The sequence below is a fragment of the Chaetodon trifascialis genome, chromosome 13, assembly GCF_039877785.1.
Source record: "Chaetodon trifascialis isolate fChaTrf1 chromosome 13, fChaTrf1.hap1, whole genome shotgun sequence".
Classification (NCBI taxonomy): domain Eukaryota; kingdom Metazoa; phylum Chordata; class Actinopteri; order Chaetodontiformes; family Chaetodontidae; genus Chaetodon; species Chaetodon trifascialis.
In genome coordinates, this window is record NC_092068.1 from 18,166,443 (window position 1) to 18,454,800 (window position 288,358).

Consider the following 288,358-nt stretch of genomic DNA (forward strand, 5'->3'; position numbering starts at 1 on the left):
CTACATTACCCACAATGCAAGCTGCTGACAGCTTGGTTCGAGAAACTGGTGTGCATGCTAGTAGCAGCTAATGCAACCTGGAGCCTCAAGCAGGGAGCTGGTAACATCTTTTCTTTCCAGCTCCACATCACCAGGTTTTGTTTTTCTATTTTCAAACTTGTCTTCAGACTCAAGAGAATAACATGTCTCCTTCAATGGTGTCTCAAAATAAGGTCATGGTCAAGGGTTTCACCTATGTGGGGCTTTTCTAGGGTGAGAAAATGCAGTAAAATTGGAGGAAACGGAAGCTAAACATGATAATTTTATTATCAGGATCCACTTTGAGGACCTTGGGAAGTTTGGTGGCAGTTCACAGTTTTGCCAGCAGAGGGCAGCAGGTCTGCATGAGTTATCAATTGGCCTCCTGAGCAAACGCGTTGTTCAACAGCCAAGTTGTGTGAGAACTGTAATAGCCAAAACCCCTGTGTAATGTGCATGCCCCGGAGAAAATGTGGGGGGAAATAATACGAAAAGAAGAATCCAGCTATTTTTATTCAATGCATATCAACATGAAGACATTAAATTAGAGCATGTGAAATAAATTAAGCTTGATTTGAGTCATAATGCATGGGTTTGTTTCACCCCTGGGGATGAAAGGGATGGATATGTGTGTGTGCCGCCCATACAAGAGAGGAGAAAGCGTGGGAGCGAATAACAGAGAACACTGCTCTGAGAAAAGCACTTAAGAGAAGAGTATCCCCAACCACTCTCTCCAATAGCTGATGTTGTCTCCAGAGTATGTTCTGACCAGCTGCTTTCTTTCTTTAACTACCCACAAGGGAGATGGGTTTTTCTCACAAGCTTTCAGCTATAGTAATTAGCTGATCCACATCAGCGCCGACCTTGTAGGAGTTTGTTTCACTTTTAAAAGGTGGGATACATCTTTTTATATAGCAACACCAGAAAGCTGTGCGACATCCATCTGGAGCTGCCGCCCCTTTGTGATTTCACTTTGAGATTGTCTCACACTGTTGCCTGCAGGTGCGCAAATGACACCAAGCTGCAGGGTGAGGGGTTTGTAGTGGCCTTACCTTTGATAAAACTGAAAACAAAAAACAAAAAAAAAACAGGTGTGTTGATGGAAAAAAAGGGTTAGCAGCTCTATTTTAATCTGATCTTTGACATGTCACTGAAATAGAAGCCTACCATTTATAGCTTTTGGTGGTCAGATCACACTCAAATATATCTAAAACACTTTTTAAAGAGCTGCAGCTGTTGACAAGAAAGGCAGAGAAGTGTTTATTAATGAAAACACCTGTGCTTGTGCTTGACAGTTGGTTGTGTCTGGTCTCAACTGGTTGTCTGCCACCTCTGTCCCTGTGGGTGCAGTTTGCAGCTTCCCCTTGGACTTGCTGCAACTTGAACAACTCCTCCGCACGGAAGCCACCAACACTTCATAATCAGGAACTCTCATTAGCTCTGTCAGAATCACAGTAAGGCTTTTAATACTTCTCAAGGGAGCGAGAACTCTAAGGAGCACGTACTGAAGTAATGTGTCAATCAATAGTTGGTGTGTGTACTATATGAGCCATGTTAGGCAAGATGTATATCATGCAGAGCCAAAGCCGCAAGTATATGTAAATACAGTTACTTGGTGGAATATCAAACCCTCTCCCAAGGACAAAAGACACATCTCAGTAAACAAGCATTCAAGCACCAAAGCCTTGCACTTCATGAATATTAAATAAGACACTCTGAATCCTACCTCTTTGGTGTTAGGAGGCCCGAGTCTGGATTCTTACCATTTGCTGTGATTTATTCGCAGGTGCATGTGTCTCTTTGATGTGTTGAGTTGAGAGGTTTTGCACCTGTTAGAGGAAAAAAAAATGCTTTGAAAACAAGAGGTGGATTTGCCAGACAGTCAAAATGACAGCAACAGAAGGAAGATTTGTGTTGCCCTGGTACATTGCATGTGTGTGTGTGTGTGTGTGTGTGTGTGTGTGTGTGTGTGTGTGTGTGTGTGTGTGTGTGTGTGTGTTTTCTTTTCAAAAAGGCTGCTGTGCTGTTTTGACATATTCTGTTGTGTGCATAGCAAAATCACTTTTTGTCAAACAAAATCTACCTTTATTTTTTCTCATGTCAGTTTTGGCATCTGTTCTGACGTTATGAAGTTGTGCGTCTTGCATTTTGTCCATTACCTATTCATTAAAGACGTGACTTGAAAAGAGAGTTGCCATGGAGATGCTGCGGTTAAATGGCATAGCCTATATCAAAGATTTATTTATTTATTTTTTTGCCCTGTTTATTCTTTTGCCAATTAGAAGTAATGTCTGGCTTCCTTAATTTCTTTAGTTCTTTTTTCCTCTCTTTTCATACCCTTTTTAATAAGGTGTCAAGGCTCACAGTATGACTTTTCCTTGTGTTTAACATTTCATCTTGTTCAAACATTCAGCTTCCTGTCCAAATAGCTGCTGCAAAGCCCTAAACAGCCTTCAAGACATAGAGTTGACTCCCTTGGCTGGGTTAAACTATCTAACTATAAGACTCCTTCCAATCTCCTGTCAGTCATTCCACTGGCCTCACTTACAATCCCCTTGCCGTCTCTTTTTTCAGGCATCCAGTTGGTTCGTGTCCCCTCGCTGCTCAGTGGTCCTTGTTCCAGTAATGGTCAGGGGCCCTCCAGAGTTTGGTGATAAAGGTGGCTGGCTATCTCATTTCCACAGCGGACAAGATAACATCCTGAGAACATTCCCATCACTCGAGGAGTTTGTTCAGAGGAGATAAGAGCCTCCATGCTATAGCTCAGCTATGAAGCTCTGTGGGTGTGTATTTGTGTGTCTATGCACTGTACATGTGTGTTTGAATGGAGCAGGTTTGGAGCTTGTTAGTCCTGCTCAGGCCTACTTCCCATGTTGCAGCTGTGAGGTCCACTGACCTGGTATCCGGGCATCGAGCAACGCTGCAGAAACACTGCCTCAGAAGATCAGACCTATCCTTGCACTAAATCACATTCCACCCTTTATTTCTCAAACCTCCGACACAGTTTGCATGCTAATTTGTGTGTAGGTGGTGAGTATAATTACATTAGGCTGATTGTAAACAAAGACCTACAAGCAGAAGTCTGTTCAAGTATCCCACCCTGGAGAGAACAAGAAATAGTTTATACAAGGATGATTTTATGATGCATAGTTTATATGAAGAACATAGTTTTCCATACTATGTCAGTCTGTAGCTGTTGTAGCTGTAATCAAATTGCAAAATTGTGCTAAATAAGTAAAAATAATGAATTTATGTCTTATGTATTTAGTATATATTTGCTAAATGCTATGTTTTCTGGGCAGAATCAACCTTTTGGATTCCTGCTCTTCTGCTCTGGTATATATTGAAAGTAAGGGGCAACAATGCAGAGGCAACCTTGAGGCAACAAGTATGGACACTTCTCTCCTCTACTCGGAAACACACTTCTTAGCTCAAAAAGTGGCTCATTTCGGCTTGCTGCATTTGTACAATATTACCAAGTATTTCATCACTACTTAAGAAACTCCACCTCTCAGTTTCATCTAGTCTGCTCCTTCATAACCTCAACATCACAGCATTTTAATCTCATTAGGTAAAATGAATAAATCTATTCCAATTTACAGACCAGGAGTTGGACCACACACCCACAGAATCAGCTTCTTTACTCTGTCACTCATACTTGGCTGAAAGAAGCTTTTTATTTCAGGAACCTGATGAAAAATATCTCAGCATGTGAAGTTAGTCACATTTGACATGGTCCTCTAATTGGAAGAGACAAGTGCAGCTGAAACAAAGTGACACTTAAGACAATTTAGCTTAAATTCTGCCTCCTTCAGTTGGTGTTTTCTGTGCTTGCAGTAAAGAGACTGCTGTTGTTTTCAGATGTGACTGTATAAGTTCATGCTTTCAGCTCCATTTCATACCGTATCTATAGTTCATGCAGCCAGCCTTGAATACTGCTCTAACATTTCACATAAACAGTCACGGTTCTATTTCCTGCTGCAGGAGGAAGCACAAACATCCAGAGACCCCACAACAAGTCTAATTAACTGCTTTCACACTTATTCTCCAGTCAAAGGGGTAAATCTGCCTCATTTCCATTCTGTTGGAGGCATAAATATAAGCCAATGAATGTCTTTTAAAGGCTATGAATGTGTCAGAGGCCTTAATGTGGTGGAATATAATTAGATGTGAGTTCGGTCAGAGGGGTATTGTGTGGCTTTGTTTGAATCATTTTATATTATCTCTCAAAAGCAATGTTAAAAGACATTCTGCTGGTGCACTGTATGAACACTTAGTGGAGGAGGTACATTCAGTACAATAGCACACTCTTAACAATCTGACATCATTATCAAATGTAAATTACACTCCCAAGAGCTGCTCATTACAATATCCCATATGTAGTGCTTGTCACTGGTTGTTAAATTCTCAGTTTAACATGATCTCCACTCTTTAGCTGCTGATAGTCGTAAGTGGTATGGTAGTGATGGTGAAGTTAAATTAGCTGCAGGTCCCTTTATCAAGAAAGACGGAAGATGTGATGAGAGAGGTCAGTAGAGAGGTAGCTGGGTTATCCATTGTGATATATTCAAGGTTATTTTGAATAGTAACCAATGACTTGATGGAATAAATGACACAGGAATGGTTGGACTGAATGAATAAAGATTAAAGACAGTTTATTTTGATATCAGAGATTGTAAAGAAAAAGACCCAAGTGTTATAGTACGCATTCAGGACCAAGTAAAAGGAACTACTATGCAATAAGGTGATTTAAGCATGAGAGACTGATTCAAGGTTGCAGTGAAATATTCATTCAAATGAGGTAAAGAGTGGAGCAGCATAAGAATAACCCGTCTTTAAAGATTAACATAACCCTTGGAGATGTTATTGTATCCCCGTAACCAAGTCTCGACTTCAGCAGGTGCAGAACAGCTCTCCCTCTCTGTGAGTTACTGCATTAAGTCCCTCAAATTTAGTGGCACAATCATGAGCCTCCCGTTCGCTCTCTGGAGTAGAAGAATCGCTTTGCATTTTAAAAAGGTCAAACACTCAGATCTCTGCCAGGAGGAATTGAGGGAAGAAATAATGTCTCTCTGCAGAAATATGCAGTCGCACACAACTGATCCTCTCAAATACCCACTGTACAGTGAACAGATTAGAGGTATGTGTGTGTGTGTTGACTGTCATCCTCTAACAACTGGTGTATAAACAAAAGAAAATCATAACATCAAATCTTAATGTGGTGAACATTTTAATCATTTTCTGGACTGCATTGATTAAACACAACCAGATTCTTATGCCAGCGGCTGGAGTATAATTAAAAAAGGTGGAACAAAGTGTAAATCATACTTGCTATTTGAAATATGCAGAGCCAAATAAAGAACAGAAAGGTGCTTTACTAACTGTCAAATATATAAATGTATGTGTGTATATATAGACATACATTTTACATCATTTAAGTCATCTAAATGACATTTTGAGTTACAGCTACAACCTCACAGCAGTGATTCTACCGATTTCCTCCGCCTCTTCCTCATCCTGCCATCCACTCCTTCTGCTGCAATTGAAAAACATATGCTTCAGTTGGTGTCCCCGGTTGGCTGGTGTTGGTCTTTGGAGTGTTTGGGTTCATGCCCAGTAGTTACATTGTGTTGAAGACAAAATGACCACAGGGAAAGATGCACTCAGGACAGGGCCAAGAGCCCCCAGGCCTGGGACCACACACACAGGGTACATGGTACAGACGCTATGGCAAGATACAGAATAGAAGATATGTAAATGATTTATCTCTTTCTTACTGTGATTTTCTATGTCTTTGTGGAAAGCTCCATTCAAAGACTAAAGTTTGCTGGATGTGCTGGAAAAGTATGCAGAGACTGAAGTGACCCAAAGATGCTCTCTGCCATCTGTGCTGTGTTATATGGCTGGCACTACTGTGTAAATGAAGGGGGGGTCCACAATTATTCTACTGCTGAGACAGAAAAAAAATAAAGAATGCATGTTTTAAGCATGACATCAAGGCACAGCTGCAGTTGCTGCTATCTGCACCTGTGGCATAAAGAGGAGGAATGAACAGAGTAAACATGCAACTGAGTGCTGAACCTATCTATCTATCTATCTATCTATCTATCTATCTATCTATCTATCTATCTATCTATCTATCTATCTATCTATCTATCTATCTATCCATCCATCCATCCATCCATCCATCCATCCATCCATCCATCCATCCATCCATCTATCTATTTGCACAACAGGAATAATTACAGCCAGGGCAGTATGCAGGATTTTAGACATAGAGACTCACTCTGAAGTCGCCCCAACACAACCATACCGCCCCCCTCTGAAAATATTTAACCAGACTCTCAACTAGAAGCCTGTGAAATTTTCATTTTTTTTTAGTATTTTTCAACTTTTAACTTATTTACTTTCCATTTTAATATTTTCGAGGTGTACAGGCCAGTGCAAAATTATAAAAAAGCAGCACTTATGGATAAAACTTATCAAACTTCTGAAAGTAACATGAACGTTGGCATTACATTACGGTAACTGCTTTCTAAAGCACACCAATTCAAATGCTCGACACACCACAAGCTACAATATCAGTTAATGTCATCCTCATAACATCAAAGATTAATGTTGTATTATGAAAAATTAACATAGCAAATATTAGCTAGGTAACTAGATTTTGACCTACATTATGTGCAACTTAACTTTAATGTGCATGCGAAGATCGTAAGAGGAGTTTTGAAAAGTAGACATCTCTGTGTTTTTCACTTCATCATATAGATTTGTCTTTTTTTAGATTTTGGTACAAAAACATATGGCCAGATGTGGCCAGAGATTATTTCTGGAAGAGGCGTCTTGTTCTAGGTTTTGTTCAGTTATCATTGTATCGTGGTCAAAAACAGGTGGTGCTTCTTTTTCTTGTGGAGTGGAGGTGCACTCTCCCGGCCTACACTCAGTCCCTGAGCAGACAAGTTGTAACAAAGGTATAAATAGTATTACTTAGTTTTACTTACCCCTGCATTTATTCAATCATTTATTGATTAAATTATTGCCCCCACAGGTAGTCAAATTTAAACTGCTTTAGTCTGTGAATGTGAAATACCCAGGATGTAAAATTTTCAAATGTAGAATGTGAATTCCCCCTAGAGACAGTTGCACTAGATGTTAGTAAGTTCAAACAGAGAGTTGAAGTGAAACAGGAACCTGTGAGTAGACGTACAAAAACCTCATTCAAAATCCCATTGCCTTTTTCAACAATGCTAATAATCAAAAATTTGTTGTGTGGTTCACTTCATATATAAGTGGATTTTGATTAATTATCTAATATTGTTGTTAATCCAATATTTCTTTTAAACAGGCTTTATGATACCAGAGTTTTCATAAGCCCTTGACCATGACCAGCACCATCATGGATCGACAAAACAGGCAACGCCATGAAGAAGGAATATTGAATTGAATTGAATTGAAGAGTCAGTTTCTGAGGGTGAGTGCTGTAGTAGTATTAGATATCAATCAATTGATAACCAAAATGAGAGACTACACTGAGATAGAGAAGCGAGTGGTGGAAGAGAGACTAGCCTTTTGATTTACACATCACAAAGTTGAAATGGGTTGGACCACACAAGTGAACACCGGTGAGGTTTTACGTAGTTTTCTTCGGAAACCAACTGACAAAACAAAAGTTAGCTTCCTAATATATGACAAGTTTTGACTGAAGGGTAAAAGAGGTAGTATATGAAGTATGGTCAACACTTGTTCAAAACACTGTTTCATAAGTTAAATTTTTAAATTACAGTAGGCTACACATAGTCAAATTAATATGTATAAAATTACGTAATGTTGTGCTAATAAGGTTAGCCAAGTGGCCAAATTGCATCTTTTAAGCTAGTTAGCATTATTCTAGCGTTCAACATATTTAAACTGCTTGAATGAGACTCTGAAACTTTTTTTTTTTTTTTATGTATGTAGACAGTATACAAACATTCATTTACAAAGCATTGACAGTGAACTTTAAAAATAAAAACGAAATTTGGAAGCTATGTTGAACTACAGCTTGTGATGCTGGAGTGATCTTCTGATGAGCGTTAGCTTATGTGGCTAGTTAATTTCTTGTGGCTGGAGGGTGCTTCACAAGTTCAGAAAGTCTTATCTAGCTTAAGGCATTCCTCAAGTTATAATGGCGCAACTCAATGTGGTAAATCCCGAGTGAGCTAGTGACAGGATTTAGGAATAGCTGGTCCCTAAAACCGCCGAAGTACAATGACCTCGGTCACTACGGCTCTGACGACAGGAAACAGTCACATTCAGGGTGCGGATGGGTATGTGAGAATTGCATTAAGACTGATATCTGAAGCTATCCTTTAAAGTTTTTGCTGAAATAACATGACAGACGGGAGGGGGAGTAGAGTCGAGCCTAAAAAGACCGATATCACAATCACAAATCGTCTTTCTAGAACATTCCCACTGTCCCGTCTCCATCAACCGCAAGAAGTGTCTCTCATCTCCGCTGTGCGCGCGCGGGCCCGCGTGAGTGAGCGAGTGTGTGTGTGTGAGTGTGTGAGAGGGAGAAGTGGGCAAAGGCTCCGCCTCGCTGAAAAAGCGAGAGAAAAAAAGGAAAAGCAAACTGATACACACCTCTCAATTCTGGCAGGAGGAAAAGAATAGGAGTGTTTATGAAGCGTATAAGTAAACAGCAGGATAACCAGGCACACCGACAGCCGAGGCTACTTCCCCCCGTAAAAAACGACAGCAGGCACCGTTTCCCAGCGCCGGAGATTGTCCCGTTGCGTTCAGGATTAAGTTTTTATGTCATCTAAAGGTGGATCATTATCTAAATCCGAGATAACAAGCGAATTTGCAATGCGTAGCCAGCGATGCTATTTCTGGAGCCGACGTTTGAACTCTCAGTAAACATCCAGTCGAGGTAGGATTCAAGATTATTGCAAAGGTGGTGTGAAATATTTCAGTGTGTGTTCCACCGGGGTATAGTTTTAAAAAGATATACTCGCGTCGCTGTCCATGTGTCCCTGCGCCATCAGCAAGGAGGGACAAGGGAGGGTGGGATTAGACATGAGGCGATACTCACTTCATAGAGATGAGGGAATTGGCTTTACCAAGTTCCTAATGAGCTGGGCAGTTAAAAGATGAACATATTAAAGATCCAAGTGCGATCAATTACGAGTGAATTCCTGTGAATATTTCAGGGTTCCATTTGAAATCATGGAGAATTTTGAGACGTACTGACAGAGTTGGATCAAAAGTTTGGTACAAGTGTGTTTCTGTGCAGTTGCGACATGTCTTGCTAGCATGTGTGTAACCAAACAAATCCAGTTTGAACTTGTCGTCTGTAGCCTACTAATTAATGAGTGCTTAATTAGGGACCCAATCAGGCCTTCATATGAGCACCTGCACATGTCGAAACAGGAGGTTAATCCGTCCATTTCTCAGTGTGGACAGGCTGACCGGGCAGTAGTGGTTCTCCAAAGCAACTCTATCCACTCTCCCTCTTCTTCCTCCTTTTTTTTTTTTTTTTTTTTTTTTTTTTTTTACTGCATTTGGAGGCTCCAGTGGAGGAAAGCTTCAAGTGGAGGAGGAGGAGGGCAGCTCCATTGTCTGGTCAGAGAAGGGGTGGGGATTGAGGCTGTATGCAGATGTGCTGCTGGCAACGGACATCTGCTCTCCCCCCGTGGGCATTGTCACAACAGGCAGGGGAACTTAAAGTGGAGCCTGCCCGCAGAGAAAAGGCCTTTGTGAATGGCATGCAGACCATGGCCCACACCCTTCCAGAGGCGAATGTTTGCGTTTGAAACTCCACATATATTAGAATATCTGATCATCTCAAAGGGTCTGCTTTGACTCAGAGATTATGTAGCGTCTTCACCCCAAAAAGGCATCAGTTGCTGATGATGCAGCAGATACAGTACTTCATATGTTGTCATTGCTTAGTGGGATTTCCTTTTCCCCAGCTCTTTCAGTCCCACCTGCATCTCCACCTTCCCTGTTCACCTCCCCAAATCCGCCGCCTTCGTCTCCGCTGGGGGTTTAACTTCTCCTCACGTCTTTGTGGCCTGCATGTGTTCAGATATGAAAGCTGACCTCCCAAGGCAAACGCATCACAGGCGGCATCAAAATGTACATGGCAGCTCCTATCAGGCCTTTTGATTTATCGCCGTGGAGGAAAATGCCAAGAAAGTGAAAAACCAACTCTTAAATATTTATGATACAGTATCATGCACATGGCTTGTGCTTGATGGTAGCTATCAGCATTGATGCATGTGTGCGTGCATGTGTTTGTATTGGAAATCAGGAGTCTCATTTGCCTCCACAGATATTCCCCGGTGACTGGTGGAGTCAGTGTGCTGTGATTACGAACATGATTTGTGCTTGTACAGAGCACTGTTGTACATGGCTGATCTGCTGTACAACATGCTTGTGTAGGGACTCATTTGTGTGTTTCTGCTGTATTATAACACGCTGGATAGTGGAGAGACAAGCTGGGGAGCAAGTGCACCGATGCAGGAAGAGATGATGAAAACACAGGTGCTGTCTCTCACTTTGCTCACCACTCGCTCATTTGGCATGTGGTTTTCTTTGGACAGAGAATGTGGTTATGTGGTTATATTCTGTGAGACTACCATCTTGCATTGCTGCCTTGTCCTTTTTTGTTGACATGATTACTTTATAAAGAGGAACAACTAGAAGCAAAAAAAATAAATAAAAAATCTGAATCGTGCATTAGCTGCCTGTTTTGAAGTCATGGAAGCAAAGTAATTACAATTGGTTAATCATATTCTCAGAGCCTAATACTCCACTTTAACACAGTAATTTGGACGTTGCTGAAATAGCTCTTGTGAACTCCTCTGAGAATTCACATAATGGCCAAGCCACTAACGGCTTCTAAAAGTTCCCATAGGAGTTGGTTTGAGAGGATTTTACTGTCATGTGATTGTGCTATGCATTGTGGAAGGAGGTAATGGGTGTGAAATTACACTGTGCCATCTGCAAGACGCTGAAAATGCACAGCCTGATGTCACTGCAGAGCAAGGAAGATTTAGAATCTGTACCACAGGCCTTTTGACGCGCCTGCAAATCATCTTTTACTGAGTAAATCTTAGTGTTTGCCTTTCTTTGTGTTAGGGTTTTGTTTAAAGAAAAGACATTCATTCAACTATAGCCCACGAGCCAGATTAGCTTTTGAAAGTTTCATAGTTTCTTGATAGAATGTTAGAATGTGAAACATTGCTCTTTGTTTCAAAGAGTCCTGCTGAATTTCTGTCACACAGATCTTTAGACATCTGAGACTTAAGATCGTATTAAGGCTTTGATGTTGAAAACAAAGATCGTGCTGTGAAGTAGTGCACTTCACAAATTGAGAACTGTGTACTTGAGCAGCATTAGGCAACAGTTGTGCTTCAGTTAGTCTTTGAGACACGGTTGTACTGCATGTCATGCCGGCTCGTAATAGTTTTGTCTCAAAGAACAGACACTTAAAAATCTTCTGTGTGTTTAGTGTAATTGGTGCACTCCTCGAATTTTCAGCACCTGTTTCTTGCTTGTTCTAACACGCTCTGTTGTGTCTCAGTTGCTTCTGAGTCAGTTGTTTTTGTGTGTGGTTTTGAAGGATAGTTTTGGGAGAGTGGATGTGGACTGCACCAGACAGCAGCAGGTGTCTGATTCTCTACACTGATAAGGCCTGTTTGCACAGTGTACTCAAAAGATACAGGACGCTCTGAATCCCTCTGTGTTTTGTGTGCGTGTGTGTGTGCGTGCGTGCCCGCGCGTGTATGCACTCTTGTCTGCCAGTGATATAATACATACAGTATGGAGAATGAGATAGATCCTCAGTTGTTTGCTCTTAAGTGCAGCCAAAGTCAGTTTTCATACTCTCACAGCTTCTCTGCAGCTTGCTTCTGCCACATTGGCATCCTACAAGCTTGTTTGTAAGCTTTGCCAATCCAAAATAATGTATTTAATAGTCATTCCCAGTTCAGCTGGCATAATGGCCAGAAAACAAGCAAATTATAGTCCAGGGTTTTTAATTGAGACAATCAAACATAAAACTGCTGAATTACATCCACACATTGTTGCCAAATATGAAATATAATATCCAAAGTGGGTGGTTATTTGCATTAGATTTTCATTCTTGTGTCTATTGTGTGTGGCCACTGCTGCATCATTTACCTGCTTTCCATGTACCTGAATGTATAAATGTTTAATGTTCAATTTAAAAAGTGTTTAGTGGCTGGAGTCTTGTTGATGCAGTCTTGCAGCTTGTGCAGAAAACGAAGAGCAGGCTTTGATCTTAATTCTTCAAGATCTTTCATCTTTCGAAAATAAAACTTATATTACAAGGGCAGAAATAATGATGAATTTCAGAATTGATCCCATATTGTTTGATTAATCAGTTTGACTTTTGCCAGAAAATAGTATAAAATGCCAAAAGTTCCAAAAGCCATCTTCTCATTGCTTGTTTTCTTTCTACAGCATCTAAAACAAAAAGATAGGTATAACGATATAAGACAGAGTAAAGCAGAAAATATTTAAAAGTTTGAAACCAGTGAATATTTCTGTTGTTTTTATCAAATGATTAATCGATCAAACATCACATTTTGCTAGTGTTTTTGTTCAGATGGAAGAACAAAAAGTACAGTAAAGGTTGTGTTACTTGTTAATGAGAATACTGTTGTCTTTACATGGAGGACATTTTGACATGTCTCTAGGGATGCATGTATAGAATGGAGTCACTCTTGATATTATTAGTAAGACCTGTGCTAAAAGGTCTGCCATGAACAAGGCAAATCATTTAAATGACTTCAGCCTAAAGTAAAGTGAGTGTGGCTATGGTATGTTGTGGATGCATAAATGAGCATTTCTCTAAATTATTAACTCATTATATGATTGGAGCAAAGTGCTTGAGCAGCCGTGGGGGAACAGTGGAGGATGTTTACTGTTCCCTGTATTTATGGCCATGAGAGTTTGCTCACACCACTTGGCTGTCTAATAGCCTCCCACCTGGCGTAAACCATCACACTTGGAGTCCCTGCTCCTCCTTAATGACTTGCCATTTTTGTCCAAAGAAGTCTTAATTGCGCTCAACTGCATGCATGGACATTATGCCAGAGATAGATAGATTGTGTGTGTGTGTGTGTGTGTGTGCGTGCGTGCGTGCGTGCGTGCGCGCGCGCGCGCGCGTGCAGGAGGGATGAGATGAGGATAGATGAAGGAGCACAGTTTCAAGATCTAAAAGGGATGTAATACACTGTCTTTCTAACATGGAAAAGTGTGTGTGTGTTTGCCAGCAGGAAAAAAAAAAAGAGTTGATCTTCTCCCACTCACCTCCCCTCCTTCGCTTGGCATAGCCAGCGCTGCCATTAACTTTCATGCAAACCACAGAGGATTAGGAATGAATAGTGGCACCGTCTTCCAACTATGTGTGCATGTACATGTGTGCTCGCGTTTGTGTCTGCGTGTCACTTTTGCAGGAACTAGCAGAGACAAAGCACCATCTGCACGCAGCAGGCTGTCCTGACTGCCTGCTCCTCTCGCTGGGCCAGAGAAGGGCTTTCTGTGAGCATTGTTATGAAACCGACTCTGCTGCTGCTGCTGCTGCTGCTGTTGCTGCTACGCTGCTTGTTAATGCTGACAGCTAATAATGTCCTCCTGGATGACTGTGCCTTGCTGGAGCCAGAGAGGAGAGATGGAGACTAATGAAGAGAGGCAGGAAGTGAAGGAGAGAGAAAGACAGAAACAGATAGAGAGTAAGATACCAGTGGGGTGTGCAGCTCTGTCTGTCCAAGCTGGTGAAGTTTACTGAAGAGGATTACACACACACACACACACACACACACACACACACACACACACACACACACACACACACACACACACACATGCAGACTGAAAGTACAGGCATATGTATTGTGCTTTATTTCCTCCTTTTTTTTTGTTCCTTCCTTCCTGCTCGCTCTCTCCTGTCTCAGCGTCTCAGGGGGGAGGTGGCATGAGGAGGAGGAGGAGGAGGAGAAGGAGGAGGAGGAAGGAGGAGGAAGGATTCCATTGTGTCTCGGCAGAGCCCCTATTCCAGCCAAGCTGACATAGACTTGTGTCAGGAGGATCCATCCTGCTGATGTTAGGCAAGCTGTAAACTGAAAGAGATGTCTAAAATGCTGAAGTGGGCGCTGGCCAGTGGAGAGGTGGCTCTGTTTGTTTGCCATTCTGCTGAGCACCACTTCGCAGAGAAAACTTTTCTGCCCAAATTTGCTGACGGAGAGAAAGAGAAAAAAGAGTTGGGGTTGGGGTTTTGGGAGTCACTTCTGGGCACACAGAGCCTTGTCCATTGTGGTTCTATGACATTGACATTTGGAAATGGTGAGGGGGAGAAAAGAGTTAAAAAAAAGCTTACTTTTTTCAGCTGTCTCTTGCCATACAAACCGTTTTGCCACTGCTCACAATTCTCAGAGACAGCAGTCATTGAACCTTCCAACTACATGAATATGCATGATAAGTCGGCTCTTCTTCTCTGCCCTCTGAGCTGTATTTTTTTTTCCACCCAGAGACCTGTCGTGTTGTGTTTGATTGGCCCTGACATTTGAAAAGGTCCTTGAATAAAGAAAAAAAAAAGTTGTTTATGACAACTGGAGAACTCTCCTTGCAGCAGAGTAAAAATGGCATTTTGAAAGGAGCACAGCTCCTGCATATTTAAATGCTAATGGCTCTGTGAATGTGCAAGCTAATAGGATGTTTCAATCTGGAGTAGTGCAGTACGTACACTTTCAGTGTGCAGGCACACTGTCTGAGTGCTACTTCTAATAGCTGTGGAAGGTGCATCAGCTCATTTTATTAACTGATTATGTAGAGTCTGAAGTTTTTTTCAGAAATGATCACTTTCTTTTTTGTGCCAGCATGGAGATTATCTCAACAAATAGGCACAAAGAATAGGCTTATAGTCAGAAAAACCCTGAGGGAAATCGGTTTGTGAAATTCTGGCATCTGTGGCGTATTATTGCAATGGTTATGATGCAGATAAAGTTTAACAGCTTGTTTTACAAGCTTGCTGATGCTGTGTGGTGGAGTAGGGCTGCTTGTCTAAGACGGGGCCCCTGGGGTTCTGGCTGTGCAGCCCTGTAGTGAGGGGTCGGGTCCTTGGTTTATTATGAGCTGTTTTGTTAGCAGTAGCCGACCACAAGTGCCACAGATCTGCCTGGACTTTGACCTGTTTGTGGAGTATTTGGTCTCATAGTCCTGCTTGCTCTCATTGTGTGGACACAGGACAATTGATGATGTCATTAGATAAGAATTTGTATTTAATTTGAGCCTGTCCCACATTTTACTTAAAACATAGGTGTGGTAAGCTCTGCATAAAAAGTATCACAGTCATTCTTATTTTATACCATTTCAACCCATAGTTGATAGTTGATTGTTTTATTTGATAGTGGAGCGTCACATGAATGATGGGTTTAAGGAGGTGGGATGACACGCCAAGGTCCCGGTTGATTTCTTATGATGTCACTACTGCATGACATGAATTTCAGACCATTAAAGGCCTGGTCACACCAGAAAGTGGCACAGCAAAATTCATCTATGTCTCATTGTGAAATACTGCGTTCAAGAAGCTTGGCGGCATTGTGACAGCTTACAGGGGTCGTTCATAAACTGCTGCATCTGCTGAGCTAACAACCACTGTAACATGCTAGTGCCAGTCGGTGACAATAGTTCCTCCAATGGTTTACTGCTTGTTGGCATTTTGTTTCCAGTATTGTACATAATTTCATTCAATAAAGAGAGTTGTTTGAGGGGAATAAATGTTCTCTGAGCTTAAGGTTGCTAACTGTCAGCACAGAGCAGTTTGTAGAAGGGGTTGAATTAAACACAGCTAATAAGCTACATAGCCTTTTTTTAGACTTTGATTTTAGACTTCAGCTTACTATTTCTACAGAAGTCAGCACTGTCAAGACTTACCTCTATGAATTTGTTTGCCCAAAGTTGAACTCGACGCAGAAAGCATTTGTGGATTTACTTTGCCCCCATGAACTAACCCACTGATCATGTCGTTTAAGTCACAGTGAATTATTTTTGCTGTGAAATTGTGCTGTTTTTAATGCTAGTTTTTCCAAGCCCTTAGGCCAGTAAGATCATTTTTAATGACTTAAGTTTATCCTTGCAGTCGAGGTTAAATCTGTCTACATACCACGCTTTCATGCATCCAACAGCCTCTTTACCCACATAAATACTGGCAGGAGTCCAAACAGGGAAATCTGGCAGATGTCCATGAAACCATTTGACTCCTAAACCACACTGTTAAGTGAGAGACTGCACTTCCCATTGATATGAATGAGCAGTGGACATCAGTATGTCCGCTGCCACAGAGCATAAGCGCTCATACACACTCACACATGCTTGCACAATGTCACACAAAAGCATTTACCTACTTGTTGCTGTACAGAGAGCTAGACAGGCTAAGCTGTCATCCTGCTTCTCATCACTCATCTGGGGTGAAAAGCGCCATATTATCTACTCGTTGCTTGCAGTCACGGAAGTGTTGACAAAGTGAGTGGCGGAGCTGAGTGATGGAGTCTTATCACTCCAGCTATCTCCATTATGAATATGGATATTACCAATGTTTGGTGAGCCTGAGGCTAATTCTTTGATTCCCGGCTGCTGTGAAGCTCAGTGGGATGGTTGGCTTTTTAACTCGTCAGCTTGTTCGCACAAAGACATGTTTGATTTTCACCCGTATGGAGATGTTTGATTCCTGATCCTGAACAAAAAGGATTTACTGTGGGTTAATGTTTCACTGAGCCAGAGAGAAGCCACAGACTCTCAGTCCCTCCTACTCAGTCCTCTGAGAATACTCCCCTCGGGACTCTGTGTGAGGTTAGAAATAGGTGTCCCTGGGGTTTTCAGACAGCTTTAGCACATGCTATTTAAAGACATAATGCATGTGTATGCTGCAATCGTTTTATTCTTTCTACTACATATCTGACATATCAAGCAGACTCTACTCTCTATAGTAAATATGCAACATTTAGCGAACAGGATTTTGTTCCAAGACTAAAAGTGCGTGCTGCTTTTTATTTATAGCTTCCAACATCTTTTGACCTAAGGTGAACATTTTTCCAATAATGAAGTTTTGTGCCATCAGGGGAGAGGGGAGTGCATTAGTACGATAACAGAGCCACAGTTCATTGGTATTGCCTTGTCAGGGATTTTGCTGATGCATGAGGTCTATGTTTTACCCACAGCCATACTGAACTCGCTGTTTAAAAAGCAGCATAGCCAAATTGGAATATGAAGAAAGTGAGAAGTTCTATAACGCCATTCAGACATGCAGTCAATGCAGGAAAGATATGCACACACACACACACACACACACACACACACACACACACACACACACACACACACACACATATATATATTTTGTATTTATGTATGTATATATTAGTTGTTAAAAGGGAAATGCTGTATGAATTCAATGTACCATTAATTTTATTGTGTAGTGTTTTCTACCATTTTTCCTTGTTTTGATCTTGGCTTGAATCTGCCATGAGAAGAATGTTTTCATTTCCCTGTACACAATAAGCTGAAATGATGATCAACTTGAAACGAGGCTATATGTTTTCCGGTCCTTTCAGCCTCAGAGGAAGTCTGAACTCCTGAAATAGTTCAAATAACTCAAAGAACAGCATTTTGTTCCACTTTGTACCCATTTGTCCATGTCTTTTCTCCCTTTGTTAAACCTCATCCCTGACCTTTCTCCTCTCTCCTTTTTTTTCTCCTGCTAAAGTCTCATTCCCTTATTTTCCTGTGAATATCAGTTGTGCCTTTAATCCGTCTCTGCCCTTATCTTGTCTCTTTTTTTCCCTTCAGTTTCATCTCCGTGTGCTCTTGGTCACAGGTGGCTGAGGAGTGTGCTGGGTATTCTTTCCTGTGTTATTCTGTGTTTCTTCTGTTTGATATCTATTGAATACCAGCTGCTGTCCTTGGTCATGGAAGCATGCCTAATACACAAGTACATATTCATAAAAGCAGGCGAACACACATATACCTAGACACAGTCATAGACACGCATGCACACATGTATGCAATGATGAATTGGCCTCATGATAAGCAAGCTGTTAATTCAATAAGGAGGCTGAAAAGACTACTAGAAGCATGGTACTCATCAGAGGTGGAGTAGAGAGACAAAACCTGCTGTCAGTGAAAGGAGGTTTTTTCAGGTTGCACACTGACAGAAAATGTTCTGTGCAGTTAGTTTTTATTGCTGAAATTATAAAGCCTCGCAAAGGAACGCAGTTTCTTAAAGATGGCTTGCTGATGCACATCGCCGTGACCACAGTCGCTATCTCGCTCCCCAATCTTCCAGCCTTTCATGCTGAGTAGAGTTTTTCAGAACCCCCTCCCTGGAGGCTGGATGCAGCCAGACACCCACCTTGGCCCCAGTTCCCAGCCGACACGTCTGTGTTTTTTGGTGTCCGTCTGTATATATGTGTCTGTGTGTGTGGGCAGCAGCGTTCAGCGGTGTTCTCACAGCCCAGCTGAGACTGACAGATGGAATCATTTCACACACAGACAGAAAGGCAGGATACAGGAAACCGGGGTGTGTTTAATAGTCCTGGCGCTGCTCTGGTTGGAATTAATCTAGGTCAGTGGCATTCAGCTCATGGGGAGTCGGCCTCTGGGGCAAGCTTGACCTTTCCTTAACCCCAGTTACTCAGCTAACTTACAGTCTTCTTACCTCATGCGTAGTTTGCTGTTAAAGAACCTGACATGATGTTTATGCTTTGTAGTGTTGAGCAGATTACTACTGAACCTGTGTGCAATCAGAGCACAGTGGCTCCTTCTAGCAGCCCAGATGGCTCACACCATTGAAGCCCCTGAACCTTGATAGCACACTCCAAGATGTTTCCAAAGGTTTCATTTTTTTTGTTCTTGTAATCGCCATATGTGTTAGAAATGTCTGCCAGTAGACTGATGAATATGAGTTTATGCTAGCTGAGCCGTGCTCACCTGTTTGGTACAGTTTAGCCAATGGTTTAGTTAACCACAGACACTAGTAAGTCTGTGTATCAAGGCCTAAAACCTTCAAAATTGAAGCTGTCAAATAATGACAAGTTTTCATGAAATGCTTTGCGAGATCCTTGGTGTTTGCTTTTTCCTTGATCAAATATTTCCTTATTTTCCATATTTTATTGGTGCGAAGCTCTTGTTTGGCATGTTTTTTTTTTTTTATAAAAATAAAAAGATTTCTTACATTCCTCAAATTATACTGGCAAAATACCAAATACCATTGGTTTCAGTACTAAACATCAGTTGTAGTATTGGCAATCCTGTATTTAACATTTTAAAATGCTACCAAGAGCCCTCCAGGTGGACCTCACACCTTGGAATTTATTCCGCATATGCCAAGACCTCTAAGTAGACAGCATTAGACTAAACAATGAGACAAGCTGAGTATCAAACCGTTCATTTAGGCCTGAACTTGGAAGTACACACTGTCCTTCCATAAATAATGCATGTTTGAGACTTTTAAGTTGTCTGTATGTTTCACATGAAATCCCCCATTAATGATTAATTACTAGCTTATGTTTTAAAACTAAGATGCTGCCATTCTTTATGAAAAGTGAAAGATTATTGAATAATCCATTATTCCATTGCACAAGCATAAGCAACAACTCTGAACCTGGTTAGTAGATTGATCTGCTGTAAAAATTGGGGCTGTTTAAAACATAATAAAGTCAAAGAGATGTTTTGTAAATGATTTACATGACAAAGATCAGATTTGACGTTATAGTAGCGTGATAAATTAAGGATACAAGGGTTAAAGAAGCTCTTATAGTGAGGATCACATTTCTCTATCATGATTTACCTCCTCTAGAAATGTGACATTGTGAACCAAAACTCACTCAGAATATGAACGTTTGCACTCACGTTGTGTACTCATCTCTACAGTTAATTTGCAGCTTAATTGCTTTTGCAGTTGTTGCATATGCATCAGGTGCTCAGTTTAATTGGTTGGAAAAGATCATCAAGTTCAACCATTAAAACTGGCACATGCCAACCTCAACACACAAAAAATGTACAAGTGTATCTAATTAGACTAAAACTATTCTGAGGGGATTTCAGAGATATGATTTACAATTCTGTATTACATGGAGACTAAATTTTCTCAGTAATGTTGTACCTGACTTGAAATATTCAAATAGATTTAGCTGTAAAACGTTGACAGTGATCACGATGACATGGAAAAGAAGGTGTTTGTGGTGATCTCTCCTCCTTCTCCTTATATGTTTGCCTTCAAGAATCCTCACTTTGCTCTTTAGACCCAGAAGCGGTTGTTTTTATAGTCTCTCCTCGTTAGTCATGCTTGGTGCTTCCTTGAAAATCCTAAATTTACTCCTGAAATGGGACTGTGGCATCTTCATTCTTCAGTCAGCCACTGGTTGAGGGAGTTTTTAAAGAGATTGGCCCTCTTCCAACACAATCTTTTTTTTTTTTGAGGCAAGAATTTGAAGTTCCATCTCCCCGATGCATAATTATTCCATAGCCCTAAAATATAATTGCATTTTTGTCGCTCGTCTATGCTCTTTCCTTGGGGTTTCAATCATGTTACAGCTAAATGGTTTTAAACATTTCACTCTAGAGAGGTGTAAGAAATCAGTCAGCATGTGGTTAGATATTTTGAGTAAATGGAACTAAATTGTTTAGACTTGTGCTAAATGGTAAGGTGTCTGCTTTTTGCTCTCATCTTGTGTTAATGAGCTGTTAGTTGAGGAATGGAAAGGTGCTAAAGAGCTGAGAAAGACACGGAGAGATGGCAAAGACACAAGCTGACTTACAGTTTCACACAGACTGTAGACTACAATGTATCGTTGGCAAGACTTTCTGAACAGCGCATGATCTTAAGCAAAATTTGGTTTTCGCTGGCTGAGCCATTAGGTGTGTTTCCATCCACCTGTTTTCATGCACGTTTTCAATTTGTACATAATGAAAAAACCTGAGTGGAAAAAAAATCTTGAAACATACAAATATCACATCACGGCAGTGGATGGAAACCAGCATTCACATGCGTTTTCAGTTACAGATTTTCTAAAAATTCAGTTAGAATTTGCCATTTTGAATAGACACTCGTCTTTACCCTTTGGAGAAAGCATTGACATCGAACATTTAACACAGTTTTACCTGCATATTTCAGGTCATTTTAGGTTTAGAAAGACAGGGGAAAAAAATGCGTTGTTGCTGTTTAGTTGTGGTCTTTTTTGTGTTCTCTAAATGTCTGATTTTGTCTGTCCCAACGGTCCAAAACTGGAGAACAGAAAATAATTGGTATTTTTGCTTAAAACATGTCTAAAATGACTAAATATCCAAACATCTTCCAGCAATTGGCTCTTGATTGACAGCCTAAACCAACAAACCAAAGGGGCAAATGCACCACAGTTTGTTTATACTTATGTGTGAAAGCACCCTGAGCCTCTACATCACGATAAAGGTTTGTTAGTAAATGGGCCCTCGGTTTTAAAGATTAGTACAAGGGAATAGGCAATCAGACATCACCTTGTGTTTGCTCTTTTTTGCTGCCATGCAGTGTCCATGACAACATATCAAGAGCCAACCGAGTCTGCATCCTGCTTAGCAGTGAGCATCGTAATAAATTGTCCTTAATTTTCTTGCTTTATCATTTCCAGCTCTCATTGCTAAGGAGTTTGGTCTCATCCACCTTGATGAGAAGCTGGTCCAATTCTCCTAAGTCTATTGTTACTACATGTAAGGTCTGTGGTTCAGCGCTCAGTGCGGCTTTTTGTCCCTCAGAGAAAAGGTCTGAGGTCATTCTTGTCATGTTGAATGTCAACAGGAAAATGGAAAAGATAGATTTATCACCACAGTAAAAGCATCTTTGACACAACCTTTCACCTGTCAACTTCAGTACCACAAGCTATGGTGTGATTGCTTGTGTGTGTGTGTGTGTGTGTGTGTGTGTGTGTGTGTGTGTGTGTGTGTGTGTGTGTGTGTGTGTGTGTGTGTGTGTGTGTGTGTGTGTGTGTGTGTGTGTGTGTGTGTGTGTGTGTGTGTGTGTGTGTGTGTGTGTGTGTGCGCTTTTACTTGCATGTGTGTTCTGTGAGTGGAGATAAGTAACTATGCGGTCAGTATCTAGTCTTATCGGGTAAAGAAGGAAAAATACCAGCTTAATATTTAGAGACATGTTTACAATCCCTTTTATTCAATTCCGACGTGGATTCTGGATTATTCAAAGTCGTCAGTGGTCTGTGTTTTGTAGTGATGTTGTGAAAAAATAAATTGCCAATTATCCCAGTGGAGATTTGTGCTAGACTTTGTTTTAGTTCATTAGATATAAGGAGCTGGAGAGAGGAGGAATGCAGGCCACGGCGAAAGCCTCAGTGGGTTAGGCTAACAGGCTGCCGAGCACAATAATGTCACCATTATGTGTTTCCAGGGTGACTTAAACGAATAGGCATTATTACAAAATTGTGCATTAGCCCAAGTCAGCAGTTAGTACCGCTGCAGTCTCATTTCGTTTAGAGTTGAGACAAAGATGGCGAGAATGTGAGAGGAGGAGGGAGGGGGATGGAAGGGGGAGGATGGGAAAATGGTTCAGAGAAAAGGCGACGTAAAGGAGAAATGGGGAATGAAAAGGACGCTATCTGCCAGAGGCTGACAGGACATGCAAAAAGATGTAAAGGGATACATGGAGAGGCCCAGATGCACTGACAGAGTTGGAGGATAGTGATTATGATGGAGAGGTAGAAAGAGGAGAGCTGTAATTGTCAGTAACTGGTGTATTTAGACAGGGAGGGTTGGGGGAAGAAAGAGGCTGGCAGGGAGGAGGAAGGTGTAAATCAGCAGTCTGAGCGACAGCTTTACGTGCCCCTCGGAGCCCCAACTATCCGATTAATGGGAGAAGAGAAACCTTAACCACCTTCCCTTCTCTGCCTCGTCTTTTTCTGCTATCTTGCACTTTCAGGGACATAAATCATAGACTCTTAAGCAGTCACTTTAGGTAGCTGCTACACAATTCTTCCTCAAAATGTTGACTGTAAGGTATCCCTGTCCCGTGGCATGCTGCATTAATGAGATTTTACTGCAGCGAGTGTCCATTGAACCACATTAATTCTAGCTACAACCAGCAGCCGGTTATCTTAGATTAGCATAAAAACTGGATTCGGGAAAACAACTAGCCCGGCTCTGTCTAAAGGTGAAAACATCTACCCATCAGCACCTCTAAAACTCACGTATTTAAACATCTTTATCTCATTTGTTAAATGTGCATCAGGACAGAGGTGTAAAAACAACAAATTGTCAACTATTTCTTGGTCAGGTGCAGGGATTTCCATCCTTTATGCTAAGCTAAGCTAAGCTAACCAGATGCTGGTTGTACCTTCATATCGACTGTACAGACATGAGAGTGCGATCAGTCTTCTCACGTAACGTGCAGCACTTCGCAAAAACTACTACTCCACTCTCTGCACGGCTGTCGCATGCAGAGACGAGGCTGCACTTAAAATGAATATATTTAAGTAAAAGACAGAAAAGAAAGCAAAGTGAGATTTTTAGATTATTGCCACAGGGAAGAAATTGCTATTTTTTTTTAGAAACTTCACAAAAAACTTCCAGTTTATCTAAAGGGCACCAGGTTTGCCTTCAGCTTCATTGTTTGACCGCAGACTCATGCTTGCGTACCCCGGGCCCTTTTGTGTGTGTTCGACTGGTGGTCATCAAATTCACATAGTTAAACTAGTTCACTGAGGTCAAGTGCTGGAAGCTCGGTTGATGATCTAAAAAAAGAGAGTCAAAAAGTGCGCTCTGCTCTTTTTTTTGTTAAGATGAAAACTGCCCTTTGTAGTAAATGCCTCCATAGATATTTCAGTCAAACACGTGTTATGACAAAGTCAAAGCTAGCTTGACTTCACTCTGTGCCTTTTTACCCTCAGCCAAACCCACGGGCTTCTGAATCTGGTGAGATGGCTCCTCTGAGAGATCAGTCAGAAAAAGACCTCTCTCTCTTTCGCTTTCTTTTTCCTCCCTCCCTGTCTTCTGTGCTATTACCAACCTAAACAAGATCTCCTGGGCTCATGTACTTTTCATCACACAAGAAGTAGAAAAGAATGAACACGAGTGAAAGAGATGTAACATAAAGAGCTGAAAAAGAGAGATATTTCTAAAAGGAAAAACTGGCTCTTTCTGCTTGTGAAATTTCTTGATCTACGTGGTGTCAGATACAGACGCACTGTATGAATTCATAACCTCTCTGTGTGATGCAACAGCTGCAACAATGTAATGTAACGCCTGGCACCGCACAGAATTTTTTTGTGGCATTTTGATGAAAATGCTTCTTCTGTTTGCATCTCCGTCAGACATGGCAGAGAAGCCGTGGTAGCACGTCTGTGGCATACATCTGCCCTGTTTCTCAAGTTTTACAAAAGCCCTTAACTTTGAACACCACTCAACTCTCTGCCAGTAACATTTGAGTGGCATTCAAGTCATTTGTTGAAACTGACACCTTTGTCAAAGCTTAATAGGGCAACTTCACGCCTCTGCAGCCCAAACATGCCACTGTGTGAACAGTCAAGTCTAAAGGTCTTCATTCAGAGATCCTCCGTGTTGGTGCTGGGTATAATGTTTTGGTAGCAACTTCAATGAAGTGACAGTGCACAAGACGGCTAAAAATCCAGACATTACAAGCTTAACTGGTATATGTGGTGCAGGAACAAAGGGGTGTTCATTTCACTGAATAGGATACTGCAGCAAACCGTATACATACCTTAAAAATGGTCTCATTCAGGCATTATGACATGCTGCAGTTGCAGTCGCAGTCGTGAGTACAGCCGCGCGTGAAATGCATCCAAGTCGAAAGGCAAGATGTAATTACAAAATAACGTTTGCAGATTGGCTGTATCGCAGAAACGGTACTGAATGTCACATGTCTTTGTCTTCATAACAGTCAGATTTTCATATGTTTTTATAATGCACGTTTTCCTCAAAATCCAGATATATTGAAGGCAAGGGAAAAATGTATTATTTCTGTGGGGTTTGCAACATGGGTCAGTTCAGACAACAGTTGCTTTGGTCTCAATCTGACTTGGTAACATTCACAGACTTGTCAGAGAACCTGCGAACATGACGACCATGTGTTACCACACAAGTAACACAGCGCTGTGTGTGTGTGTGTGTGCGTGTGTTGAGCAGAGCGCCTGCATTCTCAACGCCAAGCCAGACAATCCCTGGAGTTGTATATTTCCGTCGTTTGCATGTGTGTTTGAGAGTGTGTGACTTTCCCCTCTCTTTCTCTTCCTCTCAGGTCAATCCCCTTATTGTTAAGTTGCATAACAGCACTTAGTTAAGTAACAATCCTGCAGCGACGGTGCTAAGGGCTGCAGGATAACTGTACTTCCTCTCCGGAACTCCTCTGGCTGAGAGCTCTTCTCAAACTTGTTGACTTTTCAACCCGCTTAGTGCAGTCGACTTTTTTTTTTTTTCTCCCAGGAAACGGAGTGGATCTCCTTCTTACATGAGTCAAATCTCTGGAATTAATTTATGGAAATGAAGTCATGTATACCACAGATTTGGGTTTTTGGTCAAATGTAGGTCTCCAACTGCTCAGTGGGCCATTCTTCAACGCCGGCGGGGTTTGCCTTCCCATCCGCTGAGACCACCAGTGAGAGCATAAGTGATCAAATGTGGTTTGAAATGATTCCAGGTGTAGATGAGTGTAGGTCTGATTCTGAGCGAATGTAGAGGTTTTCTGAGACCCTTTATTTCTAAAAAGCACATTTTATTGATTTTATTTTTAATTAGCATTCAGTGCGCTTGATCAGTGAATCAATCAATACTGAACATGTTGACCTCAATTCTATGTGGTGCACACCTCATTACTAAAAATAATTCTACAAAAACTATGCACAATGTGACCAATCCAACATAAAATATCAGATGGATGGAATTTACTGTGCTCCACTTTTATTCATTGTTTAATATAATGAACAAAAACTTCACAATAACTTGTGACAGCAGATAACTTGCGTCATCAAGTGTTGGAAAATACAAATGTTAACATTGGATTGTTGCCTAGCCCTACCTTATGATTTCATTGAAGTTATTGCCAGTGACTTTAAAAAAGCCAGTTGCACTGGATTACACAGCATTGTCATTTTACTCTCACCCTGATATTGCATAACCACTGCACGTTATTGTTCATTATGATTTTGAGAAATAGTTTTGCAGGCACCTGCGCACTGGAGCAGTCTATATTACTGTTTGTCCCCTGAGGCAGCTGCCAGTGAAGTCTATATGAGGAGAGGTTATAATGACTAAATGGCCAGAAGCACTCATGACCTATAGAGCTCCTGCTCATGCGGCACAGAGTAAGAGATGCCCATGCATGTCTCCTCCAGTCTATTCATAGCCAAGGCGGTGTGACTCCCCCGCCTCTGACTGACTGTTTCCTGCTTTCCCTCTTGCTCAATTACTTCTCTGACTCCCACATGTGGGTCTTCAGCTCTTTGGCAGGAAGGCTTACCTTGTGGAGGAGGGAAGCTGAAGCACAGCTGACTCGTGAGGCTGGCTGAAATGTGTTTGGTTAAAGAAAGACATGCAGTGTTTTTGTCAGTGTCGGAGAAAGACAGGAGCTCATAGTGTGTCGAATGTGGGAGATATTTAGCACAGACAGTAGTGTTTCTTTTAAATTCATCTAGCTGCAGTGCACCACATCCCCCTCCTGCCCCTTGCTGGGAAAATGCCCCGACAGCTGGCCAAATAAAAATGCAAAATCAATTCATCATTTAGCCATATTGCTTAGCCTGCCCTCCACCCCACCAAAACATAACTGTTATAATTGCAGTTACAGAGCAAATATCAATATATCATCATATAAATAGTCAAGTGAGAGCCGTTCTCAGAAAGTGCAGCACTCTAGGATCGGGCCCAGAGGCGAATGTGGAAAGAAACACAGGCAGGGTTATGAATGCAAAAGTGCAGAAAGAGAGGCAGTTAAAATGTAGGAGGACGATGGTGTCACACTGTACTCATCCTGTCAGACGATGTTTTTCTAGTACTTTCCTCTCCCTCCCACCATCCCCCTTTTATGTCTTCATTCTGCTGATACAACCTCCTCCCGTCTGCTGACTAACTGACCCACATTCCTCTGTGTGACTTGCTGCCCTTACTGTGTGTGTGTGTGTGTGTGTGTGTGTGTGTGTGTGTGTGTGTGTGTGTGTGTGTGTGTGTGTGTGTGTGTGTGTGTGTGTGTGTGTGCGTGTGCGTGCGCGCGCGCAGGCCTACATTTCTACTTGTCATCTTGTGTGTCTTTTGTGTGTATGTGTCTGTGCGTTCTTGTGCCTTCCTCTGTCTATCTCTGCCGGCCTGCCTCTCCCCAAAAACTGTGCTGTGTCCCTCAGGCTTTAGCAGGAACCAATTAGAAGATTGCTCTTTAGAGGAGCATCAGTCACCGAACGTAAATGATTGGTAAAACGCCTCATTTACTCACTCACTCACTCTGTGTTTGTCTGCTTAGATGTGTTCCACTCAGTTTGGGGTCTGTGGTCACAGAAGTGACATTTCTTCATCAAATTAAATAAATGGGGCCCACTGAGACAAGGCTCCCTCTAGTGGAGAGATATGTCTTTGCAAGGCAAATGTCTGATTTTGCAAGGAAATTCAGTAGTTCTGGCAAAGGTTTTGAGAAAGAAACAAACAGATGACAATTCTTGTGTTTCTTGTGATACACTTTCAAGATCAGACATTTTGATTAATTTGTGCAGCAGTAACTGAAAGTTATCAAACTTTCTCAGCTTCTTAATGAGCATGAATTTAAAAGGCATTCCTGTTGAAGCCACAAGTCAGTGAATGACTCTACCACAGACAAAAACAGTTGCACGTCTATAAAGTTCCTTAAAGCCAAATTAAAGATTTAGCTAAAAGTTGCCCAACTCTTAACCACTGGCTCTGCATTTTATTGTTTTTTTATTGGACACTCCTTCCTTTCTTTTAAATTTGCACAACACTTTTTTTTATATGATCTACATGATGTACTGCTGTGCATAATTTGGTATAATGTGCCATTTCCTGTTTACTGTATGTTGTTGTAAATCATTGTGTGTACAAAATATTTTAATAGTGACCTCCCAAGGGGACCACAGGTCTAAATTGGCTACAGGATAAGTCTGGTACAAGTACATTTGATGTACAGTGCATGTTTCCTTACAAAAGTAAATATATAACCCTAAAATATAACAACTAAAAATGCTCAACATAAAACTCAGAGTTGCAAATTATGCCTCACTGTCAGACCGGCTTTCAACCACAATCTTTGTCCCTGCTTTCTTGAATTTCAGGCACAAAACATCAGCTAGCTAACTTCTGGAGGACTGGAGCATTTGGGACATTACGGAGGAGAGGTGGATACAAAAATCAAGAAAAGAGAGCATTTCAAGCTGTGACGGGATGGCTCTGGTCGACAAACACAAAGTGAAACGCCAGCGGCTGGACAGGATCTGTGAGGGTGAGATAGAACCCATCACTCCTCTTTCGTTCTCTTCTTTCTGCTTTTTATGTACATGTGGATTTGAGATGCTGGCAGCACATCACAGGTCACTGGAAATCGATTATTTAGGTTGTGGGATGCTTGTGTCTTTGTGCGTCTAACTATGAGTGTGTGTATTAGTTCCATAGGTTGATGCTGTAGCCATTTAAAAAGTTTCCCTCCGCTGTTATATGGAAATGAAGTTTCCATCAGTATTTAAGCTTTTCAGCTTGCTCCTACAAATTCAGTGAAAAGCCAGTGGGATCGTTTGCATAAGTGTGTTTGTGTGTGTCAAAAGGGACCCTTGGGACAGCCGAGGCTCCAAACTTCGGCTTTGAAGGCTGTCTAGGAGGGAGAAAGAGTGTGTGTGTGTGTGTTGTAGAGGGTTAGGGTTGATGGCTGAATGAGACTTGAGTTCGATGTTTCCAGATTGCTGGAGAGATGAAATAGGGAGTTTGTAATAAAGTGAAGCACTCCTTGGAGCCCTGGGATTGATTATAGCTGCTAGTGGGATTGATTTGTGTGTGAATGTGCATTATGTGTGTGTGTGTTTAAAAGACAAAGCAAGAGATTCTCCTTTCGTTTTTTTTTCCTCCTCTCATTTTCTTGCTTAACCACCGACAGGAGCAACTGAATGTCTGAATGTTTATTTAGCGTGTGTTTGTGCGTGCTTAAACTCATACTCAGCCTTCGCTCATGCACCAATGATTCATATGCTGGACTGTATAGTGCAAGATTATGCTTTCATACTCTCAGTCAGGAGTCAGCATGCGTCAAACAAGGTTGTTGTTAGATGGTCAAACAGTGTCCTTCTACAACTTTGCAACGTCAGAAAAGGAGGTACCGTGTTCGTCTTCTCTAAACCAACAACCCGACATTTTGCCAGGTGTGTGTGTGCTGAGTCAGACTGTAGGATAAGAACTTTTTGTAGGATGTAGGACTTCAACACAAGTATGACACCATGAATGTCTTCAGAGAGAGACTGTCCAGAAGTATGTGTCTTCATCCCGATCATCACATGTTGCCCTCTGTGTGACTGCTGGCTTTTCACGCTGCCTCTGAGTGTTGCCATTCAGACCTGCTAAAAACACTTTAGACCGTCAGTCCGTCCTTAGGTATCGGCACATTGTGTAAACTGGTTCAGTTCAAGCATACCCTGCACTTAACTTTTTCCCCCTTCGTCCATGATATCAACCCACGCTCTCTTCTAATGCGATCTTTCCATCCGCTTTATAAAAAATGTTTATACTCACTGTCCATTCCCAAAGCCCGACACTCGACTGGTCTCAGTCTGCCAAACTAGTGACGTTTAACCTGCGTTCATCTTCAGCCCGTGGGAAGTGGTATTTGTTAAAAAACTAACAATGATACAGTTAAAAAAAATTGCACGAGGAAACCTTGGAGTTGTATTTTTAGAAATATGCATTATTTCAAATGTGATTTTGAACGAGGTCCTCTCACTTATGTAAAAAAAACATGCCTGCTCCAGGTTCGCTTTAGCTCTAGAAAAGTAAAACCATGGGATTTTCTTAGTAATGCTGTGCTACTTCACAGTAAAACTTTATAGAGGATCATATATCAGCATTTCTCTTTTTTCTTGTCTCAGGAAAATCCCAATAAGATTGAGAAACACAATATAATAGATTCCTAAATGAAGCAGTGTTGCTGTCTGTTTCCACCCTCAGAATGAGAGCCACATGTGGCATCTCAAACCTCTCCAAACCACCAACCCCGCTTGCTTGGAAACACATTTTCCCTCTTTTTATTCACACAAGAAGAATGACTGTGTACCGTCTTAAGGAGGTAATATGCTAAACATTATATAACAGTATTTTCTGATGTGCCCCATTTGTCCCACAGACATCTTCAGCAGTGTCCGTGTCTCCTCTGCTTATCAACAATGAAGTCATTCTGCCAAAGATGAAGGGGGATTTTTTTTTTCTGGTGCAGTTAGTCACCACAGCTGCTCTTAAAAATGTGTAGAAGAGGGTGATTCACATAGAGGAAGTTAAAAGATCAGAGGGTGGTGAATCACGTTGTTTCACGGTAGCGTTAAATCTGCTCAACCATATAAAAAGGGTATTTCAAAACCAGAGGCATGGGGTGTTCTGCACCATAATGTCAAAGCCACCCACTATTATCTATAAACAGAGTGTTTGGACTGAGGCGTGAAATAGAAATCAAAGTTCGCATCATGTGTATTGACAAAAGCACGAATGTTAAGGAGAAATTGTGATTTCGTTGCCGTCGTGGGTTGCACTTGGCGAGACGGAGAGAGGAGCTTCCCTAATCTCCATTTATCTTCTGACGATAACTGTGTCAATCCAATACTTGTTTCACAGCGGAGTGCATTGATTACATCTTTACTCATTGTGATGAGTGGCTAACTGAACCGCGCCTATGGCCCAAATTGAATTCGAAATGGCTGATCAAGTGTGGCTGTTTACTCCCATCAAACGTGGTCACGGTGCTGGAATGCAGATTTCAAGCGAAACGGTGGATGGTTTCACCATTGAGGATGTCTGATGTGATTCAGTGTCCTTCGCTTTCATGTTGGATTTTTGTGGTTTTCAAATTAGACATGCAAGGTCAAAACTAGCCCCCTACTTTTTTTTCTTTTTTTTTATGATTAACCTACTAATCACTTGGTCTGTAACATGTCAGGAAGTGGTGACACATGCTCATATCATTTTCCCAGAGCTGAGAACCAAAAACACAAAAGATATTCATTTTACCATGATATAAAACAGAAAAAGCTTTTTTGCTTGATAAATCACCTTTATCACTTCATTGATAATCAAATCAGAGTTTTCCCCAGGAGAATTGTTTCAGCCTACCTAGCAAACCACCCAGATCTGATGCATCGTCTGGCACATCTTGTGATCACTTTTGTTAGAAGAGAGCGGCCTGAACAATAGTCATTCTTGTTAAACATATTCCGTTTGATGGGTGAAATTGCACCTGTGCTCTTTTTTCCCTAAAGGTTTAACTTAAAAGAAGTCGATCTGAAAGATCTGAAACGTTTAGTCGATTGACAGGAAAATTATTCAGGGGCTATTTTGATCATTCATTATTGCTGTCATTTTTCAAACAACATGAGCTGGTTTCAGGTTCTCAGATTTGAGGATTTGATGCTTTTCTTATAGTTAAAAGATCATCTTTGGGTTTTAGACTGTTGGCTGACATCAAATAAAACAACCATATATCACTTATAATCAATAACATTAGTTGCAGCTCTATGATGATAGCGCACCCCTGATAAAAAAAATACAATGGGGAAACCATGAAGATGCTTCATAATTACCATATTTTTAGTTTATTTGTGTCAGTCAGCTAATTGATTAATCAGCTAATTGTCTCCACACTTGATGAACCACAGAGGGATTCTGTTTCTGTTGCAATTTTCAGTAAACTAATTGCTACACTTATTTCTCTGTTAACAGCATTGTTTATTTTAGATATCAGCTTTCAAAACGTATACGCTATAACTGCTCCTTCTGTTGCGGGTTTGACAAAGTGCCAAGAAGAGTGTTACTGCAATAAGGGAACTGTGGCAAACATCTGTTGTGAGCATCAGTTCCCATACTCTCCCGTTCCCCCCTTTTCTCTCTCTCCCTTTCTCTCTCCCTCTCTGTCTCTCCTTCTGTCTGCTCCATCTGTGTACCCAGCATGCATTGGCTTGGGCAGCATCGCAAGTTGTTTGCCATTGCCGTTTAGCCAGAGCTAACTGACTGATCTGGGCAGAGATGGGATGTGAGCGGCGCTGCGACGTGAACTAGGTCGCAGTAGCAGCATGTTCCTGAATGTTGATTTACAAGTTGTAAATCTGTGCTTGGATGCAAACACCACAAGGTGGGGTAGTGTAATTTGTCATGGCGATTCCAAGTGTTTTAGTTGGCAGTTAAATAAATATGTTAATTCTTGATAATGCATCTTGTTTTGTCATGTGTACAACAGGGGGAGATGTTTAAACAGGGAACAGTAAATAATGTGCCCACTCAAGTTAAAATACCATAAAACTTAGCATGTGAATTATTCATGTCCTCACATTTAACAGATCTGGGAGCTTTTATAACAAAATGCTTTATATTAAATAGAGAGGACAACCAGGGAGGGTGTGGAGGAGGTGTCCTAATGTCATCCTGCAGGGGGTGGGGTCCTCGAATCCTGAGCTTCTCAGCACAGACTCAGGACTCTGCTGCATCCACCTCTCTGCTTTCATCCCTCCCTCCCACTCGTCTCCCCACGCTCTGGCATCCAGCTCTGGTATGAAGTCATCGGAGCGGTCTCTGGGTCTGACCCCCCCTCGGGCTTGTTCCAGGCTTCTCACCAAAACCCACGACCCCTTTATAGGCTTTGTGGAGAGGCAGGGAGGGGCATGGAGAACTGGGGGAGGAGAAGGGAAAAGAGCAGATAGAAAAATGGTTGAAAGTGTTGTTTTTGGAAGGAGATTCTTAAAATAATTCATAGCAAACCAGCATGTGTGACTGTGTTGTTATTGCCATTGGACTGTGACTGTTGCTTGTGCACACCTTGAAAGAAAGTTCCTGCTACGGTTCTCCTTTTCGTCTTAGCGCGGCTGTTTTGTTTGAGCTGGCATGTAGTGAAGTGGTTGTTTGAAAGTTGGAAATGAGTTTCTGGAAAATACTCATTTCAAAATGGACTCTTCGGCTGCAAAACTTAGTATTATAATGGCATGTGGCCTCTCTGGATTGGCAAGGAGATTAGATGAAAGATGGCCCGGGGGGGGGGGGGTGATGGGATGCACCCAAAGCAGTTGCATTACGGGTATTGGGGTCTTGAAACATAGCTGACATAGAGGAAATTTCTGGAGTATCTGTGGTCTTTTGCTTCTGGGTGTATGTAGTGCATGCATATTAGCAAAATGAAAAAAACTGTCAACTCAGTGTGTGTTACACTAAACGAGTATATGATTGTCATTTAGATAAGTACTAGCTTCATTGCCATCGACCTCCATTTTACAGTCCATTTAGTCCCTATGGAGATGCTTTCAGAGACAAATAATCCCACTGGAATCGCATACAAGGCAGCCATGTACACAGTGTCTGTTAAGTGTGCATTACAATTCATCTGACAGCATTATTCTTTGCAGCACTGTGATCCCATTTCCAGTTAGTGCCTCCTGCCCCACGCTCATGCATAAGTCAATCTGTGTTTAACATTCAAATCATGCCTTGAGTACACGACGTGTCACACTGTAGGAGACAGTTGTTTTTATTTCTGTTGCAGTGCAGTATTCACTTTGAGTTAGCGTGTGATTTTTATTCATGTATGCACGTCAGAGCGAGGCCAAGGCTTTAGCGGCACTTTGCGTGTGTGAATGAAAAGGGACATTAACGAAGCGCCGCGGCTGCCGCTGTCTCTGCTGCACGTCAGAGGATGAGCAGAGCAGGGTCAAAAGGCTGAGTGGGGATCCGGGATCGTGCAAACCGAATGTGCGTGTGCTCTGTGTGCGTGTGCGTGTGTGACTGAGGGGGTGGGTAGATGCAGGGTAGTGTGAGTGACAACAAATTTCTAAATGGGCCTTGTTGCATGTGAACCCTCTGATTCCAACATTTGGTAAAGCATGCAAACATGGATAAAACATGCACCAACAAGTGCACATAAAGTGAGCCAGCTCTGTTTCCCCTGCTGGCTTAGCTGTAATATTAATGTGGAGGAAGGGACCGAGAGGGCTGAGTGACAGGGAGATGTAGAATGTTTATTAAACAATGGCAAGCGTCTTGTGTGACAGATTAGCCACAGATTACTGTTGTACATCATATCTATCTTGTTACTTGCTGCTTAATGCAATTTCCTCTGACAGTGAGAGAAGCGTAGTCTTGTAAAAGAAAAAGTAATACACTATACCAGGCTAAAGTACAGCTTGCTAAAATCTATTAGCGGTTAAAAGAACTACATAATTGCATCCTCACTCGAGGTTCATTTATTGAGGTTTCTATATGTTTTACTCGTTTTGAATTTTTCACCAGTCAAGTCTTATTCAATGTAAGGTCTTTATAAGCTTCTGCTGGGGTGGTATTATATTTGTTCTAAAATCCCCGGCTTAATTCCTAAATCCCTCTGTTACAGTGAATCTGGCGTTGTGTGCACAGTCTGGCAAGTATGCCAAATGGAGGAGCATTAGAATTGGAGAGTCAAACATTGTTTAGTTTGAGACAAACAGAACTCTGTGATTTACTTTCCTGTCAGGATTAGATCTGCAAACCCTGAGTACACACCTTTGCCCCGTCTCTCTGTTTGAGGTTGACTTTATGGGGATGAGTGATCTGCTGCACTGGGAGCCAGAGTGTCTTGAGAGCTGGTCCAGAAGAAGTAATGAGAGCGGATGAGGTTGGGGAAAGAAGCCAGGGGATCATGTACTGTATACTCTATAGGCTGTTGCCCTTGACATGGATGTGTGTGTATGAATATCTTGCCTTTTTTCTCCAAAATTACAGTCTTAAAAAAAGTCTCAAAAAAAGACTGTTAACGCTTGCAGTGGTATTTGTAGCTTTTAAATTAGGAATGATTTACTGCACATGATATTATGTGAAGGAGTTTCGGTCTTTTTCTTTTTCAAATTAATGTTTTCTGATTTTTACATCGAGGGAAATTGTTTCTATATTGCACAAGCTCAGAATAGAAGGCAGGCAAGAGTGTGTGCCCTTAGGTGATGAATGACACCCATACTTGGAATGACTGTAAAACTTGATTGACTTTATACCACCAAACCCTCCCTGATAAAATCAAAATGGGCCTCAAAAATGATTTTCCCCCAACTCTCAGCTTTGATTTAATAACTCATCTTTATAGTCACTTTTAGATCTCTGTGAGGACTCGTTCTTGCCTCCTCTCCTTCCCATTTTAATTTCCTTTTTACATAAAGCTGACTAATGTTCCCCTGACCTTACTGAAAGAAAAACGTTCGAAGTCTGCGCAATTGGTTTTGGAGCCACTGTCATCAGCTTTTTCCTGTCATCTTGTGAAAACAGCAGAAAACTCCGCTCCCTCTCTGATCTCTTCCTTCTCTAATTACACAACTGTGATTAAACAATATATTAGTGCCGACGACGGACATGCCTGCACAGTTTCCACAGGCCCTCTGTAAGATATTCAGGAACTTTCCTCAATGTGCTGATATAAACTTTCTTCACCATCGTAAATATGTATTACTGCCCTGCGCTATGGTAAGCTTTGAGATTAGATTTGGATGGAAATGGACACTTCCTCACCTTACATCTGTTTTCATGCATTAATAAACAGGGATCCTATAGAGAAGGGATCAGGTTTCAGCTACAGTGACATGATGTGAGACTTGCAGGCAGGTAGATGGTACACCATCAGTGTCATATGTCGATTTGTGGTTAGATGAAATGATAAATGTGTATTATATTCCCATTTATGGTCCATGGCCAAGGTATAAAATAAAATACTGCAGCATTATATCAAATAGCTTTTTTCACTATTGCACATTTGAATGAAGTGGAATGAGCTCCTGTTGTGTTTCAGCTCAACAAGCTCCGACAACCATTGCAAGGCAAAGGTTGTAGGTGCTTTGGATTGGATTAGCTTCTTTTACAACCCCCACCCCACCCCCCCAAAAAAAACAAAAACAAGACACACACACACACACACACACACACACACACACACACACACACACACACACACACACACACACACACACACACACACACACACACAGATGCATATGCACCACAATCCCACAGTGTTTTACTTTTCTCTGCAAAGGGGCAAATCCAGATTACAGAGCTTCTGTGAAGTGAAGGAGATCAGAGGAGCTTTAGGAAAGAGGGGGAAGGTGTATTTTATCGGCAGTAAGATGCACACTGTATGGTTAAAATTCATGTAGTTAACATAAAAGACCAGACAGAATTTTGAGAGCTTAACTTTGTACCTTACCTTTGTACTCTACAACAAGACAGACATTGATCATTCAATGGATCCCTGCTTGAAATGACAGTCACTGGGAGGGCAAACAGGACAAACATTGCAGGCGTATTTCGTTATACATTCTTCAATCCCCCCATTTAATCCATGCATTCTAATTTTTAGTGTCCTCCAGTTAACATACAGACAGTAGTTCTGAGTGATCTCAATTCGAGGAGAGTGGGGCAGTGACAGTGAGCGCCACGAAGGCATCAAGGACATTTCAGAGTGAGTTGGGCAGCAGTTGCGTGGTGGCTCTGCTGCAAGCATGGGGCCTGGAGGATTAGTGTCCAATCAGAGTGGATTTGATGTTTACTGACAGCACATGGGACTTAGCTGAGAGAACTGTATTTCATTTGTATTCAATGAAGCTGTGCTCCTTGCCTGGCCTCCCCTCCCCGCGCTGTGTATCCGGCAAAACTGAAACTGGTTGACGACAGTACATCATCAACAGCTTCAGGTAGGTGACTCTTCAGGAGAGGATGAGGGGTTTGGGGGGTGGACTCTAAATCATTGGCATCATCATCACAGACATCATCATCATCATCACCACCAGATATGCTTGTATCTAGTTCAAGTGACGTCACAGTGGGAAGTGGAATTAAACAGGCTTTATTTAGATGTAATCCCTCATAGCAATTGGCAGAGCGGGTAAAATGTCCCAGAGAAGGGAGAGATAAACCCTATTGGATTAGTACAAGCCCCTGCCCATCCCAACCTATAACCCAACCTATCCCCTCCTTTCGTTTTTTTTTGTCTTTTTTATGAACGTTTGGTGGGCAACTCAAGCAAGCAACCCTGTTGCCATGTCTTCCATGGAGTAGCTGGGCTACCTCTGCAGTTACTGTGTTTGTGTGTGGTGTCCTCTTTCCTCGTGCACAACAAACCAGCATGACCAGAGATTAATTATTCAAGGACCGACAGCCAAAGGGGGAGTCACCTGATAGCACGGACTTACAGTGTTACGACCTGATATCAGGTGAAAACGGTAGACCCTGCTTCATCTTTTTCTCTGCGTGTTCTCCACCTCCCTCTCTCCATTCCACGGCTACAGTACATGAAGACTTGAAAGGGAATTTTCACAAACACAGCTACAAGCGGACCATTTTATCTGTTTTGTGTTTTTTCCCCTGCTCTCTTAAAGCTTTCTCTGCTTTTTCCTTTTTTGCCAATGCTTGTCACTAACAAACAGTTGAGTCTTGGACGCTCCCACAGTTGGGACACATTAGGAGGGAATGAGGGTCAGTGGGACAGGGCTGAGAGGGAGAGGGCTGTCTACGAGCAGCAGGCAAGAGTAGCTGGCCGGCGGAGCTCTCTGTCATACGGGGAGGGAGGAGGGTGGTACGAGCCTCCACCAGGAGTGCAGCCCCCTGACCTGGATTTGAAACGCGACCCGTATTCCTACCAAGACACTCTCTACGGACAGGTTTACGCAGACCGACAAGACCCACGGGGGCTGAGGAAGGGCTCTGTGCCTGATCTAAACCACTACGAACGTGCACCCATGGCTCACCGAGGATCCATTCCACACCAGGATTACTATTCCCATGACCCAGCTATGACTCCTCGGCCACCTGAGGGCTTTTACCGTCCAGAACATCAGCCTCCTCCGCCTCACTCTCATCCACTCAGTAGGTCAGGCTCTCATTTTGGGATGGCACCTGGAGCTCGTGCTGTGTGGGACCAAGGTCAGGGAGGGAGAGCAGGACCTCAAGCCCCTGCATCGCCTCTACCTCCTCCTCCCCCTCCTCCAACTGCTCATGAGTTGAATCGGGCTTATAGGGAAACTGGTATTGTAACTGCTGCCAAAATGACGCCAGATGGCCAACAGCGCATATCCTCCCGAGACCCATCTCCTGCTCACTATGGTATGGAGCATCCATCTCCTCGGTATGCCAGTGACGCTCCACCTCTTACTGGTCAGTCAGTTTATTCTGATGTTAATGGACGCCCATTGGATCCGCAGCAGCAAGCTGCTACCTGTCTAGTAGTGGATCCTGCCAGTCAAGGTATCATTATGAGGCAAGAGACAGCCTCACCCTTCACTGTCCAACAACAGCAGCAATTACAACAGCAACAACAAGTACAGCAGCAACAGTTACAACAGCAGCACCTCCAACAGCAACAACTTCAGCAACAGCAGTTGCAGCAGCAGCAGTTACAGCAACAGCAACTTCAGCAACAACAAATACAGCAGCAACAACTTCAACAGCAACAACTTCAGCAGCAACAAATTCAACAGCAGCAGATTCAACAACAGCAGTTACAGCAACAGCAACTTCAGCAAGAACAGTTGCAGCAGCATCTCCAACAGCAGCAGTCCCTGCCACCTCCACCTACCGTACCTGTCCCTGACCCTAACCTCTCTATGGCGCCTCCACTTCCTGCTCCACCTGCCCCAATGCAGCCCACAGCAGTTGCCCCAGCTGCACCTGTCCCTGTGCAGGCTGCCCTAACTTCAGCCCCTCCTCTTCCAGTTACTCCCCTTTCTGCTCCTGTTCCTGCTCCTCCCCCCACTGCCCCACAAACGCCTTTGCCTGTGGACCCTAAGAAAACTGCTGATCCTGAGTTCCTTGCACTGCTGCGAAATGAAGGCCTCTCAGAGAGCACTATTTCCTCAGTTATCCAGCAGGGATTTGACTCCACTAGCATGTTGGCTGTCATGGAGGATAACGACGTTCGCACTGTCGCCCCCAACCTCGGACAAGCTCGTGTACTGTCTCGCTTGGTTCACAACTGCAAGCGGCCCATTGAGGCTCAGCCAGCCCCCTCTCAACCTCAAACGCCCATGCGAGGCCGATCTAATAGCTTTAGCCATCGGTCAGACATTTACCACCCGCAGCAGCACCAACATCCACTGCAGCCTCCACAGGCTTTGACAGTGGACCCCCAACTGATGCCCCCACAGACTCCAGGGGCCATGCAAACCATCTCCCCACGGATAGGAGAAGTAGTGGGTAGGAGGCCCAGCAGTGCCCCCTCTCAGCACCTCCTGGAGGCCTCTGGAGGCTACCCAGGCCAACCACCTCGTTCCCCAGGGCCATATGGCGGAGCTATTATGCCTGTTCAATCAAGACCCATGTCAGCCTACTCTGCTGGGATGACAATGCCAGGAATGCCCATGCAGGGTATGCAGATAATGCCACACCAAATGAGTGGGTCAATGCCTGCCATAGCAGGGTCTATTCACTCCATGCAAGGTATGCCACAGCAAATGCCCGTGTCCATGCCAGCTTTACCACAGCCACCACAACAGCTACCGAAAGCATACTCTACCAATTACACAGTGCCCATGGAACTGATGAAGAGGGACAGGAACTTACTGCCATTGTCACCCATGCACAGCCCTCACCCCACTCCTCAGCTGATGCGTAAGGGAGGGGTACCTGCACCAGACAATGCCCTTGTCCCAATGGGAGCACCAGGCCAAGGCCAAGGTGCCCTGGTTGCTAACCAGAAGCTAAGTCGACGCACGGGTCCACCAGTCATTGTCTCCACTATGGCATCTCCAGATACAAGTAAATCCTTTTTTTTCTCCTTCCATCCTTGTCTGCTGTCTGTCTGATTTTGTGATACATTTGGTGTTGCTCTCTCTTGGGTGTTTCACAAGTTTTTAATAGATAAGAAAATGGATTTGTGCCAGAGCTCTTAATTTCTTGCATGGCTTATGTAAGATACCATTTCCCATTCCTCTTATTGCTTTGAAGAGTTCCACAAAGGCCACGTTGCTGTGTTGCTAAGAGTCATATTATAGCAAATGGTTGACATTCACTATTTTGAAAGGAGCAACTTGAATATTAGGTTGCTGTTGTTTGGCGGAAGAAAAGACACATTTTCATCCTTCGACGTTATGAATCATTATTATGTGATGTATGTGTACCATCTCTGTCGAATAAGTGGATGTTTTGGGGGGTTTTTTGTTTGTGCAACCATCATTCAGTTGAGTGGCATGTGAGATCTACTTAGCTGAATGTGGTTACTGGTGTGTGATGCATGATGCTTGACCTAAGAAAGTCCAAACACAATAAGAACGTTAATAGAGCATTTTTTAAAAATAGCTTTATCTTTCTGGTCAGTGCTGTCATTTGATTGCTGCCTTGTGGTTGTTCTCATTACATCAACAATGGATAAATTATGTCTTTTCTTCTTATCGAGGCCAGTGGAGCGAAATCTAAATGTTGCTGCCTATCTCTTTTCCAAAACTGTTGTCAAGATTATGATTAAACCGTAAAAGGATAACTTTCCATCCCCTGTCCTACTTTTGGTTTCTGTATTCGGCACGATCCTAAAATGATACTTGCATCCCACTTTCTTGTCTGCTTGTCTCTGTTAGAGCCAGATTTGTCAGAATTCCATATACTTTGTGTGAAGTCTTTTATTATTTCAGTAATCTCATGCAGTTCCCTTGTCAGAATGTGACATTGCCCCGTTAATACAACACAAAATGGCATTGATGAGGCATAATATAGAGGATTTGGGAGGAACAGTTGTCGGCACCCTTTCTGATACCTTTTTAAATTTTAACAACTGTGCACTGTCTTCATGTTGCAGTCTGTCAGTTGCTGCGTTCATGTGTGAACAGTTCACATTAAGACTGCAGAAAAGTCAGATATGGTGTGCAGTAGTCTGGGAAAATGATGTGTCCAGGCGAGCATGTGCGTTAGTTTGCAATGGTGTGCATCTGTGTGCAATATGTGTGATTGCATTTGCCAATCCTTTTTTTGTCACTTAGCTCGTATTGGTTGTATGTAATGCCTGTGGTAAGTAATTGGAGCAAAAGCAAAAGCGCAGGTCACTTTTTAAAATCATATAATCTGCTTTAACTATACAGCATTCATAAAACTGTATAATAGTGATTGCAGCATTAGTGGTATGTATCTCTTCAGCTGTTGTATCATTGTAACTACAGCTGTTTTTGATGAAGTCCTTTCTGCTCTGCCATGCATAATCTCCCCACAGCCCCCAAGTCCCTGTTGTTGTAAACATGGATGTCTTATTGCATTATGATAATAAGGGTGCATGAGAGTAGCCTGGAAAGCTTTTACAGCGCACCATACAACCTTTCTTCAGTCCTGCTACTATGAAGGTGTACTGGTAACCTTCATGCAATAGCAATTAGCTTCTTCTGGTTCTTCTCGAACAGATTTTCTCACAAGAACCAGACGTCACAGTTGAACTGCCGTATAAAAGAGTTATTTGTGTCCCAAATTCATGTTTCAATTCCAGTTTAGAGTTAAATGCATTCAGTCTATGCATCCTTACTGTATCCTGTATCCTGTATACTGTATCACCTGAATCATTACCCCTATCAGATTAAGTCTTTAATTCAGCTCAATAAAAGCTGCTACATAAAATTATCTTCTTTTCACAGCTGTGACCTGATTAACACGTTTTTCAGACATTTTGGGCCATAAGGACTGAATTCTCCATCAACACCCGCTCACCAGAGGCTGACTAGCAGCATCACTGGACAGATAAAATCAAATTACGGTGCTGATGGCCGATGTGTGATTGTGTCATTTTCTCTGTGCAGGTTGTAATGAGAAGAGAGAGGGGGGAGTTTAATCCTCCAGATCCTCCATTTCCACTGCTGCACTAATCCACAGATATTCTCATTCTGTCCAGACCAGCTTCCTGGCTTTCTGTGAGACTCTGTGAACTACTGTACATAGCCAGCAGGTCAGAATGGGCTTTAATGGGGGCCAAGGCAGACTGGGAACAAATGATTTAACTGAGGCAGTTTCGTTGTCATCTCTGTGATGTTTGGGCCCGAGTGAGCATGCCTGGCTGTCAAAACAGACTGCTGCTCTTAGCAGCGGACTGACACATGCTTAGGTAGGGATTTCGTCAGGTCTGCCACATACACATACATAGCATTGTTGGTACACACACACAGTCAGAGTAGACCTCATTTGCATGTGGCTGACATTTGTTGCTTTGGTAATTTCATCTGTTAATGGACACAGCCGCAAAGCTGCTCTGAAAGCATATTCCTAAATTATATGTTGCTAGGCAACATGGGTTTTGGTGGTAATTGTAGGCAGATTTGCTTCTGGTTAAATGGCCAGTCCATTGTCAGAGACCGCTGCAAATACACTTTACTTCTTGTTTTAACAAAATGGCTGGCTAACACATCTGGAAGGAAATATTTGTCATATTCACTCCTTCTCATGTAAGATAAACAAAATGTAGGAGGGCTTTCTTGACTGCATTATATGCATTTTAGACCCACAAACTATGATTCAGCCTTTAGTTAAAATTTCACATTGATATTTTGTTGGGTGGACAAATTGTATTGTAATAGCAGCAATAACACATTTTGCATCCCTTGAAATCCAATTAGTTATGAGCTCATGATATTCTGACAAGCTCAGTCAATTCATTAGTTACAGCAGTGAGTTGCACCCAGATTTTTTTCTCTCAACTAATAGCTCATGTTTAAATACAGATATATCCTTCTCACCTCCATGATGCTTCATGAAATACCCTTGAGCAAGACCCTGCCATTGTATGACTAACTAGGCCTCAATCCCCATTTCCCATGCTGGCATAATCACTGTAGATGATACTGTGATACTCTTTTACCTCCACCCTGTGGAGTGTGCCGACTCCCGTCTGTGGACTCCAGCCAGGCACCCTGGTGCTAGTTTAGGTTCAGGGTGCCACCTCAGGTCAGTCCTGCCCTGTGTGACATACTAGCCGCAATTTCCTTCCTTGCCTAGGCCTAGCGTGATGATGGGGGAGGGTTATGACATATTAGTTCTGGAGAGAGATTAACGGGGTCCAGGTCAAAACTACGGGCAGTTGTTGTTAGAGTGAGGGATTAAGGGAGAGAGAGTAAGGGAAAGAGACATAGTCCCGCTATTGATGGATGATGATTGCTGCTTGCTGGGTGGGGGAGTGGAAACAGGACGTTGACAGCTGTAAGTCAACCTTGGAGTGTCCATGCGGATGACACTAGCTGTCAGTGTTGCATACTCGACTTTGAGGGTCAAACTTTGGCCTTAATGTGGGCTGACAGTCAAAGATTGTTTTTGTTATGCTGCTGGTCACTCTATTCACCGCACAAAACGAATGGGTGATATGACCTTAATGCCTATGGTGTATATCACGGAATAGTAACTGTAAATTCATGAAGAAATGGTCAAAAACGCCCAGTGAGACTTGTGGAGAAACATGCAATCACTGAGCTCAAGAAACCTGATAATGCATTTAGCAGTTAAAGTCATCGTATTTTTTTTGGATTGTGGGTAATTTTTGGATGAATTGAGTTACTGTGGTGTGTTATTTTGTTCATAACTGCGATGACAAAAAAAAATCTTTTGTTTGCTGCAGCTCTGATTGACTACCTCCTACACCTATAGTGATGACAGCCGAGGCTCATGGGTCTCGTTGTATTTAGAGCCATCTGCCAAACCCAGTTGGCAGTAAAAGTGAAGTTGCGAGTTGAAATAATTAAAGCTGATGACGATAACATAAACCTATCGTTTAATTATCCAGGAGAATCGTGTTTCTATGTTGAGGAACATTGAGGTTATCATTACCAGGAAACAACTCTATGTAGCCTGTATTTATGATGGTGTGTGTGTGGTTTGTATGTGTGTACACATGTGCGTCTGTCGTGTCACACCAGATGTTCCTCTTAATATGAGGCTGTGATTTCCTTTTCCCTCGTGAGACTCTGGCTTCGCTCACACTCTGCCCGGATTAGATCTATACAAATCTTGACTTCTCATTTTTTCTTCACCTCTTTCTCTTTTTGTTTGAATTGATCGCAGTTTCTCTTTGCCCCCCCCCCCCCCTTTTTTTTAAATTAATCTTGGTAGGAAATGATTCAGCTATGACACTATCCTCTCTCAAGACAGTAGACAGCATGGGGGGAAAAGAGAGGATTGAAGTAATGGGAGAAATATGTTGCTAAACAAACGTCATACCCAGCTCAGCACATTCATTCGTGGCTGTGGTTGTGGGTAACAGAGCCCGTCTGCAGGAAAATGAGGGAAATGAGGAAAGATGGGACTTGATTGAACCCAACCAAAGACAGCTGAACAGAGAAGATTGAGCAAGAAAGATCAAGCAATGGAGTTAAATGCACACCAGGCTGCTTTAGATTAGATAGTAAAAGATCGACTGCTTTAGAGGCGATGATAGAAGTCTTAGAAATAGGTGGAGGAGTGCAAATGTGAGATTACATAAATGAAAACCCTGTCGTGCCATCTTGGACGAAGTTAAAGAGGGGAGGGTAGCCGGAGGACATCTTGAGTCCAATTTCTCTGTTTGTCTTGTTTTATTATTGTAAGAAAAAGACACAGATTGTGGTTTATGGCTGCAACTGTAGATTTTTTTTTATTTATTTGTCAGATTTAATCCATTTATGCATTTAAAGATGTTCCATTTGCAGTTATGTAAAGCATAGAAAATAAGCACATTCTTAAGTTTAATTAGCTTGTATTCGCAGATGTTTGACATTACCATCATTTCACAAATCACTCCATATTGCCTCTGAGAGTGTCTGACCTGTCGGGCATGCTGTTTCTGTATTTTCGTGTGTCTATTTGTACTGTATGTGGATGTATTGTTTACAGAATACAGATACAACGCTGTACAGGTGCTGTTAAAAGAAGATGGACCTTGAAAGACTAAGGGAGGGAAGGGAAGCAAAAAGCTCTTTCTGACCAGTTTGCTGCATCCTTTCAGAGAGACTTGAAGTGATTAACTGCAGGTTGGGAGAGCAGAGTCGAGGGAAGGACAGACAGAGGAGGTCACACGCTTAAACATTTGAGGCTCAACAAAAAAAGAAGAAAAGCGATGGCATGAAGAGGTGGAAGCCCCCGACTCCTAGTCTCTACGTCACAATTCATGCTACTGTCTGTCCTCTCCTTACCTCTTCCCTCCTTTCCTTTTCTCTCATCTTTCTTGTCTTTCCTTTCTTTTACTCGTCCTTCCTTTTCATTCCTCTACCCTCATCCTGTCTTCTTTCACTTCTTTTGTCCTTTCTTTCTTTTCCTTTCCTCTTCCTACCTCCCCTCTCATCTCATTTCATCTCATCTTTTCCTTTCCTCTCCTCGCGTCTGCTCTCCTGTCCTCTCCTCTTTTTTCCTTTAGTTTCCTTTTTTCTCCTCTCCTCTTCTTTCCTTTCGTATGCTTTTTTCTCCTCTCCTCTCCTCTCCTCTCCTCTCCTCTCCTCTCCTCTCCTCTCCTCTCCTCTTTTTCTCTTACTGCCAGGGAGTCACCCTGAATTATTCATTTTGAGAGAATGAAATCTTCACGGGTGTTAAACCAGAGTGAAGAAGAGGCATGGCTGACCATGTTCTCTGTATGCAGTGTGTGTGTGTGTGTGTGTGTGTGTGTGTGTGTGTGTGTGTGTGTGTGTGTGTGTGTGTGTGTGTGTGTGTGTGTGTGTGTGTGTGTGTGTGTGTGTGTGTGTGTGTGACCAGGCATTGCAGAACTTGACACTTTGCTTGGCCGTGTTTTAACAAAAGCGCGGGGGAGATATGTTTAGAGGTGCAGATGAATCTCATTTGCACCCGAGCAAAAAATATTATACATTTCTCAGTAGGCATGTCAGTCGTGTTCAGGATCACAGGGGGCCGTAAATGGGATTGTGTTTCACAGTGTTTTTAGTCTCACACAGGGAGGAGGGATTGTGTTTGTGCGTCTGCATGTATGTGAGCATCCATCACTGCATATTTGATCCTAAATTTACATTTGGTGTTTTTTACATATTTGACCAAAACACACAGCAGGCTGAAGTTAAGGTAGCCAGTCGATGCATGAGTCAGTATCTCACAGTGTATGTGTGTGTGTGTGTCTGTGTGTCTGTGTGTGTGGAGCAGGGGCTTTAGCCTTGGGTTAAGGTTCGGGTCTGGGTTATGGTTAGGATAAGTCTCCAGGAAATGAATGTAAGTCTATGTAATGTACCAAGAACTGATGGAAACACTTGTGTGTGTGTTTGTGTGCATGTGTGTGTGCATGCTTATTTGTTCATGCATTTGCTCACTGTTTCATTTTTCATGGATGCCTGTTCACACTTTATTTGTCTAAGCCTGCAGCATACACAAGGGGTGTAATAAGCAACGCATCTCCCCATTCATCCCCCATCCTCTCTCTCTTTCTTTCTCTCTCTCTCACCAAGACACACACACACTTGCTCGCTCACATCTTTCTCTCTCCAATCAGGCCAGTTGGCTCAAGCTGCATAGAAAGAAAACATAAAAGGTGGAGGAGGAGAGTGATGATGTTGGAGAGGTGCAGTGGTGCACAGACGGGGTATGAATGGACAAGCAAGAATTTATGTGTTGAAATCGCCTCACTAAAAAAAAAAAAAAAAAAACACAACACAAAAACTCAACATCTGTCGTCCTCCACCTGCAGCTGTGCCATCTCTCTTCCTCCCTTGTTTTTTCGCTGACCCTCTTCTCCTCTCTCCCATCTCCCCACATTCTCATTCGTGCTTCAATCACTTGGCAACAGCGCATCATGTAGATCACAGGAGGCAGATGGGATGGTGAATTTTAGAGGTCAAATTATTCCGTAGGCCCTTCAGTGCTCCCTTTTCATGAATGAGGCTTTTTTACTCCAGGCCTGGTTTGTGGGCTCTGGTTACATGTTGTAACCAAACCTCTTCAATGGAGGCCTTTAAACTCACTACTCTCCTGTTGAGCTGACACTAAATATAGGCAATGCACTACGATATGCACAATAGAATAAATACAACAGCATACTAAAATACCTGCAGTGCATTGGTTTAGTTCTTTATTAGCTCAAAACTTAAAAACTCTCCTTTAGTGATGCTGAGTCATTCATTTATTCATTGTGTTCATTCAGTCATTAGACGGCTGCTGCAAACAATCATTGTTGGTTAATCTGTCATCCAGCTTTTCGATTAATCATGTGGACTGTAAAATGTCAGAAAACAGTGAAAATGTTGAGTTGAACTTCCCAGAACACAATGTGACATCTTCACATGGCTTGTTTCATCTGATTCTTAATGATGTAAAACCAAGAAAACAGCGAATCATCATATTTGAGAAGCTTGAATCAGCAATTTTTTTGTCTTTTCTGTGTAGAAATCACTCGAGGGATTAGTAGATTATCAAAACTGTTGTTGCTTCATGGCTGTTAATCTGCTTAACGTTTCAGCACTAAAACATTAATTTAGTTGTTTGTCCATTCATTTCTTCCATAGCCCCACTGACACCGGGGTTTTTGAAGTTAAAAACGTAAAACATCAGACAATGACATTCCGAATTTTTAACGAAACACATAAAATAATCTTGATTCAGTTGCTTTAGATTTTTTTTTTTTTTGTAAATTGTGACCAAGATACACACTAACCGGGGTTCTTCAGACTTCAGCTTGCGCTCTGGTGGACACCCTCTGTAAAATGGAGACATTTTTTTAAATAGCCTCAAATGTCATGTAGCATTTCTGTGCAGGAATTTCTTTTAACTGGATTTCTCTCTCTTGCTTGAATTTTTACACACTAACCAGGGTCATTCACTCACATCCTTTCTGCACTGCTTAGCTTTGTGACACTGTGTCCTTGTTCAGAAAAGAAGTAATGCCAGTATGAAGGAAAAGGAACTGGCATACATTAATTAGTAACCACTCATCAGCAAGCATTTATTTTTACATATTTAACATTTTTGGTAAAGATCCTTCAAACTTGAGACAAAGACACATATTGAGGCAGGATATGTGACTGTACAATATTATACATTTTTTTTAAGGTGACACTATTAACAAATATGTCCTGTTGAATTTATACAATATATTGAAAGCCCCAATCAAATCACTGTGCAGAATGACAAACGTGCAGGGTTTGACGCTGTTTTCACATTCATCTGCTGAAGAGGAACAGCTAGTTTGGATGCCAATCATGCTCCAGTGTCTAACTTGAAACCTCTGGCAGACACTCAAAGAGACTGGAGACAATATGAGACATCTTGTGTCCTGTAGTTACAGTTCATAAATGAGCAATATTTGCATAATCATAGATTCTGGATTTTTTCAGTGAAAAGTATATTTAGAAGTCAGAATAAGGCTCGAGGGGATCTTTAAACTTAAGAAAGATAAGGGTGAAGTATACCCAAACGTGCAGCCTATAAAACATTTCTGCACTGTAATATCTTTATACTTTATACTGTCAGTACATATATCTGTCACAAGCCTGAGGGCTGCAACTAAATATTTTTTTCATTATTGATTACTCGTGAAAAACATCCATCATCATTTCCAGAGGAGACATTTCAAGCCAAAGGTGATGTCTTCTTTTTTTTTTTTGTCTAACCCACAGTGCAAACATAAAGATTTTCAGTTTACTAAGATACAAGACAAGGAAAACAAGCAAACCGTCACCTGAGAAGCTTGAGAAATGCTTGCCACTGTTGCATAAAATCTTACCCAAAGGAGTCATCGATCAGATTATTTTGTTTGTTGATCACTTAATCTGTGCGCAGCAGATGGCACATCTTCAGAAGGCATGTTCATGTTGTGTCTACGCACCTCACAGCCCAGGCAGACTTCTTAACCTTCATAATGAAAATCCTTTTTAAAGCGTCTGTCCAAGTCAAAGTGGCTCGCTAGTAAACACGCTAATCTGCTACTCCTGTGCTCGGGTTTAAATCTCTGGATCGCTTCGAGTCCTGGAGGGATTTTCCAAAGTGTTGCCCTAAGTTCACATGCAGGAGTCGACTGTCTGTGTCTGCAATCACCACCCTGATGAAAGAGACACTTCTTGATTGTTCTGATCCCCAGAGAGCTCACTAGTGGATGTGTGTGTGTCTGGAGATATTTTTACACATGGGAATTCATTTTCTATTTAAAAGAGTGTTCACAGATGTGTGTGCAGTAGTGATTAGGCAGTCTCGGCGTGTCGTTTCTCCAGTGTGAGCGATCACCTCAGCCTCTGCCTTCGTCCTTGCGTGAAACCTCATCACCTGTGCATGTCTTGGTCCTTTGTGCAACATAATAGGCGTCGATGTGAATGCTGAGCAACATGCTGACGCCTAGAAATGAAGCACTCAGTGGGTTTTGGAACGACAAAACCAATCAACTTGTTCCCATGTTAAAGAGCGAGGAGTGAGCTGGATCAAAATTGCAGACTGAGATCGAGAAGGAGAGTTTGTGAGGAAGAGGGAGTGAGACTGGGAAAGGGGGGTGGGAGAAAGGGGCTGGCACTCTTAAAGGACCGTGAGGGCCAGATCACAAATAATAAAACAGAAAGGCAGGGAGGGGTGGGAAGGAGGGAGGGGAGGGAGGAAAAAAAAAAGAGGGAAGGAAAATATGTTGAGCGAAAGGGAAGGTTGGAGAGAATGGAAGAGGGAGTCGTACGTGTGCCAGGAGCGCTGCACCTCTCGCTGTGACTGGTGCTCCTCAAGGATTTTTCTCCCCTCGCTCTCGTCTCTTTTATTTACCTTCCTCTTTTCTTTACTCCTGCATAGCTGCGGCTTGTCTTTTTTCGTCTTTTCCATTTTTGCCTCCCTCCACCCTCTCTCTCTCTCTCTCTCTCTCTCTCTCTCTCTCTCTCTCTCTCTCTCTCTCTCTGTCTTTCTGTGACTCGCAACAAAAGGCTGACAGAGTGAGCCTGACGTCTGGATGAATAGCCCAAACCTGCCGTGAAGGGAGAGAAGAGGGTGACGGAGCAGGGAAGAGGAGGCTGAGGAGAAAAGATACAAGTGATCTGGCTGAAGAGGCGGAAAGAGGAGAGCGTACAGAAGTGCTGAAGACGAGTAGAGATCCAGTTTTTTTTTCTTACTCCCCCCTCTTTGGAGATTAAAGGAGTTGAAGGCTTTACCCGCGAGGGGGGTGACGATCGTAGTTCTCCTCCGTCCCCTCCTCCTCCCGTCACCCACTGCCCTCCTGTGCCACCATCCATTTTTTTCTCCCCTCCCCAAGAGTACCAGTTTTTTGAAAAAGAGAAATGGAGGTTCTCGGGGTGAGGTGATGAAGGAGGACACATTTGGAAACAAGCAGTGGGAGAGCAAGAGAAGACAGGAGGGAGGCTGGAGGAGGAGGTAGAGAGGAAAGGATAACCCCAGGGCATACTGTGTGAGAATCCCCTCAAATCCTACTTTTTTTTTAAAAAAAAAAGAAACCCTCTCCACTACATTTCCTCTGCCATGTGCAGCTCCTGATTTGAAGAATGTGGAGACAGCATTTCCCAGGCAAGGAGCATGTTTAACATTGTGTTGTGCATGTTTTTGTACGCATGTACTCATCAGGGGTCTTAATAAAAAGCTGTGGTGTGTGTGTGTGTGTGTGTGTGTGTGTGTGTGTGTGTGTGTGTGTGTGTGTGTGTGTAATGCTGAGAGGTTGGGGGTGCAGTTGGATTCGGCTTTAAGGCTAATGAGCCTCTTATGTTTTTGCAATGAAGTGTGTCATGACAACAGTGTGTGTATGAGTGTGCAAGCACCCATGTGAGTGTGTCAGTGTTTCCTTGGTTTGAAACCACAGAACTCTGCACAGCAGCGAGAGGAGGGCGAGATTAGATGGGTCGCCATTTGAAGGGTCAAAGGTCACAGGAGAATGGGCATGTTAATGTTTGTTCCTGCGTGTGAGCGCTGTCTATCACAGGGTGTGTATTCAGGCGTACTGTGGCTATGAAGGTGTATTTGGGGCTCGTTATTTAGGATTATTATTAGAATTATTGTTATCTTGATCTGTGCCTTTATCAGTGTTCCTTTTGATGCTTGAAAACAAATGAAAATCATGTAATAACAAAGCGTAATATCCTGGTGAAAATTGTATTCAAATATAATTTGGACCATGAAAAACTGCCTCATAATCAGCAGCTAACTCGCCCTGTTTTTCTCAGAGCTGTCAACATTGCAAAAACACCTTGTTTACTGTAACCTAGCTGTAATCAGTGTTGTGCCTTTTCACAGCAGCGAACATAATCCTGCTGAAAATGTGCTTAAATCAACCCGCCGGATTTTCCTCTGATGTGTTTCACACTTGGTGATTTTGTGTCCGTGGTTTGTAACTGTCAGTGCTTGTGCCAGTGTGGACGTAACAGAGCTTAGATTCCTTATCTCCCTCTCCTGCTGGGTTTGTGAGTGTTTGTGTGTATGCATGTTCCTGACCTGCACACACTCTCTTGTGCGTGTGTGCATGTGAGGGAAAGCTGGAGTGCACGGTCCACTGTTCATCAGCGCTGACAGCTGCTTTTGTCTCAGGACCACAGTTGTCTTTAGGCCTTCCTAGCAAAGCACAAAAGGCAGCGTTTAAAGAGGAGATGTGATAGATGGATGCTCTTCTCTCTCACTTTGTCTTGTATTTACCTCTGACACCACCTGTGATATCTTCGTCAGGCTATGTCTTCCATCCTCCTCTTCTCTGTCTTATACTTGTACATGTAATTTCTCCCTGCCTTTCTCTCTCACCCTTTTATCTCATCCCTCCCTCACCCCTCTTGGCTGGGCGTTTGGGTGGTGATAAGTTTGGAGGAGAGCGGGCAGAGGGAGGACAAACAAGGTCTTTGTGTGTCCACATAGTGGAACAAGAGACAGGCTGGGGTGGTGGCGGTGTAGCTGGGCGCTGATAGGGTCCGGTGGGGGCCTAGAGGAGGCAAGTCTGCCAAAAAAAAAAAAAAAAATTACACTTCCCCTCTTTTCTACAGATGCCAGGGGATCGTAAACACACTCAAGAACGCAGACACTCCCAAGAATACAGGCGCCGGATTCTTGTTAACATCTATTCACAGATATAGAGTAACATGGCTGTTTTTATTGTACGTGGAGTGCAGGTGGACATACACAAGCAGAAGGAAGAGACCAGAAGTAGAGTAGAAGGGAGCATCAAGAGCTGTGACTGCCCTTGGACATTTTATTTAACACAATGTGTGACATCCCTCATAATCACTGATCATTAGTGGTTATCATCTGTGGGTGTGTGTGAAGCTAAGTGCAGCCAAACTCTGTGTGTGTCGGCGTGTGTGTGTGTGTACACTGAACCGTGTTGGGCCACAGTGAGCATGTTGGTGTTCCTGATGTCTCCCTGGAAAATGCCGCAGAGAAACAGCAATTGTGCCACTTACGCCTGGACGATGATCTTCAGACTTCCATGTTTGGGTTGCCAGGTTGGGTGGCCTGTGGCACGTTGCCTTTGGTGGGGGGGGGGCAAGATTTGATGAAATCAAGCTTTTCCTTTCTCACTGCTGCACTTGCCACAAAGAAAAGCCCGCTGGGTTATCGGCGCAGCCCCCCCCCTCCTCTCGCGCTCAGACTATCCCATCACTGAGGCCCCCAGCTTGGGAGTTGCTAGGTAACCAGAACCAGCTGTTGGTCCTAAGCCCGTTGAGCCCGTTTTGGCTCTGCGTCAACCGCGGAGTAGTTTTCTCTGAAAGCTCGCAGTGAACTCAGCGACCGCCGCTGTGGCCCTGACATCATCGTGCCATGGAAAATCTTCCTCACTTCCTTTTGTTTTTGCAGTTTTATTGTTCCACTGATGCGGTGACCGGTGTGGGAGTCTCCATGGCATGCATGACACCAGTTTGAGTAATTTAGCAGCATTTCATGGCCTCTCTCCTACTACACAGATTCCAAAGAAGTTAGGATGCTGTGTAAAACAGATTAAAAGCAGAATGCAGTCATTTGCAGATGAACAGATTAGCGAAGTGCTCCTGAGCCCATGTAGTAACATCTTTTATACAAACATGTGTTCACAAAGCGGTGAAGCCCGCTCCATCCTCGCTTGTGAAAGGCTGAGCCTCTCCAGGACGCCCAATCATGATATGATTATACATGATATCACCTGTTACCAATGAACCTGTTTACCTGTGGAATGTTCCAAACAGGTGTTTTTGGAGCGTTCCACAACTTTCCCAGTCTTTAGTTGCTCCTGTCCCAACTTGTTTTGCTGGCATCAAATTCAGAATAAGCATATATTTACAAAATCTATGAAGCTGATGAGGTAAAGCATTAGATATTTGTCTTTGTACTGATTTCCATTGAATATATGTGAAAAAGGATTAACAAATGATAGGGAGCAGGAGATGGAAAGTAGAGCGAGAAAGGGAGCTGGTGGGTGGCAGGGCTTTGCTGCAAGAAGTCACCTGTAATTTAGAGTCAGTTGAAAAAGGCATCAGGATATAAAAGAGAGTCCCTAAAGTGTGTCGCTCCTCTGTGAGGTGACTACACAAAACTGACTCAGAGGGCTATTAGCAGAGATTTGAGATGGCAGAGTACACAGTGTAATTATTCAGGAAATCACAATCGTGCAGGTAAGTTAATGCGACTCTGCAGTCCCAAAGAGGACCATTTACCTTTCAAAGTGTGTAACAATCTCGCAAACAAGCCACAAGTAAATCTGTGGGGAGTGCATTAACTTCCAAACGAAATAGTCTTTGTAAACCAACCGAGGCATGTTGGAGGTCCATGAAACCACAAAACCAGAGCGCACAATCTGTCAGAGAAATAAAGACAACTGATGTAGTGCGATGTTATTAAATACCAATTTAAAGATTGGTTTCCATGCCCAAGGGGAGAAAGGCAGGTTTGAGCTAAGGTTTATTTTCTTTCATTGATTGTTTTCGCTCTATTTAGGAAATGATCCTTCTCCCTCTGAAAACTCTGACTCACAGTGTCTGGCGTCTTCCTGAGCTGCTTTTCCAAGTTCGCCCCTTCCAAACGAGAGAATTAGACACCAGATCGTATTCACTAAGGAGAGACACATTTCTACGAGTCCTGTGTTTTTTCTTCTTCTTCTTCTGACGTTTAAAAAGATGACTTCTATTTCTGTTGTCAGAATCCAAAAAGGCTTTTTAGTATGGAACATCTGTCATCCATTTGTGGCTGAAAGTACACTCTTGCCAGCTCTGCAAAAAGTTTTCATACTTCCTGTCGAATCATCCAGTTTTTTGATTAGCGCTGGCAAAAGGACGATATCAACCTTAGTCCATTCAAGCTTCCCATGAGGGATGCAACAATTCATGACCTCCACTGGATAAGACGATCTGCTGTCACACTGAACACGGTTTAGATTTAGTTAGTCAAGCTGTTGGCTTTGTTTCTTCATCACTTGCTGGCTAACAGACAATGCTGGCTGCTGTGCTCTGATAAATACTTTGGGTACAATAACAGGAAATTGACACAAGCAATTTGCATTTTTATCCAAAAGACTACCAGCCAAAATATCCTACCGCCTAATGTAAACCATCTTTAGCCATGTTATTTCTGCTGCTCACAAAGTTTACGTAACAGCAAATAGGCCCTTGAAAAATGGCCCCGTGGTGCATTTTCGTTCCTCTTAAAAGTGAGTCTGGATGTTCTGTCTGGTGTTGGGTGGGACGCTGTATATGTCAGGGAGAGGGCTAGTTTGGCTTGTGTGTGCTAGGGTCCAGGTTCTGGGTCTGGCTGCTGGGTGGGGTGGCTGTCATGCTGCTGCCAAAACTCCCCAGGCTGGTGCTGACCAAGAGTGAGAGAGCGGGACGGAGAGGGGGATATAAACAAAGAGAAACTGGCAACACACGAGTTCAGAGAAGTAAAGAAATGAACCAGATGTGATCAGTGATTCTTTCATTCCTTAGTTGCTGGACTTACAAAGACTGCCGTGTGTGTGATCAGTGGGATTAGTGCGAGCCACCCGAGGGTGACACGGCAAATATCAATTATTGGGATAAGACAGATTGAAAATCCATATTTTGTCACCTGGATGTGCAGAAGGCCTTGCAGTGTTTCCTTGTGATCAGGGAACAAGTATTCCATTATCTCTGTATAACAAAATAACAAATTCATGATCTCAACATAACCCAGATTGTCTTCTCGTAATCATTACGTAAAAATGTGCTTGATTTTCTTCAGTTAATCACCTGAAAGCAACGGGCGTAAGGTAACAGTTGGCAGTTATGTTACTGCTTACATTTAACATCAACAGATGACTGTTTTTACAGCCGTCTGCAACTGTAGGCTACATTATTCTGAGTCTCTGTAATATTCCTGTAATATTTCACGAGGGCCGATAATGGCCCTGTGGTAATCAACATTTAGTTTACAGGAGCCTGTGGTGGTCAAATAAGGCAATTCCTCTAATATTACTCCCAGAACTGTGTGTGTGTCTGTGATAAGTTAACAACATAGTGACCTTAAGGTGTAAACATATTAAAAAGTCATTTGGGGCTATTTATTGACTGATTATCTCAGGATTACCATGTATAAAATAGGACAGGATAATTTAATTTTAGTGTGTATCAACTTTCAGTGATATCGTCATGAGATCACCCTGCTGTTCAAATAAATTATTCCAAGTGATTTGTAATTTAAAAATAAGTGAGTAGTGAGTCATCGAAGGTTTTCTTTTACACATTTGAAATGTTTTTATCTGATGTAACACTGCATTAAACATCCTGTGATTTGGCGTACCTTTGGCCATATTGTGAGAAAAATCTATATCAGGAAAATATTGTTAATTACTGATATTGATTTCAACTGTAACTCTCAGCCCTGTTTCTTTTTCTTTTCAAAAAGCTGTATTTTGGAACCAAGATGCAATGTTCAGCATCAGTGTTGTCATGATGGCAGGTTATAATCTTCACACGTCAAAAATAAACCTTAACCCTTATCTCCACCCGCCTCAGCTGGCCTTAAAACAAACCAAATGTTCTTCGCTCACAAAAATAAACTGAGTGAATGACGGGGGAGATTTTAAAAGCAATTACAATAAAGAAATAAATGCAAAAAAGTGAATAAAAACATTCTGGAGTCTTACAAGAGGTCACTCTTGCATACTCATACTGCACGGTACTTCTGAAAGTATGCCAGAAAAGACCCCAACCTTAAAAACGCTCTCATCACATCCATGCACAGTTTAGCAGATTTTCCTTACGTTTACCACAAGACCTCCTCCTCACAAGCCACTGAAAGTGTTTAGGTGTAGGGCAGCTTCATTGGAGCTATGCTGCGCTTCAGCTGGAAGAGCAGCAACGTTCCACTGAAGTGCTGTTAAACGTGTTTCAAATACGACCCCCGATAGGTTCCCTGAGCCGGGCCACGGCCGCTACATGCGGATCAATGAAGCATTCATGAGAAGAAGAGAAGAAGAAACGTTTTCCCTGTGGGCTATTTGAAATTTAATCAGGGAGTGATGAGCGCACATAGAAGATGAGGGCACCTGCTTGAGCTCGCCGTCCCATATGTCGTCTACTCAGCCCTATTTCTGAATAACATTTCCCTCCTGACACCGTCAGCGCAGTCAAAGCTTGGTTTTGCTCTCAGAACTTCAGAATGACGATGGGTTCGGCTCGACCTGCGGTGTCCTACCTGTAGTGTCCTTCTGTCGGCGTGAGACTGGAGACCAAACCCCCGAAACTCATTAACTTGTACGTGACAGACAGTCTCTGGAGGGACGGTGACAAGAGGCCATTACAGTGTGTGTTTGTATTTCTTCATGATTTCGCATTCACAAATTAAGTACACAAAACACACAATCGCTCATGTGTGACACGCATACCATCAGATATGTCTTGACTGAATGACTGAGGAGAGTTTTGTCTGTCCAAAACCAGTGAGCTCCTTTCAAATCACTGGCCAGGTATCCGACTCATTAAGACCCACATTAATGGCCTTGTTAGGTGTTAATTATACAGCAGATTCGTCATGTGTTAAATGCGGTGCCACGTTCTGCCTTATTAGGCTGGAGAAAGGCTATTAGCCACATGGAAATAATTAATCAACAGCATTTTGACCTACTTCCTACAAGTGACGGCGCTTTTTCCATCAGCTGCTTCTCGTCTGTGTATACAGTATAAGCAAGCAATTGTGCATTCGCTGTTTGTTTCTGTTTTTATCTTGCAGTGTGTGTGCGTGTGTTTTCATGTGTGTGTGTGAGGAGCAGTGTGTATCCTTGTGTGTGACTGCGAGATGATAGAAGTATTTTCTTCCTCAGCCAGTCTGAGCTGTGATAATGAACTCTGCAGGAGTGTGATGAGGAGGCACAGGGAGAGCTGTGGAGCCACAGGTGTGTTTGGCAAGCAGTCCCCACCCCCCATCCCCCACTTACACACACTAACCACACACACACACACACACACACACACACACACACACACACACACACACACACACACACACACACACACACACACACACACACACACACACACACACACACACACACAGGCATACACACAGTGAGTGTCTCTTTGGTGGGAATAATGCATGCTTTCAGCTTATATTCTGAAAGATCAAGGTCACTTCTTCCACATTATTTCTTGTAACCTTTTCTTTGTATGCACCTTTCTTCTTTGCTTTTTTGATATACCATGGACGCTTTTATGAAGCGCTGCTTTTATTAGGAGTGCAGCACAATAATATTGTTAATGGCTGCAATATAATGAAATATAATAATAATTCCTCTTTTCATCATTTTATAAAACACAGTTATAAAGTGGCTCACAAAGCAGTTATAAAACCCTAAGCTCATAAAATCAACACAAAACCCAAGACAAAGTAAGCAAAACATAAAAGCCAAGCAATAATAAAAAATAAATAACTGGAGAAAAAGGTCAGTAATAACCAACAGAACATAATTTTACCCAAATAAGCTTCACGTGGCAGTTTAACAGATAATAATCACTCAGCCTCTTTACAGTGCTCAATGGAGGCTTCTCCAAAGAGCAGTGATTGTCCAGGCCTGATCGTTTGTTGTCTTTAAGATCAAATTTGGATCAAACAGCAGTGACCAGAGGGTGTGTGTGTGGGTTAAAGGGATACTCCAGCCACTTAGGGATGCAGGAAGGTGGCAAACTCACAAGAGAGGGAGAGGGAATAATCTAAACAATCAACCAAGATATCCTGATTTTTAGTGTCTTCGCTCCACGAGGGCTTACAGTATACTACATTTCCCATTATGTGGTTCAGACCCAGCCAAATTGTGCATCCAGCTTGTAACACAGGCTTTCTGTTAAAAATGTCAAACCACAGGAGGCATTTCATAACAGCTGAGCGGTTTTGCTCCCGAAGAGCAAACTGAACATCATGTGTGGAATCGGTGGAGTTTCCCTCGAAAACGCCCGTCCACAAAAAGATAATCAGTTGTGTCTGGTCATTCATCGTTAAGCTTTAGAGATGGAACAACGCTCTCCAGTTTCCCCTCCATCAAACATCACCAGACTGTCCTTCTCATCCCTCCCCTCCTTTACTCGTTCTTCATCTCTGCTTGTTAGGATTTTTTCATACACACCTCAGTTTCTCACCTCTGAGACGCCCGTGTTTCACCTTCCTCTGTGGCTCGACAGAATCAGAAAGACCCAGTCAGAAAGAGAGCGACACCAGGTTTTAGATGAATTAACAGTGAAAACAGCACAGGCTGAATGTCGGTTTGTTAAAGCTGTGATAAAAATGACACACTGCTCTGCTGAGCCCTTTTTTTAATTAATCCACTTCTCTCTGACATGTCAAGCACAGGTAGTCTGTTTTTCCTTTGGTTGTGTGTGTGTGTGCGTGAAAAGGTATCAAACTCTGCTGAATATTCCTTTTTATTTTGGCTCTGCACATCTTCAGATCCTGTGCTACCACAGAGGTGTTTGTATCTTAGTTTGTGTAACGCTGCATCCAGAATCCTGTTTGCTCAACTTAAGCCTACGTGGTATTGACTGGCTAAGATCACTTAGGTGAATAACTAATAAAATGTGGGATTTGTTACGCTGAATTGGGATGTAAATGGTTGGAATTTCTTTAAGCCCCTGAAAACTTGATGTCAAATTGAAGTGTTTCTCTATAAAATGTATTGAATAAGCCACAATCACAGTTAAAGTTTCGAAACATACCAGCGTTGGTTTTTATTTATAAGGAGTTTAGCGTTCAAAATCTCTGCTAATCTGCTTCTTCAGGACTGTGTGGGTGTGGTGTGATCACATTTTATTTTTTACAGTGGCCCGGCAACACAAGCCAACAAACCCGACAACGTGCATCAAGTTTAGATTCACATGTTGCTCAATTCTGATTGGTGCAGGCAAATATGTGATATCGCTTTTGTTCACAGCTGAGCTCTGTCCATTTCAAACCAGTGAGAAGTGCTCAGAGAAACCCACAAAGTCAGATATCTCTTGTGAAATAGCCCAAAGCGTTTTGACTTGGGTACAAATGTTTGCATTCATGTGGCATCCTGTCACTCACAGTAACAAGCTGATTGACATATTCGGTTTTATTGCCTTTAAATTGTAGAATAGCGCCACAAAATACACCATCTGCATAAAACTTGCATTAGTAGTCAATGCAACCTTTTTCCATTAACTGTGCAGAACAGAAAATGAGCCTGCTGGAGCAGAATTGCAGCCCAGTTAATTGAAATGCTGCTACATTTACCTCTTTTTTCTCAGTTGTACACATGCGATCTGTTTAAAGTACATATGTTAGCATGCTGTAGTTGTGTAGGTCACAAACACTGTCCCTGCTTCCCAAAACTGGAGGAGTTGCAGAGACAGGCAGAGCGAGCAGGCTTGGATGTCCTCTCCAGCAGCGCAGATGTCACTAAATAAAATATTTCATAATCCTGCCCAAATCCTCTAATCACCATGACAACAGGCAGCAGGGAGCCAGAGAGTGGTGGTGTGTGGACCCCCTCCTCCTTTTTCTTTTCCCTCTTTTTTTCCCTCTTTTCAGTGCATTTTGGGTCCACGCTGACAGATTTTTTCCTCAACATTACACTATTTTCTTATCACTTAAAGAAGACATCACATTGGGACATTTCTAGCTTCTGGCAGTTCTTGCCACTTTTGTCCCTGAAGGGCAGCTGTATCACAACCCGACAGCAAGGCGAGGACAAAGAACCTGCAGACGGACACAAGTTTGAATTTGATGATGATGATTATTGACCCGCTGATTTTCTTCAGTGTCAGAGCGAGGCTGGTTCTGTTAAGGGTGTAAACTCTGTACAAGGAGCAGGCGCACACACACACACACACACACACACACACACACGTGTACAGGAGCACACACCGAAGGCCTGCCGGCTTCTGTACGGTGATAGGATAATGGAGGTGATGACCTCATGGGGTGAAAGGACCTGTTGCCTGGTAACAGTGTGGATAACAGCGAGAGAGGGGGGTATTCATATCGCCAGTGTTGTGTGTGTGCGTGCGTGCGTGCGTGCGTGCGTGCGTGCGTGCGTGCGTGCGTGCGTGCGTGCGTGCGTGCGTGTGTGTGTGATATCGACCAGTGTTGCCAGGTAAGGGAGATGATGATAGTGGTTTAAAGTATAGAACTACTCTCAGGTGTGTGTTGTTGTATGTGTGTATGTGTGTGCATGTGTGTGTGTGTGTGCTTGTGTGTGTGTGCTTGTGTGTGTGTGTACGCCACTGATTTAGCCTATCACACAGGCAAAACACACAGTCCCAGCCTGTGTAAACACTTCCTGCTGCTGGGTGCATTTCCTGCATTTTTACTGCTTCTTCTGCAGCTCACTTGACTGTGTGTGCCAGACATAAATAATTAACTCTCTCTCCTCTCTTCTCTCCCTGTCTCTCTGCAGGTATTCGGCCCCAGATTATGAATGGGCCTATGCACCCGCGCCCCCTGGTGGCGCTGCTGGATGGGCGCGACTGCACCGTGGAGATGCCCATCCTCAAAGATCTGGCCACGGTGGCTTTCTGTGACGCGCAGTCCACGCAGGAGATACATGAAAAGGTACTTTTCAGATGTTGCCTTTTCATCTGTAATACAATTGTGGTGGAAAATAACAGGAGGTCATTACCCTTATTTAATTTGATATCTCTGCATTAGTTCAACTGTTATCTACACAAGCACGAACCTCTAGCACTGACCTTTTAACCCCTCATAAAATGCGCTGCTGCCCTGGGATGGCTCTCTCAGCTTTGTCCAAAATCTTGAGTGTTGGCCATGAAGCCTGCTTATGTATAAGCATATTTTAGCAACCTTTGTTTATGAATGTAAGGAACTTTAATTAGTTCTTGTTGATTTGCTGTCAAGTTTATGTATCCTTTTTTTATGTTGCTTCAAGCTGTCTGGAGTTTATTAACATTAAGTCTAGAGTGGATACGTTTCAAATCTGCCTCAGCACTCACCCAGGAACAACAATAAAAAGTGAAAATAAATGAAGAATTGGAAACTATGATGGGTCAGGTGGAGAAAGAACTTTACATATCCACAGTCTACAGTCATATACTGCTGTCCTTTCTGTCTTGATATAGGAAATTTTAATAATAATTATTTACCTCACATACCTGCAAGGTGTATAAATTCAAGATGAAAGATTTATTTTCTTGCTTGTTTCCTGAGCTAGTAGCCTATGAGGGGAACTTTTGCCACTTTTCAAAAGAAACACTTAGAAATTGCATCAAATTAAGTGAAAAGTATGAATGCATTTTCAGCATAGAGACACAGAATTTAAAAAAAAAATGAACAAAAAGTCAAGTGAAGATATGTAAAGTCAAGTAAAAGTCAAGTCGAAGTCGAGTTTAATTACATGCAACACTTCTTTTTACTGTACTCTTTTGCATTATGAATGTGACAGACAGCCAAGATGTGCAAACAGGAAGTGAGGCATGGTTTGTAAGTTTAACATACAGTAAGTGTCAGAACAGGTCAGCCCACATAATGATGTGCAGACTGTGCTGCTTGCAGTAACACTAATAGATGTAGTAGTATCTGCAGGAACTGAGAAGCAGAAGCGCGCACGCACGCACACACGCATGCACACACACACTCTCTGTGATAGTGACATGGTATGAACTTTGAATAGGATTCTTGCATAATTTGATTTAAGTTGAGTGCAGAAGAATCATCTCTCTCCTCCTCCTTTGTCTCCTCCTCTGTAATATTTTAATAATATTTCAGCCCACTGGCTTGTTCCACTCTCCCAGTTCAGCTTTAATGGTTTCATCACTGACTCTAATCCCACTGGGTGCTTTGTTAAATAAGGAGGAGGAGGAGGCTGGTAATAGAAATGCAGTATAATTGGTCCGAGCCAGAGCGGGTGAAACATTTGTCTTATTTTACTGCCTATACACTGGAGCCAGTCGGTAGCAATTTTACAATCCAGGCTGGAGGGTTTGTGTCTTTGCACTCCAAAAGAGAAAAGGAAGGGTTCATCTTCATGCTATGTCAGTTTTGGTGAAAATGCCACCTTGTATTAAATCCTCAAAACCTTTTTCAAAAGCGATCCGTTTTACTTGCGATATGAATTTAGAGGTTCAAAAATAAGTACTTGGTTTTTGGTCTTTTTTTCACATTACTCCAGTTTTCGTTGCTTTCCTAGTACACACACACACACAAACACACACGCACACACACACCCCGTCACAAGAAATCTCCGTCCAGAAAGATGCTCTCGTAGTTACACATTAGACATACTGAGGACCCATCTGGGAGAATAGATGTTGGCAGCGTTCCCACAACTATAACTGCGCAGCAGAGGGTGCAGATGGGGCACTCCATACGCAGATACACACACTTGCACACACACTTGCTAGCAACCTCACTGAAAGTTTCAGTAATGAAGTGGTGTTCACACACAAGCACACAGAACACACACCGAGCAAGCACACAAAGGCACGCTGCGTCTTTTTGCGTGCACTGCCTGGAAGTGAGCAGATGCAGGGTTTAGGAGATCTGTCACGTGAGGAATCATTGTAAACTGGAGTATTTGTGCTCTCAGTGCAGCCGGAAGCCAGTGGTGACCTGCAAAACTTTTACAGCCCCTGTTGAGTACACATTAAAAGACATTTATGATCAAGCACTCATAGTCTATTAATTAATACAGCACTGTCATTGAAAGGACACAAGGCTTTTTGAATTGCAGAAAGGTCAAAAGTGGTGCGTTTTTCACGGTCTTTGATGTCGCTGTACCAACAGCTACTGTTTTTATGAAGTGCCGCTTAAAGTAAAATCACACAAAAAAATCTCAACTGCAGTCGAGAACACGATTGAGAAGATTTTGTGCGTCTCACTCATGCTTCGTTGTCGGAACAAAAGAGCATTTCAAGAGAAATGCAATGTGTCAGTAATTTGTCTTACAAGGCTGGCAGTGTTTTGATGTTATATTATTTGATTTTTTTCATTTTTGGGCCTTTATTTCATAGTTGACGGTGTATGGATAGACAGGAAAAATTGGGAGGGGGCCATGATATTCAACAAAGGGATACTGTGATTCTGTATTATGAACCATAACTGCCACCTGAACCTTTGAATAATCTTAAATTCATGAGGTATGAAAAAGAAATATTCACATATAAAATGATTGTTCTGCATGTTAGATTTCATGCACTGTTATCCCAACGTGTCCCTCTGTGCAATGCAGACTCCCCAAATGAGAGGATTGACACCTGAGGTATGAAGCTAGAGCCAGCAAGGTGATTAGCTTAGCATAAAGACTGGAGGCAGGGGTGAAAAGCTAGCCTGCCTCACTCCAGAGCTCAAAAATACTCCAATCAACAACTTCAAAACTCACTATTTTACAGTAATTGTTATACATTCATGCTGTGTAACTCACTCAGATACCATAAATAAATCCCTATATGCTCAAGTATTTCATTAAAGCTTTGTCGATATGCTATGACAGTAATATAGAAAAAGCCAAGCGTGTGGCCATAGTCAAGGGCTTTATGTGCTTTGCAATATTCATAATTCCTTGCTGTAGGTGAAAGCCCTGTTCAAAACATGTACTGTGGCATGCCAGCTCAAACTGCAGAAGAATTCTTAAACTAATTAACACAATACAAAACCCATTTGCTCACTTTTTCCACTTCATGCAAACTTGCTGTCAGCTTATATTGCTCTCTGCTGTGATTGTGTGCCATTTTCCAGCATCGTCTCCAGACAAGCCTGCTGCTGGCCTGCTTCGCTTGAGTAATGAGATTAATGCATGAGGAGAGCTTTAACCTTGAATTTAGCATCCTGCTCCCGCTACAGCTAGCTCCAGCAAAAATGTTGTGTGGAAATTCATGGCTATGCTAATCTGGCTTGATTAAGGTAATTCAGTTAGCGGGTTTTGAATTTAAACCTGTTATTTCGCAGCCGTGGCCTGCAGCAGCTACTTGCTCATGCTTTCCGAGTTTTTCAGGAGCTGGCAGTCTACAAACTCGATTCCAAAGAGGTACAAAGACAAGATATTTAATGTTGAAACTGACAAACTTTATTGCTTTTTGTTAATATTATTTACAAGATAAATGTAGTAAATAATATTTTTGGGCTTCTGAATTTGATGCAGCTACATGTTTCAAACAAGCTGGGCCAGGAGCAATAAAAGACAGGGCATCCTCACCACTTAGTGAACACATGATTGTATAAAGGATGTTACGGCATGGGCTCAGGAACATTTTGCAAAACTGATGTTGTGAACAGGGCTGCACGGTGGCGCAAGCAGGTAGTGCGCGTGCCTCACAGCAAGAAGGTCGCCGGTTCGATTCCCGGGTCGGGCCTGTGTGAAGTTTGCATGTTCTTCCCGTGCATGCGTGGGTTCTCCCCGGGTACTCCCACAGACAACAAACATGCTCATTGGGTTGATTGGTGACTGGTGACTCTAAATTGCCCCTAGGAGTGTGAATGCTTGTGTGTTTGTGTCCTGCGACCGGTCCAGGGTGTACCCCGCCTCTCGCCCGTTGACAGCCGAGATAGGCTCCGGCCCCCGGCCTCCGGCGACCCTGAAAGGGATAAGCGGCGTAGAAAATGGATGTTAGTGAACACAGTTGCATATACAACTGAAGAGTCTACCATGCAAAGCACAAACCATATATCAAAAACATCCAGAAACGGCCTGACTTCTCTGAGCTCGACGTCATCTGAGATGGACTGACTGAAGTGGAGAAGTGTGCTGAGGTGTGGCGAGGAGGAAACGGACATTCAGATTATTACAGTGCAAAGTTGGCATGTATGATGGTATGGAGGTGTGTAAGTGCCCCTGATATGGGCACACCTGTGACCCATTATTGCTGAAAGGTACAAACTAGTTTTGGAACAACATAAGCTGCCATCAAAAGACATGCTTTCAGGGACATCCCTCCTTATTCCAGCAAGACAATACCAAGACACATTCTGCACGTGTTACAGCAGCCTGGCTTCATAGTTAAACAATGCAGGTACTAAACTGGCCTGCCTGCAGTCCAGACCTGTCGCCCATTGAAAATGTTTGCCGCATTATGACGCACAAAATACAACCGTGGACTGTTGAGCAACTGAATTCGGGAAAGAATGGGAAAGAATTTCACTTTCAAAACTTCAGCAGTGAGTGTCCTCAGTTCCCGAAACGCTGACTGAGTGTTGTTCAAAGAAAAGGTGATGTAACACAGTGGTAAACACGCCTGTCTCAGATTTCTTGCAACGTGTTGCAGGCATCAAATTTTGAATGAGTGTGTGCTCAAAAAAAAACAAACAAGCTTATCAGTTTGAGCTTGAAATATCTTGTGCTGCTTCATTTGAAATAAGGTCGAAAATGTTTTTATATATGCTTTACACAACGTCCCAACTTTTTTGGAACCAGTCTTGTACTTCATGGTCCCGCCTGCCTCCACTCCAGCAGTGTTTGCACACAGTCTGAATGAATTGATTGTGACAAGAAGAAGCTTTGGCGAGCACTCATTATAAACACACAGACAGGCACTCATATTTTAGGGCATACATAAACAATCAATTTGCATTTAGATGAAGAATAGCGGACATAAACTTAGATCCAGGAAAAGGCTTTCTTATTCATGTTGGCCGTAGGCAGTTGCTCATACATACCATAATGTTGTGTTTAAAGCGCCGGAGTATGAAGGTGGGGATGAGATTGATTAAGAACAATGACTGCATTGTGATCATAACATGAATGCAGATTCAAATTTCCAGTGTTCTTCCATCTAACGCAGCTAATGATGGTTGAGGAAATACTGATGTAATGACACAGTGATGATGATGCCTCCTCCTCTCTAATGTCCCTCAGGTGCTGAATGAGGCAGTTGGGGCCATGATGTACCACACCATCACCCTGACCAGAGAGGACTTGGAGAAGTTCAAGGCGCTGCGCATCATTATCCGTATCGGCAGCGGCTACGACAACATCGACATCAAGGCTGCCGGGGAGCTCGGTGAGACGGGGGGCCAGATGCAGACAAAAGAGGAGGAAGATGGATAGATAAAAAGAGAAGTTGTTCAGAAGCAGACAGTAATGATATGCTGAGAATAATGAACAAGGAGAGGTCATATCTGCCCATACGGCTCATTCATTTGCTGCCACATGAGAAAAAGAATAAATCTAAAAAAAAACTGACTAATGCATTATGGATAAGTGCACCCATTGGATTGGGGCCAAACCAAACTCTGCTTCCTATATTGACTTAACATAAACAACATATGTAACAGGAGTTATTGCATACTGTAAACAGAAAGTGGAATGGAAATGATTGCATATGCAGAGCAGATGCTCCAACTGATGTGAAACTCCCTCTGATTCCCATTCGGCCCCTTCTGCATATGTTTGATATGAGAGCAGGATTTACTGTGATATCCTAATTATTGTCATTTGCGGTGATACATTTCAGCACGCAGACATGTTTTTTTTTTTTGATAAAATTGTCTTTTCATGGGCATAACTAGCAGTTATGATCATCTTATTCTTCACCGCTCAGTTTTATACACAGTAGATTTTTATTTTGTAGAGGGTCATAAAGAAAATAAGCTTCCTGCCAATTATTTTGTGAAATAAAAACTTACAGCTCCCTTCAAAACAGCACCAGTTATTATAACATCTATTAGAACTGTGAAATCTGTGAAGCATTTATGTTACTTGTCATTTGAAGTATCAGTGTCATTGTCATGTTGTGAGCTTCATTGTTTTTCACTCCAATCTTATCTTTTCCAGGCATCGCAGTTTGTAATATTCCCTCAGCAGCTGTAGAAGAAACAGCAGACTCGACACTTTGTCACATCCTCAACCTGTACCGGCGAAACACCTGGCTGTACCAGGCTCTCCGGGAGGGCACGCGGGTCCAGAGCGTGGAGCAAATCCGCGAGGTGGCGTCGGGGGCGGCCAGGATCCGAGGAGAGACGCTTGGCCTCATCGGATTTGGTGCGCTGCTTCTTTTGGGGTTTACTGAGAGATGATGGTGCTGTGTTAAGTTATTTGAAACTTCAGAAAGTCAGAAGGGTGGAATTCAGAGTGCAGAGTTTAATGCGAGCATATAGCAACATACAGTACGTGGGAGTGTTTGTGCTGGAGGCAGGAGTTCAGAATGAATGTCCAAACTTTGACCTGCTTATTGTTCAGTTCATATTTAAAGGAAAGTGGGCAGTCACCCTTGAGCAGTGGATTTTTTTGGTTGACAGCAGCAGTATGTAGTCAGTAACTATATGACTATGATATACAGTAGAAAAAGGGAGAGCTTTTGTTAGACACATTAAAAAAGTACCTTAATTTATCTGCCTGTAATCACGTAATGAGATGAAATGTTCTTCTGTGTAGCTTCACTTTGGAGTGCTAATTATCGTTTTATTTTATGTGTGTTTCCAGGTTGTCAGTTAATTAACCTAGTTTACTTAACCCACTTGTTGGTGCTCATTATGGCTGCAAATTCAAATCTGACTTATGCGTCTATACTTTTCATAGTTCAGTCTGCTAAATGTCAAAAGTAGTGAACAACACGGAGAGTCTACAGCCACACAACTCTGTGAGGATGGAAAACAGTTGTGAAAGTTGGCTAATTACTGCTTTGAGCTAAATGCTAACCTCAGCATGCTAACCACATCACAGTGACAAAGCTAACATGATGTTAGCAGGTGTAGGCTAATGTTTACATTTTAAAACCAAGTTAATGTAGTGGGTTAGCATGCTAACAGTTACTAATTATCATTTGAAAAAATTGCGTATTTATCAAAGTATTGGATACATAAGAATTTTAATATGACGATGGTGCTCAGATGAAAGATTAAGGGATCATCTAAGGGATTATAATTCATCCTAAGGGAGACATGATTGTCTGTCTTGGTAAAACAAGGCTCCTAGGGTCTGAACTGCCTCTGAGTCTACGCTCTCTGTCCATGTTGTGCCCCCCTCAGGTCGCTCGGGCCAGGCGGTGGCGATGCGGGCCAAGGCGTTTGGCTTCAACGTGATCTTCTACGACCCCTACCTCCAGGACGGTTTGGAGCGCTCTCTGGGCGTTCAGCGAGTCTACACTCTCCAGGACCTGCTCTACCAGAGCGACTGCGTCTCCCTGCACTGCAACCTGAACGAACACAACCACCACCTCATCAACGACTTCACCATCAAGCAGGTAGGGGGCCTGGAAGATGGAAGATCAAGGGAACTGGTTTCAGTCAGCGGACTTGGCTCTCTACTGGCATTCCTTGGCTGCCTTTGTTGGCAACCTCCTATTATAAACAACCTTTTAACAAGTGGTACGATGCTGGGAACAAGCACATGCAAAGAAACACTGGCATTGTGAGAATCTCTAAGGATACAGAATAAAGTTGCATATGGGGTGAATGGTAGATGGTGGCGGGGCATCTTTGTGCATTATTGTCTGTAATGTGGTGGCAAGACTCGCTGTAATCAGTCTGTTCTTCCTCACAGTTTCTGTTCTTTTATAACTCTCAGGTCTGTGTGACCCAAACATTGCCAAAGTGTGTGTGTGTGTTTGTAGCGGGTGTGGGAGCGTGTGCAGTCAAACTGTGTTCATGAGCATGCGTGTTGTCGAAAATGAGCCAAGCATGCTGACTTAAAGTTGGGGAAAAAAAAAAAAAAATTGTTATTTGTCATCTATTTTAAACCACTGAAAATGAGCTTCTCTCAGCAATTTGATGGTATAAATATATACATTTTCCCAGCAGTGTAATTCAACATATTGTATTTTCAAAGTCCATGATATGTCTGTGCCACACCTATAATGAGCCACCAGTAAAGCAGTTAGTGACAAACCAAGGAATGCTACTGACCGGCCAAGTCACAATTGCCAGAGTGGGCTGCCAGGCTGGGCATGGTGAATCAGCAGCTAAGCTAACCACAGCATGCGCTTTAACCCAAACATTCAGTGGTTAACGGTTTGGGGACCAGCGTTTTGTCTCCAAATGTGAGGTTAGTCCCCATGACGAGCTTGTCTGAATGGATTTTTGCCCCCTCAACATGAGAAGTAGTACAGTCACAGTCTTCTCCTGACCACTGCTGACACCTGGAGGACATAAATTGAACTGCAGGTTGTGTTGAATTTGACGGTTAAAAAAGATTTGAGCCATGCGCATCTGCTTCAAACGTGAGTGTTTTTCACTAACTGTGCAATATGTTTTAGAAAGGAAATCAATGTATTCATGTTCATCTACATGCTAGTTTCTCATACCCTGAAGAGCTTCTGTGATGGAAGATGACGGGATTAGTGTCATTTAAAGGTCTCCTTTCTCTGAAAAGCCTTTTGTTAGCTTGTCGTTCTTTATTTGAAAAGCATTTGTTGCCCTCCCGTTTTGGCTTAAAAAAAAAAAGTCTTCCCACGTAGCATTGAGCCAATGACAGCACCTCTCAAAGCCACAGGAGTTGATTCGTTGAATGCAGAAATGATTATTGAGGAGAATAAAGATTTATGTTGTACTACTGTGTGTGTGTGTATGTGTGTGTGTAGATGCGTCAAGGTGCTTTCCTGGTCAACTCGGCACGGGGAGGACTGGTGGATGAGAAAGCTCTGGCTCAGGCCCTGAAAGAAGGCCGGATAAGGGGAGCAGCTCTGGACGTTCACGAGTCGGAGCCTTTCAGGTGATCACAGCATTCAACCACCAGTCCTCATTCACTGATTCAGTTCACTGTGTAAACATGGTCTGACTTCAGTGTTCATGAATCCTCTAATTTGTACACAAGGATAATAGTGACTGCAAATACACCCTAATAAGTGAAGGAAACCTGTGGCTAAATCTTCTTTTGTTTCTCTTTTCATTTGCCATTGAACAGTTTTTCCCAAGGTCCTCTAAAAGACGCCCCCAACCTGATCTGCACACCCCACACCGCTTGGTACAGCGAGCAGGCGTCACTGGAGATGAGAGAGGCCGCCGCCACAGAAATACGCAGAGCCATCACTGGTATGGAGACATCTTTGATTGTTGGCTTTCCCACATTTTGGTTTCTCAGCTCACCGGTGTTCAATCTTGCCCCCCGACACAGGCCGTATCCCCGACAGCCTCCGGAACTGCGTCAACAAAGAGTTTTTTGTTACCACTGCTCCCTGGGGGATGATGGAGCAGCAGCAGCCTCAAGTTCACCCTGAGATCAATGGTGCCGCCTACAGGTAGGAGGTGGATATATGTGAAGCCAGGGGGCAAATCTCATCACACAGAGATCAACTGTGTCGTCTCAACAGCTGCAGTAGATGAGACTTAACACGTGGGGGAGGGGTAGATGTTCAAATGTATGTTTGTCACAATTCTGACTTTCTTTTCATGAATATTTGGCTGGGTCCTAGTTTTTGTGGCGTATTTATACATAGGCCCAAATGAATTTGTCCCTTGTTAAGCTTAGGCTCTTCTCGTTTCTCAGTCTCTACATTGTCTCAACCAGAATGAACTGCTTCTCTCACACAGCCGAGTGAACCAAACCATGGTACAGGCCATAGCAACGGGGGGAATGCAGGACAAATTATATACCTAATTCTCAAACAGGTAAATGAATACTACCACTGCTGGCCCACAGGCCAGGGCAACTGAACATCATGAATAAAAACCGAATCCCATTGAAATCTGTAGCCTTTTTCTGCTCCACACTCAAACTCACATGTCCTGTAACTGTACCCACACTACCCAGCATCCCATCAATCCCCCAAACCCCCCCAACCACCACCACCACCACCACCACCCTGAAACAGAAACACAGCACACAGGATCACTCTGATGTGGGACAATTTTTAAGAAGTGTGAGGATCAAAAAATGATGCAATGCCTGTATTTTTTAGAGTGTGTTCATGAGGTGAAGGGTAAAGGCAGGAAGCAGGAATGTTCAAGGTGAATGTAGAGGAAGTGGAAGTGGAGTTATGCTACTGTGGGAAAGACTGGACTTAAACTTTTGTCAAACCGCTGACCAACAGGGATTTTTTCAGTTGTTTTATTTTTGCAATAAGAGTTTCCCTCTGCACTTTTCCCCTTTCACCTCCCTGTAATAAAGTTCACCCAAATTATTTAAAAAAAATCTATTTTCTCACTTACTGGGGAGACTTTCTGGAAAGAGATGTTGTTTTAATGTGTTTTCTCAATGCCATAAAACTCCACTGACCTTGATTCTGTTGAGTTGGCAGCAGAATCTCAGGGATCTTAAAACCTGAGCAAATAAAACCAAAACTAAATGTATACATTTATACCATCAAGGGTGGGAGTGAGAAATAATTAATTGGTTTTATTTTTGTAATTTGGGTGAATGGCCCTTTAACGTCCTTCCCAACACCAGATTAGGATTCCTAACATTCTCATTTATTGCCTCCATGCTGCAGAGCTGGGTGCCATGTTTAACCATCGCTAACTATGCTGTTTCATAGAGGTGACAATGCTCAGTGAGTCCAGCAAAACAAAGATGTTTGATTGTCTTTAATGCTTATGTGTATCCCCAAATGTACATCATTTTATCTAAAATTCATTTAGAATTACACAGTTTGATGTGTTGATTTGGTAAACTTGGTAAGACACTGATGATCTAGAGCCAGAAACATTAGTTTCATCTGGGTATTGAGAAAAAAAAAAAAAGTGGTTGATCGAGTCACTCAACGATCCGCCACTGAGCAGCAGCTTGCTTTAGATAGACAAAGAAATGGAAAAGGTTGCTTTCAGTGGAACAGTTTTTCTTTGCTCTTTGTCACGCCTGCTGACTGCCTCCGTCTATCCCCAGATTCCCTCCTGGTGTGGTGGGCGTCGCCCCTGGCGGGATTCCCGGACCTATGGAGGGGTTGGTGCCTGGGGGAGTTCCCATCGCCCACACCCTGCCCCCTGGTACCCATCCGTCCCAGGCCACCTCCCCCAACCAACCCTCCAAACACGGCGACCCCATGAGAGAGCACATGACTGAGCCGTAGGACTGCTGCTGTGACCGAGCAAAGGGAGCTAAAACCGATGTAAACTAAGAACCCAGCAACCTACCAACCCAACCATCCAACTGTATGCTTGACTTCAGCCATCCGAACCTACCAGCAGACTGCCTGCCGGGCAGCAATTCACACGTTTTCTTTTTGTATGAAACCACTAAACCCAAGTGAGGACAGTGGATGTTAAGACACATATGAGCTGCCACACTGAGATGGGACGGACTGTCGAAGTCATGCGGCGCAGATCTGAAACCTTTCCTCCCCCGTATCTGTTTTTACTCTTTGTTGATTTCAGTGATATTTTTCGTTTCATCTGTATTTTGGAGTATATTCTGGGGTGATTCCTCCTGACTTCTGGGACACGTTGACATTACCACGTGCAGGATGGAAATCTGATCTGCCCTCCCCAGTTTAAAGGAAGAGCTTGACGAGACAGTGACGTCACAAACAATCCATCAAGCCTCCGATTTGCCCTCCTCCCTCGTCAGTTTCACCCATTTCAGCGCAAACATGTCTTGTGTTATTTTGTTAGTTTTTTTAAATCTTCAGTTTATCCTATATTCAATTTTTCTGTTGAAAGTGAATATCTGTTTTTCTGTTCTTCAGTGTGTGAAAATGGATTTACAGTTACACGTATGTTTAGCAGACCAGAAAAGTCAGCTGATGACAACAGCATCATCTGCCGTCTCCATCAGAAACCTGGACTCCATCTTTGCTCTCTTCTAATCATTGTGGCCCCTGAATGTAGAGACAAGACGCGGGGCAGCAGATATGGTTTCCAGCTCCAGGAAGAATATTTTGGCTTATGAGGTAAAAATGACCCTTTTCAACCAAAAAAAGGAAAGAAAAAGTTAAAAAAAAGAAAAAAAAAAAGACTGCCATTCGTGGTTAGATATTGTATGTTGAGTGTTTCACCTCAATTAAATATTGCTGTTGTAACTGTTCCAACTCTGCTGAACTGAGGTACCTTCAATATTTGGTTGTTGTCCCAAATATGATCTGTTCGCATCCAAAGGACCTACAGTTGCAGCACCAGCTAGCGAGGTAGGAAAGAAAACCAGTGAATCTCTTACTGACTCAGGAAAAAAAAATGTCAACCTTCAAATATGTCCAAATCTGAACGGAAAAGAAAACAAACCAAGTCTGGGTGATTGCTTTTCATGTCTCCACCTCTTTCTCCATTGTGGTATTTTTTTATATATCAAATGTATGTTTTTTGATGTTCAAGGTTTTCAGTCCTGTTAGATTTGTATTGCCTTGTTAAATGTTCTTATAATCATAGTCTTATGTGAATGACCCCACCCTCTCCTCCTTATAGTTTCTTTGTTTTTCTGCTCTAATGGAAGCCAGCTGTGGCTCTCGGAGGCATCGTGCCCTCTGTGAACAGCAGCAGCCACATCCATCTCTTTTAGCCCCATGATGTTAGCAAGAGATGGCTGCTAGCAGATTGTTTGGTTTTTAGTGTGAGTATTTGTATTTGTTTATTGTACAAGGTGAACATATAGCATACAGTGCAGCTGGAAACAATAAATAAAACTTATGTTCTGATTGATGATTGGCTCATCACTTGTCCATCCATCCATTTTCTATACCGCCTATCCCTTTCGGGGTTGCGGGAGGGCTGGAGCCTATCCCAACTTCAACGGGCGAGAGGCGGGGTACACCCTGGACCGGTCGCCAGCCGATTGCAGGGCAAAATGTGAGTGATGTCAAAAAATATTTATTGTGCCCCAAATATAAAAAAATGGATTTTGTCACTCCTATTATTCTCTCTTCTATTTGATAGGTTATAATGCACCAACTTTTGGAGATACGGTTCCCATAATGCTTGCTAACAGGAAGTACTTATTTGGCGGGCTACTTGAACCCCGTTTGTTTTAGCCAATTTTTGTTTGCATTTTGGGAAATTGGCATCATTAAAAGTATGCCGAATTAACTATTAGCTGTTCCTGTTTGCAGTGAACCCGCGGATGAACAGACAGTCATCATTGAATTGGCTTAAAACTGAAGAAAACTAACAAACGCGATGATTCTTAGACAAGTTCGGAAGTTACAAAGGCGCTCTTGTTCTATGGTTTCTAAGCGTTCAACTTCAGCGATAACGAGGACATCGGAAAGAGGAAGTTACACTGATTCCAAAAATGTTTGTGTGTTAGGGTTTAACTAAAGAGACGAAGTTGATTTTTTTATTTTTTTTTTTGTCGGGATTTGCGGCAGTTGCTCTGTTTTTTTCTGCCGTATTTGACAGTTGTTTTCTACGATTTGAGTATTAGGTCCACATTGAAAAAAAAAAAAAAAAATCCAAGATTTTGAGATTAAAGTCATAAATATATGAGAGTAAAGTCATAATATCATGAGAATAAAGTCGTTCTGTCATAAGAAAACAAATGTCGTAATATTACAATAGAAAGTCGTACTTTTACGAGGATAAACTCGTAATTACGACAATAAAGTCAAAATATTACGAGAATATAGCTGAAATATTAGGACAATTAAGTCGCAATTCTTGTCTGTTATTTTAGGAGATATCAGAAGAGCAGTTAAAATGAGGTCGTGCAGAACTTTGTGTTGTAGCTGTACTTCACAACGTAGGCTCTTTGGAAGCAGCCGTTAATCGCAAGTAACTTTACTGTACCCTTAACCCTGAGCAAAACAGTTCAATTCACGTTTAACGCAGCCGTTCCCAACCACCGGGGCCATTTGTTACCGGGCCACACAGAGAGACTAAACAAACATTATTTTATTGATCATCAGATCACACACACACAAATTATAACAGGAAATCAGTGCAGTGCAGCTAAAATTAGTCCTGGTTCTGGTTCATAGTCAAGCTGCAGAGTGCTGAATAAGCTTTAGTCTATCGGTGGTTTTTCTTCTGGAGGTCAGTGCCCGGGGCTGACCCGACACACACATACTACTACTACTACTACTACTACTACTACTACTACTACTACTACTACTACTAATAATAATAATAATAATAATAATAAGACCTGGGATCTAAACCGACACACACACACACACACACACACACACACACACACACACACACACACACACACACACACACACACAATATAATAATAATAATAATAATAATAATAATAATAATAATGATAATAATAATAATAATAATAATAACCTGGGCTGGATAAATACCCCGGATCCGACCCGGGACATCCCGGTCCGACCCGGAACTTACCCGGGACCGACCCGGAATTTTCCCGGGTAAGTTCCGTGTCGGTTCTGGCAATTTCCCGGGAAAATTCCGGGTCGGTCCCGGCAATGTCCCGCAATATTTCCGGGTCGGTCCCGGGTAAGTTCGGGGACATTGCCGGGAACAGACCCGGGATCCGACCCGACACACACACACACACACACACACACACACACACACACACACACACACACACACACTAATAATAATAATGACAACCCGGGCCGGAATCAGACCCGGGACACACACTAAAAATATTATTAATAATGACAAACCGGCCAGGATCTGACCCGGGACACACACTCTGATAATGATAACAGTTACAGGAAGTCAGTGCAGTAAATAGCGCGTTAGAGCAGCGGTCCCCAACCACCAGGGCCATTTGGTACCGGGCCGCACAGAGAGACTGAACAAAAAATATGATATTGGTCATCAGTGTCTGAAACAAGTTTTATTTTGAACATAAGGTGCATCCGCCTATGCCTCTGTACACATGTCAAAAAGCTCGTCTCGGTGACGTGATACGGTAGTAAAAAATTGAGCCCACAAGCCAGCAAAAATTAGTAAAAACAAGCAAGCAAACAAACAAACAAACGTTTATTCGGAAAGGGGGGAAAGCTCAAATGATGAGACAGAAGAAGAAGAGTTTACAACTTCCAAGAAAAAGAAAGCTGGATTTAAGAGACAATATCAGCAGTCCTACTGAAAATACGGGTTTATCGCTTCAGGTGATTCTCACGCTCGAAGACCGCTCTGGGTGATATGTGGCAACAGGCTCGCAAATGAGGCAATGAAGCCTTCTCGTTGAAGAGAAACAAGCGCAGGGCTCCCACTAATTACAACAACTACATTTACGCTAATAGCGAGTTGTATTTTTAATAATCTGTGTTTTATTCGTTTAATGCCGGTGTGGCAAAATATTTCTTTACGTGAAACCGGACCGTGGCACAAAAAAGTTTGGGGACCGCTGGTTTAACGTTTAACAGGTTGACTGTGGAACGGCGCGATGTTAGCGGTTGCTCGGGGGCTGCCCGTGCTCTTGGCTGTTTTGTTTACTTCCGTTGTAGGATGGGGACTGTAATGTCCTTTCCACATTACGACTTTTTTTTCCCTCGTAAAATTACCACTTTATTCTTTTAAAATTACGAGTTTATTCTAATAATATTATGACCCTTTTCTCTTTTTCCATAGTTGTACGACTTTATTCTCGAAGTGTCAAAAAAATGTTTTCTGCTCTATGTGGCCATAAAAGTCCCTTGTAGCTTTTAGTGCCAAACAAACTGACAAAGTCCAGTTGCGATCGATTGAATGCCCTGAAGCTTTAGTTCCAAAGCACTAAAAACTCGACGTACACTACCTGCTCTGCACAAGAGAGTTAGCTACTAGCTGGTGAACACAACGGAGTATTTAGCCTAAAAAGCTAGATTTCCATCAGAAGTAAGTGGGGACCAAAAGCAGAACTAAAGGAGAGTGAATATTGGATCAAGTGGATATAAAACCACTCATAATTAATGCTAACGTTGCTCCATAACTGCTGGTTGCGCACATTTGCTAAAAAGATGTCAGATGTACTTTATAGCTTGTTTCTGCTGTCCCCAAGTGGCCAACATCAGTTGTTACAGGTAACATATGTGTTGCAGTTGAACATTTGAAGTTTGTTCTGCTGTGAAGCATCCGTAACTGGTGTGTAAGCAGTCAACTAACACTTTAGAGTATTGTAATTTATGTCATTATTTTATCCAGTATAATTATTTGTTAATGAAGTATTTATTTATTTCTAAATACTTTGCCTTCATTCTCAGTGACAATTTAGCAAGCTGTGAAAGGAATCTAGCAGGTGGACCTTGAATTAGGAATTTCTTTTGTTTAGCTGGAACATTCAGTCAATTAATCAATTAGTCAATTATTCAAAGGCAATAGGCAACTATTTGGATGATTGATCAATCATTTCAGTCATTTCTTTCCAGCAAAAAACACAGAAACTTCACTGTTTCCAGTGGTGAATATTTTGTGGTCTTCTTAGTCATCTGTGATAGTAAACTTCAGGATGAACATGAATTTTCAGCACATTTATAAAGTTTTAAACAGTGTATAGTGTTTAATAACGGCTTGAGAGCGCGCTAAGGATTTCATGTGTGTATTCATATCAGAAAATATGATTATAGCTTTATATGTTGTTATCAATCATTGATTAACTCTTTAAAACCAGTTATGGATAGTTATAACTATTGACCATTTAATTATTAATGTTTTGCTAAGTGTTTGTAACTTCATGACCTTCAGCTGCCCTCATTGTACTAAAACATGTCGCCACTAGAGGGTGCAACAGACACGTGCTGCATCAGAGTCATATTTAAAGACAAATCTGGTGACAGGTTTTGTGTTTCTAATCAGGAAAAACGTGCACAATCACAGTATTAACTGGGACATCAAGTAACAGAATAACTAAGAATATCAGACAGGAAACAGTTAAGTTGGACATTCAAAAAGGTTTTCCTTTATTATTTTTTTTCCTTATTTTGCCTGTTCTTTGTGTTACACTCTGTATAGTGAAGTCAGGCCTAAATCCACAAACCATCATAGTCACAACTGCAACTATTGCATAAATACAAAGCAACATACAGGTGATGCTCAAAAACGTGTATGACTTGAATGAAACACAAAAGAGGTTACAGTACGCAATGGCAAGGAAAAACAAAATGCAAACATTCACAGCAAAAAAAAGTAACGACGACAACTCGTGTTTTTTTTTTATCTTTTTTTTCTGTCAGCTTTGGTTTTAAATGTTGCAGTCTCTCACAACGACCTTAATCAAAAACTTAAGATGGTTTCACATAATGACAACAAACGGGCGTTACAGAGGTGGACTGACGTGTACCATGAGGGTGACCGTAACGACAAAGGCTATGAGGGAAAGAGGACAAAGAGGAAGTAGGAAACAACGATGAGACAAGAATGACTTCTGGGTTATGTCGACATTGAATGTGTCTCACTCCCACACCCGCCTTCCCTGCCCCAACCCCCCAAAAAAGCACCAGATTTTAGGCATCCAGATGAGGTACTAAATCGCACACAACGACGTTAAGTAAACTTTTCACCGGTGGTCATGATTGGTTCTTTCCTCACAGCAACAGTGTTTCTGTGCAACGTGTCTTCATCAAGACTGAGAGAATAATTAACAAAACCACAAAAAAGGAGAAAAAATATACAGAAAGCTCTTATTAGCTCAAATATGTTTCCAAACAATAAATATGTAGAGTAAGTTCAGAGACGAAAAACCACACACACACATACACACACACACACACACACACACACACACACACACACACACACACACACACACACACACACACACACACACACACACACACACACACACACACACACACACACACACACAACTTCAGTTCAATCAGTCTGAAAAAAGGTAAACCAAAGATCCAACATGAATGTTTGTGTGCTAATGAGTGTAGATTCGACTTGAAAAGGGAAAAATCTCCCTTTTCAAGAGCTTCATATATGACCTTAATTCAAGCAATGATACTGTATTTATATAGAAATGTTTTAATAAATGTGCAGTGCTTATTAATAAGGATTAAAGTCATTTATTATTACACAATCTCTGGTTGTCTAAAGATAACGATATTCATTGGCTTTGTCCCTGCCCATTCAAAAGCAAAATGCCAAAGAAGCCAACTCTTATACAACTGGAAAAAACATCAAAAAGATCAATTTGGAAGTGTGCTTTTGTCAGTGCCCACACTGAATGGATATAAAGTGTTGATTTGAGTCAATGCTGGTATATTTCCTTATACTCTTTTTTTTTTTTTAAACAACCACATGCATTTACATCTACGGATAAAGTTTCCTTTTTTCCTTTACATTTGAAAACCAAAACAAATCTAACGGTCATTTGCATTCGTAAACCTTTTCTCTCTCCCCGAATCTCCCAGTGTCACGTTTGTCCAAGTAAAGTGTTGAATGTGGTGTAAGTGTACATCCGAGTGCCTGCGTGTGCTAGAAGAGCAGCAGTGTCTTCTGTCAGAGGTGGAAGGTGGGTGGGGGGCTCCTGCTCCTCTCCTGAGGGCTTTCACAGTTTGTCCGCATCAGGAAAGGAAAACAAAAATGAAGAAAAACTGTAAGAGAGAGGAGGGGGAGACCCTCCGCCCTCCCCCCGCTTCAGTTTTGTCACTCATCGTCGTCGTCGTCCTCCTCCTCGCCGTCAGACAAAGAGGCGCAGGGGCGGATCTGCCGGTAGCCGTCCAGCCACTTCTCCACCATCTGGGTGACGAGCGGGTGGTTGCGGCGGCGGGAGCTTTTCTGAAGAGCCACCAGGACGCCGCCCTCCGTCACGCAGCAGTCCAACCACTCCCGCAGCAGCTTCTCCTGTTGCTCTTCATTACCCATCTGCAGGACAGGGAGAAACAAACATGGCCATGAGAGGGAGCCGTTCAGGATGTCCCTGTCTCTCAGAGCTGACACAGAGAGGACAAACCTCAAACACTGCGACTAAACGGGTTTCAAGCCCATAACAAGAAACATCAATCATAAGGTCGATTTCCTGACCTCCTGCGCTGAGAGGAAGTGAATGTGGAGCAGCTTCCTCTCGCTGTCAACCAGCGGCAGGAACGTGACCGTCACATCATCGTCTGTGTTGAGGTTGGCGCCCGCGCCGCGATTGTCGAAGCCGTCGTTCTCCATGGCCACCAGCGCTGAGAAGTGGCCCCGCGTGTAGCCCAGAGCGATGGGGCTCTTCCAGCAGAAACTCTGCTCCCACAAAAGGGGCAAGTACACACCTAAAGGGAGATGATAACATCAGTTCACAGCCAAAAGAAATTTCAAAATTTAATGCGTGTCCACGTCCTGAATCTGAAGTACCTCATCTTGGCTCATCCCTCTCAAAGCGGCAGAACTAATAGAAGCTTAATTACTGTTAATTACCACTTAGAAAACATTGTTTTAACATTTGTTCTGACCAGATTCAGAGATCTCTCCTTGGACTTCAGAGGTTTTGGTGCTTTTACAGTTGTCAAAGAGAACAAAAAACAACTTTAGCTTTGCTCGTAATGAAACAAAATATTACTCATTTTGAGGACAGCATCATTAACTGCTCGAGGCTTTTTGGATGCTTTGTTCAAGGGAGAAAGGTGTCAATGTTCCTGGTTTTGGGGAACGAACTTAATATACTTTCCTATACTTCATCTAAGTATTTTTGTTTTTCCACAAGTGTATGACATTGGCAGGAAAAATAAATGTCTTGAAAATAAAAATTTATTTGAGGGAAACATAAGAGAAAAACATGCTCATTAGGTTAATTGATGACTCTAAATTGCCTGTAGGTGTGAGTGTGAGTGTGAATGTTTGTCTGTCTTTGCATGTGGCCCTGCAATCGGCTGGTGACCGGTTCAGGGTGTACCCCGCCTCTCGCCCATTGTAACTGGGATAGGCTCCAGCCCCCCGCAACCCCGAAAGGGATAGGCGGTATAGATAATGGATGGATGGATGGAAACATAAGAGAGTAAGAAATGTCCACAGATGGAACACGTCTTCATATCCTTAACGCAAAAGAATAAAAGTATTACTTGCAAAATGTGTATTATAGTATTACTGTGCAGCAAAATGGCCCCTGACAGTTACATTACAGGATTGTGTACATGTACAAGCATTTTGTAGCTGATCTAGAAGGAGCTGCTTTTAACTATTTTATATAATGTTGTAAAGTTTAATCAGTATCAATTTATCATATTTTACAAACTGTTCATGTGTGTAACTAGAACAGAGCAAAGAGATTCTCAAATAAAGCACAAAGTGTACTTCAGTACAGTAAATGTGTTGAGTTATGTTCCACCCCTGGACATTTCCCAGCACACTGTCAGACTTCACTACACAATGAGACACTGGTGGTCACACAGAAACAATGCAGAAAACCATGCAGACAATATTCGTGTCTCATGTTCCAGAACACACAAAGCGGCTCTCACACCTCATGAATACCTCTGTAACTGACACCAGCCTCCGTTCAGCTCCTCTCCTCTCCCAGTAACCGCTGTGTTTTTACTGGGTTCACTTGGTCACCGCTTTAAACTGAGCTCCCCTCCCTTCCCTTCCCTATAAGCAGCCATATGCACGCCTCCCCCTGTGTGTTTTACATTTGCTCCTGGCGACGGTAAATCACGGATCCATCAGGCAGACTTTACCACAAGCGTTCGGCCATTACAGAGCACTTTCATCATCGCCTGTGCAGCATCGCTCAGCAGGCAAACCGAAGCCAGGCGGTTTTTACTGCTGGCCATAAACGTAGACCCCACTCTCCACACTCGCAGGATTGTTTGACTCTGGGATCTGATGGTTTACATATGTTCAGATATATCTGTGTGTGTGTGTCAGACACTTCCCAGCATCACCGTACACTTCTAAATGTGCTCCTATGACAGGCGGGGGTGTTTTTGTTATGTTGTTTATGGTATTTTGAGTCACACAGTACTAAAATACCCCTTAAATGAAAGACACCAGACTGATACATGTTGTAAATAGCAATTACTGACAGAGCAGAGGGGCAGTTATGTCAGCTATGTCAGCTATGCAGACTACATGTAGGCTGGAGCTATTTCACAATGGAAGTCTAGTCCTTGTGCGCCCACTGGAATGGAGCTGCACTCTACATTTTAGGATATTTGGCCAAAACGTGCAAATGACAACGAACTGCTCACCTTGAAAACGGGTGTACCCGAGTGTTTCGCCACGGAAACTTTTGTAGTACTTCACTCCATAGACAATAATGGGCCTACGAAGTATGTGTGCAAGGACAAAAATGTGGGTCTGCTCCAAGCTGGATCCTGGCTGTAAAAGAAAAACAACAGACGAAGGGAAAGAGGAGTCAGGAAGGCGAGGCCAGTGAAACTACAAAGCCGAGATTCTTCAATACTCTACATTCCACCTGCAGAGTTATCCCAGCATACTCCAAGTGCTAAAACATAAAACACAGAATTACTGCGCGTTCACACCCACATCTAATACCAATCCGCCCAAATACTTTGTCTATGAGGTCACGCAGAGCAGTGAGAAGTGCTGATGACAGACAGGATGCACTTTCAGGGGGCATTACAGATTAAGTAAACTGCTGTAAGAGCAGTAAAGCTTCTTGCATAATTCATACATCATTAGTGTGTCACATTCTAAGCACATCGAGGGCCCGCCCTCCATGTTAATGTGTGCAAATGCTTTTTTTGTGGCATGTACCTGACTAGCCAGGGAGAGGATGAAAGCCCAGTCTTCCTGCCACTGCTCCTCTCGGAGTGAAAAGTGCAGGCCGAAGCTCTGCGAGTACCACGACTCCCACTCCTTCCAGCGCGTGTAAAACCTGCAGATCGCGCGCACACGCACGCACGCACGCACGCACGCACGCACGCACGCACGCACGCACGCACGCACGCACGCACGCACACACGCACACACGCACACACACACACACACACACACACACACACACACACACACACACAGTATGACATTCTTTGACCTCTATGTGCATTCCTCCATCTCTGTTGTGGTTTAGGTTGGGTGGCAATTATGCATTATATCTAAATAGTAATTTTCTCACTGAAAAACCCACAGTTTCTTAGAAATAGACATGAGTCACACTGGGCTGTTATGTCCATGTGCAGTCTCATGCCTTAAATTGTTTCAGGAATCTCAACTTTACACCTGAGACAGACTTTATTAATCTCCTGTAAAATGCATCTTTTCAAACTGGTTTACAGCCCTAAGCCTCTCATTTTCAGATCAAAGTCTCTGTATGAGCTGACAATCCAAACTTTGGATTCTGAGTATATATTCCAACCTCTAAACCAGTGATTGGAAACTGGCACCCCATAATAATGAATTCAGAAAATGCCTGCATTCAATAGTACTCAATACTGGAAGAAGCAGTCCGTCCTGAGAGCGACTGTCGGGTAGCTTGCCAACCCCTGGCAAAGTTCACCCATTCTACATAATTAGATTAGTCTCCAACTCCATCCTCTTTGTTCCGTGGACCCGCCATCAAACCACTTGGCTCCCAGGCCCCCCAGTCCCTCGAGCCAACAGCAGTGGACCAGCAGGACTACAGGAAAGCCAGTCTCCAAGTGAGTATTTTTGGTTGCCTCCTGAGATCCCGAAGAGGAGTTTTATTTGTCGAGATAAGGACTCTTTATTGGTAGTTGAACTGTGGGTTTTGCACTGAGAACTGAATGCCTGCAGGGTGTAAGCATTTTTGTGTAAAAGTCGGCTAAATGCTTTAAGGACAAATAGACACATGAATGTTTTTCAATTGGAACCTAATATTGCAATGGTCAATAATTTGTAAAACACACATTAAACGTATATAAAAATGCAGCTTATTTGGCCAGTTGACCAAATGTAAATGTGGTGCATTATGCAATTCGGCCTGCTGAAACAGTTTGAATATGCCTGAGACTACATGCAAATGAGCATGCCATGCTGCTCACAGGCTGTGTTTTAAAGAACTATCACGCGCTGTAATCTGTACTCCCAGTCTGCAGTCCTTACCAGTGAGAACAGTCGTGCAGGCTGTCGTGGAGGGTCTTGCGAAGCACCGAGTCCTTGTCGTAGATGCCCCACGTGGCCTGCAGCACGGAGTCGAGGAGACAGTCCCCGGCTGTGCGGTTCCACAGGGCGTACAGTCGACTGTCCAGCCTCGTGCCGAGCTCCAGGGACCAGTTGATGATCGGAGACTCCTCTTCGAGTTCTGAACAAGAGGGGAGGAACAAAAGGTTGACTGCTGTATCTCTGCAAAACCATGCAGTGGTGCAGTGAACACACTGTGCTAAGTAATGCAACAGTGTGGGGGGGTTGAGAGTTGTTTAGAGGCCACGGTGTTGCAAGATAGGTGATGGCATTTGAAAAGACTGCTTGGGAGAACGTTAATGACCACTCACACCTGTCAGAATAGATTTGACATACCAATGTCAAAACCAAATGACAGCCAGAAGTCAGGTTTCAGCAGGAAACCAGATAAAATATACAGGATACAGACACGTCTTGCTGTATGTGCTAATTTTTATGGCAGAAGCATGTTGCGAAGTGCGGGAAAAATCATTCAATTTACTTTTAAAAATGTCACTTAAAATGCTGCTGTGCCTTGTGAAGCTCAGTCTCTTTTAGCTGAACTGATGCTTGCAGCAGAACAGACAGAACACTGTCTAATTTTGTCTCCTACAACTACGTAACTGGCCAATCACAGCCCAGCATGAAACAAGAAAGCATGTTGTTTATAAAATTCAAGTGGACGTCTGTGACGGATGAATGCTTTGAAGTCGACTGACTGTTGAGTTTAACTGAGTGTACATCATCAGTTATCAGATTTTTACCCTCTATCATATTTAAATGTATTTACATTCACGCGTTAACAGAAACCTTTTAATGATATGATGAAACAACTTTAATAGACTTAATGGGGGGTTGGAGCATGTGGACTGGCAATGCAGTGAGACAAATGGCTCTGCAGTGGTAGAGCACACAGTCTTGTATTATTCTGACCACATGTTTGAAATTTACAAATGACATGAAACTAGATCAATATGGTTTTTGTTTCGCTGAAATCAATGTATTGAATTATTGTGAATACAACTGCACACAATGCAAAGCAATGATCTTTCCTTTCATTACACTACATTACTGCCATGATACACTCCATGTCCTGTTTTTTGCCTTACAAAGGCACACACGATGAAATTTGGTGAAGGGCGGAGTAATCAGGTTTTAAGCAGTCTTAACGAGAAAGGAGACAAAGTTTTCGGTTCCAAAACTTGTTATTTAAGTAAAAGCAAACAGAGCCGGAAAGGACTCTGAAGGTGAAATAAGGGTTTCTGCCTCTCTGTGAGCCTACACTACAGTGCTTAACATTTGACACACAAATAAGCAGGACGCCAAAGAAAGAGAGTGTTTGCAGAAGAGCGATGGCTTTCAAATGTGTTTATATTTCTGTGTGCGTGTGTGGGCTGAGAGGAAGTACAATCATTCAATGGGGATCAGAGAAATCCCTAAAACTCAATTAGGCTGATTAGGAGAGATGCAACTGGTACACACGATAAAGACAGAGTGCCTGGCAGAGAGACAAGCAAGCGGGCAAAACACTGAGTTGGCAAGAGGGAAAATACAAGTAATATAACACTGCCAGTATTCGGCAGCCTTCCCGTTATAGTATACAGTTTGTGAGGGGGCTCCCTCTGTTTGCCAAGCCACCAGACCATCGTTCTCATCTTGGATCTGGCTTCGCTCTCCCTCTCTCAAAGCAACTGCATCTATATGTAAGCACAGCATGTGACAGGCGTTCCTGGAACACAAAGTCATGAAGCTGACAGAGTAAATATTTCACCTTTTTGGACGTCTCGATCCAGAACCTCATCAAACAGTTTTTCCTGAACTGCGGGAGGCAAATCCTCGATGTCTGAAACAAGAAAACAAAAAGAAGAAAACTGAATGTCAGAAATTAAAAAAGGGATTCTTAGAGGAGACACAGGTTGCAGTCTCAGTTTTAATCACATTTTATTCCATGAATGCATTAATCTCAACTTAAACTGGCTGAGTACTTATACTGGCTATAACCAAAAAGGACAACTAGAAAATCTTTCACTCGTGGCTCATTTCAACTCAAGCCATCATGTTTTGTTCTATCCATAACAGCTACTGGCTTTCACTGCATGCTCGGAGCTCTTGTCAACACAGTGGCTTATTCTTCAGCTAAAATAAATGAATGCATTGACTTTGTGGAACTGAACAGAATGGCTTTCTATAGTGGCCAGGAGCCAAGTTCTGCATTGTCCTGAAAACAGTGCATAACAAAAATCCTTAGCTTAGCTACCAGCAACAAACTGAACCATAATAGCCATTTCACACAATGAAATTCAACACAATTAGCATCGAATGCATGCAGTTTTACAGAAGCATTGGAAAAAATGCTAAATATAGCTTGTACAAGAGACATCCATCGTTGGCGGGCTGGTATACTCAGTATGCAAGAACAATACTCAAACAGTGAGCCAGAGGTAGCCTCCGTCTTCTGGCAGTTGGAGACAGACAACCGTAGCATTATGTCCCTCCAGCATCCAAACAACAAGCAATTTCATATGCCACAAGTAAACAAAACAAGCATTCTATCACATGCTTGGAAAGCCAGAGGGGATGGCTGGACTGGGTTTCTTCAGCTACACAGTTTTAAGTTCCCTTTACACAAAACACAGACAGTGCACTTTGATAGCTACTGGAATTCATGTTGTGATATGAATGTCATGAATTTTGTATTTGCTGCTTATGTCCACCCTAGAGCCCATGTTTTTGGTCATATTTGTTTGTTGATGAGGTGCTAACCTGCTGGCAGGGTGAAGGTCACCAAGTCAGTGAGGAAATAGCAGGTGAAGTCTCCCTTGCGCTGGTGAAGAGAGGCCGCCACCTCACGGCGGATCTGCTCCGTCAGCTCAGGACACACCATGGCTGGAATACACTTGGCTGCCTGTTGGGACACCTGCGGAGAGGAGAGGATAAAGGGAAGGAAGCAAAATCTAAATATACAGACAGACAGTCTATGAGACAGGGGCTGAGAATAAAAAAAATCCCTTTCAACTGTGACTGCTTTCTGGTGGAAAACTTTTGTTTGTTTTGTCTCAGGCTAGTGATGACTGCTGAATATGAATTTTGCACATATACAGCAAGAACAACACCACTCTAAGTAAAATAATTTCAGAATAGTTGGAGTCTGAATACAAAAGCCATTACTTTCTGTGTGTTTACATTGGCGACTCTGTGATCTGAGCTAATTTTACTTTCACTAATCTAATCTGCAGTAAATTGCCTCGAGGACAAGTGGAGGAAAATAAATGTTTTTGTGTTCGTTCAAGCTCGTCAGCTTTGAAGCCTTTTTGAGGCATGATCCAGCGGTTACTCGCTGACCCCCTCTGAAAAGAAACTGGGACAGCGACAGAGTGTGGGAGGAGAGGTGTGTGTACAGATAATCTGGGATCACAGTGCTGACGGCAAGCGAGCTGAAATCAACCCTAGCACATGCACGCTGCAGACACAAACATAGTCACAAAGAAAACAACACGGCAGATATAAAAATGAGTAACAATATAAAATAATTAAATACAGGAATGGTTATCGCATTGGAGACCAGGAGGTGAAATTATTATATGCTCTGTGGCTCATTTTAAATCTGACCTCCTGCGAGCAGAGAGAGAGAGGAGTGTGAGGCTGTGTCAGGCTCTTTCCTCTCTACAAACCCTTTGCTCTTGTGATTCCTCCTGGCTGCTCTCATTGGATGTTGAGATTAAAGAGACTTAGAGCAAAAGCTGCATCATCTCTGTGAAAGTAATTTCCACCAGAGACTCCTCCAGTTTTCATATTCTTAAATAAAAATTACTACGATTTCTGCTGCTCGGAGATCAGGTCAGCCAGTTTTACGTTTTTCCCTCTAAAACAAAAATGGATTTTGCTTTGTCTGAAGCTTGCTGCATGTTTAGCCTCATCTAAATTACGTCCTCCAGTAAAGCTTATAATTATCCTGCATTATCTTTCAAATTTTGTTGATCCTCTTATTTAATACAGGTGGTGTGGGAGCATGAGAGACAAATTTGAATGATGTAACATGGCTAATGACTGGGGAAAGGCTTAAAATTTGCATTTGCTGCACAAAATGATCCGCACTGATCTATGATCTTCCATGATCTCATATGTTTGAAGTGGCAAAGTCTAGTGTGTGGTCACAGTGTAAACAAAATTAGATATACCGCCATCAGCCGATACCTGGGACAGATGATTCCTGAAAGAGCAACCATCTGTTGGTTGTCTGCACTGACCTCTGTTAGTAACACTGCCAGCATGTCCTGTCTCTGGAAGCGGATGGCGAGGTGAACCAGCGTGAAACCGTCATCAAACGCTGAAGGCCGATTTAATAAGCGCACCTCGTCTGATGTTAGCTGCCGCGCGATGTCACCTCCCGATGACTTGTAGGCCTCCACGGCTGCTAGGTCACCTTCCACAACACCTTTCAGACAAAGAGAGAGAAGGAAAAAGGTCACATTAATAAATAGTCCATGTAGACACTGTTTATAAGTGTAGACTTTAAACAGATGACATTTACCACAGTAGAGGAAATTAAGCAGTGTACACTTTGCACAAAAAGACCATTTTGTATTTAATCAGAATTCACCAAGGTCTAATTTTTTTTGAAAACACTACTTTTAATGGAGACAGTTTATATATATATATATATATATATATATATATATATATATATATATATAATTTTATCTTTTTTTATGAAAGGATCTGAGAAGTAAAATGGGAGTTTATTAGTTCACTTTTTGTTTCCATTATGCAGATGAAAAGACAAATCAGATCATGTGAACATGTTGATTGCCGTGGTTAAAATGAATCACATCATGACTGTGCATAATGCATCCAAAAAGGACTTATCTCCAGAGCAACCTAGTGAAGAGTACATTCTGTGCCCAACCAAGGAGTGTAAAACACTACACATCCGAATGTGTTTCATCTCTGTCACAGCTTTAACAGCTCCGAGACTTTGCTGACTTTGAAGTCAAGGGGAAAAGACAATAGGGGGGCACTGTAATCTGTCAGTTATTTTTCCCCCCTTCTTAATCCTCAGTCTTAGATCTTAGCATGAGGCTTGTAGGGTTGTTTGATCGGACAGATGCAGGTCTTTGCTTGTCTTTTCTTTTTTGGCACAAAGTGCAAATATTACTATCTGACAGAAATAATTCATGTCAACCACCAGCACGCAAACTAAATTACTGGCCTGTTCACCAACAGAACTACTGCTTTGGAGTTCTTGCGCTAAGTAAGTTACCGTTATAGTGATTCATCAGTAAAACCTTGCCTTTGTACACACACTGACTACCTGGATGTTCACTACTTGTTATTGTTCATGTCTTCAGACACATCTGATACTCAGGCCTAAACCATATTTAGTCTATTCTTTTGATCTAGTCAGGAGTGAAATAAGGATATCTGGTGTGCATGCAGTATTTGCACAATGGTGAACAAGAGAGACTGGAAGATGGGGATATTTTTAGTCCAACTCCTAAACAAAAGTAATAGCACAAACACTGATAAAAGTCAGCTAAGAATGAAATGTGGATGGCTGTGTGATCAGCTTAACACAAGAAAAGTTTTCTGTTCTAGGCAAGCCTCTGTTAATATGATCAAAGCAGCAGCACAGTGAAGTAAAGTTATTTGCTGGTGAAAGAAAATAAACTATTTAGACAAGTGTATTATGACAGAATACAATAAAATCAAACCTCAAAGAGTAAAGTAATTCCAATGTTGCACAGCTGCACAAAATGTCTCTTTCCATTTCTAGCATACACAGTAAATGCCCATATAGTATTCTCTCGTACGTTTGACAGCATTAAACACGTTGAGCTTTTGTTCTCACGTCAAAGGACCACACACAATGCCCAGCTGCATAATCTGTGTGTGAGTGAGAGCGAGAGAGACATGGAGTGGGTGGAAGGACTCGCTGTGCCATGTGGAGCTGGCTAACACTGTGAGAGATGAGGAGAGAAACTACACAAAAGCAGCACAGTGTGATAGAGAGGGATCGCAACCACTTTCCACAAAACACTCCATTAGTGTGGGCGTGCCTGTAGCCCTGCAGTCAGTACTGTACCCACAGATCCTTTAGAGCACACAAAAGGTGCAAAAACGCAAAGAGGCGTACACAACAGACTGATGAGACAGAATGGATGAGGCTAAGTGATGCTGGTCTTTTTCCTCCACACAGTGCATGTTCTTTTCTTTCAATAATGTGGATAATGGTCATCTCTATCAAAGGAAAACGAACAACAGCCCTCAGACGAACATTGGCACTTTAAAGTCTATTTGTAATTGGTACGTTTGGGAAGTACAACATAATTTTCTTTGCTGCTCCATATGTATATTCTGGCAGGAGTAACACTAAGCATGTGCACCAATTAGGATTTAAAATTGACCAACAGAAATGAGGTAAACCACAAAGATTACTATGCCTTTCTCACAACAAACTCTCCTTCCTCTGCCTTCTGATTTTTTTTACCAGACTGCAAAAGTGAGCTTTTCACCAAGTCATTTGACCTTTAGTTTCTTAAAAAAAAAAAGAAAAGAAAAGCTAAGTAATGTCCTCATATGGTGAAATTATTTCACAAGTTTCCAAATCATTTTGGTTCTAAAGTACAGACTGTACCTAATTTGTGCATCGCTTTGGACAAAATTGTCCATCAAATGACTGAATATACTTTTTTTTTTTTTCCCCTCAGGAGAAGTTTCTTTATGAAAGGGTAGCAATCACTCCTCTGCACTGGAGACAAGTGAAATGATCTCAGCACAGTGGTGCAATTGTTTCACAAATCAAGTATGGAGGGATGAATCTGACACGTTATTAGTTGTGAAGATGGACGTCATATGTACTGAACGCAGTCCCAACTCGTATTTTATCAGCTTTCACAGCTGATAAAATATGAATATAATAGACTGGTGCCATGCATCAATAAAGCTTTTCCTCCACCTGTGTAACCACATATGTAAGAAAGGCATAGGAGTTGGTCTTGGGTCATCAACACTGCAGGGCGAAGGTCACTGCTGTTTCCCGAGAATTCTGAATTCTGTTGCATGGGTCGTGCTATTTTTAGCGCAGCGGGTCCCTTTGGAAGCAAGAGCATCCATCCGAACTTCAAGGCCACTGTTAACAGACAACGATGTCTACATGTTGGTGGCAGGGAAACCTCCCTCGCAACACGGGACACACTCACACGCCTCTCCTCAACACAGCTGGGCTATGAACCCCTCTATGTCCTGAGAGACAGCAGCTGGGTCACACCTCTTCACTCACTCACTATATCCTCCATACTTAGAACTAGGTAGCTTGCTTTACAAATGCGTTATCAAATACTTGTGAATCATCATCATCTTGTGTCATGGCTGACAGATGTGGCGAGCCATTAGTGTAGCTTGCATCTCTGTCGTCTCAGAAACAAAAGGCAAAACATGACATCAGTTACTAAATAGGCAACATTTTTAAGAATAGATTAATTGTTAATTGTAATTTTTCAAGCAAAATTGCTAAACATTTTCTGGTTCCAGCTCCTGAAATGTGAATATTTGCTGCTTGGTTTTCTCAGACAGCAAACTGAGTATTTGTGGGTTTTGGACTGCTTGTCAGACTAAACAAACAACATGCATATGTCTACGTATGCTCTGGGAAAATGCAATAGGCATTTTTCTCAAGACCAAATGATTAATCACTTAATTGAGGAAACAATAGGGGGATACTGCACCAGAAAATAATCGTCAGCGGCAGACCTTAAAATTTTAAGTACATGTAATGAATTTGGTGGCAAACAGGGAGTGATTCTGGACTCAGTTTGGATTTCATTTCCTTCAAGGCACAATGGAGAAGGGACATTTCTGATTAGATAAGGAGAGCTACCACTTGAATATGCTAGAAGAAATCACACCCACTCACATCAGACGCTCTGACCAGACGAGACTTAGTCCCCAGGGGACAAGCCACATGGACATGAGGGAATTCACCATGTCACATGCAGTAAGAGACCGAGTGCAGGACCAGAAACAAACTAACCATAGTAATGTTTTTCTGACATTCAGAATGGATGATTCCTTTGCTTTAAGGAAAGTATGGAGCAGCATAAAAAAGCGTAAGACTATTAATCATTACAAGGGCTTCATTGGGATACCAAATACATGTGTGGCTGTCAAATTTGTGCTGTCAGCGTAACAGAGAAGAATTGTCTGTCAAAAACATAGGAAAAAACACTGGAGGTTGAGTGGGTGTGCTGAACAAACTCTACAGAGCGAAGGCAAAGAAAGAGTGAGATAGTGGTGCGATAGATGGGGGAAAAAAAGCAGTCACTAGTTGTGCTTAAAATGGTTGTCCTCCCTCCTACTCCACATTCACCAGTCTACAGTGTGGGTGGCCGGACACTTGCTGTTTGTGTAGAGAAGTTTTACACTAGCCGAATGCAGGGAATTTCTAAGTGCCAGCACCAGCAGGACGCAAATCAGAATCACCTCGACTTGGTTAGACAAAATGGACTGCAAGTAGGGCTGAACAATTCATGAAAACAATATCTAAGTCACTATATAGCCACATGCACTATCCAATTCATAGGAGCTGCAATTTTTTTATCATCACTCAGCCCTAACTGCAACCAATTACCTTGCAGATGGTAAAACCATATTAATTGTTCACACAAATTCTGGGAAATCCCATCTCTTAATTGACCTGTCTTACCTCATTCAGTTGAGTCACCTCATAACAAGTTGAATATTAAGTAAAGTCACATATGCTTTAAACTCACCAACACAGGCATTGAGGAACAGCCAATCAGTCCTTCTCATCCTGTTCTTAATCTGCTTCAGTTTTTTGAAATCCACCTCCAGCTCCTCTTTGCTCCCAATCCCAGCCCCGGATGCCAGTTCAATCCTCTGAAAGTCCATGTTCACCTCTGACTCCCGTTTTGAGGTCGGGGGTGACCTCCTCTGGCTACTGCTACAACCCCCCAGCACACCTACCACACTCCCAACTCCTTGCCCAACCACATGCCCAACAACACCCCTCCTGTTGTCTCTGTCCTGTTCATTAAGTTTTGAAGAAGGTTGTTGGCTCTCAGGCTCTGATGCCAGTTCGATGGGTTCAGCTAGCAGACTATTTGGCCTGGGGTGGTCGCAAACCACACACTTGAGTGCCTTGGCCCAGTTCTCGTAAGTGCAGGCAGTGCAGGTCCAGTGCTGTGCATGAGTGTTGAGCCTGTTACGGTCATTATATTCCTCACAAGGGTCTGTGGTGGTGGCCGGCGGAGCAGGGCGGCATCCAGAGCCTGAGGTCTGGGGTGATTCTGTGGGACTGTGTGGTTGCAGTGTATGATGTCCTTGATGGGTCGCATGTTGCCCATGCTGTTGTTGTTGAGCCTGTTGCCTCTGGCACAGGCACTGGGTGCAACGGATGGCCCGAGGCCAGTTCAGGTAGGTGCACATGTGGCATGACCACTTGCTACTAGTCTCAGGTACATCGGCAATGCGGACACGGGGTCGGGCACTGGAGTCTGGACAAATAAGTAAGCTGGAGCCCCCCTGGGATGGGCTGTTGCCGAGGCCTGCAGGGTCCCACTGGTGCAGACTGGCATCCAGAGAAGGGCTACTCTTGAAGGGCTCCTCAGTAATGATGGCACCCCTAGTGGGCCTCTGAGCGCGGCACATGGTGCACTTGATGGCTGATGGCCAGTTCTCGTATGTGCAGTATTCACAGGCCCACTTGGCAACCAGCTCGGTCATCGTCGCACCACCACAAAGGAAGGCTTCCTGCCGTTCAGAGGGGTTCTGAGCTCGCCAGATCCACTCTTGAGGAGATCACACAGCAAGCAGTGAACTAGAGTACAAAAAAAATACAGGGCATATTAGGCAAACACTTTGATGCTGTGCCAGATAAACACTGAACTTGACTACATAATTGAAAAAGGAAAACACTTCTAAAGACAAAATGGATTAACAATACACTTGAGAGAAATGTCTTTGCATTTAAAACAGGTAAAATAAGGTGCTTAACTTTCCAGGTTTTCAGTGGTAAATCTCTCCAATGCTTTATTACAGCCACCTGTGCCACTCTGTGGGGTCATTTACTGTCCAACGCTTACAAAAAAATCACGCAGATCAACAAAGCAAAGTGCCAGGATTGAAGATGGAGCTTGTTGCAACACTGAAGCTCCGCACTTCAACTAAAACCTCACTGGTTTTAAACACCTACAGTAAGTTATACAGTAAGTTACACACACCAGGCAAATGTGTCCTACAACCGAGCAGAGTAACAAGAGACAAGGACACATGAAACCAGACACCCGGCAGGGAGGCGCGTGACTGGTTAAGACACTGATGCACTGAAACTGAATTCGCCCCAAAGCCTGTTACCTATGAAACCGAATGATCCAAACCACATGTGCTCCTGCTACATTTCGGACATTATTTACGAGACAAAGGCTATCAAAATAAAGTTAACGTTACCTCCCTGTGGGAGCTCAGATTAAGAGTCGTTGTACGGTGTTTACACCACGCCTCCGAGTTTACCAACACATCGTGAGACATTCAACACATATGCGAGACACGACTCCTCAGAGCTGCATGTTGTTTTGGCAAAGTTAACAGGAGCCTTGGCCATGTTAAATAGCTAAGCTAATCGCGTTCAACCTGTTTAGTTGTGACTGAACGAACAATTAATACACTCGGGGATTAAGAAATACACAAGAGGAGTGAGTTTAACTCAAATGAGCAGTCGGGTAGCTAGTCATCTCTACATTTACAGCTATTAGTTAACTAATTAAGTAGATTCTAACGTAATACCGCGTCTTATCAGAGCCACAGGGCGTGCTAGCTGTTTGTTATTTTACATGACAACCAGGCTAACGTTACGTTCGCTCGTTCGGTTGCCAGCCAGGCTAGCTGCTAACACGACGGGATTATGTTTTGCTTCTCTGCCTGGAACCGTTTGAGAGGCCCGTATTAACTCTACAAGAAGGTCGACTAACGTTCAAAGCCTTACCTTTGCTTTGCTGTGTTTACACTCCAGTTTCCCACCGTAGCCAAAACAAATGGAGCTTCCCCAAGCTTTCCCCCCACCCCCCCAGTCCAGAGAAACCCACTCCAATCCGAACTCAGGCTTCTCTCACTTGGCCGACACTAACCGCATATTTACTTCTTCGGTGCGCCGTTTAGTTGGCAGTTGAAAGTCCATATATACCGCGGAGCGAGAACCCCCCCACCCCAGTCCCGTCCCTCGCCCGTCCGCTTTGACGCTTCAAATCATTTTTATCCTTTTCCCGATTCCCAAACACCAAGCTGCCGGGCTTTAATGGCGGAACGGTGAAAGGGAACGGAGCTTAAAAAAATACACTACGAGGTAAAGCAGAGCGCTCTGGGCCGTGTTACAGTTAGAGGCAGGATCAGGATTTACCACCTGAATCTGCCAAGAAAACTGATTGGTAGATTTTTGTGTATCCCTTGACATTGACCAATCAGATTCTACGTCTCTCATTCCAACTGTTAAAAGGCTCCGTGAAAGCATATCATCCCGAATGGCACAGTATTACCACCAGCTATTCCATTCAGAGATTAATTTTATTTTTTGTCGATGGACCCAGTTATTTACAGTAAAAATGTTTGTTTTTAATTCGCACATCGTAAATTGTTGCATCTCTGGCAAGGAGCCACGTGGTAACCCCTCAAAAAGGATAAGGGGATGATGTCATCGTAAAAATACTGCAGCAAGCAGTCTGCAGTAATGCATGACAGCTTGAGCAACAGCTCCCCACGCTGAATTGTTGACAGTGATGTACACACTCCGAAGCCGAAAATAAATCTGCACCGTGATTAATACTTTACCAAGTCATTTGTTAAACAGGAAAATGTATGCATGGAGGCAATTCTTGTTTACAGGCAAGCCCTTCCCACTCCAATGTGATGTCATTGACATAAGCACCAGTAGGTTTTCCAAATAGAAATACACATCCAAACTAAATATATGAGTTATGGTTCTGCACAAGTCTTTGGAAGAAGTAAAAAATAAATAAATAAATATATGTAGTGATTGTACAGTCATTTTAAATGTTTTATGGTCTCTAATTAACCTCCAAAAAGATTTTGTTTAAAAAAAAAAAAAAAAAGCATGGATAAATTATCTGCACATTTAAAGAGGTACTCCATTTACTGTGGTAAGAAAACAAAGGCACATCATATCCCATATGCATGTCTCATTTATTATCCCTCAGTTTTAGAACCATGTTCTCTCATCCAAGCAAGTCCTTGGTCTGCTTTCGTCAAGTACACACATCCAGATAAAAGCTAAGACGATCTAAGCTGTGCACTGAACTTTGTGCTTTCAGGGAGGTGTTGATGTTGCAATGAACAGCCCACTCGGGGAAGGAAGGGAAGGGTCACTCCATACAGTAAGAGTACACGAGTGTATATTTGGATTATGTTGGAACTTGAAAGGTATAGGATCTTAACAATGTCAGCCCTCTGATGCTTCATGCCAGTGATCCTCAGCACCAGAGCTCTGCTGGTTTTCACTCTGGCCATCACGTCAGGCTTACACCTGGGGGTGCCAGAGGGAAATACTTCAAAAGCAATCATCTAGGGACTGAGGAGCAGGATTAAGAGTGAGGACCAACACTGAGAACTGCTGCTCTATACCACCACAACACTCAACTGAGACAAGCTTATACAGTAAGTGCTGTTTAAATGCTACCCCCCTCCCTTGTCTACTATACATTCATTATATATTTCCTTATTATATTCCAGTAGTCAAAGGAAACCATACTCCTAACTGATTTTGTCATTTCTTTTAACATTGTGTGATTGTTACTCTGAGTGATTATTAAGTAACATTTCGAGTGCCAGTTCCCGATAAGTGATGCATTGGCATTACACATCAGGGCAAATGAAATGACCCTAAGGCAGAAAACATGACATACAAACAGGCTGTGTAAATAAAGCAGAGCTAGTTCACAAGGCAAAGCTTCTCCCACCACAAAATGTCTTAATTTCAAAAATGAGTGCAACCCGCTGATCACCTCCATGTGCAGTGCAAATGACTGTCCGTGCTGAATAGAAAGGTCTTGAATTGACCAGTTCATGCAAGGAGTGTGTCCTACATCAATCAATCCACACCTTGTTTCTCAGTTGTCTTCAAATGGAAGAGACATTTAAAAAAAGTCATCTGCATGTCAGTCACGCTCATCACACCAACTCTGCCTTGCTGGAAGTATCGGCTACTAAGCAGATTCCCTCGGACTTTACAGTCACAATTCCAGTTTCAGATAAGAAAGCAAGCAAAGTCACAGCTGCAACCATGAGATGCAGGTCCACTTTTAAGTCGTCAGGGAAAGAAAAAAGGGAGAACAGCTTTGGGAAGCAGTGAAGATTGTTTCAGGTAGACAAAACACATCATGGAAAGAGAGGCATATAACTGCAGGACTAAATAAAAAAAGGTGGAAGTCAATTATTGCAAACACAACACAATTTGTTATAATTTTTCCTCAAGAGAGATCTGTGAATGTGTTCTGTGTGCAGACAGAAACTGCCCTGAGTGGAAGGCACTGTATACTGAAGCAAGGTCATGATGTTGTCATCACATTATCCAGGTCCGTACACGTAACATTGACCCAACCAGGTCAGAATACATGAGGTCTGCTGTCAACTATGCAAGACAGGAAGGTGATCGCTCGCTCTCTGTTCCCAAGGTTACAACTCACACACTACAGGGGGTATCAGCCTTCCATTAGGACTTTAATAGAGAACAAGTCAGTGAGAAGTGAGCTTGAAGAGATTATATGATCGCGGTCAGTAGTATTGGAGACAACCAGCACTGTGAAGTGGAAGTAGCAGCCAGGTTTTCATGTGAAGAACAACAGACAGATGCAGTTTTTTAGTGGTAGCTCTCTGTGTTGCAGCAGCAGAAAGGGAACCTTAAGCATCTGGTTAGTAAAGCTACAGTACATTGTGTTTGCCCTGTGAACCCCGTACAATGCACAAAAGCTGAGCTGAGTGTGGCTCAGGGTGGTCAAAGAGGACTACTCGAGTGGCACAACATGACAGCATTGGTATAGCACAACAATAAAGAAATCTTAAATTTTGTTAAGTGCAGCAAAGCGCATACAATTTCAGTGTTATCCAAGAGGAACGAGACATTGACATTCTTGTCAATCAAATTAGATTAACTGTTAATCTGACAAAAAATATATATATATATTTATGTATATATAAAGCACCCATTATAGAAGTGGCAGAGTAAATTTTGTTTGAAATCTATTCTTCATCATTTAAATAGGCAACTGTATGCTTAATCAATTAGACAAGACTGTGGAACATGGAAAAGAAAAAGTCCAAAATTAAATGAAAGAAATGTGCATGTTAAAGAATTTGTAATTACATATATATCTCTTCAAATTAAAAAATAAAAAGTGAACAACCATTTGCCTACATAATTTTAAAAACTGTCTGAAGGCCGCAAAATATTTTCCCCATTAGCATTCTTAGATGGTTTGTTTAAAAGAAAGCCAAAATAATAATAATAAAATAATTATAATAATAATAATAGTGCAAGAGGTAATGCAAGAGTGGGTGCTCAGAGTTGGTGATGCAAATGTGAAACAAAAAAAGATAAGGAAAGCGTGGAAAAGGGCCTGTCCTTTAGAGAGCTGGCTCGCCAACCAGTTGGCATAAATTGCGCTGTAATATCCACTTCCAAACCTGAAACCAGACACATTCACACTGAAGTACCCAGACCGACCCCATTCCAAAAAGAAAAAATGAAAAGACGACTCTTCCCCCCAGTGAGACACACTTTTAAGCCTGCGAAGTATAGCGACGTTTCCCCTTAAAATGGAGATCAGACTAAGACAAGAAGAAATACTCACAGCGGGATACCACCTGCGCATGCCTTTCACTTTCAGGACTGGCACTTCTTTTTGTCTATATTTGTCTATCTTTGATTGCTTGAGATGCACATCTCTCAAGGTGCGTCACTTATTTGTGTCCCAATCACACCCTGCATGTTTCTATGTGGTCTGTGAGCCACGAGCGTCCCCATCAGGACTAAGGGCAGCCGGTCGGCCTTGCGCTAAAACGCTGGCAGGGACTATTGGCAGATGAGCAGCTTCACTCACTAAGTTCTCATATTCGCTACTGTCCTCATCTTCCTCATCCTCATCGTCCTCATCGTCTTCATCATCTTCCTGCCCCGCAGCCTGTCTGTCTAACGAGTCAGAGCTTGATCCGTCACCATTGCCAAGGTATGGGGTGCTGGGAGTGGTGACAGGATTAGAGCTGGTGCCCAAGCCCAACCCGAGGCCCAGGCCCATCCCCAGTGGGCCAGGGGTAGGGTGTCCCGGAGAGCCCACAGCTTGTGGCCGAGGCAGTAGAGCAGCACTGGTAGGTGGGGAAGAAGTGGAGAGCAGAGAGTCATCCTGGGACAAGAGGTCAGCATAAGATGGTGGGTTAGGTGAGGTACTGGGTCGCTCTGGGGCAGAGGGTGTGTGGAAAGTTATCCTGGACAGAGGGGAAGCGTCAGAAGGTTCTATGTTCTCCTCTGAAGTGGAATGGGAGTCTGCATTTTGGGCTTCAAGGAGTCCTGGGGAACAGTAAGAAAGATGTAACTGGCAAAAAGGAGTATATAAAATCAAGTCTGATTGGACGACTGAAGAAATATTTAAAACTCAGAAGAGTTGAAATGCTACACAACTGTGGCGTCATTTTTGCTGTTCGCTATTAATCTCAAAACAGACTGTTTAAATTTAAACCACACATTTGAAACTGAATGACATAATTCAAGATCACAGAATCAAAACCAGTACGTACTCCTCTCCTCCTCTGCCGTCTTGCGTTTCCTGAGAGCGATTTGTTGTTTGAGTTTGTTCACATCCTCTTGAATTTTCTCCTTCACGCGTTCGCTTTGTTCTACCTCCCCACACACAGCCTAAAAACAAGACAAACAGGTGGAAGTCTCTGACACGCTAATCACGTAAAGCCCCTTTCACACACGCAGTCTATCCCAGAAATGTTCAGGAACATTTCTTGCAAGCACGCAAAGAGTTATGTCCATCAGACGACAGATGCTTTCACGTGGAACCGTGTTCCATCTGTTCCAGCATTGCCATGGCATGTGTAAAAAGGCACAAGACAGAAATGTCCTTCAATGTAGCTGCAAGTATGAATAGTGAAAATCACTAGCGGTGCCTGACACACACTTATTTGCTGGGAACTATGTGTGAAACAGGCTTAATTAGCAAACAATTTCCCTCCATGTCTGAGGCAAAATGCACCAGGTATCTGTTGCTCACCTGCACTTTATCTTGCAGTGCACTGTAGACTTGGAATATTGTTCGGATATCCTTCATCACACCGTCTTTGTCAAAGAATTCAGCCCTGGAAAGAGATTCACAACAGATGTATCGATCATTCAAGGCATAATAAATAACATCACACAGTACAAGCTCATGCAGTTTGTTCACCAAGATCTAACATTACAAACGCATTAGAGCAGTGGATGTCTTCTATATCAAAGCTAAATCTAATTTATTCCACTGGCTGTCATGCACAAAAATGGGAGCTGGATGAGCTGAGGTGAAAATAAAGTGACCTTATCAGAAGCTGGATAGACAGGCCTGGCTAAACCCCTTGCAGTCTACATCACACTGACACACAGTATTCACCCTTCTATGACAGAAATAGTGGGTTTAGACACAAGACACAGAACTACCAGCAGAAGCGCGTGGAGTCTGTCACATACAACGATATGCTGATACCGCTTGGACAAGGTGTCAAGCATAAACTAGGTCTAATTCACACACGCGTTGGTGTTGAGTGTCCTGGGGTTGCAACCCACCACAGAGATCCACATTAAATCCCTGCCACCAGTGCACCCCATCAGTAACCCTGAGCCAGAAATGGGAGCGACACGGGTGTGGTGTAGCCAGAAAAGAAAACAAAGGTTGGGAGTTCAAACCTTACCCATGCTCTTTGATGACCTGGGTGTAGTTGAGTGAGGTGTTGGGCACTGAAGAGACTTTGTATTCCTGCTGGCTTGTGTTGCCGAGGTTTGGGATTGTGAGGGTGATCCTCTGGTTGTACCTACTGAGTGGAGATGACCTGTTAGTACTGTTAAAGCATGGCATACTATACCCATACCGTAGTTCTACATACATTACTTTCAACACAAATATGAACTTTTTATACTTTCACAACTCCCTCTTATTAAGCATTTTATTATTTTGTGAGATGGATTCAGGTGACTTACGAACCTTCAATGACAAGAACGATAAATCTCTCCCCGTAGTTACCATTTCAGCACTTTCTGACTGTGTTATGCGTTGATAATCATAAACACTTCTTTAAAAAAATCCAGTGTGTTAAATAATTTCATACATGTTTAAAACAGAACAATATGAAGAAGCAGGAATGTACCAATCAAACTTTTTCTCTTTCTCTTCTGATGCAAATTCCCAGTCTGGTATCAATGCTCCCTGTCTCCCCATATTTTAAATCTGTGCACCTGACTGCATGGGGATCATTTTTATGATAACATTTAAGGTAACATGAAACCAGGGACTGAATGAATGCAGCTGAAACACTACATTTTTTTGAAAAGATATCATGCAGATTGAAGCGTTCCAGTACAAAGGGAACTTAGATATAGAAAAAACTAGTCAGAAAATACCTCTATGTGAATCAAAAGTCTGCTCATGTTGGTCAGCATGCAGAAATTACCTTCGGTTAGGTCTGAAGAGCACATACTCCAGTGCATGTGTGGAGCTGTTGGCGGTGGAGATGAAGCTGAAAAGAAGGAAGACGAGGTCGGGCACACCAAGCAGCTGAGTCAGCTGTTTGTGGATGATCTGTTCCCTGAACGACATTTGCTGCTGCGTGTTCCTCCGGAACCGGTACCAACCAATGACGTTCTTCGTGAAAAAAGAAACAAATTTTTCAAAATGTGTTTAATCTAATGAAGTTTCACTTGTCCAGCCCCATTCAGGACAAAGTACCAAGTACAAGAGTGGCAAAACACAATATACAATATCTGGGGAAAAAAAAAACTGTCCAAATCATTATGAAACATATACAGTCACTTACTGAAATGCTTGAATGAGGAAACATTATTAATGCTTCATTTCAATACCAGATTTTGTATTTATTTTGTTTTGTTTGAAGCCAAAACTTTTGAAATCGGGACTTTGAATGTAATTTTCTAAACTAAACTCAATTTATTCTTTGAGGAACACCAGCTAATCACACTTCTAGCTTGCTATCACTCATTAGTTTACAATAAAGCCAAACCATAACAAGTAAAATTCATGTCTGATGTCTTATTTCACTTTAGTGTAGCCTTGGTTTACAGGCAGCAAGAGGACACCACTGACATTTTACAGGTCTTCAGCCACAATATATGTTAAAATGAAATGAAAAAATTCACTCACTTTCCGCCTATCTTTAAGAATGCTGTTGAGATTCTCCTCATTGATTTTGCCTGCGTAGTCATAAAAGCTGAGAGAGGGGAAAAAAAACAGGTTCAACGTGAGTCATCATGAGCCTCCTCCTCCTCCGCCTTGGCATACTTCTATTACCCAAACTTGTCAGATGGGGACATCTACTGTCCAATGTCAAATTAATTCAGCATGGTCTGAAAAGAGTGTAAAGAAACTGCTGTATCCTCTGAAGTTGTCAGTGTATTTATAGTGACCTAAAACTTACATACTGCAAGCTACCCCCCTGCACAAAGGCACTTCTTTTTCTTAGAAAATGCCACTTCAACCTACCTTACCTTATAATACACGGATTCCAACAAAGGAATTTCCTAAATGAAACAATCAGGCCAAAATTGCTGGCTTGTTGTTTGTCCTTCTCAAGCAGTGTCTGTTCTACAGTCATACACTTCATGGTGTCACTTTGGTACATTACTGCACGTGCATTGCTGAATGGTGATAATAGCAGCGTTTGAGAATAAAAAAGCTCATATCTTACCTAAATAACTGTGCACAAGGATCATGGTTATGGATTTCTGTTGGGAACAAACAGTGACAGATATTTCAGTTATATTTAAAAGGAGTTCATTAGCATAAATCTGCACACGTCTGTGCCAGAATAAAGGGAAGCAGAGGGATCAGTGCTCTGCGAAAAACTGCTTAATGGCATCATTTCTTTCTGAGTTATTTTTCACATTGCATCAAAGCACACTTTTCCTAATAGGACTGATGGGTCGAGGAGAAATTCAGGATGCAATAAAACCAAGCAAACCACACAAATGAAAAACTGTTAATCCGTTGTTAATATCTTTTAAAATTTTGGCCGATTAAAATGTAACACCGACTCTCATGGCTCTCTTGTAATTATACTGACAGATGATCACCCATAATCTGGCAGAGTAATTCAAATGTCCCCTGTTGCCATCAGTCTGCTTGACTGATACTGAAAGGTGTGCTTTGTAGCAACTGTATCAAGTATTCATTTGACGAGCCATCAACAAAAAATCCATTTTAATAAATGGTTAGTTTACTGTCTATAAAACAGATATGAAGGGCCTTACACAGCCTACACAGATTTAACTTCTCATCGGGTTAAGCATGGGCAATGCTAGACAAGGAATTACATTATGTTATCAAAATATATGTGCTTAAAGAATGAAAGACGTTGTCCCTGATACTACAAAATTAACAGGGGAGTAAGGTCAACAACCTCAGTTTGTACAAACCTGCACAACCTTGGAAAGAGCTCTTATAAGAAGCAAAATAAGTGAGTATACGTTTTTCACAGCAGACATTAAGACTTGTCATAATAGAATCCGCACAGCTGTTACGAATATTAACAACGGCTCTGCTTCAATTCAAGTGTACCTGCAGGCAATGATGGTGTGACAGAGCCAGCACACATACGCCGACAGTGAAGCAACAAAATGGAGTTCAGACATCATTCATTTTATTATTTACACATTATTTTCTATTTTGACATGTAAAAATATCTTCCTGTGAACCTCTTGACTGTCTCTTAAGGCTTCTGCCAGACTGACATTAATCAGTTGCTACTTGCTTAAGATTCCACAAAGTTATTATGTTATCTGCTTTCAGGACTTACCTACTACCTGGAGCAATTCTGCACTGCTGATCTGTGTGTCGCTGATGCTGACAGTCTCTTCTTGCCTTACTTCTCCTAATAGGAAGCCCTCCTATGCAAATACAATTTGACAAAAATGTTTATTATCATTATTATTATTATTATTATTATTATTATTATTAGACCTGAAATAAATAGTCCATTAATGAATTAGTTGATTAACAGAAAATTAATCACATTTTTTTTTAAGTTATTTATCAAGCAAATACAATACAAACATATTCTGCTCACAGCTTCTCAAATGGGAGGATTTGCTATGGTTTATTATGGTTATGGTTTATACTGATACATATTGAAGATCTTTGGATATAAATGCCAAATGGATCATTTCATGTAAATGTTTTGAACATGTGCGTACAGAGCAACAACATTCCTATCGGGATCGCTGAATCATAATCATGGCATTTCCTCATGTAACACAAAATAACAAATCAACTTGTAAATATGGGACTAAATTTAGTCGTGTACTTTTTACAGCTAACATCTCTGAGAAGTGACAGCAGCTGGTTTAAAACAGCGCTGTCTTACGCTTTCTGCTTATGTCAAGAATGCGGGTAAACTTGTAATGATCCGCTATCCACCTGCCCAAGCCGACTTTTAAAGTCTTGTCAACAGGAAAAGACATGTAAACAGCGCTGATGTTTACTTGGTTAGCGCTTGTAAGAAAGATTTCTTTCCTGTACGCGGACCACATAGCATTTCTCCTCCACTGCCAAACTACAACGATCAATCCAAAGCCCCGCAAAAAAGAAGAATATTGTTAACGCACGTCAGTCCTGTTTTTAGACGGGTATTGACATAAATGGAACCAACACTAGCTAGGCTGCTAACAAGCTAATCTAGCAATGCGGAAACGAGAAAAACAAATCCAGTTAATGTTACCTACTTAGGAAATTTACTGGGTAAGCTAATTTTAGTGAAAAACTACACCTCTATCAGATAACAACTCGCGGTGACTTTAGATAATAGCCGGACCGACACACGCAAGTCCCTTGACTTGGTAGGTTAGCTAACATGCTAAGTAGCTAACTACTGAGTATTTCCTGGAACGCAAACTTTCCTAACAACATTTCCCATATCGGTGTAGCAGGTGTTCACGTATACAGCTCTTTGTAACTAATGTTAAAGCTGGATATTTAACACTTGTGCTGCTGCAACACATTAGACCATCTTAAAATTGCCAGTCATGTCCTCCAATTGTTGTAGCTGCACAGTTTGATTTAACCATACCTGCCGGTAAATAGACGGAACCAATACTAGCTAGCCAGCAACAGGATGATGACACTGAAAAACAACACAAACTAATGGTGTTGATAAACGATCAGACGCACCGACGAGCTACGCACATTTAAACAGCCATTGCATAATAGTGTGTCAACATAATTGTGAATACTTACATGATCTGAGTTGCTGTTGGCGCTGTGATAACACACAGAACTAAAAGTATAACCTGAAATGGATGCCGCCATGATGGAAACATCCCTATCAATCCCGATGCCCCCTGCGGTTGCAAGCACGCTCCTCAAACGCAATGTCTTGTGGGAGCTGTAGGCGATAAATCGATAGTCGCCTCTCCAACATGGAAGTCTTAGCAGATGGCCCGCATGGCTGCAGCAATACCTCGGACGCAGAGGAAGACAGAAACTCAGATACCGATTTTGGACCGTCGAGACTCGGAACCAAAGAATAGTAAGGGTTATGCTCCGTTGCTAACGTCAAGAGACAACAACAGCGCTAGCTTAACTGACTACTAACGTTATTCCTTAAACTATGTATCGCTTGGAGCTACCATCAATTCAGACAATTTATATACAATGTGGTACCAAAATAACAAACCCTCAACTTTAAAATTGACACGTCCAGCTTGTGTTGACAGCAAGAATGAAGTTGAATTGTTAGCTAGAAAATAACGGCCTGACAGACCGTTAAATGAAGGAATGTGTGACTCGCCGTCAGTTTTGACAAGATTTAGATTTGTAAGTTAGCTAACTACTGTTTCGTAATATGCGTTTCCCTGTAAGCGTTAACTTGTCTGTTTGCCTATTCATTTAAGTTCATCAAGTTTCTAATATAGCAACATGTCGTATGTTCTTATAGTATGTATGTAACTAATTGTCGACTGCCCTTTTCTGCAGTTGGGAACATGCATATCAAAAAGAGCTCGAGTCATTCAGAGACATCGGGGTTGTTGGTGAGATATGGTAATCATATACAGAGTATTGAGATGTTTGTCATTGCCAGAACTAATCGAACAAACGCAAAAATGTGACGACTGAACCAGAGATTAGTTTAATGTAGTATTTTTGGTTTCGGACAATAATCTGTCTCATGACTAAAGTGTGTGTGTGTGTGTGTGTGTGTGTGTGTGTGTGTGTGTGTGTGTGTGTGTGTGTGTGTGTGTGTGTGTTTTCTTCAAAGGTTTGGTGAGGAAAGCATGAGCCGTGTGCTGCGATGGATGGACAAAGCCAAGATTCCAGAAGATGCTGCAATTCTTGACATCGGCACTGGAAATGGAGCCTTTTTAGTTGAACTGGTGTGAACAGACTAAAAATACATTTTGACACTGTTGCTTTTTTTTATTTCACGCCCACCTTGTTTGAGTTCTAGAGCTCAGTTCACTAGAATTACAAACAAATGGATGTTGGTAGTTGAAACACTCATAACTGGGTTTTTCAAAGCGTAGAGAGCCACAACTTTTTTCCAACATTTCTATAACAGTCGATAAACTTTGCCCTTCATTTGCTTGTGTTTTGTTTTGTTGTGTGTGGGTCAAGGCTAAACACGGATACAAGAATCTGACTGGTATAGATTATTCTCCAGCATCTATAGAATTGGCCAGAAATATCCTGCAGGCGGAGGACTTGACGGATATCACCGTAAAGGTGGGTTCAGTTATTTTTGTCATTAAAACTATTGTATAACTGTACAGCTAACTTACACTAGTATCACAATGCATTTGCCAGCCACAGGTGACCAACAGTTGGGAAATGTGAACTGATACCAGGCATACTTTCTAATTACTCCCCTTCATTCCTAAATGTCAGTGATACAATATAGCTTTCAGCTTACTGAGAGCCAACCTGGGCCTGGGATGGTTAGAGGAAACTCTCCTGTGTTTACCATGTGGCAGAGTTGGATAAGAAGAATGCCCTGAAAGTGATGGAAGTCTGCCCACCATTCAGATTAAACCACCTGAAATCCCAGTGAACTGGCAGGATTTAACACATCTACTAACACTATATATGCAAGAAAAACAAGTTGTAAATGTTGGTCAGTCTATAATGGATGTGATGAATGAGTTTTCTTCTCCTGTATGCATGATACAGTTGCATATAAGTTATGTGCATCACACACCTCTGATGGTGTGTGCTTTGCTTGGGCAGAAAGCCTTCCACTGAAGTCAATATTGACCTTAGCTGGACAGTTTGAGCACAGTGTGCGCGTGTGTGTGTGGGAGAGAGAGAAAAATTGTACGTTTCCATCTTGTTCATTTCTTCAATACTGCAGAATACCAACATAATTTGTCTGAATGTGCATGTGTAGCCTTAAACGGAGCCTGAGGCAAACTGAGAAGTTTCAGATCGTGATTAAAAAAAGCTTTATCTTCAGGTCTCTTACCTCAAAGTCTTAATCTCAAATCCATGTCAAACCCCCTCTCCGTACATTAGTCACTGTCTACTGCTTCATACATTCCTTCAACGTCTTCAGTTATTCCGTTTTACAGACTCGTACTCAGATTGAGCTCAGGTCAGTTATAACAATATATTGCTGTGGCCATTGAATCAGTGTTAATCCTTTTTCATAAATCACACGTTTTGTGACCCATGTTTTGTGAGAATGCGGCTCTTGAGCTCTCCCCAGATGTCTGGTGTTCTGCCCTCTGTCCAGATAAAGGGCTCCTTTCACTGGTGGTATGGTAGGTCAGCAACCTCTGCAGAATTAACTGCTGTCATATCAGCAGTTGGAATTTAGTTTTAAAGTCAAGCCGTGAGGCATAATAACACGTCTCATTGCAGTAGGGTTGATCAACAGTTGCTTTTCCTTAACCTCTCAGTTTTTCTTTATTTTAGGAAATGGATTTCTTAAACTGTGAAGGGGAGCTAAAGGGTTTTGATGTCTGCATCGACAAAGGAACATTCGATGCAATAAGCTTAAATCCAGACAAAACCAAGGAGGGCAAAAATCTCTATGTCCAAGCTGTAAAAGATGCTCTTAAGGACAAAGGATTCTTCGCTGTCACTTCCTGTAACTGGACAAAAGAGCAGCTGCTCAACAGATTCAGTGAAGGTAAGGGGAAATGCTGAAATTAATGATTGTATGCCTGATGATTAGCTGTTTTATTTATCCTGTGCATGGACATGTACACGCACAGGGGTGGCATAATACACATTCCTGACAACTGTGTCACACTATTCCACTAATCAACAGTTGGCAAAAACACACAACACAAGGTATACTGTAATGCACCAATGAAGACTGAGAAGAAGAAGACTATTAACTAGTAAGCATGGATTCAAACAATACTGCCTTTAAAATACTAATGTCTCATGAGCAGGGAGATACACGCAGTGTTGTAAATGGGTTAAACCACTGTTAAACCTTGACATGAGCATCAGTGTGATTTGTAATTGTGTCTCTGTGGCATGTAACATCTTTATATCTGTGTGTTTTGTTGTCTGACCTTCAGTCAAAACAAAGACACAGTTCCTGCTACAGTTACCTGGCAGGTTGTTAAGCTGCAGGCAACAACAGTCTTGTCAAGTCAGAATTTCGGCAAGCTTCCAGTAGCTGTCACTCTTCTCAGTGTAGTCACTCACGAGAGCCTGCAGGGGGCCAAAGGGCCTTGAGATCTCATCTGTCACGCTGACAGCCTGCCTTTACTGGACCCCAGGAAGCACCACAGATGGTGGATGGATAGTTCTTGACTCACAGTGCTCCTCCTAACCCCTCTATGGCCGTAGTTGGTTAGGAAAGGATTCTTAGCATCTGTTTTTTCTGACAGCATGTTGATGTTCTGGTAGTTTGCATAATGCACATTTCTTAACCTGCACATTTTCTCTGTCTTGCCTCACAGGATTTGAGTTTGTACAGGAGTTGCCTACACCCAGTTTCCAGTTTGGAGGCAAGACAGGCAACAGTGTGACAGCACTCATCTTCAAGCGAGTACATGGATTCTCATGAACTCAGGATATTTTTCCTTTTTTCGTACAGTACCTGATTATTTTGTATTCATTTTTTTTAAACCAAGTGTAATGAAGCAGATATACAGTGTAATTGAGTAGGGCTGGTCACTTGACATAAATCGGTCTTTGTTTTGTTGCTGTTGTGTTACAGTAACTTTGCAGTAGCATTGTTTCATCAATTTCAGTTTCGATGTTTACTTACATTAAAAATGTATTATGTTCCTTTTAAAAGGGCTTCAGGAGAAAAAATACACAATAATTTGTACTGAATATTTATTCCCTGTTTCATAAATCATCTTATGGCCCCTCACATTACATGAAAGGGCCCTGGGTAGAGTCCTGACCCACTGTTCGAAAAACACTGGTCTGTCTTATCAGGTACTTAATTGCATCCATCTTTCATGTCATGTGCAAAGTAGCCCGTACCTAATTGCTTAAACTGGAAACCAGCAGAGCTTGGGGTCCCGAGGACCATGATTAAGAACGTCTGACGTGATGAGTAAACAAGAGGCCGTGGCTGCTGTGGAAGAGAAGCCTATCGGCCATTTCCTTCCTCAATGGCATCATTAATATCTGCCAAACTCTGGATCCTAATTGCAAGCTCGGGCCAGTGGTCCAATGGGAGCCGTCGACATTGAGGCACGCTGTTGAGTAAACACATGCAAGCTTTACAAGAATTACTGGCTGGAATTTTACAAGGCTCTGGATATCCTGCCTGGATGTGCATATTATGCCCACGTTTCCAACCCTCTCACAGATTTTCCCATGATGTGAAACCACCATTGAGCCCAACTGAATATCCACTCCTTCAACTTTCTCCCTCACTCCCTTTGACTCATGTTATGCAGGCCTTTGAGTGTTTTTCATTGTGTCACCATGTCATTAGATTTTAATATGTACTGAAGTTACCTTGAATATACTGCAGCCCACTCCTTTCCCTTGCACAGGTGCTGTTGCTAAGAAACACTACACCACAATCCTGTTAGCAGAAGTAAAGTCATGAGGGTTTTTTTTTGGTCAGTTTTGTGGGTCCTGTACTGTTACAACAGTTAAATCATTCAGAAGAATCTTTTCCTTTTAGAGAAGCTGCTTTAAACTTGTTTATGAGGAGCTTAGGAAGTCATTAAGTAATGACAAGAGTCCTACAGATATTATTATGCAAAATTAGTTTGAGTAATGTGCTCCTGACACTGTGTGCCAACAGCGACTTGTATGTGTGTTTGTTATTTTGAAACCGTGGATATATCTTGCCCCACCTTAAAGGCTTACTGTAGACTCAGGAAGTCAAACTGGCTTTCTTGTCTGAAGGGCCCATTTTAATCAAAAGGGAAGTTGGAGCTATGTCTTCCTGTCATCTTATAAAAGTATTTTATTACCATCCACCATGAAGTAAAATGAAACATGAAAGTGTGGATCTTGCTGGGTTGAACTGGGCTGTAGTCTACAGTACATTTACCTCCGTCAGCACTTTCATGGCTTTTGGGTTGGCACATGTCTGAAGCTACACTTTTATTCCACTCATAATATTAACCTATAAGTTTTTAGACTTGATGCCATAACCCGCTGGCTGCCCCACCAGTATGAATACCATGCTTTCATTTTAACCTCTCAAGTGTGATACTGCAAATATTTATGTTTTTTTCACTCCATCTCCCTGGAAACACGTTTGATGGTCTCCTAATAGGATTTTCGTGGATTGATTGAATTACTCCACCATGTAACAGTTAAGTTTTTCCATTGCAAGAGAGCCAATGTGGAAGTGGGAAAGATTTCCTCTTTCAATGCATTTCGGACCTGTTCGGGCTAAATAATGATTCCACCATGCATGCATTAGAGCATAATGTACATAGACGTTAAAAGTTCGTTTTAATCGATTGATGACTTGTTCGATATGTCTGGCTCTTTGTTTTTGGCCGAGTCGGGCTACAACAAAGAGAAGGGACCGACCAAGAGGAACGGTAGCAACTTTTTTTCCTAGCCAATTACTGTAAATTCAGCTTTAAGTGTTGTGCTGAGTTACCTACAAGTATTACAGCTTCATTAACGTCAGTGAAAAGCATAGTAACACAAAGTAGCACATGAGCATCGTAAATGCCTGAGGGAGGACCACAGCGGGCCATACCACCTCGGTAGGGGTGCGATCGTGTTTGTTGTAAATATATTTGTGCGCCTTGTGTCTTCACACACGTAAGAGTTTTTGTTTTCAATTAACAAATATATCTTAATGGTTACACTGTACAGCAATCCCGTACCCGCTTTGGTTAACAAGTCTGCTACTCGTCCCTCTTCTTATTGTATACCCTCCGTCGATGTGGTGTGTCCGTAGGCGGATATAGTTACAACCAGCGCTGACGGCTGAAAGCAGCAGCGAGCTCTCAGCTGCTCGCAGTCCTGCTCAGTCCTGCGCTGGCTACGCTGAACTGGCGGCTGCAACTGCGACAAGCTTTTTGTGATTTTTGTCTGCTTCCCCTTTGCTGAAGATGACCTAACTTCGAAAGAGCCTCAGCTGGCCAGGTAGTAGGCATTTGTTCGGATACATGATCGCTGTTCAGGCATACATCACCATGTTTCCTCTCCGCTGCTGCGAAGTTTACTTTGTCTGCTCATGCTGGGTTTCGTCTGTGACGGAAGCGTTAGATGACAACGTTGCGAGGTTGATTTCATGCACAAATAAGAAAGCAGGAATGTCTTTTTTGTGCGTGAATTTCTAATGATTTGACAGTCGGTATGTGCTGCCTTCAACCAGATTAGGCACAAAGGGTGCTGCTTCTGGCATGTAACACTCATTGTGGATATCACATTATTGCCCCCCAGCTTAGATATTACAATTTCTGTACATTAAATCAGCTGTTGTTGAGTTTACAAGTGAGTCTCTGCATGTGAACGAGACAATCTGCTACGTATGTTCATCTGGTCTGACCAACCTGTTGCTGCCATTAAAAGTTTGTGCTCAATAACCTGCTTTAGAGGGGGGGTGCACACACTAACCAGGCTTTGAGCAAGCAAACTCCCCTCCATCTATCAACTGTGGTAATAAAGCTCAGGCTGTTGTCAAACAGTCCCTGTAGGTGGAAAGGCCGTGTGGTTTGCTCTGCAGCTCATATTGAGACACATCTCCTCACCACAACTCGTGAGAAGAGCTTGAGAAAGTCTTGGGTGCCCTCAGTTATAAGGCCTGGTTGCATATCTCTCACCAATCTCCACCACACATGTAAGTTTTTGTTCCCTTCTGAGATAGTCACCTGAAGCTGCTAATTGCCCAAGTGTTCATCAGAGGAGGTGGGTTTTTTTTTTTTTTTTGCATTTGTTTTTAAGGCTGAGCTATGAGCCACAGTGTTCTTCCTCAATTTTGTTTCAGTTTTCAGAGCAAAAATATAAGTCTGCATCTTTGGAGTCCAGTCAAAATTATATGTACTAATGTTGAGAAGTGATACAATCCTGACCAGAGCACAGAGAAGAGTCTGCGCGCTGTAAGCCTAAGATTGTTGTATTGCGAAGTTAATAAAGGATTTATTGGTGGCTATGTCTCTTAATCGCAGGACAGGGTTCACACTGATTTTGAAACTACTTTATGGCCCTCTTCATTCACAATGAACGGCAATTACGCTCTGAATATGGAGCACAGTGGCCGAGAAGCACTAAAACTGCTTATTTGTCAGTGGCATTTCCTTTCCTTTGTGGCTTAGGAAGTAACTCTTGGCGCTTGTGTTTTGCCCTCTCTGATATTGCACGACAGTTGGTTGATCTTTGTGGACACCATAAACACAATACCATGAGGAACTGGTTTGGTACCAGTATGCCTCGAAATGTTTCTTGCAGCCTGCAGCTGGCCTTGCCTCGCAGGCATGGCTGGATACCTTTGGTTAACAGGAAATGTCAGCAGTTTTCTCTAGAATCCTGCTCAGAAAACGCTTTTTCACATGCAAGGTGAAGCTGAAGTTCAGGTTGAAACAGAGACCTGGCAAAGATTTAATCACATGTCAGCTTTAGTGTCTAATTACAAAGAGTTTGTTGATAAGGGTATCTCACAAAAAAACTGGCTGGGCTCAAAGGAAGCTTGTTGTGAGTATTTCTGATCTGATATCATGTGAACCTGCAGATGTGTTGTTTGCAGTTCCCGTTGATTTTAGCTGAAAAGGCTGGCTTGAAAATATGCCAGTGGTTTTTGTCTCATCACAGTTGCCGTTAATCCCTTTTATTTTATTTTTTTTACATTTTTACTTATTTTATTTAAGTGTTGCAGAACTTGATGCGCCGCAATTGTACTTGGCGACAGCTCGGACATTGTTAGTCTGTAGACTTGTTTTGGACATACAATAGATATAATTTATGGGAGCAATTAAGGCCGGTGGGTTTTTAAAGGGGATCACTCTGCACTCCAGTGTGTGCTTAAGACGCACACATTTGCAACGTCTTTGTGTTGCAGGCGAAAGGCCCTATTAGAGCCCCATTCTGTCAGTGGGCAGCTGTGTGCTGAGCAAGCCACTGGTCCATTCTCCGTTTGTGTGTACAACTCTCCCCCAGTCCACACACTGACACACATTCGGAACCTTTCCACCCTCTATCAGCTTCTCTCTTTTAGACTTTCTGTGTGTTTCGTCAGCACTTTTTGCATGTTTTTTGCTCTTATTTGTCTTTCTGTTGCACTAATACTGTGGCTCTTTTTATTTCCCTTGTTCTCTGGCCTGAGGCATTATGCAAAGCTACCAGAAAAAGGGTTGTTAGCCATGCCTGTCTGTGCTTCCATGCTACCCTCTATTCATCTCAGAAGCTTCCCTTTCTTCTCTGTGACCAGCAGTCATAACTGCTGCTGCTTCAGACCCACTGAAACTCATACCACTCAGTTTCAGAGAGTTGAAAACAAAACTTAGCGATTTCTCTTTTTCACTGTGTTTGTTGCAGTGCTCTTATTCCTCATTTTGTATATTCCTTCCTCATTAACATGATAGATTTGTAAGTCTGGCGTCTCGACGCCCACAGAGCCAAAGACCTGCAGCTGAAAAGAAAAGAAAAGAGGCATTCTCACATACACCAGAGAAGCACTCCCCCAACCCCCCAAGACGGGCACCAGACTCCACTTAGAGATGAAAAGCATTCTGGGATGCAGTAGGAATGCTCACATCAACACATCCCACTGTGGTGATTCTATGTGGTGACAGTGAAGAATCATCTGAAGTTTAAAAAAAAAAAAAAAAGCTGGCTCTGGTGTTGTTTTTGACTCTTGAATGAGTGACTTTTTATCTTCAGGGTCTTAGTTTTATCTCCATCTGAAAAAAGAGAAAACACTTCACTGGCGTAGATTGTTAGTCTGAGCTTGTTTGCATATCCACCGTCTGATGGTTACATGCAAATGTATGTGTGTGTGTTACTTACAATGTAGGGACATAAATATGTTTACATTGTCACATTGCGGGGACTTGTTCCTTATGAGGACAAAAAACAAGTCCCCATAATGTAAGCCATTGAATTTTAGGGTGAAGACTTAGGTTAAGGTTAGGGGAAGGGTTACGGTTAAGCAAGCAGTGGTTATGGTTAGATTTAGGGTAAGTCTCCGGGAAATGAATGTAAGTCTATGTAATGTCTGAAAAAGTGAAGGAAAGGAGTGTGCGTGTGTGTCCATGTGTGCATGTGTGCGTGCGTGCATGTGTAACCTGTATTCTTGTGGAAAACCAACCCACCAGATGAGCTCATGCTTTGTCTTTTGTTGCCTTGTGTCATCATAACACTCCTGTTATGAATGACAGTGGTTGGCATTGTTCTGTTTTCCTCAGCTACTTTTGGATTGGCTTCTCCTCAACATGACAGCCGTCACATAGCTCCTGTGTGAATCATGCGGTGTCGAGACAGCTTTTCTGTAGATCTAGTCTGGTGATACGACCCCCCCCCCCCCCCCCCCCCCTCCAGATAGAAAAGAGAAATGAAAGCTTCTGGTAGTGTTTGGCACAGACAGCTTATTTTGATATATTTTTAGAACATGTTTTCCACAGTTGTGTAAGCAAAGTATGGACTTTTACAGTTAACTGCAATAGCTTTTCCTCATATAAGCCTGTTTGGAGGATGTGTTATATCCTTGTGCAAGCCTAGGCTTGAGAACAGAGCCAATGTGTCCTGCCCATCCTGCTTGCACAAAGAAGGCCAATTATCACGAGGACATGTGTCATAACTCCTGGCTCTAGGCCTTTACGGTATATTCTAATTGGTTCTCACTAGTTGACGTTGAGTCTGACAGCCTGTTTTACATACACCTGCAGGTCTCTCCAGCAACAGCACAAGACTGAACACCAGCAAGCAGCAAGATTTGCAACCAGTTAGCTTATTGGCAGCAGATCAGCTGAATCATAGGATTTCAAGGAGTACATTTAGGATGGCACAGATGGAGATCTAACACAAGTATTACAATAGAAAACTTTAAGCCAGTCTCTAGTTTGTGAGTCAGTGAGCCAACTTGAAGCCTGGTAAAACTGAATGGTGGCTACAAAAAAAAAGGTTCTGCTGTCACCACACACCTTGTTGCTGCCCAGCATTCAGACCTCATCATTGCATACAGTAGATAGGATTGCCACAACTGAAACTAACAATTTGATTTCAGTCAGAAGTTCTCATCATTAACATAGTTTGATTAAATTCAGCCATTCCCTCAAGCACAACAGCTCAGCATATGTAAAACATAAGAAACAATACTGATCGGCCAGCAATGTGAAAACACATGCAGACTTTGCTAATGGACAAGTTAAAATGACTGCTTGTTGACAACACTCTGAAGAAGTTCGAGAACTCACAAACACGGCACTGCGATGCATCTGTGTTACACCCCTACTACACACTATGCTGAGCAGTCAAAGGGTCCATATGGTGAGCTGAGCCCCCTCATGAATGAATGAATGGACCGATGGAATGCTGCTCATAGTTTTCTTTCTGACATTCTCCCACCCTTCCCCTGTCACCCATAATACACCTCCACAACATAAGCATGGCATTATGTAACGGCAGCCATGTCACTGTATTGGTTGATTGGTAGTGACAATCTTTATAACATCACTTGCACACACCACATAGGAGTGGTCGCCCCTCACAGAGCTGAGCAATTTCAGGGGATGGCGAGCAGGGCTGGAGGCTCCCATGTAATGTATCCCTGATGGATTAGGGCTCTGGTTAGTGTGCACAGAACAGAACAGGCACTCATGGATAATGGAAGAAACCACAGACGGAAAGCAAAGATTGATTGGGGGGGGGTGTAATTAGTGGGGTACCTGATCTATGGAGAGTCAAGGCATGTGAGGGTCACTCCAGGGGGGAAGAGGCCCCATATGTTCCTTTACTCAAACTGAAACACCTGATCCTACGCCTGTCAAGATTTCAGTTAACTAAGTCCTGGTCTGAGACACAGGGGTCGACCTCAAATAAATTTCAGGCTGCCTAAAAAGAGAAGCTGTGTTGTGTTTGCAGGTTGCACGTCACCATGCTGCAGCTCCGTGAAGTGGCCTTGCTCAATAGTCCAGTTTCCTATAACAAACACAGATAAAGAAATGATGAGCTGTTCAGATATTATTCTTTACTGGCGGGATGATGATGTCCGCCTTGTTCACATCACCAGTTGTCGCTGTTTTGTGTTTGGTTGCTATGGCTACCTATTAAATTCCTAGAAACAGTGCACCACATAGCAACTGTTTTATGAAGTAAGTCAGAGAGAAAGTGGCCCCTTGAAATATCTGTAAAAAATCTTACAGGAGTGATTTAACTTGGAAAAAATGCCTGCAATGCTTGTCGTTGTGAATGGATAATATGACATTAAATGCTGTTCATTACTTATCTGCTCTCTGTCAGTGAATGTAGCAATAGCAGATATGCTAAATTGGCCTTATCTTAAAGTTATCACATAATAAAACATGGGGGCGAGCCAAGTCATGACTGACTTTATGATGCAGCTTATTTACTAGAAATGTTTATATAAAATCAAGGTGGAATGTAATAGTTTTTCTTTTTTTAAGCAGAAGTGGTAAATGAGGCATTTTATCTGAAGTTAACTCAGTGTCACAATGCTGTGTGGTTCTCTCTTCATGTATTTAGTAATGAAGTCAGTGCACTCCACACCCAATTCAGCAGCGGCATGTGACCACAAGGGAAGCACACCCGTTTACTGCAAAGGGAAGTGAGCTTGCATATGTCACACTTAGATGTCTTCATGCCAGCTAATCAGTGAGAAGAACAACAATATTAACTGGACTTTCAGGTTGGCTGAATATAAAGAGCATTTCTCAAGAAGTTCTTTTGACTTATGATTCCTGCTCCTGTTTTTTCATTGCAGAGCTTCAAGGTAACCGCTCCTATTCCAGTGTAAAAATGAAGCGAATGGTCTTATGAAAGTTCTCATTAAGTGGGGGCTTTAAGTGCTGGCTGTATTTATGCAGAGGTTGTTGGACTGTCGTTAGAGAAACGTTCAGGGGAATCTTCCAAAGGAAGCCAGAACCTGACTACTGACAACGCATAAAGTTTGACTGAATGAGCTTTTGATTCTTTATGCACTTCTGAAGATCTAGTGTCGTGATGGTGTGTTGTTTTTGGCCAGTGTTCCCGTGCCAGTGGGTACTAGGGTGATGGCCACAGCATTCGGTGGTATGTCTTGACCTCCCTAGGACCATTTTTACGACCTTGGCCTCATAGGGGTGGCTGTGTGTTCACCCTGAATTAACAATCCACACCACGGACTTTCACAAAGGAACGGCTCTCACTTTCATTCAGCCCAGACTACAAAAACCCTGAGTGTGCAGAACTTTTCTTTTTGATGTTTTAATGTTGTTTCCCATGGACATACCGACTACGTAAAACAGATGCCAACATCCAGCTTCTTGCACCAGAAACTCTGTTCTTGCAAGGCCAGCCTGGTTATAGAACACAGAATACACATCTTAAGATACTACTACTACTAGTACTACGACTACTACTACTGTCTAGTAAATTTCAGTTCATCACTGACGCATAACCTTTTCAAAACACGTTTTCCACTTGTGTCATCCATGCAGTGTTTTGTTTGTTTGGTCCTTGTCATTCCATTACTATGAAATGAGATGGTTTCTTTCAGCTGCAGCCACCGATCAAAGTCTTGACACCAGACGCGCTCCGCACAAGTATGCAGTAACCAGAGCCAATTGGTGATGGACACCAAACACCCCGTCACAGAACTTTAGGGGGCCCCAAATAGGCTTCTATTCATCTGCCTGTACAAATCACAGCCTGGGCAAGGAGCCATATTATCTTAGCTGCCCTTTCTAGTGCCCTCCTGAGTCATTGGCTATTGTGAGCCAAGAGCTGCTGTCTGCGCCCCAGCGTACACAAATCTGACTAGAATTACCATTAGGTTTCAGCCCACAATGGAGGTCAAATTTAGCAACATGAACCTAGAATGTTTTATAGGCCCAAACAGCATCATAGTTTCCATTTAGTGATGAGGCTTTCCTTCAGTTTAATTCAAATCAAATATGCAATGACAACTGCACAATTACAGAAACAGATTTGACCGAACAGCGCAAAGCAAGTCGTTTCTCCATCTTGTCTGGCTTTGTTTGGGACAGGCGTTATTGCTAGTAGGACGTGTAATGAGTAGATGACTGAGCCGGTCTTACTCCTGATCACAACTTGCTGGGCTGCTGTTTGACATACTGAAAAAACATGGCAGCTGTCCTGAAAATGTCAAATTTCTTGTAATTAAGCTAATCTGAATGGAGAACTAGTACATCCAGTTCCACAGTCATGCTTCATTTGAGATCTACAATGCCTTGTTTAACTTACTGTGTACGATATTAGTGTACATCAAGAGAGGGCAAGTCAAATCCGAACTTAAGCCACTCCCCTTTGTGTGCTGATTGGTCCGGCTTTAAGATGGCAGCATCGAATGATTCTCGGTGAAGGATGTGAAAAATGTACATGGGAGATTTTGGCTGCCTTTATGATACTGTATTAAACACGCCACACAATAGAAACGGTTAAGTCTGACCTATCAAACCTGTAGGTGAGGTGTCATGCAAACTGATCTTTGATATGATAGCAAGTCAAATAAAGGTTTTCCAAACAGTGACATGAAGGCAAGACACACTTTAAGCAGTGAAAATCTGCTCTCCACTTCTCTCTCCATTAAGCTCTGGCTTCCCCATCAGGAGGAGTCGCTTCATTAAGTAAGCATGGCTCCAGGTTTGACTTCACACTCGGTCTGCCCTCTCCCATGACCCCACTTGCCAGTCACTACACGCTACACACACACACACACACACACACACACACACACACACACACACACACACACACACACACACACACACACACACACACACTTGAGTGTAGGTTAGCATTTGCTTATATGTGTACAGACACATATACATACCTCGAGGTGCTGTCTCAGCCCAGATGGAACACGTCACACTTCCTAGCGGCACCAGTCAAACAACACACTGTAACAAGCTTCACACATGACTGTCATGCTCTCCAGCTCCCACTCTTAACACACCCTCACAAGCCCTGCTACACTGCTGCACCCATTGCTCCGTGTCTGTCCTAATCAGTAAAGTAATCTGCAAAACTGATCAAGAAGAGCACTCCCTCCTCCTTAGACTCCCACCACCAGCACCCGACCTTCTTGCCTGTGGAGGCCCAGTTGTGCTCCACTGACTCTCTGGGATAAATGGAGATAATGGGAGTCATATGCTAGCAGTTGGTTTGGGGCAGGCCTACATGAAACATTTATAGTCTTCATGTAGTCATGGGGCTGGAGAAGAGGGAAAGGATGTAGATGGCATATTGAAACAACAGGGCTTAAATAGACTGGTACAAAATTGCTTTATCAAATCCTTGTGTGAGCAACCTGCCCATATTTTCTTTCATAATGTGTCCCCCTTTTCTCTTTGCGCAAGTTACTGTCCCACAAAACTCATTTAATACCCAGTGAACACTTGCATGCTTTTCTTAAGCATGTTACATAAGTGCAACAACCCTTGCTTACCAGAAAACCACATGTTACATGGGCAGGATAACATCGTAGGGCTGGAAGATCCATTAGCCTCATGTGTTGCTCCACAGCAGAAAGCTGTCATTAGCCAACGGTTGATTGGGGGATCTGAACCATGCTCGTACTCTCTAATTGGATGCTGTCAGTGTGTTTGGTGGTTGGCTGATGAAGGAGACGAGCTCCGGCTGAAGGTCACGACTGCTCTTCCTAGCCCCCCCCCTCCTCCCCGTACAGAGGATAAGCAAAGCGTAACTAAACCTGCCCATCATTTACCTAGATCCTTCCCATGCATGAAGCTGTATCAGAAAGGCTGAGTAGAGCAGACATGATGAGGCATGTTTGTCATAAAAAAGCATATAGACCATCTGCCTTGCATATAACTCCCTCCAAGCGTTTTAAGAGTTTGTTTACTACAGCAACTACTGTCTGTGCTTTGCCATCTGTGGGTGCAGGCGGTCAATGAGGCAACCGCAACTCCGTATATGTTCCTTTTCTATTCATGTTTGTTAACCACATCTGGAGTCATGTGACGTGAGCGATGCCTTTTTCCCAGATTAGCTAAACTTTGCTTTCTGTTACATTGTGTTTAAATTCCCATATGCAGAGAAGATTATGTTGACATGCCAAATGTACCATTAAACACAGGGACAAGGAAACAATTTGGCATGTGGCAGCATGTTTGCAAAGGCTCTTTATAGGCATGGAGCTATATGGAGAATTGAATGGTTAAGCCATTATAAGTGTCAGGATGGTAAATGTTGACTGGGAAAACAGAAGTCAGTACATGTCTTTCTCAACTGTAACAGCAGTGAAATTATGCAAATTTTTGGTGTTAAGACCTCGGTTGCGAACCACTGCAGCCATCGGCCAGATTTGAAAACAGGCCTATATATTTTCAAATAAAAACTAAAATTGATTCATGAAATTGTTCGTTTTTGAACCGAATCCAAGGACAGATGTCATTTTACTTATGAGTATGTGCAGACTGACAGAGTTACAGCAGGTTATGTGGGTACTCGTTGGGAAAAAATGAGTCTTATACGCGAATATGTTCTATATTGCACGACATGGCTGGAGATATAACTGATCTTCCACACATGATAAACAGTGACCTGCTTCATTTATGGTTGAATGAAAGGACTGTTGTATGTTGAAGTGGTGCAAATAGGCTAAAGCTGTAGAATTAAAAATCCATTTAGTACTTGTTTCATTTAAAAATCCCCTCCAGACACTTTTTAAGGCGTACATAAAAAAAACATTTGCTTGAAATAAAAATTTTATTTGATATGTTGTACCTGAAAAATACAGAATCTATGAATGAAGATGAAACACATCTTTGAGCGGTGAAGGACTTTAAATGAGGCATTTACGTGTGTTATTCATCTGGTCTCATTAGTCTTACTTCGAGCACCACGGTCTGTTCAAGCAGAACAGATCAAGGCACAGTCACTGCGGTTTGCATGCTTCTCTTCATATAGGGGCTGTGTTGGATGGTACATTTTTATAGGGAAGTATATGAGCCTTGTCTTCAGTGCATTCATGAAAACTCCCGTTAGGGGCCTTGATTTGGCCCACTTTATGCTATTTGCCTATAATTTGCTTTAGGCTATACTCAAACACGAGGTGTGTTTGGACCCATCTCTTTAGTTGTCTTGTCTGCCAGCCAGACACACCCAGAAGCTGGATTTTTGTCTTCCCACTACCTGTGGAAAATAGTCGTTGAAATTTGTTGCTATGTTCTGGCATGATGAGATAACACTGTGTCCTAAATATAAACCTTAGGAGGAAACTTTGAGTGTGAATATTTCAATGAGTTTTTATATTTTTCTTTCATCTCTTTCCATCAACACAGGGATCGGCTCAAGTGTGAGAGACGCCCTCCTACCTCCACTACCACCATCAGCACTCAAGGGCTTCTCCGCAGATGGGAGGTCATCAACCGGTCGTCTGTTTTGCCCAAATGCTCTCCGCCCTCATCTAAGATGGCTGCCCGTAGCCTTCTTCTGCATCCGAACAGACTGGAGCAGGGCTGCGTATTACCATGGTGATCATTTTCTTGAAAACGCTGGAAAAGAAGAAGGGTGTCAATGATGTAAGGTCCAAGAACATCGAGAGACGGCTGGTGAGAGAAATCTTTTTGAGCTTCACACACAAAACAAACCAGCTGTTGTTGCTGTTAGGAGTCTGCACAGTGTTTCACAGATTAGGCAGCAGTCAGCAAAATGAACACTTCAGTGATTATAGTACATACTAAGTGCATGACCACATGCCACAGATGGCAGCAGTATACTCACTTGCTAAGTGCGTGTAAACATGTTAGACCACAATCTAGTAACCTGTTCATAAAGTGAAATGAACATTGAGCTTTTTCACTTCGTTGGTTGTCTTTCTGCAGCCAGATGAGAAGATCCCTATCAGTTTCATCTTTGTTCATTCAGTAAGTCATCCAGGATGTGTTTAGCCTAGCTTAACACAAAGATTTAAAGTTGGGAGGAAAAGCTAGCCTAGCGTAGCTCAGTCCAAAGCCTAAAAAATATACACATTTTAACAACTGCGAGCCATTTTTTACAGCCTGTATGTTGTGTATTTAGCATTTGTAAAACAGAAAATGAAACAAGATATTGCGGTTTAAGAAGGAGATAGCTAACACATAGTATTTCGCTAACCGCTAGGCTGCACATAACATTAGCGCCTCAGAAATCCAGTGGGTGGCATTAATTCACTTTTGAAAGAAAAGTCAGCCAAAATGTTTTCTTCTCTTTCACTGTTTGTGGTAAGAACGGCGAAACATGCCCCAGTCCTGATTATTCTATTTCCTTCCTCATGTATCTTAGTTTCAGTTGTATGCAGAACGTCTGCAGATAAAATAACGAGTCTTCACATTTCATTTGTATCTCCCTGCTCTATTTACATAGCACAAGAGTAGTTGAGTATTGTAAAATTAATAATCTGATCAAAGCTTTCACTCTTCCTGCTTCCCTACCTTATATTTTGTCTCCAAAATGTAAACAATCCTTAAGCCTCTCAAGGGAGGGTGTATCAGAAAAAATCTTAAACACAGATTAACATCAAAATCAAGATGACGAGCCTTGCAAATCAATATATGAATGCTTTTGGGCCGTTGTAGCTGTTTGCTAACCATGTTAAAAGCTTATTGTTTCATTTAATTGTCTTTTGCAACATGATAGCCTTTATTTTGGATTCTGTACCCTGTATCTTAGAAAACATTTTCTGTTGTGGTAATAACCTCAAGGTGAGTCAGAGCAATCTTATCACGGCATTTTCCCTTTTGTCCTTTGTGTAGACAGCCACCACCCTGCTGTCAGAAGTGAGCTGAGAGAGTGTAGGTGTCTTAGAAGATAGGCGTGGGTAGACAGAACTGTTTTCTACTCCTGAAACCTTTGTTCTTCATGCAAACTAAAACACATGTAACATTATCGTCCAGCATCATCTTAAAGGTGAGCCAGCTGTTTAGTTTGAGTTTGGCCTTATGAGAATGAAATAATAACGTTGCATTAGTGAAGAAACTGGCTTATTGTATTACACACATGGAAAGGAGTTTAAATGCATGTTTTTACAGTTTTGACAGAGCTAGCATAGAGTAGCTTAGCAGTTTCTGGTTTTAGCTGTTTTTCTGATTTTGGATTTGCACAGTGATATACAGAAAAATGTTCAGGTAAAGTAGCAGTACCACAATATAAAAATACTCTGTAATGCATGATCTGCATGTTGATTCCCTGCAGTGATGAGTGACACCTTTCGGTTATTTCATCTATTGTTAATATAAAGCTATTGATTAGTGCAGCTGTGATTAAGCATTTCAAAGTTGCATCTCATTGAGGTTGAGTTACTTTCCACTACTGGTGGAGTATGTTCTGGACTTACTGGACAGGGTTACTAAAACGCTGAGATGAAACTGATACGGATTTTCGTGGACTTTTCTTCCCCACTTTTTGGTGTGTTCTGTATCTCCCTGACGGTCTGCCTATCCCCCACAGCGTGACCTCCACACCATGAGCAGAGGGACCACCCTCTTCTCCTGTGGGACTGTGGGTGAGTTATCTCCATTTTTCTTTCTGTTTGTCTTCCCCTCTTCGCTTCCTCTTCCATGCAATCAAATTGCCTTCACTGAAGGTCTGGACAGTATCAGTGGTGGAGGTAGGATCCTTTTCGTTATAACATAATTTAAAAAATGTAATGGCATAAAGGATTGCCCCTTGAATCCCTTGATAAGCTCAACCCTCAAGGTCAGCGACCCTCACTATAACTGTCTCATTGTTTATCCCCTCTGTCTCACTTGGTATCTCACTTCTCCCTTTCTCTGTCTGTCACTCATCCCCCTCTCATGATCAGGGTGCACCTGCCTCCACACAACGTTGCACACCACTCTCATGGGAGCAAACTGTAATTGAATATGCTGTTGCCTATGTCAACAATTTCCCTTTGGCTCAGTTAGTGTTGCAGTAATTACCCCCTGTGTTAAAAGACATGCTACAGTTAATACAAGCCCCTGCGATTACTCACTATCCTCCTTTTCTTTTGCTGGGCGATGTGGTGACGTCACAGGGAGGAGCGTGGCTTGCTGTTTCCACTGTTAATGTTGACATTAACATTGTCTAGCATGTCTTGTTAGTTCAACCAGCACTTTGTCTCTTGCTTTCAAAGGGTGGCCTTTTGAAGTTCATCCCCTTCTCCCTTTGTCAAGTTGTTTTCCTAACATTCCTGTCAGGTCGTCGCTGTAACCCCCGTGCATTGTTTGTCCGCCCAAAACAATGATTTCCGTCCACCAGGCTGCAAGAGAGCATGCCAAAATTAGAGACAAGCATCCAAAAGGACGGGATTTGGATCAGCAAGGCAGCCCTTTTTGCCAAGTGGTCGCAACTTGACCACTTGGCTCGGTAGTTCAAGCCACTATGACACTTTACTGTAGGTGTATTATCTCCCACAACTGTGTGATAGACCCTTTTGTGATGATACTGAGACATTTGGCAGGTCCTTCTGCTTTTCGAAGCGCATCCTGCTCACTGCTTGACTAATGGGAGTGACTTGCCAAGTGTTTCACTGATTTCTTATCATGATTTGTAGTTCATGTTTTTGGAGTCAGCATTCTTGCAGGTTTTAAATAGTCAGGAATGTGGATGCTATTTATTTGTCTGCTGGATAACTTAAAAATGGCATCCATAATATTTGGTGGACTGGCATGTCTCGGACTGAGAACTTTTTGTCCAGTATGGTACCATCACAACTTACAGCTGAGGTTTGTCCTTTAGCTGCTGTGAAAAATAATCATGTAGTGCACAGTGATCTCTTTGGGCCATGCTGCCGGACACTAAACCATAATCCATCCATCCATTATCTATACCGCCTATCCCTTTTGGGGTTGCGGGGGGCTGGAGCCTATCCCAGCTACAATGGGCGAGAGGCGGGGTACACCCTGAGCCGGTCGCCAGCCGATTGCAGGGCCACATGTAAGGACAAACAAACATTCACACTCACACCTATGGACAATTTAGAGTCATCAATTAACCTAATGAGCATGTTTTTGGTCTGTGGGAGGAAGCCGGAGTACCCGGAGAGAACCCACGCATGCACCAGAAGAACATGCAAACTTCACACAGAAAGGCCCCTGACCCGGGGATCGAACCGGCAACCTTCTTGCTGTGAGGCACGCGCACTACCTGCTGCGCCACCGTGCAGCCCACTAAACCATAATGTAAAGAGCAATATCAAATTCTTCAAAAACAACCAACTTCTGAAGACTGAGTGAACATTGATTTCTTGAAATGAATCGAGTGTGAGTTTTAAAATCCCAGTATGCTCGCAGAAAATCACATATCGTCAGTTTCATGTTTTGCAGCTTTCAGCACAGTTACACATGAGCAGCACTGGTTTAAAGTGTGCAGCTGCAGTGTTATTTCCTCTTGACTTAACCATGTCATCATGACAAACAACTGACGACAAATAATTTTCTTAAGTGCACCAAAGCTCATGATTTTTGTGCTGAGGGGTGTGTAACTGCCCAAAACAACCTTAAGTGTATGTTCAGTTTCTGCAGTTACAACACAATAATTTCCCTCTTTTGTGCCTCCATGAGCCGGCAGCTGTGGCCAGAGGCATTTTATTTTGAGGTTGGCCGTCTGTCCATCCAACTCTCATGAACATGATTATATCAGGAATGCCCCCAGAGAATTTCTTCAAATACAGCACAAACGTCCACTTGGACTCATAGGTGAACTGATTAGGTTTTGCTGGTCAAAGGTCACTGTGACCTCACATCTGTCCCATTCCCATGAACGCGATATCTCAGGAACACATCACAACCATAGACCTTTGACTCGATGTAGGGCCCTGTGATTTCCACATTGCAGGAAACACAGGGGGAATTGTGGAATTTGATATTAAAAACTGAATCAAGTGTAAAATGCAGAATTGCATGAATTACTAAAATGTGGTTTTTAAAGATCAGGGTCTTACAATTCTAAGCATTTTTTTCACAGTGTCTAAGTGCCTTAAAAATGATATTGCTTTGTGTGTTTTGGTGTTTCTCTCTCTCTCTCACACACACACACACACACACACACACACACAGAATTCAGAAAAATTTAAATGGAAAACACGGGATTTAGGAAAGAACGCAATGAACTCTGGAAAAAATCCTTCAAAGTCCTCACTGCATATATGCGTATATGCACACTATAAAACACACATAATATGGTCAATGAGAGTGAGTTTGTATGTTTTGAATTTTGCAGAGGCAGATAGGTGGCTGGACCTGGGACAAAGCTATGCCATCCAGCAGAGAACACCCTGCCAGTCTGGTGCCAGTCTGGAGAGCTTGTGGGACGTGATGCCTGAACCGGGGAGCTGGCACTGGACCAAGGAGCCAGGCAGCGCCACAGCAATCACCAGTCTGATAAGAGATCTCAGCCTCGTCGACGGCAGCGTGGCTAGCCCCCACTCCCACACCACGTCCACCACTGCGCACTACACCACTACAGCTACCAGCCAAGCTCCCACGGCACCCCCGAGCAAACGCCAGTGTCGCTCCCTGTCGTTCTCTGATGAATTCAGTGGGTTCCGCTCATCTTGGAGGCCTCAAGGCTCCCGGGTGTGGACAACGGTGGAGAAGCGAAGGTGCCACAGTGGAGGAAGTGTCCGAGGAGGAGGGGGTTTCTCCAGCGGTCATTGTCCCACGATGCAGCGTAGCTCCAGCTTCAGTTTGCCTTCGCGCACCAGCATCCCCTCAGATGGATCCCTTGACCTGCCTTTCTTCAACCAGCAACTGCCTCTCCACCCTCAATTCACTGCCTCTGCAGTCTCCCCTACCTCTCCTTCCTCACATCACCTCTACTCCCACCAACACCACTTCCTCAGGCCTCTCTCCCTCTCGCACGAGCAGATCAGCCTGCCAGAGCTCCAGAGGGAAGAGGCGTCAGAGGCCAGCTCCCCAGACTCCACCCCAGAACTGGGGAGACGAGCCGGCCAAAGAGCCGGGGGCACGGGGTGTCTCTCTCGGAGCAGGTCCCAGCCCTGCGTGCTAAACGACAAAAAGATTGGTATGAAGCGCAGGAGACAAGAAGATGCCCAGGAGCAGCGGCCCTCCCTGGACCTGGCAAAGATGACTCAGGTTAGCTGGAAATGTTGAACGCATGTTGACACGTACAGACAAGCACACACATTCACATGCATTTGAATGCTGTTATAATTTGATAGCATACCTGTCGTTCACTGATTAAACATAAATCAGCATGAGCTTATTCTTAATCTTGCTTTAATGCTGCAAAAGGTCCTCTATTGCATTTAGTTAAATCTTGGACCAAACACACTTACCATGCAGACAAATACCTTTTTGTTCTTGCACCAAGGGGACATTTAAGAGCTCCTCGAACATAAGCGGGTCTCTCTCTGAGTCTGATCGGGGACTGGATTAAATCAAGCTGAATTAAGTTTTCTGGGTCGTCGGTCCGGGCCTTCAGGGCTAAGTGATCTCAGGCCTCCCTCTCTGCAGCTCAGGGAGTGGTGCTTACTGAAGGAGCATTCCTCATGTTCGGTCACGCTGCCTAGCGCCACGCTCTAGCAAGCCCGGCTCCGGTTTATCATTACATTTACCCTGTTGGGTAAACAGCCCATCCAAAGGTTGGACCACTTCCTTCTTTTCTGCAACTTCCACCCAATATTTCCATCTTTCATTCCCTATACTGCTTCATCCCATCTCTGCCTACCATCAGGCAGTTAGAGCAACCAAAGGTGATTAATAGTGGGGGTATTTGGATGCACAGAACTCTGAAATTGCTCTGCCGATGTCAGGAGTTTGTTTGTAAGGTCAGAGGGAAGCCGTGGAATAGCCAGAGAGAATAAATGACCCCTGGTCAAACCCAAACCCAAAATAGAACCGTGCAAGTATTTTAATGACATGTACTGTTTGGATGCTTGGCAGTGCTCTGATGTTTTTACAGAGCCCAGAAAGATCTTGATTTGATTTTTCACATCACACCCTGCGTCACTATTCATTTGAATGCTCTTGGAAGTTCTGCACAAAAGCTAGAGCACCAACAGCAGCCACTGATACATTCATGTGATGCACTAAAATCTTCCCTCGTCATACCTCCTGTCATGGAAATATTGTCATTTTCCTGTTCTCTTATTAGAAAGCACCATCAGTTTATCCCTCCACCCTCCCTTCCTCTTCCCAAAGATTTGTGTTCCCAGCCAGTCACCCTCAGGACCTAGCCAGGGTTGGATAAACAAGGCTTTGGTAATGGAGCCTAGTGAGCGTGTTTCCTCTAGTCATGCCAGCAGCTAAGAGGGGAAAATCAAGCACGATGATCACACATGTACGCACAGATACACAAACACACACATGGAGTCATTTTTATGTTACATCTGGTTGCAGCAGTGGTCGAATGCTGGAGCAGACCTCTGCAGATGATTGCTCACATAGCAGTTCTCAGCGGTTAACAGGCAGAGCCATTGCTTTCAGTTCTTTTTTTTGTTTGTTTTTAACTGAACTGATTTGCATGATTGCATGTACTCGGCACTGTTGAAAGGAGTCAGGCCGTGCAGGTTAGATGGGTCATTTCAGATCTGCTGTTGCAGTGTTTACTCTCTCACCGTCTTGCATTCCTGGGGCGAGGAAAGGAAGCAGTCACACAGCACATCCAGCATCGTTTAGCACAAATTTACACTCTCACTTCTCTTTCTCTCCCTATGTTACTCAGACTTAACTTGCTGGTCTTTTTTTTTGTGAAAGACTGCATCTGGTGTGCCCGGGGTACCTATTCAAGCAGGGTTGTACTATGTCGAGCTAAATGAAATAACCCGAAACTGAAGATTCATGTGGTTGTCATAGTTTAACGACGTGGTTTGTCTCCGTAAGGGTCAAGGGAAAGCTAGCTGGCAAACTGTCTGGAAAAGGAAGCGATAATGTGGAAACGCAGGGCTGGTTACAACCTACGTCTGTTCTAGTAAAGAGAGAACACGAGAATTACCGTCAGGGTTGGGAACAGATGAGATTTTCTCGCCTCTTATGGGAATTTGGTTCTTTGCTTGATTTGTGGAAGAGATTTGTACCTGCAGTTATAAATGTCAGAATGGCTTCACATTTCTGGTATGTGACTGTTTTACCTCAGCTGCTTTTGGGCAAACTTAATGTGCGAACCGACCGCTCACAGCATGTGTGTGATTTGAAGTGACGCTCTTACTCCATTTTTCCCAAGCAGTGGGTGGTTTGTCATCACAGCATTTTCAGGCTCTGAAGGCGTCCCATTCAGCCCTGCCTTTAGGGTGTAAATTAAGTTGTTGGCTCTTCTCACACCTACACACACTTGCCACCATAGCTCCTACATTTTATAGGTGTGTGTAGATGAGTAATACAGTCTTAAGTCCAGGTAAAGAAAACAAGAGTAGGCAGTGCATATTTGTGATGCCCAAAGGAGCCTCTTGTCTTCTCTGTACAGTCTGCTGGAGGTTTGGGGGGGCTTAAGGATCATGAGGGTCGACATTAACAAGTCCCCAGTGTGTGTTGTCTGTGGAACATGGTGTAACTTGGCCTGTAGATTCCTCATCCACGTCAATGAAGGCAGGTGTGAATTCTGGGGATGCATGCCACGCTAATCAGCTATAACTTGACTACCGTAGGGATTTGCATGCGGCCACCCCCAAAAATTCCTCGAATATCCTCCCTGTCAGCCTTGTGTATCGGCTCACTCCGCTGTCCACTGTCTGGCTGCCCTTTCAACTTGGCCCTTCATTGTTTTTTCCTCGGGTGTAGTGAGCTGTCAGACGGGGAATGTTATCTCTTGATTCTGGGTCACTTGCTGAATGATTGTTGACGCAGCTCACACGTTGCTTTTGAGGAAACGGCCCGTGTGAGGCCAGCCCGGCCACATTCACCGGGATTTTGTTATGTCTGTGTCGTCTTTGTCGCCCCAGTTGACAATTTGAGCTGCATCGCTGTACAATCCGAAGAAAAATTACAGGCTGTCTCTGGCTCAGCTGTGTTCGCAGTAGAGGTGGTAATAGGGGGCGTGTTGAGCGAATGCTTGAATGCGTGTGTGCGGCTGCCTGTGCATTCAGGAGAGAAATGGCAGGGTGAAGAAAGGGGGTATTATTTCTGTAGGGAAGCTGGCAGACAAACTCCTCACTCCTCTCTATTAATATCTTCTCGCTGGCCCAAGTTTGAGCTGCTCTGCTCCTCCCCTCCTCTCCCCATCTCTCTCCATTCCTGGGATGGCAGACATGGTGATCATAGCTGAGCGCCAAGCCCTGCAGGCTTATGGGAACACCTAGGTGGGCGTCTTGAGGTGCGGTGTTGCAGTGTACATATGTAACGACATGTTGCGACTTGTCCCAAAGGTGCTCTGTAAAGCATCCCCAAATGCCATCATGCAGTCACATGTCTTACCTCTGCTTGTTCAGCCACTCCTCCACCTTGACACATTTATCTTTTCCCACCTTACCTGTAGGCATGTGCTCATATCTGCTATGCATTCTCTCTGCGGTACAGTGAATACCAGACAAATGCACCAGACGAAGTGTTCTCACACAGACGGCAACATAGATAATTGATGCAGAGGTGTGCAAATATGTAGTCTGGCTGTCAGGAATGAGTTAAATTCTCTGGCCTTTGTTTGCACCCTTGCCGTCTCTTTTGTTTTACAGTTGTTTGCTGTTGGAGGTCTGTTTGCCTGTCTTCCTCCTGTGTCGCTGGATGTTGTTTGTGTGACCTAATTTCAGCACAGAGCTAATCCAAAGAAATACACTCACATTTTGTTGCTGAACATAGTGTATAGTAAAATAATTGCGTAATTTTTCTGTGTGAGTGCAAACCTCTCTGTATATCTGTGTTTATTTGTGTGTGTATGATTCTAGTCAAGTTCACAGCAGGACATTTGCCATTGTACTTAGCAGGGTGTTATTTGTTGTTTGCTCTAATTATCAGTGGGATATTTGCCTAACCTCTCGGCTTGTGCTCCCCTCACAGCAGCTGCCTTTCAATCCAAACGTTGTACATAATGTCCTTAAAGGTGAAGTTGTGGTTTTGTTGATCAATGGGAAAAGTAGGCTGTTACAGAGTAATGCAATTGATTAAAGTTATAATCCTAAAAATAAGATTTTCATTATTCTTTTTTTTTTTTTAATGCTATTGATGGCCAGCAATCATGCCTTTAGTACCACCATGCTGGACAACATTGTTGACTTTTTCTGCCGTCTTTATTGAAATGGTCTCAGTCTACAATTTTTCTTTGGCTTTGTTCTAAACAGATACAAGAGTTGCTCTTCGTCTTGTGTATTTCTGGCATGTTTGCTGCCCCCGGCAGTCAATACATGTGTCTTTTCAGAGCTTTGGGACCCGTACTACACTGGCCAAATCAGCTAGATCTGAAAACTTAAAGGAAAACCCCACCGAGTTTACTCATGAGGTTCAGATTATGCATCATGAGGAGTACCATTCAGTCTGTGAGGCTCTGGAGGAGTTTTTAAGGAAGGTTTCATTGATGATGTTTTATTCTGGGAAAAGTAGTGTCCAGTGTTTCTGGAGCTTGATACATAATGACTACATGTCAGGATATCTCGGCCTCAGTTTAGGGAGTCACAATAAATACTGTAAAACGTGGTCACAACTGAAGCAACAAGGGATTCCAACTTTAAATAGCTAATTCTTTAGTCAGTAAGTGTATTAACTCCTGATTATGGCAGTGAGTGAGGCGAGGCAGCATGAGTTGAGAGAGCCTACTTGTGTGAATGGTAAATTGAATATAGGTTGGATGTATTCCATCTGGTTGGGGGTATGCTCAAGGGAAAGGAAAAAAAAACACACAGGCAAAGCTGGGTACACAGTCGAAATCCAACCCTGCTCCCCCAACCTGCCACCACACCCACCCAAATCCCCGTCAGCCTCGGCAGATTTTATAGAAAGCATATTGTGGAGAAGCTGCCTCTCCCCCTCCTTTCTCTCTTCCTTTCGTCTCCTCCTCTGCTGTGATAATTAGTAGTGGGGTAATACCGGGGGTTGAGCAGAGAGAGCGAGGGCTCAGAAATCCCCTTTTCCACTCTAGTGGGGTAACTACAGCAAAGGCCTCCCACTCCTCACACAATCACCTCAAGCATTTGCAGATGAAGTATCCTGAGCTTGAGCAGCTTACACGTAAAGTTAATCCAGCAAAAGAGAGCAAACCTTAAATTCAGACAGCTAAAATCCTGCATTGTAGTTTTCATTTGGACCGTGCTAAATCAGGGCAGGGGAAAAAAGTGAGTCCACTAAAGTGAGATTTAAAAAAGGGGAGACTCCCAGTTCATTGTAACAGGAAAAGCAATGTCCTAACACACTGGGGAACATTAGAGGTGTCTGTCATGTAAGCTGAAGCTCTATAGAGGATAACCTCATCTCTATTCACCTCCATGCCTCCAACATCTGCTGCTGGGGCACTCCAGAGATCATTAACCCCTTCACTGCCCTGCGTGGCTGCCTTTCTTTGTTGCAGAGAGGAATTCGGGGTGGAAAGAGAGCATTAAAGCAAGCTGGGAGACAACTTCTTAGTGAATTAAATCTCTTAAAGGTCAAGTGTTTAGAGCAAAAACACAGTTGTTCACATACAGAATCTCCCTGACTCTCCCTCGAGTGCAGAACTACAAAGCATCGTAAAAACTGGGAATAACAATGGCTTAAACAAGAACGTCCTCCCGTATACAGGTTTGGGTTCCCAGTCATGCCGTATGGGTTTCACAGTGGCTTCCATAGTGATAAATAGGCCTCGAGCACAATTTGAAACAAGATACCCTCTGTGGTTTGCAACTCATCCCAGTGTTTTTGTCAAACAACCCAGAGGGTTAGAACTTGTGTGCGTTCTTCGATGGTTTGTGTGTGTACTCGTGTTTACATGTTCACATGCCGTCGTTGAAAGGGAAGGCCAGCTTTCGGCTGCCCAAACTGAAACCCAACCTCACACTGACATTCTGGAAAACCCTGAGCACCAGCTCCTCCCGACAGAGTTCTTCTTCTACTTTTCTAGCCTCATTAGACAGAATGTGAACACAAGCTGAGGTGAAAATCTGCTTTTCCTGTTTGTCTCCCCTTCACAGAAACTTCAGACTTTTCAGAGCTTGAGCTGCCCCGGGTTCTCTGCCACAGACGGCTGCCAACCAAGCCTGCCCCCTCCCACCTCTGAGACCTCCAGCCAACCAGATTCAGACTTCACTGCTGTGCCCGAGCTGGGACTGGATTCACAACAGGAAGTGGTGAGAGATGACGAGGAAGAGGATTCATCCTACGAGGAGCTGGATAGCGATTCGGCTTGTAGTTTGGACTCACGGCCCACGTCTCCTGTCGACACTGTGGGCGGTAAACGCACCCTCTGGAAGGGTGATTGCGGGACAGGGAGGGACATTTTCCAGCTGGGGGGAGAGCTGGATCTTGACCAGATTGAGAGAAACTGAACATTTTATAGGAGATTTTCAAAGAATGTGTCTGGACTGTTGTTGAACGTTATTGGACATTGATGATGTACTAAGAGATGACTATTAAGAAGGGCTGTGAGAAAGAGTGGAGGAGGTTTCTGTCTGTGTTGAAAGGGAAAGAGGAGGAATGTGATGTAGATGATAAAGGATTAAGTACGTTGTTAAAGGCTGGCTTCTTAATGACACATTTGCCTTGAACATTCTTACTGTTTGAATCAAAAGCAGTGACCTTAGTTGTTTTTGTGTGTGTTATTCAGCTTAACTCAGGAGTAGGAAAGTGAGGGTTAGTCTTAAAAGCCCCCACTGTCTTTTCAACCTGATGACCTTTCCAAAGTCAGCTAACCGTAGAGTTGTAGTACTGTAGCAGTAGCCGGGCTCTCCTGTATCTAGCTTGAATTGTTTTTTGTTCAGATAAAGTGAGGGTATCAAGGATGGGGTGAAACAGGGAGGGGTAAACAACAGGAAGAAATATCTTCTCACAGACTTACCCTTGGCCTTCTGCTTCAACTTTTCTGCACACATGAAAATCTGATTTGTTTCATTTGCTGAATGTAGACTCAATAAGCTTTATGAGGAGTTCGGAAAATGACGGTGCCTTCTTTTGGATGCTTGCTCTCCCTGTTCTCTTCAAGAAACTAGCCTCAATCGAAGCCACCTTTTCTGACCTTTTTGTAGTTTCTTAATATGCAAATTGTATATTTGAATTCAACACTGAATCTCAAGTTTTCAGTTCTAATATCAGTGTATATTTTTCTAAGTAACTGTTTTTTATGAGCTGTTTGTGAAGGAGCAAGAATACAGGGCCTTTCTTCTAACAGAATGGACATGAAATAAATTGATGACCTGCACTCGTGTGTCTGGTTTAATTTCAGCGTATTAATGAATGCTCAAGATTGCTTTGGAAGACTTTCACTTTGACAGATCAAAGGTCTGAATAAGCTGCAAAGTTTCCATCTACTCTTTAGAAGTCATACCCGCTCCCCCTCACTCACTTCCTGCATCAAATTTCAGAACCGTTTTATTGCAGCTCACTCATTCAAGCGTCATTGTATTGAATGTCCAGGTTTGATGTCCTTTTGTTTATGGAGCAGATTAATATGGCATTTTCTTTTCACAGTGATGATCTAAGCTATTTACAGCAAGTTAGGTAGACATCTGTGTAATCCCCTAATGTTAAAGCCCCAAACAAAATAGCAGGAAATCTAGACATGGAATATCCCTGGCTGGTAACCCAGCAGTGACCAGAGGAGGTGATGTCAGGAGAAAATGTCCCGGGCACTGCGAGGCAGACAGACAGACATGTCGGCCCGGGCGAGTTTGTTCCTCCCTGGGATTTCCTATCATGTCTCTCTAATGTTTGTCCAAGTTGCTGAAACAAACTCAAAAGCACCTGCCACCTTTCTTCTACAGGAGTCTACATTACAGGCCTGTGTCGTCATAACTATTGGCCACCAGGGAGGCTGGCTGCTGAAATAAAGTGATAGGGCAGATTGTTTTTCCAACACGGGGAGGAAAGCCCTGCCTGCATAACAGTGTTTACGTCCAAAACAGGATGTTCCAGCCTGTCGCAGCTTTTCCTTCGATCATGGCCTTGAAGGAAGGTGAAGTCCGACATCTCAACCCTGAGGTGTTGGCTTACACAAACACACACCCAAACACGTACAACACACGCACTCATTCAAAGGCCATGAAATAGATACTGGATGTGCAAGGCTTGTACACGCAAAAAACCTGTTGCCTGGCCTAGAAAACCCTATTAGCTGTCAATTTTCCTTCTTTTTTTATTCCCCGTGGGTGAGCGTTTGTCTCTAGATGTTGCAAAAATAGGGATGAGTTGAGTTGATTAAAAAGAAGGGGCTCAAATTTAGAGGATGTAAAGTGAAAACAGCATAAACTGGTGAAAAGCTCAGACATCTGTTCACACCTCACTTTTTTAACTTGACGCAGAAGGCTGGAAACACAAAATCCCGTTGCCATCAACAGTATTTTGGTTGCTCACTGCTCCCAAAGGTCAGTGAACCACACACACAAACACACACGCACACACATGTTTCCTCTCTGGCAGGAAGTTCCAGGCTAAGCAGGGGAGAGAGTTAATATCTGAGGTAAAAGCGCTATAAATAGGGAGCATTGTAGTCATGGCTGGCTGGCAAGCGTAGACACTGAAGAGAGGGAGACAGGAAAGGCCGCGTTACACAAATTTACAGCGCCTTGGACTGCGCCACCTCGATTACATGTGAGAAAACATTGGCTGCGTTTTCAAAGAAAGCTGTGTTTTACCCTGTCAGCAAAATCACTTCAACGATCCTTTGAGAACTTCACAGGAGGTCCGAATAATGACATCACTTTTTCATCAGCCTTTTAAGGCGTAATCGAGTGTTTACGTGCAGCTGAGTGGGAAGCATGTTTGCATCTTAGCCTTAGAAGACTCTTTATTTTCTTATGAAATACTGATGCGTTTGAGGCCTCTGAGCCTCCTCTTCTTTTTGTTTGGGTTGAAGATTCCTATTTTACAGGATAGATGGGTCGTCAAAAATAGTGAGTGAGCATGACAACAACCCAAAAAGAGAGCAAATAAAGAGCTAAAGAAACAAATCCGACAAAAATAGATAACACATAAAAGTATAGTATAGTAAGTTATGTAGTAAGTTCCCACAGAGACCACATCAATCTATATGAGCGCCTCTTAGTACATGCATTATGTGCTTCTCTGCTGCTGTTATGTGCATGCATGCATGCAGTGAGTACAGCTATGTATCAATGATACATTCACCTCATCAATCATGACATGTCTTTTTACTATATAATACTACAATATCTGCTTTTATAATTAAAACTACTGGTTTTTAAATTGTTATTGGTGATTCTTGTCCTGCTGTAACCAAATTAGCAGGGAGTTTGTGTGGAAGGTTTATATAGGACCAGAAATGAAAGATTAATAAAGTTTATGCTTGTATGTATAAAAATAAACTGTGTTAGATACACTGTGTAAAATTAGAGCAAGAAAAGAGAGCACAGAAACCTTAAGAATCAATGAGCAATGATAAGAAGGATTCATGAACTGAGGTACATTTTGTGCTTTAGGTTGATCAAGTTAGCTTTCCTGTCACGGACAGCTGCGTTTATCTGCCTCTACAGGTGTATTTGTAAGAGCATGCGCATGTTAGCAGACACCTATCGCAGTTAGACAGGTGGCTGGCAGTGTCACATGTCACTGATTGACTAATGCTCCGCTCAAAGGTGACAGAGTGCAACCCAACACTTTGTCCCCATGGTTTCCATGAATGCTGTGCCCTCCCCTCCACCTCTGCATCTCAGTGTGATTTACATCTTCATAATACGCTGTAATGACTGGTTTTGTTATATGCCAGCCACCCAAGAGTACCTGGAAATCCCTGTAGTATGAGCTTTTTCTGACATTACCTCAGCAAGTCACACGTTACAGCGACTACGCTCTCTATTTGCTCTGATGTGGGAAAAGCTCATGTCTCTTGGAGAGTTATGCAGGAATCAGGCATGAAATCCTGTAATGAGCTGGAATCTCATGAGGAGTATTCAATTTGCCTCATGAGTTCAAAAACAATAAACGGTTAAAGTTAATGCATTTATTTAATGGCGTGAATAACATAAGTCATCTGTTTCTCCTCCGGCAGCCAATACCTTGGCCAATAGACCAACAATCCCACATAAACACTTGCAAACATTTGCTTGAGGGTGGTGTTATTTGGATGATATTATCCCTGAGCATCATTAATTTCTTTGCTCATGATGCAAAATGTCTCTGCAGAGAGAGAGCAGCTTTATCCTTGCAGCTGTCAGTTGGAGGAAAGAGAGAGTGAGATAGCGATGGGCAGGTGTCACCTTAACAGTACATGTTGTTGACTTGACCGATACAAACCCTGGAAAACCCAGAATTCACGCTGTAACACTGCTTGTAAATCTTGCTCGGTTTATGGGGAACAGATGGCAACATTGTTTGGTGTTGATTTGCTTTGCGGCATTCACAGCAACTCCTTCAAATCAAGTGCTTCTCAAAGGATTAAAGCTGCCAGCCATCCAGAGTATTCTCCTATGGCAAGAAAAAGGAGTGCCATTGGACCACAGACTATTTGACAACACATACGCTGCCAAGCATTTATTCCATTTTGGAAATGTGTTGCCATGCCACCCAAACATTTCCCATTCTGCTTGTGCTGCAACAACAGCAGTTTGTGTAGAATACGACAGGGAGGAAAGTGGGAGAAGGGCAGATTTGGTGGAAGTCCACGTGCTGAGAGAGAGGAAACACATGCCCCCCTTTTTTTCTATGAGTCCTTTTTCTTTTGTGAGCAAAAGGGTAGTACACACAGGAGACTGGCTGTTGATTTGCTACATACACAGTGATGACTGAGTGCCAAACAATGGGCGACTGAAATAGACATGTTGTTGCAATGGCTGGTCCACATCCATCCATCACACCAGTCACATCTGGGTCGACTAGTGCTGCCTGGAGCCCTTCCTCCTGGTCTGAATCCAGAGTGGTTGCTTCTCATGAATGAAGACCAAACATCGGCCGTAGAAAATAATGAACAGATCCTGTGGGAAAAAACATAAAACAACGAGCGGAGCCGCTCTGGGCAAAAATATGGCATTCATCTGTCTGTCATAAATGATGATGTTTAATTGTCCTTACACAACAGCTTCATTTGTATGTACCAAGTCAAATAACCCTTTCCGTAAAATTGCAACACACATAGTTAAATCATGTAAAACCAGAAACAGATCTGTATCACTGTCCTGTATGAGAGCTTTCACTTTAAATCTGGCTCCAGTTCAGATGCCTTGTCAAGTTAAGATGTTCAGATGTTTCGTTTTCTGGCTAAAGCTTGCAATCAGAGTGACCAAAGCAGTGAGGGTTGAGTCAGGACACTGACTGAAAGCGATTACTCAGGAGCGACTATCAGCAACAACTTCAGGATCGAGAAAACAGCCAGCACAGCTGCAGCCTGCATGCTTGCCTTTGACCCTGTGTCTAAAGGTGGTGGTGGGGGGTTGTCATTTCAGGAGTCTTGCCTGGTCATGGCTAATAGAGGCTGAATTGGTGCGACGACCACCTGAGGTGATAATGGATGTGAAGTGACCCCTGGTTTGACAACATCATTCGGTTGAACATGAATTGTTTACATGCATTTGAAACATAGTTCTTCAGTTTATTAAAACAGGTTTAAGCTTTGGTTGCCAGAAACATGACATTGGATGAACAAGAAAAGAAAAAACAGAAAAACTTTCAAAGTCGGTGTTTGTCATTCTGAAACTTTGCGGACGGACAGGCTATTTAATTTTAAGACCTGACCAGAATGCTTCACCTTTGACCTTTACAACCTGCACCTGCTCCTTCAGGATACTTAAACTCCAAGTTGAAGAGCATGACAAAAACTAAATAAAGCACCAATGGGTGCGTAAGGAGGGATGGGATGATGAGTATAAAGATCTGGTTTAATCTTCAGGTGTTTAATCTCGTAGGTGTTACATTTGCACATATGCAATCAACAGTTGCAGATTTTCTATAAACATGAGCTGCCTGATGCTTAACCCCTACAGTTTGTGTTGCCACATGTCTTTGAAACCCAGCATTAACTGCTCTTATTCTCAGATACCATTTCACAATCCGCCTACTTCAGAGAGACTCCACACTGAGCAGATACAGCCGTCTCTCACTCAGAGTTTATGGTACAACACATGAGATAAATGTGTCAGAGAAATAGGAAATCAAGAGATGTCATTGCAGATTTTAGTGTCCATTGCACTCATGTTGGATCCCAGCGACCCCGTGTGAAATCCCCTTGTGGCAAGAGTGCTATTGGTCCATACTGACATAAATTACAGTATGTGCACACTCAACGTTCACATATGTCCTGTGTGTTAGACTCAGGCCTGGTCTTCAAACGTGCAATATTGTTCTTGCTTTCATAATAATGATAATACTTGGCACCCATTTATCCTAGATATTTGTCGATCTGTGTCTTCTCTCTTAGATCCAACATCAAGAAGCTAGCAGAGAACTAACAAGAACTGAATTTACCACTCAACTCTGCAGTTTGGCCTGTACAGGAAGTGATGAGGCCAGCGAGGACAGAATGAAAGCTGGTATAAGCAGCAGCTGAGTCAAGTCAGGTCGAGTCAAATAGGTTTGCTTGTTCTTGCTCATCTTAAGAAGTTTCCTGCTCCTAAAAACAGCACGAAAAATTGTACATTTTCATGCCAAATATTAATACAGTGAATATTAATTCATATTAATACAGTGTCTCAAACTGATTTTGTGTACATGACGTGAAATTAACATGTAGCAGGTAAACCATGGACTACAGCTCTGCAGAGATTTGTTGATCCGAGTGAGAATAACAAGTCTGACATCCATCAGATCTGCGCTACCACCCTCCAGCTGGTCCTGTGGGTGCATACAGGAAAGGCGCCTGCCACGGTCACACATCTGTAAACATGCAGGCGAGTAGGCAGCAGTCACTGATGCTATCACGACAGACATTAGCTTCAGGGCAGACAACAAATGTACATGAAAATGCTAATTAGGTTCAAATGAAGCCCCTGGATGAAGTGGTTAGTAGGTTTCTGGCTGATCAACAAACACAGCAAGAAGACACTTTATGATAATGTTTTAAAAAGAGAAATTCCAAGTCTGACGTCCCAAGAATCAAATCCTACACTAGCTCAAATGGGTATAAAAAGTACATATTTCAAAGGCAATAAGTCAAATTTTCAAACATCGTCCAAACCTTCTTTAAGTCATTACTTTGTACTTTAAAGCAGAGTTCTCGTATTGAAGAATACTTGTAAAAGTATCTTGCAGGAAGTCGGTGAATAGTGCCCACTTCTTGTAAAAGTCCTTAGAATTTTTCACTTTCATTTAAATGTTAATTTCAGTCCTTTAAGCCCCTAATTAATAGATGGTTTTAGTGGATACATAGTGTTGAAAATGCACTGTACTAAGCAAAGGAAGGTCATGCTTTACAGTAGGAGAACAACACTGCATTAATTAAAAAAAAAAAAAAAAAAAAATCAGACCTAAAATAAATGCCACTCACACACTAATTATGGAATATAATTATGTTTATTAGTGGAGAATGAAATACCTGGAGGAAGCTGATTTTCAGACAACTGAAACTCATCTTGCAAAACTGATTTGCGAGACTGCTCATTAGATCTTTGGCGTTATTCTGTGATCCGAACCACCTCTCTCTTTTTCCCGTAAGACAATTATAACAACTCTCATATTATATCCGTCAAAGTGCTCATTAAGCAAACTGCAGCAGCGTGATGAACGGATTCAGTGTGATAAATGTTTTCATTTTGTTTCCCAAAATCTGAAGGGAGGAGGAACAAACAGGATCTTGGAATGCCACCAAATCCTGTGGGAGAAGATATTCTTGATGCGGCTGGTTTCAGTGTTTCAGGTTCCCACCAAGTACTGACAGATTACTAATCTGTGTGAGCCAGTGTTGTTGCTTTGGTGTGGGTCTCTGTCAAGGATAGACACAGATAGTCCTGTTTGATCTAGCTGGGAAGAGAGAAAATTAGAGTGCTTAGAAAATCCTCGGTAAAGCATCAGCAGCTTGCCATTATCTCTGTGGAAGAAGTACATCATGTGTCGTATTCATTTTACTTTTCTCAGCCGAGCAATGCCTTCAAGGTTAAAAGTAGTGGGGCTCCTCTTCACAGAGAGGGAAAGGTTACACCTGTAGGCTAACTGTATGTATACATTCATCTGCCTGCAGCCTTTTTTGTGTGGAAGGCTTTAACTTTCTTTATAAAGGCTCGACCGCTGTCTGCCTTCTCATGTTTTTCACTTCCCTCACATCCTCTGTGTCAGTGTCCCACGCAGAAACACAAGCTAAGTCGACTATTGTGTAAAAGGGTGATCAGGTGCAAACGGTTGGCGTCTTTATGACGTACACTGTGCTATCATAGAGATATGAGTAAAAGGGAAAGACAGAGAGGACAATAGAGCTCCATAAGCAAAGGCAGAGCTGGTGTGTGTTGTTTCTGCGTACCTCTAGGTTTGCATGTCTGTGACAAAAGAGAAAGGCCTCTTCCCGTGTTTGCACAGCATGTGCTTTCCAAGTGTGTGCCCTGCTTCTGTGCTGTTTGTGTACATGTCTGCATATGCCTTTCAGCCACCAAACAATGTGGTTTGTCACTGAGTCAGTCAGTGTCTGTCTGAGATTTAGATGTTTCATCCTGTTCTGGCTCTTTTTTTTTAGCACCCCTCCCTACCTTGGACATACACTCATAATCAGTGAGATGAAGGGATGGAGGGAGTGCTGGAGGAGGGCGCAGAGATGGGGGGTCTCCTCTTCCTTTTTTTTTCTCTGGTCTGATCTCTCCTCTGCAGAGCACGTGGCAGTTCTTTCCCAAGGTTAGGGAGCAAAGCCCATTCTTAGGGGAGGAAGTCGAACTGTCACTGTTGCTCCAATTTATCAGTTTCTCTCTAAGATTTACAGCCGTATCGTGGTCTACTCCTCTGCACGAGAATCCACAGGCTGCTGTGGAGAGTGAGACACACACACACACACACACACACATACACACACACACACACACACAGACATACGTGCACACATGCATGGGCAATGACATGCACGCATACCATTGGCACTCCATCATGTCGGCATACATGTGCACAGTTCTATCTCTGAGAAAAGAGGAAACGGGGAGAGGACGAGTTGTGAAATATGGGGGAGAGTTGAATCAAAGACTGAATCAAGAATGCAGCAATGCAACACAAACAGCAGAAGATTTAAACAAGTTCTCCTCAGCAAATTTACACTGTTACAACCCTGACCACAATATTTTACACTGAGCCAAAGTGTGAGAAAGCCACAAAACATTTTTCAACCTTTGTCCTTCATCACATGCTGGATGGTTTGTCAGCTGAGGTAAATACGAGTAAATTCAGCACAATGTAGTCTACAAAGGCCTTGTAAGGAGTTAGGGTTTGGAAAGCCCCATAGCATGCTATTCATTTTCCCTCCCCTGCGCTCGCCAGCCCACTCCACCCGGCTATTATGGCGGGGTTGCTCTCCAGGGACCCCCAACACAGACGATAGTTTGGAAACCCCAAGCATGTCCGACCGCCTGCATTTCAGCGAGGAAAAAAGGGGAAGGAAAAGACGAAGAAAGGGAGAGAACAGCCTTGTTCCTGGCTGCATCTTCCTGAGTCTGTGATTTCCATCCACTGTGAATGTAAACAAACAAAGACTTGAAAGAAGAAAGCATGGGGCAGAATGGAGAAAAAAATAAGGAGGAGGAGGCGAAGGAGGAGGGAGGAAACCGTCAGCAGGCAAAACATATCTTGGCACGAGGCGTGAGATACAAGTCACCAGCTCATTTACTGGTACCACTGCCAGACACGGAGACAAAAAACACATGCAGGCAACAAAAGAACTGGCTTCCAGACACACCGGCACACAAAGGATTTTCTATGAAGTCTGTGACAAACTCTTGACACACTTCAATTTAAGTTTGCTGTACAACAGCTGCAGGACAAAGATTTCTGATTTGAGGATTTAAGTGATTCATTGGTTCCAAACATGGGGGTTGGGACCCCCACAGAGGGTCACAAGATGAATCTGAAGGGTCGTGAGATGATTAACAGGAATAGGAATTCAGAAAAAACACAAAATCAATTCAAACTCCTTTCTAGTCTTTTGCTTGTGAATTACTGAGTATTCTTACATTCATACAATATTCAGATATTTGATAAGTACAATCTACTTGTTGAATCGACCACCACATGCAATATGCTTTGATGAGGAGTCGTTGGAGGAGGAGTTGTTTTGAGATTTCATACTTTATTATACAATGTTCATTGTCACAAACACCAGAGCATTTCAGAAACAATAGATTAGTTTTACCTGGATTTTAATTTCCCAGGGTTAAAAATATTCTTCTTCTTGCTGCAAGAGGACACATTTTTCCAAATTTCCTCAAAAATAAGAATGAAAGAGAGAACCCATCAATATACATTTCTGCTAACTATTTTATCAATAAATGTATGTTATTTCTCACCTTTTAGGTTGGTAATGATTTCATTTTCGCAAAAGGATCTATTTAAGAAATGCAAGGACTTGAATTTTATTTTGAGATGTGTGTAGTCATCAGATTAAAAAGAGTGTGCCTTATATTTTAAAAGCATCATAACAGACTTGCATGGTGGTGCGTTTAAGGTCAGGCATTTAATACTTAATTCAATATATATTGTCAGAACATCAGATTCAAAAGGCAGATAAGTTAGCAAACATGGATGTCATTAAAGGTTGACCGACTCATTTTAACTTCAGATGAGCTAAAGAATTATTAATGGGATAATTATTTAAATTTACATTGCCTTGTAGTCCATACTGGCTACATATCCCTTAAATGGTTAATGGGTTATTGGAAGTTGAATGAATGCACCAAGAAGGGAGGAGCATTTTAAAGTGGTCCCTGCTTGCATTTTAACTGCCAGATGATGAAAACATATGAAAAAACATAAAGAAAACATTTTTGTGATGGTTTACAAACCTCAAGCAAGGTCAACTCTCTGTTAGTCGATTTTCATTCAGTGCTGGCATGAAATTAATATGTCTGATAATAATATTTACTTGGAAGATAGGAAATCAGTCAACAAAACTGTGGTATGCTGTGGAAAATAGTCCCTAACCCAAACCCAAACCCAAACCCTAAGGCATGAACACTTTTCACACTTTCACGCACAAGTGTTGGCTTTGTGCTTTTAATCTTATGGACATTATATGTGCAATAACTACAGCTTGTAGCCTCTTAACACTGAATGTTTAAATCATAATAAATGTCAAGAGATGAGATGAACCAGGTGAATGTCCCATGAAACCTTCTTTACCAGTTAATCACACTGACGTAAAATCACACTGATGTCAGTATGTATGTGGGTCTTGTCAGCCAATGACAGCTTATGACATGCAGGCTCTGTGTTATGGCAAACTGTTATGTAACATGAGCAGAACAAAATGGTACCATGTGAAAAGGCTTGCGTTCATGGGTGGACCTGTGCAGAGAACAGGATGTCAGGGACGGATTGATTGGGTGTCAAGAGAGTAGTAGGAAAGAGCTTTATGAGCATAGGCTCCAGTTTCTTTTTTCAGCATTAGTCACCATGAGCTCTTTCTCCCTCTCTCCGTTTCTGCTTCTCACTCATCATCTTAACTGTGGCGATAAAGACAAAGAAGTTCTTAGCGTTGACTTGAGTGAAACCTCATGTTTAAAGTATCTGTGATACCCAGATAAATCTTTCAGCATCAAAGAGGACTTGTTTGTTTCAATAATTGGTTCACTTTTCACTGAAAGTGTGACATAATAGGGCTTTTACACTTTTCTCCACAGTCCCAGATGTCATGCTTGACCTCTGTGGAGTGAAGTGATCAGATCTTGTTTTTCTGCTCTCTAATATTCACCACAGGGAAAGAATGGCAAACATATATTGACCTATCTCGACCCTGGGTAGACACAGAGACTTGGACAACCTCCTCACAGAAAAAAGGGAGGTTTCATTTGAAGCAATATCCTTCTTTCCTTTCATTTTCTCCACTGCATTTTATTCCCCTGGTGCATACCATGGAAGCTATAGTGGCATTTCCAGCTGCCAAAACTGGCCACAAAGTGCAGTCAAATCTTTGTCATATGGCCTGTCCCTGCTTTGGTCTCCCCATGGCCCGACCACTTAAAAAACTGCGGCTGCAGCAGCATTAAGGCTGAATGCTCTGGATGCTCAACAACAGCATTTTTGTTTGGACGGATTAATGCATAAACACAGTTGATCTACTCGCTGATCTGTACATATCTGTAATTTAGCTGTATCTAAATATTTACTCAAAGCTTCCTCCTATTCAGAAGATTTCATGTCCAGGACACAAGGCAACAGTTCCTCCCATGCATCATTTTTTGGAGGGCAGCCAATCATTGAAATTGTTGTTGTGGCAGGTGATCCTGCAGGGATGCGACCTGTCAGAACTGCATGTAAGTTGGTGTAAAGATACAGACAGCAAAAATAGCTATAGCACCGGATGATGACTTTACCTTGTTTTTCCTTTAATGAAGGAATGAAAACAACTTTAAAATGGCATTTCTTGGGGGCAGTGCAACAGGCTAAACACAACATTGATATATTATTTTATTTTAAAACTGTTATGGAGAACAAATAAGCATCCAGTTGCCTAATTGCACACCTAGCAGACATGGAGCAGCAATAGCTTTCATTTAGAGTTGTGTTTCTGGCCACCTGATGGTTGTATGTCCAGTACAGACTTGCCTTTCAGCTCTGTTTTCATGTGCCAGAAACTCCTGGGGAAAATAAGTGGCTGTTTTGCTGCTTCACATTATATATAAGCATCTGAGCCAATGTAAAAATATGAAATAATACATCTTTAAAGTTATGAAATCCACAGATTAATGACAGATGATGGATTCACAGATTGTTTTCAGTCTAAAAAGCACTGAAGTTTCTATGGCTTCTATGGACTCCAGGCTTAAGACACCTCTTGATGCCGTTGATGACTGTTAGTTTCCTTGTAGGCCTGCTGCTAACACAGCACTGCATGTTTTGTTTGGAATTACTTGAGTGCCCTCTAGTCACTGGCATAAGCCCATTGGATTGCTGAAGGTGTCTGTCCAACAGAGAGTGTCAGACAGGGAAAAGCACTCAGTGCTGACATCAAAATTGTGGGTTTATGGAAGAGGGAGTGATCTGAGATGCAAAACAAACATCACACTTCCTTCTTTTGTGCAATCCTGAAGGGAGGTTTCCCTGCACAGTGCTAACTTTAAACTGTCACTGGGCAATCAAAGATCTTATCCAGGCAATCTTAAAAACAGTTCTTATGATGAGGAACAGAAAGAAAACACCATTGATCGAACCAGTTTTTCTGCTTTAAACAGACAGACCTTACTATCCTCATCCATTTCTGATTAGTGTAAAGTTTCTGCCCTCCTTCTGTCTGGCTGCATGCCTTCCTGCCCCCCCCCCCCCCCCCCCTTTTCCCAGTAATGTTCCTGTTCAATAAAAATCTACATCTACAGAGAAGTCTGTCTAAATCGTGAACTTGAGTCACCTGTTTGACACATGCAAAAATAATTCAATACAATACAATAACCCAGTCAAACCAATACTTAATCATGAGAAACCAAATCAAGGTGCCTGACTTTCTCTGAGAGAGTTTAATGGCTATTACGAATATATGGCATCACTCTCTTACTCGACGCTTTTTCGCTGGTGGCCTATTCTGAGAATATTCTGGTCAGTTCATGTGCTTTACATATGGTAATTTCCCTGTCCCTGTTTCTAAGTCTTGTGACCTCAGATCGCTTTTAGCCTCTTTCATTCGTTGGTGACATAGATGACAGGGAAGCTGCTCTTTTCATTTAGGGAAGGTCGCCAATCCTCTTCATTTACTATTTGCACCTTACAGTAGTTCAACATTTTGGGAAGTGTCTGGGAAATGTTTGGGAAAAGACTTCATGTTAGATCATAGATTGACTGATTAACAGCACTCTTATATCTGTCCTTTAAGTTAAAAAAACTACAGCCAGCAGCAGTTTAGCTTAGCTAAGCACACAGACTGAAACAGGGGGAAACAGCTAGCCTGGCTCTGTCCAACAGCAAAAGTCAAAATTACAATTTAACATTTTAAGAGGGGTTGTGTGCAGGACTATTTCCTGCTGGGACCACTTGTCAGGTGACTCCAGGAAGTTATTATGTGCAGCCAAGATGTTGGCATAACTCTCTGTAGATGGTCAAAATGTCAGTTTTATATTTCAGCTTTTGTATGAATTAAACAAATGAGATGTTAATTGGTGAGCTTTAGAAATGCTGGTAATTGGACTTTGTTATCTTGAGACTGAGCTTGCCTAGTTGTTCCCCCCTGTTTCCAATCTTTGAGATAAGCTAAGCTCACCAGCTGCAGGTTCATGTTTAAAATATGACAGTAGTATTGCTCTTCTCATCCAACTCTCCACCAAAAAGCAAATATACTTATTTCCCAAAACATCTTTGCATTCATGTACATCTTTATACATGCACATGAATACATTTAGCAAAAATAGGGTGATGTTTACCACAATTCCAAGGGGTTATCTGTAATGCAGGAAATGCGTGTGTAATGAAGGAAGCCTAACTAAAAAGATAAACACACCACACCTCGTACTGTCTTGTCTTGTCAGATCCTGTCTCGCTCTGTCTGACTGCTGCTGGTGCTGCCTCTAGGTCAACAGGAGTGGGAGCTGCGTACACCTGACTTTTTAAATCAGGCTTACCTTTTATTGTCCTGAAAGCATCAAATCTGTTGCAGCACTCCTCTTGCTATATCCATGTGCAAAATGCTAAGACAACACATGAAGCTAGGTGTGTTCACAATTATCTCAGTTTACAGGGAACAGCTTGTGCTTGCAGGACAAAGATGCACTCATAGACACACCTTAACCATACTCATGCCTAAAAACACATCGTATAATGATCATTTCTTGAGGCGCATTTCCTTAATGAAACTATGTCAGTTTCACCTGTTGCTACCACAAGTATGCAAAACAAGGACATTAACACAAACACGCAAAAAAGAAAGTGAGTAAAGGGGGAGTGTGTTGTGTTTACTTTATCAGCACGTTGTGGCATGGCCGAACAAAAGGCCCCGTTTTTGCGGCACAATACTCCTTGCAGGTTATTTCTGGTGCCCTGGCAGTGGAGAGGGATGAAAGACCAGCCACAAAGGAAAGAATGTGGTTCCTGTTGTGGTCTTAGGGGGTCATGGGCGAGTAGATGTGGGGGTAGGGTGTCTGCCTTTTGACATTGGGTGGCCCCTGGGGTGTATGAGTCAAGGTCTGCTGTGGGAGGAGGGGAAAGTGGGTGTTCATAGCCAAGAGCTTGAAGGGTCAAGGGGATGAGTTACGAGACGAAGACGATATAAAGGACGCCAACCCGTTGAAACACATCTAAGATCCTGTTTCAATATGACACAGTTGAAACACTTTATGTTAAAGTACACATATTCACCATTAAGCAGTGGCTTATTATCATGGATATTAGTGGTAACATATTGGATCTTTATTAGTCTTTATAGTCATCATAATTAGAGGTTAGAGTTATTAAGAGTAGGGTTAGATTATTAAGATCATAATTCATGTACTGAATTATCAGTAAGCAGTAATTAGGAGTTTATTAAGGGAAAACTCTAGTAGTTGCAGAATATGTTCATGCAGAATAAGTATTAATAAGTGTTTTTTAATGACTAACAAAGAGCCAGCATGCTACTAATATGCTTGCGAATGAGTAACTTCTTAATTGTAAATATGTGTAGCTTAACATAAAATCTTAGCGTTACATTATATGTGTCACACCTTGAGTGTGTCTGCCAGTTTGTGTGCTCATGCTCCAATCTTGGCAGGAACACACAACTGCCATTGAGAAATGCTGCCACAGAATCTCGTTCTGCCACTGTCTGTCTGGCAGTCTGTGTTCACTACTACCGCAGGGCTGTTTTTAGAGACAATAAACAGCTGATGACAGGACATGTACACAGGTGGCACGGTGGAACAAGTGGTAACGCTGTCGCCTCACAACTAGAAGGTCCCGGGTTCGAATCTCGCTGTGATTCCACTCCACCATGCCTTTGGTGCCTGCTGCTTGAGGAAGGGGCCTTTCTGTGTGGAGTTTGCATGTTCTCCCCGTGTTCACCTGGGGTATCCTCCTTAAAATACCCCCACTAAAGACATGCAAGAAGACCAGTGGTTACAAAAGAGATTGGGTCCGTGGGCGCCAGTCGGGTGGCAGCCCACTCCTGCCATGCTGTGGAGGAAGTTGACCAGGATGGGATAAAGGCGGAGGACAAATTTCACCAAAATCTGCATGGCGTGTGATGCGTGATTGTCCCTCTGATTCTTCTTCTTTTCCTTTTGATGACATACAGATGATCTGATAGCTGCATAAAGAGTTGGACTGAACTGAAAAGTAATGATTGTGGAAAGGCAAGGCCCAGCATGACTCTAAGAACTAACCTCTTCACTCAGGGAAGTGAGACCTGTTGAGTCTTGTATTGTTCAGCTATTACATGCATTGAAATATAGCCTAGCATGTAAATGTAGAAAAACCTTTTGTGATTATGGTGGTGGTGGCAGAGAGCAAAAACAAGTCATTGGTGTTTTCTCTTTCTGGCTCTTTTTAACATTCCTCACACTCCCTTTCTCTGTCTGTGCGGTTGCGTGTGTGCAGTCTAATTGGCAGAGTGGTCTGGGACCCTGTGCCTGCTTGTCTGTAAGGCTGGCACAACGATACAGGAAACCAGCACTTATCTGCAAGGGATAAGGAAGAGGACACAGCAAACAAGTCAAGAACTATGCAGGATTTTTCATGAAATACATTCAAAGTCAGGTCATCTTAGTTCAATTATAAATCAAAAGGAATGAAAACAATATTTGTGCAGGAGAGGACAAACATGTGGGAAACTGAGAGCGAGGCAGCGGGATGACAGTGTAAGGCCCAGAGGATGTTTGGAGTTTACGCTGACTGTCTGTTTACTGATTTGTGTATTTTCCTGGTGATGACATGCACGGGGCTGTGTTGATGTGTATTCCCCAGAGTACAGCTGAATCTAATGTGACGATGTGAACTACCAAACAATGCAAGTTGACTGCATTTTCTTACTTTTTCCTGCAATATAAAAGAGTCAAACTTATCCACATGCATCACAGTAACGTCTTCGGTCTCAAATACTGTTTGCTGCTGTTTAATACTGCTGAACGCTGTTGGTGTGAATTTACACTACATCAATCAGCATAGCATAAAATTAGCTCTGAAATTTAGAGCATTTTTAGTGATATTCTATTTGGTGCTCAGAAATTGTTGATTGTTCGCTCTTTCACAGGGCTGATATGGCTCTGGGTCAACAGTTCAACACACTAAAAGTATGAAATCAACTCTGCTGGTCTGTTAATGTTAGTGTCACTCCTCTCTGTTGGGCACCACAGGGTCAGCGGCAGGTGATGCTGAAAGACAATTAAGCAATAATTAAGCAATCATTACTGAAAAGGATTTATAGACTATAACTAGAACTTGTTCTGCATGTAAGGCAGCATGCTACTGACAAGGTTTTACAAGCTTATTCCCAGCCGTGCCAGCTGTTTATGTGATGTTAACCCATAGTTTTACATACCACTGAAGAGAGAGGCGCTGTCTCAAGCCTGTCTGGCTGTGTTGTTCAACACTCTCTTCTCAGAAGAGCTTGGCAAATTTGAACTCCATGCAAGCTCCTCTGAGATAAGAAAACCTGTTGAATTGCTTTGTCTTGTGCAACTTTCTGTAGATGAGTCTGGGAACCATCTACAGACAGTGGAGTTCTGTTGGTGTCACTCTGAACAATGAACTGTACAAATGTTAATGGGAAAAACAGTTCTCTCAAAAATTCACATGCACAAGCCTTGTGAAATACTGTGAGCAACATTGTCAGCTCTGTGTATGGCTCTCCATTCAACCATTCATTCAGCCATCAGTCAAATCAATTTTATTTAAAATGTCCAATATGAGAAATTGCAAGGTCCCATAATGACTGATGGTCCAACACAGTCAAAAGGACAGGAGGATGAAAAAGAGACAGAGTCAGCAGAGCCCACATGTTCCTTCAGGGTCCCCCTGCTTCTTTACATCATGTACACAGAAAAAATACTGGAGCAACAAGACCCACCCCAAACTAAACTGTCCCCCCAAATTCACATTTGAACAAAGGCCTCAATTCAGACTGACAAAGACGCTAAGGTCAGTCCAGCCCAGCCCCCTGAGCATCAGGTAATCTGAAACAGAGATGCAAATTTCGCTACTTAAAGAACTCCCCAATAATGCCCCCAGATTTACTTTCACTGAGTCAAGTTGGTACTCCATTTACTTGAAAAGCTGTGCAGTGATACTTATACGAGCTGATAGTTTCCACATGTAGGGAGAAAAAATCTGAATAAGCAGGTTGCTTTTCAATTCCTGACTTTGTAGTATAATCTCAGCTAATCAGCTGGTCTGTCCCTGCAGGGTTTGTATACACGCTGGAGGTAATTGAGAGAACAGAGCATAAACAGGTTTGGGTAAGGCAGCACATAACTATTCATGCAGTGAACCAAAGCTTTTGCATCTGGCCTTGGAGAAATAACAAACACATTACAAACTGCATTCAAGTACAACGTTAATGTACGCAGAAACACAATATATTTACAGATAATGTAACACCCCCTTCCTGAAATGCTTACACTGTGCTCCAGTAAAAAGCCATCTAGATGCCTATCTGGCAGAGGGACAGGAAATTTGAGAAGCCATAACCAAACCAATAAGCCCAGTGATGATTATTCAACACCCAGGCCCCTGAGAGACAGCTGTCAGGGATACGGATGCTCCCTGTGGCTTTGAACTTAAGCAGAGCCTTCACGGGAGGAGATGGATGAAGCTGGGTGGAGATCTACATGGCTCTGACTTCAACATGGCAGCTACGTGTGTATATGAGAGTGTGTGTCCCTGTGCGTGGATCTTAGACATCAACAACAGGGTCAGCCGTCCTTCATCTACCAGCTGAAATGCTCCAGAATAACAGCACTAATGTTTAGGAAACAGTGGTGACAGGGTGTTCATGTGTGTATATGTTTGATATCCCCCATCCTGACCTTTCTGTCAGGGTCTCATCTTCTAATAGTTCTTGTCAGGGCCACTAATCATTTCACAGACTGTTGCACAACACCTTTCATTGGCTCCAAGGAACAAACTATGCTGCCAATGACGCCCATACTTAATAAAGGCATTCAGCACACACACGCACGCACGCACACATGCACGCGCGCGCGCGCGCACACACACACACACACACGCACACGCACACACACACGCACACACACACACACACACACACACACACACACACACACACACACACACACACACGCACACACACAGTATGCAAGTCACCACATGTTTTAGTAATATTTGGGCTTGGAGAGTTTTACGACTGTGAATAACTCTGAGCATGTAAAGGCTAAATCCAGTGACCAAAATAATAAAGGCCTTCATAAAAATAAAAAGTAATTGTGGGAAAGACTCCAGCCAGCACTCTGTAGCACCTCATTACAGTGCAGAGCCAGTAGATGGCACCATTTTACTTTTATATGTGCAGATGTGATGAGTTCAATCAGTTCTGTCCAGAAATCTCATGTAAATACTAATTTGCCACAACAAAATGCAGCCAGATTTGAGTTATGCTGCACAGTAACTATGACTATGAATTTTCTGACATTTCCTCCCCCAGCAGTTTTTTAGTGAGTGGGAGCTTGTATGTTCTGACAAAAAAACAGGTTATTATGTGGTATTTTGGTGCACAAGCATGAACATGTAACTGAATTAACCTTATATTATTTATCAGTAAATAATTCTGTTATTTATTGATAACAGAATGCATGCAGCCCTCCAGAGAAGTTTCTTTAAGGACTGTGCAGGGTGAGATCTCTGAGTTCACTGCTCCCCCCTCTGACGTAGAAAATATCAGTGGCTCAGTCCACTGTGTGAAAAGTCAATGATGTGACATTGAAAATGTGTTTTTTTTTTTTTTCCTAAAGAAACACATTAAAATAATGGGATAAAAAGGTAAAGACATTTTGAGTGAGATTTTAGTGCATTTGAAATGGGAAGAACATCTAAATCTTGGTGGATTCAACCCAATCAACCCTTTAAAGTATCTGGACTCAATTTTCCTTTGTGGTCCTCGTGTGCATATTCAGAAATGTTTTCATGTTTTTCACGTGACACTGATTCTAATGGAGTTTGGATGAAGTCCACAAAACCTCATACCATATGTGTTCAAAAGTATGATTCACCACCAATCTGAATTCAATTAGCTTTTTTCTACACAAGCCAAAATATAATTGTTCCCTGAGACACAATTGGTGGGAGCCAGTTATAAGATAAGATAAGACTTTATTAGTCCCCCGTAGGGGAAATTAGGGTGTTACAGGCAACAGCAGCAGCAGCAGCAGCTGTAGTATTGGGAATATAAAAAAAGGCATAGAAGGGAATAAAATACGTGATAGAAAAAATGAAACTCTAACTCTGAAAAATAATATTGCTAATGGGAAAAAATGGAGAATTGCACATGATTTAGACATGGTTTAATCACAGTGTTTAGGGTTTGCACATTAGATAAAAATTGCACATTAGATTAAAAGAAATGTAACACAGTATATAAAAGAAAAATGTGTATAGGTATAGACAAAAAAGATAAAAATGTAATAATGGCCAAAATATGCAATATTACACATTATATTCCATGCATGTAATGGCAAGACGATGAAAACACAGAATCCCATGCTGTTTAATTAAGGCCATGGCCCATAATTGATCAATAACTTAATGTTTGCCCTAAACGGATTAATAGTGGAGTGAGGATGGGAGTAAAAGGGAGCTCCCCCTCCCTGAGAGCGCTCTCTGTGTCCCAGAGGTCTTATCATTTGCCCTCCTTGTCCCTTATACAGCCCTATTTGCTGCTGACTGTCACCCAGCCAGATGGATAGAGGTCTAATAGAGAGGCCCGCTCTGTTAAGTGATTGAGCTGTAAATACAGATTGACCTGGACTAAGACTCTCATCATCTGTAAACTCATTCAACACTCTGCGTCCTCTCCCTTGATGTCTGGGAGTCAGAATCATTTCCATCACTGAGCAGGGGGCATCTCTGATCCTGAGATCGAGAGAGGGAAGGTTCACACAGCTTATAGTAGAAAGAGAGAGAGAGAGAGAAAGTGTGTGTGTGTGTATAAGTGTGTATGTGAGAGGGTGCTGAAGCGTCAAACGACAGCCCCCGAGATGATCTTTCCATCAGCCCCACAGAGAGCGGAGATTGTCCCAGACAGAATTTATGGAAATGGCTGTAAAACGTGAAGACTTCAGTAATGGGATATGTCGATAAAAACCATGCCGGCACAATCTACAGCAGTTTACTGAGGGGATGAGTGGCCGGGCTGTTAGACAACTCAAATCTAATTTTTTCAATAAAGCCCTATGAGTCAACAACCCTAAAGGTTCCATAAATCACGATATAGGACAGATTCATCAAGGCCGTATTTATTGTTATGGCAGAGCTCCACTGCAGCGTTAATCCTCTCACTATGGGTGCTCTAATGGCGAAATTAGCCATTTTCCTCATTTCCACCATCATCTCACATCAAGTTATTTTTCATTAATTATTCAAAACTTCAGCATTTATACAAGTTTTAATTTCTAAACATTGTCACGTGTAATTTCTCAGTGACATAAAGATGATTCAAAGAAAAACTCTCAATGTCTCAATGAAAGCATGACTAGTTTTCTTTGGAATTACTGTTTTTCAGGGACAATATAAAACATTCTCCCACAGGAAAATAATTTAGCTTTCAAACAGCGATAATCACTTATTGTGTTTGTGGGACACATTTTCAGGAAACTGAGGATCAGAATTATACAACAACAACGTTCTCCTCCCTCTGTGATTGGCTCTTCTGAGCTGAGCAGGTCGGTCATACGAACAAAGACAGTGACTTTTTCTTGCTGCTTTATTCCCTTTTCCTCACTGCAACTGCAAGATCAATCAAGTTAAAGTGCTGGCACATCATTGTAATTTCAGGGAATGTCAAGTCATATCTTATTAAGACCAGTTAATGACCCACAGCCCCCCGGCAGATGATCCCCAGTTCAACTTGCCAGGATTATTGGTGATTCACGGGAGGTAATTTTGAGTATTTAGTGAAGAATTCTTAATGAGCATTGACTTCTGAAAATCTCTAAACTATTAAACCTCTTTTGGTAGCTTGACAGAATTTCAATATTTCTGGATTTAAACTAATTCTAATCAAAACGGCATGAGCTACAGTGACTCCGTGAGTCAGGCCATGTAAGAAGGTACAGCTGTAGATCGTCAGTGTTAAGAAATGCTTGAGAGAGATGCCTGAAGTATCAGTGGTGTCACTGCTATGAACTGTATTTACCTGAAAGACATGGAAGTGCCATTTCAACTCAGATCCCCCCCCCCCCCCCGGCTGGATGCTCCACATGAGCAGCGATGCCTGCCGAGCCAGACAGGCAGGACGGATGCCTTATGAAAGCCAGCGACTCCTCCCCCTGGGGGGATGAAGAGGACCCACACCGTTTTACTAGCACAGAAGGGCAATAAGTGCTAAAGGAAAACAATTATACCCCAATCATTTCCGATTCTTTGGCAGTCATGGGCCAAACCAGTCTGAGGATGAAGGTTACAGGGCCAGCAGAGGGCAACTATCAGCAGTGACCACAGTGTTCATGAGGTGTTATACTTGCAAACTGAACTTACAAACATAATTATCAGGCACAAATAGAGAACATCAAGCTTAGAATATTACATTTTTGTATAAAATGGCTCTAAATGATGAAAAATGACTGAAATGTTTTTGCTTTTAGAAAGTTTAAAATGTGTGTGTGTGTGTGTGTGTGTGTGTGTGTCATATTCACTTTAAAGTTGGCTTCTCACTGGTGCTCAAACTTCTTCCTTTAAAGGGTCAATTCACCCAAATTACCACCCAAATAAAACCACAAGTATCAGCAAAGCTAAATGCCAAGCATGAGCAAGAAATGTGTGTGTGTGTGTGTGGTTGTTTTTTTCTCCAGAATTTCAGTGAAATGACACTTCAAAAAAATACATTTTAGGTTCATGGGAATTGCCTTTAACAGCTATCCACATGTACCAATGCATTTCTAAATATATATACACGCTAATTCCAATGAGCTTATAAAAAGCACGTTGGCTTTCTGTCAGGTTGAAGTATAACACAGCTGAGCTGTCACCTGAACATTTAGGTCTTTATTTGAGTCAGTGGTCCTGCTCAGTGTCAGGAGTGAAGCTGCTCTGGGGAAGCTTGAGCCTGGATCAACAGTAATCCTCCTCCCATGGAGGTCACAGTCTAGTTATAGGAGGCAAAGGTCCCCTCCGCTGTTTTCAGCCCAACTTCCATTAGCAATCTGTTAGCTGCAGTCCATTGAGAGGGAGGACTGGAGCATGAGCTCCTGGGAGCACACAAACATACAACAACACACACACACACACACACACACACACACACACACACACACACACACACACACGCTCAGGGCACAGGCCTTGTTTGATGAAAAAGAACAATTAAGGGAGAAATGAGGGAGAATCATCTGGGGAAATGGCTGATGAAGACTTTATTGATTAGAGCAGCTCCACTGGTCCAGCTCTCACTGTAGCAATTACCATCAGCCAGTGGGGGCCTCGTGGTGCAGGGTCCCATTTGAAGACCACAACATGAAAGACAGGAACTGAGGAAGCATTTTTGGACTATATTTGACAGAAGAAGCAGGAACATTAGCCTGTGTCAGATTTCAAACTGAAATGAAACAGAAGACTTTTACATAAAATCTTTTTTTTTTTTTTTTTTAAATTGAACTTAAGCATAATTATATGATTTCAAGGGTGAAGTTTCTGCTATTAAAATGACAGTTTAATACCATTTGACCAAACAGCTACAGAATTAGATATAATAGAGGCAAGATATATACAGTGCAATATAGACAAACTAGTAATGAATGCACCTCTGGGTCGGGGGGGAACGAGTTTTAGGTTGACTCCTCATCTGGAGATTGAAGGAAGGATAGTGTACATTTACTGTGTACATCTGCTGTTTATTATCATTCATACATCTCATTTCCATCACCACATTTACCAAAACCATCATCATTGTATATGTGATACACAAGCAGCAGAGCAGGCTGGATCTGCATATGACAGCGCAGAATAGAGAGGCGCCTTCCTCTTTCTGTCTCATACATACAAACACCAATGATTAATTCAAATCCCTAGTGAATAAAGCAATAAAGTCTAATGGGGGCACATCTGAGTCAACATGCCCACATACCTACCGCAGAGGCCCGGCTGGTGATTCGTTTGTTTGCTCAGCTAAGACAGCGCAGTATTTGTATTTAAATCAGACTCTTGTCTCTTCTCAGACAAAAGACGCTGTTAGGCAACTGATGTGTAAGTTGACTTATTGATGCAGTTGTTTAGACTGCAGTCGCTCACAGTCTGGGTGGTTGGCTTGACATGGCGTATGGTGATAAATTACATGTAGTTAAAATGTGACCGTTGCAATGCCAACAAGACAGGGTGTAGCCTGAGTCTCCTTATGAGAGGGAATAGGTTGCATCTCATTGTGTCACATGATATAGTCATCATGCACTGAAAAGCAAGAGATACCAAGTTCAAAGGTCAGATGTGGTGACCTTGGGAGAACCTTCATCTAATTAGAAGTGAAGGGCCATGATGTAATCTGAAATGTGACCTGCTGCTCTGGGAACAGCATGGCAGTGTTAATATTAGACTGACCCAAATGCAAGGAAGTAAATTAAGATAATGATGATTTTATCGTTATACACTGAAATAACACAAATACACAAAATGTGATAAAACTATAACAGAATTAATCAAAAGCGAAGGCCATAGAAGTGCCATTGTTAAAGATTTGAAAGAAAAAAACTGCAATTACTAAGTAGCCTATTTTATATGTATGTATGTATGTATGTATGTATGCATGCATGCAGAATATTGCAACTGTATAAAAACACCAAACATATCTTCAGAAAAGAGAAAAAATCTGCAAAATCTGAAGCTGAAAGAGATGTTGCTCATTAGTAAAAGTCACACCTCTGTTGGTCTTTACCATTTCAGGCTGGGGATGGTTGAAAGACACCAGTCCTCCCAGTAACATCGACCATTGCAGAGCCACCGTGCTCTCGTTCTACCAACCACAGCCTCACATTTTCACAGCCTCGTGGACTATTTGGCAAGGGCACAGAAACAAAAAAGAGATAATGGTCAATGGAGAAATATAAAGGGACAAACACAATCTGTTTCTGCAGTAGATGGAGATGAATGGGGCATAATCCATTGCCTTCCATCACACCTACCCAGCCTGCACCATGGCTGTTCCCCGCTTAACCGCAATGATGATTAATCCTACACCCACTATTTATATTTCCTAATTGTAATAAGCACAAATTATCAATTACGGTTAGTGCCTAATTGCCCTTCATAAAGACAGCTCCCCAGGTTTAAACGGGTCCATTTAAATAATGTAACTAATAGCTCTTGTCTTTACGTTGTGGATACATCCTCATTGTTCCACGCGTGAACCGTGATGGTTGCTCGTAATTTAACAGGGCAATCGAGAGAAGGAGTGCAGGTGGCACTGCGGGACTAATTATTGTTAATGAATTATGATGTGACCTTCTCAGAACAATGGCTAATCAATGCTCACGTTGAGTGACAGTGCGCTCTGTGCAGATGCCAGGGACCACAGAGTCATTACTAGCAGGGCCTCAGCCCCGTGGAAACAGGCAGCTGCAGCAGTTTCCTCTTGGTCTCTCACAATATGCACATTCTCCTTTGCTCACCACAACACTCACCTCCCTGTGGCTGCTATTGCGTTTTTTTGTGGGGAGGGGACAGGCCGGCCAAAATATCTGTGTAGCCTAATTTACAGACAGAACAATCAGAAGGTTTTGCCAGGGCATTAGGCCAAGTATAGCTTAGCTTTGTGCCCGCTGCTTGTGGTTGGTGTTTAATGGTATTTATGATTTAATTTTCTCATCGATGTTCTTTTCTGTTTAAGATTAAAAGTGAGCCCAAGTTTAAGGAATGGAGATGAGATCAAATGCTCTGATCCTCTGGCCATCACCCACAGCTATCTCACAACTGAGGATCACGATTTTTATTGATTTCTGAATCATGTATACCTGAAAAACCATGTGAATGCCCGAAGAAACAAATGCATGTTGTGTGTGTGACTGATGAGACAGGATGCAGAACAAATCACAGACAAAACAGAAACTGAATTGAGCTTTGCAGTCTCTTTTCTCTTATTATGACACATGTGCATTAAAATAAGACAGAATTTGATTTTTTTAAAAAAGGAGCACCATTGTGGTTTTCTAAGCAGGAAAAAAAGCAGATCTTGTGTGATTTCACGCATTAATGAACAGATTTCTTGCACATGTACATCCATATAGAAGGAGGGATTAGAAAAAGCAAACTGGAACAAGACTTAAAGAAACGCAATAAACTTTGAACTAAACTTCTCTGGTCAGTCAGTGGTACAAAGTTTGTGCACTTTGCTGAAATGACCACACTGTGCTGGTTGTTAGCTGACAACATCAGCGCTTGAACTGACCTTTACCTTGTTGTGACAGGGGCGCAGTATGACTGACAATGCCCCTCAGCATAATTTACCCCCACCCCACATCGCCCTCCATCTCCTCTGTGATGCAGTTGACCCCTTTACAAATCACCCCCAACTTTACACATCTGCTGCCTGTCAGCATCTGCCAGGCGCACTCACCCGTCCCGCCCATAATGAAAAACTCTCATTACTCGCCTCCACCCAACAGGTATACAGGCCGTTAGGACAATTACTGGGCAATGCCACTGACCTTGTTGTCAGAGAGAGTCAAACAAACACAGAGGTCTAACTGAAAGGAGGCCTGGCAGGAAAAACCCGTAGGCATGCAGTGCAGACAGGAGACTTGGCAAAAGGAGGGACGCTTTATGCCCGCTAAGGAAGAGAATACTGTATTGATCTGCAGTTACACTGGCACATGTCAATGCCAACTGCCTCAGATAATGTAGAAGCCCAGGTAGGAGCACAAATTAGTGTGCTGACAGTTCTCCAAACAATACGATAAACTATGAGGCTGAGTTCATGTCAGCACAATGTAGAAATCAACTTGCAGAATCTAAAGCTTTAAGATTTGCATCAGTTATCATTTGGTAGTCTTTTGTAAAAGATACACTGTTCCAAGATTTGCACATCAGCTGCCAAAAACAAGCTGAGTTGCATTGACTCCAGATTATAAATACTAGGCAAACATGGACGCTGTGAGAAGAATGATGCAGATTTGGTGGTGTGGACTCTCTGATTAAAGCATAAAAAAATAAAAAGAATTAAGGTGACGTAGTGCAATATGAAACCAGAAAGTTGTAGGTCCAGTTGATACTCACCATACTGAAATGAATGGAGACAGACAGGAAAGTAAAAACTACTTTGGCATGCAGGAATGGAAAGTGTACAGTTATCAGACAAAACATGCAAAACCATTAGTTTGTTTTTCAGTGATGTTCCTGTATCTTAGAAACCACCACAGCTTCTGTGTTTAGGAATCTGACACAGAGGATCTAACAGCCCCTCTTAATGGTTCACCAGACACTTGCTGATCCTTTGTTTGAGTCCCACTTTACAGCAGAGTTGGGGAGACAGTTGAAGACTTCAGAGAAAACAATAGACACAACAGTCTGTGAGTAGAAGTGCAGCTCATAATGCTGCTCCTGCCATTAGACAAATTATCTGACGTTTAGCAGACTGGGGGCAGCCTCCCCGTGAAGTGATGATTTTATTGACCCTGGAGGGGGGTCTTGGATGGAAGTGTGTCTCTTTGGCTCCCTGTGGTGTCTGACAGGGAATGCTCCACCTCTCTGAAGTCTTGCTCTGGCCTGTACAGACTCTGAGCTGAGCCAGCTGCCGTTCCCGCTCTCTGAAGTCTACCTGAGGGCCTCTTTGTCCTCAGGGCTTGTCCCTTTGTCCCACTGACCCACACAAACAGATGTCCAGCCACTGGGCTTTCTCGTAGGAAGTTGTAAACCTCCAGTGTGCAGTGGGCTCTATTCATATGGAGGGCTACAGTAATGGCTGTGCAAGTGGCATAGACATGCAAATGCCGACACACAGACACCCTGTAGGGGCAGCTTTAACAAATGTTTGACTATTGAGCAACTGCAGACCATGCCAGTCCACCAAACTATGACTGGCTAGCAATGAAACCACCACGTAGCAGAGTAATCACCCTGAAATGCATAAGTAACACAGGAAATTGTGTAGGGAGGCCTTTAACAGTGTGTAAACATGATCCCTCACGTCACTAACACCAGACAGAATTTCAAACAGAGAAATGGCCCTTCTGTCTGTTTCATCCATGCACAATGTAGACCTCACAGGCTTACATGGTAAAATATGTAAATGCATTAACATAAACAAAAACACAAAACCACAGCCATCATTAGAAAAAAGTGCATTTTCACCAGCAATTTAAACCAACTATAATTATACAAAATTAGAATGACTAATGACTAATTTCAAAGAAATTATAGGAGAAAAAATAACTGCACATGCAAATATTTCACGTCATTTAAGTACTGAGGAGCTAAAGGAAGCATCCAACAAGCCCTCCTCTTGCAGCTACTGGTTTGGCCTTCCAGTATCCAAAATGACTGTCTGTAGCCATCAGGTTTTATCTGTATTGGACACCTGCTGAGAATATTGATCCTGTGCTGGTTTCACCATTTTAGCCATCACCAGGCACCAAGCATTAAACAACCCTGTGTCACATTATATTGAATACTAATAGCAAAGACTAGGGAGCTGACTGATCGTGAATATAAATCTATCACCTTAGGTGAGAAAACAATCTGCTGGATTCATTGTATGCCTGTAATTTAGCTTTGAATGTTTTAAAAAAGCATCTAGAATATTGATTCATCATGGATCCTTTTGCTCTGTGCACACATCCTTATTTAGTTTTCTCTAATAAGCAAGTAGGACTTACTGTAAAGATTGTTAACGCAGACAACTAGGGCGTAAACAATTTTCTCCACATCAGAAAACAGCAAACCTCGCCATTCTGAGCATTAATTTCTATCATTTAACTGTATGAAAGTTGCTGCAGTGTAGTGTAGTGCAATCCAATAATATCATCATGAAAACAAAATAAAATGACAGCAAATATATAAAAATAATAACAGAAGACACCTGCAATTATGAATAAACAACATTTGCAAAGGATAGAGGGGGTATAACAGCTAGTTACCCCCAGAGCTGTATTTACTGTATGCATTTTTAATTAAGCAGTTAAGCTGCCACAGCATCTAAAACGTTAATGAAACATAATATCTTCATAACATCTGGAAACAATTACCATCTGTACTACTAATTTTATGTCAACACCTAATTATAAACTGGATATGTTTTGAGTAGAAATCAATGGGTTTGATTTTCTTTTTCAGTTATTGCACATCTACTAACATCTGTGCTTAGTGATTACTGCTGCATCCAATACCAGCACTGTTTTAATGGAGAGAGTGACATTTCAATGAGTTTATCTTCTTACGTTTCTATATAAAAATATCACTCGCACTGATAGGAATCGTGATGCTGCAGCATTCCCATGAGTAGCCAGCGGTTTATAAGCTCAAACCGTTTGGTTTCATAAGAGAAAGTTTTTTTTTTAATTTTTTTTTCCTGAAGCTCAAGGGACACTAAAATCCTCTCCTGACAGTGACGCTTCTAAAAGAGTCCAATTTGGGGAGACAGGGCGATCTCTGATATGGATCAAGTGCCATCTGTGCCCAATTTACTCTCAGGTCGTGGATAATTGAATTTAATGATATGGGTGATTATCGACGAATGCTTTGAGCCCATTAGGTGGTCGTGTGAAACACTAATAGTGTTTGTGTCACGTGTTTGGTCGAGAGACTGGAGGGACAGACGCTTTAAAGACCGCGCTCCGGTCATCTCATTCACACAGCAAGACTGACAGACAGTGCAGAGGAGTCCACACTCTGAGGGATCATCACCACTAAGCCGGTTTGATGAAGCTTGAAGAGCAGAAGGAGGCTAAACTATGAGAAGTTCCTCTCCACACGCGTAATTACGCACGGCAGTCCTTTCGCTTCTTTAAAGGTTTTCTCTCTGTAGAGGATGCTGGACCCCAAGGACTGTGGAGTGACAATGACGTCCACTCATAAGATTTCCTTTTCTATAGTTGATATATTGGATCCGAAGAAATTCAACAGCAAAAGGGTAAACGAACTTTCCATCGTCACGGAGAAGTTTCCTCTGCCAAATGCAGAGGGAACAAGTCTGGAGCCGGACGGCGCTGCAGGCGAGGACGTCAGAGGTGATCACACGGAAGCAGGTAGAGAAAACAGACAATTTTAGATTAATATTCAGCCTATGGCTCAAACATTTACGTGCAATATTTAAATATATATTTTTTTAATTGCATATGTCAATTATTCCAAAGCATAGACGTATCAATAAATGTGTATCCACATAATGTCATATTTAAACATTATAAAATAAGAGCACATGAGCAAAACAAATCTTTACTCTGAAATCTTACAATAAAAACTTTCAGCTCTAGACTAAACACCAGCAAGTGAGACGATTTTTTTTCTATCAGATTTATTGTCATCTCTGTATGACCTTCCCTTAATTTCCAAGGCTGCGCTTCCTTTCAAGGAAACCACAAAGGCTTGCTCCCAGAGCCCCGGCGTGTGATTGGCACTGGGACAGGCAGGCTAGATAATTGTTTAAATCGTCCCATTGAGGATGCCTCTGCGCGCTTTGATCGATATCCCATTACTGCATCCTGCATATCTCCCTCTAGCACCTTGCAGGTACAAACTTCACACCCCATCCATGTCTGATCCTTAATATCGTTCGATTAAAACTTCCCTTTAAATAGATGACATTTATCGACCCACCCGCAAATATGAAACTCCATTAGCACGTCATGGCTGAGGTGGCGGAGCTGGATTTAGACGGGATTTCTTTCCGCAACATGACATTTGAGGCGCTGTGTGGTTTATAAATTATTTAAGGATTAGTGACCAAGTCTTCCCCTCCTCTGAATTTATGCTCCGTTCCGTTCGAGCGACCTGCGGATCCTAATCAAACACTTTACAGATGTCAACTTTAGACCTTCTGTGTTGGGTGTTTAAAAAGCAGTTCAGACAGGATAAAAAAAAAGGAGTATCGTTGCACAATGAAGAATAATGTCTTAGGCCGGTGTGGGCCTTCAGCTTTGAGATTTGACACATGACTTGTATCTTGTCAGGAGCTGTCCTTTCAGCACCACGGTCAATTTAGCCCGTTTAGCCAGCACTCAGGCTTTTTGGCCTATTACTCAAAACACAGACTCATCAAAAGGTCAAATCAAATACTGCTAGCTGTCTCTTCAGAAATATAGTTTAAGCTTGTAAATCACCTTAAAAATTCAGACAACTAATCAGTTACATTTTAAAGCTTTTTGGGAAGTCAAGCCTTTCTGTCCAATAATGTTGTGACCTGAATAGAGGCGACAGGGCCTACAGCTGCACAATAAAATAGTTGATAAGTAGTTTTCCCAATCATTGACTGGAAAATGAAATAAGCCTGTTATGACTGTGCCTGTTATGCCAAATTTGCTGCAGAGGTTTGCATGATGTGAGCTCACTTGTTTTTTTTTTTTTCTTTTTTTTCTTTCGTTATTTACAGGGGAAGAAACAGGAGATGTGCACTCGGCAGCCTTCAAGCATCATGCAGTTGATGCGGACCCCCTTCTGCTCTCCACACCGGCGGAAACAGAGCCTTGTCTCACTGGGGAGCAGGACGATGGAGAGTCAGCGGCCCCCGTGCAGGACCCCTCACCGCACAAGCGGCGGCGCCCGGATCAGGCCTGCGCCAAACCACGGCGCGCCAGAACAGCGTTCACTTACGAGCAACTGGTGGCTCTGGAAAATAAGTTCCGCACAACTCGCTACCTGTCCGTGTGCGAAAGACTAAACCTGGCCCTGTCCTTGAGTCTGACCGAAACCCAGGTGAAAATTTGGTTTCAGAACAGGAGGACCAAATGGAAAAAGCAGAACCCCGGGGCGGACAGCACGTTGCAGCCCGGCTCCAACTCACTGGCCAACGTCAATCAAAACACGTCAACTTGTGGATCAAACCCCGCCAGCTTTCACCAAACTTTCGCCAACTTCAGCTCTGGGAATGTGATCTTCCACACGGCCGGCGGTGTTCAGCTTTCATCCACCGGGGGGCTCTTGCATCCCTTCATACCCAGTGGTTTCGTCCAGCCCACTTATTTCAATCCACATATATGAAAGAAGCCAAGACTGATTTATTACAGCTGGTGATACTTTTTGGCAAATCTTTACGGGGACAGAATGACTATTCAAAGCTGAACGTTGACTGCCCAGAGTCATTGTAACTGTTGCATTAATGTCATATCATGATCTTCAAAATGGGGCACATGCCTGTTACAGCTTTTGTCAAAACTTCAAAACTTCCTTATGAAACTGCAAGTAGGCTGCTGACTGTTTTTGTCATGGACCAAAACTTGACCATCACAACAAAAGGCCAAATAACTTGTCTGTGACTGAGCCCAACAGATATTTAAACATTATACTTTTCTTTCATAGCTCTGTCTAAAGACTGTACCACTATGCACTGATCGTTTGTCCCTGTGTTCGCTGAAACACCTGCTCTCACTGTCTATCGGACAGCTCATACAGTATGATTTTCTGCATCTGTGTATTGTCTTATATCTCAGACTGTGGCATATTGCAACCATCCAATACCCAGCTGTGTTTCTTCCTCTCACAGGCGTGCACAGCCTTTGTCTGTTGCCATTTATACAACATTATCAGTGTAACTTCATTAAAAAAAACCCATAAAACATCAGTATGTGGCTCATGGATTAAAAGGTAAAAACGTTTCAAATGAGAATGATTTGCAGGGCACTTTTTATCTCTCTTACCACTGATTTGGCCAAAGGCTGCATCAGTAATAGGTTTCTAATCGTTGTGGATCATCTCCTTGTTAAAGGGCCTGGTGGAAATTGATCATATGCTGCCATCTCCTGGGCAGCAAGGCTGAGCTGCTACCAAAAATAAGTAAGTCTATTATTCAAGTCACAGGATATTAAACACCCATTATTTACCCATTATTATTTAATGTTAAAACAACACCATATTCATTCTGTACTCCACTGATGGAAATTAATACTTAATTACATGAATTTCTCCACTGCATATAAAGTATGTGCCAGTTGAAGGTATTAGTTACTTTTCAGATACAGGTTTTAACTAAAAAATAGTATATAAATCCAAGTTAATGTATTGATTATAATCCAATAATATCATATATAGATACCACTTTTTAACCAGCAGCATTTTAAAGGGTTTGTAAGCTGTAACGAATGACTTAGTAGATAATGCATCAACTCCTCCTGCAGCAGGGCATTTACTTGACATTTTGAGCTAGCTTTTAAACCTGCAATAACTGATTTTTCTGTCCACTTGGGGGCAGCAGAAACAAGTTATGAACACAACACTGACACATATCATCTTTTGGTGAACTTCTTCACAAATAGTTGTGTATTTATACATCCGCAGGTATGGAGCAACATTTTCACTCATTTGGACTCGTGCCACCTGATTCATGTAAGTCCAATATTCACTCTTTTAGCTCTGTTTTTGGTCTCTACCAACTCCTGAGGGAAACATCTGGCTCTCTAGCGGCTAAATCCTCAACCATAGTCACCAGCTAGTCACTAACTGTGTCTGTCTGCTGCTTGGTGCTGAGCAGGGCGTGTGCAGTGAGTTTGAAAAGTTGAGGCCTTTTCACTGAACAAAACGACTTCCTGAGTGACGTGAGAGTGAATCCGAACATTGAATTTTAACGTGACTGGAGAGCTAAATAATGAGCTGATCTGGCACCTTTCAGATAGTCATGTTGTTTTAACATTATCAGTTGATACAAGGAAAAGTAAGCCAACTGTATACTAAAATATTGATTATAGTGGCTGTAAATCAAGTCAGGAAGCCCTATACAATAGACCATCTATAGATTTATTAAGAACACGTTTACATTTACAACTGCAGACGTGATTGATTATTAAAAGAACCCTTAATCAATAATTTAATAACATTTATAACAACTTTCACCGATCACTTATAAGAAATGGAAAAACCTAATGGGCCTTTTTTAAATGACTTACTAACATTTATAACTGCAAGACTTATACAGGATATATTAGAGAGAGAGAAGCTATAGATGAAAAATTAAAGAGCTAAATGTTTTGCTGGAGGAGAGTTTTGCACAACCTGAGAAGCCAAAAGCTGGTCTTAATTAATGGCCATCTATAAATGATTAGTAAATAATTTATTAACAGCTAATAAATCCAATAGTGACATTTTACAAACTCTTTATGAAAAGTGCCTTATTAGAAGGTGGTACCAATATATCTAGATCTAATAATATAAAGGGGCTGTTATGAATGCATACTGACTACATGTTGCTGCTTTTAATAATGTACCTTTACTAAAGTAAATTTTTCAGACTTTAGTCTGAATACTTCTTTAACCGTCACTTACATTAGACAACCACACGGCGTCACCATTTCCTTTCTTTTTTCTACATAGTCTCAGTTTACATGCAGACTCTAGTGGAAGAAAATACAACAAAGGTCATTTCACACTAACTGAATCTATTTATTGGAATTTAGCATATATTATGATCATCAGCATCATCTGCTTTAGGACTGAGTCATTGATTTCGTTTGTTTTATCAAGACTTTTCATATTATATTTGATAATGCTTTTTTTTTTTTAAACAATCTCACTGTATCACATTGATCTTGTGTGTTTTATGAACCTTGATTATTGAACCTTGATGCTCTGGCAGCAGTATGTGAATGAAACACTGAACGTGAAAAAGACAAGTTGCAAATATATATTGGAGCATTTTCAGCATTTTATTATTAACAGGAGCTATGCAGCCAGAAATAACTGAAGACCTCCTGCCGATTCAGTGCCCTGTTAATGTATTTGGTGTGTGATTCTGGGGAATGTTCTCTTCTGTTACATTTAATTCACATCCATTTCTGCTGCCATGCGTAGCAGATGTGCATGGCTGATGTGACGTATCACCTACTGAGCTAAGAGAAGCCAGCCAGCAGAACAGGACAGACAAAGGAAAGATTTAGTGTACCAGTCATAGGTGGATGATCAGTGCAATCCCCCAGTGGAGGAGAGCTTCAAACCCACTGTCAAGGCCGTGTCAGTAGTTGACATCTTTCAAGAGTGTGTTGTGCCTTTAGTACTTTGATCTACAATACACTGGTTGAATAAGCTGCTTCTGTCTGTATCTGCAGACAGCGAGTGTGCTGCTGGGGGAAGAGACAGGAAGAGGGCTGACTGAGAATGGTTCGTAGGCAATTTTGTCCTGACATCAGTTTGACGGTTAGAGGACTGACAAGCATCCTTCAATTAAATGGAATTTTCTCACTGCTGTCAAAACCCAGCCAATGTCAAGATGTCACTGAGGTGCTGGTGTTAGCATGGCTGCACTTTTTTCTCTTTTTTCCCTCGTTCACGTATGCATGGATTTACGCACGCTTCCAAACTTGCACAACACACATTAATAAAAAATTGAGGCCACAAAGGGAAAATATGAGTGTGTTGTTTTTACTTTCTCCCACCGTCACACATTTGCATGCGATGTAAATTTTGGAATACACGTAAACACTGAACAACAGGAGACTCAACTGGTAGGTCTGTCTCCCTGAGGTAGGAGGTTATTCTACATTCTGACGTATCACACATATGACAAAAGTTGCCTGTGTACCTGTCCTGTCATGGGCTATTCATTGTGATTATGACAGCTCTGCGGCTGTAGTGAAGTCAATGACAATAGTGTATGCATTACCCTGCCTATTGGTAGCATGTCGGCTCTTCTTTAGTAATTATAAAGAACGTATTAATACACCTACCAGGCTAAGTTTTCCCTTAATAACCTCTTACTTCTTATTAAGAGTAAGTAAGGAATAAAGCATTAGGAAGTGCTTTATAAAGAGCCGATATGCTACTAATATGCATGCTAATAAGCAACTAGTTAAAGGTCAACATGTGTGCCTAATATTTAAGGTGTTTTTCTTCCATTTAGATTCATTTGTTCTGACTAGTTAATGTGAGTGCCCCCCTTTGGTCCTGTAATAATTCTCATTCCTACAAGGCCTGGCATGCAGCTGAAGAATTTGACAGTTTTGATCAATACTCTGGAAAATCCAGCACGAGGAACACATTCCTTGTTTTGGCTCGAGGCAACTGTGACATGACAACGTGATGAATAATTTTGCAAGTGATCTGAGGAGGGTCATTTCAGTGTAGGTGAAGAGAGTGCTTGTTAAAATTCATGTAAAAGAATGCCTTGGGACAAGGTCAGATCTAGTAACAGTGCTTACATGTATTGCGTGTGTGTGTGTGTGTGTGTGTGTGTGTGTGTGTGTGTGTGTGTGTGTGTGTGTGTGTGTGTGTGTGTGTGTGTGTGTGTGTGTGTGTGTGTGTGTGCCGTGGTATGGGGAGAAAATTCCATCTGTGGCCCCTGTTTGCTGTACTTATCTTTTGTACAGAAATGAGTAGGAGGCTTGAATAAATAAATGGAGCTGAGGATTTCTTGGTACGTGTGTGTGTGTGTGTGTGTGTGTGTGTGTGTGTGTGTGTGTGTGTGTGTGTGTGTGTGTGTGTGTGTGTGTGTGTGTGTGTGTGTGTGTGTGTGTGTGCGTGCGCGCCCGCCCATGTGTATGTGCTTTCTTCAGCCATGGTGGTCCTCAGGGGCTGGCATCATTTCTACTGAGGGTCACGGGTCGGAGGGGAAGAGCGGGCGGCAGGAGGTGAAAAGACATATAGGAAGACAGGTTTCCAGGTAGAACACTGTGGGAGTGCTTTACATGGATACCAGCAAGCTAGAAACAGCCAGTTTCTGATTCCCTCTAATTATTTATGAAACATCTTCATCTATGTTAATATTTGCTTTATGATTACTCACTCATATTAGACATTAATTAGCACTTAGTCCTCGACTCAGCTACGTGACAGCAGGCTTTCATGCTCATTTAATCCGGCAAAGGTCAAGTGCCTGATTGGCTGCTTATCATAAAGCTGCATGAACACTGACACATTCTCACTTTATAAAGTTGATATGGTGGACGTGTGAAGACATAGCTGCCTGTTTATAGATTGGCAGAGCAACATTAGCGTTTATTGTGAGTCATATTTGTGTCCACCTGATAAAACTTTAAGCTCTGTTTTTGCTCTCCACTACCTCCTGAGGGGAATATCTGGCTCTTTAGCAGATAAATGCTCCACTACATTCATGAGCTAGTTGATAACTTTATCTGCTATTTGGTCCCGGACATGCAGCATACAGTGGGTTCGTCAGAGGTTTTTCCACTGAAAACAACTCTCTGCTGCATACGACACGAATGAGAGCAGCAAGACTGAACCAAAAATACTAAAGTTGCAGCCTACAAAGATCTTACAATGCTAAAAGACTCCATAGATCTGAGGGAACAATCTGGGAACTGCAGGTAAAACTACTTTTAATTCAAATGCAAAAGCTCATTCTTTTCCAAAAAAAACCAACAACAACAAAACCCTCCATGTTTACTGACTAGCTTTATCTGGGGCTCAGGGTTAGGGTTACTTGCACTCTTCCTCAGCAAATGGATTTGGACCAGCTGTCTTTGAAACAGCTCATTGTCATCACTACCTTAACAATGACAACTGAAAAAACTCGAGTTCAAACTTGAGTTAAGAATTTATTTTTCGTCAAAGTTCATTCATCGTAACAAAAACCGAAATGTTATGTTTCAGGTAGGAATTGGACTCAATAGCAGACATGCAGACAGGGAGTACGGGTAAATAGGAATTTACTGAAGGTGCAAAGAGGAAACTTGTAGCAGTCCTGCGAACAGCAAGTGAGGCATGAGGTACTGAGGTGGTGAGCAGTTCCTAGATACACTGGAGCACACAGGTGGTGTGAGTACTTGTGGAGGGGAAAAGAGATTAAACACTGGGAACAGACACTGGAGAACAAACAGTCAAAGATAACTAACACGTGTGACACTGGTAACTGGCCAACAATACCGCTAAGCAGGAGAAACAATCTGGCAACGAGCCTTCAGCAGTCCACAGTCTTTATACTGTGCTGATTGTGATGAGTCCCAGCTGAGTAGGAGCCAGCTTCCTGCCACCTGGAGAACCACGCCCAGCCTCTGCCAAAAAAACACAACCCCTGAACCTGTCCACAGCACACAACGAAGTTCTGCAAACTAGCACACTAAAAAACATTACACTACAAATATTCCAACTGCAACTGATCTAAATGAATGCAGCAACACGACACTTCAACCACGTGTATGTATAAAAGCTATGAGCAGCTTTTAAAGTGGTAGTGAGGATCCACCAAGTTGGTTCATTTATAAGCCACAATGGCAACAGTTCAGACATTTGCTCCTACACACACCATGCTACTGCTTATTATTAAAAACTCTGCTATTGTTCTCTGAACATCATACTTTGTCATCACAATGTGGAGTTCTGAGTAAAGTGTTTTGACTATATTGTTGGATTGTGAAGTTTACTTTCATCCTTACATGGTGTAGAACACAGTGGGAAAGCCAATTCAACAGACACATGATTAAGATTAAATAATATCCCTCTGAGCTCATCATGTAATATCTCAACAGTGTTTTTGATTAGAAAATGCGCTCCTGAAGACTGGCCCAGGTACTTATTATTAATATTTAACTGCAGCCAATTCTCTCTGAGCTCCGGTGCCTGGAAATATGGTAAAACACTAGAATCAAGTTCTTTTTGAAGCACATACTGTATGCATATCTGTTAATCTGTTGGGAGCGTTACTGCCTTCAGGCCATGAAAAAGAGAATGACAAGAATGCAAAAACCGGTCCTGCAGAGTTTGCAAACGTCATGCTTTTGCTTGAGTTGTTTCTGTCTCTTAGACCCTTTGTGTTTCAACTGCATCCTCCAGCACAGCAGGGACCCAAGCCGAGGCAGAAGGAGATAAAACTGATTTCTTCAGTATCAAGCTGCAGTCAGCCGCCAGAAAGAGCCAGCTTGCAACGGTCTTTTAATCAGCTGTAGAACGTGGAAGTCAGGTTGAGGTTTAGGGGGGATTCAGGCCTGAAGAAGAAGAAGAATCGTACTTTTATTATCACATCACACTACATGTTGCACACTACATGCTTCACACCATGCTTCCTGTGAAATTAATTCCTCCACATTTGACCCATCCTGGTCGTCCTTCCTCTGCGGCAGACCAGGAGCGGTGGGCTGCCGGCTGACAGCGGTGCCCAAGGACTCAACTCTCTTTGTCACCATTGGTCAGGTGGTGATCTTCTTGCATGTTTTTAGTGGGGGTATTTTATGAAGGATACCCCAGGTGAGCACGGGTAGAACATGCAAACTCCACATAGAAAGGCCCCTTTCCTCGAGCAGCAGGCACTGAAGGCATGGTGGAGGACATGCCACCAGCGCCCACAGCGAGATTGGCGACAGTGTTACCACTTGTTCCACCATGCCACCTGAGCTGTACTATATCACCTCATTTGTGACAGTTCAATGACAATCATTTAAAGTCATAAAAACTTAAACTGCACCATTACCATAGCAAGACTTGTTGAACATCTCTGCAACTGTTTTATACCACATTCAGAATACTTACGTTATGATTGTAACACCAGCTCTGTTCTTCGGTCTAAAACCTCAAAGCTAAAACACAAATTACTCAGATGTCAGGCAGCTTCTGTGCTTGAGAAGGAAGAAAAGGCAAAATGCTCGACAATCCATTCACTCCTGTCTGTTTGCCTGCAGTATGTCAACATTTTAGCTGTCTACAGCAGCTGTTACCCGCCATTATTACACCTAATGCAATGAACTGAAATCTCTGAGTGTAACTAAAAGTTACTAAATATCCTCTTTTCCATATTCAGAATTAAATCAGTTTTTCATCAAGTTTCCTTGGCGCTACCAATTCTATTTTGGTTTTGTGTGAGGATTTTCCTGAGAGACAACAGTGTGTTCAGATTTTCAGAGAAAGTCAATATTTTGTCTAACTCAGTCTGGCTTTGCTCTCCATCATTGATTTGCTCCTTCTATGATGAACAATGTGGTTTTGATAAAACAATTTCTGCACAGAAGTGTCTTCCAAAAGTAAAAAAGTTGCCTGTGAGAGGCAGAAACGTGGCAAAACAATTGGCCCAACTGAGCAACAGCAAGAGCTATTATGATTTATAGAGTGAGACTTCAGGCCTAATCTGACTTCAGGGTAAACACTTGGATAACTTCCCATTCAAGGCTTTGCTCAAGAAAGTCCGGAAATGCCGTGCAAGTGGGTGAGCAATGTCTTGGATGAATCTCTGGCAGGCGATGCCGATTAAGCAAGTCAGGTCCATCTTTCCCCCCTCCTTCATAAATCTTTTGACTGCATGTTTTAATCTTTGCACACAGGCCAACATGGACACACTGATGTGATTACAAGACCACTGGCACAGGAGTCAAGTTCTGGAGGAAGACAGATTTTCCAAGGAAAAGGCTTTAGAGTGTAATGTGATTTAATATTGAGTAAAATGAGGGGGGATTCCAGATCCTTGAATGAACTTTAACTGCGGGCTGAACTCAAGAAGAGCTGACTGGGAGTGTTTCCCATCATCACTTTTTGAGGAGGCTGTTCTGTTAAAGGCCTTTTAGTATTAAATCATTCAAACATCTGATCAGCTTGGGCCAGTGACAGATACAGCTTTAGTTAAATCCTGTGGTGAATCTGCTGTGAAAAACAAGTTGAAATTTTGTGATGAATGGTCTGAAGTCTTATGCAGTGGTTTTCAGCAAGGGTAAATATTGAGAACCCTAAAAATAAATGGATACTCTTAGCAGAATCTGGGTATTGATGTGCCTGTGGTCACAACAATGCAACAATAGCTGAGTCCTGCAATATTTCGTGAAAGTTTCTCCCACTGACAGTTTCTGTTTAATATTCTTTTCAACTCTCCTCTCCCCAAACACTGCAGCTTTACCAGATGTGTTGTTTCACTGATCTGATGCATTCAAAGGTCAGCTGTGCTAATAACACAGAAAAGGACAGACCGCTGTTAATTACAGTCTGTCTCAAAGTCAAAGAACACAGTGCTGCAAGAGAGCTCATCCTCCCTTGCACACACACATTTACACACACGGCTCCAACACGCTCATTAGAGGACATTATCTCGCAATGGCTGCTGTGTGAACAAATGGCAGTCTAATGCACTCTGTTGCTGCTGTTAGATTAGATTTGGAGAAGAGCTGCAACAGTCTGCCTTTCACCTCTTATACACAGATTCTGCAAAGCACAATTTCTCAATCAGAGGTCTAAGCCTGTGTTTACTGTTAAAATATCTCTGTGCTGGTTAGAAAACTCTCCAAGGACACCCGACATCCATATATTTGTCCCTACAGATGGAGGCGGCGGTGGTGGCATGCAGAAAGGAAAATTTTTTTTTAATGAGCCTGGCTTTCCTTCAGGGGTCTCCAATAACAGTATAAAAAGCCCCTTTTCCTCATAAAATACCTTCGTACGCCTTTGAAGGCTTTATAAATATATCATAAAAATCGTTAAATAATGATAACACAGTAGAACAATTGCATAAAATGGTGCTATAAATGCATTTTTATTAAAGTTTAAAACCACAGGTTCAACCCAATTATTATTTAGTACAAAACAAAACAAAACAAAACAAAACAAACAAACAAAAAAAACCACATAATAATACTTTAAAAAGCCAAGGTAAAACAGGTAAAGCAACAGAAGACAATGTCATGATGAAAGTAGCCTGCAGGAACCTTCCATAACAAGTTGGTTTGGTCCCATGGAGCCAGTGGGAACAACAAAACTGGCATATCATTACCTCTTGAGTTACTATGGTGAAGTGGCAAACATTTGCTGATTTACACACCTGTCAGTTGTGGTGCATCGTAATTCATTTGGAATGTCAGCATGCTAAGGTGCTCACAGTGGCAATGCTAATATACTGATGTGGAGCAGGTTTAATCTTCATAATATTCACCACAGGCGTGTCAAACTCATTCCACAGAGGGCTGTGGCTGCAGGTTTTTCCTCCAACCCATCAAGAGAACGCAGTCTGACCAATCAGCTGTCTGAAGACTGAGATCAGCTAATGAAATGAGTCAAGTCTGGTGTGCTGCTGCTTTGTTGGAAAGAAAACCTTCAGCCACTCGGCCCTTTGTGGAATGAGTTTGAGACCTGTGGTTCACCAACTTAATTTAGTGTGTTAGCATGCTAACATTAGCTGGGCAGCACTAAACACAAAGTACAGCTGAGGCTGATGGGAATGTAATTAGTAATTCAAGTATTTGGCCATAATTCAAAGAATTAGGCAAACTGGAAACCTGACACATAAAAAGAGCTAGATGAAAAGTTGAGGGACGTGCAAAGTTACGATGCATCCTTAGAAGGATACAAATGCATGAACCAACTTTCATGGAAATTCCTCCACACATTGTTAAGACATTTCACTTAAAACCACATATGACAAGCTTATGGTGGTGCACGAGGAAACATGAAAAAGAAATGACTCATCCTGTGGGGAACATGAACGTGTGCATTAGAACTTCAGTGCAGTCACCAAAGGAAAAGATGCTATTGTACGTTTCTGGAAGCCACGGATAAGTCAAATTTCTATGTTTCATATGTATCATGTAAACTTTTCTGTAGTACCTATCAAAGTGATGCAGTTCGGATTACCAGTACGTGTACATGAGCTGAACTTCTCATCAGGAGGTGGTGTGACAGCTAAACAAGATGGGTAAGGGTATTTTTAATGAGATGTCTGGATATTTCAAGCCAAAACATGATGTTTTTCTAACCCTGACTAAGGGGTTTCTGTGTCTAAGCCTAACCAGACCTTAACCACAGTGTTGTCACTATATAAAATTGAAAACTGAATGCTTGAATGTAAGGAAGGTAAAGAAACAATATACGGAAAAAAGTTAAGTTTCAAGTAAAGTTTCAACACATCTGTGATTTGCAGAAATGTGCAATGCTAACACTTATTCTGCTGATTGTGTTGCAGATTTAATGGCCATCCATAGTTTTTGGGAAATCTCATTCTGGACGAGTCTGACATCATGTGATGGTGTGTTTGAATAAGAAAATGTCTGTTAAAACAAACCACATCTGATGATTCAAATGGATCAAAAGTGATTCAGGTGAGTCTGTGGGAAATCTGTTAGACTCCATTCATACACAAAGCTTATGCATCTCTGTGAGATGTGAATGAATCACAATCAGTTTAACAGGAATTAACAGCAATTAGGTTCGGAGTCTCATGCATATGGATGTGCTCTAAAGGGGAGGCAGTTTATTCAAATGAGACTTTATCTTCATAGAGCAGCGTCAGTTTCCCAGGCCAGGCTCTTTCACTTGTCAGAAATGAACCATCTCACCTCTTTTTAAACTTGCAACCGGTGGGAACTCCAAAGATGAACATCATGGCAGCCCTCAACCTTTCATTTAATTTCTCAATGTTTTTTCTCTGTTTATTCCATGAAACAGATGTCATGACGAATGGCGAGGGAGATGGCTCTCAACAACAGAATTAATTTCCTTCCTGTAAAGAGGAGGAAATGTGTCAATGGCAGGGCTTATAGAGAATGCTGAATCTTGAGTGAAGTGAAAGGATTTTATTTCGTCATGATAGGTCTTTTCACTGTGGTTAACCCATCCGTGCCAATAAAAACCGTTACTGGCAATGCACTTTGGATTTTTGGATACACTTTGTCTGCTGGTGTCTTTTTGGGATTTAATCTCAATGCTGGCAATTTGTGCACACTTAAAATTCCCAGGGCTGTTGCAAAGGAGATTAATAGTATCAACACATTTTCAAGTGCATAAACCAATGTAATAAATGTCAGCCTTATGCAAGCAAACAATAATGTCTTGTAGCTATTGTTGTTTAGCAGCAGTGAAGCACAGATGGTTGACTTGGTTTAAATGTGGATGTTACTGATTTCTCCACCAACAGTAGCCTCAATGAATATACTTAAACCTGTTGTGTTTTGCATTAAGGATATGGTAGTGTTCATAGATACACACCAGTGTTTTAAGTGCGGCTGGATAGCTTGACACAGAACCTTTTCATGGCACGTATTTGACTTTAATTAAAGTTTTCTGCCTGTTCTCAAGAAGATGAACTCCTTTCACTGAGGTAATTAGGCAGATCATGGGATAATTAGAGCACCAAACTAATTTACTGAAGATATTTTTGCCTGACTTTCTGAACATTTCCTATAGTGTGGTCATTTTCCCCACAAACAAACATGTGAGTGCACCCGCAGTTCAGTTTTGTTTCAGCAGAGCTTGTGGTTAATCTTTTCACCTGACTGGCCATTGTGAAACATCCATACTGATGCACACTCACACAGCATGTGTCATGACAATGAATAAGGAAAAGATTTGCATTAGTTCAAAGGAAAATTATAATTTAATAAAAAACAAAAAACAGTTGCAACCACCTGTCTGGTGCATGTGGCAGCTGTTCCAGTAATGACAGGATATACTAGAAATTATGTAACCCAGCAATATCCCACATTACACAATATCACTTACAAAAACATACTGAAAGCTGATTGAACACTGTTCTCCTACTCACTCAAGGCCAAACAGTGTTATGGTTCAATACGATTTCAAACAGAAATTAAATAATAATGTGGTTTGTTCATGAAACACCCGTGATGCTGCCAAATTAAATAAAATGGACCATTTACTGGAAATTTCTGTGTATGTTATGGTGTATTACTGATTTCTGTGGAGCTTCTTGTGGACACTGAGGCGTTGTGCACTGAAGTTTGGTCTTCAACTGTAGAGAGTACAATGTAGCTTCAGTAAGAAATGTACATGTGAAATAAAAAAATAAATGTAGTTAATGTCATAGAACTTAATCCAGGAAATCCAGGATATTGAATTACATTATGTGTGTTTGAGCTTTTTCCTAATGAGGATAACATTCAGCTATTTTCCACTTTGCAGGTAACCCGTCCACGCAGCGTCCAATGTGAGCGTCCGTACAGGCGCTGGCAGAAGTCTGCATCAGTTGATTTTTTTTTGAAGTGTTGTACCATCCATCATAATGGCTCGTCAATCCAAGTCGATAAGCATTTGGAGGCTGATATGCAAACAAAATTGACTGTGCTGCCGGTGCGTCCTGCGCTGCTCCTCATGCTCGCCTCCCCGCGCCTCTCCTCTCCACTCTGTGGCGGAGCTCAGTCAGATGGAGACTCCGGAAAGTCTCATATTTCCGCGACGAAACCCAGCCAGCGTCCGTCAACATGGACACCGTTCATACTGAGGATACACTGGCTTTTCTGTCATGCAGACACCTGTCGGACCGCTTTAATCGCCTCGATTGGCGGTCTTCATGGCTCGGGAGAAGCCACACAAGAGGCGCGTGGATTAAGCCTGACCCAAGTCCAATGTGAGTATCTTTGTTAATCATCTTAAAAAAAGAGGCATTTTCTTTTCAAATGTTTTAAAGTGCATTATCCCGATACTGAAAACAATTGCGTGTTTTGCCATAAATTCACCTTCTTCACAGTTTCAGTCACAAAGTCTGAGGAAACGTATCAGATTGACAGTATAGAGTAGTCCTGTCCTCTGTGAATGGACAGCTTGTATAGCTGAAACTTAACTAGAACATTAGAAAGACACAATCCAAACAATACATAGGCTACAAGTTCTTTATTATTTTCAGAAATGAGCAATAAGGTCCCCCAAAGCCACAGTATGTGTGTAAGACTCCATCATGCTTAAAACTAACATCCCTGTGGTTGAATTTTCTCCCTTGCTGAACAGCTGCAGAATATCTCAGTGACATGCCTCTCGGGGGGCATGTCTTGCACTTATCTTGTTGCTGCTTTTCTGTTCATTGAAACAAACTGGAGTGTTCTCTGACTGCAACTGACTGTTTGACAGGTTTCCCCTTGTTAATTCCTTCCATTATACCGAAATGGTTTCTCTCTTGCACCCCAGCGAACAAGCCATGAAATGACTTGGTTTGAAGTCTGGGGCGACATGTGCTGATGTGTCAGTACACTCGCTGTTTCTTTTTGACATTTAGTTCAGCTTCCTCTCCTTTTGCCCATTCTTGTTTTAAAGGGGAGGTGGAGGTCCTGACAGGTAGGCAGTTGAGCTTAGAACAAACCTGCCTCTGTGGACTCTCAGCGCAGTTTATAAATCACTAGTTGCATTGTTAATTGGAGAGTGAAAGAGTGGGAGCCGTGTGTGAGAGCAGGAGGACATAAATGTAGTGTCAGCTTGTAGCACCTCTCCACGCCCCATAATTCTGTACACACCCAAGCCTAACCTCACTCCGGCTGCTGGACCCAGCCCTGCAGTCATGGTCAACTGGGCGGGAAGGCTTTAGGTTGCCCCCTGAGTTTGCAGAACAAATTTCTGGAGGTGCTGAGACGACAAAGCCAATGCTTCTTTTTACAAGGGCTAATGTTTGAAGGCTTAGGTAATGCTAAAAGTATGAGAGGGGAGAGGGAGAGTGAGAGAGTTGTACCATATCAGATTGTTTAGACTGGACTCTGGGGGTCCACCACAAATGGAAGAAAAGGATTCTGTAACACATCACATTAGGAATGTGGGAGGCTTGCATGATACTTGTGTTCTGGCAACAGCTCAGAGTTTCTATTTCAAGAGCTGGTAGTTTTTAACCTGACAACAACCCTAACACATTGTTGGCTCTGTGTTATTTCTAGCAGGAAAACTGTTTTAGAAAGGATGATCCAGTGTGGTCAAACTTTAATCTGCATGTGTCACTCCCTATTGTTCAATAATTTGCCTGATTGATGATGTTTTTCATTGGGATTTTGCTTTGTTTTTCATTTCCATCTGAGGATGTATTGTTTGAAATGACATTTGCTTCAGTTGTACCAGGACACTTTCCCTTTCACTGCAATTGATTTTCAAATTTGTAATGTCTATTTTTCAATCTTTTAAGATGTTTGGTTTGATTGGTCATAAAAGAAAATTGATCTATAACATGTGATGAAATGCATCCAGTCTAACACAACGAATGACCATTCATATATTTACACGGTTGCATGAGTGTTCAGACCATTATGACTCATACTGCTTTCGAGAGCAAGGTTATCCTGAAGTGAAAGCAATTTTATAACCCTTACCCAGACATTTAACTTTACTGTTTAAAAACATTGTCTGCAATCTTTAGCTAAGATAAGAATTTAGCCCCAAATAGCTTAAAATCCACAATAAAAGTTAAAGACATGCAACAAATCAAAATGTCTTTAATTAGCTGCGTACGTGCTGTAGTCCTGGATGAGCCCCTGTGTGAGTCACCAGCCAAGCCAAATATTTTCCATTAAGTATTAAAGGACTTGTGGATTGTGGATGAGGCAGTGCTCAAGTGACATGTTCATAAAAGTGTTCAGTGAGTCATAACATATAATTATTATGTTCATGATGCATAGTTATTACAGCCTAATTATAAAGTTTTGAAATAAGAGTGATTCATTTCACAAGTATGAATTCTTTCTTTATGAACTCTTACACCTTGTAGAAGCATACGGAGTGTGTGAACAGCTGTTGGTTCACAAGAGTTCATAAATCCAGTCAGTACGATCAAGAAGCTACATGCCATGTGGAAATGTTTTGTTGGTGCCAAACAGGATTTACAGTAGTAGGTCGTCTCACACAATCAAAAGCAGCAGCAGCAGCAGTTGAACAGCACTGACAGGTTCTGTCTTCAAGCATCTTTCATCAGCATAATTAGCAGCTGATTTTGGCTTAGTGGTCACATGACACCCACTCACTAAAAAAAAGACATTTCCATACAGAGTTGTTACAAAAGAAATGGCTGTAAAACAACGCATATATTTCAGAATGTCACAAAGTTGGAAGTGAGTGTTTGTGTAATCACAATTAGTTCCAGGTGTAATAGCAAAAGTCTTGAAAAGCCATGTTGGTCAATTATCTCACGATACGATGCCATTAATGTTTTTGGAGAATCAGCAGGAAGTCACCCAGCTCTGCCATAGAAGATGTAATTTTCCAGTCGACAATGTTCACTCTTCTCTTTAAACTGCCAGTTTCCGTTTGTTACACGCATAATGTCTTTTCAAGATAAATTTCTGTTTTTATTGGAAACAACAAAATAAGAACCAAACACATTACAAAGCCTTTGGGGTCATTTACACTCCCGCTAAATTATTAAGTGTTTTAATACGAGTTACAAATCATTTCCTCATATGAAATTACCTTTTATGCAACACTATATACTTTACAAACCTGTGCTGTTTGTACCTTCTCCTTGTCTCTAAGAAGCATAGAAGAGAACTAACTGGATGTTCTGACATGTGACATGTTGACGGATTGTTCACCAAACCTGTTTGGAGGCAAGGTGCTAAACTGACAAGGTAGCTCCTCGTCCTCGTCCTCATCTTTCACTAGAATCACTTGTCTCGGTGCTAAAACTCTCAAACAGTTGTTATCTATAAAGGAGACCTACTCTTACAACAGAGGAGCAGCAAGATTTCATCTGTGATTGTGATTCCAGCATTTGGTAGGTATGTGTTCATGGTTTCGGGTATTCATGTATGTAGTAGGAAGGTGGGAGTATACCATTTCTCAATAAGATGTTCATCACCCTGAGCTTCCTCTGCTTCACCTCTTTTGGTGATGTCACTCATGCACTTAATCTGTCTCGTATCTCATCTCTATTTCGTGAGAATTTGCTCTTGGAGCAGCTGAATTGGACCTCTTGACGTCACTTTTTAATGCATGACTTACATATATGGGAGTTAATGGGTGGTTCTCTTTTACAGCAACAAGATGACAGACTGTTTACCATACCTGTTTCAATGTAAGGTGCTAAACTGAAAACTGTACTCCACCCTAATTTCTGTCTCAATATGAGACATCACCTTTACCTAGTATCACTCTTATTACTAATGCTCTGAGCAGGACTAATGGACTAACCTTTTTAGTGCTGAATTTCCTTAAGCTTGCTAAAAAGGCTTATTTCCTTTAATGAACTAGCAGTCAGGTCATTAATGCTCTTAAGGCTCACAGGTGAGGTCTGTGTGCGCTCTGTCGTGGTGGTCTATGGTGGTATTTTTCTGTTTAATAAAGAAAGTAGATATAACAATATTACCTTTTGTAGACATTTTTTGAGTTTTATTAGATGAAAAACACAAGACAAGAGAGCTTGTGAAAACTCGTCATACTGGAACTACAGCGGGCCATACTACTGATCTATCGCCCCTTTAGGTACAGAGTGGTATTAGAAAACAGGATGGGCCTTGACAAGCTGGTTAGCATTGCTAACTTCAGTCGACATCTCTGCAACACAACACATAGATGTCTTAGACATAACATCAAAACTCTAATTTGTTCATATTCTGTTGATTATATTAGTCATTTATTGAATGCTTTAAGCTTAATCTTTGCAGACATGACATATTACACCTTTAAGGAGTCAGATTCCTGTGAAAATAAACATTATTCTCAAGTGACAGAAAATCAGCAATCTCGTAATTTAATGGCAAGTGGAAAAAGAAAGAGAGAACTTGTCCAGCATCATTGGACGGATACCTAGCCTACTTCTTGAAATATTTTGGCCCTCAGGGAGCTGCAAGATTTCCTGCCAAGATTTCATCCACAAGTTCTCTGTGTCCCTCCCAGCAGGGAGTAATTGTTGTTTTTTTGCTTTCAAATTATACTGAATTTTGAATTCTTCTTCATCCATATGTAGAAAATGTTATTATTACGGCAGTTTGGTGTGTTTGTTTGAAATCCGCATCAGCAGGGAAGCTGTTTTATTTCCTTTTGTGGCAATGGTGCCTCCCATTTCTCAGAGCTGGAATTCATCCAGGCCCCAGTCACAGAGTGGACTGTACAGGGACAGGGTGTGTTTACACAGTTATAAACATAAAGACAAGATTAACACCTGTTTCAGGAGAGGCGAGAACATGTGTGTGTACTGAATGCTGGCTCCTGGAACTGATTGTTCGCTAACTGATATTGTGGTCGCATTGGATGACCTTTTTTTCATAATGTTGAAGCTGACCAGAGCTGTACATCTGCATGACAGCATTTTGTCTGTGGAAAACCTCTGTGGGTATGCTGATTTTCAGGGCAGAATGAGCTGGGGCTGATTGTCATCATTTGGTCACAATGGGTAAATAGAGAGGGATAAATCAAATAGTGCAAGACAGGAAGGCAGTATAGTGCAGTGTAAGGAGCGTCCATTAAAAGTGCGACACAGAATTTCAGTGAACAAATCTAGCTGATGCATAAGAGCTCATGTGAAATCTGAAATGTCACAGTAAATGCTATCAAGCTTTAATGTACTGTCACCCTGTCTTCTATCTGAAGGATGCAGGACTGGACGGAGAGTGAATGAGACACAGGCCTGTACTTTGACAGTAGTCATTGTTAATATTTATCAACAGTGCGAAAGGTTGAATTCCAAATTTGACACAGTGTTTGAATCTGTAAAGGTGGGATTAATTATAAATACAGCACTTCATGGTTTATCCGTGTAACAGCCACAAGCAACTGATATGACAGACCTTCATCACAGCTGAACATAATGTTATTGAATGCCATTTAAAAATGTATTTCAGGTTCAATAATTTGTGAGGTTCAATACCCTCCAAAAGGAGGGTACAGACATATCACTTGAAAAGTAAAGAAAATAATTTTCTCATTCACAATTCTGTATGTGGGCATAAAACATGATGCTGAATTAAAGCCATAATTTGAAAATGTCCATCTTTGGGAGTTCTGATGAGAATATCGAAACTATTTGGTGGACTGTCAGAAAATTTCATATACATTCACATATCAGCTCTGAATGACCATTAGTAATGTGTAGCCTTCTCACTGTTACTGAAAATGCACTATTCATCCAATAAACAAAATAAATTGGCTGCACTTGGTAAACTCATTAACCTTAACTTGGTAGGCTTGATGACATATGATAAATAAGACACATTGCACCAACAATGTGAGTAATGTTTCATTCAGGCATTGACACCAGATCTTGACATTTTATGCTTTTTTGGACAACAAAGGCATTGAATGCAATGATGAATTCAGGTTTTTATTTTGAGTCAGCAGGACATTTTGTGATGGGTTTTCATCTCAGTCAATCCCACCTGCTGTTTGCTTCCCGCCACAGATCGATTCTTGGACCAAAGAGGTCTAAAGGCTGTCGTTGCTGCTCTTTCTCACAGTGTTTTTCTAATCCCCGCTGCTTCATTTCTCTACTCCATACTTTACCCTTGACTCTCACTGCCCTCTTAATGCTCTGTCATATTTCCAAATCTCTTTCTTCTCTCATGCTTTGAATTTTTCCTCAATGGAGACATTCATCTGTAATAAGAATAATAGATTCATAGTTACAGAGAGCAGGGAGGAGAAAAAATACCTGGATTTGGAGAAATAAAGATATGCAAAGACATGAAGAAAATTAGGCCAGGGAACATAGCCAAAAAGGGATTTCCACATTGTCAGAAAGCATAAAAAACAACATTAAATACAGTATCAGACATAAAGGTAAGGCAGGAGTCAGGATTAATATCAGAAGCAACACCATTCATTAAATACCTGAGTGAACTATTAACTACTGTAGATGTCAGAGCTGTATTTAGTGGTGTCATTTGCGCTTATAAGTACCCACCTCTGTGTATTGAGTTCATTATATGAGGCCCATAACCCCAGTAGAGGGATCAAAAATAAGTTCTCTGCCCAACCTGTGTCTGCCCGCTCAGGCCTGCAAATATTGCCATGCATTCCTGACAAGTCTGCAAGGGCTTAGAGCTGTCCCATTATGAAATCTGTAAGTGTGAGAGGGCTTTCTTGTGGACTTTTCAAGCCCTTTGTGCACACATTCTGCAAGTCCTCACTGATGCAGACTTTATTTGAGTAACCCACAATTGACACCGTTGTCGCAACTTTAAAACAGAGTTGAGGGATAGGCTGTAAGAATAAAAAAAAAACCCCAACCTATGGAAAGAGCTGAGAAATTTATGCATACACAGGTCACATATATGTTAGTTGACTAATCCCACAATGACAACATCATGATTTCTGAAAATGTCTGAAAGGGGTTATGTTTTCAAACTTTGGAAAACTCAGTTACAATTACAATTAATCATTTGGCAGACGCTTTTATCCAAAGCGACGTACATATGAATTCACACACCAATGGCACAGCATCAGGGGCATTTTTTGGGGGGTTCACTATCTTGCCCAAGGATACTTGGCATGTGGACTGCCGAGGCCAGGGATCAAACCACCAACCTCCTGAACAACCGCTCTAACTCCTGAGCCACAGGTGCCCAAGACTCCCCTGAGAGCTGCAGAAGACATGATTTTGCTGGCTGTCTAGGTTGATGAAGAATGTCCTTTATCTAGAAAACCTATTGATCTGACAACATTCTGACTATTTTGCTTATAAACAGAGCATGAGCAGCAGCTGCCCCCCCCCCCCCCCCCCAAAGTGCAATTGCATCAAAAACCAGTGAGGATCCAGTACTCACAGGGTGAACACATACAGTTTTGGCTTTTCTATCCGAGAGTCACTCTGTCTCAACACAACCTCCTCAGGCTTGCATCCAGTTCAGTGGTCCCCAACCTTCTTTGCGCCAAGGACAATATTTTCACGGACCAGCCATTGAGGTGTGGCGGATAAATACATCAAAATAAAATGATACGACCGTCTGCCCCTCTGCTTTCTTTATTGATGCTCTGCCCCCTAATGCTCTCTGTTCGCTATGGTAACGTTTAAACATGCCTTCAAAATATGATACAGATACACCACAAAAATTAGTAAAAAAAGTGCATGAAAAATCTAACTCACCTTAACGCAATTGTGTCTCAATGTCCTCTGCTATTTCCTCAATGTGCCGACAGAGGCACCTGTGCTATCTTTTTAATCGCATCCTCTCCTAGAAGTTCACGACAAATGTCTTTAGTGGCGGGCAGGATCAATTCTTCACCAACAGTGAATGGCTTCTTAGCCTTAGCAATACGGTTAGCCACCAAGTATGATGCTCTCAGTGCACTCGCATTTGTTGATGTGGTGGCCCTTAGTAATTTTTGGCCCTTAACATTTCTGTCCTTCTGTTCCTGCTTTTTTCTTTCAAAAAATTCCGAAGGCTTGTGTTTTAATGCAGGGTGCTTGGTCTGCAAGTGGCGAAGCAGTTTTGAAGGCTTCATTGCCTCATTAGAGTCGATTGCCACATATAATGCAGAGCGGGCTTGGTGCGTGGGAATCACCTGTCGCGATAAATCCATATTTTAAGTAGGACTCCTGGTACTGTCTGTTAAATGCAGCTTTCTTCTCTTTGAAGTCGTAGACTCATCCTCTGCCTCCTCACTGGGCCCTTTTCCCTTTGCAAAGAAACTTTCTAACGATGTCTGTTTTTTGCTCATTTTGCTAGCTTGACTGTAAAATTTCAGCAGCAATGTGTCACGTAACCGAGATGTACCGGAAAGAAACCTCATTTTTCAAAATAAAGCATCGTTCAGACTCAGATAATAAATGAAATGGAAATAATGTAAGTTATTTATTCTTTCTGTGTGGCCCGGTACCGAATGACCCACGGACCGGTACCGGTCCATGGCCCGGGGGTTGGGGATCACTGATCTAGTTCACAGCTTTGTCTAATAATTGAAGAATTTGCTGTCAGCAACAGCTACAGTAGGCTAAAGGACAGAATTGCTCTACAGTTACTGTATGATGACAACAGGCCAATCACTGCTGCAGGTCGCTGCACTATTTGTGCATTAAGTAAATGTGTGTGAACTGATTGGAGTTTTTCATTTACTAACAGTAATCAAATATTATGTCGAGAATTGATTGAATTACTTTCATGGAACAAAATCAAGTGATGCTTCTCATTACTCTCTGAATTTGCACCTTTAATGATGGAAATGTGAAAATATTGAGGCACATCATGTTTTTGTGGCAGCACCTATATATAGTTTGATAAAACTGGTACAGGATTTCATTGCCTGGTCCAGTGGGATTGCTAAATCAAACAAACTCTGCTGCAACTGAAAAAGATATACAGACTGAAAACATTTTACTCTTCGATGTCTGGAATCTTTTAGCACTGAACCCTAGAAATAATAGTGCTTACTTTCTTGCTATTCAAGTGGAGGGAAAAGAAAACAAAATGCATACACATGCCACACTGCATGTCCACCTGTATCAATACCTAACTTGGTTCTCTCTGTGAAGAACTTTGATCTTGAAAGTAATATTACAAACAAAATAGTGCTCTCTATGAGCAAAAAGCTCACAGAGAATAATCGTATGTTTTCAGCTTTGAATTACAGAGTAACTATTATTCTGACCTTGGAAGTCTCAGTAGAGCTTGTCTGTGCATGTGCTATATACAGTATGTAGCTCTCATCATAAAGCAAGGGATCTCCATCCAGCAGACCACACACACTCTGCAGCTGACCTCAGACATTTTAGAGGTGACTAGTGGTATAGAAGGGGGTCTAGACAGAAATTCACATGCTGACAACCCAGAGAGGCTCCCTCAAATGCTCTAATATTAAACATGTTCTGACCACGTTTTTTGGAGATGACTGAAATACTTCAAAGGAAACTACACTGCTGCACGTTTGGTGAAAGGAAAACTGAAGTCACCTAAAAAAAGCCATGTGCCATGTTTTAACAAGTGTTTCTGATTTACAGGAGGCCCTGCTGAAGATGGGGGAACATGAAAGAAATTAAGACAAATGATGACCTGCGGATTAAAAACTATGATGAATGGAGACGTCAGGACACACAGCCTCCTGTAAAAGAAGCTTTGAGAAAATCATTTCACTGCTCCTTTTCGTACACGCATATGGTCCTTGTATATTTTCTGACATTTGGCAAACAAACATGTCTGAAAATGTGGAAATTAAGTTGGCACCCCTGTTTTCACTGACTCATCTGGGGAGGTTTTCAAAAGTCAAAGTGGTTAGCATCCTGATGGTCCTGACACTGATGTTCCTCATCATGGCATCGTACAACCTGGTGGGGGACAAGAAAAGATCTTTGTTCACCATCACACCTGATCAGACCAGACATGGGGTCAACCTGTCAAGCAGAGCAGCAGCTGAAGTTTCCTCCAAGAAGAATTCAATAGACATGAAACAGATGGTAAAGATCATTAGCTCTAAACTGGAATACACACCCAGGAAGGTGCCTGATGAAAAGGATGTCATTGAAATGGAGTCTCATGTACGTAAGTCTGGAAAAACAGTCAGTCTCATTTTTGCTCTCCATCAGGAGACCAATAACAAAAATATAGACTGAGAAATAGCAAGCACCTTACAATCAGCCCTGCAGTTAAATGCCTGTTTGGTGAATTTCATAATGACTAGTGTTTGTTGAGTCTGACAGAGGTGTTGATTCAACGTAATGGTTTTAAAGCCAAAGTTTACGGGGCTGTTAAATACATATTAGGTTACATGTCTCCATAAGGCCCTTCTGATTGCTATATGCAATGTAATTCTCCTGTGTTTGATGTACGTTCTTGTCATACGTTTCAGCATTATCCTATACAATTTTGCCATAATTACGCCATAAAGCAAGAGCAACTCTGACACTCTGACAGTTCTCAAAGCAACATAAAGCAACTCAGACTAACTAACAGTGGTCAGATACTGAAAGTGATGATGCATCATTTGCAAAGCTGCAAAATCATGTCATGTGCCTCTAAGTTATGGATGTTTTGATACTTTTCAAATCATGATTTAACAATGGGACTACTGTATTGTACAATATTTCTTTTATTTTGTCCACCCTCTGTATTGTCTAATATCGATTTGTTTCTCACTACAGTTATTCTCTGTAGTTCCTCGCCAGTTCCTGCCCGGCATCAAGAGCCCATGCTGGTATGAGGAGATCTCCAGTGAACGCAGCACTGATCTGCACAGGAGGAACCGCTTTTCTCTGCCCTCATCTGACTTACAACACAAAGATGGCAAACAGTTTCGTTTGCGCTGTTTGCCATACTTCTATATCATTGGCCAACCAAAGTGTGGCACGACTGACTTGTACTACAGGCTGCGACGGCATCCAGAGGTCAGGTACAGCACAGTGAAGGAACCACACTGGTGGACTAGGAAACGCTTCGGTAAGTGTGAGGTGGACAGTCTTTTTTGATGACAGGCTTTTGGAAGCTAGCTGATGGCAGACCTGCCTCACATATTTTACCCTTCTCTCCTGCTGTCCTCCCTGTAAATGTCACACATTCTAAACCTTTCTAAAAATAAAAATGGTTGGCTGTAATGTTGACGAGTGGTATAACTAAAGTGTTTGCTACTACACCTCCCATCCATTTTCATAATTGGCCTCTGCTGCCAATCACAAGTGAAGCACAATGTGCAACTGATGTGTACATATCCTTCAAGTTATACACAAACTTACTAAGGGCTGACTTTATATGGCCTTTTGTGTTTTCATATAGTTAGCACAGGGAGGTTCACAACATTTCACTTTGAAACACGAGCCACAGCCATGAAGACTCCTAGTGCAAAGAACTGCTCTTAGTGATGCAATTGTAAGAAAATTTTTAGGATGATGATGTTTGGTAAAAATTTTCCCTTAGAGTTAAAACTCGATCCTGGTCAGGATAAAAGTTATTCACAAAGCATCTTAGATCTTAAGAGAGCTCCAAAGGTGAAAAGCTATTAGGAGTAAGGAGTAGGACTTAAAAGCTTCAGAGTTTCTTAAGATAATGGCGGAAAGAGAAAGAGGTCGGAGAAATATTCTTGAAACACTGAATGATAGAGAGTTAATGAAAACGCTTACAGATGAGATGATGCCCTGTGGTCAGTCTCATTTGAGATGTGCTCCCATCTCACACCCAATGCAGTAATGGCAGAAATGAAAGTGATCATGACACTAAGATATTTGGCCCCCCAAATGGGCCTGTAGATCACATACTAAAATTACCAGCATGGTAACAAATGGAAATTAATGTATAAAACTACTCACCCAAAAGGAAAAAAACAAATGGTAGAAAATACACTGATTTAAAAAAGAGCTGTAACAATGAGTGGTATGAAAGAGAATTAATTCACACCTATTTTGACAATTGATTGTCTAAGTCATTTTCAAGCAAAAATACAGCAAAAGTCATATAGTAAATGTATTTTTTTTTTGTCTTTGGACTGTAGGTTGGACAAGTCAAGACATTTGTTGATGTCACCTTGTGCTATAGGATATCTGGTTGGCTATTTTTCTTTTGTCTGAGGTGATTTTGTCAGATTCATTCAGAGAATCAGGCAGATTAATGGTCAATGAGTAATCATAATAATCATTAGTTTCATCATTAAACCTGTCGGAGGTTTTGTAAATGTGAAATCAACAAACATAGCTGATCTTTTAGACTAAACCTTTCCATGTTGGCCTTCCACTGATTTTATTGTTGTATCCATGTTTAGTTCAGATTTTGTCTGAAGACGTCCTGCAGCTGCTTCATGATAAAATGCTCTTTTATTCTCTTCACTGGAGAGCTTTTACTGTGCGCCACTTGCAGGAAGTGCTGTGTACTAACATAGGACATAGGACATATAGGACATATAAATTGCAAAAAATAACGAAAGAAATAATGTCTTGTATTACTATTGTTCTAAGTTTCTGTTGTCTGCCTGTTTGTTTTGAAGTATTTTGCTAAATTTAGTCAATTCTCTCTATGTGGAGGTAGACTTGACCAAAACATGTTTTTTTAGTTTGTTCAACCTGATTCAAAGTTTATACATTGCATGAAATGAATTTTCTGGTGAAGAAGAGTATAAAAGAGTATATAATGAGTGATATTTTGGTGTACCTTGGGGTGCAGGTTATGTCCATGTCAAAGATGGCTTTACGGGAATTGTTCCTGTGAAAGATTACCTGGGTCTATTTAATCTGGCAGCCCAACACATCCAAGAAGAAATGAGGAGAAATTCATCTGGAGACCACCACATAACCCAGTTTGTAACAGGTGAATAAATGTGATAGTGTTTGTGTGTGTGTGTGTGTGTGTGTGTGTGTGTGTGTGTGCGGGTGGGTATGATTTGGTATTGCTAGTGTCCACTGTGCATCAGATGGAAAAATGTCTTAACTTGAAAGTTTTCAATTGGTATTTTCTGAGGACCGTCCAATAGCGAAAAATTTGGACCCTGACCATGATTGAAAGTTTTACAAACATGACAAAATTTGCTCTCCTGAGCCCAAGAGACAGGAGAGAACATTGAATTACAATTAACAATGAATTACAAAAATTACATTTTTGGAGTGAAACAGCATTGAACTTTTAAAGGCAACACTTAAAATTAACTTGGTTTTATAGATTCTATGAAAATGATAGAAGAAGAAAAAGAAGAAGAAGAAGCAGAAGAAGAAGAGAACAATAATGAATAATAATAAAAAGGTTCTGCGTACTTGGTTTTGGTTGCTAAAGTGAAACAAACTGTTTGGATTTTGCATTGTTACTGATAAGAAGTGACAGTCTTCATGTTAATCTCCTGAACCGACAGCAGTTTTAGGTGTTTTTTGCTCCTGTCACATTTTTGCTCACTGTTGGTTCATTTTTTTTTTTTCCTGCAAAGTCCTGCATCTTCATGGAAACAGAACAATCTTGGCAAGAAGCAAAGAGAACTCCAAATTGTCTTTTGTGTAGCATAACAGTGATAATGTCAAAATCACAAAAAAAAGAAAAAAAAAATTCTTTCTTAATTTATTTGCATTAATTGAACAAAAACAAAACAAAAACAACATGCTATGTGTGATGAAAATAGTTACATTTTTACAGCTTCTAAAAACAATCTCTCATCATTTCCTCCTCCTTCAATTCAGTTGACTTTTTGCTGCATTGTTCTCAGATGTCTATTGGTCCCAACATACTCATCCAAGTGTGTGCACGACTCACTTGCCATTTTAAAGGTTGTGTGTGGCATATATCGATGATTGCAGATTGCAACCAACTGGATTCCCACACCTCAACTTCCCACACCTCAACTTCCTCCCACAGCTGCAAAAACTTGATAAATGGAAAAAAAAAAAACCTCTCTAGAGCCAGTGGTGGGTTTGTCTGTTCTAGGATACTGTAGAAACATGGTGGTGCAACATGGAAGACCCCATGGAAGAGGACCTTCTCCTTCTGTAGATGTTAAGAGCTAATTCTAATATAATCATTCTTATTTTTAGGTAATATTCTCTCTGAATATTATATTACATTTCTGCAAATTGGTCCCCCTAAATCCTACACACTGGACCTTTAAAAGAACTTTTACACATGGAAGCACTGAAATGATCAATGTCTTGACAGTTGAAGCCAGTGCATCTACTATGTGGGACAACCAAGCCTGGAGCTATGTTCACAGACACAGGAAGGAGACAGAGCCTGGTTTTCTGACCCAGGACTTCATCCACACACTCCAGCCCGGTGCCAAACTCATTGTCATCCTTCGAGATCCAGTAGAGAGGTACTGTGGAGAAATCCATCCACCAATCTGCCTGTGCAGACACAGATTTGACTTTCTGTGGTGAAACAGTTTTCTGCTAACCTGTAATTTTTCATGGTTGCAGAACACATTTATTTTAAATCATAACTTCTATTGTACATCCAGCTAAATGATTTTTTCATAGTTCCAGCTGGCTTACGCCTCTGTCTCTCTCTGTTCCCAGGCTTTATTCTGACTACCTGTATTTTAGGACGGACAAAAAGTCAGCAGGGGACTTCCATCAGAAGGCCACGAAGTCTGTACAGTTGTTTCAGTCCTGTCTGTCTGAGCGGTCACTTCGTTCCTGTGTCTACAACAGAAGCCTCCTCGATTCCATGCCGGTTAGATGAAGTGATTTTTCTGATTTTTAATTGAATGTCTGAATATCAGTTTACATAAGAGTGATGACTTCTACAACTATATTTAATGATACACAACAACAAAAACTGTAAATGGATAATAATGCACAGATGTGCACCTTGTTCTGTGCAGGGAAAAATATGACCAAAGAGGTGCCTGGTGTCACTTCAGACCCTTCAGCATATATTCTATCAGGCAGCGCTCCTGCAGGAGAGAGCTGAGTTGTAATCACAACATGTAGGTGACAGCACTGTTATCCTGTGAGATTTACGACAGTAAAAAGTGACTAACAGTCTGTTAAAGCCATGAACAGCACAGCATTGAGTGCCAGCAGGTGGTTTTGTGCTGTGGAGTTCTCTTGAGGCCTCATAGTGTCAGTGCATCAGGATTAAATATAAATCACTGTAAATTTTACCATTCAATAACCAGGAATTAAAGGTATACTAAGTAGGATTGCTGAAAATCAATGTAGAGACACCAAAGTAATCCTTCTCACTCATCACTTATGATCCACTAGAAGTGTGTGGCAGTGTATCTGCAGAGACCCTGCCCTCTGCCTGTATTTTCCTTAAAGTCACAAGATTGTCATTGTTATTACAGCTACAAATATAATCACATTAGCTTGCTGTGTGTTTGTCCTCCCCATTTATACTGAACATGTCCATCAAATCCCATGTTGTTTTTCACTGGACTGAGCTTCAGCATGCTGAAACATTCATGCACATCAAACACAGTTCTGAAGTTCTTGCACTTGCTTGATTCACCTGCAACTTGGACACAAATATTTTGGTCTCTTCAGTGCTGTTGTATAGTTGTTGCTTTGCGTTGCGTTGATTTCCAAACATTGTTTACATTATTTTGTCTGACTTTGACAAAATATTCTCACCACAGACTTGACTTGGGTTTGTCCCCACAGGTGAGACTTCATGTGGGCTTGTACGTCGTCTTCTTAGTGGACTGGCTCACAGTTTTCCATCGGGACCAGATTCTAGTTCTTCGACTGGAGGACTACTCAGCCGACCTGAGAGCAACATTACAGAAAGCTTTTGATTTTCTGGGTCTAAGTACGTATTTAAAAAGCTTTAGTAAGATGCTATTTGGAAATGTTTGAAATGGAAAAACAGCCTGTATCTTCATGGCTGTGTCCTGTATTTATCTGGTTGTTTCAACCTCAAGTCTTCACTTTTGTATTGACAAGAACTCCCACCCCCATCCTCCCTGCAGGTCCTCTGTCAGTGAAGCTGGAGGAAGAAGTGATGAAAAAGCAAGTGTCAAACAGCCGGCGGATAAAGGACAGGGATCTCGGTCCTATGCTACCGGCCACTAAAGACCTCCTCAGGGAATTTCACCAGCCCTTCAACCGTAAACTGGCCAGTTTGTTGGACAACAACGCCTTCCTCTGGAGCTACCCCTGAAAGGGTATGAGCGTGGGAGAAACGTGGACGGCTGTGAATGAACACATGAAACCCTTAAAAGTCACTGTTACATTCCCATAAATTCATTAATCCACACATTTGGATGATGTTTTCACAATATTATTGCTGAGAAGGCCATGATGAATATCATGTGGTGATGGTGCTGTCATTTGACCTTTTATCTAAGGAGACATGTCCTGTACCTTTAATTATTAAATCATAAATAATTTACATTTGTAACAACACAGTACTCATGTGAAAGGGGTACATATTATCATTGCAGCACTGGTCTGTGCACAAAATGGATGTGGGGAAAGTCATCAAGGAACATTTTGAGATATTTCAATACTAACAGCTGAGGTGTTAAAACCTCTCCAAACTCACTGACCCAGCAGTGGGTCACTCAGTGCAAACTCTGAGTGCAAAATGTTTAAACTTAAATGGAAAGGGGATCCCAAAAAAGTACTGAAAGGATTCATCCATCATCAATTAATCACTTGAGTCATTAATCAAGCAAACCTTCTATGTTTCTACTTCTCAAATGTGAGGTTTTGTTGCTTTTCTCTGTTTAACATAACTGTAAATTTAATATCTTTGTGTTTTGGATGGTTGATCACACTAAATATGCAGTTTGAAGATGTTGCTTTGGGTTGTGGGTGATTGTGATTTTAGCATCTTCCCCAATTTACTGACATTTCTAACTTGCTGAATTCTGGGGAAATGTGCCTTAAATTATCCACATACAGTGTATATGCAAGATTTCTGTGGGATTTAATGGTGCAGAGACAACATGCAGTCTTAAGTGTGATTATTTCACTCGGTGTAAACGTCAAGTATAACTTCAATGAAGAGATACAGTATATATGATACTGTCAGGCAGTGTATAATAAGTATTTTAACAAAATTTAAACTACTGCAGGGGATATTAAAAGGGAAAACCTGCTGGTAAAAATACCAATTTTAAGTAGATTTTGTGCAAATGATGGCGTTTGAGTGACATCAAGTTCATGTTATGGAATTAGTCACAAGAGGGCACTAAAACACAGATCATAACTCCACTAATTCAGCATCCGAATACTTTATTCTGTAGGCCTGCTCTTATTGTGATATTTCACAGTGTGAAGATACAGGTCAGTATGAAGGTGGTTGTTTAAACCTGTCCATCATTATATATCATCTTTTCTTCTTTCATTTGTGAGGAATTCATATATCTGTGATTCAGGTCTAATGGGTACACATCATCAGGCTGCTGGATTATTGCAATAATAAAATCTAAAATTTCTCTGTGTTGATTTTAACAAACCAAATGTAGTATAACCAAACCAAAAGGATGGAATTCAGGAGTTTAATTGTAAAGCAGACAGTCAGACCGGACCAGGTCCCTGATGACCTGACTCCACCTTCCAGGCACCAGATTGAACCCACAATCAAATTCTCAGGTGGTCACGATAATTATGTGTATTTCTACATGGAGAATCACCTTGTTTAGCTCTTTGCTTACATGCATTTACAATGTGATTGGTCTCATGGATGATGGCAGAGCTGCAGGAGCAGCACAGATGCTGTCTCATGCTGTCAATGACAGGAAAAACTGGAAGTGAGCAATATTTTCCAAGGATCAGAATATAAGAGGTGCTAAATATTTCAAGGACAGTCATTAATGTGTACTGAATGCATAATATATCTGAGGACATGTATGGAAAGTGCATCCTGTTCATCCTTAATTTGAAAATGCTCATGCAATACAGAAATATACTAATGTAGATGTATCTGTAACCCATTAGTAATACATTTCATGTACAATACAAGTGCAATATATTTATGTAAATTGGCAGCACACTATAGCATTATATGTAAATCCTCACATATAATTCATGTTGAGGAGTTTTCAAGTACACTTAAAGTGTACTGAAAATGCTGAAGAATGATATAAAAATACACTAGTATTCCAGATGTATTTGTAATCTATTAATGTTAGATTTTAGGTACACTCAAACTTACATTACATCATAAACATATTTCAGTTCTACTTTAAATTGAAGAATAGCACGAGAGAATATGAAATAACAAATATATTTGCAGTACATTAAGTATACTTAAAGTAGTCTCATTTAAGCACAGTCAAGTATAGTTACTGCAACTTAAGTTTGACTTTAGTATAGCTTAAATACTATTTTGAGTGTATTAAGAACAAGTATTCAAATTTGACACACTTTAAGTACACTATCTAAATGTCGGGATGCTAGTACACATTAGTATGCTCAATACACCAATATTTAGAATATTTTAATGTATTTGTTTTTGACTCAGATGTGCGGGTGTATTTTAGCAGCTAGAATGATGTGAGAGTCAACTGAGGACCTTGATTAGGAGTGGTTCAAAACTGCATTGTTCCAGTAGAGCTGCATTCAGCACCAACAAAATAGCTACGTTGGCTACATTTCATTTGTCTGAATGAGCCTCCCATTGCAGCATCTAAAGATAAGTGCCCTGAAAGCCCTGAAAAACAGCATGTACAGAGCAATTACACATTGGCAGACTGTTGAACAAACCTGTTTTGAGGCTGAACTTACAACGATGCTCCACCCTAAATAACTTTTAACACTGTAAGACTCATCCTCTCTGTCTCGTATCACTTGTCTTGGTGATTAAGCTCTCGAACTGTTTTAGTTTCACTGGACAAATGTCAACTTGCGGTTCATGATTTTCATCACAACCGTTTAATAATTCCAGGGCCTTTACATGAAGCTTATAGTGAGCAGGTAAGTCCTTCAGCGTCTTCAGATTGTATTATGTGTGTGTGTGTCTGACATTTCTCTAACTGATACTGTGATCACATTGGATCACCTTTTTTTTTTTCATAATGTTGATTCTGGCCAGAGCTGTACATCTGCAGACAGCATGTAGCATTTTGTCCCTTGTTCTTAGCAAAATGACCAAGATGCATCCCACTTGTTAACCTGCCATCGTCCCTCTCCACGCTCTAGTAGCAGAGTGAGTGCAGGGGTACTTGGGTTGATAGTTGAATAAGTCTTGTTGACTTATTGAACCTTTCTGAGGTTTGTATAAGTTAAAATTTATGGCCCTGACCATGGATCTGAAATATCAGTGGCCAAACTGAAGCCCCAAATTTTCCAGACATTATCTGAAGCAGCTGTACGTGTGAACAGAAATGTCTTTAAAGAGACTTTACCCTGCCAGCTCCTGAGTCCAAAATCTGTGAACTGATAGAGCACAAAGTGTGATGAGAGCAGGTCATTGTCCAGAGAATTCACAGTGTGTGAGTGGGCATGTTAATGATGTTGTACAGTGTTGCTGTTTTGTCCTTTCTGCTCGACTGTATAATGCTTTCCACTCCTCAGTTGAAAATAATGCCAATACAAATACATGCAGTATTGATATCAACTTACATGTCATGTAATCACATGTGGGTTGTGTAGTATAATTTTTCTATCGGATATGTGAAGAATCAAGTATAACACTGTAGCTAATGGTAAACAATAGTAGTAGCTCTGTGGAGCCTGATATGATATTAATTCAATTCAATTCAATTTTATTTGTATAGCGCCAAATCACAACAGAAGTTGTCTCAGGACACTTTCCATATAGAGCTGGTACAGACCAAGCTCTTTTATCTACAAAGAAACCAACAATTCCCCCATGAGCAAGCACTTGGCGACAGTGGCGAGGAAAAACTTCCTTTTAACAGGCAGAAACCTCGAGCAGAACCAGACTCTGGGTGGGCGGCCATCTGCCTCGACCGGTTGGGTGAACCGATTGCTTAGATAGAGATTGATTGCTTGTTTGCTTGAGTGAAGGAAGAGCGCATAAAAGGTCAAGATGACACAGTGCAAAGATAAGAAGAGAGGTTGTTGTGCAGATATGGTGATGTGCAACAGTGACACTGTGCAGCTAAAAATATGAGGGCAGGGCACCTGTACCATGAATCTTCGGGGTTTTCCATGGCCTTGCAGGTGTCCCGACAGCTGGCTTCGCCGGTTCTGACTAGTTTCAGACCAGGATGATTGTGACCTAATATACAGATGTGCCACAGATATTAATATTGTGTCGCTGGCTACTTTATAGACTTCACTAAATGTTTCCATTACACTTAATTACATTTATGGATAAGCCAACTTTCCCACCTCCCTCATGCATCAAAATGTATATTATCAGCCCGACCAGGAAATCTTGCGATCGCAAAAATTAGCGCATATTCAACCAATACTAATATGACTGTCTACTGGCCGCTTCCTGGTCTATTTTTGCCGAGAGCCGCGCGCCTGTTGCGGAAAACGTAGGCAGCCTTTGAATCTCCAGATGACGCGCTCTGCTCCTGCAGCTCTGTCTCTGTTCCAGCGCATGTAAAGTAAAATAAGGTCATCATTTTTGTTGATAATTATCAAAAGCAAACTCTATGTAAACAGATGGAGCCTGTTTATTCTTGGAGTCACAGGCTGTTTTGTAAAGCTACATCACTTTTATGACTCAGGAATGATTTTGTAACTTTTTTTTTTTTTCGAAGAAGATAACATGCAGTAAAAGGCTGAATGACGGAATCGAACCCGTAGCCGCTGCAGAGAGCTTCATACATGGGGCGGAGGCTCTACCAACTGCGCCAAATCTCCACTACATGAGTTTGTAATTTTGAGCTGATACTTCTCATTCTCAAGTTAAAACTGTTTGGTTATTTTTTAAGATGGGAACTGAATCTTTTCAACTGTTTCTGTAATGTGAAGTATGGTTATTATCATATAGGAAGTGATTATATACAACTTTTTTACATGAGTTTGTTTTTTTTTATCGCAACAATCACAAAAACATTCATACAGTATATTGTAAGAGAAAAACTTAGGAATTTTCTGTTTGCAAATCGAAAATATGCATTAAAACAGGCTGATGGAAACACACATTTAAGACTTTTTTAAGACTTTGTGCGAGAAATATTTTTCTAAGTTGATCTAAATAATCAACGTAAAATAGTTGAGTAACTGTGACTGCCTAAGTACAAATAAGCCTACTAAAGCAGATGAATGTAGTGGAGTAAAAATCTTTGCCTTTGAGATGTGTTCCTGTGAGGGACACGCCATCTCCTGGTGACACCCTGCAATTGAATGAAGAGGCGTGTTTATAGTGGATTCTGGGCACACCCCCAAGAGGAGGGGGGGACTGGTAGGTGGCTGGCAGCCGGCTGGGAGCCGGCTGGGAGCTGGATGGCCTCTGGCCTGGAGGGGAATTTCGAGGCCGCTCCATCTGTAACCCTGCGTGTCCTTACATAACCTTACTGTATTTAATCCATGTTTGACATTTGTTATAATCATGAAAGAACTAAATGGTCTTATAATCATAACTATGATTTACTGTGCTTTAACAAATAATGGTTTGGGATGATTTAATATACTTTGCTATATTTTTAATACATTCTATATGTGACATGTCCTTATGCTTACATGCAATCATGATAATAAACTGTAATTTGATGTTATTTTTAAAAAACAGAGCCCATGAAAAGTCAAAACTAATGGTGTAAAATTAGAGGAATACCTTCAGCAGAACTGTATAAAAGACAGAGCACTGACCGTTGTAAGTCAGAGACTTCTTCAGAGTTACACCTTGTGTGTTTCTGGATATCTCTCCCTTTGTTGTCGCGGCAATAAAGTGTTTGCATCTCGGACCCTGACTCCTGCAGATCCTTTTTGAGCACTTTTCTCAGACAGCTGAATTTGACTATTTCTGGCCTTTTGTGGATTGTACATTTGGCCTTCAAATTCCACGACAGTTGGATCACATTAATGGTATTACATGAAAATGAATTAACTTGTTCAGTCATTCATTGATCATCTATTACATGAATGTGAGTGAATGAAAGACCATCAGTACCATAAGCTTACTCACAGTTATTTAAAATGCATTATTGATTTCAAAATGTACAGAGGAGTTTTTGTCAAAACAAAATTATCTTGTGCCAAGTCAATATTTTGAGATGATGATGATGATGATGATGATGATGATGATGAAAGTATCTAAAATGGGGGGAAAAAATCATCTTATGCAAGCACAGCTGTGCTTTCTAAATTCCATGCCAACCTGCCTATTTAATTTCCTAATTTCTTTCCCACAAGTTGGAAATTTTGGCCTAACAGTGATACCATCAATATCCAAGAAATCACACTATCCAGTTGTTGTCATTTATTGATTTGATGTTGAACAGACTGAAAAACTTTCTGACCAACATCATCATCCTTAGGTCGCACTGTCGTTAGTGGGGTTTGTAATCATTGTAGAGGTGAAAAGAAATAGTCGTGTGTGTGCATATGAGAAAATTTGTGTGTGGGTGGGGGGGTGGGGGGGCTCTGTTGATGGCAATGTCAGTCTGTTCCTGTTTAGACCCTGTCTGTATGTGTTTTCACACCACAGCTAGAATGGGCTTTCCACATCAGCAAACACCATAAAAAAATAACATTAAAAATGGAAATACAGTATATAACATAAAGTTAAGCAATCAGGATTAGTGTCAGACGCAGCACCGTTTCTTCATAACTTTAGCGAACAATTAACGACTGTAGATGTCAGAGCAGCATTTAGCCGTGTCATCAGGACTTTCAAGTGACCATCTCTGTCTACTGATATTTCATTATTTCATTTCAATAACTATTTTTCTGACCTCAGTAAAGCTTGTCTCTACATGTGCTATACAGGTAGCTCTCATCATAAAGCAAGGGATCTCCATCCAGCAGATGTTTTAGAGGTGACTAGTGGTATAGAAGGGGGTCTAGGCTGAAATTCGCATACTGCCACCCCAGAGAGGCTCCCTCAAATACTCTCATGTTAATGTTCTTATCACCTTTCTTGAGATGACTGAAATACTTCAAAGGAAACTACACTGCTGCAAGTTTGGTGAAAGGAAAACTGAAATCAAATAAAATAAAAAGCCTCTTTCACATGTGTTTCTGATTTATAGGAGGCCCAGCTGAAGATGGGGGAACGTGTGTGAAATTAAGACAAATGATGACCTGTGTATTGAAAACAAAGATGAATGGACACATCAAGACACACAACCTCCTGTAAAAGAAGCTTTGAAAGAATCATTTAACTGCTCCTCTTTATACATACTTTTATGTCTTTTGTCTTTTGTCTAAAACAATGTCTAAAACACTGAATATTAAGTTGGTACCCATGTTGTCACTGACTAAGCTGAGGAGGATCTCAAAAGTCAAAGTGTTGAGCTTCCTGATGGTCTTGACAGTGACAATCCTCATCATGGTTTCATTCAACCTGTCAGGGGACAAAAAAGGACAGCACAGCAGAGCAGCAGCTCAAGTTTCCTCGAAGAAGAGTTTAATAGACATGAAACAGCTGATGAAGATCATTCACTCTAAACTTGAATACACACCCAGGAAGGTGCCTGATGAAAAGGAAGTCATTGAAATGGACTCTAGTGTACGTAAGTCTGTGGAAAAACAGTCAATCTCATTTTTGCTCTCCATCACGAGACCAATAACAAAAATATAGACTGACATTTAGCAAGCACCTTCCAATCAGCCCTGCATTTAATTTTCTGTTTGGTTAAGTTCATAATGACCACTGTTTGTTGAGACAGATGTGTTGATTCGGTGTCATGGTTTTAAAGCCAAAGTTTTTCAGGCTGTTTAGTAAATATTTGGTTACATGTCTCTGGAAGTGTTGCTCAGGCCATTCTCACTGCTATATGCAAATATTGGGATTTAATAGGAGCAGGTTTTCTTTACTAACAGCTATTAAGGATACTTACTGATAACAGTGCCTGCATTTCTAACAATAACATTATTAATATTAATTACAAACAATGGGGCACCACTCAGATCAGAGACGAATAACCAAGCTGAAGACACTGTTCACTTAAAATGCCAATGATTAAAATACCATTTTACATTTAACAGGTGACTGATTGAATGATTGAGTCTGAGCACTGGCATAAAGCAAGTGGTAGTAAGTCAGTAAGTTAAATCACAATTGGTGATGTGTCATTGTCAGACATATGAATATCTAACAGAGTTAGAGGTGATGATGCTTCAGTTGCAAAGCTCATGTCATGTTGCCCTAAATGGATGTTTTGACAACTTTTGCCTCATGAGAACTTGTTTAACAGTGTATACTATATTAAATCTAGATGAAATAGTTGCTGTTCTCCGTGAAAGACGTCATGAAACAAATATGGAACATCCTATCCTTCTCCAAATCATGATTTAACAAAAGGGCTACTCTGTAGTTTACAGTATTTCTGTTATTTTGTCCACACTCTCTCTTGGCTGATTTTGTTTTGTTCCTCTCTGCAGTTGTTCTCTACAGTTCCTCGCCATTTCCTGCCTGGTGTCAAGAGCCCTTGCTGGTATGAGGAGATCTCCAGTGAACACAGCACTGATCCATACAAGAACAACCGCTATTGTGGTGACTCTTTCAGGACGAATTCGTGTGACAAAATGAGGCCCGACTTCCAAAAGCACTTACAACACAGAGACGGCAAACTGTTTCGTTTGCGCTGCTTGCCATACTTCTACATCATTGGCCAACCAAAGTGTGGTACAACTGACTTGCACTCCAGGCTGCGACGGCATCCAGAGGTCCAGTACAGCATAATGAAGGAACCACAGTGGTGGAATAGAAGACGCTTCGGTAAGTCATCAGGAGATGGATGGTGTTTCTAAATGTTTTGATGAAAAGTTTGTAGAAGCTGTTAGATGGACTGAAAGATAGTTAAAACTGAGGGTTGAATTCATCCAAAAGAAAGAAAAGATGGCAGAAAATACATTCATTTTGAATAAAGCTGCAACGATAAGTAGTTTAAATGAAAATTAGTAAGCAAGTATTGTGATAATTGAATGTCCTTTTTCAAGCCAAAATGACAAACATCTTCTGGTTTCAAGCTCTCAAAGGTGAGAATTTTCTGCTTTTGCCAGTCTTACAGTTAAAGTCAATTTAGTAAATTGAATGTTTTATGGGTTTTGGACTGTAGTTTGGACAAATCAAGACATTTGTTAATGTCACCTTGTGCTGTAGGGCAGTGGTCCCCAACCTTTTTTGCGCCAAGGACCGGTTTAATGGCAGACAATATTTTCACGGACCAGCCATTGACGTGTGGCGGATAAATGCATCAAAATAAAATGATACGACCCTCTGCCCCTCTGCTCTCTTTATACATCGATGCTCTGCCCCCTAAGGCTCTTTGGTTGCTATGGTAACGTTTAAACATGCCTTCAAAATATGATACAGGTGACTTGAAGAGCATTTTTCGTGTGGAAGAATACCTGGATCTATTTGACTTGGCAGCCCAGCACATCCAAGAAGAAATGAATAGAGCTTTACCTGGAGACCACCACATAACCCAGTTTGTAACAGGTGAACACATGTGAAAGTGTTTGTGTGTGGTGGTGGGTATGATTTGGTATTGTTAGTGCCTTGCTTTTGAAGTTTTCGTTTTCTTTTGTCTGAGGATCATCGAACAGCAAAACATTTGGAGCCTGAGCATAATTTAAATTACAGCTCTCTTTTGTCCCCCTTTCCTTTATTGTAAGCCTCACCTCATTTTCAGTGGATTTTCCAGTAGTGGCTTTGGCCTCAGGAGCACAGTGGTGCTCACACATTCTCAGTCTTATGTGGTCTGAGAGAACAGCACAGTGTCTTTAGTAGTGTAAACAGAACCTCAAACACCTCTGAGTGCTGTCACAGCCACCTTTTGTTACTATCAATTTGTCTGAAAAAATAAGCAAGGTTGACTCAAACTTTGCTGCCCTGAGCCCGAGAGACAATAGTGAATATCTCTAAATAAACAATGGATTCAAGAAATTACATTTTTGGAGTCAAGCAACATTTAACATTAACTCAATTTTGTAGATTTATTCTGTGAAAATGATAAGAATAAGAGGGTTCTGTTTACTTGGCGTTGGTTGCTGAATTGAAACAATCTCATCTTCAATCAATCTTGAGCGATATGGTCAATACTTCTGCAGAGTATCCTCTTCAATCACAACTGGCTGGTATATTTGTTGTCCACAGACTCATGTTGGTTGATCAGACTTGCTCTGTTGGCAATGGTTCATCTGTTAAGAGCCTTGAAGTTGATCATGGGCCTCCAGCCTCCTCCTTCCACTTCAGGTTTCTTTACTGGCTCTTCACAGATGATTCCTTAGGCCTTCAACTCCCCCAAGTGATCTCATTATTTCTTTTAATGCTGATTTAATAATAATGAATGAACTAACGGTAGATCCATCTGATAATCTGAAGCATAAATTCTTGATACAGAGATCGTCTATTTCCAGCTCAAAAGGACACCATCTGACAATGACTTAAATGAGAAGTATTATTTATTTGACACAATAATGAGAGTGGATATGAATAGTGAATAATACAACAAATAATATGGATGATATGATGTAAAACAAACAACTGGAAAGGGGGCTCGGAATGTCAGTTGTGTCTCCGGTCTGCTCTGCAGTCCGATGGGGAAAACTGGTCGAACCGCGGTGATGAGCCAATATTGGACAGAGTTGCTTCAGGGCTCTCTTCAGAGGCAGACGAGGAGCAGTGCTTTTGATGGCTATTTGGCCCAGACAGATGGATTGAGGCTGGCTGCAGGACTTCCGTCCAGAGAGGCTGATGGTCATATGGCAAAAACATCTCGGCTAATAATAAAGTTGAGAATGCTTTCGATGGCCTGTCGTAAGTGTCTACAAAATTACTATTACGTGATTTGGCTTTAACTTGGAAAAAGTTCTGCGGCTTAACGTGGTGAGCAAAATCGAGAACTGAGTGAGTGCAGATAACAACAAACTAAACCCCACGCTGGAGACTAAAGCAGGAACAAAAAGCGCACTCAAACTGAGTGGGAATAACCAAAAACACCACGCTGGAACTGAGGCTGATAGGCACACCAAGCGGGACTGAGCACACTGAAAGAAAAGAGCAGAACAAAGCATAAGTCCAAAAAGGCCAACACAAAAATCCACTGGATAAGTTCCAGGACAAAACACCAGGGCAGAACCGACAAAAGGGCTTTACTAGAAGTTACTCACACTGAGACAGGACATACACATGGTTGAGATCAGGACGAACTGGCAACCACAGGACCAGCCTCCCTTAAATGCCACCAGCAATCACCTCCAACAGTATTTTTAATGTATTTTATACTGTAAATGTGAGCATTATAGCTCAATAACTCCCAGGTCATGGGACATTTTAACACAAAATCAGTGTAGGACAGTAGACCTAAGCCTGCTCCATGGCACACACCTATTTTTATTGCATTTGAACACATTTAATATTATTTTTTTAATGAATTTTTAATGTGTTTTATACTGTAAATACGAGTATTATATTTTTAATGTCTTTCTCATATTTTTAAAAATAAAATTTTAATACATTTAACACCCCCGTTTTATTCTGAAAACCGGAAGTTCCCACACGCTCTTGTGAGTTAGCGCTGACTTTCCCACTTGTTTCTGTGCGTTTGCCATAAAGTCTGTAAGAGCGTACTGACCACGCGAAAACGAGAGATGGCTGACGTGACCGCAGTCATAAAACGTGAGAGTAAAAAAGACGGGCGGGTCTGTGACGAATAAACCGTCGTGCATGTTCGATGATTTGCAGGCGAATGCTGTGATTTCATCTAACAGAGAGAGAATATTAACTAATGATTGCGTGTGATGGACTCATCTGCTTGTCACTATGGTCAATCACATATATTTTAAATGATCAATTTTCAATGACATTTCAACATCGTTCACAACATGCACCAGACACCTTTTGATGAATGACACCATTCTTCAATACTCACACTAACATATACGGTACATTTCTTCAATACTCATTCTAACATATATGATAACTAACAGTATAACTAACTAATAGAACAAAGAAATAAGGAAAGGCCGAGTATGGTTCCATGGTAGAAACTCAGAAAAACTTTTTAGGAGAACTAAGAACATAGTTTTCTCATTTTATAAGCTAGAAACACAGGAAAGCATTGATCCTGATGTGATAGAAAAGAGGGCACATAGACACACAAAAACAGTTTGCTCCAGGAATTCCTGATTTACTTGTCAATGTTATCAGATTCTCAGGGTCTCTCTGAGGCCTGGCAGTTATCCATTCAGACGGGTTCACTGTCCTCATGTCCTCTTGTTCATCCTGCCGTGGTAGGATTATCACCATTTTAAGATTAGATTTGGTTAGTTGTACTGCTAAAAGCATTTGTAGAACATGAACATTTCTGTTTTTACAATTTCTGGCTGTGATAAATATTGTAAGTGGGCTGCACGGTGGAGCAGCAGGTAGTGCACGTGCCTCACAGCAAGAAGGTCGCAGGTTCGATTCCGCTGTCGGGCTTTTCTGTTTTTGTAATTTTTGTGAATAACTCAACTCAACTCAACTCAACTCAACTCAACTCAACTCAGTTCAACTCAACTCAACTCAGTTCAACTCAACTCAACTCAACTCAACTCAACTCAACTCAACTCAACTCAACTCAACTCAACTCAACTCAACTCAACTATAATGCAAAATTGTTATTATGATTGTGTGCACAACTCACTGCATTTTAAAGGTACAGTGTATAGCATTGTGAGGATGCAGATGTCAACCAACTCTCGCTCACCCTCCCCTTTGGTGGCCATAAAATCATCAAAAACACGAATGGCCCTTCTCAGAGCCAGTGCTTTGTTCATCCATTCTGGGCAACTGTAGAAACATGGTGGTACAACATGGTGGCCTCCATGGAAGAGGATCTGCTCCCTTTGTAAATATAACAAGCTCATTCTGAGGTAGCAAAAACTATTGTTATTTACAAATGAAAACATAACTGAATATTATATCACATTTCTGCCAATTGATCCTCTTCAGTCCTACACACTGGACCTTTAAGAGAACTTTTGTTACACAAGGTGGGTCTAAGATTGTCAATGTCTTGACAGTTGATGCCAGTCCATCCACTATGTGGGACAACAAAGACTGGAGCTATGTTCACAGAGACAGGAAGGAGACAGTGCCCGGCTTTTTGACCCAAGACTTCCTCCACACACTCCAGCCCAGTGCCAAGCTCATTGTCATCCTTCGAGATCCAGTGGAGAGGTACTGTTTTGAAGACTGTGTGGTAGGGCAGGTGATGAGCAGACCCCGACCACTAGGGGCGCAGCTGCGCCCCGTCAAGCTGTGTGTATGACATTTGGGTTGTTGCTTCACTTGTGTTCTGATTGCCAAAAGCATGTTATTGCCATGCTGTTACTCGTTACCTGTTAGATTCAGGTTTATATCTGGTGCTAATGAGTGTGTGTTGCTAATGATTATGGTGCTCGTTATTGCCAGTAATGATAGGAAGGGTCATGTATTTTATATTTATATCTATGTTGCTGAATGTCCTTTTTCTTCTCACTTATACATATGTGATACCAACATATTTCTGTTTATTTTTAGTTCTCATGTGTTTTGAGGAAGTTATGGAGATGCTAAGGATAATTATTATTATTGTGTATATCATGAGTTGTATTTGGTTATTAAGGTTATTAGTGCTGTCAATAGATTAAAATATTTAATCGTGATTAATCTCATGAAAGTTATAGTTAACTCGCGATTAATCGCAAAACGCACAATTTTATCTAATCTAAATGTCCCATTAATTATCATTTTAATACTCTTATCAACATGGAAAAGTGGATAGGCTTGCTTTGTGCAAATGTTTTTATTGAAAACAACAAGGTGTAGTGTTATATTTCACACTAACATTCTCACTTTGAGCAGTCATTCACTTTTGAAGCAAAATCTCACACAATTTAACACTGTCAATGAACACATGACAAAAAAAAATAAAAATAAATAAATACTTGGTTACAAAAAAGCCCCTTCAGCAACCCTTTCTAAGGGATCAAAACAGGGTGATACAAGATAAAGTGACAAAGTGCACATCATTGTAAACTAGAACTCAGGCTATAGTGCAGTTAAACCATGGCTTAAACTTTCCTTTGAACACACAAGCAGTCAGACTATAATGCTCTTCTGTTTATTCACCAGAGGCTCATCAACCCCGCCTCTTATTTCCCTCCAGAAAGAATGAACATTACTTGGCTATGGCTGCAGTAAGCTTGCTCTTAGTTGCGGTATCCATATGTCTCTGTCGAAAGCCATCCATTGTCACCTGTTTTTTTTAACAAGGAGTCGGTGGAGAATTCGCATTCGCTGTGTGTTTTATCATCAAGTGGTATTTCAATTCAATTCAATTCAATTCAATTTTATTTGTATAGCGCCAAATCACAACAGAAGTTGTCTCAGGACACTTTCCATATAGAACTGATACAAACCAAGCTCTTTTATCTACAGAAAACCAACAATTCCCCCATGAGCAAGCACTTGGCGACAGTGGCGAGGAAAAACTTCCTTTTAACAGGCAGAAACCTCGAGCAGAACCAGACTCTGGGTGGGCGGCCATCTGCCTCGACCGGTTGGGTGAGAGAGGGAGAGCAAGAGAGGGAGAGTGAGACAGACAGACAGACAGACAGACAGACAGACAGACAGACAGACAGACAGACAGACAGACAGACAGACAGACAGAAATGCAGTCAGAGAGAGAGAGAGAGACAGAGAGACAGAGAGACAGACATGCAATCACAGTAACAGTGACAGTGGATGTAATAATAGCAGTGGCAGTTGCAGTGGATGTCAGGCAGGGCCAAGGCGGGAGACGCAGCTGAAATCCACAATCCAGATTCAGCCACTGTGTAACCTGCAAGACGACAAAGCACAGAGACTCTAGGGAAGGAGCTAAGTTAGTAACATGCCATGGTAGGACATGAAAGCGTGCAGATGGAGAGGGACAGAAGGACAGAGGAGCTCGGTGTATCTTTGGAGGTCCCCCGACAGTCTAATCCTATAGCAGCATAACTAGGGGCTGGTCCAGGACCAGCCTGAGCCAGCCCTAACTATAAGCTTTATCAAAAAGGAAAGTTTTAAGCCTACTCTTAAATGTAGAGACAGTGTCTGCCTCCTGGACAAAGACTGGATGGACTGGATTTCAGACTGGATGTGCTCCGGTGATAACTCAGTTCACACCGACAATACACACAGATAACTTTGGTCTTGTCAGTCGACCCATCTGGCAACTTTTTGAAACTGGCAACCATTCAGAATGGCGTTCGCATACACTTCAGCGTTTCGCGCTTGACATCCACACAAACCGCTAGCCTACTTTTTTACGGCTAGCGAGCAGACAAGAGCAAACACGTGCGCGGGACGTACCTATTGTTTTGTTTCCGGTTTACAATCGGATCCTGTAGTTTTTCTAACGATACAAGCACAACCATATCTGTAAGGGTGATGTTCTGTGAAATTAAAGCACCATAAACAGATCATCTGTTTCATGCTTGAGTCTTGGGGGAACCTGGTGGACTGCATTCTGACAGGTGCACACTTTGCGATTACAAACAGAGAAGCCAGTCAACAACATATGAGAGTCTCTATTACAGATACTGTGGAGAAATCCATCCACCCATCTGCCTGTAAAGACACAGATTTGACTTTCTGATGTTATTGCAGAACATCTTTGTTTTAAATCATAAAAACATGTCCTTACATTATTCCAGCTGGCTAACACCTCTCTCTCTCTCTGTTCCCAGACTTTATTCGGAATACCTGTATTTTAGGAGGGCCAAGAAGTCAGTAATGAACTTCCATGAGAAGGCCATGAGGAGTCTACAGTTGTTTCGGTCCTGTCTGTCTAAGCAGTCACTTCGTTCCTGTGTCTACAACAGAAGCCTCCTCAATTCCATGCCAGTTAGATGAAGTGATATTCAGATTTTTAACTGTCTGAATATCAATTTACATTAGAGTGGTGACTTCTACAACTATATTTAATGATACACAACAACAAACACCTCAGCTCTGTCTGTTGTCACCTTTAAACACAACATGTAGGTGACAGCGCTGTTATCCTGGGAGATTTCTGACAGTAAAAACTGATCAGCTCGATCAGCTCGACCTGAAACCATTGAGAACAGAAACAGAAATATCTCTGATATAGCTCAGATATCTCATATCTAACAAAAGGAGCCACCATTAGATTGTTTCTGTTTACGCCTCTGTTACAGATGAGGGCTTTCACAATCTGTTAAAGCTCATGCCACTCTGCTTGGAAATTACAGCACATTGTTTAATTTCAGCAGGTGGTGTTGAACTGTGGTGCCATCCTGAGGCCTCAGAGTGTCAGTGCATCTGAATTAAATGAATTTGACTCTTAACGTTGTCATCTAAGAACCACGATTTAAAGGCATGCTAGACAGGATTTTCCTAAAAGTTTGTGCATAAGGTTGAGGCCTGCTATATTCTGTATTTTTTTTTTTTGAGCAAAGCCAACAATGTGTTTTAGTATTTGCTTTGAATGCTTCCTCTTCCCTGTCTGTGGCACTCAGCTCAAAGCCATTTTCTTTGAATGAAAAAGGATAAGAAAAAGGATTAAAAAAAAGATTAAATCATGTGTAAAAAAGCTGCCCACTGAAGCTATTAGCAAACAAACATAACTAAATAGTGTGTTTGTTGGAAATGATTTGTGATTACAGCAGCAGGACAGTGTGACTCAAAGTGAACTACAGTGAACACATTCATCGGAATGTAGGAACATGTCGCCCAGTGAAACAGTGTGGCTCAGTGATGTGCTGTTGACAGTGATTTGACATTGATGGACCTTCGTGGCACAGACATATAAGATACAATACATCACAGAGAGTCCTTCTTAGTACAATGGGTTGATTGTTTGATCTGATGTTCCTCCACAGGTGAGACTTCATGTGGGCTTGTACGTCGTCTTCTTAGTGGACTGGCTCACAGTTTTCCATCGGGACCAGATTCTAGTTCTTCGACTGGAGGACTACTCAGCCGACCTGAGAGCAACATTACAGAAAGCTTTTGATTTTCTGGGTCTGAGTACGTACTCAAAAAGCTACAGTAACATGCTATTTGGAAATGTTTGAAATGAAAAAACAGCCTGTATCTTCATGGCTGTGTCCTGTATTTAACTGATTGTTTCAACCTCAAGTCGTCACTTTTGTATTGACAAGAACTCCCACCTCCCTGCAGGTCCTCTGTCAGTGGAGCTGAAAAAGTGTGGTAAATGAGCGCCAGGTGACGAACAAAGAACTCGGTCCTATGCTTCCAGCCACCAGAGACCTCCTCAGGGAATTTTACCAGCCCTTCAACCGTAAACTGGCCAGTTTGTTGGACAACAACGCCTTCCTCTGGAGCTACCCCTGAAAGGGTATGAGCGTGGGCGAAACGTGGACGGCCGTTAATGAACACATGAAACCCTTGAAATTCACTGTTACATTCCCATAAATTCATTAATCCACACATTTGTATGAAGTTTTCACAATATTATTGCTGAGAAGGCCATGATAAATATCATGTGGTGATGGTGCTGTGATTTGACCTTTTATTTCAGGAGATATGTCCTGTACCTTTAATTATTAAATCATAAATAATTTACATTTGTTTGTTATTTGTTTCATTTTTGGATGGTTGATCATACTAAATATGCAGTTTGAAGATGTTGCTTTGGGTTGTGGGTGATTGTGATTTTAGCATGTTCCCCAATTTAATGACATTTCTAACTTGCTGAATTCTGGGGAAATGTGCCTTAAATTATCCACATACAGTGTATATGCAAGATTTCTGTGGGATTGAATCGGTGCAGATACATTACTTTGTAAATGATTACTTATTACATTTTTTTTTCCTTGTTTGTCTGTTAATTAAAAGAAAAAAGGTGAAACAAACAAACAAACAAATAAATAAATAATATAATGACGTCAAGCAAAAAAAAAAAAAGAATGGTGTAGAGACAAGATGCAGTCTTAAGTGTGATTATTTCACTCGGTGTAAACGTCAAGTATAACTTCAATGAAGAGATACAGTATATATGATACTGTCAGGCAGTGTATAATAAGTATTTTAACAAAATTTAAACTACTGTAGGGGATATTAAAAGGGAAAACCTGCTGGTAAAAATATCAATTTTAAGTAGATTTTGTGCAAATGATGGCGTTTGAGTGACATCAACTTCATGTTATGAAATTAGTCACAAGAGGGCACTAAAACACAGATCATAACTCCACTAATTCAGCATCCAAATGGAGCAGGCCTGCTCTTATTGTGATATTTTACAGTGTGAAGATACAGGTCAGTATGAAGTGGTTGTTTAAACCTGTCCATCATTATAAATCATCTTGTGAGGAATTCATATGTCTGTGATTCAGGTCTAATGGGTACACATCATCAGGCTGCTGGATTATTGCAGTATTAAAATCTAAAGTTTCTCTGTGTTGATTTTAACAAACCAAATGTAGTATAACCAAACCAAAAGGATGGAATTCAGGAGTTTAATTGTAAAGCCGAACAGTCAGACCAGACCAGGTCCCTGATGACCTGACTCCACCTTCCAGGCACCAGATTGAACCCACAATCAAATTCTCAGGTGGTCACGATAATTATGTGTATTTCTACATGGAGAATCACCTTGTTTAGCTCTTTGCTTACATGCATTTACAATGTGATTGGTCTCATGGATGATGGCAGAGCTGCAGGAGCAGCACAGATGCTGTCTCATGCTGTCAATGACAGGAAAAACTGGAAGTGAGCAATATTATTCAAGGATATCAGAAAATAAGAGGTGCTAAATATTTCAAGGACAGTCATTAATGTGTACTGAATGCATAATATATCTGAGGACATGTATGGAAAGTGCATCCTGTTCATTCTTAATTTGAAAATGCTCATGCAATACAGAAATATACTAATGTAGATGTATCTGTAACCCATTAGTAATACATTTCATGTACAATACAAGTGCAATATATTTATGTAAATTGGCAGCACACTATAGCATTATATGTAAATCCTCACATATAATTCATGTTGAGGAGTTCAAGTACACTTAAAGTGTACTGAAAATGCTGAAGAATGATATAAAAATACACTAGTATTCCAGATGTATTTGTAATCTATTAATGTTAGATTTTAGGTACACTCAAACTTACATTACATCATAAACATATTTCAGTTCTACTTTAAATTGAAGAATAGCACGAGAGAATATGAAATAACAAATATATTTGCAGTACATTAAGTATACTTAAAGTAGTGTCATTTAAGCACAGTCAAGTATAGTTACTGCAACTTAAGTTTGACTTTAATACAACTTAAATACTATTTTGAGTGTATTAAGAACAAGTATTCAAATTTAGCACACTTTAAGTACGCATCTAAATGTCTAAATGTCTGGATGCAAGTACACTTTAGTATACTCAGTTCATCAATATCTACAGTAGCATATTTTAATGTATTTGTTTTTGACTCAGACGTGTGGGTGTATTTTAGCAGCTAGAAAGATGTGAGAGTCAACTGAGGACCTTTTCTTTTTCTTGCATCATTCCTCGTTCTTCGTTTCACATTTTCAACCCAGTCACACCTGGGAGCCGACATGAAAATCCACCATCAGATGATCATCATGTTCTACGACAGATACTTTGCTCATGCTCCTTCTTCCAATGGCCCAAAAACTACTCTCTGACAAACTTGCCCAGGAGGTGGCATTCATGGCGATGAGATAATTAGGAGTGGTTCCAAGCTATGTGGATCAATCAGGTTGTCAGTTGTGAGAGGGTGGTTGTTTATGCAGTTGTGTTTATACAATAAAGACCTCAGGGGAGCATCATCGAGTCTACAGGGCAGAGTGAGAGTGTAGAACTGACAAAATTTTTACAGGCCTTGTTCGTCATTCCCACAGTCTACAAGCAGGACTTGCATGAGGAGTGGTCAAGACAAAACTGCATTATTCCAGTAGAGCTGCATTCAGAAGATTTTTGGCACCAACTACCTTGGCTACATTTCATTTGTCTGAGTGAGCCTCCCAGTGCAATTAAGCAACACATACCATTGATGACATATGTTCGCATGACATGAAAGCAACAGCATGTACAGAGCAATTACACATTGACAGACTGTTGAACAAACCTGTTTTGAGGCTGAACTTACAACGATGCTCCACCCTAAATAACTTTTAACACTGTAAGACTCATTCTCTCTGTCTCGTATCACTTGTCTTGGTGCTTAAGCTCTCAAACTGTTCGTTTCACTGGACAAATGTCAACTTGCAGTTCATGATTTTCATCACAACCGTTTAATAATTCCAGGGCCTTCACATGAAGCTTATAGCGAGCAGGTAAGTCCTTCAGCGTCTTCAGACTGTATTATATGTGTGTGTACTGAATGCTGGCTCCTTGACCTGATATTTCTCTAACTGATACTGTGATCACATTGGATCACCTTTTTCTTCATAATGTTGATTCTGGCCAGAGCTGTACATCTGCAGACAGCATGTAGCATTTGTGTCTTGTTCTCCAGTTATTTAAAATGCATTATTGATTTCGAAATTTACAGAGGAGTTTTTGTCAAAACAGAAATGTCTTGTGCAAAGGACATTTTGAGATGATGATGATGAAGATGATGATGATGATGAAAGCATCTAAATGTGTGTGTTTGTGTGTGTGTGTGTGTGGGGGTGGGGGGGGGGGTCACAGCTGTGCTCTCTAAATTCCATGCCAACCTGCCCATTTAATTTCCAAATTTCTTTCAACAAATTTCCAAAGAAATAGTCATGTGTGTGCAGATGAGAAAGTTTGTGTGTGTGTGTGTGTGTGTGTGTGGGGGGGGGGGGGTGCTCGGACAAACTGCTGAAGTTAAGGCTTTAACTCGATGGCTTTTTGTATCTCACTAGATGCATTGATTGAAATTAATGTTATACTCCCCAGTACTTATCCTTCTCTGTGTATTATAAGTCAGTTAACATTATCTAGTGGTGTTTCTAATTCTATCAACATATTAACTTAACGTGTGTTAAGATCCTGTTTTATTTTGGTAGTCTTGTTCCTGTTTTACTTTGGTAGCCTTCCCTTTTGTGTCTTGTTTAAATTACTTCCTGTATGTTTCCCACCTGTGTGATTGTGATTGTGTCCACCTGTGTCTGTTTAGTTCCCCTCTATTTAAGTCTCTGCCACTACGTTTACATGCAGTCAAGTAACCCTTTCATAACCGGAATATCAGCAATAACCCGGTTGCGCACAGCCATGTAAACACCAATAACCCTTTTGAAAAACCGGAATATCCTCATATTCCGGTTTTTAAAAACTGGAATATGACCCCTGGGTTACTCCTTTTCTAACCCAAATTTTTGGTCATGTATACGCCTATCAGAATATCCCCATCGAACGGAACATTAATTTGTGTTTTGCACATGTTCTGTTCGCAAGGAATCTTGGTCTTTTGAGTGCAGGTAGCATGGATATGGATGGCACAGCTCCGGCTCCATTTCCTATTTCCTCATGTTCTTGCCTTCCATTAATGAAGAAAGTGAGACAGAATAGTGTCAAGTACTGGTGGTGGGTCAATACCAGCCCTGGGCTGTTTATTATCCGCCGTGCTGCTGTTGCTGTTGTTGTTGTTGTTGTTTTTGGATATAGGAAGAAGAAGCTGAAATGACGCGCGTTGCGTCATGACGTTCTCCGTGCGTCGACATGCTGTCAGTGCGTCGCTGTTTTGATCTGGATATCCCAATTAAATAACCGTGTTTGCTCAGACATGTAAACAGGTTATTCCGAATGTTTCAGAAACCGGAATATTGACCAAAACCCAAATATTGACTGCATGTAAACGTAGTGACTGTTTCTTTTGTCTTTGTGGGATCATTCCCCTTGAGTGTGGTTTTCTTGTTCCCTGTTACTGCATTGCATTTTAATTGCATCCATGTTTCTTTTTCTGACTTAATGTCACCAAACTGGCACTTCACCATGCAGTGATGGCATGGCACCATAAAGCCAAACAAACGGAAGTGTGCAGCAGTGTTTTCAATGTGAATGTTTCCTGTAATGTATATTCACACTTGTTTGCACTTGAAAATGTGACTTGTTACACCAGTAAATATGCAGCATGGATTGTTGAACACACTGTACACAAATTTCTGAAAGAAAAATTTGTACTAAACATTATGGTGTGTTTTTGCAGCCATTTTCTCTTTTAGTGTTTTATAATATTAACCACATAAGTGTTAAATGAAACATAGTTCTAAGTGTTGAATCTTAACACTTAAAAGAGTTCGCATTAGAATTAACTCGAGGTGAGAGTTCTATTTCTATTTCTCTATATGGGAAATGGGATATATCTCTATATGGGATATAGTTTTAACTCCACAAGAGTTCAGTTTTAACTCCTGAAAAGGGTTAAAAGATTAACTCCTAGAAAGGAGTTACATTAACTCTGTCCTAGAGTGAATTTGATGGTCTCACATGTACACTTAAATTGACTTGATTTGAACTCACTGAAAGTTTATTCCAAAGGCCAGAATTTGCTGTACAGGTAGATCTCATCATAAAGCAAGGGATCTCCATCCAGCAGACATTTTAGAGGTGACTAGTGGTATAGAAGGGGTCCAGGCTGAAATTCACATACTGCCACCCCAGAGAGGCTCCCTCAAATACTCTAAAATTAATGTTCTTACAACCTTTCTTGAGATGACTGAAGTACTTCAAAGGAAACTACACTGCTGCATGTTTGGTGAAAGGAAAACTGAAGTCACATTAAAAAGCCATGTTTTCACACGTGTGTCTGATTTACAGGAGGCCCAGCTGAAGATGGGGGAACGTGTAAGAAATTAAGACAAATGATGACCTGCGTATTGAAAACAAAGATGAATGGACACATCAAGACACACAACCTCCTGTAAAAGAAGCTTTGAAAGAATCATTTAACTGCTCCTCTTTATACTGTACATGCTTTTATATCTTTTGGCTTTTGGCAAACAAAAAATGTCTGAAACACTGAATATGAAGTTGGTTCCCGTGTTGTCACTGACTAACCTGAAGAGGATCTCAAAAGTGAAAGTGTTGGGCTTCCTGATGGTCTTGACAGTGACGTTCCTCATCATGGTTTCCTACAACCCGATGTTGGACAAAAAAAGACCTTTGTTCACCACCTCAACTAATCAAACCAGACATGGGGTCATCTTGTCAAGCAGAGCAGCAGCTGAAGTTTCCTTGAAGAAGAATTTAATAGACATGAAACAGCTGATGAAGATCATTCACTCTAAACTTGAATACACACCCAGGAAGGTGCCTGATGAAAAGGAAGTCATTGAAATGGACTCTAGTGTACGTAAGTCTGTGGAAAAACAGTTAATCTCATTTTTGCTCTCAATCAGGGGACCAATAACAAAAGTATAGACTGACATTTAGCAAGCACCTTCCAATCAGCCCTGCATTTAATTTTCTGTTTGGTTAAGTTCATAATGACCACTGTTTGTTGAGACAGATGTGTTGATTCGGTGTCATGGTTTTAAAGCCAAAGTTTTTCAGGCTGTTTAGCAAATATTTGGTTACATGTCTCTGGAAGTGTTGCTCAGGCCATTCTCACTGCTATATGCAAATGTTGGGATTTAATAGGAGCAGGTTTTCTTTACTAACAGCTATTAAGGATAATTACTGATACCAGTGCCTGCATTTCTAACAATAACATTATAAATATTAATTACAAACAATGGGGCACCACTCAGATCAGAGACGAATAACCAAGCTGAAGACACTGTTCACTTAAAATGCCAATGATTAAAATACCATTTTACATTTAACAGGTGACTGATTGAATGATTGAGTCTGAGCACTGGCATAAAGCAAGTGGTAGTAAGTCAGTAAGTCAAATCACAATTGGTGATGTGTCATTGTCAGACATATGAAAATCTAACACAGTTAGAGGTGTATATTACTACTAATACTATATTAAATCTAGATGAAATAGTTGCTGTTCTCCGTGAAAGACGTCATGAAACAAATATGGAACATCCTATCCTTCTCCAAATCATGATTTAACAAAAGGCTACTCTGTAGTTTACAGTATTTCTGTTATTTTGTCCACACTCTCTCTTGGCTGATATTGTTTTGTTCCTCTCTGCAGTTGTTCTCTACAGTTCCTCGCCATTTCCTGCCTAGTGTCAAGAGCCCTTGCTGGTATGAGGAGATCTCCAGTGAACACAGCACTGATCCATACAAGAACAACCGCTATTGTCCTGGCTCTTCCAGGAAGACTTTGTGTGACAAAATGAGGCCCGACTTCCAAAAGCACTTACAACACAGAGACGGCAAACTGTTTCGTTTGCGCTGCTTGCCATACTTCTACATCATTGGCCAACCAAAGTGTGGTACAACTGACTTGCACTCCAGGCTGCGACGGCATCCAGAGGTCCATTACAGCATAATGAAGGAACCACAGTGGTGGACCAGAAGACGCTTTGGTAAGTCATCAGGAGATGGATGGTGTTTCTAAATGTTTTGATGAAAAGTTTGTAGAAGCTGTTAGATGGATTGAAAGATAGCTAAAACTGAGGGTTGAATTCATCCAAAAGAAAGAAAAGATGGCAGAAAATACATTCATTTTGAATAAAGCTGCAACGATAAGTAGTTTAAATGAAAATTAGTAAGCAAGTATTGTGATAATTGAATGTCCTTTTTCAAGCCAAAATGACAAACATCTTCTGGTTTCAAGCTCTCAAAGGTGAGAATTTTCTGCTTTTGCCAGTCTTACAGTTAAAGTCAATTTAGTAAATTGAATATTTTATGGGTTTTGGACTGTAGTTTGGACAAATCAAGACATTTGTTAATGTCACCTTGTGCTTTAGGGTACTATATTGGGCATGTTTCTCTGTTTTTCCATTTCATCCCTAATCCCCCTGTTGAGAAACATCTATGCAAACATTTAGCCTCATCTTAAATCGTACTCCTCTGGAAAAGAAACTATGTATCTTACAGGGCCTTTATTAAAATGATTCCAAAGTAAAGTAAACCAAAAAACAACACAGTACTCAGTTTATGCACCTATTACCCTTACTTCTTGTTTTGTTTCTTTTACTTTGTTCAACCTGATTCAGAATTTATGCAATGCATGTAATACATGTTCTGGTGAAGAGGTATATAAAAATGTATATAATGAGTGTTATTTTGGTCTATGCTGGGGGTCAGGTTATACCCATATCAAAGATGGCTTCAAGGGCATTTTTCGTGTGGAAGATTACCTGGATCTATTTGACGTGGCAGCCCAACACATCCAAGAAATGAATAGAACTTCATCTGGAGACCACCACATAACCCAGTTCATAACAGGTGAACACATGTGAAAGTTTGTTGTGGGGGTGGTTATGATGTGGTATTGTTAGTGCCTTGTAGTTTTCATTTTGTTTTTGTCTGAGGACCATCAAACAGCAAAACATTTGGAGCCTGACCATAATTTAAATTACAGCTCTCTTTTGCCTCCCTTTCCTTTATTGTAAGCCTCACTGATTTTCAATGGATTTTCCAGAAGTGGCTTTGGCCTCAGGAGCACAGTGGTGCTCACATACTCTCAGGCCTCTGTGGTCTAAAAGAACAGCACAGTGTCTTTCGTAGTGTAAACAGAACCTCAAACACCTCTGAGTGCTGTCACAGCCACCTTTTTAAAATTCTTTCTGTCCATAAAAATAAACAAGGTTCACTAAAACTCTGCTCTCCTGAGCCTGAGAAACAGTAGAGAATATCCCTAATTAAACAACGAATTAAAGAAATTACATTTTTGAAATAAAGTAACTTCTAGATTTTATTGTGTGAAAATGATAAGAATAAGAGGGTTCTGTTTACTTGGCGTTGGTTGCTGAAGTGAAACAAACCTTTTTGGATTTTACATGGTTAGATAAGAAATGACACTCTTCATTTTAACCTCGTGAACCCCAAGCAGTTTCTGTACATTTTTTTGCTTGTGTCACATTTTTACTGGTTTCATAGCATGGACCAATATCGGCAACACTAATACAGAGTGTCCTCTTCAATCACAACTGGTTGGTATGTTTGTATTGTACAGTATATGTTTATTTGTACTTCAGGTAGTTGGGGACGTGATCTCTTACATAGTTGCAAAGTCCCAACATCTTTTGCTTATGCTGTACTGCGATGTTAATCTGTTCCAGCCTCTTCCAGTAACCTTCTGAGTGTCCTTGATCTGTAGTCACCTGGAACCCAAGATAGTTCACCTGGAACTGGCCGAACCGGCACTTCTTGAGGTTGAGTTTCAACCCTGCCGCTGTCATCCTCTCCATCACTTTCTGCAATGCTTCCAGATGCTCTTCCTCAGTGTTGTCAGCAATGAAGATGTTGTCGATGTGGATGGTTGCTCATAGGTCAATCAGGAAGATGTTAAGTGAATTCTTGTGCCCCTGGGGTAATCTCTGCCACACATACACTTTGGGCTCTATTTTCGACTATTTTCGTGAAGTGCAAGCAGGCGCACGGCGCACTTCGTATTTTGGTAAACCAAGGCGTACAGAGGTGTGCCAGGATGGGCGTTGCAGCCGTGACATCCTACAGAGCATATATACTGCATCTATCTCAGAGCGCTCGAGAGACAGAGAGAGACAGACACATGGAAAAAACAGAAGTGATGATCGTTGTCTGCTATTGCCCACGTCATTTCATTCCAAATACAAATGTTATCATTGTAATGCTTAACGTTATCTACAAAGATGGAGTACATCATTGCTTTGAGGAGGAGGAGGAGGCCGAGGATTACCATCTAAGGACCTCATATTTAGACATCAGAATCAGAATCAGAAATCCTTTATTTATCCCCGAGGGGAAATTTTTTTTGTTGCAGTGCTCCTTACAAGAATAGAATTAGAATAAAATTAGAAAAGAAAGACAAGAGAGAGAACTATACATATAAAAAGCAAATATAATATTTATATTGAGAATATATGTATAAACAAAATATATCACAAAATAAAGAACAGAATATAAAACAATACATATTTTGTGGTATATTTTGTTTATACATATATTCTCTCTCTCTCTCTCTATATATATATATATATATATATCCTGAGAAAAAATAAACAATATATACAAACGGGTATGCAAAGTAATACAAACGCATGTCATGAGACATGAGTGACGTCAGTCTCCTCCTGGGAGAAGTTTGGGTGTTGGACACCTCGAAACTTGCCATGCTTAAAGGTGAGGCGAGGAGCTGCTGTGATTGGTAAAAATTTGACTCGGCTGTGTCAAACCCACTCCACGCCTTCTCCCCTCCCTCTTTCCGAGTTGCACTGCTGGGTGGGACTGAGATGAGAAGGGGGAGGAGATGCGCGCAGTGCACGAAAATACCAAAGTCTGCGCCACCACGCCCCATCGGCACAGCAGACCTGACTTTGCACCACGCCTGCGCCGCGCCGTGTCAAAAATAGAGCCCTTTATGTGTGAACTCTGAATTTGCTTTCAATGGTTTCGCTTACCTCAGAGAAAAGAATCCGTTTGTCAGGTCAATGCATGACTTCAACTTTTTTGACTTACAGCATCTTCAGCACTCCTTGTTGGTTGATCAGACTTGCTCTGTTGGCAATTTCTTCATCTGTTGAGAGCCTTGAAGTTGATCATGGGCCTCCAGCCTCCTCCTTCCACTTCAGGTTTCTTTACTGTCTGAGTTGGGCTGTTATTGATAGGAGTAGCCTCTTCCCAGATGATTCCTAAGGCCTTCAGTTCCTTCATCAAGTCCATCTTCTTGATAGCCACAGCTGCTTTTGAAAATTTTCCCTCAATTTTTCCTTCCCAGGTGGGGAGAAGTCACTTTCTTGGATTTTCTGCTGTGTTAAGGCTGGGATGAACAATCCAGTGATGAAGAGGATGCTCCTGCTGTGGTTACATTCAAGCCCAAGAATGGCACTTTGTCCTGGTGTTCATTCCCACCTGAGAAGAGAGGTCGACTGTCAGCAGAAATGTCATCAAGAAGACTCAAGGGTCAAAGTATGCCATATCCTGGATAGATGACATAAAGTCCTGCTTGGAACTGTTCCTGACAGAGGAGATCCAAACAATAGTCATGAACATGACAAACTTGGAGGAGAGATGGGTGTAGAGAAATGCCTGGGAGGAGGTAAACCAAATGAACATTCAAGCCTACATGGGTATCTTGATTCTGTCCGGTGTCTACAGATCCAACACTGAATCCACTGTCAGCCTATGGCATAAATAGTCTGTAAGCAAGAAGGAGTCTGCAATCTTTCGAGCCACAATGCCCCTGAAGACTTTTCACTGTCCTGGGTGTTGCATTTCCACGAGTGGGACACAAGAGAGTGAGAAATGTTCGAGCAGCAGAAGCAAGAGCCACCAGGAAGAGGAAGAGGTGTAAACTGTGTGCACCAAGAGATGTCAAAACCAGCCTTGTGTGCCACAAATGTAGTGCATCTATTTGCAAGGCACATGTCAAAATCACAACACACTGCCCAACATGTGCATGAAAACATGTGATGTGACAGATTTTTTATAATTATCTTTTTTTGCTTTTCATTTTTTCAAAAGGACCCAGAGAAACAGAGAACGACATTTGTTTTTTGCTTGGGCTTGATTTTGTTCATATGCTTTTGTTCTCTACTATATAAATCATACGAGTCAATTTTAATTGGGAACATGGTATTTTGCGTCACTATCTAATCATTTTCAGTGGTTTCAGAACAAAAGTCCTTGTTAGACACTGAAACTGCGTAATCTGTGAAAATAGCACAATATGTCTAATCTAATCTAATCTAATCTAATCTAATCTAATCTAATCTAATCTAATCTAATCTAATCTAATCTAATATATGTACAGTATAATGCTCATTGACCACAAATGTGGGTGGGTCGGCATGGTGGGTCAATGCCAGGCCATAAGTAGCAAATGGAAGTTCAAAACTGATATTGTTCACAAGAATTTGAGTTGATAAAAGGATGAAACACAACATTAGGCGATAATATATATATGTTCATGGATTTATAATCAGCTAGAAGGGAATGCTCAATTTTGACCGGGAAGACAAAGGTAGTTAACAGAAAACAAAGACAACTGGAGCGTTAACTTTTTGTGCTCATCAGGTGACAGGTACCCCCCTTTCTCTGCTGTTGCTGGGGTGCACCTCTGCTGTGCAGGTTTTGTCTGGCTGGTTGAGCGTCTGTCGGATCTGCTGGAGAAGGAGGTGGTGCTCTGCTGGTCGGCTGTTCAGCAGCTTTCATCGACTGTCATCACTCTTTTTTCCTTTTGCCTTGTCCTCATAGAAATGGTGATCCAAATCTAAGCTCTTTTGCGTCTGAACTCCTGAGACTCTTGTCAATTTGTTTGTATCTGTGCTGGTTCATGGAGGCAGCTTGAGTCAGTGTGCTGGACTGGCAGTGGCCCCTTTTGCTAAGGGATATCATTGTCTTCAGAGATTTCCTTGTTTGTCTCATCTTCAGTTAGCGAGCAAATTTGAAGGCTGCTTTCTTCACCTTCCTCACCATGACAATGTGCGTAACAGCCAAATGAGCCTTTCTAAATTTGCTGGTTAATTCCTTGGGGGCTACTAGTGTGGAGAAAGTAGGCATCATCAGGAAGTTTGCTCATTCTCTTACTGTTCCTCTCACCTCCAGCTTCTGCATCTCTCTGTTCCTTTTGCTGGCTGTGGCAGCATTCTTTCTCTATATCTTGCTCTTGAATGGGCTGGGGCTTGTCTGAACTGAGTTTGGCAGATAGCTTGCCCCCAGATCTTCCTTGGTGCCTCTGGGCCAGGGTCTCAAAGGGGAGTAATCCTCCAAACGACTGGTTTGCACCATATCCTGTGGCAATGAGAATGAAGGTCTTGGCCTGGAGGTTTGCTGCTCCCTAGGGCATCCCGTACGAGTCGTGGAACCTGCTTCAGTCAGTGAAGCCAGCTTAACTAGGTCATGGCCTATGTGACTTCCTCCTTTGGTGTTCCTCATTTCAGTGGAATAACACATGACTCATATCTCCACGTCCAAAGTCATGAGTTGTTTTCAAATTTTTTAATGTTTTAAATCCCTTTTTACTTGATTATATTTCAATTCTTAACCATTGTTATTCCTATAATTATTATTTCATTATCAATTACAATAACAGCAATGCAAGTGTAATCCTTGTTACAACTTGTTGGTCAAGCTCATGTGTATGACATTAACATCTAAGTACTGAATCATAATGTCCTTCTGCTCACAGTTTTATTGTGACAGGGTAACAGAGATCGCAGTTTCCTTGATGGCTTTGCAGTTGTCCTGAGGAGTACAGAATTTCATCTTTTTTACATGATCTGGTTCATGCAAAAACTTTATTTTTGGCCAGATGTTAAATAAGACATACATATTCATCTACAATCAAGTGACCTTATGAATTATCACCATTTTAAGGTTTGGTTAGTTTTACTGCTAAAAGCATTTGTAGAACATGATTTGTTCAAAGACATTTGGAAATTTGATAATACTATACTATACTATACTATACTATACTATACTATACTATACTATACTATACTATACTATACTATACTATACATTTCTGTTTTTACAATTTCTGGCTGTGATAAATATTGTAAGTTTTGTGAATATTTCAAGAAACCATAGGCGAAAACATGAGTGGTTCAGAGAGTTAAAATCTAAAAAGTTGCAACAGCATTTAACTTCATGCTCAACTATAATGCAAGATTATTATTATTGTGAGTGTGTGCACAACTCGTTGCATTTTAAAGTACAGTGTATAGCATTGTGAGGATGCAGATGGCCACCAACTGAGTTCTCTCGCTCACCCTCCCCTTTGGTGGCCATAAAAAACATCAAAAACACGAATGGCCCTTCTCAGAGCCAGTGCTTTGTTCATCCATTCTGGGCAACTGTAGAAACATGGTGGTACAACATGGTGGCCTCCATGGAAGAGGATCTGCTCCCTTTGTAAATATAACAAGCTCATTCTGAGGTAGCAAAACTATTCTTATTTACAAATGAAAACATAACAGAATATTATATCACATTTCTGCCAATTGATCCTCTTCAGTCCTACACACTGGACCTTTAAAAGAACTTTTGTTACACAAGGTGGCACTAAGATTGTCAATGTCTTGACAGTTGATGCCAGTCCATCCACTATGTGGGACAACATAGCCTGGAGCTATGTTCACAGAGACAGGAAGGAGACAGAGCCTGGTTTTTTGACCCAAGACTTCATCCACACACTCCAGCCCAGTGCCAAGCTCATTGTCATCCTTCGAGATCCAGTGGAGAGGTACTGTGGAGAAATCCATCCACCCATCTGCCTGTGGAGACACAGATTTGACTTTCTGTTGTGCTTACTTTGCTTCCAGGGGTTTCCCTGTTATTTCTCATTATTGCAGAATATCTTTGTTTTAAATCATAACTCCTATTGTAAAAACATGTCCTTACATGATTCCAGCTGGCTTACGCCTCTGTCTCTCTCTGTTCCCAGGCTTTATTCAGACTACCTGTATTTTAGGACCGACAAGAAGTCAGTTAAGGACTTCCATCAGAAGGTCATGAATTGTCTGCAGTTGTTTCAGTCCTGTCTGTCTGAGCAGTCACTTCGTTCCTGTGTCTACGACAGAAGCCTCCTGGATTCCATGCCGGTTAGATGTGATGCTCTCATTTTGGGAATTACAGCACATCGTTTAATTTCATTGGGTGGTATTGTATTGTGGTGCCATCCTAAAGCCTTATGGTGTCAGTGCATCTGGATTAAATGAATTTGACTCCTAACTTTGTCATCTAACAACCAGGAATTAAAGGCATACTGTCCAGGATTTTCCTAAAAACAATGTAGAGACACAAAAGCCATCTCTCTATATCATCATTTATGGGCTACTAAAAGTGTATGGCAGTCTATCTATCTGATAAGTTTATACACGGTTAAGGCCTGCTATATTCTGTATTTTTTATTTTATTTTATTTTATTTTATTTTATTTTATTTTATTTTATTTTATTTTATTTTATTTTTTTAGCAAAGCCAACAATGTGTTATAGCATTTGCTTTGAATTGTTCCAGCTTCCCTGTCTGTGGCACTCAGCTCAAAGCCATTTTCTTTGAATGAAAAAGGATAAGAAAAAGGAAAAAAAAAAGAAAAGAAAAGAAAAGAAAAAAAAAAAAATTAAATCATGTGTAAAAAAGCTGCCCACTGTAGCTTTTAACAAACAAACATAACTAAATAGTGTGTTTGTTGGCAACTATTTGTGAGTGATTACAGCAGCAGGACAGTGTGACTCAAAGTGAACTACAGTGACCACATTCATCCGAATGTAGGAACATGTCGCCCAGTGAAACAGTGTGGCTCAGTGATGTGCTGTTGACAGTGATTTGACATTGATGGACCTTCGTGGCACAGACATATAAGATACAATACATCACAGAGAGTCCTTCTTAGTACAATGGGTTGATTGTTTGATCTGATTTTCCTCCGCAGATGAGACTTTATGTGGGCTTGTACGTCGTCTTCTTACTGGACTGGCTCACAGTTTTCCATCAGGACCAGATTCTAGTTCTTCGACTGGAGGACTACTCAGCCGACCTGAGGGCAACATTACAGAAAGCTTTTGATTTTCTGGGTCTGAGTACGTATTCAAAAAGCTACAGTAACATGCTATTTGGAAATGTTTGAAATAGGGTTAGAAAAACAGCCTGCATCTTCATGGCTGTGTCCTGTATTTATCTGGTCATTTCAACCTCAAGTCGTCACTTTTGTATTGACAAGAACTCCCACCTCCCTGCAGGTCCTCTGTCAGTGGAGCTGGAGGAAGAAGTGATGAAAAAGCGTGTGGCAAACAGCCGGCGGATGAAGGACAGGAAACTCGGTCCTATGCTTCCAGCCACCAGAGACCTCCTCAGGGAATTTTACCAGCCCTTCAATCGTAAACTGGCAAATTTGTTGAACAACAACGCCTTCCTCTGGAGCTACCCCTGAAGGGGTATGAGCGTGGGCGAAATGTGGACGGCTGTGAATGAACACATGAAACCCTTGAAATTCACTGTTACATTCCCATAGATTCATTAATCCACACATTTGTATGAAGTTCTCACACTATTATTGCTGAGAAGGCCATGATAAATATCATGTGGTGATGGTGCTGTGATTTGACCTTTTATTTCAGGAGATATGTCCTGTACCTTTAATTATTAAATCATAAATAATTTACATTTGTTTGTTATTTGTTTCATTTTTGGATGGTTGATCATACTAAATATGCAGTTTGAAGATGTTGCTTTGGGTTATGGGTGATTGTGATTTTAGCATGTTCCCCAATTTAATGACATTTCTAACTTGCTGAATTCTGGGGAAATGTGCCTTAAATTATCCACATACAGTGTATATGCAAGATTTCTGTGGGATTGAATCGGTGCAGATACATTTCTTTGTAAATGATAACTTTGTATTATTTTTTCCTTGTTTGTCTGTTAATTAAAAGAAAAAAAGGTAAAATGAACAAATAAATAAATTAAATGATATAATGACATCAAGCAAAAAAAAAAAAAAAGAATGGTGCAGAGACAATATGCAGTCTAAAGTGTGAATATTTCACTCGGTGTAAACATATATAGCTTCAATGCAGAGATACAATATATATAATACTGTCAGGCAGTGTATAATAAGTATTTTTAAAAAATTAAACTACTGTAGGGGATATTAAAAGGGAAAACCTGCTGGTAAGTTCTTGAATACATCTTCAGATGCAACTGAACACATCATCAGTAATGTAACCTGGTGTCATCGGGTGTTTCGGGTTTTTCAGCATTATACACCCTCTTCCAGGCAACCCCACCACGGTTGATCAGCTTAACCCAAGAGCTTTGTTGAGTGAGTGGCCCACAAATCCCCTGCAGCCTACCTCAATGGGCATGCACCTCGCCTTCCAGCCCTGCTGCTGACAGTTGATGGCCAGCTGTTCATATTTGGTCCTCTTCCTTTCATGAGCCTCCCCCAAGCGGTCCTCCCATGGCACCGTCAGCTCCATGATGATGATGTTCTTGGTGCTCTCTGAGACGAGAAGTATTTCTGGCCTCAGGGTGGTGCTGACAATGTGCTGAATCTCAGCTGCTTCTCCAAGTCCAGTGAGCTGCCAATCCGGCGCCGTTGCCAAGATCCCTGCTGTCGCCTTCTTGTGACCTGCCCTCGGCTGCGCTCCTGCCTTGACAAAAGCATTTGCGTGGTGGTATTGCACACTCGGCTGCAGCTGCTGATCCCCTTGCTGATAGCTTCTGCAAACGGTTTCAGCACCTGATTATGGTGCCAGGTGTATCGGCCCTCGCCGAGAGCTTTTGGGCAGGAGCTCAGTATGTGTTCCAATGTTCCCCTTGCTGAGCACAGTGGGCAATCCGGGGTCTCAACCCTTCCCCAGGTGTACAGGTTCGCCGGGCTAGGCAGGACATCGTACACTGCCCGGATGGGGCACCCGGAGGGTGATGCGGTGTGGTTCAGCCTGCCAGAGGTCCGTCCACGTGACTCCACGGCCTGCTCCTACCTTGTCCAGGCCCCTTGTTGCCTAAAAATGCCAACTTTAAGTAGAGTTTGTGTAAATGATGGCGTTTGAGTGACATCAACTTCATGTTATGGAATTAGTCACAAGAGGACACTATAACACAGATCATAACTCCACTAATTCAGCTTCCAAACACTTTGCTCCGCAGCCTGCTCTTATTGTGATATTTCACAGTTTTAAAATACAGGTCAGTATGAGGGTGGCTGTTAAAACCTGTCAGTTGTGAGGAATTCATATGTCTGTGATTCAGGTCTAATGGGTACACATCATCAGGCTGCTGGATTAATGCAGTATTAAAATCTAAAGATTCTCTGTGTTGATTTTAACAAACCAAATGTAGTATAACCAAACCAAAAGGATGGAATTCAGGAGTTTAATCGTAAAGCAGACAGTCAGACCAGACCAGGTCCCTGATGACCTGACTCCACCTTCCAGGCACCAGATTGAACCCACAATCAAATTCTCAGGTGGTCACGATAATTATGTGTATTTCTACATGGAGAATCACCTTGTTTAGCTCTTTGCTTACATGCATTTACAATGTGATTGGTCTCATGGATGATGGCAGAGCTGCAGGAGCTGCAGGGATGCTGTCTCATGCTGTCAATGACAGGAAAAACTGGAAGTGAGCAATATTATTCAAGGATATCAGAAAATAAGAGGTGCTAGATATTTCAAGGACAGTCATTAATGTGCACTGAATGCATAATATATCTGAGGACATGTATGGAAAGTGTCAGGCAGGGCTCTGTCTTCCCCTTTTTCCCTGTGTTTTCCCTGTGTTTTTCTTGCCCCCTTGTGGTCTGTCTGTCTTCCCCTGTCTGTCTATGACCGTGTGGTGAGGCTGCACCTGCCAGCCAAGCTCCTCCTGCCCGCCTCCTCTCATACCTGCAAATCATCATCTCATCACCACCTAATCAGCAGCTGCATTTAACCCCGGCTCTTCCCTCCAGTACTCGTCAGATCGTCTGCTTACCTCTGTGGTACTCTGCCGTTCCTCTTCCAGTTGACTGATCTCCTGTGCCTGTTTGGTCCACACTGACCTGTATTCTGTCTTCCTTTCTTCCAGGAGCCTTTGCCCTGTGGATAAGCCCTCAGCCCAGCCTCGGTCGAGAGGGATTGGAGCTTCGTCAGATCAGAGTGTTTTTGTGCTCTCGCCTTTTGTTTGCCCGTTTTTGTGGACACTTTTGGCTAATAAACCTTCTGTTGTTTCTACCAGCCTATGCCCTGTGTTCTCTCTGTAGCCATCCTTGTGAGGTTGCCTTCCTCTGGCCACAGTGTGTTCGTACACACAACAGGAAAGTGCATCCTGTTCATTCTTAATTTGAAATGCTCATGCAATACAGAAATATACTGATGTGGATGTATCTGTAACCCATTAGTAATACATTTCATGTACAAGTGCAATATATTTATGCAAATTGGCAGCACACTTTAAATCTTCACGTATAATATATTTTGAGGAGTTTTCAAGTACACTTAAAGTGTACTGAAAATGCTGAAGAATGATATAAAAATACACTAGTATTCCAGATGTATTTGTAATCTATTAATGTTAGATTTTAGGTACACTCAAAGTACAACTTACATTACATCATAAACGCATTTCAGTTCTACTTTAAATTGAAGAATAGCATGAGTGAATATGACATAAATATATTTGCAGTATACTAAGTATACTTAAAGTAATCTCAATCAGGATTAGTATCAGACGCAGCACCGTTCCTTAATAACTTGAGCGAACAATTAACAACTGTAGATGTCAGAGCAGCATGTTGGGTGTCATTGGTTCTTTCAAGTGACCACCTCTGTCGACTGATATTTCATTATTTCATTTCAATAACTATTTTTCTGACCTCAGTAGAGCTTGTCTCCGCATGTGCTATATAGGTAGCTCTCATCATAAAGCAAGATATCTCCATCCAGCAGACATTTTAGAGGTGACTAGTGGTATAGAAGGTGGTCTAGGCTGAAATTCACATACTGACACATACACATTTGTGGGTTTTATGTGTTGTTTTCTTACTTGCTGTTTTTAATCACCTTTTACATGTTTCTTTTATAATGTTTTAAATGTGTTTCTTTTTCACTTGGTATATTTCAATGTCCTGTGTGAAGCACCTTGACTTGCCTTGTAGCTGAAATGTGCTATACAAATAAACTTGCCTTGCCTTACTACCACCCCAGAGAGGCTCCCTCAAATGCTCTAACATTAATGTTCATACCACCTTACTTGGAAGGAAACTACACGGCTGCACGTTTGATGAAAGGAAAACTGAAGTCACATAAAAAAGCCGTCTGCCATGTTTTATCAAGTGTGTTTTTGATTTACAGGAGGCCCAGCTGAAGATGGGGGAACGTGTAAGAAATTAAGACAAATGATGACCTGCGTATTGAAAACAAAGATGAATGGACACATCAAGACACACAACCTCCTGTAAAAGAAGCTTTGAAAGAATCATTAAACTGCTCCTCTGTGTACATGCTTTTATGTCTTTTGGCAAACAAAAATGTGTGAAACACTGAATATGAAGTTGGTTCCCGTGTTGTCACTGACTAACCTGAGGAGGTTTTCAAAAGTGAAAGTGGTGAGCTTCCTGATGGTCTTGACACTGACATTCCTCATCGTGGTTTCCTACAACCTGATGTGGGACAAGAAAATGTCAGGCTATGGCTCAAAGCAGGACTCAGATGCAGAGACTCGTTCACAAGATCAGCCTTTATTAGCGAAGTCTGAACAAACCTCTGAGCAGAGTGGGAAAACAAAGTGGCTATGAAATTTCCTGACGTGTGATCTTCCCTAGAGGAAATCACACGGCTATGAAACATTAACAAAGAAACAAGAAAATATAAACAGGCTATGAAATAATTACAAACAGAAATCGCTCCAAAGGGAGGAATAAATACACGAACTAGAGTCTATAACGAGGAACAGAAAATCACTCCGATCGGAGGAATAACTATACAAGCTAGCGATATAAATAAAGAACAGAAAATCACTCCAAAAGGAGGAACAAACAGACTAACAATACAACATGAACTACAACAAAAAAATCACTCTAAAACAAGGAAAGACCTAAGTCAGAAAAAACAAGAAAACTAATCTGGTCTATCAAAGGTACAACAAAAAATCACTCTTTATCAGAGGAAGAAAACAGGAACTTCGAAAGAAAACCTGTGGCTGTGGCAAGGAATCCTGGCGTGATCATGCAGGGACGAAACACACTGGCACAAGACAAATGGAAACGCAGACTATTTGAACACATGAGGGAAAAGGGAAACAGGTGGAAACAATCAGGTAATCGGGAAGACAATCAGACTGGCGACATGAGGAAGGGCAAGTGACCTGAAACGAGAGGAGAGTTACTTTTCGAAATAAAACAGGAAATGACAAGACAAAAAACCCACGACAAGACAATACCTCACCGCCGTGTGACAGAAAAGACCTTTGTTCGCCACCTCAACTACTCAGATGAGACATAGGGTCGTCTTGTCAAGCAGAGCAGCAGCTGAAGTTTCCTTGAAGTAGAGTTTAATACACATGAAACAGCTGATGAAGATCATTCACTCTAAACTGGAATACACACCCAGGAAGGTGCTTGATGAAAAGGAAGTCATTGAAATGGACCCTCATGTACGTAAGTCTGTGGAAATATGGTCAAACTAAATTTTGCTGTTCATCACAAGATCAAAAAAAAAAAAAAAATGCAAGTTTTTCTCTGCAATTCCTCGCCATTTCCTGCCTGGTGTCAAGAGCCCTTGCTGGTATGAGGAGATCTCCAGTGAACACAGCACTGATCCATACAAGAACAACCGCTATTGTGGTTCTACCAGGAAAACTTTGTTGAAGTCCAACTTCCAAAAACACTTACAACACAGAGACGGCAAACTGTTTCGTTTGCGTTGCTTGCCGTACTTCTACATAGTTGGCCTACCCAAATGTGGCACAACTGACTTGTACTCCAGGCTGCGACGGCACCCAGAGGTCCAGTACAGCATAATAAAGGAATCACAGTGGTGGAACAGGAGACGCTTTGGTAAGTCATCAGAATTTCTGTGTTTTGAAAGGTTTTGATGAAATGTTTGTGGAAGCGTGCTGATGGCTTGAAAAATAGTTATAACTAGTTATAACAGGACCTAAGTAAACAGGATTTATTAGTACTATTATATATTGTAAACCAAAAAAACAATAGAGTCCTCAGTTTGAACCTATTACCTCTGAGCTCACTGAAATCCACCCTAACTTACTTGTTCTGATTAACAGCTCCCCACTCACACCCAGCCAGGGTGTGGGTGTGAGTGGGGAGCTGATAACACTTTTCCACTATTTTACTAATGTGTACAGCCCAAGTCATGCTCCTCAAACCAGACAACTGAAAACTTAAAAACCTTCACTTTTCCCAGTGGAGAACTGTATATTTTCAACTCAGTAATAGGTAATTTTCTTTTAAACCCAAAGATCATATACAGTGGGTACGGAAAGTATTCAGACCAAAAGTTTGGACACGCCTTCTCATTCAATGCATTTTCTTAATTTTCATGACTATTTACATTGTAGATTCTCACTGAAGGCATCAAAACTATGAATGAACACATGTGGAATTATATACTTAACAAAAAAAGGTGAAATAACTGAAAACATGTTTTATATTGTAGTTTCTTCAAAATAACCACCCTTTGCTCTGATTACTGCTTTGCACACTCTTGGCATTCTCTCGATGAGCTTCAAGAGGTAGTCACCTGAAATGGTTTTCCAACAGTCTTGAAGGAGTTCCCAGAGGTGTTTAGCACTTGTTGGCCCCTTTGCCTTCACTCTGCGGTCCAGCTCACCCCAAACCATCTCGATTGGGTTCGGGTCCGGTGACTGTGGAGGCCAGGTCATCTGCCGCAGCACTCCATCACTCTCCTTCTTGATGAAATAGCCCTTACACAGCCTGGAGGTGTGTTTGGGGTCATTGAAAAATAAATGATCGTCCAACTAAACGCAAACCGGATGGGATGGCATGTTGCTGCAGGATGCTGTGGTAGCCATGCTGCTTCAGTGTGCCTTCAATTTTGAATAAATCCCCACCAGTGTCACCAGCAAAACACCCCCACACCATCACACCTCCTCCTCCATGCTTCACAGTGGGAACCAGGCATGTGGAATCCATCCGTTCACCTTTTCTGCGTCTCACAAAGGCATGGCGGTTGGAACCAAAGATCTCAAATTTTGACTCATCAGACCAAAGCACAGATTTCCACTGGTCTAATGTCCATTCCTTGTGTTTCTTGGCCAAAACAAATCTCTTCTGCTTGTTGCCTCTCCTTAGCAGTGGTTTCCTAGCAGCTATTTGACCACGAAGGCCTGATTCGCGCAGTCTTCTCTTAACAGTTGTTCTAGAGATGGGTCTGCTGCTAGAACTCTGTGTGGCATTCATCTGGTCTCTGACCTGAGCTGCTGTTAACTTGTGATTTCTGAGGCTGGTGACTCGGATGAAATTATCCTCAGAAGCAGAGATGACTCTTGGTCTTCCTTTCCTGGGTTGGTCCTCATGTGTGCCAGTTTCGTTGTAGCGCTTGATGGTTTTTGCGACTCCACTTGGGGAGACATTTAAAGTTTTTGCAATATTCCGGACTGACTGACCTTCATTTCTTAAAGTAATGTAAAGTAATTAGTTAGCTGATTGGTTCTTGCCATAATATGAATTTTAACAGTTGTCCAATAGGGCTGTTGGCTGTGTATTAACCTGACTTCTGCACAACACAACTGATAGTCCCAACCCCATTGATAAAGCAAGAAATTCCCACCTGTGAAGTGAAAATCATTTCAGGTGACTACCTCTTAAAGCTCATTGAGAGAATGACAAGAGTGTGCAAAGCAGTAATCAGAGCAAAGGGTGGCTATTTTGAAGAAACTAGAATATAAAACATGTTTTCAGTTTTTTCACCTTTTTTTGTTAAGTATATAATTCCACATGTGTTCATTCATAGTTTTGATGCCTTCAGTGAGAATCTACAATGTAAATAGTCATGAAAATAAAGAAAACGCATTGATTGAGAAGGTGTGTCCAAACTTTTGGCCTGTACTGTACTGTACTGACTTTTCAAGATGGTGAGACGTTCTAAAGTGACTGAAACCCTCTGGCAGCAGGTTGTCCAGATGACGGCCAAAGGGATGACCCTGTCAGCCATAGCGAGAGAAGTTGGTCGTTCCAAATCTGTGATTTTGAGAATATTGCATCTTTACAATGTCACAAACTCATTCAAGTCCCCCAAGAAGGCCGGTCATCCACGAAAGACAAATGCAAGAGAGGACAGGATAATGCGGAGAATGTCAATGGGCAATCGGTTCAACACTGCAGGTGGAATTGCTTGCCTGTTCAGTGCTGTACATGGTAAGGATCTGTCTTGTCATACGGTGTCTCGACATTTAAGAGCATTTGGACTGAAAGCCCACTCTGCGGTGACCAAACCTCTCATTAGCAGAAAGAATCAAAAGGCTAGACTAGCCTTTGCTGAGGAGCATGTTGTGTGGACAGAGGAAAACTGGTCCAAAGTTCACTTTAGTGATGAAAGCCAGTTTAATTTATCTGGGTCCAATGGGAAACATTATGTTCGTCGTCAAACTGGGGAAAGACTATACCCAAAGTGTGTAAAGAAGTCAGTGAAAGGTGGAGGAGGAAGTGTCATGGTTTGGGGAATGTTTTCTGCAGCAGGAGTTGGGCCTCTTATACAGCTACATGGCAGAGTGAATGCAAATGTTTATCAGAACCTTCTTCGACAACGTGTTGTTCCTCCCCTGCATTCATCACCCAATCAGCCAACAATTTTCATGCAGGACAATGCCCCCTGTCAGACAGCAAAACGGGTAAAGCAGTTCCTTGAAACTGAAAACATTGAAATAATGAAATGGTCAGCCCAGAGTCCTGATCTAAACCCAATAGAAAACCTCTGGAAAATCCTTGGTGACAAAGTTATGGCCAAGAAACCCACTACAGTCACCTAACTGTGGAAGAGACTTGAAGAAGAGTGGACCAAAATCACACCGGAGCAGTGTGAGAGACTAGTGATGACCTGTGGCCGTAGATGTGCTGAAGTCATTCGAAACAACGGCCTGTACACTTCCTACTAATTGTTGACTGTTGTGACCTTAAGATAATTTAGTTGTAATTTTTCTCCGTGCTACAGTCATTGCTGTTCTCTAATTTTGATCATTGTGTTTTCTGCAAAATACATGCTTTTTGTTGAAGTGCCTGGGTTATTTTGTAAAACACTGCTCTATTAGCATGATATAGCCACAAAAAAAAAAAATCCTTCAAATGTTGAGCAATGAAGAATACATTATTTCTGAAAAAATCAAGTGTTCATAAATTGTTCTTTAATTTTGATCTCCAGTGTATATATATAAGACTGCATGTTTTGTATCGCTGCACTTTACATTCACATGCATTATTTAAGGCACATTTCCTCAGAATTCAGCAAGACATTTTTGGTATCTTTTGGACAGTAGAACTCACATTTATTTACATTGTCAATTTATCTGTTGTTCTTTTCCCAGGTAATCATTTGTCTAGCCAATCAAATGTCAGAAAAACATGCCAAAATCATAATCACCCACAACCCAAAGCAACATCTTCAAACTGCATATATAGTATGACCAACCATTCAAAACCCAAAGATTTTAAATTTACAGTTATATAAAACATAGAAAAGCAGCAAACGCTCACATTGGAGAAAGTGGAAACACAGACGGTTTGCTTGATTAATGACTCAAGTGATCAACTGATGATGAATGAATCCTTTCGGTCCTTTCTTGAGATCTTCCCTAGTATTTAAGTTCAAACAATTTGCACAATGAGTTTGCACTGACTGACCCACTGCTGGGTCAGTGAGGTTGGACAGGTTTTAACACTTCAACTGTTAGTATTTAAATATCTCAGCTGTCAAAATTCCTTGATGACTTTCCCCACATCCACTTTGTGCACAAACGAGTGCTGTAATGATAATATGTACCTCTTTCACGAGTACATTATTTGCATTATTACCACATGATATTCACCACAGCCTTCTCAGCAATAATATTGTGAAAACGTCATACAAATGTGTGGATTAATGAATTTATGGGAATGTAAGGATGAATTTTAAGGGTTTCATGTGTTCATTCACGTTTTGTCCAAACTCATACCCCTTTAGGGGTAGTTCCAGAGGAAGGCGTTGTTGTCCAACAAACTGGCCAGTTTACGGTTGAAGGGCCGGTGAAATTCCCTGAGGAGGTCTCTGGTGGCTGGAAGCATAGGACCGATTTCCCTGTCCTGCATCCCACGCTTATTTGCCACACGCTTTTTCATCACTTCTTCCTCCAGTTTCACTGACAGAGGACCTGCAGGGAGGATGGAGGTAGGAGTTTTTGTCAATTCAAAAGTGAAGACTTGAGGCAGAAACAATCAGCTAAATACAGGACACAGCCATGAAGATGCAGGCTGGTTTATCCATTAAAACATTGTAACTTCAAAATAGCATGTTACTGTAGCTTTTTGAATACATACTCAGACCCAGAAAATCAAAAGCTTTCTGTAATGTTGCTCTCAGGTCGGCTGAGTAGTCCTCCAGTCGAAGAACTAGAATCTGGTCCCGATGGAAAACTGTGAGCCAGTCCAGTAAGAAGACGACGTACAAGCCTATATTAAGCTTCAACTGTGAAGGAGAATCAAATTAAGTCAACATCATTCGTGTGCTGCAGTGAGATTGTTATATGTCAGCAGCTGTTTTCAAGTTCAAAAGTGAACTTTCAGTCTATACTGTTAATTGAAGAAAAAAAAAATTGAACCGACTGCACTGACAAGGATTGTCTGACATACTGCAACTTATACCTCTCTGCTATGAAGCCCCGCTGTTGTCAAACAACGACTAACATTCTGTTGAGCCACACTGCTGCACTGGGTGACATGTTCCTTTATTATGATAAACTTGGTCACTGTAGTTTATTTTGAGTCTGCAGTAAGCAGCTTATTTCAGAAATGATTTATTTGTTCTATAATTTCATACTCCTTTTTCAATCATTTGAGCTGAGTGCCACTGGCAGGGAAGCTGGAAGAAGGGAAGGGAAGAATTCAAAGCAAATACTCTTACACATTGTTGGTTTTGTTCTATAAACAAGCTTCAGTCTTTAACCATCCTTTTCCCATTTTTGCACTTTGAAGTTACTTAATCGCAACAACAGACACTGTTACACGTATACAACAGTGCTGTGTTGCTTTCAAAGCAACAACTACACAACAGCTCTGACGAGACTAATAAAGTTGTCGAAAGCGCGAGTGAATCAATCAATGAAAACATTTTAACAGTGTGCAGTGAACAAGTGCAAGAACATCAGGACTGACATAGACAGAAACCCCTCCCCTCCAGCTCACCACCACCAGAAGTACACACCCCCTTCTGCACACCCCTAACTGCAGCTGCCACAGCCCAGTGAAGCGCCTGCAGCATCCCATACCTACTCAAGAGCCTGTACCTGACTGCCTGCCGGAATATGAGTGAGGAGGTATCTTGCAGATATCTTATCAACTTATGTGGCATAATAATAATGTAATCACAATGCCTACTAGCGTCACCCTGCTCACTACCCTGACCTCACCTGCATGCTGTTATTGCCTGGGGGCTACAAACTCACTGCCCAAAGGTTGCAGCCAAAAGATGACCCGACAACAGCAAAGTAAGAACAAAATAACGAAATACAGGCAGAGGATAGATAGACTGCCGCACGCTTCTAGTCGGTCATAAGTGATGATTGAGAAGGATTACTTTTGTGTATCTACATTGTTTTAGGGAAATCTTGCATTGTATACCTTCAGTTCCTGAAGTCACAGTGAATTATGATTTAATTTACTGTGACATCGATTCAATCCAGATGCACTGACACTATGAGGCCTCAGGAGGGCTCCACAGTACACCACAATGCCCCCCGCTGAAACTAAATGCTGTACTAATCACTATGTGATTCCCAAGCAAGTGGCATCACCTTTAACATATTGTGAAAGCCCTCATCTCCATCTCATCCCCATCTCTTGTGAGATTTGAGAGATCTGATTGGTCACTTTTTACTGCCGTAAATCTCCCAGGATAACAGTGCTGTCACCTACATGTTGTGATTAGAGGCAACAACCGACAGAGCTCATAACTCAGCTTACTCCTGTGGGGGCGCTGCCTGATAGAGTGCATGCTGAAACTGATATTCAGGAAGTTAAAAGTGAGAACACCATTTCATCTAACCGGCATGGCGTTGTAGAGGCTGCCGTTGTAGGCGCATGCACGGATTGACTGCTCAGACAGACAGGACTGAAACAGCTGTACAGACTTCATGACCTCCTGGTGGAAGCCTTTGACTGATTCTTTTCCATGCCTGGAGTACAGATAGTGAGAATAAAGCCTGGGAACAGAGAGAGACAGAGGTGTAAGTCAGTTGGAACCATAGAAGGACATTTTGCTGGATGTACAATAGAAGTTGTGATTTAAAACAAATATGCCCTGCAACAATTAGAAATAACAGGGAAACCCCTTTAAATCGAAGCAAACTGTTTCACCACAGAAACTAGAATCTATGTCTGCACAGGCTGATTGGTGGATGGATTTCTCCACAGTACCTCTCTACTGGATCTCGAAGGATCATAATGATTTTGGCACCGGGCTGGAGTGTGTGGATGAAGTCCTGGGTCAAAAAACCGGGCTCTGTCTCCTTTCTGTCCTTTCTGTGAACATAGCTCCAGGCTATGTTGTTCCACATGACGGATGGACTGGCTTCAACTGTCAAGACATTGATCATCTCAGTGTCATCTTGTGTAACAACAGTTCCTCTAAAGGTCCAGTGTGTAGGATTTCGTGGGATCAGTTGGTAGAAATGCAATGTTATATTCAAGTTATTTGTCATTAGTGTAAAATTACCTAAAAATAAGAATGGTTGTGTTTTAATACATAAGAATGAGACATTTTAAATTTACAGGCAGCAGGTCCTCTTCAATGGACTCTGCCCTGTTGTACCACCATGTTTCTACAGTTGCCCAGAACAGATAAATCACACACTGGCTTTGTTTGTCTGTTTCCTGCCTGTTGTATGTGTATGTTTCACTGCACATGCAGATATAATCACTTCTTTCCACACAGTGTTCGTCGAAACATTTGGTCATCGACATAGTAATGACCAAGGCCCTCTTGGGAATCACTTAAGTATTTTTGATACCTTTTTCCTGTCTGCTTACCTGCCTTCCTGAGTCTTATTTTCTGTGTTTACTGGATTTGGACTCTCTTCCGGCCTATTCCTTCTCAGTCATGTCTCTAGTTCTTGTGTGAGTCATTTGGATTTGTCTGTTGCACATTCTTTGAACTACTCATTAAAACCCAAAACCTTTTTTCACAATTCTTATTCTTCTCATATCTTCTTCGTCTTCTATCATTTTGCCAGAATAAAATCTACAAACCTAAGTTAGTGTGTTGCCTTTAAAAGTTCAATACCACTTCATTCCAAAATGCAATTTCTTTAATATCCTATCTTTAATAACCTCATTTAGATTCACAGACACCCTGAGAAAATGAGTGAAAGAGCTGTAATTTGAATCTTTTGACACTAACAATACCAAATCATACCCATCCCCACACACAAACACTTTCACGTGTGTTCACCTGCTACGAACTGGGTTATGTGGTGGTCTCCAGATGAATTTCTACTTATTTCTTCTTGGATGTGTTGGGCTGTCAAATCAAACAGATCCAGGTAATCTTTCACAGGAACAATTCCTTTGAAGCCATCTTCGATAAGGACATAACCTGCACCACAAGGTACACCAAAATAACACTCAAGATATACTCTTTTATACTCTTCTTCACCACAAAGTTAATTTCATGGATTGGTCAAGTCTACCTGCACATTGAAAGAATTTGACCAAATTTTGCAAAGTACTTCAACAGAAACAGTACAACAGTTAAACAACACATTTCATTTTTTTTTCTTTTTTTTTTCTTTTTTGCATTTATATGTCTTGTTAATACACAACACTTCATGCAAGTGGCTCCCAGTAAAAGCTCTCCAGTGAAGAGAATAAAAGGAGCATTTTATTATGAAGCAGCTGCAGGACATCTTTAGTTATAGTCAGCAGTGGTAGGTAGTTTTCTAGCTTGTAGATGAGCAATTTATCTTTTATTTGATTATGATGGTGAATTCTGAGTCAGAGTTTCATGTTGCAAATATATTTGTTAAAGAAAACATGTAAAAGAAGTAAATTGGGATGGATTTCACTAAGCTTAGAAGTCAGTATAGGGATAATAGGTTCCTAAACTCAGGACTGTATTGTTTCTAAGTTTCCATCCATCCATTTATTGTCTATACCCAACTATCCCTTTTCGGGGTTGTGGGGGGGCTGGAGCCTATCCCAGCTGTCATTGGGCAGAGGGCGGGGTACACGCTGAACCAGTCGCTAGTCGATCGCAGGGCAACATATACAGACAGACAACATTCACGCTCACACTCACACCTAAGGACAATTTAGAGTCACCAATCAACCTAATGAGCATGTTTTTGGTCTGTGGGAGGTAGCCGTAGTGCCCGGAGAGAACCCACACATGCACGGGAAGAACATGCAAACTTCACACAGAAAGGCCCTGCCCAACCCGGGGATCGAACCAGCGACCTTCTTGCTGCTCCACCGTGCCGCCCCTGTTTCTAAGTTTCAAGTTGCAAATTCATTTAGTTAAGTGTTGTGTGTGTGTCGCAAAAGAAAACATGATTTCTATTTAAAGGTGCATTGAAAGAGTATCTTAACAGAACAAAATCTGAACTAAATATGGTCACAACAATAAAATCAGTGGAAGGTCGACAGAGAAAGATCGAGTTTAAAAGATCAGCTCTGTCTGCAGATTTCACATTTATAAAACCTAAGACGAGTTTAAATGGGAGAAGGCAAGAAATCCATTATCTAGAAGATACTGCACTAATATCTCACTTCCCCGCCCAAAATGTGATGATTGTCTATGACTGTTAAATTACTATTTTGTTAATCAGAGCAAGTAAGTTAGGGTGGATTTCAGTGAGCTCTGAGGTAATAGGTTCAAACTGAGGACTCTATTCTTTTTTTGGTTTACAATACAAAATAGTACTAATTTACTTAGGTCCTGTTATAACTAGTTCTAACTATTTTTCAAGCCATCAGCACGCTTCCACAAACATTTCATCAAAACCTTTCAAAACACAGAAATCCTGATGACTTACCAAAGCGTCTCCTGTTCCACCACTGTGATTCCTTTATTATGCTGTACTGGACCTCTGGGTGCTGTCGCAGCCTGGAGTACAAGTCAGTTGTGCCACATTTGGGTAGGCCAACTATGTAGAAGTACGGCAAGCAACGCAAACGAAACAGTTTGCCGTCTCTGTGTTGTAAGTGTTTTTGGAAGTTGGACCTCAACAAAGTTTTCCTGTTAGAACCACAATGGCGGTTGTTCTTGTATGGATCAGTGCTGTGTTCACTGGAGATCTCCTCATACCAGCAAGGGCTCTTGACACCAGGCAGGAAATGGCGAGGAATTGCAGAGAACAACTGTATTGAGGAAGGATATTAGACAAGACAGAGCCTGGACAAAACAACAGAAATACTGTAAAATCCATCCATCCATCCATCCATCCATCCATCCATCCATCCATCCATCCATCCATCCATCCATCCATCCATCCATCCATCTCTGGCTCTAAAAGTCATCACCTCTTCACCAAACAAGTATTTAACTGCAGGGCTGTCAGGAGGTGTATTTGTCAGTCTCTGACCAAATTATCATTTTCTTGCTTTTTTTTTTTTTTTTGGTCTTGTGATGAACAGCAAAATTTAGTTTGACCATATTTCCACAGACTTACGTACATGCGGGTCCATTTCAATGACTTCCTTTTCATCAGGCACCTTCCTGGGCGTGTATTCCAATTTTGAGTGAATGATCTTCACCAGCTGTTTCATGTCTATTAAATTCTTCTTCAAGGAAACTTCAGCTGCTGCTCTGCTTGACAAGACAACCCTGTGTCTTGTTTGAGTAGTTGAGGTGTTGAACAAAGGTCTTTTCTTGTCCCACATCAGGTTGTAGGAAACCATGATGAGGAACGTCACTGTCAAGACCATCAGGAAGCTCACCACTTTCACTTTTGAAAACCTCCTCAGGTTAGTCAGTGACGACACGGGAACCAACTTCATATTCAGTGTTTCAGACATTTTTTGTTTTCCAAAAGACATAAAAGCATGTATAAAGAGGAGCAGTTAAATGATTCTTTCAAAGCTTCTTTTACAGGAGGTTGTGTGTCTTGATGTGTCTACTCATCTTTGTTTTTAATACGCAGGTCATCATTTGTCTTAATTTCTTACACATTCCCCCATCTTCAGCTGGGCCTCCTGTAAATCAAAAACACACTTGATAAAACATGGCAGACGGCTTTTTTATGTGACTTCAGTTTTCCTTTCACCAAATGTGCAGCAGTGTAGTTTCCTTCCAAGTAAGGTGGTATGAACATTAATGTTAGAGCATTTGAGGGAGCCTCTCTGGGGTGGTAGTATGCGAATTTCAGCCTAGACCCCCTTCTATACCACTAGTCACCTCTAAAACATCTGCTGGATGGAGATCCCTTGCTTTATGATGAGAGCTACCTGTATAGCACATGTAGAGACAAGCTTTACTGAGGTCAGAAAAATAGTTATTGAAATGAAATAATGAAATATCAGTAGACAGAGATGGTCACTTGAAAGTCCTGATGACACGGCTAAATGCTGCTCTGACATCTACAGTCGTTAATTGTTCGCTAAAGTTATGAAGAAACGGTGCTGCGTCTGACACTAATCCTGATTGCTTAACTTTATGTTATATACTGTATTTCCATTTGAAATGTTATTTTTTATGGTGTTTGCTGATGTGGAAAGCCCATTCTAGCTGTGATGTGAAAACACATACAGACAGGGTCTAAACAGGAACAGACTGACATTACCATCCCCCACACACACCAGTCTTCTCATATGCACACACACGACTATTTCTTTTCATGATTGATTTCTTCGATATTGATGGTGTCACTGTCAGGCCAAATTAAATGGGCAGGTTGGCATGGAATTTAGAGAGCACAGCTGTGCTTGCACAAGATGATTTTTTCCCCCCATTTTAGACACTTTCATCTTCATCGCCATCTCAAAATGTTGACTTTGCACGAGATTATTTTGTTTAGACAAAAACTCCTCTGTACATTTTGAAATCAATAATGCATTTTAAATAACTGTGAGTAAGCTTATGGTACTGATGGTCTTTCATTCACTCACATTCATGTAATAGATGATCAATGAATGACTGAACAAGTTAATTCATTTTCATGTCATACCATTAATGTGATCCAACCCACATGTGATTACATGACATGTAAGTTGATATCAATACTGCATGTATTTGTATTCGCATTATTTTCAACTGAAGAGTGCAAAGCATTATACAGTCCAAGCAGAAAGGACAAAACAGCAACACTGTACAACATCATTAACATGCCCACTCACACACTGTGAATTCTCTGGACAATGACCTGCTCTCGTCACACTTTGTGCTCTATCAGTTCACAGATTTTGGACTCAGGAGCTGGCAGGGTAAAGTCTCTTTAAAGACATTTCTGTTCACACGTACAGCTGCTTCAGGTAATGTCTGGAAAATTTGGGGCTTCAGTTTGGCCACTGATATTTCAGATCCATGGTCAGGGCCGTAGATTCTGACATGTACAAACCTCAGAAAGGTTCAATAAGTCAACAAGACTTATTCAACTATCAACCCAAGTATCCCTGCACTCACTCTGCTACTAGAGCGTGGAGAGGGACGATGGCAGGTTAACAAGTGGGATGCATCTTGGTCATTTTGCTAAGAACAAGGGACAAAATGCTACATGCTGTCTGCAGATGTACAGCTCTGGCCAGAATCAACATTATGAAAAAAAAAAAAAGGTGATCCAAAGTGATCACAGTATCAGTTAGAGAAATGTCAGACACACACACATATAATACAATCTGAAGACGCTGAAGGACTTACCTGCTCACTATAAGCTTCATGTGAAGGCCCTGGAATTATTAAACGGTTGTGATGAAAATCATGAACTGCAAGTTGACATTTGTCCAGTGAAACGAACAGTTCGAGAGCTTAAGCACCAAGACAAGTGATACGAGACAGAGAGGATGAGTCTCACAGTGTTAAAAGTTATTTAGGGTGGAGCATCGTTGTAAGTTCAGCCTCAAAACAGGTTTGTTCAACAGTCTGTCAATGTGTAATTGCTCTGTACATGCTGTTGCTTTCATGTCATGCGAACATATGTCATCAATGGTATGTGTTGCTTAATTGCACTGGGAGGCTCACTCAGACAAATGAAATGCAGCCAAGGTAGCAATTTTGTTGGTGCCAAAAATCTTCTGAATGCAGCTCTACTGGAATAATGCAGTTTTGTCTTGACCACTCCTAATACAAGTTCTGCTTGTAGACTGTGGGAATGACGAACAAGGCCTGTAAAAATTTTGTCAGCTCTACACTCTCACTCTGCCCTGTAGACTCAATGATGCTCCCCTGAGGTCTTATTTGTATAAACGCAACTGCTCAAACAGCCACCCTCTCACAACTGACAACCTGATTGATCCACATAGCTTGGAACCACTCCTAGTTATCTCATCGCCATGAATGTCACCCCTATACTACCCCTCCTGGGAAGGTTTGTCAGAGAGTAGCATTTGGGCCATTGGAAGAAGGAGCATGAGCAAAGTATCTGTCGTTGAACATCCGGTTCATAAGTTACTTCTATTTCTAGAGGCCTCTTAAGAACAGAGAGGAAATAGAAACAGAACAGTTTTAGAAAGTACATAGTGTTGTATAAAGGTCATTTGACAGTGCCCAGCAGATGATGATGATGATGATGATGGTGGTGGTTTTTCATGTCAGTTTCCAGGTGTGACTGGGTTGAAAATGTGACACGACGAATGATGCAAGTTCTAGCTGCTAAAATACACCCACGCATCCGAGTGAAAATATGTTCTATATTTTGTGGTATATTTTGTTTCATATATATTCTCAATATAAATATTTAGTTTTTTATATTTGCTTCTTATATATATAGTTCTCTCTCTTTTCTTTCTTTTCTAATTTTATTCTAATTCTACTCTTGTAAGGAGCACTGCAACAAAAACAATTTCCCCTAGGGGATAAATAAAGGATTTCTGATTCTGATTCTGCTATTGCTCACTTCCAGTTTTTCCTGTCATTGACAGCATGAGACAGCATCCCTGCTGCTCCTGCAGCTCTGCCATCATCCATGAGACCAATCACATTGTAAATGCATGTAAGCAAAGAGCTAAACAAGGTGATTCTCCATGTAGAAATACACATAATTATCGTGACCACCTGAGAATTTGATTATGGGTTCAAACTGGTGCCTGGAAGGTGGAGTCAGGTCATCAGGGACCTGGTCCGGTCTGACTGTCTGCTTCACAATTAAACTCCCGAATTCCATCCTTTTGGTTTGGTTATACTACATTTGGTTTGTTAAAATCAACATAGAGAAACTTTAGATTTAATTATTGCAATAATCCAGCAGCCTGATGATGTGTACCCATTAGACCTGAATCACAGATATATGAATTCGTCACAACTGAAAAGGAAAAGATGATATATAATGATGGACAGGTTTAAACAACCACCTTCATACTGACCTATATCTTAAGACTGTGAAATATCGCAATAAGAACAGGCCTGCGGAATAACCCCTTATTGCCTGAATTTATTTACAATCAGTTTTTGCCTTCAAGCAGATAGCTAAATTAAGTAGAGATTGTTAATTTGAATACAGCACATACAAAAGATGCAAATTAGCAACATCAGGCACATCTGCGCATAATAGTAATTAAACAGATTTTCCAGTCTCACTGATGTAGATTATTTTATTGATGTTGCTATTGCTGAAACAGGGCTTTGAAACTGAATAACAACATGTGGCACAGGTGAACATTACACTTTGGGCATCTGCAGCATTGCCGCCTACTTTCAACCACTGCCTTTGAAACTGAGTAACATGTTTCTGCACAATCATAGCTGTCGCTTCATCACAGTATTTCAAAAACAGTTTAAATGTAAAAGTATAGTAAGAAATAAACAACTGGACTCTATATGTGTGTCTCTACACCTTATATGATTGGCAATCTGACATTTGGTTCATTGAGTGTATCTTATTACTACAAAATGACTTTGCTGCACACTCCTAAGGGCTGTTATCCCCTTGTTCACAAGAAGAAAGCAGTGTCACTGATGGAATTCTTGGAAGCAGTTGTTGTTCTTGTTGAGGCACAGGTGAACACTGCAGTGCTGGCAGGTGCATCATGATTGCTCTCACAGTCTTCCACAGTCTTCATCACTGTGGTGTCTTCTCCTTGCAGTAGCAGCTGATGGCCTTCTTGCCCTGATGGCACGGGTGCTAGCAGGTGCATCATTGTTGCTGTTGAAGTCTTCATCACTGCTGCTTTCATCACCTGGTGTAGATTTGTAGTCTTCATCGCTATAGTCACTGTCACTGAGACAGCTGCCATCACTCTTGACCAGGTCACTTCCCATAGAATGTTGATATGTCCATTTAGTTCTGCCAAAAAATAAAGGGCAGAAATTGCATTTATATCCCAGCATAGTATTTTTATTCTGCTTTACACATAATTCTCTACACTCTTCTTTGCACTCTTACTCTGCAAATACTCTTGTGCATAGTCCATATTTCTATTTCTGCACAGTTATATATATATTTTTTAAATAACATAACACTTCGTCATTCCTTTTTTGTGTGACTAGCAGTGTTGTTTCCTATTTATAGCCACTAATGGTGGTGAATTTTCTCACCTGCACCTTTCACTGCATACATGTCTCATGCTTCTCCTGTGTCCTCTGACCTTTTCACCCATAAAGCCTGGACAGTGTCAGTGTCTGCATCTGACCTGTGGGTCCAACAGAAAGCTGATGATTGAAATGCACTCAATGAACCAAACATCACATTTACAATCATATAAGGATACTTATATACTGCAAAGCATTTAAGTTTATGTACAGTAATAAACTTATATACTTCAAAACATTTGATGTATATGCACAGGAATGGAATTTCTACAATATTGCACCTAAACACAATATTATTCATGTGCAGCCATTAAAGCCTGATGTTCCGAAAATGCAACAAACCGAAAATCGGCAAATACTTCAGTAATTATCATCACATGTAGTCTATTCTGGTATATCAGCAGTCGAAGCAACCAATAAACTGGTGTGTATTTTTATCTTAGCAAACTTACCTCAAATTTAGACAATTTGCAGAGTTTAGCAGCCAATATCCATGTGGTCTGCCGAGTGACCGCTAGTTTCTTTAACCGCATGTAGTTCACACTCGGACCTCTAGGTGGCGGTAGAGTGCGTCCAATACAATTCTTGGTATGTGTGAAATATGCATCAACAGGCATCAGCGGGATACATACACCAGCTCGGCTGCATTAAGACCGGAAGTGGTTTGAGGCGAATTCGTGACAATAGTCTACAAGGGGATAAAGTGTTTGGATGCTGAATTATTATGAGTTATGATCTGTGTTTTAGTGCCCTCTTGTAATTAAGTCCATAACATGAACATGATGTCACTCAAACACCATCATTTGCACAAAATCTACTTAAAATTGGTATTTTTTACCAGCAGGTTTTCCCTTTTAATATCCCCTACAATAGTTTAGATTTTGTGAAAATGCTTACTATTAATACTAATTATACACTGCCTGACAGTATCATATATACTGTATCTCTTCATTGAAGCTATATTTGAAATATTCACACAAGACTGCATGTTGTCTCTGCACCATTCAATCCCACAGAAATCTTGTATGTACACTGTATGTGGATAATTTAAGGCACATTTCCCTAGAATTCAGCAAGTTAGAAATGTCAGTAAACTGGAGAACATGCTAAAATCACAATCATCCACAACCCAAAGCAACATCTACAATCTGCATATTTAGTGTGATCAACCATCCAAAACTCAAAGACATTCAATTTACAATTACATAAAACAGAAAAGCAACAAAACCTCACATTTGGGAAAGTGGAAACACAGGAGGTTTGCTTGATTAATGACTCAAGTGATCAACTGATGATGGATGAATTGTTTTATTACTTTTTTGATATCTCCTCTAGTATTTGAGTTCAAACATTTTGCACTCAGAGTTTGCACTGAGTGACCCACTGCTGGGTCAGTGAGTTTGGAGAGGTTTTAACACTTCAGCTGTTAGTATTGAAATATCTCAAAATGTTCCTTGATGACTTTCCCCACATCCATTTTGTGCACAGACCAGTGCTGCGATGATAATATTTACCCCTTTCCCATGAGTACTGTGTTGTTACAAATGTAAATTATTTATGATTTAATAATTAAAGGGACAGGACATGTCTTTTGGGATAAAAGTTCAAATCACAGCACCATGACCACATGATATTCACCACGGCCTTCTCAGCAATAAGTGAAAACTTAATGAATTTATGGGAATGTAACAGTAATTTTTAAGGGTTTCATGTGTTCATTCACAGCCGTCCACATTTCTCCCACGCTCATACCCCTTCAGGGGTAGCTCCAGAGGAAGGCGTTGTTGTCCAACAAACTGGCCAGTTTATGATTGAAGGGCTGGTAAAATTCCCTGAGGAGGTCTCTGGTGGCTGGAAGCATAGGACGACTTCCCTGTCCGTCACCCACTGGCTGTTTGCCACACGCTTTTTCATCACTTCTTCCTCCAACTGCACTGACAGAGGACCTGCAGGGAGGATGGGGGTGGGAGTTCTTGTCAATACAAAAGTGAAGACTTGAGGTTGAAACTACCAGATAAATGCAGGACACAGCCATGAAGATACAGGTTGTTTTTTTCATTTCAAACATTTTAACTTCAACATAGCATGTTACTGTAGCTTTTTGAATACGTACTTAGACCCAGAAAATCAAAAGCTTTCTGTAATGTTGCCCTCAGGTCGGCTGAGTAGTCCTCCAGTCGAAGAACTAGAATCTGGTCCTGATGGAAAACTGTGAGCCAGTCCAGTAAGAAGATGACGTACAAGCCCACATGAAGTCTCACCTGTGGAGGAAAATCAGATCAAAACAGTCAACCCATTGTACTAAGAAGGACTCTCTGTGATGTATTGTATCTTATATGTCTGTGCCACGAAGGTCCATCAATGTCAAATCACTGTCAACAGCACATCACTGAGCCACACTGTTTCACTGGGCGACATGTTCCTACATTCGGATGAATGTGGTCACTGTAGTTCACTTTGAGTCACACTGTCCTGCTGCTGTAATCACTCACAAATAGTTGCCAACAAACACATTATTTATTTATGTTTGTTTGTTTGCAGCTTTTTTACACGTTTTAATCTTTTTTAAAATAGTTTTTTCCTTTTTCTTATCCTTTTTCATTCAAAGAAAATGGCTTTGAGCTGAGTGCCACAGACAGGGAAGCTGGAACAATTCAAAGCAAATACTAAAACACATTGTTGGCTTTACTCAAAAAGAAAAAAAATAAAATAAAATAATATATATATATATATATATATATATATATATATATAGAGAGAGAGAGAGAGAGAGAGAGAGAGAGAGAGAGAGAGAGAGAGAGAGAGAGAGAGAGAATATTGCAGGCCTTAACCTTATGCACAAACTTATCAGTACAGCATGCCTTTAAGTTAAGAGTCAAATTCATTTAATCCAGATGCACTGACACTATGAGGCCTCTGGACAGCATCACAGTACAACACCACCTGCTGAAATTAAACGAACGATGTGCTGTAATTTCCAAGCAGAGTGGCATGAGCTTTAACAGACTGTGAAAGCCCTCATCCTTAATAGAGGAGTAAACAGAAACAATGTAATAGTGGTTCTCTGAGTTTCTCTTTGTTAGATTTGAGATTCTGTTTCTTTTCTCAATGGTTTCAGGTCCAGCTGAATCTCCCAGGATGAAAATGCCATCACCCACATGTGATTAGAGGTGACAACAGACAGAGCTGAGGTGTTTGTTGTTGTGTATCATTAAATATAGTTGTAGAAGTCATCACTCTTATGTAAACTGATATTCAGCCAGTTAAAAATCATCATTTCATCTGACCTCAAGGAGGCTTCTGCCCTAGACACAGCAACGAAGTGACTACTCAGACAGACAGGACTGAAATAACGTACACAATTCATGGGCCTTCTGATGGAAGTCCTCTGCTGACATTTTGCCCCTCCCACTGAACAGGTACTCAGAATAAAGCCTGGGAACAGAAAGAGACAGAGAGGTAAGCCAGTTGGGAAAAATGGAACATTTTGCTGGATGTACAATAGGACCTACGATTTTAAAGAAATGTGTTCTGCAACAATGAGTAATGGATGGATTCCTCCACAGTACCGCTCGACTGGATCTCTAAGGATGATAATGAGTTTGACACCGGCTGGAGTGTGTGGATGAAGTCTTGGGTCAGAAAACTGGGCTCTGTCTTCTCCCTGTGTCTGTGAACATAGCTCCAGGCTATGTTGTCCCACATAGTGGATGGACTGGCATCAACTGTCAAGATATTGATCATCTCAGTGCCTCCTTGTGTAACAGTGTGTAGGGTTCAGGGAGATCAAGTGGCAGAAGTGTAATATAATATTCATAGATATGTTTTCATTGGTGTCTAATCACCTAAGAATAGGAATGGTTATCTGCAGCCATTCTTCTACAATAGCCCAGAAGGGAGAGACACAGTCTCGAGAGAGGACCTTTGATGTTTACCATTGGGTGGGAGGGAGGTGAGAGTATTTAGTTGGTAACAATCTCAATCCTCACCACTAGATGCTACTAAACCCTACACACTGGACATTTAAAATGCAGTGAATAGTGCACACACTCAGGCATAATAATGCAGAGTTTAAGTTGAGCATGAAGTTGAACTTTAGTAAAATATGCAAGATATGTTTTAAACACTTTCTTCATCCAGGAACATTATGCAAATTTGTGAAAGAGCAGTTGCAAAAGTTGCAACTTTTCAAATTTTACCATCTGAACCCCACATTTTCAGGCATGTTTTCATTAAATAATCACTAACCTTACGGCATTCATCATAGCCAGAAATTCCAAAAAAGAAATTCCTGTCATATTGTCAAATTTGCAAGGGTCCTAGAACGAACATTCTACAAACGCTTTCATCAGTCAAACTACTTGTACAAACTTGTACTGTCCAGATCCAGTGAAATTATACAATTGGGAAGCCTTTAATGATTAAACTGAGACGAACGGTCAAGTGACAACAATGCAGCAAAAAGTCGAGTAAACTGGGGTCCACCAAAATAACACTCATTATATATTCTTTTATACACCTCTTCAGCAGAAAACTAATTTCATGGATTGTATAAACTTTGAATCAGGTTGAACTTGCAGTTTATCTTAACAATTGAACAGTTGCATATTGATGAACGTGTCGTCTAAGCTAACTAGTTTAAAGCCGAAAGAAACTATTTTAGCTGCTGCTGGTCGCTCAAAGATGAATGCCTCATCTTCACTAGCATGTCAGGTGGGAAAGAAGAGGACAGACGACCTATGGAAATATTTATCTTATATTCCATCTGAAAAAAAGACTACGTGTTTCGTTTCCAATGAGGATGGAGTGGTTTGCGGAGTCAGTGCCTCTCACTGTCTCAAGTCAGTCTTTGAGCAAACAAAGCACTTTTGCCAGGGTGTTTTAGGTTGCTATGAATGTCTTTTTGATGTTAATCATTGTGTTTTGCTCAACCTCCTATCAGTTTTAAAGACAACAAGCTCTGGGGGGAACTGCTTTTATTTTGTTATCACTGTGTGTTTTTTAATAATTTGTATTTCAGAGGAGTCTTGTTAAATAAAAAAATGCCTAATAACATACCTAACAATTGCTGGAGTCACCAATCACCAATCACAGATGAAGTGTCACTGCTCCTCTGTTGTGAAGTAGGTCTCCTTTACCCTACTCCTTTAGGTATTCAAAATGATTTAGGGCAGAGCATCATTGTCTATCATCGTCAGTTCAGCGCCTTGCCTCCAGGTATGGTGAAGATGTCGAAAAGGATCTGAAGGCAGCTGGACAGGAAGTTGATGCTGAGAGACTGCAAACCTGGTTACATTTTAACCCTCTGAACCACACGTTTTCCAGCATGTTTCTTTAAAAATTCTGCAAATTTACACCATTTATCATAGCCGATAATTGCAAAAACAGAAAAACAGAAAGAAAATGCCCTTGAAGCAGTTTAATCAGTAATAAGTTTTACTTTTTCATCAGTAAAACTACCCAAATCTAACCTTAAAATGATTCATCAAGATCATAGGATTAGCGTTTTAGTGTTTTGCCAAAAATAAAGCGCTTGCATAAAATTCTGCACTCCTTGGGGCAACTGTGAAGCCTTGAATGAGTATGCTCATGTAACAAAACATGCAGAAACTCTTTTATGACATTTGGCTTGAAGAACAGATCCCTTTTCTGACACAGCCTGGATGATGCCTCATCATCAAATAAAGGGGTTAAGTCTTGATCCACCTTAAAGACAGAAGATAAGAACTACTACTACAGGAAATACTTTCAAATGTCAAGCCATTCAAAAGATCTCATTCCAAACTTAACAATCCTTTTGTATCCAGGAATCTCTGGAGGGTGGCGAGGATATCAAACACATCTTATCTTCTGGAAAATCAGGGAAATATTTGTGGTATGGCTGAGCAAAGACTTGACCTCATGACAAGCATCCCCAGCAAGCTGCTTTTCAACTTTAATAGTTCTTTGGAAATTTGGGCCTTCTGACGAGTAGTGCAGATGCCGATACTCAACAAATCTTACCTTTGACTATTTTCAGATGTGGTACTTATGACTTACTTATGACTGTGAAGCATAATTTTATATATCTCATCTGCTGAAATCCAGACATTTGTGTTTTCCTAAAGAAAGAGTGTAGATAAGAACCTTACACAGATTTTTTTTTAATCAAAGTTATTTTAAAACCCACTCTTTGAAACAGACACGCATTACAAATTCTAGTATATTATGATGATTTACATGATTTACAAAGACTAGAGTCATTGGGGGAACAATGGAGAAGGCAAATGAACTGAACGACTTCTTCAACCAGTTCAACAAGTCCACGGCCGCCGCACTCTCACCCTCAGTGCAGCCACCCCTCCTCGTTCCTTCAACACACCTCCTTCCAGAGACCACAGCAGCCTCCTCCTCCTCCCCTCCCATCACCCCAACAAAATCTCCTCCTCACATCACTATGGACCAAGTCAGAGAACAGCTGAGGAAGCTCCACCCCAGGAAAGCAGCAGGTCCAGACAAGGTGGGCCCAAGGCTTAAAGACCTGCACTACTGAACTTGGAGAACCACTACAATGCATCTTCAACCTTAGCCTGCAGCTAGGGAGGGACTATCTTCCCTCTGGAAGACATTATGCATGTTCCAGTTCCTAAGAAGAACCATCCCAGTAAGCTGAATGACTTCCGACCAGTGGCACTCACCTCACACCTGATGAAGATGTTGGAGCAGCTCTTCCTCAGCCTCATCAGACCCCAGGTACAACTCGCCCAGTACAGCCTGCATTTTGTGTACCAGGCAGGTGTTGGTGTGGAGGATGCCATCCTTTATTTGCTACATCAAGCCCACTCTCATCTGGATAAGGGAAGTGGCACTGTGAGGATTCTCTTCCTGGGCTTCTCGAGTGCCTTTAACACTATCCAGCCCTTTATGCTTCGGGACAAACAAAGCACGGTGGGAGTGGACCCTACCTGGTTGCCTGGATTTTCAGCTACCTCACCAACAGGTCACAGTACGTGAGGCTGAAGGACATCACGTCTGACACTGTGATCAGCAGCACTGGAACCCCCCAGGGCATGATGCTTGCCCCACTTCTCTTCACCCTGTACACATCAGACTTTTGCTACAACACTGAGCTGAGCTGTGTCACATTCAGAAGTTTGCCAATGACACAGCTATCACGAGATGCATCAGGGGTGACAGAGAGGAGGAGTATAGGAGCCTGGTGAGGGACTTTGCTTCCTGGAGCCACAAGAACCATCTACAACTCAACACCTCAAAGACAAAGGAACTGGTCATTTACTTCGGGAAGTCCAAACCCAGACCATGTCCAGTTCTGATAGAGGGAATTGAGGTGGAGGCTGTGGGCTACCTCGGGCTGTGGCTGGACAGCAAACTGGACTGAACAACAAACACCAACCACCTGTACTGGAAAGGACAGAGCAGGCTGTACAGAGCAGGAGGCAGCGGCCATTTAACATCTGCAACAAACACCTGTGGATGTTCTACCAGTCTGTGATGGCCAGTGTCCTCTTCTATGGTAGTATGCTGGGGGTCCAGCACATCCAAGAAGGACACATCCAGGCTGGACAAACTGATCAGGCAGGCCGGCTTGGTGGTCGGCATGGGGCTGGACTGTCTGGTGACAGTGGCAGAGAAGAGGATGCTGCAAAAACTGCTAGACATTATGGATGAGGCCAGGCATCCTCTGCACACTGTCATCAGTAGCCAGAGGAGCCTGTTCAGTGGAAGATTGCTCCATCCCAAGTACAGGACGAACAGACTGAAACACTCTTTTGTCCCTCATGCCATCAGACTGTACAACTCCTCACTCAAGGTGAGGAGGTAACATGGGACAGAGGGTGGGAAGGGAAGGAGCACTGGGACACTTACTGGTCTACTACAGTTCACTTCATCATTGTATATATTGTATAGCACATATTTTCCTCATAGTTTTCTTTTTCTAATGTATTTTATTACCCTTTATCTGTATCACTGTATCTAATCTAATCTAATCTAATAATTTTGAAACAGCCAATCCCCTTGGCTCCAAACGTGGAATTCAGAAAACTGGTTGTCTTTATTTTGTTGTCAGAAACTTCCATCCATCCATTTTCTATACCGCCTATGCCTTTCAGGGTTGGGGGGGGGGGGGGGGGGGGGGGGGGCGGAGCCTATCCCAGCTGTCAACAGGCGAGAGGTACACCCTGGACCAGTCGCCAGTCGATCGCAGGGCAACATATACACAGTCAACTATTCAAACACTCACACCTAGGGCTAATTTTAGAATCACCAATTAACCTAATCAGCATGTTTTTGGTTTGTGGAAGGAAGCCGGAGTGCCCGGAGAAAATCCACGCATGCAGGGGAAGAACATGCAAACTTCACACAGAAAGGCCCCGCCTGGGGATCAAACTGGCAACCTTCTTGCTGTGAGGCATGCGCACTACCTGCTGCGCCACCATGCTGCCCCTTGTCAGAAACTTGCCCCCAAAATTTGATTCAGTTTTGATGAGCATTCATTTGGTATCACTTTTTCATGCACAAGATCTGCACAAGTATGGTTTTGATGTCATACCCACTGCTAAATAATTGAAAAAAATGGTAAGCAAAGGGCTAAAGTCTTTCATTTTCTAATAAGCCGGTATATGGTACAATCTCACAGATTACTGGGATAATCAAGAGATGCATACAATTCTTGGTTTTAATGAGTCATTTAGTAGCTGACATTTGTGTTGTCTTTGATTGAGAACAATGATGTCAAATATTAAACAGCATACTGAGGATGATCCTAAGGGTTAGGGTTAGGGTTAAAATTGAAATGCACTGCCAGTCTCTCCACAAAAAGCCAAAATTTGAAGTCACTATATGGTCTGAAAGAAAATTCTACACTTAACTCGTTGAAGTATTTCCACGTTTGTAATAACTATTCATTTGATATAATGCATGAGCTTCTTGTGGGTGTGGCTTAGGGCATACTTTTGTACAACTTAAATAATATAATATATATAGTGTAATAAGAACAAAATTCTTTCTTCAAATTTAGCACACTTTAAGTACACTATCAAAAAGTCTGGATGTACAAGTTCACTTGTATGCTCAGTATACCAATATTTAGTATATTTTAGAATTTTTTTTGCAAGTATGCAATGCATACCATCAGGTGAAATCATCATCTCGACATGGAGAGCTATGTGTCACAAGCTCCTCTTATTATTATTATTCTTTTGATTGGAAAATAATTCAGCTATTCATTTTAACTTTTGTACCTTTATTTGCAGTTATTTCTGAGTTTGTTTTTCACTGTCCACTGCTTAATTGTGAAAAACAGAATTAAAACTTCACGCAGTGGAACATCTTTAAAAATGAGCAGCAACAACCTTGTTGCTAACATTGATATAAAAATAGGACACGAGTAAAAAATATACCACCAAATTCACATTGTGCAGAAAAGGTCGTCTGTATGGAGAACTGCAAATTGCAGACATCTGGCACTATGATTCATTCCAATTAATCCAATTATATGATGGTTCATCTCCGCTCTGTTCAGACAGAGAATCAGACCTGATGATTCTGAATCATTCTCATAATTGTTACACTACTAACAGGTGGAGATTCATTTTGTGGTTTTTTGAACAGGTCCGTGATTATGACTTGTTGTTATTGCGTTACGTGTTATTATTACCTGTCCTTTGTCATTACGCTTGTAGAGACACATGAGTATAAGAATGATAGAGATGAATCTTTGTATACTACTGGGCCAAAGCAGAGGCCATCAGTCATATGTACAGTAGAGGCCCATTGCTTGGACTTTGTTCACCATATCAGCGTTGCAAAGAAAAAACAAACAAACAAACAAACAAAAAAAAACATGCTACACTATGAATAGCATTGTGAAGTCACATGTTTCTACACACACACATTTTTACAATAAACACAATAAGACAAATGGTCCCAAAGTAGCACAAATAGATACAATTAACACAGTAATAGAAACAAAGAGCAAAAAAGGGTGAACATTGTACACTTTTTTATATTTTAACATTTGCTGGGTTAAGGTTTGGTCAGATGTGCGCCTAGATTTTCCTCTTAAAATAGTTTTAAAGTTAGGTAGAAACATTTTTCCTCTTTGTATGATAGCGCTATATTTACATTCTGTATCTGCAATATTTAATAGAAACTACATTATCTTCGCAATGAGTAAAATATTAAATAAATAAAATAAAATTAAAAAAAATACCATAATTTTTAGGACTTAACCGTTGTACCAAGTGAAAGTATTTTTAAAAAGTCCTTCAAATTCCCAGTTTCCCCAGAGTTCAGTTTAACATTACATTACACATTAACATTACACATTGGTCTTTGCACTCGTGAACCAATTACAGGAAAACACAAAAATGAATTAAAAATATTATTAAAATAAATTACATTAATTAAAAAATTCAAAAAAGACAAGAAGTTCATAAAATACAAAGAGAGACAAGAAACACAAGTGGTAAAAAAGAGACAGAAACATACTATATTAACCAAATGCCTGCCTGAATGAACAGGTCTCCAGCTGATTTTTACAAATTTCAACAGAGCTAGCATGTGTAATGTAACTGGTCAAAGTGTTCCACAGTCTTGGAGCATTGTAGCTAAAAGCAGTTTTTCCACTTTGTTGGCTACTTCAGGAACAGTTCAAATACAAGCATCAGATGACGTAAAGGCTCTACGGAGTTAAAAGGTCCAAAATATAAGAAGGTGCTTTATCTTAAAAATAAAGATAGAAGAATATAAAGCCCTTAAAGTGCTAAAAGAAATGGGGAGCCAATGCAGGCTAGCTAAAATCCAGGCTAGCTGTGTGTGTGTGTGTGTGTGTGTGTGTGTGTGTGTGTGTGTGTGTGTGTGTGTGTGTGTGTGTGTGTGTGTGTGTGGGCGTGCGTGTGTGCATGCGTGTGTGTGTGTCAGTATCAGTCTGCATCTGTCATCAGTGCTGCTGTGGCGTTTACTCATTCATCTGCTTTGGCCCAAATAGTAATTTCAAACTTAAAATGCACTGATTGTCGCTTTGCAATATGATAATGTAACAAATTGTGACTCGGATTTGTATGAAATATTAATCTGTTTTGTGATTTTTATTATATTACTTTTGCATTTAAATATGACATTTTGTAATGACACAGTTATTAAATGTGAATCTATCACATTCCATGCTCAGGATAATAGCTGAAGAACATTAATATCTCCCATGAGAAGATTTATATAAAAGTCCTGTACTATATGAATGCTTCTGTGCCCTAGTAAAAAAACGCTCACATATATGCACTACTGTATTGCTTGCCTTGAGGTTAAGTACATCAGATCAGGCTTAAACACGCTAGCATGCATTTCTTCATTCCTCCTTATTAGTGAGTTATGTGGCCAGCGGACCAGTGAAAATGGACATGGAGCCTTTGTAGTTCACAGCAGGTGATGGTGTGTCTTCTCTGTCAGGTTTAATGTCATGCCAATCCTTTTATTTGCCTTCCTTTTTTAGTTCTGTCTCTACACATCTACACAAACATGCACACACATTCACACATGCCTGCTAATGTCTGCTGCTGTTAGGGATGGCGTAGCTTATTTTAACTGAGACAAAGTTAACCCTGGTGTGTGTTACATGTGCACATGTTCTGCTGGTCTAGAGAGGTCACATGGTCTAGAGAGTTTGCAAGATAGCCTAAGTAGTTAGTTCTTGCAGGCTCTATAGGCTCTTCAACACAGAGGAACAAACACACACAGACCATTAAAACTCTATAGCCGAGTACTGTCTACTGTTGTAGTCAGTATCTCGAGAGCTATAGACTTGCATAATGCCTATGGCGGTCCGTTCCCCTGACACAGAAGCTAACTTTTGGGACATGGAATGTCACCTCTCTGGTGGGGAAGGAGCTGGAGCTTGTGGAAAAGGTAGAGCGGGTACCGACTAGATATAGTCGGGTTCACCCCCAGCCATAGCCCCGGATGGGGAACCCAAGCCCTTGAGAGGGGATGGACTCTCTCTCATGCTGGAGTTGCTCGTGGTGAGAGGTGGAGAGCAGGGGTGGGCTTTCTGATAGTCCCCAGACTCTGCCTGTACGTTGGGGTTTACCCCGGTAGATGAAAGGGTTGCTTCCCTGCGGGTTGGGGAACGGGTCTTGACTGTAGTTTGCGCTTACACACCAAACAGCAGTTCAGAAAACCCTCCCTTTCTGGAGTCCTTGGGACAGGTGTTGGATAATGCCCAAACTGGGGATTCCATTGTCCTGCCAGGGGATGGCAACTCGCTCACACTGTTTACAGTGGGGCCAGGGAACTGCTAACATCATCTGGGGATATAGTTGGGTGGTGGAAGGAATACTTTGAGGACTTCCTCAATCTCACCAACACATACTCTTCAGAGGAAGCAGAGCCGGGGGGCTTGGGGAAGGGTCATCCAATCTCTGGGGTTAAAGTTGCAGAGGTAGTTAGACAACTCCACAGCGGTGGGGCCCTTGGGCTGGATGAGATCCACATTGAGAATCTCAAGGCTCTGGATGTTGTAGGGCTGTCTTGGGTGACACGCCTCACGCCTGGTCATCAGGGGCAGTGCCACTGGAGTGGCAAACCAGGGTGGTGGTCCCCATCTTTAAGAAAGGGAACCAGAGGATGTGTTCCAACTACAGAGGGATCACACTCCTCAGCCTCCCCAGCAAGGTCTACGCCAGGTTACTGGAAAGGAGAGTCCGGCCGATAGTTGAACCACAGAAAAAAGAGGAGCATTGCAGTTTTCGCCCCAGCCGTGGAACCATGGATCAGCTTTATACCCTTGCAAGGGTGATGGAGGGATCATGGGAGTTTGCCAAACCGGTCCACTTGCATTTCGTGGATCTGGAGAAGGCTTATGACCGTGTTCCCAGGGCCATCCTGTGGTGAACACTCCGGGAGTATGGGGTGTCCCTGGTACAGTCCCTGTACCGAAGGAGTGTGGGTCTGATCCGTGTAGCCGCTAGTAAGTCAGGCCATGAAAACAGTAAGTGCTATCTGTGAAAATATAACACAGCCCTAAGTGGTGTCTTCATTTCTGCTTTACCTTTAACCTTCTCTTAAAAAGAAAAAAAAAGAAAGAAAGAAATGAAAAAGGTTTTGTTCTCCCTGTGTCAGTTTAGATGGGGCCCTCTTTGATCTCATTTATTGTCTGATGGGATTTCTAATGGTTCCTCATGTCAGAGTGGGCCTTTTTGGCACATTTTTTTTTATCACATACAGCCCTCACCACAGTTGACAGCAGGGTAATGAAAAAGGTGGAATCACCTGTCAGACTCATTTCAAAGCATCTGCTCATAGCCTTAGGTTTATCTGAGGGTTTTATAGCAAAATGACAAAAAAGCAAAGGTACAGCTGTGTGTGTCTATTTGATGTTGGGGAAATATGTGAGTGGCTGTGAATAGATAGAAGACTGAAAATGAAAATTTTCATAGAATAATTACTTTATTGTTATGCCACTGCGATGCCATTACTCCAATTTTTGCCTGTGACAAATAAAGCCATGGACTTTAAAATGTCTCATGGATGTTGAACAAAAGAAATTGATTCCATTTCACTGTCATTTCATTTCACTGCTGAGTCAAGTTAATGGATTTTAGCAAGCTGAGAGTCTGCGTGCAGCGCTCTGTCAATGAAGTAGGAGGCAGCTGCCTGAATATGTGCATTGTACACTGGGCAGCACTGGTACACACGGGCAGCATGCTAACTGGAGACATGAAGGTCAGACCAGACTCAGAAAAGACCAAACAGCATTTGCCGCACTTAGTTTAGTATCAGGTTGCTTGAAACTGATGCAGCTGATGTATTGTACTTCCTCCATCCACTTCAGGACGTGCACATGCTGCAGCTCATCTGTATGGGAAAGATTTTTTAAAGAACTCATCTCAGGACAAAAAGATTTTATTTCACAGAAGAGACTCATCTTACATCTTACCAAAATATTAATATAGAGCACATTTATTCATCCCTGACAGCTGAATAGCTATCTTTGCCACCAACACAAGCCCTGCAAACACTGACTTAGATAAATGAAAAGCTTGTTTTCTTACATGAGACCAGGGAAAGTCACACCATATGAATAACAGATAGTTAATCACATTTACTTCATTTACTTATTTGTTATCAGTGTGTGCTATATTTGCCATTATTCCTTTTCCTGCCCAATTTTGTCAAAACAGAAATTATTTTAATAAATAAATCAAATATTTCTGCCAAATGATGATACCAATCAAAAGTTTCTCTGGACGCCATCTGCTGTGCATCCAAATCAGATATTCACCAAAACTTTCACCAGTTATCGTATATTCTGATCATTAAACAGGTGGTTGGAAATGACTCACTCTGACAGCTGAAGCCCCATGCATCATACTCTCATTAACTGTCAGCAGGCACCAAAATGTTTCGACATCCACAGTGGGCCTCGTAACTGTGGCCATGCAGGATATCATTGAGCACTCTTGAGTATTCTTCAAGAAGCACTCATGATACCCATAGCAAGTATTTGAATGCAAATTGATTCACTTGGTATTCATATGCAAATAAAAGCATTGTCTTTACACCTTAATGTGTCTGCTGCCTTGTCTTGAATTTTGATTAGGAATAAAAAAAGAAAATAGAGCATTTTTTGCCCTCTGATCTATTTATAAGCACCAAGTGTTGCAGAAGTCCCTCCCCGGGAGTTTTGCTGTTCTTTGATTCAGGGCAGCATTACTCAACTGTGGATGTGACTCAGACATGAAGCTACACTTCGAGGAGCAGCCACTGTCTCTGCTTCAACTGAAAGATATGATGCAGCTGCAAGAGAAGAAGAAGACTGTGTTTGTACATTTATGCAAGTCAAGTGTGTCTCTATAGGCTCATCATTTGTTTCCATTTCTGTGTGTCTTTATATTTTTCTCTCTCTCTTCTCTTTGTCTCTCTCTTGCATCAAAATTCAGAAATTTACAGACGACAGTGAACTTTGAAGAAGACATAAATCTCTAGCAGTTGTACACAACCTAAAATGTGTAACAAGTGCCATTAGGACAGCACACAAATGTAATTTTAATGTTAATATTTTAACCCATCTGCTGATTTTTCTTAAGCAATTGCTGAAAAGGTGGCTGATTGGGTTAAATTCCTAATTGCCTTTATTGCTTTGAATCTAGAACAATGAGGTGCTTCAGTTATGCAGAGTACTGCCAGACGATTATCTATTACTGCAGAAGAGAAAACCATCACATCTTGATTTGTATGGAGCATAAGGAGGCTACCATGGGTGTCATTTCTGCATTTCTGTCACTGAATGACAAATGCTATAAAATTACTGGTGTGTAAATTGCATTGCATTCATTTGGCAGAGACTTTGGTCTAGCAATCTACAATAATACAGTTGTATAAATACTGCATCATTTTTTTATGCTATTCATTTTCTTAGTCAGTAGTTGAGATTTGCAGACATGCAAGCTGCTCCAGAGATGTCTGTCAGTCTATTGGTCCACACTGAAATATCTCAATAACTGCAGAAGTGAACAACTGAAGCCTACAGACTTAAGTGATCCCCTGACTTCTCCTCTAGCGCCACCATGAGGTTGACATTTGTGGTTCAGAAATGTCTCAACAACCATTGGATAGATTACAGTGCAATTTGACACACACAGTTATGGTCTTTGTGATCTTTGGTGATCCCTCGACTGTTCTTCTTGCGTCATCATCAGGTCAACTTCTGAGTCCAATACTTTGATTTAGCTTTTGTAACAATGTGGTTAACCTTACAATGAGCATGGCAGGGTCTTCAAAACTGTGTATCGGAGGTATGAGATTTTAACTTCAAGGCAATGATACTCTTTACACACAGCTGCAAATGGCATTTGAGACCAAAGAAAAACAATTTTACAGCCCAGAGCAAAAACAAATACAGCATTCCAGAACAGAAATAGATGGTCTTTTTTTATTTGTTCTCTAAGCAGTTGAGGCTGTTAGCTTTAGGGCATGGGGAATACTGTGACATCTGGTTTCCAACATTCCCATGATTTCCAGCCAGTTGTCATTCCAATAGTTCCTCTGGCAGAGTTACGGACATGCCTGTAAGGCTGTTGTTCAGTTAAAGCTCAGAGTGGTGAAGTGAGACAATAAGACATAATGGAAACACATACTACAATTTATGTTGTGGTTGCTGTGATCAAGTCATTTGTGATGTTTGAACACAGACTGATGTGTAACACCTGCTTTGTATTTGTACCATTTGACAAATTGTTTGCTCTTTTGTTGGCATAAAGAAAGTAAGAAGATCAATCAGTTAAGTTTTCTCAATATGTGTGGGTCATTCATTATTTCTGCAGTTCTGTGTTGCTGATTAAAAGACGTTGCTGTGCATGGGTGACTCCAGTTGTAGTGGATGTTTTGCACAATTTGAACCCTTTTTCTTTGACTACGTAGCCGGTTGAAAGTACATATAAAGACATCCAGCTTTCCTGTGGCTCTTTGTTTCTTCTCTTCATAAATTGAAGCTATTCCAAATTTATTTCAGTTGTTTTAAACCTAAATTCTTACACTAATTTCATGGTCCAGCCAAGATATTTTGTGTGTCTATCAGGTTTTGCATCTGAGCTTTCAGTCAGCTGCTTATGCCACATTTGGACATACTGTGCGTATCTTTCTATTTGCCCTAACAATCTGTATCAGACATAAGGAACTGTAATCACTTGCACAGTAAAGTCAGATGGCACTGTGCAGATGGCTGCACTATGACTATGCGGCAGCATGGCATCTAATTAAAGAGATATGGTGAAATCCCTTCAGTAAATGGCAAAGTATTCAAAATACATTTTCACCAATTTCTGCATTTAGAGCTCACGAAACACAACAAACACACAGCAACCCAAATGCGTAATGAGAAATCTTCCCTTCATGCAGCATTTGATGACAACTTTTATGTTATGAGGCTGGGAAAACAACTCTTGCCCTGACACCTCGGTTGTGTGAAGTCAGCCAGTGCACTCATCTTCTCTGCCTTCCTCCTCTGCTTTCTTGTACTTCCTACGCACTGTGGCTTAATAACAAGGTCTGTACACAGCGTTTCGTGTATGCCAGGTTTGTGTCTGCCTCTCACCCACTCACTGAGTCTCCCAGGGAGATTAGGTATATGCACACCTCCAGACTGGGGATCCTTCCAAACTTTCTAAATACTTTCCAGTAATTGTCCTTAGTTGGCAATCTCTGTGAATGCAGTGATGGTAAATGCAGCTTTTGCCCCCCTTGGAGAATAATAGAAACCAATGGAGGCAGCTTTGATGGGTGTCAAGTCATGATTGTTTCATGTATTTGACAGGGACAGAATAGATATTGTTTCAGGCACTTATTATCATCGTGGGTAAAGGGAAAGGAGGCGGCTAACCAGAGAGTTGATGATAGATGATAGAAATTTGGTTTCTGATTAGGGTGAGGAGGATGGATGATGCAGATTCCCTGAATCTTTTATTACTGACACGGCTGCCTGAACTTGGTGGGGTAGTGCCTACTTTCCTCTCCTTTTTTGTCTGCTTTTCTTCTTTTCCCACTCCTTTTAGATGCTATGCAATTAAGAAAGCCTCTAACTCTCAGCCCTGATGCTTTTGTTGAAAGCCTTTGTTCTGCTGCCACATCAGCAGCAGTGGTGGGCGGAACACATCTTAAATAATTTTTCAAATTAATTATTCCATCTCCTTGACTTAATCAGCATGGGAGAATAAAGGTGTTAAGATCTGGCAGACTTTCTTTTGGCACAGCATTCTTCAAGTAAAATATGATGACCTGTCTATGCATCATTTCAAATCATATGGCAATGAATTCAGATGTTAATAAATGTACATGAAGAATATCTTAAAATGTCAAAATGCACAGCATTTATTGCAATATAGTCACAAATGTATTTAGCAAAAATCAGACACGGTTTTGACAAAAATAAATAGATTTTACACCTTTTAAATCCTTTATACTGTCACAGTAAAGTAAAAACACAACATCCTGATTTGCCAGTGTTGTCAAAATGACTCATTTTTACAACGCAGACATCACACGATCACTCATATGGTATGAGCTGGAATGTTAATTACACATCACTGAATAGTTGCTACCACATTCAAATAACATTTCACCCTGTTTTGCCTGATGCAACGATACGTGATCGCATTACAAAATAAACAAACTTTACTAAGATTTGACCAAACTGTGTTACAGGCTCTATCATCACGCTTAAACACACACAGAATACCGAGCAAATGACAGAATGTGAAAGGTTTCCTCTGCTGTGTTTTGATTAAATCAGAGAGCTCATAGTCTAAAAGGCACTTCAGAACTCAGGCCTCCCAGCTACACAATATACAGTTATTTCAATTAAACCATCAGTGTGGTGCATTGCAGTGCATCCAACCAGACTGCACTGAAAAAGTCATCTGTTTTATATTATCCTTGAACACATATAGTACTTTATTCAGCCAGAGAATAATCATTGAGGTCAGTTCAGATGAGATATTAAACTTCTTACATTTAAAGGCCCAAACACTGGTTTTCCCTTGACCATTTAATTTACAACAATACCAACTTGAGGTAAACACTCTTGGTTTTACTCTTGCATTAACACATCACTGACTTGACCAAACCTTTGACAGCATCAGATATGCTAATACTTAAGCTTTAGTTGTAGCCTAGTGTTAGCCCACATGGGAGTGACAGCAGGTTCCCGGCCTGTGAAATTTTGGAGGTGGGGATACACTCTCACATTTGGATTGCTGTTTGAACCTTAAATGACGCAATTACCAGTCACCATAATGTTTGTTTCCATGTTAAATTTACCAGTATGCTACAAAGTCATCTCATTAGAAACTGCAGGGAAAGACTGTATTCCACTTGTATTGAAATACCATTACAATCTACACGCACAACCTACAAAAGTGGTCGGTCTATTCTTTTTGAAATGAATTGATCCCACTAAGAATTAATAACGGTGTAGCAATAGAGTGATGTAGCTTATTCCTCTGTGCAATAGACCTCCATTGGCATCAAAAAACACAGCTATGAGCCACACTGTAGCACAGGATGACATGTTCCTTCATTACCATGAACATGAGCACTGTAGTTTATTTTGAATTAATCCCATGTGCATAGTCCTGCTGCTGTAGATATTTCCCAAATCTGCTGCTGAAAGTAGTCCCCTACAAATGCACAATTTACTCTTGTTTAAGGCATGAGCAAAAAACTGCAGTGTCCAGCTATTTAGGGAAATGATTTAGTCTTTTTTTAAATGAAAGTATTTATTTGTGATCTATTTTTAAGATTTATGTCCTCAGTAGGGGGTGAGTGCCGCAGACAAGCTGGGAAATATGAAGACGGACTTGTGCATTGGTCTTGGTCTTTTGTTGGCAATAAGAAAAATAGAGGACATTACCAGCCTTGTCTGTCAACAAGCGTGACAAGCTTGTTCACTCTGATGTTACACTATCACACCGAGATCAATCTATCATACCCTTTCTCATGAGTGTTAACCTCAAAGTAAGAAGTCAGATCCAAGACACCTTTCAGCCAGTCCCAAGAATAAAAAGTTGCCATTGTACGTTTCTTCAAGCCACAGATATTTTTATATGTTTCCTATGGATTATATCAGGATTTCTACAATAAGTATCAAAGTGATGTCAATCAAATTACTGGTACATGTATATGAGCTGAATTTCCCATCTGGAGGAGGTGGCCAACCAGCAGACAACTACATTTGAAAATTGACCACTGATCCCAGCTGTGTTTCTTGTAACAATAATGGATATTTTTAACAAGATTTTGGGACATTTCCAAGCTGTGTTTAGGGCAACAAAACTGCATATTTTTTCCAAGATATCCGGACATTTTCCAGCCGTTTCTTGTGACAACACCAGGTATTTTTGACCAGATGTCAGGACATTTTCCAGCCCTGTTTGTCGTGACAAACCTGGATTTTTTAAAACCAAAACATAATCTTTCCCTAACCCAAACCAAGCGTTTTCTGTGCCTAAGTCTAACCAGACATTAACCATGCCATTGTCACGGCAAAAAAGTGAAAATCAAAATGCAAAGAAACGAAGTTTCACCATAGCTGTGGCTTGCACAAACGCACAATATCAACATTTATCCTGGTGATTGGCTTGCACATTTAGGACAGTAAAGTACCCTCACTGTCTCTGAAAGTGATGACCTTTACTGGCCAAGTGACTTGTTGGCAGGTGGTTGGATGTTGTTGGTTGTGTTGGAGTTGGTGTTGCTCCTCCCTGCGTTGTTCTCCATCCTGAGGGAGGAGGAGTTGAGTGGGCTCCTCTTGAGGACTTTGTTAGCCAGAAGGCTGCAGGTCTTCCTGTACTGGTGACGCAGCAATGAGTAGACAAACGGGTCGCTTGCTGCCTTGCTGTAGGCCAAACATTTGGACAGCACACCCCAGTGAGGGCTTATGGGCCCTGGGGAGAAGAGCTCTACAATTCTGCCTCAAATCAAGCAAAAAGAGAAAAAAGTCACATGCCATCCATGAGCAAAATGCAGCAGTTAGGTCAGTGTAATTGGAGTGGAAGACATCTAAAGCGACCCTCCCCCAGTGCTGGAATATTTTGAAAATGTCATCATTTCACTTCATAGAAATGTCATCACTGTGTTTGGGAATGTGAACTGAAGGGTGTCAATTTTGCAGCTTTTGTACTTCTTGCTGGTTAAAATGATTTTACAACAAATCCAGTGTTTTTACTGTTGATTTGTCCAAATAAATCAAATCAAATTGAAGCCGAGACAAAGTGAAAACCAAGGAGCATTGTGTTGTTGTTTTTCTCTCTTCTTAATTAGTATGATCTCCTTAAGTCTAATGTGTCTCACCACCACACAGCTCCTAATGTGCTTATTTTCTATTTCCACACTACACTTCTAACAGCTTCTGACAGGTTGCCACCATTAATACTGGAGCTAATGCTAATGAGAGCCAGAGATACGATCACAGACTCATTTGCTATCTCTCTGTGTCGCTCTCCCTCTCATCTCCTCAGTAATGGAGGCTCAGGGACAAGGATTAGAAATGTCTGTAGACCTATTAAGATATGACATCATGAAAAGGAAGCTGTCAAAAATGTTTAAAATGTTACCAGATAACAAAAATAATTATTGCCAACTGTATTCAGGTGATTATCTAAGTAACCACATTAGCAGCCACAACAAAGAAAGTGAAAACCCAGAATCCCTCTGTCAAATAGACTTAAAGTCTTGGGAGAGTTGTTCTATTTATTAAGCTGAATGAGGAAGGTCATTTTAAACATTTTTTTTAATTGCTGAGCAAAGATTATATGCAGAATCCAACCGCAGTTCAATGGTCTATCTCCCTGATGCTACGTTTCCTTTCAATCTTGTGCTTAAAAAGACAGGAAAAGCAGCAGACCTTCACATGGTGTGGGATACCTCACACATATGCATACTCACACAAAAACCCGTATTCATGATGATTATCTCTGCTCACCTTGTAATTACGTAAGGGGTGAAGCACACCACAAATGTGCCGATGAATGTACTGATCTTCTTGGTGGCCCTCAGCCTCCTCCGCTTCTGCTCATCCAAGCATTTCTGGCGCACACTGCCAAAGCAGACAGGTACCATTATCTACCCAGGAGGCATGATCAGAGACATGCAGACATAATGAAGCGGTCCACAGAGAAAACATGTGGGATGGACATGGAGAAAGCAGCAAACTGTGCGATTACAATTGGGAAATTTCACACTTCACAGATATCAATTATATAAATGGGAAGCCATTGAAAGTTTGATTATTTGACTAAAACAGGATGCAGAGCAAATGATAGAAACTGAAAACATGAGGAAGACCTCGATGACCTTCTTGAGACATGTAAGCAGTGACTGCCAGCAGGTTTCATTCATCATCAGTAGAGCACTTTCAATGTATGTGCAGTCAAGTAGAGGGATGCTCCAGAAAGTTTTGTGCATACACTGTGTTTTTTAAATTAGATATGAGTCTACTTTAGACAGATGCAGCTAACTACTGCAAGTAATTACTTTCATTGTCAATTATTACAATTTTTTTTTTTTGTAAATAATTGATGAACTGGTTATTACAATTTATAGTGAAGAATCCTAAGTGATATTTTCAACTAACTTATTTAGGCTAATGAACTGTCCACATGTTATAAAACAGAGAGTAACAGCAAATTTTCAAGCTGGAGCTTCAAATATTTTACAGTTTAGATAAATAAGTTGAGTGTCGAAATTATTTTTCTGTCATCAACTGTCTGATTCAGCACTGTTCTCAAAGCAAAGAAGAGAAAATTCACCACCATCATCATCATGTTGATGCTCTGCATGAACACATTTGTTTTTGTCTTGACACACACACAATGTCTTAACCTTCACTGGAGCATGTTGTGTTTTTCTTTCTTTTTTTTTTTTTTGCCACGTTATCAACATGTCTCACACACTGGACAAAATGAAAAGGAACAGATAGAAACATTTCAGTGGAAGAGAAATGCATTAAAAGGAAAATGGATTAGACTGAATGCATCTCTTGTCATTGTTTACCTGGGGTGAATGTCCACAAGCAGCACCAACGTCTGCATAGTGATCACGTCGATGCGTTTACAGTGAAACCTTGCAACTTTCAGCACTTTCAGATACGTTACACACAACACGATCAGCGTGAGGAGGAAAGTGAGAGCGTGCAAAGCCACGGTAAAAATGATAAACTGCGTCCCGGCTCCCTTCGCCCTTACATTGCACAGAGTGCACGATGCGTAAAGGTGATGGTAGCCGACCCATGAGCGGCAGGTGGCCACTGTGGAAAAGCAAAGTGAATGTATCCACGTGTATCCGAGCGCTATCACTCCGTCCCGGTGCCGTATTCTTGAGTGGTAGCTCAGCGGGAACACCACCGCCACCCATCTATCAATGCTGAGAGCTGCCATGCTGAGCATTGAGTTTGTGGTGAGAAAAGTGTCGAGGAAACCCACAACTTGACAGAAGCCGCTGCCTCCGGGGTGGCCCGTGGTGATGAGCCCGACCAGAGTTAGTGGCATGTTGGACACGCTTAGCAACAGGTTGCAAAACGTCAAGTTGAGAATGAAAAGACCAGGTACCTGTTTGCGGATCTCCGGGTTGTACAGAAAGCAGATCAGCACCACAACGTTGGACAGCAACGACACGATAATAATCCCCAAAACCAGCACGGAAGCAACTACGTCCGCTGCGTCCATGGTGCCCCCTCTCAAATATCCACACTTTTGATGAGCGCATCCACAGTACTGATGCGGACTGTCATCGTGAGTTGCAGTCACATCACATCCAATACACTGTCATGCTTATGCTCCCCAAGCGCCTAATGTCTTCAGTAAACAAAGCGGTCCCTCCACCAGCGTCCACGGTGAGGTCGAAGGAAATTCATAAAGGAAGAAGCTCACCTGATTATCATGAGGGAATTTGAAATTCCGTATCATGGGAATGGGGTCACTGCAGGAGGCTGGTTCTCGTCAGGCGCTGCGGTACTTTTCAAGCGCACTTGTCATGCCACTGGTCTCACCGCTCAGGATTTCCTGGCTGCGCAATTGCGCATTGACACGATGGCAGCTTTGAAAATGACAGAAGTACTTCAGGCTGTCGCCCTCCCCAGCTCCTTATATTGGCTTCTCTGTCAGAGTCTAAAGCACGTTGGTGCACCCCTGTTCAAAAATAGCTTTTTAATGTAAAAATAGAAGCACGACGTACAACTGCGTCATGAGCATCACGTCGCACAGCAGTTTTGGTAATGAGCTGCAATGAAAATAAACGCCTGCATACGTAGATCAATCAAGTTCGTGAATGTTAACATCGTACAGTATGGTTATTGAATTATGATTATTAGTATTCATATAGGTATTATTGCACTCAGTGCCTGACAAGACAGAATCTCATCACCATGGTGACTTTTCTAAGCAGCAAACCTTATGATTAACCCACAGCTCATCGCGATAGAGGGAGACCCAGATGAGCCTCAGTGCGGTGTTCAGAGCCTTATATGGAGCTTTAAATGGAGGCAGTGTAACTGAACTGCTCATTCCTGCATCCAGGTTATTAGTCTACAGTACAGCCGTACCACCGCCTCTGGCATACAGCAATGTTGTGAGGGCGTACTTTGTTTCCACACTTCTACCTCGAGATTTGTTTCTGTTTCAACAATTCAAGTAAATAATGCGCAGAAATATTGATTGCATTACTTCACATCGAGGATCCTCCTCCAGTCACTTTCTAAGATTGACATTTTTCCACCGTCACTGGATGAATCTGGACTAGTTTGACCGCTGACTGACAAGGAGGCTACCTATTTTCTTTCTTCTTATTTTTTTCATGTGGTGACATCCGGTAAGTCCAGGCTTAATTGTCAAATAATTCAAAGCTCATTGGATTGGAGTAGCTCCGTGATTACCTTTGTTTTATTTTACACTGTTTGGATACTGATGACGAGGACGCCTTCAAAGACGTTCCTGCTGGAGACCTCAGTCATCAGGAGGATGAGTCCTAAACCTGCCTCTCCTCACGTGAACGCATCAGAAGTTGGGAACTTCTTGGAAGACTGTGTCGTCATGGATGAACTGAAGAGCCCACCTCAGGCAATGGGCTTCCTGCCTAAACTGCACTAAACTGGATTTTAACTTAGGTGATGCTAAACCTGCAGACGAGCTTAAAATCTAAAAAAAAAAAAAAAAAAAAATCAGCTCTAAGTGTTCGGCTGGTATGTGTTTCAAAGAAAATTGAAATAAACACACTGCATTGTTAGTGAACAACAGAGATTTTGATGTTATATTATTATATCATATTATCTGCTTATTGTTATCACCACCAGACCATAAACCAGGAAGAGATCTGTACTCTCCTGACTGCACATTTCTAGTTATGGTTGCATTAATATCTGAGCAGCATTTTAATGCTGTAGCTGATGGAGGTAGAGCTCACTTTAATTACTTTATATTCTGCTGGGTAACTAAATCTATAAGAAATGTTTTATATTTTATAAACTGGTCATATATTTTGTATGTAAAATCTTAAATCTGTAAAATAACTAGTAATTGAAGCCATAAAAAAAAAACAGTGGAGTAAAAAGTATAACATTTCTCTCCATAAAGTAGCATAAAATGGACATGCTCAAGTAAAGTCTAAGCACCTCAAAACTGCTCTGAAGTACATTACTGGTGATAAATGTGTTTAGGCTCTGTGGCTGTCACTGCAGATCACTACCACACACCCATCAGTAACCTTGCTGATAACTAAATAACTTGCACTGGTTCTAAAGCATGGTGCTTCAAGCGTACTACTTCATATAACTCTACTACAAAAAGATGTCAGGAATCCCACTTTTGAATCACATGCTCTGTGTGCAAAAGCACACACAGCTTCAGTGATGCTCAGGAGAATTACATATTGAAATCATGTTTTAGTTCAGTTAACAACGAACTGAAAGAGCATTTCAAATGGAAAACAGTTTAGGCTGCAATAGTCTGCATATGAAGTCGGTGGTCCTACAGATGTTGCAATTCAAGTTGTATTTTCCACATCTACTGTCAGGCAGTTGAGTTGATAACTGTACTATACTTTGCTTCAGGGCATTCAATCGTTTTCACAGGCATGTACTATACTTTTTTTTATGGAAGACAGGACGCATACAAATGAGGGAGAGCATTGCAAGGTCTACACTTTTTGCTTAAAAGGTCTTACTCTGTTAACAATCAATGGATAGTAATGCAGATTTTTCTCAATTGCCCCAGTCTAAATCATCTACATGCAGTAAACTCCACTGATCTACTGCTCCAGTTGATTAGAGCAAACTGTTATTTGATGCAGGTCTGGTTTCATGTCCGAGACAGAGAGGCAAGACAGCAAGTCTCCTGATCGCCCGGCTGATGGGAGAAGACATCAGTGACTCTCTGTCATCCTCTAGTCACTGTAATGTGCTGTGGTAGTGGGTGGTGTGATCTCCAGTGAAAACAAACCAGACCTAAATTAATTTACAGAATGAGCTTTTTCATGTGAAGACTATGATATACAGTACGTATGACCATATTAGTCATATCTACTTTAACCAGCTCTGTGAATGCAGAATAGACTCATTTACCACTGTCACACACCACCATACATCTGAGCTTGCTCAAAATTTAAATTAACATGTTCACTGAGACCCCCCCGCTGAGGATGAAAGTTAAAATTACTCATTTGCACAAAAAAAAAGAAAGAAAAAAAAAAAAGATTTTCCTCATATTAGTTCCAGGAGCAAAATTAAAAGGCATGGATGTGATCTATAGTGTTTAATTGAAAGTGATTTCTCCACTGTCTGGCTACAAGGATAAGAGAAAGCAGTCTATTTGTTATAACAGTGGTCACATGTGCAGCTGTCTAGCCCTCCTATAAATTATCCGTAATGACAAATTGACAGTAGTGGCTGTGCAGATTTTTTAATTAATTCCACTGAGAGAGAAGTTTTTCACTTCTGCCCTTTCCACATAATGAAGGAACAGGTGGTGAAACTACATTTTTTCCCCACACAGCATCAAGTCTCTGCAGTGCTTCCCTAAATAGGATAAAGTTCAACTTCATTTGCTTGTAGACTTTGAGTTAATAAGGTGAAAGGTTACAGCTGCACATGGCCATATATAAAATCCTTCGTAAGTCTCTGCAGACACCTCTAAGTTTTTTCATCATTCACATTTGGAGCAGATTTATTTTTTATCTCAAGAAGCCCAGAAGTGATTGTAAATGCACTCCAAAACCATTCTTCTTTTATACACTTTGTGAAAATTGTTCATCAATGTTCGATATGGCAGATCAAATATTTAACTAGAGACCATTTGCAGCTGTGAAGCAAGAGATAGTTGAATTGAGTGTTCTTCTTTTTGTTTTTAAAGCTTCTGTGAAAATGTTTCCACGACACAGTCCAGTGGTAGGATCAAAAGCATCCATGGCACTGGCAACACTGAACACAAGATGAATGGTCTTAAAGCAACACATCGATGGCATCAGTTTTCAGAAGGACTGGATTATTTCTGCAAACATGTTTGTGCTAAACATTCTGTGCTATTAGAATCATTTCAAAGACGCTAAAATGGAAAACAAACAAACAAACAAAATATGTGCATGGAAACTTTAAAGCAGCAATAATGAAGCACTGCAATAAGACAGAGTCACATTTCTATTTATGTTCAACAAAATTTACCTGCACTCATACTCTCATAAAGGAAGTGAAGTCATGTTCCTGGTGCAGGTAATAAATAAACAGTAATCAGAGCAATCACAGACTGTGAACAGCACATTAGATGTGTGTGATAATGTATGAAACACGTTGATCAAACATGCTATAAGAAGAACCTCACCATTTTCTAGTCACAGTCACTGTTTCTGTTGACTGAACGAGCTGCTTGGTCAAAGCTGAACAAAGGCAAACTCTGACCCGTGAATCAGCCAGCTGGAGATTGCAGATAATGAGGAAAGATGCTTCACTTTTGACTGCTGCTTGAGATGCAAAAGAAGTGAATGGGAACGACAGCAAATATTTGCAAGTTGTAAAAGTAACCGAACAGTTCAAACAGGTGTGGGGCTAATAACACCTAATCATATTTATGAAGGTGTATAGTCCAGAAATTACAACACAGCACTGTCACATGCACTGAGCTCACTGAAATAGCAGAGCCTTTTGCTGCCAACTCTAACTGTATAACCATTTGCTATAAATGGTCAATTCCTCGATGTAAATGCGTCTGACTGTAATAGATCTCTCGCTGATTGAAAGCAACAAAACAAGTTGTAAACACAAGACTCACATTTTATAACACCTATAGATTTATAGGTAGTGCTAACAAAAAACCTGCCTATTAACCCATCCAGCAGAGATGAAACAACATTGTCATTCGTTTAGAAACGTGTATCAGGCCACCTGATGAATTTATGTAAATCCAATATTCTAGTTCTCACTTTGACTGCCTTTTGGAGCAGGTCAGGGAGTGTACAGTGGGATTTTATGATGTTTTTTTATGAGCTGCCTGCTGGTGCTGGAGAAGAGAGCAGTGAGATCAAACTAGAACAGCAAAGTTGTAGGCCATAAGAACAACGAAAGAGAGAGGGAGATCACTCTCCCTGGGTTGATCTCTATGAGCGACACCCTCCAAGAGGAATCCAAACTATCGCAGCTTTAACATAAATTTGATGACAAGCTTTCATCTATGGATTGAGAAAACTGAAAACTGAAGCAGTAACATTATGGAAGTTTGAGTTTTCCATCAGCTGGCGACTTCAAGCGTATGGCCAACCAATGGAATGTTCTTGAGGCAGTCGGAGACCCCATGATTCAAGTCTGCAGATCAAGTGGTGGTCAGCCACATGTTGTGAAAACAAAGCAATGTCATCAGTCGGTAGTCCCTGTTTTGTGTAGTTGTAGTGGATTAACTAATTAAAAATGACTGTAATACTGATTTGTCTGCTCAGCTGGACATTTCCTGTGTCTGCTTGCAGAGTTGCAGCTTCATCAACCTTTACTTTCTCCACCATGCTTTGAATCATGAAGTTGTTACAACTGAAGCAAAGCTCACGGTTATTTCCCAGCTGGGAATGTCAGTGTGGCTTTAGGTCTGGTCATTCATCATCAGTCAGATGATGAAGATTCCAATTTGTCCGCGACAGTTGTAAAGTTTGTATCGTCATCTGCATTTTCTTCCTCTAGCAGTATCACTCTTCTGAAAAAACAGAGCTTACTGTATTCACTGCACCACTTTCATCTTGATCTTACTGTAGGTCCAAAGACTGAGGATTTCCTGTTGGTTAAACCTCAAATGGCTGGCTGTATCTTGGCTGTACATAAATTCTCGCAGCCATTCCAGGCTCAGTTAATCATGCCCGCCCATCTGCTTTGATGTCCTCTCTCTGGTAATGAGTGTGACATTGCTGTACGCGAGCATGACAGTAAGCAGCTCCCAGTAGTGTTTTTTTTAACGAAGCGAGGAGTATGAGTCTAATGAGAAATTGCGATTGCACAGGTCAGGACCTTCATATGCAGTGTCATCAAATTTGTCTGTGTACTGCATGTTCCTGAAGCTGACTGGCTTTATTCCATTGTTATCGGGCTTCTGCTGTTAGCCACAAATCTGTGTGTGTGTATGCCTAATCTTCAATTCTTATGTGAATTAGAGGTTTCTGAAGGACAGAAATCTTAAGAATTTCCTCCATCAAAGATATCTGTCAGATCTCGATTTAAAAAAGTGACAAAAAGAAACGTGAGCATATAGCAGATACTATACAGTATGTATGGTGCAGAGCAGTGCCATGACTAGTGCCTGTGGCTGAATAAACACATGCCTGGCTGCAGCCCCAACTGGCTCATGTACAATTTCAGAGGCTGTCTTTTCCTATTATTCTTTCTTAGACAGCCATCTCGCTTCTGTAGAGCGAGATTCACATCCACATACATGGCCACTGTGCTTGTCCATGTCATGATTCATACTTTCATACGTTGGTTTGATGACTCATAGAAACGACGGCTTAATCATCAGCATGTAAATATGTTACTGCATTTTTATCTTTTTGAGGGCGTATTTTGTCATAAATGCACAAATGTCAATGAAGGTCAAACACTAGTAGCATTTAAAGCACTTGTAATAACCAGTTAAATTAGTTGTTTTTGACTAAATTGAAAAATAAATCAAGTGGTCTCTGCAGGTCCATTTTTTGTAGTAGCATGACCAGAGATAAATGAAAAGACATGATGCTTCCCTACTGCACAGAGAAATAGTTCTCAAAATATTGTTTTATTCTAAATAATAATTTAGCTTGTCCAAGCCCAATTTGAGTATTACTCTGTTTCTTTCTTCTATGCTCCTCAGTAATGTTATGGTAGTATTGTTATTTTTGCGTTTGTTATATAAAATAAAACACCTCTGAAGTGCAGGACTGACAGGCTTGCTAGCTTAAAATTAAGACCTTTCCTTCCCTGGCTGTGCTAGCTGCCCTCCCTGCAGGAGGTGAGATGTCTGATTACAAGGTGTTGTCATTGATATGCTCCACTCATTTTTAGTTATCAGAAAATCACTGGACTGTAAAGTGAAGTCCTGACTTGTAACAACTGCCTGTCATTTGTCGTGACCATACTTCTGGAGCCCTGACAGGATTTTTCCCCCTTTCTCAGCTATGGAACACATAGTCTTGTGAGAGGAGAATATTCTGTGCTACAGCCTTGTTTTTTCTGGTTCTACAGTTCTAGAGAAATAACTGTCTACACTCTCCACTTAGGATGTGGGCTGATGGTTTCACGTATACACAGCATTAGAACCATTAGAAGTAATGGGTTGGAAATAGGAGTCGTTTTTTTCCAGAAACCTAATGCAATGTGTCCATTCAGAGATGTACGGCTAACACAGAAAGAAAAAGAAAACACATGAAAAAGAATGAAAACTTGAAACCTGGGTAATGTTTCAGTGCATGCTGTTCAGACAGTTAGTACAGTACATTATAACTCAGTGTCTTCTCTGACCATTAAAGCTTTGCCATAGAGAAGCAAAGGAAGTGAGAGACTAAACGTGATTGAATGGCTGAATGTTGCTGCTTCACTGGCTCGGCTCAGTGAAAGGCTCTGTTAAAGGCCTCAGCGTGATGTGTGGAGGAAGTTACTGCATCCCTTCATGGGGAATGAGGAAAGTGGGATCTGTCCTGTTTCTTTGTCTACTCGCCGTGATAAGAAGCCTCTGTTGTCACGCAGCAGTGGCACCAATCATTACACCCACCCTGTCTGGGTGGGGGTGGATGGATGCGCTGATCTGTCTGTCCCCTGCTCCTCCCTGACAGTCGGGACTGCTGCTGCTACAATTCATTACACTCATGGCTGTTTGAGCACACACTGAGGGTAGCGGGAAAGAACTTAAAATGATTTTGACATCTTTCCGAAATTTCTCCAAGCAACAGTTCACAGAGTTCCTGATTCTGTGAGAAAAATACAGACAACACTAACGAAATGCAATTATTTTATCAGAATATTAGACATTTGCATTTGTTCTGTTTTTTTTCACCTTCATGAAGTATTGTGTGGCATATCATTGTGCACCATAACACTTTTGATACAGTGCCTCCCTCTAATGGATAGGAAATTATATGAAAGCAATGACTGCTTTTAAATAGCAAAAGTATAACATGATATAAGATAATATAAATATAAGATTATTAAAAGTTATTTCATTTTCAAATTGTTATTAGTTGGGGAAATAATGTATTCAATTCTATTGTATACCACCTAATTAGGGTATAGCCATGCTTAATTAGCTGTTGTTGTAGTTCAAAAAATGATTTCCATGTGTGATCAAACACATGCAATATAACTCTATTTAAATCCTCATATTAACAGGTGACAGAGACAGGAAATGACAGGGGGAATCTATTTGCTGGAGCACTTCTGGGCCTTGGGGTGGTCATTTCCTGTTTTGACCAAAGGAGGGCACTCTCTGCTCTCCGTACACTGCCTGCTGAACCTGGAAGAGGTGAGCTGATGTGGTGGTGTGCTGTCTGAGCTGTCAGCACTCATTAGTGCCATCTCATTAAAGTGATGTCAGTGGCACTCCATTAGCAGTAAAATGAACAGCTGCCCTGCCTCGAGGCCAAGTCAGCAACTGAACTTTGTTGGTCATAGAGGCCTGCGGGTTAAGCTGCTATAAGCAGGAACACAGAACAAACTCTTGTCTTGATTTGCTTTTCTCAAATGGTCTGTAAAGATGTTCTAGGTCAAATTATGTAATACGATTTTGGATTAAGATAATCTATAACCCAGATTTAAGTAATTTTACAATGAAATTAATGATTTAATTTGATTTGATTTGATATACCAACAAACTTTACACATGGGTTACATGACACAGCATGCAAAGCTCCAAGCAAATATTTTCCCTGTGAAGTAAACACATATTACAGCTGAAATAAAGAAGATCATCCCGTCCCACTCAATATGATTATGTATGTTTGATATCCTTTCTAAAATGTATTAAGAGTAGGAATATTGTAAAATCGGATTCTGACATTGTGTGAGAAAGTAAGCTAAGATAAGCTCTTTTCAATAGCAGCATAAGAACTTCAGTCTAAAGAGAGATGGTATCACCAATATTTTACGCAAATTGTTACTTTTTATTTGTATAAATGAATCACAGATGAACCATAGGTGCCATATGCAGCTTACTCACAAAATGTCACATGAATTCTGGATATTGACGTTAAAATTCTCTGCCATGTGGGGGCACCAGTGTGTGAAGTCGACCCATTTAGCTTTGACATGTAGGATGTTAGTCTAAGTAAAAATGTCCTGTAATGATTTCCTCATTCTGAAACTGGCATTATATGTGCTTTTAACAAACCCATCGCAATTGACACAGGAAACATTTGATCTTCCAAAATGTCTCAAACTCTGAAGGCCAACCACACTTTAGCTCTTGTACCACCACCCCCTTCCCCTCCCTCGGCCCTTTGCGACCAAACACACCTCAGACAGCCACTCAGAGAGACCTGGATCTGAGTGGTATTTGGGGTCAAAACCACGATATCCCCCATTTGCCTTCTTCCATTAATGGCCTATTTAGCGTACTGCCGATGGCAGTAAAGAGATAGCTGGGCTTTTATACCTTCTGACTGGATATATTAGCAGGTAATGTCCTTAAAGAGGATTAGCGGATGGAGAGAGAGGAAAGGAGAAAGAGAAGGAGAGTGGCTGAAAGCGCCGTAGGGATGGCATGGCAGTAAATAGGCAGGTGATAGCAGGGAGGACAGGAGAGCTTATGCTGCCATGTGCTGCCTCTGGCTACGGACAGGGGATTAGCAGCCATTGTGGATTCTCTTGTATCCTGAAGCATGTTGAGTCATAGCTGTCTAATCTTTGCATATCAGAATATATGTCGAAAATAAACCTGCCTTCTACATATGAACAATGGAGAAGTTGTTGTGTCCCATAATATAAATCCACTCTTTTAAATGCACACAATTAGAAAAATCAGTTGTTAAGCCAATAAGTGGTTTAATAACACAGGTCTTCCTGTGGTTAACTTTTCCTTTTGGTCCCATATTGTCAGACAGTCAAGAATGTGCCGCAGGTCGAGGTCAAGAGTCCCGACAAACCAAACAAATCATCTTGTTTACTGTTTTCAGCAATTTACCTGTTTTCTACTCAAATACATACTTAAACAGGCATTGTGACCTTTAAGGGTGACCTTAAAGGAAGTTAAGGAAGTGTGTGCATTTGATGACAAGATGAAGCCAGCGTCACTCGGCCACTTTGTCACAGTTGTTTTACAAGGCCTCAGGGGTATTGGAGTACTGGAGATACTAATTTGTCTATTGTATTTGTCTGATGTTATTTGTAAACCTTTTTCTTTTTTTATTTGTATGAACACTGTTTTTCTGGTATCTGACTGGTGGGATTTTCCATCCCACTATCACTAGGAATTAGGTCTATATTGAACAGTTTTGAGCATTATTATGTTCTATGAATGAAAATGCTCAGTCAACACAAAAGGTAGCCCTTTATGTAGTGAGGTGGAAAGTAAGAACATGGACGGAGTGGTGGATGGGCATGTAGTGTCCAACATGGCTCACTTTCAAACCTTAACCAAGTAAGTTGTGTTGCCTAAGCCTGTTTTTTATTTGCCATAATCACAATCTGTCTCTAACATTAACCACACCATAGTTTCCATGTAAAAGTATTGTAGAAAGAGAGAACTTCAAAAACATTGGCACTAAATTCTTGCACGATTGTCCAATACTATGTTCTTGGCAATCGGTTTGACTTTCCCCAGATGATAATATAAAGTGCTGAATCTTTGATGATGCAGGTTTACCAAAACAAATGTTGTATTTAGATAAACTGAGTTCAAGCAGCTATTTCTGGTTTCACCTCAAGACCTTACGGATGGAAAACACTTTTGAATGAGCTTCTCAGTCTAATCTGCCACTCCCCTCCTCCACCATCCTAACTGCCATATGACTAATGCCCTAGACCCGAGGCCTTGGCTCGGCCCAGCTAAGCTGTTTTCGGGGGATTTGATCATGCATAGATGACATTGAGTTAGAATGGGTCACTGCAGAATCTGCTTTAGCCACAGTCTGCTGGAAAGGAGTCAAGTGGAGGGCAAGCACCTGGACTTGCTGACCTTTACCTGGGGAGAGGAAACAAAGAGGGATCGGTGGAGGGGGTAGGCTGCAGAAATCCAGTTTGTCAGAGTTGGTTTCAAAATTTCAGGGATGAGTAAGTGAAGCATTTAGCATTGCATGAAACCCTGTCATCAAAACCATAATGGTATCATCCCTAATCACATTTCCTGATTCACTTTAACGTCTCTGGGTGTGTGCGTGTCACACATCAATACTTCCTCATGCTCACTCAAGTTTCTAAATCTTGAAAAAGTGTGAGACTGTGCTCTTTCTCGGGGAGGTATGTACAAAATCGAGTCCGTGCCAAGACATCCCTTTGACCATCTCTGCTCTCAACAGCACCAAGGGTATGAAAGGAGCATTGTGTGCTGCTTCACGCTCCATGGCCAATTGACTTCTTTTCCTATTAATCAAATGTGCTGTTTACCTAATCTTTCATAGCATTTCAAAACCATTAAAACCAAGAGGATTATCCTAGTATTTCTGACGGTGTTTCTTTACCTCAGGAACAGGTGCCCCGATAACACTCTCCCTCTTTTGCTCCCTCTCTCTCCTTCTTCCTCCTTTCCTCTCCTGTCTTTCCCCCTCTGTCACTGTCTGTTTCCTATTTTCAGTTTCTTTCCGTATCTCAACTTTCCTTTCTATCCAAGGATTGCTTTGTGCGGTATCTAAATTCTTTAAAGTGCGACCTCTCCATCTCACCACTGGACAACTCTACCCCCGTTCTAAATAAATAAAGTATTATTGTCCGATTAAAGCAGATTAAGCGGATGGAAGGTGAGTCAATCTGAAATTGAGTTTAATTCTGCACTTATCTGAAATCTTGACTGCTTTTCATGGTGTGCACTTTTGTGTCTTTGAGCAGGAAGCTGGTGTGGGTTAGAGGGGCTACATTTCGGAGAGTGTATCTTACTGTAGAGCTAAAAGAGGAAATTGTGAATTGAATTGCACTTAAAACCCCTCTTTGTAAAACTAGACGCAGCGCAAAGTAAACCCACATGCCAGAGCAGTTGGCCAGGATATGCAGGTAGGTGTATAGGTTATAGCCAAGTTGCACTGCAGTTTGTTATGCCCTGAAGCTGTGGGAGGATGCTTTTCCTTGATCCAGGCAGCAGAAGACCAGCTGGGGTCAGACCTTTTGAGGCCAAAAACAACAAATTCTGGTTATGAGATTCAATTAAAATAGTATTTATGGAAATCTAGATTTATACACAAATGAGATAGCAAGGGAAATGTGTTGTGTTGTGTGTGTGTGTGTGGGGGGGGGGGCTTAGTAGGTATGCAGTAATTTTATTGAGCTAGGTATTACATCTTATTGGACATATTTTCACATCTCAAATGACGTCAAATGTCAGTGTTCAGTGTCAAGGCAATGCAGAGTTTGTGCACATCACAGTCCTGCAAATTAACTTTCATGTGTTTGTGTTTTCATGTGTATCTGTATACAGCAACTACAGTAGTAGTTGCACAGATGTAGGAAGCATTGTTCTTGAATGTGAAGCAGGGTTTCGCAGGATTTTCCAGCACTGATGCTCTTGTCAGGTGATTTATTGGAGTGTTGGAGTTCTTTGGCATCTCACATTATCTGACTGTATCTGGCCATTACTGTAAGTAACATATAAATTTAAATGAAGAAGAAGACAGTAGACTGTAGACTGTCCAGCTCTTAAACTGAGACATCCTGCAAACACTTAAGACTTATTTTAATGAAACAAATATGAAATCCCTTTAAAATATCAGTATTTATCACAAATTAAGACTATATAGTCTTATGAAGAGCAAGTTGTGTGTATAAGTACGCTTGCACCCACACACATGCATGAGTGAATCAGTCATGTTGATTGAGTGGCTACTGATGATGCTGAGGGTTAATCTGTATTTAGTTGGTCCATCCGGATGCCTTAGAGGCCATCTTATTAAAGGAAATGAGACGTTGTGAGGCCTTTTTCAACAGACAGTTACTGAGCTCTGCATGCATTCCTTCATGTCTCCTGCATAGAGGATAGGAACAGCCCTGTCCACAGTGGGACCCAACAGAACAAAGCAAGACAAAAAGGCCCTTGTGCTGGTACACATGTTAGAGAGGACATGCCGGTGTGTCAATCCCATGCAATTTTCAAAGTTTATCTCTAAACAGAACGTGACCACCGCAGACGGCAGAAGTTCTGAGCTATTTGGATCAAGATAGCTGAAGAATCTAGAACCGTAATGCTTTAAAAGATTGCCCAACCCCTCCAGTTACTGGGTGGAGGTTGAAAAAATGGAGACCTGTTGAAATCGACTAATAACGTCTTATTCGGGTCATTTTTTGGCTTGCCAGGGAGTTGACTGTACGTTTAGATGAAAGGGTTTAATTGGAAATGATAACCTGCTGACAGAGGGGATCTATCAGCCCACAAGCCCTGGCTGTCTGTCTGCCAGTACTGCAACAATATCCACAGGGAGATTGGCAGATAGAAGCTGCTGTCAACGCCCTCAAGCTCAGGTTTGTTCCAGTATAAGCCCTGCACTTGTGTTTGCTTTAGCTAGGATTTGTAGCACTATTACTAGCTGTGCGCAAGTAACTAAACCTGCACACACAACAAACAAGATGCGCATGTACACACACAAACAATTGATCATTTACATGCTGAGGATAAAAGGATAAAGACAAAAGGGAGATGAGCATCAAGGAAAGCAGGACTCAAATGCTTTCAGACCATCAGAGCAGTTCAACAAGATCCAGGACATCAAAGCCACTTAAATATTTTTCATTCTTGGGGCCACAAAATGCAGGAGGATATGACAGACACACAATAGGCCCACAGTTTCCTCTTGGCCCCTGCAGTAGTGTTGACATGAGTAGAAATTAAGTTATCACCCCTTTTTAAAGTCCAGACGGCTGTCAGACAAGGCCCAGTGGCACAGTGAAGATTTGATGGTTCCAGCAGCAGGCTACTTTACATGGAAAGCTCTGTCTCACATCTCATTTTCCACCAGTACAGCGCTGCATCTCAAACCTGCTTCCTACATGTGTATCACAAATGTTTTATAGTTGATTGATGATTTGAATTAACCTTGTGTTTCAATATAAGTTCACTATGCTGTATGACCACCTTTCATTTTATTGTTTTCCAATACATTTAACATAACAAATATTTGTGTCTGATGTATATTACATAGAAGCCTTCAACATCATCCCTCTTCCTCTTACTTTTCCGATAGTCAGAGTTTTCCAGAACTTGCCTCATCTGTCCTCTTGTCATCATATTTTAGTGATCACCTAATTCACTTTTGAGTCCTGCCTCTTGTTGCTGGTTACAGGTGTGGTTATAGTATAATCGGCCCAAATATAGACTCACCAAAGCCTGTAATTTGCATTTATATGGTAACTGAGTTTAATCCAGGTAACCATCTCAAACCATACTTCAGGTCCTTTTGCTACCATCTGATCCCCCCCTCAATTCTTGCTGGCATGTTGCTACTGGAGCTTCTGTCTCAGCACTTTCCCTGAGCAGCTGGGGGGGCATTGTCACACCCCATTGTCTCAGATACCTGAGTGCGCATTTTGTTTTCCTTCCACTGCCCAGTGAACCAGCCTTCACAGTCACTCTCTAAAGTGTGTCTGTTTTCTTAAGTGTTGTGTCCAGCACCCAAGCGATTCATTTGGCCAGATACATCGCTCTCCCTTGCCACCTAGTCTCCTTCTCAAGTGGTTCCCCTGGGTTCTCCAGTCCCATGAAGCAGTCTTTCCTACTTTTTCTGGGTCCTCTGACTACATTCACCTCGGTTAATGGGTTTAGTTGTCAACCAATAATTGGCTTCCTGAGGTTCAGGTTCCTACTGAAACTTCCACTGACTATGAGAAGATGTTACTATTGTAAAACCGCCCGTTAATGCTCAGTTTCTTTATTAAGAAAACTACCGGCAATGAGTCAATCACATGAGAATGATTAAGTGAAATTAAGCCATGAGTGTTAGAATAGTATTGCAATTATAGTGATGCCAATGAACCTAAACAACTCACAAAGGTAGAGAAATGGGAAAGGACTCTTTCTTAGGCATGGTTTTTGGTCACACGTGTGAAAGAATTTCCCAAATTGGGATCAATAAAGTAAAGTCTAAGTATGAAACTTTCATCTTGTTGACCCCATCAAGGGTTTGCCCCACCCTGTCTCATCCCCATAGAGGCAAAAGTTAAGAGGTTCCTGCTTACAAGGGGAGTCGCTCGCCATCAGAGAGCCACCATTTAATTATGACACACAGGAAATTATCCCCAGAATGGGCCCAGTGCTGATAAGAAGTCCAAGCCCACTGGATGACAGCTCTAGAAACCTGAGAGAACTTATCACCAAAGTGGGGGTGGGGGTCCTCGACTGGGCGCCTGACAATCTGATTGGACTGTCATCCCCAGGTCATAATTAATATATTTATCAAATTAATAACTGAAAAGAAAATCTCAGCGTCATTGGCGCTATTGTAAAAAGAGGCTTGCCCTGGCCTCGGAGGTGAACAGTGGCCAAATTCATGTGGTGGCCGGTTTCCCTTGTGGCTAATAAGGCTGCTGTCAGTATAATGGGACAGAGGGGGGCAAAGTGAGCTGCCTCTTTTGGAAGCCATGACAGATAAATTGCCTCCCCTCTGTACAGAATGAATCTGAATTTAGAGGAAGAAAAGAAATATGTTACTGTCTGCTGAAAACCACAACCACAGGCTTTACATATGAATACTTATTGTTATTGTATAGATATTAAAACAAACATGTACTAGACATCAAAACATACTGATTTGTTTTTTTATGTGTAGAAAAAACACACACATTGTTTTATTCATTTATTTTGAAATGGTATATGATATATATATGATACATGAAGTACACCCCATTTGCATAAGCATGCATTAGATCAAATCTTTAATTTATGCATTATGACTGTCATAAGTCAGTGACACGGTGGGACAGCAGGTAGTATGCGTGCCTCACAGCGAGAAGGTCGTCAGTTTGATCCCCGGGCTGGGCCGGGCCTTTCTGTGTGAAGTTTGCATGTTCTTCCCGTGCATGCGTGGGTTCTCTCCGGGCACTCCAGCTTCCTCCCACAGACCAAAAACATGCTCATTAGGTTAATTGGTGACTCTAAAATTGTCCTTAGGCGTGAGTGTGAGTGTGAGCGTGAATGGTTGTATGTCTATATACATGTTGCCCTGCAATCGACTGGCAACCGGTTCAGGGTGTACCCCGCCTCTCGCCCGTTGACAGCTGGGATAGGCTCTAGCCCCCCACAACCCCAAAAAGGGATAGTTGGGTAGAGAAAATGGATGGACTGTCAAAAGATCT

General features: G+C 41.6%; 10 protein-coding genes and 2 pseudogenes across 17 annotated transcripts; 7 read left to right on the plus strand and 5 right to left on the minus strand.

The window, feature by feature from the left end:
- Window positions 1–8,608: 8,608 nt before the first annotated feature.
- Window positions 8,609–74,010, plus strand: ctbp2a (C-terminal binding protein 2a). Of its 4 annotated transcripts, none has more exons than XM_070977315.1 (10): window positions 8,609–8,929; window positions 28,350–28,516; window positions 60,959–61,113; window positions 66,365–66,509; window positions 67,283–67,489; window positions 68,476–68,690; window positions 70,026–70,156; window positions 70,349–70,476; window positions 70,559–70,682; window positions 72,266–74,010. In XM_070977315.1, the coding sequence occupies exons 2-10, from the start codon at window positions 28,459–28,461 to the stop codon at window positions 72,447–72,449; spliced, it is 1,347 nt and encodes a 448-aa protein (XP_070833416.1). In that variant the 5' UTR covers window positions 8,609–8,929; window positions 28,350–28,458; the 3' UTR covers window positions 72,450–74,010. The 4 variants fall into 4 exon arrangements, with proteins under 4 accessions (XP_070833416.1, XP_070833415.1, XP_070833414.1 ...); XM_070977314.1 differs by lacking the exons at window positions 8,609–8,929; window positions 28,350–28,516 and adding exons at window positions 37,556–40,008; window positions 70,975–71,052 and having other exon boundaries at window positions 72,266–73,560; XM_070977313.1 differs by lacking the exons at window positions 8,609–8,929; window positions 28,350–28,516 and adding an exon at window positions 37,556–40,008.
- Window positions 74,011–78,144: 4,134 nt separating this feature from the next.
- On the minus strand, window positions 78,145–95,683 carry zranb1b (zinc finger, RAN-binding domain containing 1b). The gene is made up of 10 exons (XM_070977548.1): window positions 95,282–95,683; window positions 93,051–94,117; window positions 88,530–88,717; window positions 87,046–87,199; window positions 86,054–86,125; window positions 84,226–84,424; window positions 82,918–83,038; window positions 82,389–82,518; window positions 80,245–80,474; window positions 78,145–80,085 (listed from the first exon to the last, which is right to left on the minus strand). The coding sequence occupies exons 2-10, from the start codon at window positions 94,021–94,023 to the stop codon at window positions 79,867–79,869; spliced, it is 2,286 nt and encodes a 761-aa protein (XP_070833649.1). The 5' UTR covers window positions 94,024–94,117; window positions 95,282–95,683; the 3' UTR covers window positions 78,145–79,866.
- Window positions 95,684–96,474: 791 nt separating this feature from the next.
- abraxas2 (abraxas 2, BRISC complex subunit) lies at window positions 96,475–105,881 on the minus strand. 2 transcript variants are annotated; one of them, XM_070977631.1, is made up of 9 exons: window positions 105,798–105,881; window positions 104,362–104,452; window positions 103,255–103,291; window positions 102,711–102,777; window positions 102,004–102,194; window positions 101,248–101,370; window positions 100,578–100,662; window positions 100,096–100,213; window positions 96,475–99,868 (listed from the first exon to the last, which is right to left on the minus strand). In XM_070977631.1, the coding sequence occupies exons 1-9, from the start codon at window positions 105,867–105,869 to the stop codon at window positions 99,297–99,299; spliced, it is 1,356 nt and encodes a 451-aa protein (XP_070833732.1). In that variant the 5' UTR covers window positions 105,870–105,881; the 3' UTR covers window positions 96,475–99,296. The 2 variants fall into 2 exon arrangements, with proteins under 2 accessions (XP_070833732.1, XP_070833733.1); XM_070977632.1 differs by having other exon boundaries at window positions 99,171–99,868; window positions 101,248–101,367; window positions 105,798–105,878.
- A 70-nt stretch (window positions 105,882–105,951) lies between these two features.
- On the plus strand, window positions 105,952–111,009 carry eef1akmt2 (EEF1A lysine methyltransferase 2). Of its 4 annotated transcripts, none has more exons than XM_070977633.1 (6): window positions 105,952–106,089; window positions 106,536–106,601; window positions 106,819–106,933; window positions 107,175–107,282; window positions 108,471–108,687; window positions 109,475–111,009. In XM_070977633.1, exons 1-6 carry the CDS (start codon window positions 105,980–105,982, stop codon window positions 109,579–109,581), a joined length of 723 nt encoding a protein of 240 aa, XP_070833734.1. In that variant the 5' UTR covers window positions 105,952–105,979; the 3' UTR covers window positions 109,582–111,009. The 4 variants fall into 4 exon arrangements, with proteins under 4 accessions (XP_070833734.1, XP_070833737.1, XP_070833736.1 ...); XM_070977636.1 differs by having other exon boundaries at window positions 106,017–106,089; window positions 106,536–106,591; window positions 109,475–109,826; XM_070977635.1 differs by lacking the exon at window positions 105,952–106,089 and adding an exon at window positions 106,245–106,376 and having other exon boundaries at window positions 109,475–109,849.
- Window positions 111,010–111,940: 931 nt separating this feature from the next.
- Window positions 111,941–135,383, plus strand: LOC139341716 (protein FAM53B-like). The gene is made up of 5 exons (XM_070978361.1): window positions 111,941–112,097; window positions 122,432–122,701; window positions 124,578–124,632; window positions 127,332–128,206; window positions 134,161–135,383. The coding sequence occupies exons 2-5, from the start codon at window positions 122,621–122,623 to the stop codon at window positions 134,512–134,514; spliced, it is 1,365 nt and encodes a 454-aa protein (XP_070834462.1). The 5' UTR covers window positions 111,941–112,097; window positions 122,432–122,620; the 3' UTR covers window positions 134,515–135,383.
- Window positions 135,384–164,381: 28,998 nt separating this feature from the next.
- Window positions 164,382–166,549, plus strand: nkx1.2la (NK1 transcription factor related 2-like,a). The gene is made up of 2 exons (XM_070978282.1): window positions 164,382–164,598; window positions 165,942–166,549. The coding sequence occupies exons 1-2, from the start codon at window positions 164,382–164,384 to the stop codon at window positions 166,547–166,549; spliced, it is 825 nt and encodes a 274-aa protein (XP_070834383.1).
- Window positions 166,550–179,571: 13,022 nt separating this feature from the next.
- On the plus strand, window positions 179,572–195,942 carry LOC139341150 (carbohydrate sulfotransferase 15-like). Its single transcript, XM_070977521.1, has 8 exons — window positions 179,572–179,777; window positions 189,045–189,578; window positions 190,182–190,476; window positions 192,187–192,330; window positions 193,657–193,813; window positions 194,016–194,172; window positions 195,108–195,255; window positions 195,416–195,942. The coding sequence occupies exons 2-8, from the start codon at window positions 189,120–189,122 to the stop codon at window positions 195,604–195,606; spliced, it is 1,551 nt and encodes a 516-aa protein (XP_070833622.1). The 5' UTR covers window positions 179,572–179,777; window positions 189,045–189,119; the 3' UTR covers window positions 195,607–195,942.
- A 6,807-nt stretch (window positions 195,943–202,749) lies between these two features.
- On the plus strand, window positions 202,750–213,002 carry LOC139341445 (carbohydrate sulfotransferase 15-like; annotated as a pseudogene).
- Window positions 213,003–218,474: 5,472 nt separating this feature from the next.
- Window positions 218,475–228,567, plus strand: LOC139341149 (carbohydrate sulfotransferase 15-like). Its single transcript, XM_070977520.1, has 7 exons — window positions 218,475–218,816; window positions 219,616–219,952; window positions 220,677–220,806; window positions 226,555–226,758; window positions 226,960–227,116; window positions 227,949–228,096; window positions 228,256–228,567. Exons 1-7 carry the CDS (start codon window positions 218,475–218,477, stop codon window positions 228,444–228,446), a joined length of 1,509 nt encoding a protein of 502 aa, XP_070833621.1. The 3' UTR covers window positions 228,447–228,567.
- Window positions 228,568–238,190: 9,623 nt separating this feature from the next.
- Window positions 238,191–244,238, minus strand: LOC139341463 (carbohydrate sulfotransferase 15-like). Its single transcript, XM_070978008.1, has 7 exons — window positions 243,897–244,238; window positions 243,257–243,581; window positions 241,675–241,818; window positions 240,642–240,801; window positions 240,271–240,427; window positions 238,548–238,695; window positions 238,191–238,381 (listed from the first exon to the last, which is right to left on the minus strand). The coding sequence occupies exons 1-7, from the start codon at window positions 244,236–244,238 to the stop codon at window positions 238,191–238,193; spliced, it is 1,467 nt and encodes a 488-aa protein (XP_070834109.1).
- Window positions 244,239–250,657: 6,419 nt separating this feature from the next.
- LOC139341007 (carbohydrate sulfotransferase 15-like) lies at window positions 250,658–252,660 on the minus strand (annotated as a pseudogene).
- Window positions 252,661–268,150: 15,490 nt separating this feature from the next.
- Window positions 268,151–272,567, minus strand: LOC139341318 (G-protein coupled receptor 26-like). Its single transcript, XM_070977794.1, has 3 exons — window positions 271,444–272,567; window positions 270,374–270,487; window positions 268,151–269,359 (listed from the first exon to the last, which is right to left on the minus strand). Exons 1-3 carry the CDS (start codon window positions 272,112–272,114, stop codon window positions 269,083–269,085), a joined length of 1,062 nt encoding a protein of 353 aa, XP_070833895.1. The 5' UTR covers window positions 272,115–272,567; the 3' UTR covers window positions 268,151–269,082.
- Window positions 272,568–288,358: the final 15,791 nt, after the last annotated feature.

What these genes read in the sequence shown, in the direction of transcription:
- ctbp2a (XM_070977313.1), top strand. Translation starts at nt 37,662, where the DNA reads ATGCTTGTCACTAACAAACAGTTGAGTCTTGGACGCTCCCACAGTTGG. An exon ending in CGCAGGAGATACATGAAAAG is followed by an intron (nt 61,114 to 66,364) that starts GTACTTTTCAGA and finishes AATGTCCCTCAG; the next exon opens with GTGCTGAATGAGGCAGTTGG. An exon ending in ACGACTTCACCATCAAGCAG is followed by an intron (nt 68,691 to 70,025) that starts GTAGGGGGCCTG and finishes GTGTGTGTGTAG; the next exon opens with ATGCGTCAAGGTGCTTTCCT.
- LOC139341318 (XM_070977794.1), bottom strand. Translation starts at nt 272,114, where the DNA reads ATGGACGCAGCGGACGTAGTTGCTTCCGTGCTGGTTTTGGGGATTATT. An exon ending in CTTGTGGACATTCACCCCAG is followed by an intron (nt 270,488 to 271,443) that starts GTAAACAATGAC and finishes CTGCTTTGGCAG; the next exon opens with TGTGCGCCAGAAATGCTTGG. An exon ending in ACCCCTTACGTAATTACAAG is followed by an intron (nt 269,360 to 270,373) that starts GTGAGCAGAGAT and finishes GATTTGAGGCAG; the next exon opens with AATTGTAGAGCTCTTCTCCC.
- LOC139341150 (XM_070977521.1), top strand. Translation starts at nt 189,120, where the DNA reads ATGGAGACGTCAGGACACACAGCCTCCTGTAAAAGAAGCTTTGAGAAA. An exon ending in CTTCGAGATCCAGTAGAGAG is followed by an intron (nt 193,814 to 194,015) that starts GTACTGTGGAGA and finishes CTCTGTTCCCAG; the next exon opens with GCTTTATTCTGACTACCTGT. An exon ending in TTTTGATTTTCTGGGTCTAA is followed by an intron (nt 195,256 to 195,415) that starts GTACGTATTTAA and finishes TCCTCCCTGCAG; the next exon opens with GTCCTCTGTCAGTGAAGCTG.
- zranb1b (XM_070977548.1), bottom strand. Translation starts at nt 94,023, where the DNA reads ATGACCGAGCTGGTTGCCAAGTGGGCCTGTGAATACTGCACATACGAG. An exon ending in GACCTTCACCCTGCCAGCAG is followed by an intron (nt 86,126 to 87,045) that starts GTTAGCACCTCA and finishes TTCTTGTTTCAG; the next exon opens with ACATCGAGGATTTGCCTCCC. An exon ending in CTGCACGACTGTTCTCACTG is followed by an intron (nt 83,039 to 84,225) that starts GTAAGGACTGCA and finishes CGCGATCTGCAG; the next exon opens with GTTTTACACGCGCTGGAAGG.
- abraxas2 (XM_070977631.1), bottom strand. Translation starts at nt 105,869, where the DNA reads ATGGCGGCATCCATTTCAGGTTATACTTTTAGTTCTGTGTGTTATCAC. An exon ending in AGAATTGCTCCAGGTAGTAG is followed by an intron (nt 103,292 to 104,361) that starts GTAAGTCCTGAA and finishes TGTTCCCAACAG; the next exon opens with AAATCCATAACCATGATCCT. An exon ending in CAGGTCATCAAAGAGCATGG is followed by an intron (nt 100,663 to 101,247) that starts GTAAGGTTTGAA and finishes ATCTCTTTCCAG; the next exon opens with GGCTGAATTCTTTGACAAAG.
- LOC139341149 (XM_070977520.1), top strand. Translation starts at nt 218,475, where the DNA reads ATGTCTGAAACACTGAATATGAAGTTGGTTCCCGTGTTGTCACTGACT. An exon ending in GTGGACCAGAAGACGCTTTG is followed by an intron (nt 219,953 to 220,676) that starts GTAAGTCATCAG and finishes GCTGGGGGTCAG; the next exon opens with GTTATACCCATATCAAAGAT. An exon ending in GGAGACCACCACATAACCCA is followed by an intron (nt 220,807 to 226,554) that starts GTTCATAACAGG and finishes GACCTTTAAAAG; the next exon opens with AACTTTTGTTACACAAGGTG.
- nkx1.2la (XM_070978282.1), top strand. Translation starts at nt 164,382, where the DNA reads ATGCTGGACCCCAAGGACTGTGGAGTGACAATGACGTCCACTCATAAG. An exon ending in AGGTGATCACACGGAAGCAG is followed by an intron (nt 164,599 to 165,941) that starts GTAGAGAAAACA and finishes CGTTATTTACAG; the next exon opens with GGGAAGAAACAGGAGATGTG.
- eef1akmt2 (XM_070977633.1), top strand. Translation starts at nt 105,980, where the DNA reads ATGGAAGTCTTAGCAGATGGCCCGCATGGCTGCAGCAATACCTCGGAC. An exon ending in GAGCCTTTTTAGTTGAACTG is followed by an intron (nt 106,934 to 107,174) that starts GTGTGAACAGAC and finishes GTGTGGGTCAAG; the next exon opens with GCTAAACACGGATACAAGAA. An exon ending in TGACGGATATCACCGTAAAG is followed by an intron (nt 107,283 to 108,470) that starts GTGGGTTCAGTT and finishes TCTTTATTTTAG; the next exon opens with GAAATGGATTTCTTAAACTG.
- LOC139341463 (XM_070978008.1), bottom strand. Translation starts at nt 244,238, where the DNA reads ATGTCTGAAACACTGAATATGAAGTTGGTTCCCGTGTCGTCACTGACT. An exon ending in GTGGAACAGGAGACGCTTTG is followed by an intron (nt 241,819 to 243,256) that starts GTAAGTCATCAG and finishes CTTGTGGTGCAG; the next exon opens with GTTATGTCCTTATCGAAGAT. An exon ending in CTTCGAGATCCAGTAGAGAG is followed by an intron (nt 240,428 to 240,641) that starts GTACTGTGGAGA and finishes CTCTGTTCCCAG; the next exon opens with GCTTTATTCTCACTATCTGT.
- LOC139341716 (XM_070978361.1), top strand. Translation starts at nt 122,621, where the DNA reads ATGGTGATCATTTTCTTGAAAACGCTGGAAAAGAAGAAGGGTGTCAAT. An exon ending in AGAACATCGAGAGACGGCTG is followed by an intron (nt 122,702 to 124,577) that starts GTGAGAGAAATC and finishes TATCCCCCACAG; the next exon opens with CGTGACCTCCACACCATGAG. An exon ending in CTTCTCCTGTGGGACTGTGG is followed by an intron (nt 124,633 to 127,331) that starts GTGAGTTATCTC and finishes TGAATTTTGCAG; the next exon opens with AGGCAGATAGGTGGCTGGAC.